This window comes from Brachyhypopomus gauderio, chromosome 9 (genome assembly GCF_052324685.1).
Source record: "Brachyhypopomus gauderio isolate BG-103 chromosome 9, BGAUD_0.2, whole genome shotgun sequence".
Classification (NCBI taxonomy): domain Eukaryota; kingdom Metazoa; phylum Chordata; class Actinopteri; order Gymnotiformes; family Hypopomidae; genus Brachyhypopomus; species Brachyhypopomus gauderio.
The window spans coordinates 19,826,263-20,086,657 of NC_135219.1; the positions used below are offsets into that span (position 1 = coordinate 19,826,263).

The 260,395-nt window shown below is 44.3% G+C and overlaps 15 protein-coding genes and 2 long non-coding RNA genes across 25 annotated transcripts in view; 12 read left to right on the forward strand and 5 right to left on the reverse strand.

The window, feature by feature from the left end:
• afdna (afadin, adherens junction formation factor a) overlaps positions 1–5,353 on the reverse strand; it is a 69,914-nt gene extending 64,561 nt beyond the window's left edge. Inside the window, 1 exon segment of the mRNA XM_077016107.1 lies at positions 5,003–5,353. Within this exon segment, the coding sequence (XP_076872222.1) occupies positions 5,003–5,104 (102 nt within the window). The 5' untranslated portion in view covers positions 5,105–5,353.
• Positions 5,354–24,543: 19,190 nt separating this feature from the next.
• Positions 24,544–33,121, forward strand: unc93a (unc-93 homolog A). Its single transcript, XM_077016245.1, has 8 exons — positions 24,544–24,727; positions 25,022–25,203; positions 25,613–25,842; positions 25,938–26,063; positions 26,298–26,515; positions 27,028–27,163; positions 32,053–32,184; positions 32,273–33,121. The coding sequence occupies exons 1-8, from the start codon at positions 24,638–24,640 to the stop codon at positions 32,557–32,559; spliced, it is 1,401 nt and encodes a 466-aa protein (XP_076872360.1). The 5' UTR covers positions 24,544–24,637; the 3' UTR covers positions 32,560–33,121.
• Positions 33,122–33,239: 118 nt separating this feature from the next.
• Positions 33,240–36,060, forward strand: ttll2 (tubulin tyrosine ligase-like family, member 2). The gene is made up of 2 exons (XM_077017793.1): positions 33,240–33,572; positions 34,042–36,060. Exons 1-2 carry the CDS (start codon positions 33,515–33,517, stop codon positions 35,580–35,582), a joined length of 1,599 nt encoding a protein of 532 aa, XP_076873908.1. The 5' UTR covers positions 33,240–33,514; the 3' UTR covers positions 35,583–36,060.
• Positions 35,954–71,296, reverse strand: LOC143523382 (uncharacterized). Of its 4 annotated transcripts, XM_077017788.1 has the most exons (17): positions 71,077–71,290; positions 70,554–70,906; positions 70,126–70,207; positions 68,555–68,743; positions 47,578–47,719; positions 47,356–47,455; positions 46,135–47,236; positions 45,924–46,041; positions 45,349–45,454; positions 44,969–45,169; positions 41,876–41,936; positions 41,627–41,715; positions 41,155–41,247; positions 40,919–41,059; positions 36,631–36,715; positions 36,416–36,536; positions 35,954–36,279 (listed from the first exon to the last, which is right to left on the reverse strand). In XM_077017788.1, the coding sequence occupies exons 2-17, from the start codon at positions 70,830–70,832 to the stop codon at positions 36,162–36,164; spliced, it is 3,027 nt and encodes a 1,008-aa protein (XP_076873903.1). In that variant the 5' UTR covers positions 70,833–70,906; positions 71,077–71,290; the 3' UTR covers positions 35,954–36,161. The 4 variants fall into 4 exon arrangements, 2 of the variants coding, with proteins under 2 accessions (XP_076873903.1, XP_076873904.1); XM_077017789.1 differs by lacking the exons at positions 36,416–36,536; positions 36,631–36,715 and having other exon boundaries at positions 36,107–36,279; positions 71,077–71,294; XR_013133324.1 differs by lacking the exons at positions 36,416–36,536; positions 36,631–36,715 and having other exon boundaries at positions 36,211–36,279; positions 41,160–41,247; positions 71,077–71,296.
• LOC143523381 (12-(S)-hydroxy-5,8,10,14-eicosatetraenoic acid receptor-like) lies at positions 60,148–61,824 on the forward strand. Its single transcript, XM_077017787.1, has one exon. The coding sequence runs from the start codon at positions 60,514–60,516 to the stop codon at positions 61,498–61,500; it is 987 nt and encodes a 328-aa protein (XP_076873902.1). The 5' UTR covers positions 60,148–60,513; the 3' UTR covers positions 61,501–61,824.
• Positions 66,515–68,845, forward strand: gpr31 (G protein-coupled receptor 31). The gene is made up of 2 exons (XM_077017794.1): positions 66,515–67,942; positions 68,327–68,845. Exon 1 carries the CDS (start codon positions 66,900–66,902, stop codon positions 67,845–67,847), a length of 948 nt encoding a protein of 315 aa, XP_076873909.1. The 5' UTR covers positions 66,515–66,899; the 3' UTR covers positions 67,848–67,942; positions 68,327–68,845.
• A 40-nt stretch (positions 71,297–71,336) lies between the features above and the next one.
• Positions 71,337–79,460, forward strand: plg (plasminogen). Its single transcript, XM_077017790.1, has 20 exons — positions 71,337–72,092; positions 72,258–72,290; positions 72,604–72,730; positions 72,802–72,908; positions 73,569–73,683; positions 73,828–73,967; positions 74,061–74,181; positions 74,286–74,404; positions 74,946–75,108; positions 75,274–75,398; positions 75,726–75,882; positions 76,150–76,364; positions 76,478–76,626; positions 76,722–76,815; positions 76,926–77,040; positions 77,426–77,500; positions 77,601–77,741; positions 77,942–78,048; positions 78,398–78,543; positions 78,850–79,460. The coding sequence occupies exons 1-20, from the start codon at positions 72,044–72,046 to the stop codon at positions 79,012–79,014; spliced, it is 2,463 nt and encodes an 820-aa protein (XP_076873905.1). The 5' UTR covers positions 71,337–72,043; the 3' UTR covers positions 79,015–79,460.
• A 2,319-nt stretch (positions 79,461–81,779) lies between these two features.
• Positions 81,780–91,005, forward strand: LOC143522374 (plasminogen-like). The gene is made up of 15 exons (XM_077016108.1): positions 81,780–81,828; positions 83,162–83,282; positions 83,438–83,556; positions 83,855–84,017; positions 87,524–87,648; positions 87,791–87,947; positions 88,142–88,356; positions 88,470–88,618; positions 88,700–88,793; positions 88,880–88,994; positions 89,449–89,523; positions 89,620–89,754; positions 90,155–90,261; positions 90,414–90,544; positions 90,791–91,005. The coding sequence occupies exons 1-15, from the start codon at positions 81,780–81,782 to the stop codon at positions 90,953–90,955; spliced, it is 1,920 nt and encodes a 639-aa protein (XP_076872223.1). The 3' UTR covers positions 90,956–91,005.
• Positions 91,006–98,585: 7,580 nt separating this feature from the next.
• On the reverse strand, positions 98,586–99,389 carry LOC143523387 (uncharacterized). Its single transcript, XR_013133325.1, has 3 exons — positions 99,266–99,389; positions 99,062–99,179; positions 98,586–98,602 (listed from the first exon to the last, which is right to left on the reverse strand). It is a non-coding gene; the product is annotated as an uncharacterized LOC143523387 (long non-coding RNA).
• A 1,644-nt stretch (positions 99,390–101,033) lies between these two features.
• LOC143522375 (apolipoprotein(a)-like) lies at positions 101,034–114,129 on the forward strand. Its single transcript, XM_077016109.1, has 38 exons — positions 101,034–101,144; positions 101,291–101,409; positions 101,772–101,928; positions 102,140–102,246; positions 102,535–102,697; positions 102,891–103,015; positions 103,158–103,314; positions 103,526–103,632; positions 103,921–104,083; positions 104,277–104,401; positions 104,544–104,700; positions 104,912–105,018; positions 105,307–105,469; positions 105,663–105,787; positions 105,930–106,086; positions 106,298–106,404; positions 106,693–106,855; positions 107,049–107,173; positions 107,316–107,472; positions 107,684–107,790; positions 108,079–108,241; positions 108,435–108,559; positions 108,702–108,858; positions 109,070–109,176; positions 109,465–109,627; positions 109,821–109,945; positions 110,088–110,244; positions 110,456–110,562; positions 110,851–111,013; positions 111,207–111,331; positions 111,474–111,630; positions 111,842–111,948; positions 112,237–112,399; positions 112,593–112,717; positions 112,860–113,016; positions 113,228–113,421; positions 113,623–113,785; positions 113,979–114,129. Coding segments are annotated over exons 1-38 (5,202 nt in total). The 5' UTR covers positions 101,034–101,142.
• A 149-nt stretch (positions 114,130–114,278) lies between these two features.
• LOC143522376 (plasminogen-like) lies at positions 114,279–117,512 on the forward strand (the record flags this gene model as incomplete). The annotated part of the gene is made up of 10 exons (XM_077016111.1): positions 114,279–114,312; positions 114,679–114,807; positions 115,009–115,171; positions 115,365–115,476; positions 115,658–115,788; positions 116,000–116,106; positions 116,395–116,557; positions 116,751–116,875; positions 117,021–117,174; positions 117,386–117,512. Coding segments are annotated over exons 1-10 (1,245 nt in total), but the record flags the coding sequence as incomplete, so codon positions are not given.
• Positions 117,513–117,514: 2 nt separating this feature from the next.
• On the forward strand, positions 117,515–118,183 carry LOC143523388 (uncharacterized). Its single transcript, XR_013133326.1, has 3 exons — positions 117,515–117,579; positions 117,781–117,943; positions 118,137–118,183. It is a non-coding gene; the product is annotated as an uncharacterized LOC143523388 (long non-coding RNA).
• A 3,176-nt stretch (positions 118,184–121,359) lies between these two features.
• Positions 121,360–129,149, reverse strand: slc22a2 (solute carrier family 22 member 2). The gene is made up of 11 exons (XM_077017792.1): positions 128,332–129,149; positions 127,973–128,076; positions 127,471–127,625; positions 126,905–127,073; positions 126,684–126,798; positions 126,263–126,360; positions 125,973–126,187; positions 125,057–125,165; positions 124,827–124,939; positions 121,985–122,084; positions 121,360–121,889 (listed from the first exon to the last, which is right to left on the reverse strand). Exons 1-11 carry the CDS (start codon positions 128,734–128,736, stop codon positions 121,802–121,804), a joined length of 1,671 nt encoding a protein of 556 aa, XP_076873907.1. The 5' UTR covers positions 128,737–129,149; the 3' UTR covers positions 121,360–121,801.
• A 5,825-nt stretch (positions 129,150–134,974) lies between these two features.
• igf2r (insulin-like growth factor 2 receptor) lies at positions 134,975–160,165 on the reverse strand. Of its 2 annotated transcripts, none has more exons than XM_077017795.1 (48): positions 159,816–160,165; positions 159,516–159,655; positions 157,870–157,985; positions 157,067–157,165; positions 156,781–156,913; positions 156,346–156,457; positions 156,109–156,208; positions 155,675–155,834; positions 155,284–155,470; positions 154,974–155,077; positions 154,695–154,850; positions 153,668–153,814; positions 153,294–153,581; positions 153,006–153,156; positions 152,727–152,910; positions 152,300–152,415; positions 151,893–152,052; positions 151,367–151,543; positions 149,423–149,527; positions 148,883–148,984; positions 148,411–148,585; positions 148,114–148,296; positions 147,656–147,799; positions 147,372–147,550; positions 147,162–147,249; positions 146,650–146,853; positions 146,416–146,546; positions 144,228–144,331; positions 144,023–144,147; positions 143,572–143,768; positions 143,345–143,471; positions 143,135–143,257; positions 142,747–143,009; positions 141,765–141,977; positions 141,461–141,511; positions 141,156–141,254; positions 140,902–141,060; positions 140,564–140,762; positions 140,216–140,368; positions 139,189–139,429; positions 138,892–139,028; positions 138,679–138,796; positions 138,292–138,438; positions 137,944–138,128; positions 137,617–137,803; positions 137,386–137,532; positions 137,190–137,259; positions 134,975–137,095 (listed from the first exon to the last, which is right to left on the reverse strand). In XM_077017795.1, exons 1-48 carry the CDS (start codon positions 159,938–159,940, stop codon positions 136,724–136,726), a joined length of 7,383 nt encoding a protein of 2,460 aa, XP_076873910.1. In that variant the 5' UTR covers positions 159,941–160,165; the 3' UTR covers positions 134,975–136,723. The 2 variants fall into 2 exon arrangements, with proteins under 2 accessions (XP_076873910.1, XP_076873911.1); XM_077017796.1 differs by having other exon boundaries at positions 149,423–149,524; positions 159,816–160,164.
• Positions 160,166–164,636: 4,471 nt separating this feature from the next.
• On the forward strand, positions 164,637–189,409 carry LOC143522377 (connector enhancer of kinase suppressor of ras 3-like). The gene is made up of 24 exons (XM_077016112.1): positions 164,637–164,694; positions 170,323–170,486; positions 173,081–173,280; positions 173,493–173,580; positions 173,989–174,030; positions 174,763–174,882; positions 174,970–175,029; positions 175,298–175,366; positions 175,894–176,040; positions 179,270–179,388; positions 179,611–179,804; positions 180,060–180,146; positions 181,317–181,612; positions 182,791–182,991; positions 183,261–183,314; positions 184,680–184,716; positions 184,925–185,094; positions 185,463–185,536; positions 186,068–186,139; positions 186,508–186,569; positions 186,757–186,857; positions 187,322–187,523; positions 187,644–187,825; positions 188,016–189,409. Exons 1-24 carry the CDS (start codon positions 164,643–164,645, stop codon positions 188,238–188,240), a joined length of 3,018 nt encoding a protein of 1,005 aa, XP_076872227.1. The 5' UTR covers positions 164,637–164,642; the 3' UTR covers positions 188,241–189,409.
• Positions 189,410–198,009: 8,600 nt separating this feature from the next.
• tiam2b (TIAM Rac1 associated GEF 2b) lies at positions 198,010–231,866 on the forward strand. Of its 4 annotated transcripts, none has more exons than XM_077017797.1 (26): positions 198,010–198,184; positions 214,143–214,365; positions 214,540–215,637; positions 216,256–216,715; positions 216,861–217,033; positions 217,767–217,991; positions 218,715–218,900; positions 219,124–219,270; positions 220,877–220,936; positions 221,561–221,731; positions 222,017–222,121; positions 222,272–222,350; positions 222,539–222,628; positions 222,869–223,093; positions 224,118–224,203; positions 225,776–225,955; positions 226,250–226,318; positions 226,416–226,541; positions 226,687–226,795; positions 226,941–227,120; positions 227,342–227,460; positions 227,600–227,708; positions 229,900–229,958; positions 230,081–230,171; positions 230,332–230,419; positions 230,535–231,866. In XM_077017797.1, the coding sequence occupies exons 3-26, from the start codon at positions 214,540–214,542 to the stop codon at positions 231,076–231,078; spliced, it is 4,779 nt and encodes a 1,592-aa protein (XP_076873912.1). In that variant the 5' UTR covers positions 198,010–198,184; positions 214,143–214,365; the 3' UTR covers positions 231,079–231,866. The 4 variants fall into 4 exon arrangements, with proteins under 4 accessions (XP_076873912.1, XP_076873916.1, XP_076873917.1 ...); XM_077017800.1 differs by having other exon boundaries at positions 198,011–198,184; positions 221,564–221,731; XM_077017801.1 differs by lacking the exon at positions 220,877–220,936.
• Positions 231,867–236,754: 4,888 nt separating this feature from the next.
• Positions 236,755–248,283, forward strand: cldn20 (claudin 20). Of its 2 annotated transcripts, none has more exons than XR_013133044.1 (2): positions 236,755–237,841; positions 248,256–248,283. XR_013133044.1 is itself a non-coding variant. In XM_077016247.1 (2 exons), the coding sequence occupies exons 1-2, from the start codon at positions 236,757–236,759 to the stop codon at positions 237,708–237,710; spliced, it is 864 nt and encodes a 287-aa protein (XP_076872362.1). In that variant the 5' UTR covers positions 236,755–236,756; the 3' UTR covers positions 237,711–239,502. The 2 variants fall into 2 exon arrangements, 1 of the variants encoding a protein (XP_076872362.1); XM_077016247.1 differs by lacking the exon at positions 248,256–248,283 and having other exon boundaries at positions 236,755–237,226; positions 237,317–239,502.
• Positions 248,284–260,395: the final 12,112 nt, after the last annotated feature.

Genomic DNA, 260,395 nt, shown 5'->3' on the forward strand with positions numbered 1-260,395 from the left:
CCTGACCTTTTAAGCTTCGCCGACCTCTGGAGCAACAAGTCATAATAAGTATGAGGGAGCCCTCACAGTGTGAATGCCAAACCTACCAACGCAGGCTATAGACCTCAATATGAACTCACCCCTTGTTCCGTAAAGCAAGGACAACTTTAGGGCAGACACTCCGAGACAAACACACAGACACAGGAAATGAAAGAGCCAAGCAGAGGCGTGCACTGGAGAGCAGTCAGAACGCAGGTGCGTGTGGAGACGAGACGTTCACGAGCAACAAGGGAGGAGCGGGACATTTTTGGACCAAGTTCCAAAATTCCGCTTGCAGCTCTCAGCCAGAAGCTTCGGGAAAGGCCTGCAAGTGAAAGCAAAGGCGATATTTTTCTATTGTTACAATACAAAGACTGCATTACTATGCAGAAATCTTTAAAGGGGTCAAAGGTATACCAGCACCAATGAAGGGCAATAAACTCTCTCTGCTATGGTGGGAAGTAAGTGATGGTATCAATAGTGGTACTACGGGGAAGTAAAGTGTAGTACTAAAAAATTATACGACAATCGGAACATTTCCAGCTCCCCTCAAATTCGAACACTGGATTACACCCAGTTTATACTGGATTACACCCAGTTTACACTGATTACCCACGATTTGATGTTGAGGATACAGCCTCAACCATGTTGTGTCCCGTACAATTACAGTGCCTAGTGTCCAGGAACGCTCCGGCACAGAGGAAGTGCGTTTGCACATGGAGTGGATTTAGAAGCAGGAAAACCACAGCCGTGGAGACGATCAGCACCACGGCTGTGGCTCAGACGCTCCTGGTGGAGAGCGGCGCGCTACCTCCTTCGGGCTGCGCTCCCACGCTCGCGGCGGAGGAGACGTGAACGAGCAACGAGGCGAGAAACTCCCCCCAGGAGTTTCGGAGGTCCCGGATCACGCGGTGGAAGTTTAACGGAGCGCTCCGACGAGCCGCCGGCAGAGAGAGCGCCGCACAGCTGACACCGGGAGAACAGACGACGTTCCCTGGCAGCCGCAACAGCGTCTCTGCACAAACATCTAGTGTGGAGGGCTGAACCAGCTAGAAGCTTTATCCTGTTGTAACATTTGCAAGTAAACTACATCTTAACAGCAGAGATGAGGGGGGAAAAAAGTCCAATCCATTGGCTCAATCCCCAGCTTAATGATTAATAAACACTGTGCATTAAAAATGTAGGCTATACCTAATTTAATTAAGAGAGAGACTGTAGTAATTCAATAATACCAAAGACTTCCATTCCAAATAACTAGTTTAACATTTAAATACAATTTCCTTTTTCAGGTGAATTTTTGTTCAAGATTACCACAAAATGTTCATACGCACTGAATGTAATTTTCTAAAGTAATGTTTACTGTCAAAATGTGTGAAGTTGTGCCACTTCAAATGACATATTTCTCATGCACGCACTGCTGAGTGTGTGAGCAATGCTGCAGTGTCCTACATCTTTTACTGTCTGATGGGTTTTGATTAGGCAACCAATGTTCATATCAAAACCCATTAACCAAACAGTTAAATAAATATCTCTCAAATACATTAGGCTAAAGCAGTAAATTTAACACGGCAGTGCTCACCAGATGATTGCCATTAAAAGTTGGTAATAACATTAAAATATTCCTATTAATAAAATGTTATTTTAAATCTTACGTCATACAGTGTGCATGTCAAACTAACCCTTTTCCTTTTCACACACAGCTTTATACCGCAAACTTAAGCATAAACATAAAAACAAAACAAACAAACAAAAAAAAAAACAATTCCATTGCTACAATGGGCAGCCTCTGCCAAACACCACACAGCCCAGTGTTTCCAGGGCGACCATTTCCACAATCTCATTTCCTTCAGCCGTGGAGTAGACGTCCACAAGCAGCCAAAGCGGATGCAGCCAGACCTACAGCTCAGCAAGCAGAACAATCCCTCTGCAGAGCTTTAGCAGGGTGGGGAGAGGCCTCTAGCCGCCGTGGGGACTCACCCTAAACTTCATCCCTCTGCAGAGCTTTAGCAGGGTGGGGAGAGGCCTCTAGCCGCCGTGGGGACTCACCCTAAACTTCATCCCTCTGCAGAGCTTTAGCAGGGTGGGGACAGGCCTCTAGCCGCCGTGGGGACTCACCCTAAACTTCTAACTTCTTGGAGAAGGAAAAGAGTTGGTAACATGTTTAAGTTTCTGGGTGTTGAAAGCAGTGGTTTGGTACATGGCGATCGGCGCAGGAGTGGAGCGCAAAGCGCTTGTCATGGGTTTCTAATCACACATGCCCTGGCAGTTTTACAAAATAGACAAAAACTAAAACAGGTCAGCAGATTTGACAAACCGTCATGACAAACAGTTTTTGACCAAATTAACATCAAGAAAGGCACATTTATTAGCTTAATAGAAGTTGCATAAACACCACAGCTCATATCCAGAGGTGTCAATTCCAGGTTCAGAAAGTAAAAGTCCTCACCAGGATTTTGCTCAAGCTTGCAAGATTTTCTAATTAGTGCAATCCAGGTAAAAATTTGTGGAATCAACACAATCCAGGACGCCTGAGCAAAATCCTGGTGAGGACCTTTACTTTCTGAACCTGGAATTGACACCTCTGCTCATATCAGAATAAAACAGCTGTTAAAGTAGGTTGACAAACATTGGTGGTTAACACCTGAGCAAGGCAAGCGGGTAAATGCCATTTGAAACACTGTTTATTTAGCAAGGTGGAAGAGTGAATCGCTTTTATTTAGAGGAGCACTGCATAGAAATAGCTCAGCACTGGTCAATCTCTGCACATCATATTCAACAAATGCTCATGTATTTGAATGGAGCCTTTAGCAGTTTTAGTCTAACACTTCAGCAATGCCGGTAAATTATGGAACACCACTTATTTTATAATTAAAAAAAAAAGAAAAAGCAAAAACAAAAGTAATAGACACTTGACACCACAGATGCAACACAGTATAAAGCGTGTCACATAAGTGGGTGTGCATTGCCCTCAGTATTTCTTAGACAACAAGAGTTATTAAAAAATTAGCAGGCACCTCCTTTAAGAAGTTCCTTACAATTACGTGCCCTGGAAGGGCACGCAGTAGCCTTCTCTCCCCATACAAAATCATTTTCCACAGTTACTTCCAAACTCTGATAGGGTTTCAGGCTCAAGACTTTTTCCTTATTGCACAGCATTTTGCAACCAAAAAAGAAAAAACAAAAGCTTATGACCTTATATGGCCTAGCCCAATCAAACGTGAGCTCAGAGTGTATATAGGTGTGGGTGTGTGCGCTTATCACAGCAGAGACCATCAAAAGCTTGCAAATGAGCTGAAGAACAAGAAGCACAGAGGACAGTGTGTGTGTGTGTGTGTGTGTGTGTGTTTGAATGCAAACCCAGGCATGTCAAACGCTTTCGTGCTTTCTGAAGGGCACTACATGCACCATGGCACTGCTGGATCAAAAGATTAAAATCCACTGATCACAAAAAGATTCACTGGTCACATTACAAATTCCAAGTAAAAAATAAAATAAAATCACACTGCCATCTCTAATCCTTGTATTAAATACCAGTATATAAATACACCTGCTGTTAAACTCACCTCGGCTCGTTTTCTTTGAGCTTTTACTGTGTACCAAAATGTTTTTTGGAACTCCGAGATCTTGCGTTAAGAGAGAATCCCTAAATAAATGTCTTGTTGCAGCAAGACAGTGGCAGTGTCTCAACAGCAGGCCGAATGACATACGATTATGTCAGGCACAGCTGGGGAATGAGACACAAGGGTGACATCACATTTGAGAAAAACATTTGCACTTTCGCTGACCTTTGGAATTTGTGGAAATGAAGAAAGAATTCAGACTGCATTGGGCACTTGTTTACTGTTACTATACAAGTTCAGCTCAACCAAATCAGGTGTTGAATATGAAAATCCTGCAAGTTAATTAAATACAGTAACCTTACATCTTGTCGCTGTCTTTCCTATACCAGAGGCCTACACTAGTCATGAGCTTCGATCAGACTACCAATAACGAGACGAACCTCCCGTTGCCACACACACACACCTAAAACAACTGGCCAGTTAACGTGCCACCATTGTACTCCTCGTCAACTGCAGGTGTCAGGCACCCCGGACACACATTTACCAGCCTGCCAGTGAAACTGAAATGCTTGTACACCAGGCCTACATGTGAAATTAAGCAAGGTCGACATGACTAACCTCGAAAGGTCAAATAAACACTCCTAACATTCATTTGTGCTCCACATACACGTCCCTGCCCAGCAAAGTTGTTTTAGCCAACTAGCCAACACTGGCACCGTGCACCGACTGCATTGTGATTGTTGAGCCACTAAGCAGTTTTCTTCTTAGTGATTTCACTTTATTATCCGACATATTCATTCACCAGACCCAAACACAGATAGAAAACCACCCCGTTTATATCAGTCCACCGAGTCTCTGGGTCGGGCGGCTCTGGCTGTGCGAGTATCGGTACGTGAGTGATGGCTGCCCGCGGGTGTGTGGCTAGCTAAGCAGCTAGCGTCTCTGACTAGCAACCAAACACAATAATACCAAACGTGTACCGACCCACACACACGCTCGACCCGGTAATGTAGAAATATTCGGATAAATTGTGTCAAAAGCTGAGTGCACACCACGACCTGCTCTCACCGACACGACTGGGGTGAAGGCTAACAATAGGACCAGGGCTAGCCTGCTACACCGGCTACCGACACTGAGGTACCGGTGCTCGGCTCGCAGAGCTAACGTGCCCCCCCCCTCCCTCCCTCCGTTAATCACCTCAGCGCTAACCGTGGCTACTCAACCACCCGCCCTAACGAGTGCGTCGGTCCAAACACCACACACACCCACCCCGGTCTCGTGTGGACCGCGTTTAACGGACACTTTATAACCCCAGGAGGACGTTTTTTTATTCAGCCGCACGGCGTCTCCCCCTGTGGGGTTTGTTCCCGGGACTCGCGTAAGCCGGCTGCGGCCTGCGCCGGGGAGGAGGTCCGCGGACTCACCTCCGTCGGCTGGCTGATCTCGAACAGGTCGAGCCGGTTGGCGTTCCAGTGGTTAATGATGTCGGCCAGTTTCCGCCGCTCCTCCTCTCGGTTCCCCGACATGTTCTCGAGTCCCGAACAATTATTAATTCGTTCGAGAGAAAAGACACAAAAAATCCCCCGTTTGCTTCGTCAAAAAAATAATGTTTCCCTCAATAACAACTTGAAATAAAGACAAAAAAAAGTTCCGCCGTGTCTGAGGAGGGTTTTTAAATCGGTGGCTCGCGCAGCACCTCTCTCTCTCTCTCTCTCTCTCTCCTCTGCCGCTTCTCCTGTTTCCGTGTCGCCCTCCGCGCGCCTCTCTCTCTCTCGCTCTCTCTCCCCGGTGAGCGTTGACTGAACGAATGCGCGTGCCCGCGCCACAATACGATGCCGCGGTCACCCGCGCGATGATGTATTCCGTTTTTTTTTCTCGGACCGCGCGCGAATCAAACGAAACAGCTCCCGCGTGAGTAACGAGGATGGCTTTAGTTTATTTGGGTGCGTTTGTGTATGTTTAAAAAAAATCAATTTGTTAATTCAAATAAATTCAATAAAGCAATTTCATCTTATAATCTAATCGAAACTTTAAATATTTAGCAAATGGAATTGGAATTAGCTGTTACAAGGATTAATAAAAATAAGGTTAGATTTTATTCCATTGATTCTTCCAATATTAGATTGTATTCAGTTCACATCTATTATTAGAGTTTATTCTGATACCTTTAGGAGAAGTACTGTAGTAAATGTAGTAAATATGCTAACACTTCCAAACATGAAAAGCTAAAAACAAACAAAAAACAGCCGTTGTTAGACCTTTGTATATTGCCATATTGCATTTTCGTCTGGGGAGATGCTGATGAACAAATAGGCAGAAATGTATATTAATATATAGAGGAGAAACATCATACGGCAGAAAATGTTTTAGTGTTGATGCTATGACCCAAGTTATTGTCCAGTTGGACAAATTCAAGGTTAGAGCCCAAAGGTGATACATTAATCAACCTGGTGATATGATATGTAGCTATTTGGTATCTGAATCCATTGAGGACTCTCTTACCAATACGCATTCATTCTGTTATGAGTCACACCAAGTGAAACATTTGTAATGACTCATCAAAACTGGTGACAATAAAAAAAAAAACACATGAAAATGTAGAATATCTTAAATCTTAAGTGTGAATGGGAAAACTCTGAAAAGTGCAACATATATTCACTACAGGTTAAAAGCACATGAAAAAGTTTCAGGTAAAGTTAAATATATAGAGCACTATTTGGATAGGACAGTATTTGAATACGACAGTATTTGACAAGTTTTAAGAGAAATGTACAGGAAAGATAAAGAAAAAATCTGAAGGTTTGGTTCTCATAAATCAAGACTCCTGAATTCCTCATGCAACCGTGAATTCCAATAAACGAAAGCTTAGCTTGCTTTTGAGAAACTTCCTCGGTCTCCAGCTTTTGTTTCCGATTCTGTGGTGAGGGATATGAGGTGAGGTCAAGTGAAGCAATGAGTCACTCACAGCATCTCAGTCTGCAGTATCTGTCTCAGGAACAGGAAGTGGCTCAGTGCTGGGGCAATATGGTTTCCTGTTGTGGTTTGAGCTTCTGCACTTTAAAAGTAGTTTCATGCTATCTCCCTTTTCCACACACATTCACTTCAAATCTGTGGTTTCACTGTGAATCTTGAAGTGAAAGAAAAATATATTTCTGAACACATACATTTTTTAAAAATAATAATAATAACATTAAATTATTATTATTGTTATTATTATTATTATTATTATTAGAAATAATAATAATAATTATTATTATTATATAGCACCTCTGTGCTTTACAATATAAATAAACTAGTGAAATAAATGAAAATAATGCAGCATACATCAAACTGAGAAAATAAGTCTGAAATGTTAAAAGGGTGGTGATATATAACCTATAATTTTTAAACAATTTTTTAAGTCATTTTAATTTCTACTTTTGGTTGTTGTTGATTTTCAGTCTTGTAGTATGATTGGTGGTACAAGAACAAAATGCAGTCATTAACACCTGCATTAAAGCCTGCCTCTGTGTAGACGCAAAATACAAGCAAAACTGAAAAGAAATTGTTTTCTAGCTCTGTACTGTTTGTACATGATCATATCAAGTGGTTCTGCCCACTCTTATCAGAAAGGTTTGTGGACCAGTACCCTACAAACTTGCTACAAGCTGCTTTGACACTATTTAAGTTTAAAGGCAGGCTCATTCATATTTAAATATTGCAGCGACATCAAAAGTAAGATAAACAACCCAAAATGTCTAGGTTCAAAGTTGAGGGGACAGGACTGTACAATTGAGGAGGCAACACCCCCTTTGCCCCCTTGTGGTGGTGAGAGTGTGCCTGTATCAAAAAGCTGAAACATGTATAAGTAGGTGGGATTAAATAGCAGTAGGCTGCATAGGCAGAGATATGTAAATTTGTTCTTCTGACATCATAGAAACATGTCTCAAAGCAAGCTGGTTTTGCAGTTTATATTCCTTATTTGAACAGTATGAACAGAGATAATGAATGGTGCATTTTGAAACTTTAACAATATTTACATATTACTTCACAATTCTTAAAAAAAAAACTTAAAAAAATACTTTAAAAATTACAGTGCTCTTTTTCCATGATCGGTGTCCTTTAATATCAGAATGAGCAGGGAACAGTGACCTTTACTGTAACTTGTTATTTTAGACAAAGGCCTTATTGAGGCAAACAACAAACCATGTGACATTAGATCATGTTCAATAAATGTTGCAGTCTGTGAATGACTTGCATCACACTTTCACACTTTTTTTACTGACCCAGGTGCAATAGGTAATATATTCAGTTCTAATATGTAATACACACTCTTTGTTTCCATGTCGCACATCTTTGTGAACAAAGTGTCTGAGTCCTTAAAAAAAAGTTGCTGCCAGTCAGGGGAGACGTAGGGCGTAAGTGTTGACTCTAGCAGCGAACCACAGCATTGCAACTGATGCTGAAGCACTTTTTGTGAGTACATGCAGAGGCATGTTAATCAGTAATACAGCAAGGTCATGCAGAATTTACAGTGAGAAGGAGACAACTGCTAGTGTGGGGATTTCCCATAGAAATCTCTTGGGTATTGTAAATAATGTAGCCACAGCATTGGCACTAAGTAGAAACTAAAATAAGAAGCACAGCGGAGCATCTGTATTATGTCTTTAGGAAACCACATGGCCATCTGTAAACCGCTGTACACACGTCTAGAGACATTAATTTCCCATAAGGAATGCTCACCTGATTCTTTCAACCCACCCTTATTCTATACAAAGCGATTTTAATTACTTTTGTGTATGAAACGTGATCTATAAAATAAATGTGTTTTCTTGCCTGATACTCATTTTACGTTCTGTTTGAGGGGAAAAAGAGGCTGGACCCTCCAAATGGCACAGGAAGGGCCACACCATGGGGTACAGGAATTAGGGAGGGAACCGTCATCTGGAAGAAAACTCACTATTCAGGGTAATTGGCAGTGAAGTGAAGACCCAGCTGGCACTGACTGTGTACTGGAGTGCACTGGTGTCTTGAACCACACTCAGCACTGGATTCTGTTGAAGACACTCCGAATTCCACACATTCAGAATCGTCTGTGGTTATCTGCAGAGCTAACAGATTCTCTCATCCATACTAATATTTATGATATCCATGCTGCAGGGACATTTTCGTGTTGTGGGAAGGGGAGACTTAACAGAATCAGGCTTTAAATGTATCAAGTCTGTGTCTATCAAGTCTGTTTGTTCCCTTATGAAAATTGTGTACAGTCCTGCACCATTCTAGGTGTGGCCCTATGGGCCCTCACAGTGTCTGCTGGATCCGATCTGTTTTATGAAGTTTGGCAAAATATTTTAATGATGATGGGTATTTCCAGTGTGGACATTTTCCATGATCAACAGTTGACAGAGCAGAATACAACAGAGTCATATTTTAGCTTTAGTTTAGTTTCTGAAACGTTATCTTTACTGTTTGACCATTTCATTGGTGTTACTGCTGCACAATAATACACTGAAATACATTTGGAATATGTGAGTGAGATTGATTTATGTTGGCTTGTCCTTTTCCTTAATTGAAAATTCCTTAACTGATCATGGAGCAAAGGGGTTCTGGAATAGATATTTCAGAGGTTACCGGAACAACAAAAAGGCTCAAAATGTAAAATTTCAGCTGTTGTTGAAATCACAATAATTTTGTACATTTAATTCATAGTTTTGTATCACCCCGCACAAAGCATTATATCATTCAACTTTTGAGCACTCTATCAAAATATTTTCACTTACAATATTATAAGATGTATGAGGCAGTGCCTCCTGTTTTCCTGTTAACATCGCATAAAGAAGGCAGAGCTGGCTTCCCTGCTGCCTACTGGGAAAAGTTTATTGGCCACATAAAATGCAGAAAGTAAGCTGTTTCTTGTCTACTGCTTAACAGACTGATGAAGCTGACACTGACTTGATTCAAAATGGTGCATTTGTGATGAATGCAGTGTCATTCTGTGATTAAATGCAAAGCCAGCCAACAGACAGCCACCACGCTGGAAATGCTTTTCCGTTAAAGAACTGCCTGCTCTTGGCCGTGACCAGGTGCCAACACAGCTGTGTTAGATAGCTGTGTTTTTTTTTCCAGGGAGCCAGTGCATGTGGTTTTCACTGCTTTGCCAGGGGACGTCTGACCCCCCCCCCACACACACACACACACACTCACACACACACCACCATCAGAACAGATCAGAAGATGTGCTTTGGCTCGAAAGGCAGTTTCCTTGGGAATGGGTTTGGCACAGAGGGCGAGCCTTGTCTCATTTCGTGTCTTAGAGAGTCTTGCCTGCATGTCATTACCCATCTGCAGAAACAGAGGGGGATCTCATGTGCTTTTATGGGGAGCTGCATCTCACTAATGCTATTTGGGATATATGAGATGCACGATAACACTGGCGCTTATATTCATATGGGGAGGGATGTGTCAGTAGATTTTGTCTAAAAACAGATCAGCGAAGAGGGGGGACACACACGCAACATACTAATACGAACACAGGAGCTTCAAGCACGCACCTGTTAATTGCATTTGCCATGGCAACCATTTCTAGTTGGTGTAACTTCTGTAACAGTAACAGGGCCCAAGGAGAGTGGACGCCCACGCACACGGGGCAGTGAGCTGAGAGGAAAGAAATACGCACACGACTGTAATTTTCTCTGCACCCTCATTTCAAAGCTCCAGAATGTGATTAGCTGACTTGCTCAGCAACAAATGCTAAGATTTCTCAAAGGTTCTGCATAGGCTCGTGTAATTTGAGTCAGTTTTCCTCCTTTGCTAGAGATTTAATAGAGCTGAAGTATCAAACATGTTATTGAGGATTTTGTCAGATTTTTCAGTCATGATTGCCACAACTGTAAATGTTTTAAATATCTGTAGAAGGGCCTTTTGGTGCATGCCCAGGACAAAAAGTATAGTAAAAAAATGTGGGATGTTTTTGCATAGTCATGGTTGTGACAGCCATCAGGACCAACCAGTGACCATACTGTGATTTCCAAAGGGAAATCCTCAGCAGTAGTGATGAATGAGACATGCGACCTTACGGTTTAGATGTCCACCAAAAGCCTAAACTTCTTCTAGCTGTTGTTCTCAAACACTCAAACATCATTCTATATACACAATGTTTGATGACGTTTTAGAACGAAACCTCATGGATACATATATATATATATATATATATATATATATATATATATATATATATATATATATATATATATATATATATAGAGAGAGAGAGAGAGAGAGAGAGAGAGAGAGAGAGAGAGAGAGCAAGAGCGAGAAGAATATTTTCAGATATATTACAGATTTCCCTAACCACTCAGCAATATAGTTTCTAAGTTTCTAAGATCTGGGAATGTGTCCAGTGATCCCAGACCTCTCAGACAAGTAAACTAAATTTTTGCAGCCTTTTCGTCAGCAAAAACAAAATGTTTATATTCAAATGTTTTAATGTTCACTAGTTTCTAGTTTCTGCTGTTTTTTTCCAAGTGCTCTTCTGATTAGTGATAAGGTGGTGAACAATTTACACCTAAATGGTTCGAGAATACCAAAAGCATGTCAGGATGTATTGTTTGGGATATAAAACCAGTGTCTTGAGAAATATTCAGGATAACCAGGCTGCTGTTTAAAAATTCTAAGATGTTGCTCCAAGCCTTTTCCTAAATAATAGTGTTCCATCTCGGGCACTTCACCTTACAGTCACAAGACAAATGAAAGCCTGGGGAGCACACATTTCCCACAGTTCCCTTCCTCAGAAGTGGCGAACGTAGCCTGCAATTTGCCAGCCTAATTAAAAGGCCATTTTAGGAAGTGTGAAGGAGAGGAAAGTGATGCTCCCTCCTTCCCAGACACGGCTGGAATAAACCCGTCAGAGGGCCGCTTCCACCGCACGCTGAAGAGGAGCGTGAGACAAAGAGGGGTCTGAATAATTCATGCTGGTTTTTGCATAGGGAAACACTCTCCCTCTTCTTCTGACTGACCTTGACATCTCTAATCCCACTCTGCGCTAACCAGGCGATCCTGTCATTAATACGCCGGCGACGGTTGCCATTGCCTTGCCCAAACTCCCCCTGTAAAGGCTCTCTCTGTCTTGCCTGCAACTCAGACTCCAGAGGGACAGATATCTACAGTATCCCTCGTGAAGGCTGTTACTGTAGCCTCATGGCTCAGGGTAAAGGTCAAGTCTAGGGCTGCTGCTTCTGGTAGGAAAGGTTTCCGACTACAAATATGCAGGTTTGCACACAGCATGTAGGTTTACTCTGCTCTCTGATGGTAAGCGAAGAGCTTTTCTTTCAGCCAGCCCCCGTTGGGGTTTGTTCTGATGGGATTTGAGCCTAAAGCAACTTGCTGGATAGTTATCCTATTGTCATAAGTCAGCTGTCAAATCCAAAAATCACCTTGACAAATGTTAGCACCACCAAAACTTCTATTCCAGCGTAGGGCCACACAGTTACAACGACACCAGGAAATGGCATGGATTCATAATAACGTACTTAACAACAGCCAGTCGCTGAAAAGGTCTGACTAGATGGATAATTTGGAGTTGCTTGGACTGTGTGTAAAAACAGTTCAGGACATATTCAAATCCTGAACACTGGTGACAAGAGGAGTTAGTTTTGTACTTGACATGTCGTCACTGTCAGTGCTGTTACACTTTCACTGCTTTTATAGGGAGGTGTCTTAGCACTGACGCCTGTAGTGCTGGAGTTGCTAGGATGAAGGTGCAGGTGTCATCACGGCCCTGCTCGAATCCATCCTGCGAGAGCGTCAGGCTGCGGGGAGCAACAAGAAGAGGCTTACCTCCATCTTTATAGGACCAATTAGCAAACCTCTATGTCAATAAGCCATTAAGCCCTAATGGTTTTGCAGCTCTGAGCACAGCTCGCTAAGCTAACCTTGCTGGAAACACCATGCTGAGCACCTTGGGTAAGTGTTGCATGCTGAACAGTGTTTCATGTAGAAATGTGGCCTGGGGCATTTCGGTCTCTATGAGAAGACGTCACACTGAGCCGCTGTCAGTCACAGGCCCTTCGAATGGTCCCGGATGTATTGACATGGGAGTGATTACGTTGCAAGTGTCAATAAACCAAAGCAAAAGATGACAACAACATGAACTCTCTCTGTGGATGACCACATGCATGGTTGAAGCAGACTGTGCAGATTGAGCTAAATAAAGGCGTTTTATGTATTTATGTAGGGTGTGGGCATCCCTGGTGGTTCTGTGCCATGTGCTGGCAGCAGCAGTAGTAGGAGATGCCCAGCGGATCCCCCAGGTGCATCAGCAAACAGTGAACACTGGGCGAGCAGGTGAGTGACTAATGCCCGTCACTTAGAGCCTTCAGCTGGAAAAACCTGCTTCACCTGCTCCTCCGCCAGCTCACATACACACAGCATGGAACGCCTGTTCACACAAACACACACACACACACACACACACACACACACACACACACACACACACACACACACACACACACACACACATAGAAGCGGAAGATATGAGATCACGTGTCCAGTAAAACCTGTAGCATGCTTTTGATGTTTAATTTTCCATGAAATCATGACGCTGTATTATTACGTTACATAAGAAAGGGTGACTCAGTAAACCCTTATTGAGTAATATACAAGAAAATTGTAAAAACTCTGATATTTCCTACATATAAAGCCTAAGTATTTTATTAACAAGACGAATGGCAGAGTGTCCAAAAAGAACATTTTCCATTTACACAAGGCCAAAATAATTAAGGCTACATACAGCCCTTCTCAAAAGCAGAGGAAAGCACTGTGTCATTCAACACAGGCCTTCAATATCACAGTTTTAACACACCCAACACGTCTTTTACAATGGACGTTTGTTATTTTGGTGCCGAACAGCAGCCAGCCTAGGACAGTAGGGGTTAGATGCCTTGCCCAAGGACAGCAGACAGGCCATAGCTAGGATCCATGTCATTCTCTGGTTTCCTGCCCAGTCATTGGGGGAGGCTGGGAGTCCAACCACTGTCATGCTTCTATTGCAACTAGTCTTCATGTTATTTATAAAAAGTCACTTATAAAACTGATCTGTATTAGTATAAGTATTAAGAAGGCGTAATGGCTAGTTTCCAACATGCCATAATGACACTTAAGTTCTTTTAATAGCATTTACTGTCATCTTAGACTGTGTGTCATTAGCGTAAGCACAGAGAAATGTACAGTAACACCACTTAAGTGAAGTAATGGGTGTCATCTGCTGAGCTGACTCACTTGTATTAGGCAAGTTTTTGAAGTTTAACTCCTGGAGTTGGCTTTCTTTCTGGAAGTTTGTTTTTTGCATTACAGAGGATTGGACTGCTTTTTGAGTACCAACGTGTCTGGCATTCCAAAGGGGATTTGGACAGAAGCAAGAGGTTTACTAGAGGAGAGGGAACAGGCCTGCTGGTGGCTTCATGAATTTCATGAGTATATAAGCAGTGTCATTCATGGAAAGATCAGCTTCATGTTACATTCACTTATGTGCGAAGATATATATAGTAGTGTCGGGAGCTCTGCAAATGCACAAGTCGGCCGAACTTCAAATTAACAAACATCATTGAGTCATTGTGTTCTCAAAAAAACTCAAAAGCATTCATAGTAGTCGCATTTCATTTTGTATCGTTCATTAGCCAGCATCAGCACCGTGGCTTCTATAGTGCATCTGTCTGCATCAGTACAGCATCCTGGACCCCCAACACACAGGAGGAGACAACACACAATGAAAGAGACCTAAAGTTCTCAATAAGGCCTTTGGGACCGAGTTTACTTAAAGTAGGGTCCAAAGTTCTCTTTCTGCCAAAAGGTTATCGATCCTGCCTCCCTCCATGAACACACAGACGCTTGACTTCTCATGCCACGTTTGTGCTCTCTCAGGTGAGTCTTCAAAATTGCATTTTGTAGTATGCAGTGAAAATAGCACTTATACTTGTTCTTTAAATTGTATGTCTATCTGTTTATGGTTAATTGTGCTTCTAGGTATAAGTTTTAATTCCCGTTTAAGTTTGAGCCTATGTTTATTTGCAATGCCAGTTAATGGCATTGATTCATGTAGTTTAGTAGTATTCTGTCTCAAGGGTATCTTGAATATCAACGCTACTATCTAGGATACATTCTGTGAACAGACGCAAAACACTTTGTAAGTCGCTCTGTATAAGAGTGTCTGCTAAATGCCCTAAAGGTAAATGTATGTAATGAAGAGATTGACAGAAATGCTTTTGGTGTTGGTAAATGTAAATGTTCGGATGGTGTTGGTAAACAGGACATTTCCTGGGATCTGTTTCTCTTTGTCACAGATTTGTTCTTTTGTCTGTTTGGTTTTGTCTTGGCATTTTCCGGCCATTGTTTACAGTAATTGGGCTGTGCAAAACCTCCTATCGTGTCTTTGGCGTCTTTGTCAAAGTCTTAGCAGCCTGTCCTCCCAAGCCTGCTGGGGAGGGGACCATGTCTAGAACCCCATGTAAAGACTGGGCAATGTGTAGATCCCTGTTTAAAGAGCAGGCCATGTGTAGAACCCTGTTTAACTCTCTATGGGACTATCAGTTATAAATAACAAAGAGAAAACACTTAAAAAAAACACTTTAAAAATGTTTTTAAACCTTCAACCCAATCAAGTTTTGTCTTAAATATATCAAATGGCATCCACTCCAATAAAATTGAAGAATTTCATCTTGTGACCAAACTTTTTGGTCTCTAGGAAATAAGTGAGACAGTTCCATGCTTTTGGCCACACAGTAAATAGGTGCCATGGTAAGATAATTTTGCAGCAGAAAATGTAATTAGATTCCTTCTCAAAACATGCTTGTAGGTTAATATGATTATTAACACCTTTAGTAACAGTAGTTTATAAAAAATATTTTTTTTATTGAAAGAGCATGCGTCATGTAGAATATTTTATTGAAGGAAGAGAAAAAGCACTCTACCTATTACTGAGGGTAGTGAAGACAGTGAGGGCAGCAGCTCACACGATGAGATCAGAGTAAATATGTAAATGGCACAGGATGAAATGTATAGTGAATATGTGAATATTACACGAGTGTCTGAAGAGAGTGAGGCTGAAGATGAGGGTCGGGATGAAGGTCAGTCAGGAGCAGCAAGTTGTAGGTTGCTATGGAGGACTCAGGCTGGTGTTCACTATCCTGCCCCAATCTGGTTAGGTCATCTTCCATCTGTGTCAGATGGTCACAGTTGGTCTTCACTCCAACTGAGTATTTCAGGCAGATGTTCACTCCTGAGTGTCTTCAGCTCATTGTTGAGCAGTCGAACCTTTACTCTACGCAAAAGGACATCAACTCACCTCTGAATTTCTCTAAGATTGCTCTAGGATTTCTCTAGGATTGCTTGTCACATGTCTGTCTATGGGATCCTAGCAACACAGATGTGCAGACAGGATGACACATGCATTGACAATATTCATGAACAATATTCCAATAGATTAACATCTCAGTGTAGATGAGCAAATTCTTCCTTACAAAGTGTACATGCTCGGTGACTCCAAGGGCAATTCATATAACTTTGAGTTATATGAGTGAGTGTGAAGCCTCTCAGGCAGCAACACAGTCCTGAGAGTGACATGCATTATGACAAGAGAGCAAAAGAAGTAATTCCAGACCAACAAGTCTATAAATGTTGAAAATATTGCTTAATTTTATGTTTTTAAGGTGTTATGTTGTCATCTTACATGTCATAAAATGATATTTAAATGACATTACAAACTGGAAAAACTTTATCCCTAATGGGTCATGAATTTATAAATGACATCTGACCAAAATAAAGGTCAAAGGTCAAAGTTTGGAAAACAGAAGTGATTATTGTTTTTAGGTTCAAAGACATTTAAAATACATTTAAAACTGTTGTTTCATAATTATTCCCATGTGTAGAACCCCGTTAAGGAGCAGGTCATGTGTTGAACCCTGTTTAATGAGCAGGTTAGAAGCTCTCTGCATGCAGAAACTCTTTGCAATAACTGAGGTGCAGGTGAAACTAAGAAGGTCATAAATAATAATGATTGATAATGATTATTCAAAATGTCTAATGTTCAAATATGTTCATATTTGAACCAAACCCATAAATAGGTTGACATGGTCAAGGGCTGTAGTGGACCACACAGTTTATAATTTTTACTAATAAAATTTGTTTTTAATAAAAATTGTAAATAAAAATTGTAAATACACACTCACACACACTCACGTGCGCACACACACACGCACACACAAACAAAAAACAAACACGTGGTTAAGTTTCAACCTTTGTACAAAAGCCATAAAGCATTGCCCACTTTTATTAACACTTGTTACACAAACAGATGCTAACGTCACTGTAAAACACCAGTGTCCTCTGGTGGTGAAGTTTTGCCGGGGCAAGTCCTGAAACACACACAAATCTGTGACATTGCTTTCAAACATGCATCTGGTAAATCTCACGGGACGTCTGAGAACACTTAAAGCCACTTTAAAGAAGTGTTCAGAGTGTTTGCAGGTCTCCATTACCCAAGAGACCTTTGGGCCTTAGGTCGCCAAGTAAACAGTGTACATAATCAGGCCACGGAGGGGGAGGGGCAGCCCTAGAAGTGCTGAGAGAGGCTGGAAGCTGATGACCCCGGCCTGACTCACTGTGTTTTTCCTGGCAGTGCGTTCCTTGTGGACAGACAGACTTAGTCCCCAGACACACTGGACATTGTGACCTTGCTGTTTCAGTCATCCAAGATGGGCCAGTAGCTAAGGACTACATTATTGTAAGTAGGCCAGTCAGTGTCAATGGCCTCTTAATGAGAACTCTGACCCTGATAAGACTCTAATGGTGGTGCTTGCCAGAAAATGTATAATGATATATAGGAAAACAGTTGCATACTCAGTACACTTTGTTGTATTCGAACAGTAATTTTTTGATAAGATGAAAGCTTCTTGTAAGGAAATTTAGTTTATTAAAAAAATTTAAATGATTGGATGCTATGTGAACATCTTTACTAAAATCTTCAGAAATTGGTGTGTTCCTTGGGCTGGTCTTCCTTGTCTAATCAGACAATTTAGAGATGAACACAGACTTCAACTTTGTGTCATATTGTTATTGTTCCCAGTGTTATTGTTGCATGGAAACACTGAAGTTTAACTTCAAGGCTGTCTACACAATCTCCAGCTGTTTGCCTGATAAATCAAGTGGCTACCACATTGATAGCAACACGTCTTGCACTATATCTTGATATCTTTTTGACCTATGAACATGCAGTTTGGAACATGCAGATGTACGTCCTGCACGTCCACCAATCACACGCCACAATCACTTCCGAGATGCACACACCTGTTCATTACACACACACACACACCCACATGGCCCCATACCAGACATTTTGCATTAGCCTGCCTGCAATCCACTTCCGTGCCACAGAATGTCCAGACATTCCCAGTGCTTGACAAGATCACTTTTGTTTGACTTTAACGCCTTTTCCCTCTCCTTGTTTACCCTTGCTTGTCTTTGTTATTATTATTAAACCAAGCTGTCCCTGCCGTGAGCTTCACATTTTCTTACTCAGCCACGATGTCATAATATCTTTCTTTTATTCCATAATTTCTTATGCTCTCATTACACGCTGTAGCACTGTGCATTTCTGTGCAGAATATCACAACACCCTTTTGGCGAGTCCTTCATAACATTTTGTTGTGTATAATGTATTCAGTTATTTTTTCTTTCCAAGTGCCATGGTATGAATTCACCATAGTTTTACATTCACTTTTGCCCCAATGTGAAGACCGCAGTAAAACACTCTAGGCTTTCTAGAGTTGCTTCCACAAATTGCCAATGTGTTGGTATTTGGCCTGTGTGAGTTCCTAGATTAATCTACCAGCCCTAACTAACCCTACTAATCCTAACCCTAACCCTAATCTTTTTTGTTGACTACACCGTCAGCCACATAGGTAAACCAGACCATATTTTGTGATAACTATGAATCCCCCAAGAAGAGCCCGCAAAGTCAGCAAAGCCATGCAGCAATTTGTTGATAATCAATAACTAGATGTTACAAACAAACTATGCACTGGGACTGCACAGCAGCTATGGAATGAAATACATACTGATACGACATACATATACATGCTTTGTCATGGCCAAATCTTACAAGACTTTGCACTATCACACCACAGTTATGCAGACAACACTCAGCCCTTACATGGCCATGTACTTGGTCTCTAGCGCCATCTTTGGTCAACTCCCTGTACCTCAAGGTCAGCATTAGCTGGATGGGACAAAACCAGAGCTTAATTTGAGCCGGATCCTACCGGAACAGAACTCTTTCATTTTGAAGGGTGCGTTCCGGGAACTGTCTGCCTCGATCCGGTAACTTTCAAGCCTACTAATAAGTTATGAAGAAATCTTTCTGCGTTGAACCAATTAGTTGAACAAATAATTCTATAAAATATATTTTTTAAACACAAGATCCACATTCAGGCTTCCTAAATCACCAAAAAAGCATCTGATTGTACTACTAAACAACCGAGACTTGAAGCAAATGAAGGCAGGGGCAGTGGAGATGTTACTGGGGCAGGTGCGAGTGTGGTTGAGTCCCAAGCTATATACTAAACAACTAATAAGGTAAGAAACGATTCTGCACTTAAAACACTTATAAAACACACGTAAATCATTTAAAAGTAATTTATGTAAACAAATTGTCTTGTTATTTTGACAAGTGTTGCATTTTGTGTGCGATCCGATGACATTCTTCGCCTCAGTGACCCCTTGTCTCATGTCCCCTTGATGCTGTTTGCATCGTTTGATTTACAAATTAAGCACTGGCCAAAACCTGAAATTGACCAAAGACATAACAAAGATTATTATATTTGACAATGACAATGAGAGGCAAGGACAATGAGAACAGGCTAGCTGTTTATTTCGACTCAAAAGCCCTAAAATTCAGTAATATCCAATGATAATTGTTGGCATACCAGTAGCGAAGCTGGGCCCGCAACCACCCCCCCCCCCCCCCCCCCCCCGAAAAAAATTTAGTTTCCTCTCCTAATTAACTGCAATTTAAAAAATTTATAAAAAATTGAGAGGACAGTACAGCTTTAGAAACGCAATAAACAATAACATCTGAACTAGATAACTTCTTAAGCAAAACATGGTTACAACAAAATAAGGTTCACAGCTCCGTGTTCCTCGGAGCGGAATATGTAAACAACGCGCACGAGGGCATCAAAGGACTGAATGGAAACTAGCTAGCGGTGGTACGCTAACGACAGCTAGCGTCGCCACAGCGGGCGGAAATTATCATACAGTTAAGCCCGCCCACGAAAGCGATAAAATCGCTCTCTGTCGCCGAGTCGCCAGCATCGCGTCGCGTGGGGGCGTGTCCAACATCACGTCTGCATGCAGCACGTGACAGATATGCAAATCACGTTTTTAAAGCAGGACGCAGTATTTATTTTAATCTATTGATTACAGGACACACGATTATAAAGGAGTGCGTGTATAAAACATAGTGTGTGTATAAAACACATATAGTATATAAGCCTAAAATGTTTATGTATTTTTTTTTACTTTTTACCCCTGACCCGAAGATCAAACAGGAATTTAAAAAATCATAACCAATAATAGGGTATACGCTAATTTATTGCAGATGTTTTTTAACAAATGAACAGTATTCCCTCTAAAAATAAACATCGTAAAGTGCGGGACATCCAGAGACAGAGACAGACTCTCCTCCATTTTGCAATCGGAACAAATAATCAGTAGGAACCAAAGTCAGAGGTGCGGTTTCGGAGGAGGGTGCAAACATACTTTCTGATTGGTAGTCGCCGCCGCGCGTCACTGCTCATTTGCATAAAGTTGAGCCAAGCTCAACTTGTTCGCGTCGCTCGAATCGCTCACTTCGCGTCGCGCCGCGCCGCGCCGCGTCGCGTCGCTGGGTGTCGCTCACTCTCATTGAAAATGAATGACTTCCGGTCGCCGTGTCGCTTTCGTCGCTTTCGGTGTGAACGCACAGTAATTTTGCTGTCATTTGAAACTGGTATTGCGCTGAATTATAACTGCCAGGCCCTCTGTAAACGAACAGCGGGCATCACAGTCCTGATAGGGGGAGACACAGGCTCACAGGCTTCTACTTAACCCCTCACCTTCCAACACAGATTTAATAGACACGGTTGAATAATTTATTTGCTTATATTTTTGTAATTGTTTAGATGTCGATTGTCAAACTGTAATTTAAAATGTAAAAAAATTGGATAAATTATAAATTGTATTATATATATTTATGTTTCAAGAATATTTTAGGCTCTCTGAGAGTGCGTAGAGGGCCCTGACGGTTCCCCACTGTGGCAAACTAATAGACTGAGACTAATCACGGTTTTAGCAGTCATATTAAATCAATTACTAAATCAGCATTTTATCAAATCAAGAACATCAACAAGATTGCAGATTTCCTGACCAATCCAGACCCAGTGAAACTCATCTATGCTTTTATAGCTAGCAGGGTTGATTAGCATAATGGCCTCCTAATGGGACTCCCCAAAACACAAAACAGCTTTAGTTGATTCAAAATGCAGCTGCCAGAGATCTGACTAGGAGCAAAGCACACATCGCTCTCATTCTTATAATGATTACACTGGATACCAGTACATTTGTGACCGAGTCCACCACTCACGAGGGTGAAATAGGTGCACTGGCTGCTGTGCTCTTCTAGGCTCTATGGCCTTGCAGAATATTCACGTTTGTTCCTGTGATACCTGAGTGTGAGGTGGCGCTGAAAGGCCATTGGTTGAATCTTCCATGTTATAAGGACCCCCCCCCCCCCCCCCCCCCCCCACACACACACACACACACAAACTCACTATGAAGAGATGGCATAAAGTGTATTCTATGTACATGTATTTTGAGGGTTTGGGTGCTCTTTGATTGCCACTGAATGCTGGGGTGATGGTAAAATAAAATTTCTATTATGTTCCAAAATGTGTTACCCTTTTGGAGACTAAATGTTAAGTAGCTCACTTCTAAAGCTAATGACCACACCAAACACACATTTTGGTACAGCCAGATAAATACCTTCAGCAGAAATAAAGGATGAGCAATAATATTTTGAATAGAAGTATTCATCAGCCAGTTTTTAGGCTGTAGTATGGGAAAGCCATATTGTTTCTTTATTATTATGTTACTGAGCAGAGAGGATCTGTCTCAGGTTTTGAACTTACCGCACCACATATTAATGTACTGAGCAACTCAGCCATGCAGATCCAACGGGCTGAACATGGTTCAGAAGGGGCATAAAGTTAAATCCTGGCTGAGGAGTGTTGTGCACCATAGTGGACCTCTCTTCCCAGAGTTGAACCTCTGCTGTAGTGGACCTCTCTACCCAGAGTTCAATCCTGGCTGAAGTGGACCTCATATCCCAGAGTTCAATCCTGGCTGAAGTGGACTTCATATCCTAGAGTTCAAACCTGGCTGAAGTGAACCTCATCACCCAGAGTTCAATCCTGGCTGAACTCTCATGAATCTTGCTTGTGGTGCACCACTCCTCCAAGAGCCATAGTGGACCTCCCAGAGTTGAACCCCTGCTATAGTGGAACACTCCTCCCAGAGTTGTACCTGCTGTATTGGACCTATTCTCCCAGTGTTAAAGCCCTGCTGAATTGGACCTATTCTCCCAGTGTTAAAGCCCTGCTGTAGTGGACCTTTTGTACCAGAGTTGAACCCCTGCCATAGTGGACCTCCGTTCCCAGGTGACTAAGAAAGCTTCAACTGATGACTAACCTGAAGATGATTTTATGGTTTCGTGTAGAATGTGGTTACTGGGTAGCCCACATTATTATCAGCTGTGTCCCATTATTTACACGTTTCGAGCAGTAAAAAATTGTATAAACAAACTGCTGGGCGTCTGAATGATTACAAATCAGTGTATTATCGCAGGGTGATTCAGTGGTATTGGTGTGTCTCTTGGGCTGACAACAAGAGTTGTGGTTTATATGTATTTTGTATACTTCTCATAGTAAATTTGATCTTTTCATTTTGATTGATAGTTACAAAATGTAATAATCTCAAGACAAGGTTATGAATCTTTTTGGAAGATGGCCATTCTCTCTTTATAGATGGGTGGAGAGACTTCAACATTTATTTGGTTACTGAGCACCCTAAGAACAAGGAAAAGCAATAAAACACGTTTACAGTCAGCGTCCATATATCGTTTATCTTATCATGAGGTTCTGAATGACTGGACCTTGCTACTATGGTATACTTAAAATTATATGAGAAGCTTTACAGAAAAGGGTGCATCCCGAAAGATTTTACAAACTTGATAAAACTGTAAATGTATCTTCATTTTCAGCCACTACAGTTCCTCAGTTTCTCTGCACAGATATGTTCATATGCTTATGCAGTTAAGCACAAACCCACATTATTAGTTTCACCCCTAAGTCACCAAAGGAAGTCTAATTTTGGTGGTACTTTTTTTTAACCAGATAGCAATGTGACCAGGTGGTAAGTGGTGTATAAGTGGTGTATATAATGATGCAGATCCCACACGTTTGTCTTTACTGGAGTGTTTATATGTTTATGTTTATGCTATGTTTATAACCCTGAATTAGTTATACCTACACTGATATGTTTATACAAACCCTGATATAGTTATACGTACACTGATATGTTTATGACTACCCTGATACAGTTTGTAATTTCCCCTTGGGGATGAATAAAGTACTCTCTCTCTCTCTCTCTCTCTCTCTATCTATCTATCTATCTATCTATCTATCTATCTATCTATCTATCTATCTATCTATCTATCTATCTATCTATCTATCTATCTATCTATCTATCTATCTATCTATCTATCTATCTATCATACCTACCCTAATCTTGTTATACCTACCCTGATATAGTTACACTTACCCTGATAAAGTTATATATATCCTAATATGGTAATATCTACCCTGATACAGTAACATTCACCTTAATATGGTTACATCTACCCTGATATGGTTGTACCTACCCTAATATGGTTATATCTACCCTAATATGGTTACAGCTACCCTGATATGGTTGTACCTACCTTAATATGGTTACAGCTACTCTGATATGGTTGTACCTACCCAATTATGGCTATATCTACCCTAAGATGGTTACATCTATCCTGACTCCAGTGCCTCAGTTTTATAACTACACCTATGCTCTTTAACATTAATCTACAGGATGCTATTAAATTAATGCCCTGATATTTCTCACAGTTTTAAAAAAAGTAAAGAATGTCTGAAGGAATATATGAATGTTCAGAAAAAAACAGAGACATAGAGTATAAACACAGAGACTCATCTCACATGCCTACATATACATCATTTTCTTCATTATATTTTGCAAAGCCATTTCAACTGTGCTGTTCTGTTTGTTTTATATTGGTGTCGATTCCCATTTGTGTACCAGTTACATTTGTGCTTCATGTAACCACCAATCATATATGCAGCTAAGCTGTTTTGAGGGCAAAGAGGAGGCAAATGTTAATGTATGTTACTGAACCTTTACCCCATGTGTCACTTCTGGGATATGCAGAGCAATTATGGGAAAAGTTTGCAGAATCACTGAAACCTGAGGTGAATAAACTTTCATGTTTTATATCTGATTTCAGCTGAGTGGAGAAATGCCAACAGTGGTCGGACTGTAGTGGGTGATTACACCGAACAGTCTTGTCGTAAACACGTCTTGAATAGGAGGTCACATCACTCAAGTTATGGCGTTTCTTATGTTCAAATCACAATCTCAGCGTCATCTTTTTGATTACAAAATTAGGTTTTTTTTATTATAAAAGAAGATCATTATCATCTCTCAGGCTGAAGCAAGCCACTGTTAAGGGATGAGGCTGATAAGGGCCTGACTTCTCCGATGGTGCCTGTATTGCTTTTATGTGTCGAACTTTGTCCTGCCATTCGACTAACTCCTTTATATGAAGCACGACAGCTTCATATGAATCTGACAGAGCGCAGGAAATAACCTTCAGCACTTGAGCTGGGCTCAGAATAAACGTGGCATTCCTCTCTTCTTGACACTCACAGGATTTAAAAACTGCTAAAATGATCAGCCGGAATACCAAAAATGTCCTTGTGGTGTCTTTTGGATTTTTATCCTTATTTACTGCATATGGAGGACTTCAGAGCCTACAGGTAATAACGGTTAAGCACTAGATACACCTTTAGACTGTGAATGATAATGCTATGATTTCTATAAATATGAATAGTCAGACAGAACATGTCGTTACATATTTCAAAGACTTACTAATTACTTTCTTAGACTTATTACTAAGAAACTAAGAAGTGACAGATGAAGGACAGAATCTTCATCTGTATATAGAACAGATGCTGATGGTAAATGTTTCTCTTAAGTGGAGATGTGCGATTTTGAAGTTGCATGATATATACTTTATATTAATGGAAGTCATTGTGTGTGATGTGCCACAGAGCAGTCTAAACGCTGAGGAGGGAATGGGAGTCATATCACTGAGTGTCATCTACGCGTCCATTATTCTCTCCTCAATGTTCCTGCCTCCCATTATGATAAAAAATCTGGGCTGCAAGTGGACCATTTTTATCTCAATGGCTTGTTACATATCTTATTCCTTTGGAAATCTCTTCCCTGGGTGGTGAGTCGAAAAAGATCTGATCAAGAACAATATGCAGGAGAGGTGGTGTTTACAACTCCCACATTTCAGTGATACTGATAGCCTACCGCATATTATCAGTGAGGACAGTCAGTGTTGCTTTAATAATCATTGGTTGGAATATCATTGTTATTACATTTTGATCTCATAAACAATATATATTAAACTGTAACCCTGCTATCATTAATTTAGCACAGACCAGTGAGAATCCATGTTCTGCACATCCTGTCTGAGTTCCTGGATTAATAAGTATCTGATGTGCTGGATTAGGGGTTTTACTTACCATTTTATTTTCCTTTACATTTCTTACTACACTTCCATTAGTAGAACTCAATTACAGTAGCACTGCAAAGGAAACGGGACGCCCTAATGGGATATGTTGTATCCGCAGGCCAGCCTTGATCGCTACCTCTGTTCTTCTGGGTCTGGGAGGATCACCGCTTTGGTCTGCCAAATGCACTTTCCTCACCATCAGTGGAAACGCAGAGGCAGAGAAGGGCAACAAGAAAGGCCAGGACGTCATCAACCAGTACTTTGGCATCTTCTTCCTCATCTTCCAGTCCTCCGCCGTGTGGGGAAACCTCATGTCTTCCCTCATATTCCAACAGGACTCTAACATAGGTATATGTACGAAACAGAACTACCATGTAGCCGTGTCTCCGTCTGTCAGTCCGGTTGCGATTCTGAGACTCGCGTGTGTTTGTTTCCACTCCAAGGTGAAATTTCCGAGGAGAGACTACAGTTCTGTGGAGCGGCTCTCTGCAACGAGAACTTCACAACCACGGCAAACATCACCCGGCCTGAGCAGCACCTGGTCAATATACTGCTGGGCTGCTACATTGGTACGCAATAATGACTCCTGTCATTCTGGTTTTGTCTGTGAAACCTTCAAGACCTTTGAATTACTATTCAGTGCCCCAGTCACATTATTTCATCATTGCACATGCTAGCACATGCACGGCTAAGCCATAGGCTTTTCTTAAACTTGTGTTGTAATATATTTACTTAGCATGCTAAACAAGGTCTCTAAAAATGGTAGAAGGAAGGAAAAGCTAATCTAAGAGCTTCCTCTGTAGGTGTGGGCGTCCTGGCTATGCTGCTCATTGCAGTATTTCTGGATAACATTGATGGAAAGGTGGCCCGGGACTTTCGAAGGAACAGAGGAAATCAGTCTATCTGCAGTACCTTACTGTCCACCCTCAGTCTCTTGAGAGATAAGAGGTTGATAATGCTCATTCCGTTGACCATGTACAGTGGATTTGAGCAAAGCTTCCTTTCTGGCGAATACACTAAGGTAAAAAGATCTGAGAACATGTTTAATCACTGTACAGGGAACAGCCTAGCGAGACCGGGGTCCCATTAACCGTATGCAGATATGTACAGTTATCAGTGAGCAGGCTAAGCAAAGACACCTAAATGGACTAAAATAAATTACTATTTACATATAAATCGTCTATAAATTACAAACAACCAGAAGCCATTAAATGTCAGTGGACCACTAGAGGAAAATTCTTTCTTATTAAAATTCCTTGAAGAACTACCTTAGATTTAAACACTTCCTTCCTAACACACAATATCTGTTTTTAAATTGAAAGACAACAATGGTTTGTAATGGTTTGTTGAAGGTGATGTAATGTGGAAATAGAGTCCTGTAAAAGCACTATATAAGTCATTACATCTTCTCAAGTATTCTGAACAGGGCTGGTTCAATAGTACCACTATTCAAAGAACAAACAGCCATACTTTCATCAGTGCATTTGTGTGAACCTGTTTATGTGAACTGTTTATAATCAATTTCCCCTGCAGAATTATGTGACCTGCGCATTGGGAATCCATTACGTTGGTTTCGCAATGATTTGCTTTGGCGCTGTAAACGCACTGAGCTCCTACGTCTTTGGGAGACTGGCACAGTACACTGGACGGATCGCCCTCTTTTGCTTTGGTAAGAAGGTCTATGTGTGTGACGATGGGTGCGGCGAGAAGGACGAGACACAGAATCCTCCAGTTTCAGCAAACGTCACTTTACTGATATATATAGTGTTGCGCAATCAGCGCACGAGAAACATGTACATAGTACACAAAACGTGTAGACTCAGACAACGACGAGCACAGGACACTGCGCGAGCGCACATTAAATAGACAGACCACATTAGCCCCACGTGATTACGAGACGATTCACAGGTGAGACACATTATTCACACGACATAGCCCTCACCACGAAGTCCCACTGACGCAGACAAAGCACGTGGACAACGTTTTACACACGCCCAAAAGGGAGGGGCCGGGGTCCTCAACGTGACAGACGCCCCCTCCAAGGGCACTACCCGTCCCGGGGTGCCAACAGGACCGAGTGCCCCGAACCCACGGCGATGGGCGGATCCGACGCGCTCAGTCCTGCGTCTGGGAGGTGACCGCCCTCGGGGAAGCGTCCGCTACGGACCGCCTAGAACACCCTCCCTGGGAATACAGGGGAAAAGACGTTAGACAAACACAATGGAACAGACACGAATACACACACAGGTACATTCACGCACAGAGGAACAAGAGGGAAGAAGGGGTTTGGTACACATATGGGCAAACTCACGAACACTGGGACAGACACACATGACAGTGGCGCCAGGCTGCGCGCCAGGAGGAGGGCGGTTAGGGGAGCGAGACCGGGAGCCACAGGTGCTGCAGGCGCTGCGGTGGGCGGTGCTCCTCCTGCCCTTGCTGCGAATCCTCCACCGGGCGCAGCGCGGTTGGCCGACGCGCCAGGTGCAGGGTGGCTGGCGGACTTGCCAGGAGCAGCGCGGCGGGCTGACATGCCAGGAGCAGCGCGGCGGGCTGTCGCGCCTGGCACGCCGTGGCGGGCTGTCGCGCCTGGCACGCCGTGGCGGGCTGTCGCGCCTGGCACGCCGTGGCGGGCTGTCGCGCCTGGTGCATCGCGACGGGCGGACTGGCCGAACGGGCCGTGTGGGTGGTCCCCTTCGGTCTCCATTTCCTCTTCATCCCCTTTTCCCCGGCTCCACTCCATGGACTGCTCCGGGCTGCCACCCCGGGAGCAGTCCATATCACTGTCGCTGGAGCGAGTGGAAGAGGGTGTCCGCTTCCCTCTCACGGTCTCCGCAGACCTCTCTGAGGGGGGAGGGCTCTCTTCTTCCTCCGTGGTATAGGAGCCCTCGTCTTCCTCACCCTTCTCAGCGGTGCGAGAGGGGCACACGGGCGGAGGGAGGTAATCCTCATCCTCCGATTCCTCCTCCGACTCCGCCTCCGCCTCCTCCCTACCGTAGTCCCGGGTGGAGGCGGAGTCCTCCGACGGAGGGTACGCCTCTTCCTCCTCCCCTCCACCGTAGTCCACGGTGGAGGCGGAGTCCTCCGACGGAGGGTACGCCTCTTCCTCCTCCCCTCCACCGTAGTCCACGGTGGAGGCGGAGTCCTCCGACTGGGGGTACGCCTCTTCCTCCTCCCCTCCACCGTAGTCCACGGTGGAGGCGGAGTCCTCCGACTGGGGGTACGCCTCTTCCTCCTCTCCCTCGCTTGGCGTATCCTCCTCCCCAAACTCGCTCTCTGGAGTGCTCTCCGTAGAGCAAAGCACGAACGCCCCCATCCTCAGAGGCGAGGGTTCGCGGGAAGGAGAGGGGTGTCGCTCTCGCCATATCCGCCGTGCCTGCTCAAGGAAGTTGTCCGCTATCTCAGGGACGGAGGATTCCCGAGCCATGCGCAGCATATAGGCGCATAGCGGGTCCTGCTCCATGAGCTCAGGGTTGGCGTTGGCTTGGCAGCGCTGGCCAGGAGAAGGGGCGCGATGGCGCCGCTTGCTGGCTCGATTGCCCCTCTTCGGTCGGGTGGCGTAGCCCGGCATTCTTGGGGGTGTCTCAGGTGGCTCGTCGTTCTGTGACGATGGGTGCGGCGAGAAGGACGAGACACAGAATCCTCCAGTTTCAGCAAACGTCACTTTACTGATATATATAGTGTTGCGCAATCAGCGCACGAGAAACATGTACATAGTACACAAAACGTGTAGACTCAGACAACGACGAGCACAGGACACTGCGCGAGCGCACATTAAATAGACAGACCACATTAGCCCCACGTGATTACGAGACGATTCACAGGTGAGACACATTATTCACACGACATAGCCCTCACCACGAAGTCCCACTGACGCAGACAAAGCACGTGGACAACGTTTTACACACGCCCAAAAGGGAGGGGCCGGGGTCCTCAACGTGACAATGTGATTAATTAATTAGCCACCAACTCTTATGCAGACTTCAGTCCCAACCTCTACGTAAATGACGAGGCTGAAGTTGGTTCCTTATTCGCCAGTGTCTTATTCGCACTTTCCGTTCCACCTTAAAAAGTGGTAGTTTCATTATGTCGCCGCGATAGAACGTATTGTACGTTTCTATGGCTGTATCTCCTGATTCTTACATCGTCTCAGAAATCTGACGAGTAGGTTTGATTGACCATATAAGTGACTGTATAAATCCAGAAGAAGAAGAGTTTTTACTGTAGAATATTTTTATAATCTTCCTGTGAATTTGGCATGTCAGGCGAAAATGTACTATGCATACAGTGCATTGGTCTTATTTTGTATGGCTGTATCTCCTGATTCTTACATCGTCTCAGAGATCTGACGAGCAGGTTTGATTGACCATATAAGTGACTGTATAAATCCAGAAGAAGAAGGTTTTTTACTGTAGAATATTTTTATAATCGTCCTGTGAAGTTGGCATGTCTGGCGATAATGTACTGTGCATACAGTGCATTGGTCTTAGTTTGTATGGCAGTATCTCCTGATTCTTACATCGTCTCAGAGATCTGACAAGCAGATATACTTGACCACATAAGTGACTGTATAAATCCAGAAGAAGAAGGTTTTTTACTGTAGAATATTTTTTTATTGACCTGTGAACTTGGCATGTCAGGCGATAGAATGTAATGTGCATATAGTGCAATGGTCTTAGTTTGTATAGCTATATCTCCTGATTCTTACATCATCTCAGAGATCTGACAAGCAGGTTTAGTTGACCATATAAGTGACTGTATAAATCCAGAAGAAGAAGGTTTTTTACTGTAGACATTTTTTTTATTGACCTGTGAACTTGGCATGTCAGGCGATTGAATGTAATGTGCATATAGTGCAATGGTCTTAGTTTGTATGGCTATATCTCCTGATTCTTACATCGTCTCAGAGATCTGACAAGCAGGTTTAGTTGACCATATAAGTGACTGTATAAATCCAGAAGAAGAAGGTTTTTTACTGTAGAATATTTTTTTATTGACCTGTGAACTTGGCATGTCAGGCGATAGAATGTAATGTGCATATAGTGCAATGGTCTTAGTTTGTATGGCAGTATCTCCTGATTCTTACATCGTCTCAGAGATCTTACAAGCAGGTTTAGTTGACCATATAAGTGACTATATAAATCCAGAAGAAGAAGGTTTTTTACTGTAGAATATTTTTTTTATTGACCTGTGAACTTGGCATGTCAGGCGATAGAATGTAATGTGCATATAGTGCAATGGTCTTAGTTTGTATGGCAGTATCTCCTGACTCTTACATCGTCTCAGAGATCTAACAATCAGGTTTGATTGACGACATAAGTGACTGTATAAATCCAGAAGAAGAAGGTTTTTTACTGTAGAATATTTTTTTTATTGACCTGTGAACTTGGCATGTCAGGCGATAGAAAAAAATATTCTAAAAAAATATTCTACAGTAAAAAACCTTCTTCTGGATTTATACAGTCACTTATGTGGTCAATCAAACCTGATTGTCAGATCTCTGAGACGATGTAAGAATCAGGAGATACTGCCATACAAACGAAGACCATTGCACTATATGCACATTACATTCTATCGCCTGACATGCCAAGTTCACAGGTCAATAAAAAAAATATTCTACAGTAAAAAACCTTCTTCTTCTGGATTTATACAGTCACTTATGTGGTCAATCAAACCTGATTGTCAGATCTCTGAGACAATGTAAGAATCAGGAGATACTGCCATACAAACTAAGACCATTGCACTATATGCACATTACATTCTATCCCCTGACATGCCAAGTTCACAGGTCAATAAAAAAAATATTCTACAGTAAAAAACCTTCTTCTTCTGGATTTATACAGTCACGTGGTCAAGTATATCTGCTTGTCAGATCTCTGAGACGATGTAAGAATCAGGAGATACTGCCATACAAACTAAGACCAATGCACTGTATGCACAGTACATTATCGCCAGACATGCCAAATTCACAGGACGATTATAAAAATATTCTACAGTAAAAAACCTTCTTCTTCTGGATTTATACAGTCACTTATATGGTCAATCAAACCTGCTCGTCAGATCTCTGAGACGATGTAAGAATCAGGAGATACAGCCATACAAACTAAGACCAATGCACTGTATGCATAGTACATTTTCGCCTATATGCATAGTACATTTTCGCCTGACATGCCAACTTCACAGGACGATTATAAAAATATTCTACAGTAAAAACTCTTCTTCTTCTGGATTTATACAGTCACTTATATGGTCAATCAAACCTGCTCGTCAGATTTCTGAGACGATGTAAGAATCAGGAGATACAGCCATAGAAACGTACAATACATTCTATCGCGGCGACATAATGAAACTACCGCTTTATTTTTTTTAAGATGGAACGGAAAGAGCGAATAAGACACTGGCGAAAGGAACCAACTTCAGCCTCGTACCTAAATGTGTCACGTTAGGAGTGAAGCTGGACTGTGGGGTAGAGCAGACCTCCCTCCAGGAGAGTAGCTGCTTCACACAGCTCTAATCTGCGTTTACCTGAGAGGCAATTCCTTCTTTTACTTTTCATAGCTGCCTTGATAAATCTGAGCTGTGCTATCGCGTTGCTGTTCTGGAGACCCCATCCCGACCAGCTGCCTGTCTTCTTCGTGTTTCCTGCTCTTTGGGGCATGGCGGACGCTGTGTGGCAAACACAAACCAACGGTGAGTGTCTGAACGATTAAACTCTATTTGATGCATTTTTAAATATATACTTTGGCACTAACACATTACTTCTGTTTATCCCATTCAGCACTGTATGGCACTCTCTTTCCCAACCACAAGGAGGCAGCATTCGCTAACTATCGCATGTGGGAATCTTTGGGCTACGTGATAGCGTTTGCATATAGTACATTCATCTGTCTGTCCACAAAAATATACATCCTAATATCAGTTCTAGCACTGACCATGTTGACATACATTTGGGTCGAGTACAATGAGTACAGGCACCCTACGGCACCAGTAAACAGCAAATGTAAAGTCTTTACAGTCAAAGCCATAACTGCAAATGAGAAGATTATTTGCCAAACATTTATGTAAATGTGGACATATTAAGGACAGTTGTATAATCTGTGTAAAATAGCAATGCCAATAGCCTATGTCAACCTGTTCCTCAGTTATCGAGGTGTAGCAACAAGTTTTTTAAAAGGAGCTCTGCCAGTTCCTGGAGATATCGAGTTAAATTTCATCGTAAACCCTGCAGGCTGGTAAATCTGGAGGAACTGGTCAGACATTTAAAAGTAGCCTATATATATATTTCACTGTAGCCTATATTATACAAATTCTTACGAATATTTGTGTTATTTTACAATAACTTGTATATTTTTTATAGAAAATCATGTAAAGACAAAAAGTTATTAAGGCATTTAATTATGTAATTGAATACATGTGAGTTGTATGAATGTAACTCATGTAATTGAATACATGTGAGTTGTATGAATGTAACTCGTGTAATTGAATACATGTGAGTGCTTGTACAGAGAGAGCTCTGTTCGAAACGCTGTGATTCTCTGGAAACCTTGTGAATATTTTACTACCTCATTCTCTACAAATTATTGTTTAGCAAGCAATTACCATTTGTGCTTTTATTGAAAAAAGTAGAATGAATTAAACTCTTTGTAGTCTGGCGTGTTGTCTGTTTACTGCGAAAACTTTATGCAACGTAAACAATCTTATTTGAATATTGCGGTGGAGAGTGGATTGGCAGGGGAGGACATGAGATGTCTCGTGTGTGTCAGTGCTGCTGTGCAACACCTGCTGTCCAGCAGCACGTCCGTTCTTTATTAACTGACATCAGAAACTAAAGCGATGTTGTCTTTAAAAAGTTAATCCGACCGATTTAGCAACCGAGTTACTATAGCGACATAAATACGGCCAGCGTGTTCGGATGGTGCGCGTGTCGCAGAATGCAGTAGGTATCCTGGCAACGAAAGATGACCGGAATAGAAGAAAGAAAAGAAACTTAAACCCGTCAGACCAGGATTAAGGTACAGTTATGAGTATACTCCACAATACTAGCCATCAGCAGCGCTGCTTCACAAGGAAATACACAGGTACATGTAAAAATACATTTGGAGAAATAATAATTCAGCACGTAGCCTCTGTATAACAAATGTATAATATATTTTCTTATGCTGACCAGATTATGACTGCAGATAGTGGAGAGATAGTCCGTTTGAATTGTATAGGCTAAACTACCGCTTTGAATCTTGAGCTATTTCTTTCCTTCCCTCACAAAGGATAGACAGCACAGATTAAACATACCATTTAAGTATTTATATAGTAGCTAAATTTATAATACATAAAAGGGTAGGCAATGCGACTGTTTTGAATCTTGGGCTATCCTTCAGGGCTAATCTCCATCTCAATTGTAAATTTATAATAGCTTTCAAATTTATAACAAAATAATCAGTACAAGACTTTCATATTACAGTGTGCTTTAAAAAAGTGTGCTTAAAAAAAGCGAATAATAATTGGGGATGTTAACATCCTTGTCCTCTTGAATTCATTCCTTATTTCCAGCTGAATGCCATGGGTTTTTTTCCCCCATGGCTACAGGTCCATGCGGTACGGAGACCCTGGTGTTCCGACTCCACGAGAGCACTCCTGAGGTGGTGCGGGAGGTGCTGCTGGAGCGTGGCTGGGAGGAGCACGACCCACTGGAGCGGGACCAAGGGGACTGGAACCTGTACTGGCGCACCTCTGGCTTCCGTAAGTCAGACTATCAGAACGTCTTACCATGGCAGAGGCTGAACCATCACCCCAATACTATGTGCATCGCACGCAAGGACTGCCTGGTGCGCAATCTGAGAAGGATGAGGTGCACATATGGCGCCACGCTGTATGGTTTCAGTCCCACAGCCTTTATCCTTCCGAACGACTATACCAGGTTTCTGGAGGAGTATGCAAAGTCTCGGCTGGGGCCTGGTGGAAAGCGAGGCTATTGGATCTGTAAACCGGTGGATCTGTCTCGAGGGAGAGGCATCTTCATCTTTGATGACATCAAGCATTTGACTTATGACTCACCTGTAATCGTACAAAAGTACATCAGCAACCCTCTTCTGATCTCAGGTTACAAACTTGACTTGAGGATCTATGTCTGCGTGAAGAGCTTCTCTCCGCTTACAATATACACGTACCAGGAGGGTTTAGTGCGCTTTGCGACAGAGAAATACGACCTAGCGTCTCTGGACAACCTGTTCTCTCACCTGACAAACACGAGCATCAACAAATTTGGTCCGTTCTACACTACGGACAAAGAGCGGGTGGGTCAAGGGTGCAAGTGGACCATGGGCAAATTCCGCACCTTTCTACACAGTCAGGGCATCAATGAACTTCTTCTCTGGCAAAAAATCAACAACATAGTGACGCTGACCCTGCTCACCATCGCACCTTCCGTTCCTTCCACCTCTAACTGCTTGGAATTGTTTGGCTTTGACATCCTCATCGACTCCAACTTCAAGCCATGGCTCTTAGAGGTCAATTATAGCCCTGCACTTTCTTTGGAGTGCCCCGCTGATGTAATGGTCAAAAAGAGTCTGGTCAATGACTTGATCGACTTGATGAATTACACAGTGATTGACAGCCTGAGAAAGGGTGGAAATCTCCATCAAGAACAAAAACACCCATATAGCTCATCTAGACGGTCTTTAATGCCCCAAACCCCTCTGGTACATCTGATACCAAAGTCTGTATATGAAAGAAAATTGCTAAATCAGTCAAGCAACTGTTACCGGCAGTTTGCTTCCAATGAATGCAAGTTACCTGCAATTCACACCCACAGAGTTGAGTCATCATGTCAGAGGACTCAAGAAAGGAATATACCATCCCTCCGTGTGGGGGACTTTATTCTGACATTTCCGTTCAACGACGTTACTCGAAAAGCCTCGCAAGGCACACTGGATGTAAAGACAATAGTGCGTGAGGTACGTAAGCTCAAAAGTCAGCTTAGGTCCTCTCAAGCCCGTAAAGAGAATAGAAAGAAGGAGAGAAATGGGGGCACTGCTGCCATTAAAAAAAATCTGCATCTCTGCTTTGGGGTCCTAGATACTCACATCTTCTAAGTGAATAATGTTTCTCAAACTGTGCAGGCCTGGCCTTCCAAATAAAACAAAACAAAAGATGGAAATGTTTAGAAAATCTAAAAAAAATCAGGATTGTAAGGTTGTATATATCACATGTCCATGCCCATGAGTTATTTTGTTGTAGAGGGGTATCACTCCTCATGAATAATAAACTATTTTGTGCAATGCAAGATTCTCACTGATGCCAACTGTAATGAGTAACAGCCTTAGATCTGACTTATATGTGCAATTTATTTTATCCCTCAGTTCAATATAGAGGCTAAGGTACTATGTTTCAGGTTCACAACAGATCATAAGATAAAGATGTCATCAGAGGACATTGTCAGAGGCCTGTTTTTTTCAATGAAACCCCTTCCCTAAAGTTTGTATAAGCACACAAAAGCGCCTCTTAATTTGATTGCACATACATACAAAACAAATATAAAAAGTAAAATGTATTCTCATGAAAGGCCGATTTCACAATATTTCAGATGTATCTTCCAATTCGTAAACTTCACTTTTTGTCCATTAAAGTAATGTGTTTATTATTTTTTATGTGAACCCTCCCAGATGAGTCTTTTATCTTCTATTGAAATAGACTGTTTTAACAGTTCCATCAGGGTATATCCTTTGCTTGTACTCGACGGTATGTATCTCTCGTTGGCCATTAGTAAATTCCACTGTTTTCTCTCCATTTCTGTAAACATAACACAATAACTTGAAGCACCCCAAAAATCTAATTTCACACATCACACATTACAAAGTACAGATACATCAAATAAGGCACTAACAAAGCAGTGGGCCTCGTTTTACACCAGAGACAGAGATCTTACTTGAATAACTTGACTACGGTTCCATCTGGATAAGATGTTATCTGTTGGCCATCAGCGTATAGACTTTTAATGGTGCCATCAGTTAAAACAATTTCCTTTGTACCATCAGGATAACGCTTCTCTGGGGAAAGACCATGCTTTTTAATACATGACCATCTTTATGTTTGGGAACTAATTAATTTAATTGAACAAAATGGTGAGGAATCCAGATCAACCTCTTTGGTTGTTTGGAAACTGCAAAACCTCCAGACCAGATGGATAAGTTGATTGAGTTATCTGAGAGTCACAGTAATAGTATACCTACAAGAACAGATATAGTGAATCACTGTCATAACCTTGGACCAGTGCACTTTGCTGATTCTTTAGTCAAAATTGTAACAAGAGCTGAAGAGGATTTATCTGGAGTGGTATGTTAAGATGTGGTAGAATGTGTTTGATTACTTAAGTGTGATTACTTAAGGTCTTTAAATAGTGAAAAAATAGGACTTTATGTTGATCTGCTTAGTCAAACGTGTCAACTGTATTGTACAGGAAAAATTTGAAGAAAGTTCTGTAATATTTTGACATGTATTCCAATAAAAACTATATTAACTGTGTCATCATCATTTAAGCATTTTGCAATTCAACTGCCTCTTGAACATTCTTCTCCAAGTATTTCACAATTCATTGTCTGGAAATGAGTAGGCGAAGTAGGTTTTGATTGTGACTTAATAAGTGTGATCACTGGGTTCACCATTCAGCATGGAGTATGAGTATTGGCACACCAAGAAAGGCATTCCTTGTACACCAAGATAGGTATTCCTTCTCATGCCAGAGAACAGACATACAGTTGTGATCAAATTTATTCAACCCCCAATGCTGCGAAGGGTTTTATGGAATTCAGTGCACATTTGTAATTGTGTTCATAATGAAATCTTACAAGGACTTGTTAAAGAACTAAATGCAACTAAGATAGCATCAATTTTTTTTGTCATAAAGTATTAAATGGCCTTTTTGTGATTTCTTCATTGACACAATTATTCAACCCCTTTACGACTACCACTCCTAAGAACAGAGGTTCATTCCAGTGTTTTCCATCAGGTATTGAAAACATCTGTGGATGTCAACGAGCAGCAATCAAGCATGATAAGCACCAATTAGGCAGATTTAAAAGGACTGTGATACTCAGCTCCTTCTAGACATCTACTGGTGTGTTTCCAAGCATGGTGAAGGCAAGAGAATGGTCCCAGAAGACAAGAGAAGAGGTTATTGCTCTTCACAAGAATGGCAATGGATATAAAAAGATTGCGAAGTTGTTAAATATTCCAAGAGACACTATCGGAAGTATCATTCGCAAGTTCAAGTTAAAGGGCACAGTGGAAACGTTACCTGGTCGTGGCAGAAAGAAGATCCTGACCGCGACTGCTGTGCGCTACCTGAAGCGTAATGTGGAGAAAAATCCCCGCGTGACTGCTAAGGAACTGAAAAAAGACCTGTCAGATGTGGGCACTGAAGTTTCAGCTCAGACAATAAGGCGCGCACTGCATAACGAAGACCTCCATGCCAGAACGCCCAGACGCACCCCCTTGCTGACTCCAAAGAACAAGAAAAGTCGACTGCAGTATGCCAAAAGTCATGTGGACAAGCCACAAAGGTTTTGGGACAGTGTACTGTGGTCAGATGAAACTAAATTAGAACTGTTTGGGACAATGGACCAGCGCTATGTTTGGAGAAGGAAGAACCAGGCTTATGAACAAAAGAACACCTTGCCTACTGTGAAGCATGGTGGGGGGTCAATTATGCTTTGGGGCTGTTTTGCTTCTAATGGTACAGGAAAGCTTCAACGTGTGCAGGGTACCATGAATTCCCTTCAGTACCAGGAGATCTTGGAGGAAAATGTGATGGAGTCAGTCACAAACCTGCGGCTTGGGAGACGTTGGACCTTCCAACAGGACAATGATCCGAAGCACACATCCAAGTCCACTAGAGCATGGTTGAACATGAAAGGCTGGAACATTCTAGAGTGGCCATCGCAATCACCAGACTTAAATCCAATTGAGAACCTCTGGTGGGACCTAAAGAAGGCAGTTGCAGTGCGCAAGCCTAAGAATGTGACTGAACTGGAGGCTTTTGCCCATGAAGAATGGGCTAAGATACCCATAGGTCGCTGCAAGACACTTGTGTCAAGCTATGCTTCACGCTTGAAAGTAGGGCTGCACGATTAATCGTATTTTTATCGTTATCGCGATGTGAAGTTTCACGATAAACACATCGAAAGAGCCACGATAACTCCTTGAATAACAGCAAACTCAAAATGCGTTATCCTCGTCCAGCAATAGAGGGAGCTATTCGCGCTGCAGACTATGATCACGTGACGTAAGTAGGCAAGAGGCAGAGTGAGGCAGAGTTGCCAGGTTCTCGGTTTTCACGCCAAATTGGGCTTGTTTGAAAATCCAGCCGCGGGTAAAAATTCTGGGGCCGCGGGGTGCGGTTTTTTGGGCTACTTTTGAGTTGGGCTACTGCGGAAGTTACAAGTCAACACTAAGAATCAATCGCGATATAATACTTAATTTGTCTCCAGTTCACACTCGCAACACCCCCCCCCCCGCCGACAACTTACACTCGCAGATTTTGTGCGGAAAGCTTTTGTAGGACCTGGCAACCCTGGAGTGGGGTGAACACGCTCATCAGACACGCGATTTGGTTTAAGCCTGGTTTACACTTGATGCGGCGCGAGGGTCCGGGAGGCGAAAATAACGTAATCGCGGTGGCTTCGCCCGTGTGCAATTGCCTCGCGCGCTGTCGATTCACGAGGTCGTGCACCTCTCGAATTTTGTAAGTTCGCGCGCGCCGCGTCTCGGCGCAATGAGAACAGTCATGTTTGCAGGGTTCATACACCTATACAAGGTGGAATTCAAGCACTTGTACGTCACTTTCAAGGTCCATTTCAATAATTCCCAGCACGTTATTGAATTAAATATTTATACATATACTCTAAATGATTCGAAATAATTCGCTTTTTTATCACATTATTTAATGTTATTATTTATTTAAAGTTCGCGCGCGCCGCGTCTCGGCGCAATGAGAACAGTCATGTTTGCAGGGTTCATACACCTATACAAGGTGGAATTCAAGCACTTGTATGTCACTTTCAAGGTCCATTTCAATAATTCCCAGCACGTTATTGAATTAAATATTTATACATATACTCTAAATGATTCGAAATAATTCGCTTTTTTATCACATTATTTAATGTTATTATTTATTTAAAGTTCGCGCGCGCCGCTTCTCGGCGCAATGAGAACAGTCATGTTTGCAGGGTTCATACACCTATACAAGGTGGAATTCAAGCACTTGTACGTCACTTTCAAGGTCCATTTCAATAATTCCCAGCACGTTATTGAATTAAATATTTATACATATACTCTAAATGATTCGAAATAATTCGCTTTTTTATCACATTATTTAATGGATATTTATTTTCAAAACGCCCAATCTTAACGTCTTCACGTTCTCTCATGTTTCGTCCTGGAATTACAAGAGGCTCGTATTTGTTAACGTAATACAAGAGAATTGTTCAGTCAGACAGATATTTGTTGTGAAACGAAGTAGTTACAATTTCAAGCCTTTTCAAATACTTTAGCCTAAATTCCAGCACTTTTCAAACCTGAAACACAAAGCAACATTAAAATTGGTCAGGTAAAAGTTCATTCCCCTGTATTTGAGGGGTGTTTTTTTTATACTACTAGGCCTACATATCGTTTCGGACAACACTGCAAAGAATGTGACACGGCAAGATTAAACGCTTCCGCCGTTCGCGGAGGTTAACGAGGTGTGCGGAGTCGCTCATTCGTGAAAGTATAAACCTAGATTGAATCTATTGTTGAATAAACCTGCAAAATATTTGGAATTATTCTGGATTCATTACACAGTAAAAAACAAAACAAATTAACGTGCTGCTGTTCAGAGAGACACTACATTTCTGTATTTTAATCTTAATTTATCGTGGTTCACATCGATATCGGGATATCCAACAACGTTATCGCACATCGCAATTCTAGTCCATATCGTGCACCCCTACTTGAAAGCTGTCATAACTGGAAAAGGATGTTGTACTAAGTACTAAAAAATAATGTCACTAGGGGGTTGAATAAAACTGATAATGATGTGAGCACAGTAAAGACATTTGTGGTTATTCCATCATAAATATTATGTTATGTTTGTCTAATTTATAAGTGCCTCTTTGATATAATTGTAAATAAGATGACTGAAATGATCAAAATCAATGTCAAACTGGCCAAAACACTTTATTTCAGTGGGGGTTGAATAAATTTGATCACAACTGTATCTAAAACACTTTTCTAAAAAAACGAAACATGCAGATTTTCTTCTTATACAGGTGACAGACAGATACAAGACGAGCAACGCTTCTTTGACCTGACCTTTTGAAGGATGTACTTGTGTCAAGAAAAAATCCATGTCTCTCCACCCTTCCCACATTCCCTTAAGCCAACCAGTACATACCATGGTTCCATCAGGCAGTATGCGTTTAACATCTCCATTGAAGAATGACACTTTGACTGATTTCTGATCTGCACCAATCTCCTTTTTAGTTCCATTCCGGAACACCACAACGCGAGACCCATTTGATAGAAACTGCTCTATCTACAGGAGCCAAAGCATTGGGGGAAAAAAATTATTTGAGAATTAAAAAGATGTGATGAGAATATCACAATAAAACTGAACACTGATTGCCTTACCTTACCATCTGGATGGCGAATTTCCTCTCTAACTACAGCTTTACTGGCTTGGAGTGCTACTTGTGTGCCACCATTCTTGGTGTCAGGGATTAGCTAAAACCAAAAGGATTGTGATTACTCATCGGTTATTCCTTGTAATAAACAACCTACTGAGTTCACTGACTACATTACTCATGTCTGTAATGTCATTGTCTGACTCAGAGGATGTGTTATTTACTGTTAATATACGTTGCAATCCTGTTTCCATGGATTTCCTGTTCTATTGAACTTTGATGTAAATTTCACTGTCAATCTCTGCATGTCTGCACAAGCCCTGGTCATAGTAGCAAAGAGCTGCACTATGGTTTAGAGACTTTTCAGAGCTTTGCATTGGGTTAAATGAAAAAATCACATAACATGGTTTTTACCTTTTAAAAGCGACATTTTTTTCATTTAACCTGATGTAACGTCAGTTAAATGTGGAGAGGCATACCTTGGCTTCATGACAGCTGTATAGAATTTCATCATTGTCTTCTGGGCTATGAGAGGCTGTGGAGGTTCTGGAATCTGAGGTGTCCCTTCCTTTGGAAAAAAATAAGTTATGCATACCCAACAGATATTTGATCAGGCATGTCCAATGACACCCTTTGTCCACTTTAGAATAGCCATGCAGAAAATACACATTATACAATATTGCTTTAAATGCAAAAACATGGAGCCTCAATAAACAAAATACACTTACTCATAGACTGAGTTCTCTGTTCTTTCTTATCCTGCACATTGTTAATGGCACCTCTGCTGATCTGAGATGGCAGAAAGTATTATATTATTATTATATTATTATATGATGACAGAACCCTTTAAACCATGCGTGTCAGTTATTATGATTTTTGTAAATGTGCAATTAGAGCCATATTTAATAGAATCTGACAAGAAAATAAATAACAAGTTTCTTTGAGTTCAGTATATAATGTACTGGAATTACGTGACAGCACTCAATGCACGTGACAAAGTTTCCCGTGCTGGTGAAGCTACGGACCCTGCTGCATGATTCATTGAAGAGCTCATTGGATTCACGACAAGCAAACAACTGTCAAGTCACATTATAACTCCAACTTTGTGAGAAATAAGGCGCAGGCATATTCATTACACAGGTAGGAATTATGCATGAAGCACTGTGCATAGCCGTGTGACCTGAAATGAATAATTTCTGAAGCACTTAACAGGTACTTCAGACCACATTACACACTTGGCTGGATCAATTAGAATTAAATGCAGCTTAACTAATTACTTAGGACCAGTTAAAACCTCTTGCTGGAAACATTCAAAACACTAATCGCAGATCAGCAGTCGAAAAATAGAAACGGTTTGGAAATGTCTCAAAATTCCAGTGATTATTACTTTGTTTGTGTTTACAGTGATATTAAGGTGGCTGTAAATGTCTCCTTTGTTTTCTTAAGTAGCATTTCCAAGGAAGGAGATGCTAGAATACTGATCATGTTCCCCCTGGCTGCTGGCTTGGTCATGAGGACTGTGCTCACAACAAAAGTTGGGGCCCTTTGGTAGGGAGCATGAGTAGTCCTGTCAGCTATCTCACACTGTGCCAAAACATAGCATCAAAGGGTTAGCCACACAACATAGCATACCAGGGTTAGCCACACCACATAACATACCAGGGCTAGCCACACAACTGCACAAGATCACACTCCTGAGCCACAGGTTCAGTGTTGCCCCTGTTTTACACAGAGTAGGGTGAGTAGAAGATGGCATAAACATTTTCACTATAAAAACAAACAACACCAGTAATGACTTGAGATTATCATCAAATGCTAATTCAGGACAGTATGTAGAACAGGCCAATCAGAACCCCCTCTCTCTCCTTCCCACTCGCGATTAGAGAAAAAAAGAGTCTGTCGCCCGTGTGCGCGTTTGTGTGGGTCACTCGTCGTTCTGAATTCCGGGAGATTATATGTGACTCGCGGGTCTCACCAGGCTTCAGGGAGCCACTACCGAAATGCGGGAGACTCCCGCAGCTTCCGGGAGACTTGGGATGTCTGCATGAGGAAAGAGCTCCCTTAGGAGGCAAAGCCATTTGGCAAATGCCTACGATACCTAACCTGAGATCTCTTTCATAACAAAAGCACACGGGTCCTTGAATGGATGCTTTGCGGAGATGATGACGGCATGTGGGTAGCATTTCAGCTGCGCTTTTGTTACCACTCTTAAATTTCAGCAGTGATGGTTCTTTTCCCGTAAGTTGTCTTTCTGACTAATTATTGATGAAGATGTGTAAAATATTGGATTAATGGATTAATGAATTAATATGTTTCTTTATGCTGCCATTCACTTAACACACTTAACAGTCCCAAGACCTGCTGGAGGGGCCAGACTCTCATCCTTTACACATGTAAATACACAGTATTTGAAGCATGTAGCTTCACTGTAATTACTCATTAATTCACAGTAATTACCACATAATGTGCTGTCAGATTAGTAACCGAATATGATGCGACTAAAGTGAGCAAGGGCATGAACTGCTGCCTCCTAAGCCCTAAAACTTCCTTAAATGTGACACATATGGCTCTTGCAGTTGGCAGACCAAACAGATACCTTTCCATTTCTGCAGAAAGGACACACTTCTGATATAGAGCTTCTTATATCAATTTCTGCTCTACACACACACACACACACACACACACACACACACACACACACACACACACACACACACACACGTATATGTATACATATACATGTGTGTGTGTGTGTGTGTGTGTATACACATTAATTTTCCTCATAGTAATTGCTTCCTTTTGATTTAAGAAGGAGAATAATATTTTCTCTTCTCACTAGATATACATAATACAGAGGTTCTGTTCTCTTAGGATTCAGTGCCAGGCAGCTAGCAGTTATCTGCCACAGGTTAACGCTGTTCAGCTTAACAGAATGCAACAGATCTGGTAATACAAATATACAGATATTGTTTCTTAAGTTACTGATATAATTCTACACACAAATCTCCTAACACATTTAGAAATATGTCTTCGTTGCACCCCAGGGTGTTACAATCACTAGGTGCATTTTAATTACACTACAATGCTGTATTTTAGGGGTTAAAACCAGCTGAAAGTAGCTTGGGATGCTACTCAACACATGTAAAGAACACTAACCAGTGCTAGTTGCTTTTCTTGCACCAGTGTAGATATCATTTATCAAGTCTCACCTTATCACACGGCCTGTTTCAGATTGATCCACAAATCTGCCCAGTCATGCTGGTGGTTTCTGGAGGTTTGGCGTTATACTAATTTTTCAGATAAAAGGCTCACAATTCTAAGATGCGAATAAATAAAAGGTAAACATAATCTTGCAGATTAATAATAGAACATAAAAACTGCACTGTTAATGTCACATCCCTGCTCACCCAGCACTGACCATAGTCCAGTCTGGCTCATCCTGTATGAACCATGGTCACTAACCCAAGTCCCCTTCATTATAAGTCCTGTTTGTTCACACATTTCTTGTGAGGTTTTGTAAGTGGTTTCCCTCACACTTCTAAGCTTTCAGTTTGTATTGATAGTCTCTGGAGTTGTTGCTTGTTTTTGCTTCAAGTGTTTTCCCTTTTGACAAATCCTATCCCTTTGGGTTGTCTGCCGATCTGCCCAATCTCTGTTTTTTTTACCATTTCCACTTTATACTTCAGCCAAGTGTATAAAAAAAATCAGTTTACACCTGCAAATAGCTTTCTTTAAACACACACTGAGAATTAAGACACAGTCATCCTTAGACTTTGATCCAGGAAACGTGCTAGTGAATGCTAAATTGTGAGGAAGCTCACCGTGCTCTGTGCAGTGGGGTGTGTGGTGGCCCTGCCGGCAGTGTGGCGAGATCTCTCAGACCAAGCCCTCTGACTCAGGAGCACCTGCTTCTCTCTGGTGAGAGCATCCACACGACCCTGCAGCTCACTGTGGACCTGCCACCACTCACGCTCCCTTTTGGCAAGACACTTTTTGAGGTACTGGATCTGCTGCTTGAGATCCTTCATGCAAACACACACACACACACACACACACACACACACACACACACACACACACACACACACACACACACACACACACACACACACACACACACACACATGCTTACCCAAGTGGGCAGATTAGATCATGAATTTAAAAATAGTGTATAAGGACCTAATGTAATCTCTGGTTTTACCTGTGTCTCAGAAAGGTCTAGAGGACTCTCTGGATGTATGTGGGGTAATAATCTGGAGGTTCCTGTGCTGTCTTTGTCATTATTACTAAAGTAGTCCATTTCAGTTCTATTCAAATTAAATAACATGACAAGTAATCAAAACTAAAATCTTGTTCTTTTACAATAAACATTTAGGTAATAAATCTATTTAATTCTATATGAAGCTATTTGTGTATCTGCCTGTCAATATTCCGTAGCATTCTAGATTTTCCTTTTTTTTCAAATACATATATTACCTGTATTTTGGGCAAACCCCGGGAAATGGGAAATACAGAACAGAAAGATCTGATAAATGAGACTTGAGAGGAATCCTGATTAAAACCACACCCACAACCCTTTACCATGCAGCAGGGTAACCTCCCAAGCACACCGAAAACCACACCTCCTCCTCCGAAAGCACAAAAAGGCAACATGTTTTTTTTTTATAGGTGGATAGATCATATGTTGTCTAGGTTTAACTGACCACTAACCATCATTTTGAAGTTCAGTGCACCTTAAATACAAAGTATTTCCCAAAGGGAAGAACTCTACAGAACCTGATGAAGCTCGGTGCTTTGTCCTGCTCTGTTTTCATCTTGTCCTTCATTAAGTCGCTGCTGGCTCCAGTTCTGACACCCAGGCCATTTCTTCCCTGTATATTCTGCAGTGGCCTTCCTGCAGAAGACAGCTCAAGTTTCATGTTTACATCAGTCTAAACTAGCATCGTCAGTCACGAATGCTCACATCTAAAGACTGCAGTGTCCTCACCACTGTGAGACACCTCACGGATGAAGGTTCTCTCCGAGCATCCACCCTCAGCTCGGGCTTCTCCAGGACACGAGAACCGTGGGAAAACCCGTCCGAGGAGGTCCGAGGTGCAAGGTGTCGCCTCACCTTCCTTCTCTAACGCCCTTCTGTCCTGTGACAGAGGAGCTTCTTTGACTGTATCGGTTTGAGACCAATGCAAGCACTGGATTTCAGCATCACTGCCATCACTGCTGGACCCAGCTGTGTCGTATATCTTAGCCAGGAGGCAGCGAGGCGTTCTGCCCCGGCCTGGTGCGCCGTCCCCGGCGTCGCTCAAAGGGTCACTGGCGTAGTCCTCATCTGACCAGTCCACATTCTTATCTCCATCATCTACTCTTGAAGGATTAGATGGAGGTTTGGGAAGTCTGTGACCCTGAGATACAGGATAATCCTCAGCGCTGGTGCTGTCACTAGAATCGCTATGGAGAAACAGCTGCTTGATTTCAGTACTGAGGATCAACCCATGTGTACTGCTGGGAGAGTCACTCCTTTCAGTCACTCTGACAATGCGGTCGTTTACCTTTTTGAAGCTGACTCTTTCTTTAAGTGGGCCTGCCGTAAGGTCACTCTTATTACTGGACAGGCCATTACAACTTTGATTGTGTCTGTTATGCTGTATATGACTTTCTCTCCTTTGATCACACTTTTGATCGCTTTTTATTGGATCTCTGTTTTGTGAGTCACTGTTGTCAACACTACTAGAATTACAAGCCAGATACGGGCGCTGGTTTTTATTATTTGACAGTAAGCATACATCACATGCTAGTGCTTTTCCATCACGTGAATCCATGCTATTCCTTACGCCTCCATCTTTATCTCTGATCTCTGATCTCTGTTCAGAGGGATTACTGTGAGCTTCTGTGTGTAAAGGATCCAGCAGTGCTGGGATGCTTCTCTGTTGAGTAACAGGGCTACTACGCATTCTTCTGCTTTTGTCACTGTGCTGTAGAACACACACTGAAGGCTGCTGCTCCATGGACTTCACTCTCTTCTTAATCCTAGCTCCTCCATCCCCTTTATGAAGGAAGTTCCCTTTCACTGTGCTTGTGGCCCCTGTTCTGATCTATGGCAGAGAGGGAACAGCGAAATCACATGTGGCAAACGAACACGTCTCAGGTGTGAAAGCTGGTATCGTCGCTGTGTCATGAGAGACACGGGACATTGCTTTCACACGGTTTCTACCTGTATCTCCTTTCTTAGAGGTTCTTTATCCAGTTTCAGCTGCTCTTCAACAAAATCTTCAAAGGTTTTCTCTTTATCTTTTACTCCTGGATGAATAGGCCTTCATTTGAACAAAAAAAATGCACAGCTTGCTCATAAAGATATTAAATTATTTGACGGTGAATTTGATTCACCCTCTATTTTGCTTATGCTGTGTGTCTTGTGTGTAGTGGAGTCCAGTACCTTTCTTCTGGGTTGGCTGGAAGATTTCTCCTGAGCCCAAAAGGGCTGAGAGTGCAGTGCTCCTCTACGTGTTCCAACAGCTCCTCTTTAACAGGAGATAAGCTTCTCTGCTCTGTGCTGGCGGTTTTTGAAAGCAAGGTGTCTATCACACAAATACAACCAAAGCTTCTTTAACACGCATCAATTCAACTCCATGAACAGATCTGCTAGTATAAATGCTATAGGCATACTTTTCAGTAGAACTTCACAAACATAATGAAATTGTAATGGCGGCTGGGCAGGTATTGGATGTGAGGGGTTAGCTAGATGGCTTTTTTTTGTCCATCTTAGATAAGCACAAACAAACAAACACACACACACACACACACACACACACACACACACACACACACACACACACACACACACACACACACTTTCTCGCATAGCTGAAGGTGCAGCAAAGACAACAGGTACCTGTGGGCTTTAAATAGTGAGCATGCCTAATGGGGAACAGGTGCAAGAAGTGATCAGTAATGTGATGATTGAGACCGAGGGAGTGTCTGTGTGTGTGGGTGTGTCCCTGTGTGTCTGCGTGTGTGGGTGTGCCTCTGTGTGGCTGCGTGTAAGCTGTAAGAACAAAGGCAAAAAGAAAGGTCCTACACAACTAACACTGGCAGAAACGTTTCCGAAGCGTGACAAACAGCCACTTTTTAAAAATACAATTTACAATATTATTTGCACGTATGGCTTTTTAAGCCTTGGTTTACTGATGCCATTTCTGTCTATTTTGAGTTTATTAACTTCTAAATAAACAGGTCAGTTTCTCCTTACCAACCATTGTGTATTATTCAAACACACCTAATTCAGCTAAATCAGTTATCAAGAGTAAAACACTTTCAACATGATTTTGACAACAAAGTAAGTTGGCTTAATAACTTTAAACTTTAATACATACTCGGATAGGTCGGTATCAGTATCAGCCGATATCTGTATCGGATCGGAAGTGCAAATAAATGTCGGTATCGGATCGGAAGTTCAAAAAGCTGGATCGGGACATCCCTAGTCTGTAGTATCCCGGTTCATTAAGAATAGGCTGCACCATCGCTAGCTTAAAACAGTCTGGGACACAGCCTGATCTAAGAGACAAATTGATAATTGAATGCAGTGGGGAACCGTCAGGGCCCTCTCCGCCCTCTCAGGGGACCGAAAATATTCTTAAAACATATATACTGTATATGTAATAATTTATATATAAATTATCCCATTTTATTTTATCTACAGTTTGACAATTGACGTCTAAACAATTACAAAAATATAAGCAAATAAATTATTCAACTGACATCAGTTTCCATTCCTACGCAGATGACACTCAGCTATATTTATCGGCAAAACCCGATGATTTAGGCGCAAACAGTAAGATTGAGAAATGTGTAGAAGAGATAAAACATTGGATGGCGTGTAACTTTCTAGCACTAAATCCAGATAAAACAGAATTAATAATAGTTGGGTCTAGGGCTGCGAGAGACAAGATACATAATGTAGCATTGAATCTACATTCTTTTACTATAACCCCCAGCGCAGAGGTAAAGAACTTGGGCGTCACAATAGACCCAGATCTCTCGTTCGATACACATATTAATAATATAACTAGGGTAGCGTTCTTTCACTTGCGCAACATTGCCAAAATTAGAAACATATTAAATATTAATGATGCAGAAAAACTAATCCATGCATTCATATCCTCTCGTTTAGATTATTGCAACAGTCTCCTAGCTGGATGTTCTGGTAAATCGATAAACAAACTCCAGCTGGTTCAGAACGCAGCAGCACGAGTTTTAACAAAAACTAAAAAGTTTGATCACATTAGTCCCGTACTATCGTCATTACACTGGCTGCCAATTAGATTCCGTATTGACTATAAAATACTTTTATTAACATATAAAATGCTGCATGGCTTAGCTCCAGACTATCTTAGTGAACTTATTGAACAATATAACCCAGCGCGTTCACTTCGCTCGCAGGACGCAGGGTTATTAACTGTTCCTAGGATCAAAAAGATCACAGCAGGTGGAAGAGCCTTTTCTTTTAAAGCTCCACAATTGTGGAATAATCTTCCTGCCTCTATTCGGGACTCAGACACAGTCTCAATGTTTAAAACTCGATTAAAGACTCATCTGTTTAGTTTGGCCTTTGATTAATCTGTTACATATTTACTACATCTCGTATCTTTTCTCCGAGGTTCACCTGGAGAGTAATATTGCAGTCGGAACCTACAATACCAGCATCGCTGTTCCGACACGGAATGAAAGACTGGCGTTCATCAACAGACATTTACAGTGACAATATCATAACCCAGAACTTTCATTTTTACCTTTACTTAGTCTGATTGTGTGATTTGTGTGTGACTTGTGTATTTGTCTGTATTTTGTGTACTTTGTGTGTTAACGGGCCGCCCAATGGAGGATGGGTTCCCTTTTGAGTCTTGGTTCTCCCGAGGTTTCTTCCTATTCCCCACCATCATAGGGAGTTTTTCCTCGCCACTGTCGCCTTTGGCTTGCTCATTAGGGTTCTGGACCCATAGTATTGTTAACCTTTTAAATCCTGTAAAGCGCTTTGTGACAACATGTGTTGTGAAAAGCGCTATACAAATAAACTTTGATTGATTGATTGATTGTCTATTCAATCTGTGTTGGAAGGTGAGGGGTTAAGTTAACTGGAAGCCAGTGAGCCTGTGTCTCCCCTATCAGGACTGTGATGCCTCCGCAGAATGTTGGTAATTGGTGGTCCCGCTGTTCATTTTCATAGGGCCAGGCAGTTATAATTCAACCCAATACCAGTTTCAAACGACAGTAAAATTGACAAATCATATCTTCCCTCTTAGTGGGCAGGCTTAACTATATGATCATTTCCACCCGCTGTGCCGATGCTAGCTAGTGTTAGCGTACCACCACTAGCTAGTTTGTTTGTTGTGTGGTTTGAGGTCTCGATTCATTCCTTTGATACCCTCAAGTGCGTCGTTTACATATTCCGCTTCCGAGGAACACAGAGCTGTGGAACCTTATTTTGTTTGGAACTTTATTTTGCTTAAGAAGTTATCTAGTACAGATGTTATTGTTTACTGCATTTCTAAAGCTGTACTGTCATCTCAGTTTTTTCTTTATTGCAGTTCATCAGGAACAATCATCAGAAACAAATATTTTTCGGGGGGGAATGGAAGCGGGCCCAAGTTTAATGGTCACGGTTCGCTACTCACTGAATGTGAATGCCCACCGAGTCAAAGACCTTTTTTAAATAATTTTGAAGGGAGAATATCACCAGTAAATGGGTGCAGGCCAAGCATAACCTTTTTTAGTTCCTCAAGAGAAATAGGAGAAAACTGCTCTAAAACTACAGGTACAGCCACCTGAGGAACCACTGAAATATGTATAGAAAGAAGCAGAATATTACCTCTAATATCCCTGACTTTATCTACAAAAAACATTTCCACATCAATCCTAGAGCTCAGCACACTCTGGCCAACCCCATTTACGAAAAAATCTATAGTAGAAAACAAAATCCATTCATGCTCAACTCTCCTACGTGTTCTTTTTAAATGCTGAATATCCTCATTTATCCATGTGTAGTGTGTGGCAGAAACCAGGAAGTAATTTCGACTACACCACCCCCAGGGTATAAGCTCCCGAGGGAAAGTGAGTTCGTGGTCACAAACACCTCAAATTGATCACAACTACCAAGGTTCACAATGTACCCACTCAACAATCAGGTTCGTGCAATCAAGACAGAGACAAGGTTCTATCATAGGAATGTTTATTTACTATCAAATGTATCCAATTATACTTTTCAATATTCTATTAAAATGGTTGCGCCCACACACACTGACTCACACCTACTCACTCGCTCACTCACGCACTACTGTGGGTATGGTCGGGGTAGACCCACAGAATAATGACATAACCAACCTTACACAAACACAAATACTAAGAAATAAATCAAAACAGACAAGGGAGGGCTTACCAGAGGGAGGACCTTAGCCACGGAGTGGGTCACACGTGATATACACTGCACTGCACTGCACACCCAGGTGACACTACATTAACATAAGGGTGAACTCACGGACACTACCCACCACCACTGGCTTGGCCCCCCTACAGTTCGTCCCTGATCCTGCCCAAAGAAAAAAAATAAAAATATAATTAGCCCTGTACAATTCCCCCAAAGAATGGCTGAGCACATCAGGCCAGCAGTAAGGCAATTCCCAAAATACAGTGATAACACACACGCACAAAAAGTTGTACACTCAAATCAAATATCACATCCCAGAGAGCACAACAGGTATCACATCCCCCAAAAGGGCACAACAAATGCCCCAACCACCCCTCAGGAGGTATCCAGGGACCAAAGAAAATGAACCAAAAAGAAACCCCAACGGAAAAATAACTAACTCAAAACACAAACAAGGAAATAAACAAACCAAATCACCAAACAATAAATTCAATAGCAAGAAATTAATACCAACTTACACTCACACACGCCACCATACAACCTCACACGGACACACACACACACCAACACACGCTGATTATAGTTAGCCCCCACATGCTGCCGTATACTATTACAGCACGCGGCCTTGCTCAATGGAGTACCACCGTTTGGTGGGGCAAGCACAACGTGAGATTACACTATAATAAAACACAATAAAAGCAGAACAGCAGCCAGAGCAAAGCCTGGCACCGCAAAGCTAATTTTAGGCCTGGTAGTGGGAGGATGGGAGTCCAGTATTATTATACACCAAGCCCGAATACCCAACTGATCTCGGAGGCAACAGTCGCAAATGTGGATCCCAACCGCGGGGAGACAGTGAACTAGGTAAAACAGTAAAACACTCACTGATGCGGCACCCATATATCTGGCCAACCTCCTCCACCATTATGTCCCAACACATAGACTGCGTTATTCTGACACCGGTCTCCTTGTTGTCCCTAGATATAAGTTAAGCAGTATGGGGGTTAGTTCAGTGTGGCTGCCCCAACTCTTTGGAACTCTCTCCCGCCATCACTCCGTCTCTCTTCATCTCTTAATTCATTCAAAACACAACTAAAACTCACCTGTTTTCTCAATATTTTCACCTAAACTCTTCATCCTAGACTGGCTTCAATTTATTTTGTCTGTTTGTATTGGTGTTGACTGTTTTTGTATTGTTGTTTGTTAGTTTGCGTATTTTTTGTTTTCTACATACGGAAAGCGTCCTTGGGCAACTTGAAAGGCGCTATACAAATGGAACTTATTATTATTATTAGGTAAACCACTGCAAGGATTACAAGCGCGTAAACGCAGAGCGCAAATGGAACCCCGAGGAGCCGCTGCAGAACGACACAACCACTGAGTGAAACTCCCTCCAAGGAGAAACGTAGGCAAAACAAGAATCCCAAATGCGGCCTCGACAGAAATCGCCCACAAAGGAGCAACAGCAGCACAGAACCAATGCTGATGGCCAGACAGAACGGCGTAGGACAGCCAGAACGTGCGTCTGGCAGTGTCGGCTCCCGCTAATGTGGGATGACAAAACAACGTGATCAAGTAACCAATGATGCAGCGTGACTGCAGCACGCATAGATGTACCGAAGCACCACTACAATCTACCCCCTGCATCCTTTATCATTGGCCTGACGATACGACATGTATGCCACCACAACCAAAATGAGGTTACATCAAACGTTCGCCACATGAGGCAACCGATGAGGGTTGGAATGTTGTCCTGCAGTGGCCCGGGTGGTACGACATGACGGTAGCTCACCCCGACATGGGCTGCGACCTAGCGGCTGAATAGCTGACGGGCCCACAGCCGAGCTACTGGAAGGGGCATCCTGACTGTTACGACCCAGCTCCATGTCTCCCCCTGGGGCATAACCTTGGGGTGTGTGAGGCCCAGCTGGAATGTATGGGCCGATATTACCTACCTGCTCCCCAAGGAGGACGTCTTCCTCACTAGACAATTCACTAATCCCACTAGAGCGTAGCAGTAACAATTTTATGAAATTCTTTAATGATAAGATTGATAAAATTAGGGAAAAATTTGTAGTGCTATCTCAGAGCAAATGCACCTTGACAGCTGTCTGGTCAGCTCTGTTAGAATCCTTTTCCTCAATTGGTCGTGAGGAGCTTATTTCATTGGTGGAATCTGCTAAGCCCTCCACATGCATACTAGATGCCGTACCAACCCATCTACTTAAAGAATTACTGCACAGCAATGTAGAACCTTTGCTTACTATAATTAACTATTCTCTGAGCCTGGGCTACATTCCCAGTTCTTTTAAACTAGCAGTCATCAAGCCGCTAATTAAAAAACCTGGTCTTAACCCCCAGGAACTGTCCAACTATAGGCCCATTTCTAATCTGTCATTCATATCCAAAATTTTTGAGAAAGTAGTTTCTTCACAACTCTCCTCCTTCTTAAAGACAGAATATGTCTTAGAGTTATTTCAATCAGGATTTAGACTCCATCACAGCACTGCCCAAGTGCCCAAACGGCACTTACTAAAGTGCTGAATGATCTCTTAATATCCTCTGATAAAGGACACATTTCTTTTCTCATACTGCTAGACCTCAGTGCTACTGTTGACACCATTGATCATAATATTCTACTTAATAGGCTGGAGACACTCATTGGCATAAGAGATCAAGCACTCTCCTGGTTCAGGTCCTACCTGACAGATCATTACCAATTTGTACTAGTAAATAACAATTGCTTAGAGCATTCTAAGGTAAAATATGGTATCCCACAAGGACACCCCATATTATTCTCATTATATATTTTACCACTGGGCACCATAATTCGTAGGCATGGTATTAGCTTCTATTGCTACGCAGATGATACTCAGTTGTATATATCTTCCAATCTGGATGATCTCACTACTACTCTCAAGATTGAGAACTGCGTCCAGGACATTAAAAACTGGATGGCGTCTAATTTTCTTCAACTAAACTCCAATAAGACTAAGGTGCTGATTCTTGGGCCTAAAGCTGCTAGAAGCAATTGGGCTGATATTCCCCTTACCCTAGATGTTTTTTCATTAACACCTAAATCTACCGCAAAAAGCATGGGTGTTACTATTGATACGGATCTTCCATTTGACACACATATATGCAATGTCACTAAGGCTGCCTTTTTCCATTTATGTAATATCGCCAAGCTCAGACACTTGCTTTCATTAGCTGATACAGAGAAGCTGGCCCATGCTTTTGTCTCGTCAAGATTGGATTACTGGACCACTGTAATAGTCTTCTAATTGGATGCTCTAAACAGTCCATAAAGAAGCTACAACTTGTTCAAAATGCTGCAGCTAGAGTCCTAACTAAGGCTAGAAAATTCGATCATATTAGTCCCACTCTCGCAGCATTACACTGGCTTCCGATTAAATATCGAATTGAATTTAAAATTCTTCTGTTAACCTATAAGGCGTTAAATGTTCTTGCCCCACAATATCTGAGTGAACTCATTGCTTACTACAACCCATCTTGCCCTTTGCGCTCCCAAAATGCTGGATTTCTCCTAATTCCAAAAATTTGTAAGACTACAGCTGGAGGCAGAGCTTTCTCCTTTAAAGCCCCTCAATTATGGAATAGCCTTCCAGCTCCAATCCCAGATTCTGACACAGTTCCAATCTTTAAATCTAGACTTAAGACTCACCTATTTAATCAAGCCTTCAGCTAATATTCTCCTTATAAGGTGTGGGGCTCAGGGGCCCCCAAACGTTGAGATTTCTGGTAATCTGGGATGTTGATGCTGTCATCCAGCTGTGTCATGGCATCACTCAGTTGTGACAATGACTTGACTGGAAAGCAATTTCTCAGTGAGCCCTCATGAGTGTGGTCACCTCCAAACCAGGAGGCATCAAACATCAGTCAGTTCCGGCAGATTAACCTGCTAAATGTGAAAGGGAAAGTCTTCAATGTACCTGAAGAAAAACAACATGATAGACACATCTGTGCAAAAAGCCGGAATACCTGGGTTTTCAGGATGCTTAGAACACACAAGCATGATATGGCACCAGATCCAATCAGCCAGAAGGGAAGAAAGAGATCTGCACGTCCTCTTCCTAGACCTTGCCAACGCCTTTGGATCCATCCCCCATTCTCTCATCTGGACAGCCTTTGAAGTTTTCCACATCCCAAATTCCATGACAAATCTGGTGAGGAACTACTTCCAAGATCTTCAATTTTGTATTCATACTAAAGAATACACATGGTGGCAATCCTTGGAAGTGGGAATAATGGCTGGCTGTACCATCTCCACTCTAGCCTTCATTATGGCAATGGAGGTGATCATTAGAGCCTCCAAGTGGGTTGTGGGAGGAGAACGTCTGCAATCTGAACGTCATCTACCCCCCATTCCTGCATACATGGATGATTTGACCACCCTGACCTCAACTGTGGCATGTACAAAACAACTGCTGGGAAAACTTCAGGTCAACATTGACTGGGCTCGGATGAAGTTTAAACCCAGTAAATCCAGAAGCATATCTATCATCAACGGAAAACTTGTGGACCAGAGGTTTCACATTAAAGAGACACCCATTCCACTGGTATCAGAACTGCCTGTGAGGAGCCTGGGACGCCGGTACAGTGCTAGCCTCAAGGACTCTGACCAGGCTGACCAGCTGAGGAAAGAAACCATCAAAGCGTTGCCAGCATAGATAAACCCTTGCTTCCTGTGAAACTAAAATTGTGGTGCCTACAGTTTGGTCTGCTGCCACGCCTGATGTGGCCCCTGACGGTATATGAGATCCCCACGACCAAATTTGAGAAGCTGGAGAGGACAGTCAGTTCATACATTAAGAAGTGGCTTGGCCTCCCACGGTGCCTCAGCAAAATCAACTTATTTGGACATGATGCCCTGAATTTGCCCATCTCTAGCCTCACAGAGGAGTTCAAATGCACCAAGTGAGGCTAAACATGACCCTGACCGACTCCCAAGATGACCGGATTCAATTGGCCGCTCCCAGGGAGGAAATGGATCACATCTGAGGCCATAGAGCAAGCAAAATCTGTTCTTAGGCATGGAGACATCTTAGGCCAGGTGCAGCATGGAAGAGGTGGGATTGGGCTTGGGACAAGCCGACCCATGTGGCACAAAGCAACACCAACCCAGAAGAGAAAGCTGGTCGTGGCCGAGATGTGGCACCAAGAGCAGGCAGACAGATGCACAAAGGCAGTTTCGCAGTCCAAACAGGGCCAGTGGACTAGCTGGGAGTGCCTGGAACAAAGAAAGCTCAGCTGGAGGGATCTCTGGGAAATGGAAGGGAGCCAAATCAGCTTCATCGTCAGAGCCACCTATGACATTCTTCCAACACCCACAAACCTCAGCCAATGGTTTGGTGAAGATCCCTCTTGTGTGCTCTGTCAAACCCCTGCAACTCTGAGGCACATCCTCACAGGCTGTAAAACCAGCTTAGCCCAGGGCCGCTATACTTGGAGACACAACCAGGTACTACGACAACTGGCCATCACTTTGGAAAGAAGGAGAACTAGCACCAACACCATCCCTCCGTCAGTGCCTAGACACATATCCACCACAACATTTGTAAGAGCAGGACAACTTCCAGCAAAACCTGCAGCGAATAGGGAACCATCAACCCTGTTAGACTGTGCCCAGGATTGGAGAATGCAGGTTGACTTGGACAAGAGACTTCTATTCCCACCTGAGATTGTTACAACTAATCTCAGGCCAGATCTGGTCCTATGGTCAACCTCGCAGAAGTCTGTTTTCATTGTGGAGTTAACTGTACCCTGGGAAGGTGCAGTTGGTGAAGCATATGAGCAGAAAACACTCTGCTTAAGAAAATGAAAGTGAGAGGACAAGCCTTCCAACAAGCTGTCAAGTCACTATCAGGAGTGGCTGAACGGAGCAGCAACTGGATCTGGTTGAAAAGAAAGGACTGCAACTGGGCTGCAAGATGACCACCTAGGTGTAAAAGCAGAGGGGGGCAAATCTGGGACGCCAGATGTTGCCGTTGAGCCCTCTGGAGGTGTTGTGGGCCTTTCAACGAAACACCAAAGAAGAAGGGTGCCCACCTGAAGACCCCAGTAAAGCGATTACCCCTCAAGCCCTAACCCCTCATGTCATCAGGCGAGGGGGTACATCGGTCGCCCGCAGGTCCCTTGTGTTCAAATACCACACTTTGGTCGTTTGTGTCGTTTGAGAGATTAGACAAGCTCGAAAGATGTATTTCGCATTTGGGCGTCTGCTACCTGTTTGTTGTTGCCATAAAGGCAATCCCCGGCATCGTCTTGAGATCGCGGTGCGCGATTTCAAAATAAGAGCGGATAGCGTGATTGAAAAAAAAGATTCCTAAAAAAAAACCACTTTTCAAAACAGCTCGCGGGCCAGAAATAGATAGCCCGCGGGCCGCATGTGGCTATTTGAGTATGGGGGCTATATACCCATAACCCCACCCTCTGCCTAATTGGACCAAACCAATTACCGACTGGGGTGCGTTCATAGGGGTATGCAATAAAATGGCTTTAACATAAACACATGACAAATAATAACACATACAAAACACAGGTACCTTCAAACAATATTTACATGGACATCCATTTTGTATTATTTACCTTCGTGTACTCTTTTCCAAGGATGCTTCAGCTACCCCCCCCCCCCCCCCCCCCCCCCCTATGCTATACAGCCATGGGCTCTTCTCGCCTGCATAAAAGAATCCCTGAGGGGCACCCGCACTCCCTTGCATTTCCAACACAGGTAAGTATACATTTCTCCAGTGCACAACATGATTCATAAAACATATGACATTAATTAATCTAATCATAGAGTCTTTGCAATAATGGGGATGAGAGAGGTTCTTCTGACCTCATCACACCTCACCAAGTGCTGATTATTTAAGGGATTGTACTACCTAGTCCTATGAGCTAAACTAAATTGATATCCACACGCTCAGTCTTTATTGTCTATCTTTTTGCATGCTTCCACCCAAGACGATTGCATGCAAGCACCTACAAGCACCTGGGAGATGGTCTGGGTTGCCGGTGGATGTACTGATTCCTAGGTTGGATGTACAATTTCCGCAAGAGGACGTGCTGATGCTAGCTCCTGCCTGAGGCTCACCATCTACTCTGAAGGGACTGTGACTAATTGGTCGGGGAACAAGGACCTTAATTTTATCTGTAGAACCATCCTGCGCACCACAGAATTGTGCTAACGGGCTGCCCAATGGAAGATGGGATCCTTTTTGAGTCTTGGTCCTCCCGAGGTTTCTTCTTAATCCCCACCATTATATGGAGTTTTTCTTTGCCTCTGTTGCCTTTGGCTTGCTCATTAGGGATCTGGACCCATACGATTGTAAAGCTGCTTTGTGACATGTGTTGTGAAAAGCGCTATATAAATAAATTTGACTTTGACTTTAGACAGCTCTCCTAGGTCCGTGGGAGTTAGTTCTCCTGGTTGGATTAACCCCGGAGGGTTGTCCGGGGCATAGAGCCCCACCAGTTCTTTCAGCATGCTACGATACACATGCCTCACTTTCGTCGGGTCACCAACAGGGGCGATGGTATACACGGCCCCAGCCTCCAAAGGAGCCCCCACGTCCATATGTACCAGGACCCTCCACTGGTCTTGGATATTATTTCGACCCCTTACGCTGCAGTCGCGTACGTACACCAGCTGTCCTACTTTTAAAGCAGGGCTCCGCACCTGTGTGTCATGCTTATCTACACGGTATTCCACTGCCGCGGCCAGACGTTCCCTAGCACAATCAAACGCCACTTGGAAGTTGGGTCTGGTGTTCTTGTATCCAACCACACACTCTCCCCTGAACCGGCAGCCGGACTCGCCCGAGCAAGAAGTTCACTGGCAACTGCGGGTCCTGCCCGAACATCAGGAAGTGTGGCGATTCTCATGTGGACGGGTGCGGGGTGATGTTTTCCGATGGCTGGTTCAAGTGGGGAGGCTGACACTCAAGGGGCCTAGCCCAAAGTCCAGTATTATTATACACCGACATGACCACCGAGCGAAACTCTCTCCAAGGAGAAATGTAGGCAAAACAAGAATCCCAAACGCGGCCTCGAAAAAAATCGCCCGTAGATGAGCAACAGCCGAAAATACGGTAATTCTTTTAAAATACCCAACAGGCAAAGACTTGTCAAAACCTGTTTCTAACGTAATTAAGCCTGACTAAAGTGAAACATAAAATGAAAGTATGATGGTGACAAAACAATTCTGCCCGCAATGTCATTTCTTCTTCTAACACGATATCAATAAGACTCTTTTGATCAAGTCTACTGCTGCTGCAAATCTGCTTCATAGAATTGTACATTAGATGTTTCATTAAAGTCTGTGACATTTTTAATTAATTTCCCTCAGTGATTTCAAGCCCAGACACATTCTTGTCTGTTTTATTTATATTCTTAATGTACTTTACAACTGTGGCATTTAATACTATATATTTCCACTTGATTTTTATTGCTCAACAATAACACACCCCCAGAAGTGGCCCCATAAAAGAATTCTCCAAGAGCCAGAATAAAGTGGACTGAATGAGAAATAAAACGTTTCTCATAGATGACACATATGAGACAGCTATTAGCAGTTGATGTAGACAATGTCATTTTTTTATTGTGTTTTCCTGGACATTCTGTCATAGGATCAGCAAAATTCTCCCTAAGCGTGTTGTGACATGCCTCCGCAGGCATGGGAAGTCTTCTGAGCAACTTAGAAAAGACACACAGTGAAGCGCTGGAATGCACTAGAAGGCTGGACCTCGGGGTCTGCACACAGCTCTCCAGAGACGGGCCACTATGCTTATTGCATTTGAAATCATACCTGTGTTTTCTCTTTATAAGAGATCTATTTGTATTTGTGGTGGTTTGAGTCGTTAGTTATAAGTCAAGTGGCATTTCGTCTCCGTACTTCCAGCTCTGTGAAAGCAAGTCAGAAGCCCAGACAGGATGACGGAATTCAGTCACCCCAGCGACAACTGCACGGTCGGCAGCACGGAGCTGTACAGGTTTTATTTATCTGTGATGATAGTGGAGTTTATCGTGGCTCTTCCGCTGAACCTCTCGGTCATATACATTTTCATCTTTAAACTGAAGTTCTGGAAGTCTAAGAGCAACAACATATTCTTGTTCAATCTGGTGCTGGCTGACATCCTGCTGCTCATCTGCTTGCTGATAAGGACGGACACCTTCTGGAGAGGCGAGAGACGCAGCGGAAACAGCGTGATGTGCAGTGTTGTCCTCTTCTTGCTCTTCCTGAACCGAGGAGTCAGCATCACCTTCCTCACGGTCATCTCCATTGACCGCTACCTCAGCGTTGTGCATTCAGGTCTGAAGAACACCCTCAAGATTCGCCAGCGCTCCGTCATCATTTCCATCCTCATCTGGGCGCTGCTGCTCGTGCTGACCACACCGGCCATGCTGAAGACCTTCGACTGCTGCGACAGCAACGAGGACGGCAGCGACATCGAGGACAGCACTGTCACAGTGGTCTTCAGAGAACTTGTGTTTTTCATCCAGGTCCTGATCCCTTTGCCCATTCTCATCTACTGCACCACAAGGATCACATTGAAACTCAGGGAAAAGACAGTGGGTGACAGGACCAAGCTCCAAAGGGCGGTGTTTCTGGTCATCTCGGTTGTGTTGGTCTTTTCTATATGTTTTTTGCCATCTGCCATTTCAAGGACAGTGTTGCTGGTTATGAGAGCCAAGGAGTTTCCCACAGGAGAGGAAATTACAGTTCAAGTCTACGATGGCCTGATGTGCCTCTCTTATTTAAACTGTTTGCTAGACCCTATTGTGTACTGCCTGAGCAGCACAAAGTTTAAAAAGTTATATATATCTACTTATCTTTGTCATGGTAGGTCGGCCGGGAGGCCACCAGAGGGCACGTGTACCCACTCATGCACGGACACGACACACGTCTCCTTGCACTAATTCAGATTCAGATTCAGAAAACTATTCATCCCCGGGGGGCAATTGAGGTCAAGCCACTAAGCCACTACCCCAGTCACAATCACCAGACTACTAACATCTGTGCATGGTTAGTGTGCACCCGTTATTTTCTCACAGGTTGTGCAGTCCAGTGCTACACATTCCTGAGGACAACGCGCCTCCTACGCGAGTTACACAAGAGAGTTAGTCTTGATTAAACTTTTGTAGTTTGTTCTCTGCTCTTCGTGAGTTTTTCTGCTCTTTACGTTGCTTCTGCTTTTGTTCTTGCTTGTGTACTATCATGGATAATAAAGAGCATGATGTACAGCCATTGCCTCCGGCCGCCTCTATACCCCCGTCACAATCTTTCCTTTCTATTAAAAAAGAACACCATGCGAACCATGAAATATAGGAAGAAACACCATATATGCTGAACCCTATATTATCAAAATAAAACAAAGCATATTTTCAAAAATGTAGCAAGAACAATAGGTAAGCTCAAACAAGCCTACCTTTAAATTTTGTTTGATTCAACATTGAATATTCAGTCATTGTGATGTATCTTTGTTGTATATGCCATTAGAAACTGAAGCCAAAAATGATCTCAGAACAGTTGTTTGTTGGTTTAATTGTCTTTTTTAAATCTACGATAGTTATTTACTAAAATCACATGTTGTCTAGGTTTAACTGACCACTAACCATCCTTTTGAAGTTCAGTGCACCTTAAATACAAAAGTCTTTCCCAAAGGGAAGAACTCTACAGAACCTGATGAACAGTGATGACTTAGTTACCTTGAAAAAGTAATCTGATTACTGATTTCTCCTTTTAAAAGTAACTTAGTTACGTTACATATTACTTTATTTTAAAAGTAACTACGTTAGATTACAAGTTACTTTAGTAGTTACATTCAGCAGCAAAATAAGTTTTTCCAATATTCACTTTATTGGAAGTGCATTTTTAACAGTAATAATGTATTTCCTGATATTTAAATAATTTATCTTCTGACATTACGTTTGTGTTGCTGCGCTGTATTATTTGTAACTGTATTTGTAAATGTAACACAAGCGAACTATTCAGTCAGACAGCTATTTGTTGTGAAATGAAATACAATTACAATTTCAATTTTTTAAGTATGTTAGCCAAAATTCCAGCACTTTTCAAACCTGGAACACAATGCAACATTAAAATTCGTCAGGTAAATGTTCCTTCCCCTGTTTTTGAGGGGTATTTATTTACCACATATTGTTATGGAGAACATTGCACAGAATTACGTGAACACGCTCGCGCTCTCACAGGTTTGCGTGCAGCGTGCGAAGTCGAGCACTACGGTCAGATGCAAAAGTATAACTGAGCCAAGAGGAAAGCAAATATATATATTTTTACTAAGGAAAATAAAAATAGTAACGCACAGTTACTTGGATAAGTAACTTTAATCTGATTACTGGACTGGAAATAGTAACTCAAGATATTACTCGTTACTGAAAAAGTGGTAAGATTAGAGTAACGCGTTACTAAGTAACACGTTACTGACATCACTGCTGATGAAGCTCAGCGCTTTGTCCTGCTCTGTTTTCATCTTGTCCCTCATAAAGTCGCTGCTGGCTCCAGTTCTGACACCCAAGCCATTTCTTCCCTGTATATTCTGCAGTGGCCTTCCTGCAGAAGACAGCTCAAGTTTCATGTTTACATCAGTCTAAACTAGCATCGTCAATCACGAATGCTCACATCTAAAGACTGCAGTGTCCTCACCACTGTGAGACACCTCACGGATGAAGGTTCTCTCCGAGCGTCCACCGTCAGCTCGGTCTTCTCCAGGACACGAGAACCGTGGGAAAACCCGTCCGAGGTGCAAGTTGTCGCCTCAGCTTCCTTCTTTAACGCACTTCTGCTCTGTGACAGAGGAGCTTCTTTGACTGTATCGGTTTGAGACCAATGCAAGCACTGGATTTCAGCATCACTGCCATCACTGCTGGACCCAGCTGTGTCGTATATCTTAGCCAGGAGGCAGCGAGGCGTTCTGCCCCGGCCTGGTGCGCCGTCCCCGGCGTCGCTCAAAGGGTCACTGGCGTAGTCCTCATCTGACCAGTCCACATTCTTATCTCCATCATCTACTCTTGAAGGATTAGATGGAGGTTTGGGAAGTCTGTGACCCTGAGATACAGGATAATCCTCAGCACCGGTACTGTAACTAGAATAGCTACGGAGAAACAGCTGCTTGATTTCAGTACTGAGGATCAACCCATGTGTACTGCTTGGTGAGTCACTTCCTTTCAGTCACTCTGACAATGCGGTCGTTTACCTTTTTGAAGCTGACTCTTTCTTTAAGTGGGCCTGCCGTAAGGTCACTCTTATTACTGGACAGGCCAGTACAACTTTGATTGTGTCTGTTATGCTGTATATGACTTTCTCTCCTTTGATCACACTTTGATCGCTTTCTATTGGATCTCTTTTTTGTGAGTCACGTGAATCCATGCTATTCCTTACGCCTCCCTCTTTATCTCTGATCTCTGATCTCTGTTCAGAGGGATTACTGTGAGCTTCTGTGTGTAAAGGATCCAGCAGTGCTGGGATGCTTCTCTGTTGAGTAACAGGGCTACTACGCATTCTTCTGCTTTTGTCACTGTGCTGTAGAACACACACTGAAGGCTGCTGCTTCATGGACTTCACTCTCTTCTTAATCCTAGCTCCTCCATCCCCTTTACGAAGGAAGTTCCCTTTCACTGTGCTTGTGGCCCCTGTTCTGATCTATGGCAGAGAGGGAACAGCGAAATCACATGTGGCAAACGAACACGTCTCAGGTGTGAAAGCTGGTATCGTCGCTGTGTCATGAGAGACACGGGACATTGCTTTCACACGGTTTCTACCTGTATCTCCTTTCTTAGAGGTTCTTTATCCAGTTTCAGCTGCTCTTCAACAAAATCTTCAAAGGTTTTCTCTTTATCTTTTACTCCTGGATAAATAGGCCTTCATTTGAACAAAAAAGAAATGCACAGCTTGCTCATAAAGATATTAAATTATTTGACGGTGAATTTGATTCACCCTCTATTTTGCTTAAGCTGTGTCTCTTGCGTGTAGTGGAGTCCAGTACCTTTCTTCTGGGTTGGCTGGGAGATTTCTCCTGAGCCCAAAGGGGTTGAGAGTGCACTGCTCCTCTACGTGTTCCAACAGCTCCTCTTTAACAGGAGATAAGCTTCTCTGCTCTGTGCTGGCGGTTTTTGAAATCACGGTGTCTATCACAAAAATACAACCAAAGCTTCTTTAACACTCATCAATTCAACTGCATATATCCATGAACAGATCTGCTAGTATAAATGCTATAGGCATACTTTTCAGTAGAACTTCACAAACATTCGTAATGGAATTGTAACGGCGGCTGGGCAGGTACAGGATGTGAGGGGTTAGCTAGATGGCTTTTTGTGTCCATCTTAGATAAGCACAAACAAACTGACAAGGCAGCAAATCTCTAAATTACGGCAAGGCAAGTGCAGGCTTGAGCTACTTGAACCTTGATGAGCAGGCACAGAGACTCTCTCCCCCTCTCTCTCCCGCCCTCTTCCTCTCCCTCTCTCTTTCTCTCCCTCTCTCATTCTCTCTCTCTCTCTCTGTCACACTTTCTCGCATGGCTGAAGGTGCAGCAAAGACAACAGGTACCTGTGGGCTTTAAATAGTGAGCGTGCCTAATGGGGAACAGGTGCAAGAAGTGATCAGTAATGTGATGATTGAGACCGAGGGAGTGTCTGTGTGTGTGAGCGTGTCCCTGTGTGTGTGAGCGTGTCCCTGTGTGTATGTGGGCGTGTCCCTGTGTGTCTGCATGTGGCCGTACCCCTGTGTGTCTGCGTGTGTGGGCGTGTCCCTGTGTGTGGGCGTGCCTCTGTGTGTCTGTGTGTGTGGGCGTGTCCCTGTGTGTCTGCGTGTGTGGCCATGCCCCTGTGTGTCTGCGTGTGTGGCCATGCCCCTGTGTGTCTGCGTGTGTGGGCGTGTCCCTGTGTGTCTGTGTGTGTGGGCGTGTCCCTGTGTGTCTGCGTGTGTGGGCGTGTCCCTGTGTGTCTGCGTGTGTGTGGGCGTGCCTCTGTGTGGCCAAGCCCCAGTGTGTCTGCATGTGTGGGCGTGTCCCTGTGTGTCTGCGTGTGTGGGCGTGTCCCTGTGTGTCTGCGTGTGTGTGGGCGTGCCTCTGTGTGGCTGCGTGTGTGGCCGTGCCTCTGTGTGTCTGCGTGTGTGGGCGTGTCCCTGTGTGTGTGGGCGTGTCCCTGTGTGTCTGCGTGTGTGTGGGCGTGCCTCTGTGTGGCTGCGTGTGTGGGTGTGCCTCTGTGTCTGCGTGTGGGTGTGCCCCTGTGTGGCTGTGTGGGCATGCGTCTGTGTGTGTGGGCGTGTCCCTGTTTGGCTGGGATTGATGCACTGTGACAGAAATAATTTGTGAATAGTACCAACCTTTTCATCTCTTTTGCAAATGGCAGAATCCATCTATAAGTACATTCATTTCCAATTTTACAATTTTACTAAAACCTTAGAGAGGGGCAGTAAAGAGTCTGGATGAATCCGTGTCCTCTTGCCTGTGTGTGAATAATTCTTTTTAAATACCCAACAGGCAAAGACTTGTCAAAACCCGTTTCTAACGTAATTAAGCCTGACTAAAGGGAAACATAAAATGAAAGTGTGATGGTGACAAAAACAATTCTGCCCACAATGTCATTTCTTCTTCTAACGCGATATCAATAACACTCTTTTGATCAAGTCTACTGCTGCAAATCTGCTTCATAGAATTGTCCATTAGACGTTTCATTAAAGTCTGTGACATTTTTAATTAATTTCCCTCAGTGATTTCAAGCCCAGACACATTCCTGTCTGTTTAATTTATATTCTTAATGTACTTTACAACTAAGGCATTCATTACTATATCTTTCCACTTGATTTTTATTGCTCAACAATAACACACCCCCAGAAGTTGCCCCATAAAGGAATTTCCCGAGAGCCAGAATAAAGTGGACTGAATGAGAAATAAAACGTTTCTCATAGATGACACATATGAGACAGCTATTAGCAGTTGATGTAGACGATGTCATTTTTTAAATTGTGTTTTCCTGGACATTCTGTCATAGGAGCAGCAGAATTCTCCTTAAGCGTGTTGTGACATGCCTCCGCAGGCATGGGAAGTCCTCTGAGCAACTTAGAAAAGACACACGTTGAAGTGCTAGAATGCACTAGAAGGCTGGAGCTCGGGGTCTGCACACAGCTCTCCAGAGATGGGCCACTATGCTTATTGCGTTTGAAATCATACCTGTGTTTTCTCTTTATAAGAGATCTATTTGTATTTGCGGTGGTTTGAGTCGTTAAGTTATAAGTCAAGTGGCATTTCGTCTACGTAATTCCAGCTCTGTGAAAGCAAGTCAGAAGCCCAGACAGGATGACGGAATTCAGTCACCCCAGCGACAACTGCACGGTCGGCAGCACGGAGCTGTACAGGTTTTATTTATCTGTGATGATAGTGGAGTTTATCGTGGCTCTTCCGCTGAACCTCTCGGTCATATACATCTTCATCTTTAAACTGAAGTTCTGGAAGTCTAAGAGCAACAACATATTCTTGTTCAATCTGGTGCTGGCTGACATCCTGCTGCTCATCTGCTTGCTGATAAGGACGGACACCTTCTGGAGAGGCGAGAGACGCAGCGGAAACAGCGTGATGTGCAGTGTTGTCCTCTTCTTGCTCTTCCTGAACCGAGGGGCCAGCATCACCTTCCTCACGGTCGTCTCCATTGACCGCTACCTCAGCGTTGTGCATTCAGGTCTGAAGAACACCCTCAAGATTCGCCAGCGCTCCGTCATCATTTCCGTCCTCATCTGGGCGCTGCTGCTCGTGCTGACCACACCGGCCATGCTGAAGACCTTCGACTGCTGCGACAGCAACGAGGACGGCAGCGACATTGAGGACAGCACCGTCACAGTGGTCTTCAGAGAACTTGTGTTTTTCATCCAGGTTCTGATCCCTTTGCCCATTCTCATCTACTGCACCACAAGGATCACATTGAAACTCAGGGAAAAGACAGTGGGTGACAGGACCAAGCTCCAAAGGGCGGTGTTTCTGGTCATCTGCGTTGTGTTGGTCTTTTCTATATGTTTTGTGCCATCTGCCATTTCAAGGACAGTGTTGCTGGTTATGAGAGCCAAGGAGTTTCCCACAGGAGAGGAAATTACAGTTCAAGTCTACGATGGCATGATGTGCCTCTCTTATTTAAACTGTTTGCTAGACCCTATTGTGTACTGCCTGAGCAGCACAAAGTTTAAAAAGTTATATATAGCTACTTATCTTTCCTTTCTGTTAAAAAAAGAACACCATGCGAATCATGAAATATAGGAAGAAACACCCTATATGCTGAACCCTATATTATCAAAATAAAACAAAGCATATCAAAACAAAGCATATTTTCAAAAATGCAGCAAGCACAATAGGTAAGCTCAAACAAGCCTACCTTAAAATTGAGTTTTATTCAACACTGAATATTCAGTCATTGCGATGTATCTTTTTGTATATGCAATTAGAAACTAAAGCCAAAAAATGCTCTCAGAACAATTGTCTGTTGATTTAATTGTCGTTCTGATCTTGCTTAACCAAGGTTACTTTTTTATTGACATATCAGGTTTATTATGAGAGCTGAATGTAAGAACTAACAAAATGCTGCATGTAATAAGTCTCTTTTTTATGTTTATTTTTATTGGTGTTTATCAGACCCATATATTGTGTAATTTGTAAATGTTAATGGTAATTTTTTTTATGTTGGTTTATTATTTATACAGTCTAAGAATTGTATTATTAACTTTACTATGTTTTTGTAGAAATCTTACTATCTGGAGGTGTCTTCTGTCATTTTCTCTGCGCAATTTACTCCAACCTCACTAAAGGATTTCAGGAACGATGCCTCAAGCAAGATCAAGTGTTGACGTACAGCAGAGGAGCCCCAATAACACCGAGCCAACGACAAACGTGAAGGAATACAAACAGTTTTTGAAAAAGCACAGTAAATTCACAGTAAATTCACCTATTTCGGGAGACTTCGAACCTACCACAGTGGTGTGTTGGCTGTGGACTGCTATGGTCTTCAGTCTTTGGTTCGGTTCCAGTCACTGCAGAACTGGTGGAGCATTTCCTGAAATCTAGCAGACCATCAATCCGAGTGGCTGGATCCATTTCGGGATACTTTACTAGAGAATTGCCATGGTACTGAGGTACAGACGTGGGGGGTAACAACAGCCCTTAGAGGAAGAGGAGACAAACCCACTTTAGATCGAACCTACTTGGCTATTGTCTGTATATATAATTGCAAACAGTCTCTGAAAATAAATGGGCAACCATTATTTCATTGAAAGTGACAAATGTTTTTTGTTTTGTTTTTGAAAGTTAGATTTATTATTTTGGTGAAAAGGTGTTTTTTGTCCTATCTATGACAAGCTGTCATTCCTTCCTGAGATTTCAATAACTGGATTCATAAATGAGTCACTTACTACATGTCTCATCATGAATGACTATAATTAAAGTTAGGCTAAGTTCACATGTGAAAAAAACCCTTCAGAACTGAGCATGTTTCCAGGTAGTGATGCATGTCTTTCAGTTTGAACAACGACATTCTTTCCCAACTACATGGTCTCATTACAAAAGCGGCATTAACCCATTCGTTGTTGCCTCATGAAGAACCTTGTCAAATGCTATGATTTAAAATTGTGATTTGGTCAAAGGAATCCTGTCTACATGTTTAAGGTGTGCTCACTACATGGTAATATAGCACAATATACTAATAAGCTATTCTTTGATAGAAGTTAAATATATACTGTTTGACATATTCATCATCATTCGATTATAATCAGTGTCTAGGCATTCAACAGAATCATTGATTAGTGCCTGAAATATTAAAACGGCGACATGGGACACAAATGTTAGGCTGGAGTTTGATAGTATCACTAATGCAAACATACAGCAGCTCTCTTGCAGCGTAGCACCTTTTCGGTCAGCTTACACAGAGGACGAGTCATCGGTGCTCTTTACATTTAATTTAAGCTCTTGAGATGGTTCTACTTTACCCTGTAGAAACTCAAATGTACTCTGCTATTTACATATAATCATTACATCGGACCATCTGTGAAGCAGTGCAGAGTGTGACTCTGGGAAAGACTCAAGAGTTATTCTAACTGTGAGAATGAGGTTTCAAAAGGACCATTATTTATAAAAAATGATGACTTGGAGTGTTGTAATGCATTTCTATGATGGTGTAACGTGTTATTTTTACATATATGCCTTGCTTTGGATTAGTGTCTTGCTCAAGACATAACCACATAATACGCATTTTTCCTTCCTGAGGAAATTGTAATATTGCAAAGGGAGGGTATGTGTGGATTCTTAAAAACCTCATCTTCAATATCTTGACCAGCTATCTGTCTCTATTTCATAGCAACACGGCGGTGTCTCTTATTCTGTGCATTTGCTGACCCCAGTATACAGTCTGGGATCAAACAGAGCAACTTTAAAGGAATAAACAAGGAATTTAATTCACTGCCTTACACGGCATCGAGTCTTATATAGTGAAAACCTCGTTCTATGCTCCACAGGTGCGTGACTGTCGTGGCGTGCTCGACAGACCCACCTGGGCAGAGTAAGGACAGCACCGTGTTCTGCTCCTGGACGAGCCTTTGAAGGTGCAGCAACTGCTTCTGTTGAAGGTCACACTAGACGAGACATCACAGTTCATGTTCCCAAAGGCGACCGTTTAAGAGCAAGTTCATTCGCACCGAATCACCGACTCGTAAGCCATCCTAGTTGTTTACACTCATGATAAATTATGATTGATATAATTAATAAATGGAGAATCATCAGCCTGTAGGATAGGATAGTTTGGTTTTAGTTATGCATGCATGTCTTGGTCTTTTACAATAACACTATTTAAGATTTAAAGCTGTTCTCGTTTTGCAAAAATGAGAAATTGTTAATTATATCAGCTATTGCTTACTAGTTACCAGTTTACTCTATTTATCCAGTATCCACAAACAAACAAACAAACAAAAAACGACTGACCTCATGAGAAATGTTCTGGGTCTTAAGATGTTGGCAGTTACATAGATGAGAAGCCAGCGCCACCTGAGGGTTACCATGGCTCACTGGTTCAGATGGGAAACCGGCATTTAATTGAACCGCCTGAGGGCGCTGTTCAGCTTGTTCTTGTTTACCTCCGTCACTACACGCGGTGGCAACGGAACAGGAAAACACCGTAATCGTATTTGATTTCTGATCCAAAGCTCTGTCCTGTTCACATGATATTACGAAAGCCCCATTTCGGGGTAGTTTTGCCGACATTGCTTGTCCACTTCAGTGTAGAATTTGATGAATGCTGTAGAATTTTACATCAAAACCCTCGAAACTTCGTGGGTCTGTAAGTAATAAAATCGACAAGTTTCTGAAAGCTGCTCCCAAGCTGCGAACTCCTCAACACAAAATGGAAATACACAGTTGAGCTGAATATTGGGCAATTAATCGAGTAAACAACCTACAAACAAACGTATGGCCTACACAAAGCTTCATTTATCTACAAACTTCATACCTGACCCACACTGACGTTTCCTTGAGGACGACTGCGCTCCGAGTTCATAGATTCATCCTACAACCATGATCTGTCAGTAGTTATAGTAACTGTAAACACAAGACGTTGATGTTTCCATGATGTTCAGAGATGTTTCTATGCTTTAGTTAAAAATGTCGACATTGGATGCTAGACCCGAAAACAAGATAGCGAATCTGAGGGATAGTCAAGTAATTTCTTTCAAGCAGTGCGCCAAACCCACGGATAAAGGCGCAAACTGGCGCATGGAGCCACCACTTGCCACCAGCATGTCCACAATGTCGCTTTTGAAAAGTGACATGAAACGTGAGGTGAAAAATCTCCGTTTCATATTCACCGTTACTGAAGGGACTGGTGGCTGTGTACTGTGTGTTGCTACATTTAACAAGCATGTGGTGAAACTTATAATCGTGGTGTCGAATTAGTTTGAACCTTTCTTTGTAACATTACTCCATTATTAGACTATCATTATATGCTTTTACATACGTGTACCCTTGCAAAGTGTGGACGTTTTGTAAATTGCGTTTAGATACGGTTAATTATTAACTTAGCCTATTGATTTGAAACACTGATGGAGCAGATTTCTTAAAAAAAGAGGGGGGGGAGGGGTAAGAAATCAGTGTGCTTCTTTCTCAAATGAACAGTAATAACAGTGAATGTAGAACAGATAGGGGAATGTTCCCCATTGCCAAACACAAAAGAATGCCCAGAAAAATGACAAAGCCAAGCTTGATAACAACATAGAAAACAGTTACGACGCATAAAATGTAAAATCACAAACAGTAATTTGGAATCAAATCCCCTGGTAAACACATGATGACCTCTGGCCTCTGTCCTTGTGAGGACAATGATTGACTGATGAGTGATAGTTGTCTTATTGACAACTTGGCCTAAGAGACAGAACACCTCCAATAATATCTTTACCTGCACTGCTCGTCGGTGCAACAACATGGAGTTGTACAAAGTTTTGATTTTGCTCTGCTTTTTGCTTTACACAGGTGAGCTTCTGGATTAGCACAGTTAAGATAGATACTTCCAATAAGCATCAGTGTTTCATCAGTGTTTAGTATAATTTTGGTCAATGTTACAATATATGTTTATTTCGTTTTTGAGCTCTGCACAGAGAATATTAGTAATATAGCCTAAACATCTTTTCTCAACAGGTTTGGTGAGAGGACAAATGAAAGAGAGCACAGGTAAAAACAAAGCAATTTATTTTTATTTGGGACCCAAGATCTAAAAGATACGATTGACCTGTATTGTTTGCTTGTGCTGTGTTTGTGATTTGTGCGATAAAAAGTGTTTTTGCCACACTAATTTTTAAGATTTTATAACACTGTATGCAAATCAGTTGCCGGTAGAGAAATCACAGTGAATTGGCCATGTAATAACTAACATTATTAAATGTAATAGTTGGCCACGTTTATAGGCCGTCACAGTGTGTCCTGCTAAGACTTGTGTTGCTCAATCCACTGTGTTGCCATTTCTTTAACTATTTTTCTTCCACAGATGTCCTGGATAATTTTTTAAAAACGGATGGTGCTTGGATAATCACTATAAACAAAATGCAATACATTGTAAACTCAGCTGAAAACTGTGCGGTCAAGTGCAATACAGAAACAGTATTCACGTGCAGGTAATGCACTGTACATACGAGGCCTAGAACTGTGTATAGCTGTACAATCAACTATAATGCATCTTTTGCAGGTCTTTTATATACATTGAAAAAGATCAGTACTGCATGATAATACCAAGCAATTCAAAGACAGAGTCAGTGTCTCGTAGAATTGGTGCAGCTCTGTTTGAAAAGAAAGGTAAGACTAGTTTAACATAGCGCTGGCTCTCTGCACCAGATCAGTAGTGTGAAAACATTTGTTTCCTTGTTGTGTTACAACCAATTTGTGAACTGATCAGTTGATTTATATTAAAACAGAGAAAACAACAAAGAATTCCTAGTTCTTTTCCCTGGATCAAAAATAATTCTATGTGGGTTTTCCTAGACAATAAAAACAAAACGTTATTATTGATTTTAACAACCAAACCTGAGCAATTAAGTGTTTCTTCTTTTTGTCCTGTTAAAACATTGCCCTAAGAGAAGACCCCTGTGCTATCGTTTGCCCCTTTGTATCTCTTAGTTAATATGTAATCTCCCCCGAACCTGCAGAAAGCAGTTTAACTGTGTCGCAAAACAAACTAAATGTGGGGGAAAATATAAAAGCATCTCTCATTCAGTAGGAAACTGTACAGTTTTTCATACAGGTAGCAAATATGTTAAAGATTCAGCTCCAGTCTAGCTTCTGTGTATCTATGTACACTAGTAGGATCTCATAGTAAGAGGCTGTTGAAATGGCAGAACAAATTAGATATATGACAAATAGGTTTCTGTGCATTATTAAGCCTTTATTGAGGGTCTTTGTGGATTCAACATGGACTTGTTGCGTCACTCTTCATAAATGTGTTTATCTTCCATTCAGAATATTTACAGGAATGTATGACGGGCATTGGCACCGAATACAGAGGGTCAAAATCCAAGACAAAATCAGGGAGAGACTGTCAGAAATGGGAGAGTTCTTTCCCTCACAAGCCAAAGTATGTTGCCTAATATGCTTCTGTTCAGCATTTATGCTCCACAGATCATTTAATGTAGTAGCAGGTTTAGCACTGACGGCTTGACCTGTGCTAAGTGAAAAGAAAGCTCGATTATAGTCTGACATTTACTGAATCATCTGGCAGCATTACTCCAAAGACTCATCCAAAGGAGAATTTGGAGTCCAATTTCTGTCGAAACCCAGATGGAGACAGTGGAGGCCCCTGGTGCTACACCATGGACCCAGAAAAGAGATGGGAGAACTGTGAAATCCAAGACTGCAATGGTGTGTGAACTGTGCCAAATTACACCAGGGTAGTGTGGATTTCCCTTTGTGTTGACTACTAAAATGTCTCCTAAAACTCTTGTACATCTGTAGAGGAATGCATACACTGCAGTGGGGAAAACTACAGGGGCAAGATCTCTACCACCGAGGGTGGACACGCCTGCCAGCGATGGGACTCACAGAAACCCCATAACCATGGATACATTCCCTCAGTGTGAGTGCTCACAGCTTTGCAATCTTCTCTTTGGGTCATCTTGTTAATTTTTGTTTTAGACTATCTAATGCGGTGAAGGTTTGTGTGCTTGTGTATGTGTGTAGGCTTCCTGATAAGTACCTGGAGGAGAACTACTGCAGGAACCCTGATGGAGAACCAAGACCTTGGTGTTTCACCACCAGTCCATCCAAACGCTGGGACTTCTGCTCCATCCCTCGCTGCAGTGAGCTCAATTTATTTCTTACTGACTCATTAAATCACTCAGTATTTGCATTGCATTTATCCTGCAGATATCCAGTTCAATGTGCCAAACTGATTGATATACAAGCATAAAAACAGAAGTAGGAAGTTTAAAATTAACTACTTTAAAATTAACACAGCAGTGGGTAAATATTAGTCCGTGATTACAACATGGCAACTAACAGGCAGCCAACACAAGTATTTTAAAATATTTTACCTTAGCTAACGGAATTCTGAATGAACAGGCTCATCACACTCTGTGGGTACAGACAGAGAAAGTGCTCTCAGGGTTATTTGCTCATCCTGTTAAGTTGTTAAAGTAAAATGTCTAGTTTATAAACACATTAAACACTGTAAGCAATTGTCAGAATGGTGAGTATTACAATACTGGTGCTCTAGATATGTTTATTTTTAATGCCACTTACCCCAGCCATGTGATGAAATTCTTGAAATGAATTTATTTGAATTCAATTCAATGATTTATTTGAATTGTGTACTGCAAATGTACCTATTTTGTCTTGTAGCTTCCGAACCACCAACCATTGTGCCAGAGCTGACCTGTGCTACAGGAGATGGTAGCTCCTACAGAGGAACCGTTGCTGTGACAGTGTCTGGGAAAACCTGCCAGACCTGGGCATCTCAATACCCTCAAAAACACTCTAGAACACCAGAGAACTACCCCTGCAAGTAAGCAACGATGTGTGGTCCGCAGTATGTGTAGATGATCAAACCATTTGCAGTGAAATATTTGTTTTCTGTTGCATTTGATGCAGTGATGCAGATCATAAAAAAAAATAATAATTCCAGTGCATGGTCAGCATGTACATCGAGAGATTAATTTGTCTGTTCCAGAGGTCTTGACAAGAACTACTGCAGAAACCCTGACAAAGAGAGAACCCCCTGGTGTTACACGTCAGACCCAGAGACCCGCTGGGAGTACTGCACCGTGCCGAGCTGTGATGGCGAGCCCCGCCCTGGTCAGCTTTCTCTTATGCCCATTCATCATTTCTCTCTTCCTAATCATTCTACCCATCATGCACTTGCTTGTCTTGTGTGACACTGTTATATTTCAGAGCTGCTACAGCGCACAAACTCTCTGCTGCCAAACAAACACTTGCAGCCTTCATTAGCGTCTAAACCAGTGTTAAATGGAGGCAGTGGATGTTAATTCAGCAATGGGACATTTGCTGTGCAGATAGATTTCATATGGAAGACAAAGGCCATAAGCCAGATACTGTGCCTACATTTTAATTATGCAGATAAAATATGCTAAGTCATGCAAATACAATATGCAAATGTTTCAGAGGAGCCAGTTATCGCTCCAGCTGAGGACTGCTATGAAGGAGATGGGACCTCGTATCGTGGAGTCATGTCAGAGACCATCAGTGGGAAGAAATGCCAGGTCTGGTCCTCCATGGAGCCTCATATGCATCAGAAGACACCTCAGAGCTACCCCAATGCGTAAGAGCAGAAAGAGCTTCTGTATGGCATAAACCTTGCAGTATTCCTTTGCAGCCATTGACTGAAATGCAAATCGTGCAGCTGATTAGTGCACATGCATTCTTCTGACACTTAATGACAATGCCAGTGCTAGTTAAAAGTTCAAAATCAATGGATTGCATTGTAATTACCGTACTCTGACTGCCTAAAGAGCTGATGCTTTACTTTAAGGTGACTTCAAGTTTAGATTTAAATTGGGTGTGTATACATTAATCCTCTAATATGCAGAGACCTGAGGCGAAACCTATGCAGGAACCCTGATGGAGATCGTGCTCCCTGGTGCTACACCACAGATCCCTCCGTGCGCTGGGAGTACTGTAAGATCGAGCGCTGCAGCGGCCAGGTCTCCCCAGTTGCCCCAATGCCCACCCAGTCTGGGCATAAACCCCTGGCCCCCTTGCCAACTCCCTCTCGCCCCATCACCACTCCCTCTCCAGTCAAAGGTTTGCCATCATCACATGCTGCTCACTACGATATTGACCAGGAGACGTTTTGCTGCCAGCTGTCGTCTCTACGGGGCCTTGATTTATCATTCTGCTCATGTTCTGATTTGAAGATTGTAAAGTGGGTAGTGGAGCCGACTACAGAGGTCGGACGTCAAGGACTGTAACAGGTGTGACCTGTCAAGCCTGGAGTTCCATGATCCCTCACCAGCATTCTAGTTTCACTCCTGAAACCCATCCAGACAAGGGTCTGGAGTCCAATGTAGGTCCCATAGCACGGACATAAAGAATACGTCATTTATATTGAATTGTGATTGGACTCTCTGGCACTTTTCTAATGTCAATTCTAATGGCTAGAACTGCAGAAATCCTGACAGTGATGTGAATGGACCTTGGTGTTACACTACAGATCCTAACAAGAAGTGGGATTACTGTCAGATTCCAGACTGTGGTACGAACCTTCACTGTTGCCTAAATCACAATGATGTTGTAATGATGTCGTCAAGTCTGCATCACTGCGATGGCTGGTTTTTAAATGTAAGAGACTTTCCTCGTAAACAGATGGCATGAAGTGCGGACAGCCCGTGACAAAACCAAGACGCTGCTTTGGCCGGATTGTTGGAGGATGTATCTCTAAACCTTACTCTTGGCCTTGGCAAATCAGTTTTAGAACCAGGTACTAAAGCACACCTGTGCTTCTAAACATGTGATTATTCATTCAGTTTTAGAACCAGGTATTAAAGCACACCTGTGCTTCTAAACATGTGATTATTCATTCAGTTTTAGAACCAGGTACTAAAGCACACCTGTGCTTCTAAACATGTGATTATTCATTCAGTTTTAGAACCAGGTATTAAAGCACACCTGTGCTTCTAAACATGTGATTATTCATTCAGTTTTAGAACCAGGTATTAAAGCACACCTGTGCTTCTAAACATGTGATTATTCATTCAGTTTTAGAACCAGGTATTAAAGCACACCTGTGCTTCTAAACATGTGATTATTCATTCCACCCATGTCTGCACAGTAACAACATCTTAGTGCCTTATGTTGTGTCGTAGCACTGGCATTCATTTCTGTGGAGGAACTTTAATCGCTGAACAGTGGGTCCTGACAGCTGCACACTGCCTTGAGAGGTAAGAGACCAGTTAGGGCAAAACGTTTATTACCGGGACTTCAACTTGCACCGAACCTCTTGTTCTCAGCATTACAAAAGCTCTTGACATTTTTCTCCAGATCTAAGAGACCATCTGCATACAAGGTGTATCTGGGCATCCACACTGAGCTTGCAAAAGAATCATCCAAACAGGTCCGTGACTTGGAGAAGATTATATTGGAACCAACAGGAAAGGATATCGCACTTCTCAAGCTGGACAGGTATTAGTTTCCTCTGTTAGCTCTTGGGGAAACAGTATAATTATAATCTTAATTCAAAATGGCCTTTTTTGAATACTTGAATAAAACCTGAAAGATTGCAGCAACTACATTTTGTGTAGTCAGCTACTTCTGCAAAGGTTGTTATAATGTTATATGAAATGCAGCAAGCAAATGCATCACTGAGACTTCTCCCCTTTCAGGCCAGTTGTTTTTAATGATAAGGTGTTGCCTGCGTGCCTACCGGAGAAAGACTACATTGTGCCCAGCGGGACAGAATGCTATGTTACAGGATGGGGAGAAACACAAGGTAAGGAAGTGGCGTAAAAACGTCATAATGGACACATTCTGCTAAGGCCTAATTCTTACAACAATGTCACAACCATTTTCAGTCTTACTCCTGCAGATTCCATGAACAACACATTTTAACATTGAGTAATCATCACATTATACCAGAACTATAGATCACAGCCTCCCTCCAACTCTGGGGTTGAGAACTCCTGCTGGTGGCTTTCATTACGCATGGTCAGAACAAGGCATAATGCCTGGTCCCAGTCTAGAATTTCAATACATGGTCCCTGAATTAATTCGTTTGATGTACCAAAATAGAATCAGGTTGTTGAGACTCTTACTTTCAGTCTTTTTCTCTGGTGAACTAGGAACGGGTGGAGAAGGTATTTTGAAAGAGACCGGCTTCCCCGTCATCGAAAACAAAATATGTAACAGCAGAGCCTACTTGAACAACAGGGTGAAGGACCATGAGATGTGTGCAGGAAACATAGAGGGAGGAAGTGACAGCTGTCAGGTACCAAGTCACAACATGCCTTCATATAACTTAATATTACATCTTAATATTAATATTAACAAGATGTCGCAAAGTACTTTATACTGACAACAAGATGGATTACTCAGTTAAAGACTACGTTAACTGTTGTAAGACAGACAAAACAGAAGAAATGCCTTTGGTATAGTAGCTAGTATATGCACTACTGTGTTTCTTTGATTTACACTAGCTGCTGCCAAGATGTTTTTAATTCCATGCTACTGTACATTTAATACTTTCTTCTCTTCCTCCCTCCCTCCCTCCACACACACACACCCACACTCTCAGGGTGACAGCGGGGGCCCTCTCGTGTGCTACTCACAGAATACCTTCGTTCTTCAGGGAGTGACCTCATGGGGACTGGGCTGTGCTAATGCCATGAAGCCTGGCGTCTATGCCCGTGTCTCCAAATTTGTTGACTGGATTGAACAAGAGATTAAATCTAATTCTTGAACACAGACATTCAGCCACGAGGTTTTCCAAGCCAGGGGGTCGAAGTGTAACTGGAAGGCCTGACATTTAATTTCTGTCCATTAGTGAACTTTTTTAAGTCTCATAGTTTTTCATTAACATTACTAGTGCATTTCTAATGCATTATCCACATTAAACAAGACAAATTTAGCATCTGAAATGTTTATGTATGAATGCATCAAAAAGATCAACATTTATACATTTATTATAAATACAATACTCAGTCAATTAGGGTTAAAACCATGTTGACTGCGGGACCATTAATTACATCTGCAGACAAACTTTATCACAAAACTAAAAAAAACCAACATGAATATACAGTCCATTCTATGACATTAATATATAGGGGGTCATTAAATGAGGAAACGTGATTGTAAAACTTTTGAAACGATAAAGTCAAATAAAATAAGGAGAAGCCTTTTGTTCTATGTGTAAACCTTATCTGAGGGACCCAGGGAGTCTCTAGGGGTCTAAAGCTATTGTGTCTCATTGGTCAATTGCTAGCTGGGGGAACAGGTCCTAACTAAACAGGTCCTATGCAGTGCCAGCAATGACATTGTGTGTTTCCTGTACCATTTGTGTGTGTGTGTGTGTGTGTGTGTGTGTGTGTGTGTGTTGGGGGGAGGGGAGTGTTACTATGCTATGACTGAGAGGCTACCGATGAGCACTAACTCACTACATAATAGGTTTCTCAGTCCTCTGTTTCAAGCTCAGGTGTGACACACAGAGGTGGCAGCCTGTGGTGTAGTTGGTGAAAAGCAGTTTATAGAAGTATCTATATGTAAAGATGGCTGGTTGCAGGTAATACCATAAATCAACAGCATTTGAGCTCCATGACATCTATCAAATCCAGAGGATACAACAACTGAACTCCTGGCAACCATACAGGCCTATGTAAAATACTGCTGGTGGACAGTGCCCCTCATGGCACCAGTGTGAATTGCCAGTCTGTCAACTCAAGTGAGAAATTAGAATCGGCTACATAAAGTTTATAAAACTACTGTAGTTACCACCCTGTCAAAGCATGGGTTTTAATGAGTGTACAGCTATTTTGTGAATGTTTGTTTCAGTTCTGAAGTGCTTTAGCAGATTCTGATGTGAGCCATTTTAGAGAATCTACTGACAACAAATTTTCCTGCAAACTACGCTGTAGGTATTATTAAATACAATCAGATTGATTCTCCACTCTTCACAGGGGATGTTTAAAAATGTTTATGGTATCTTTTTTCATGTAGATTGTACAAATATTACAGGAGGTTAGTTGGTTCATGGATTTACATGAAACACACATTTATACCCACAGCAGTTATAGTGACATGTTGGTCTTATAATCCATACCTCTACATTTCTCTTGGTGTACAGTAGGTGCCCTATGTTGCATGAAATGAAATCACATGAGTGCAATGGTGTTCAAAAGTTTCTTCTTAATTTTTTTTTATTAATCCTTATAGGCCTACCTTTACTGGATTTTCTCTAAAGATAAATGTAGTATGCATAAAATACTGTAAAACTGAACATATTTTAGTCACAATCACTATGTCAAATACGAATGAGGTCTTAAAAGAATATCAAACTTCAGCACCAAGACATGGAACAGATGGAGGGCATCGTGATGGTCTTCTCTAGCCCGTGCCATACAGACATAAGGTGATGACAAGCAGTATGAAATTGCCAAAACATAAAAATAACTGATGCCCTCCAAGGACTTCCTGCACTTCATTTGTGTCCTTGCTCCAACACTCTAGAACACTCTAGAATGTGGTGGTTGTAATCAGCTGCAGATACATAAGAAGCTGCACTCTTCAAGCTCCAGCTCACGCTCCTGAAGTTGATGTTGTGGACTGATCGCGATGTTGTGGACTGATAGCCACCCTGAAGTGTGATGTGCTGGTCAGGTTCATAATGTCTGTGCACGTCAAGGAGATTCATTAGCAGGATATGAGTCATTGTATGGAACAGTGGTGGCCAAAGTGTGAAAGATCTTGTCCAGAGGCAAAGGGTTTTAAGCTTTATGGGACATTTGTAGGATACTAAAGCATTTGATAGGATATCTATTGATTTGAATTGATTTGAGTGCCTGTTTAAATGGAAAAAAGTCCTTATCATGATCAATGTATTTTCAAATATTTCTAAATATTCATAGGAAGCCACAGTCTACCGACAGAGCACCAGAACAGTCCATAAATTTCTGTCTTCAGCCCACAATGCTCCACCTCCCAGTAGCAATTTTACACCAATCAAATATCAGCTGGTTGAAAAGTTAATAGCAGCACAGTGGCACAGTGTGTGCGTGTGTGTGTGTGTGTGTGTGTGTGTGTGTGTGTGTGAGTGTGTGTGTGTGTTGTGCACATTGCAATAGTTCAGTGTGTTAAATAATGTTTCTCCTTCTCGTTTCCCCTACAAATAAAGCCACTGTACATACCACTATATTTCTTTTATATTTTCAACTCGCACATCCAACAAATATAGCCACTAAAACAGAATGAAAAAGTTAGAAAGAGTAAAAAAAGTCATGATTAAGAGAACATATAATCACAGACAGTAACAAGGTCTTCACATCCAGTGATCTTGTTTGATCTAGTTTGGTAAACACAGCACGACCCCTGCTCTGTGGTAAACACCTCATGACCTCTGCTCTATGTCCATGTTAGGACAATGACTGGCTGATGACTAAGATCTATTGCTTTTGTTGACATGGCCTAAAAGACATGAAACCTGCAGTAAAAGCAGCGTGTCAGTGCAGGAACATGGACATGCACAACACTCTCCTTTGGTTCTGCTTCATTCTTTATGCAGGTGAGCTGCTTCATTAGCATAATTAAATTAGCATAATATATTTAAATGAGCAATAGAACTGCACAACATAAGGACCGGAGAACAATAATGAGATGATCTAACAGTGACTGTTTTGATAAACAGGTGTTTTTGGAAGACAGGCAGAGAGCACAGGTAAAGTACTTCTGACAATAACAACAACTTGTTAATGTCAATTGTCAATGATAACAAGAACTCTAGCAGTAATAAAAATAAACAATGCTAACCTTTTGTATATTACAATAAATAAATAAAACATAACTTACCATGTTATTGATGCTTTATACATAAGATATTTACCAAATATTTTCTCCCAGGCAAATAAACTGTCCATCTAATTTAATAAGCATTGCTTTAAATATTGATTTTGATATGGTGTTGGAAGCTAGCATGCTTTAGGGTACAGGGTTAGTCACCGAGTTAGTTTACATTGTCTTCCCTGCATAGTCAACAGAATTTACAGGATTTGATAAAAGGGCAAATTGACACAGGGCGCGGCTCCTCTCCTGAGGAGGCAGTGTACTCTGACATGGTGGAGCCATGCTAAGGTGCTTGAGTATGTCTGAGTATTTCAGTTTGATTTGCTCAAAGAAGCTCAAATTTGAAAGACATTGAATATTTTCGCATCTTGTTGTTTAGTACTTAAAACTAAATATGACAATGATTGACTACTTTTTGAGTCAATATGACACTGGCCTCCCATGTCTTTCCTGTAAATGTTCTTTCAAAAAAAGAAAGGAACAGCTACATTTCTACTTGAAGAGAATCCATAAAATGGGTTTCAGTAAATGTATTTGTGACGGGCAGGGTGAGCAACTAAAAAGGAAGCGATCACGCCAAGTCTCAGGGAAAGAGGATGGTTTAATAGAAAGTGTGCAAATCAAAAACCCGTGACATTGTTCCAGATGAAGGAAATAATAACCAGCAGTCAATTGGTACAAAGACAAGACATATATAGACGAACAAACGACCCTCAGGTGAGACGGATCACGGGTCCCGCCCACCTGAAGGACGAACATCACGTGACCAAAACAGGACATCTGCCGCTATAAATGGGGACGGCCGGCAGGGGGGCCCCCCACAACGTGACAGTATTATTTTAGGAAACACACATAACTTTCAGCTACAAGTAACATAGCAATAAAATTCTATATTGGTTTGTTCATAATCAAAAATAATATTTTTGGTTTATCTGAGCTACCAAGCTGCTTATTAATCCCATAGGCAGTAGATATGTATGTTGACAGAATATGGAACTCAGATTATCTGCTGAAATGGATGCCATCTCATGAAATAATTTCTTGCACATCTGTAGAGGAATGCATACACTGCAGTGGGGAGAACTACAGGGGCAAGATCTCTACCACCGAGGGTGGACACGCCTGCCAGCGATGGGACTCACAGAAACCCCATAACCATGGATACATTCCCTCCATGTAGGTGCTCAAAGCTTTGTACTATTCCCTGTGTATCATCTCATGTGTCCACTTTACTAAATACTAACACAAACACTTTACAACAAATACTTTCAAGTTTGTGCTCACGCTGCATAAATGTGTATACACGTTTGCATGTCTGTATCTGTGAGCAGGATTCCTGATAAGTACCTGGAGGAGAACTACTGCAGGAACCCTGATGGAGAATCGAGACCTTGGTGTTTCACCACCAGTCCATCCAAACGCTGGGACTTCTGCTCCATCCCTCGCTGCAGTGAGCTCTATTCTTCTCCTACTCACTCATCACAGTGTGTGAGTGTACAGGGCTGCAAAGACATAAAAACATAAATGGGTTGTTGAGGACTTGTAAATAATTGACCAGGTTTCACTGGAAACTGTTTTGATATAAGGTAAGCTGCACAATCTTTAAATCTGTAAGGGTTCACTCGTCCTCACGGTAGTTCTGAAGTCAGCACAGAGGCTGTGTGTGTCAGCTTTATATTCAGCAGAACACAAACACTCAGCATGATTTGGATACTGTAAATGTGCCTATTGTGTATTTTGTTTTGTAGCATCTGTGCCACCAAGCATTGTGCCAGAGCTGACCTGTGCTACAGGAGAGGGTAGTTCCTACAGAGGAACTGTTGCTGTGACAGAGTCTGGGAAAACCTGCCAGACCTGGGCATCTCAATACCCTCATGAGCATTCTAGAACACCAGAGAAGTTCCCATGCAGGTGAGCAATGATGCAGGATATGCAGCATAAGATGAAGAAATATGCAGTGAGGTCTTTGCTTTTATTTTTTTACATATTGTAGTTTTGTGCATCCATCCATCCATCCATTATCTACCGCTTATCCGGAGCCGGGTCGCGGAGGTAGCAGTCTGAGCAGGGAAACCCAAACCTTCCTCTCCCCAGACACCTCAGCCAGCTCCTCGGTTGGAACACCGAGACGTTCCCAGGCCAGTCGAGAGACATAGTCTCGCCAACGTGTCCTGGGTCTTCCTCGGGGCCTCCTCCCCGGGGGACATGCCTGGAACACCTCCCTAGGAAGGCGCCCAGGGGGCATCCGAAACAGGTGCCCAAGCCACCTCAACTGACTCCTCTCGATGTGGAGGAGCAGCGGTTCTACTCCGAGCTCCTCCCGAGTGACCGCGCTTCTCACCCTATCTCTAAGGGTGCGCCAGCCACTCTGCGGAGGAAACTCTTTTCGGCCGCTTGTATCCGCGTTCTCGTTCTTTCGGTCATTACCCAAAGCTCATGACCATAGGTGAGAGTAGGAACGTAAATCGACCAGTAAATCGAGAGCTTCGCCTTTTGGCTCAGCTCCTTCTTCACCACAACGGACCGGTACAGCGACCGCATTACTGCGGAAGCAAGTAATCCGTCTGTCGATCCAGTAATCCAATCCGTCTGTCGATCTCACGCTCCATTCTTCCCTCACTCGTGAACAAGATCCCGAGATACTTAAACTCCTCCACTTGAGGCAGGACTTCTCCACCCACCTGAAGGGAACAAGCTACCCTTTTCCGGTCGAGAACCATGGCCACGGACTTAGAGGTGCTGATTCTCATCCCAGCTGCTTCACACTCGGCTGCAAACCGCCCCAATGCATGCTGAAGGTCCTGGCCCGAAGCTGCCAACAGAACAACATCATCTGCAAATAGCAGAGATGAGATCCTGTGGCCTCCAAACAGGACTCCCTCCGGCCCTTGGCTGCGCCTTGAGATCCTGTCCATAAAAATTATGAACAGGACCGGTGACAAGGGGCAGCCCTGACGGAGTCCAACATGCACCGGAAACAGGTCTGACTTACTGCCAGCCATGCGAACCAAACTCCTGCTCCGATCATACAGAGACCGGACAGCCCTTAGTAGAGGACCCCCGATTCCATACTCCTGGAGCACTCCCCACAGAATACCATGAGGAACACGATCGAATGCCTTCTCCAGATCCACAAAACACATGTGGACTGGTTGGGCATACTCCCATGAACCCTCGAGCACCCTATGAAGGGTATAAAGCTGGTCCAGTGTTCCACGGCCAGGACAAAAACCGCATTGTTCCTCTTGGATCCGAGGTTCGACTATCAGCCGAACTCTCCTTTCCAGTACCCTAGAGTAGACCTTACCAGGAAGGCTAAGAAGTGTGATACCCCGATAATTGGGGCACACTCTCCGGTCCCCTTTTTAAAAAAGCGGAACCACCACCCCAGTCTGCCACTCCAGGGGAACTGTCCCAGATTGCCATGCGATGTTGCAGAGGCGTGTCAGCCAAGACAACCCCACCACATCCAGAGACTTAAGATACTCAGGACGAATCTCATCCACTCCCGCTGCCTTGCCACTGGGGAGTTTGCGAACCACCTCAGTGACTTCGGCTTGGGTAATGGACGGGTCCACCACTGAGTCGTCAGTCTCCGCTTCCTCCATGGAAGACATGACAGAGGGATTTAGGAGATCCTCAAAGTATTCCTTCCACCGTGCGACAATATCCTCAGTCGAGGTCAACAGCTCCCCACCCGCACTGTAAACAGTGTTGACAGAGTACTGGTTATCCCTTCTGAGGTGCCGGACGGTTTGCCAGAATTTCTTTGAGGCCGACCGATAGTCCTCCTCCATGGCCTCACCAAACTCTTCCCAGCTCCGAGTTTTTGCTTCTACCACTGCCTGAGCCGCCGCATGCCTGGCCTGCCGATACCTATCAGCTGCCTCGGGAGTCCCAGTGGCCAACATGGCCCGATAGGACTCCTTCTTCAGCTTGACGGCATCCCGTACTTCCGGTGTCCACCATCTGGTACGAGGATTGCCGCTGCGACAGGCACCAGTGATCTTTCGGCCACAACTCAGTACAGCAGCTTCAACAATAGAGTCGGAGAACATGGTCTACTCAGACTCCATGTCCCCCGACTCCCTCGAAAGCTGGGAAAAGCTTTCCCGGAGGTGGCAGTTGTAGACCTCCCTGACAGAGTGCTCAGCCAGACGTTCCCAGCAGACCCTCACCATGCGTTTGGGTCTTCCAGGTCTGTCCAGCCTCCTCCTCCGCCAGCAGATCCAACTTACCACCAGGTAGTGATCAGTTGACAGCTCAGCCCCTCTCTTTACCCGAGTGTCCAAAACATAGGGCCGGAGATCAGATGAAGTTGATCATCGACCTCCGACCTAAGGTGTCCTGGTGCCAGGTGCACTTGTGGACATCCCTATGTTCGAACATGGTGTTCGTTATGGACAAACCATGACTAGCACAGAAGTCCAATAACAAAACACCACTCTGGTTCAGATCGGGGAGGCCGTTCCTCCCAATCACGCCCCTCCAGGTGTCACTGTCATTGCCCACGTGGGCGTTGAAGTCCCCCAGTAGAACAATGGAGTCCCCCATTGGAGCACTTTTCAGTACCCCTCCCAGGGACTCCAAGAAGGCTGAATACTCTGTGCTGCTATTTGGTCCATAGGCACAAACAACAGCCAGAGCCCTGCTCCCAACCCGAAGGCGAAGACAGGCAACCCTCCCGTTCACCGGGGTGAACTCCAACACATAACGACTAAGCTGGGGAGCTATGAGAACGCCCACCCCAGCCCGCCGCCGTTCACCATGAGCAACTTCAGAGAAATGAAGAGTCCAGCCCCTCTCAAGGAGCTGGGTTTCAGAGCCCATGCTGTGCGTAGCGGTGAGCCCAACTATCTCTAGCTGGTATCGCTCAGCCACCCGCACAAGCTCGGGCTCTTTTCCCCCTAGTGTGGTGACATTCCATGTCCCAACAGCTAGCTGCCCTGTCCAAGGATCAGGCCGCCGATGTCCCCGCCTTCGGCTGCCACCTAATCCACACTGCACCGGCCCCCTACGATAGCCTCTGTGGGTGGTGAACCCACAGGAGGTTGAGCCCACGTCACCAGTTCGGGCTGAGCCCGGCCGGACCTCGTGGGCAAAGGCCCGGCCACCAGGCGCTCGCTTACGAGCCCCAACCCTGGGCCTGGCTCCAGGGTGGGGCCCCGGCTGCGCCATACCGGGCGACGTCACTGGTCTTTTATTGATGTCGTTCATAGTGGGTCTTTGTGAACTGCTCTTAGTCTGGCTTGTCACCTAGGACCTGTTTGCCATGGGAGACCCTACCAGGGGACGCAATGCCCCAGGCAACATAGCCCCCAGGATCATTCAAGCACGCAAACCCCTCCACCACTGTAAGGTGGCAGTTCAAGGAGGGGTAGTTTTGTGCACGTAAGCTAAATTTGTGTCTATTTCAGAGGCCTTGAGAAAAATTACTGCCGAAACCCTGACAATGAGAGGAGACTATGGTGTTACACGACTGACCCAGAGACCCGCTGGGAGTACTGTGCCATACCCAGCTGTGACACTGCCCCACACACTGGTCAGCTTCTCCTTAAATCAGACTAAACTGTCTTGGCCAATCCTTTCTCTTCATGTATATACTTGTCTCTTCACTTTCAGATTTGTCATGTATGTCACAGGAGTGCTATAGAGCTGATATAATATAACCACTGTGATTTTAGAAGAGCAAGTGATGGCTCCAACTGAGGACTGCTATGAAGGAGATGGGAGCTCGTATCGTGGAGGCATGTCAGAGACCATCAGTGGGAAGAAATGTCAAAATTGGGCCTCCATGGAACCTCATTCACATTACAACACACCTCAGAATGTTCCCAAGGCGTAAGCACATGGCAAATCTTCACAGACATTATGGCTAGAATAGAAAGACTGTTGTTCATTACAGTTAGAAATAAGTTCCATTAATTAATCTTGGGGGAAATTACTGCATTAAGGAGATCTGAAGTGAAAAGGCTTAACATTCTGGTGATTCCTGATTTAAATCCACATGTGTGTATATATACATATTCTTTCAGAGATTTACAAGAAAACCTATGCAGGAACCCTGATGGAGATCGTGCTCCCTGGTGCTATACCACAGATCCCTCCGTGCGCTGGGAGTACTGTAAGATCGAGCGCTGCAGCGGCCAGGTCTCCCCAGTTGCCCCAATGCCCACCCAGTCTGGGCATAAACCCCTGGCCCCCTTGCCAACTCCCTCTCGCTCCATCACCACTCCCTCTCCAGTCAAAGGTTTGCCATCATCACATGCTGCTCACTACGATATTGACCAGGAGACGTTTTGCTGCCAGCTGTCGTCTCTACGGGGCCTTGATTTATCATTCTGCTCATGTTCTGATTTGAAGATTGTAAAGTGGGAAATGGAGCCGACTACAGAGGTCGGACGTCAATGACTGTAACGGGCATAACGTGTCAAGCCTGGAGTTCCATGATCCCTCACCAGCATTCTAGTTTCACTCCTGACACACATCCAGACAAGGGTCTGGAGTCCAATGTAGGTCAACTCATACAAATATTGTATATCAGACTAGGGTAGTTATCAGACTCTAAAGCATTTCTTTTTTGTAATGGCTAGAACTGCAGAAATCCTGACAGTGATGAAAATGGACCTTGGTGTTTCACTACAGATCCTAACAAGAAGTGGGATTACTGTCAGATTCCAGACTGTGGTATAAATGTCTGCTCATCTAAATACTTTACTAAAATGAATTTGGCTTGTTGTAAATATTGTGCTTACACATTTCTTTGTGAACAGATGCCCCAAAGTGTGGACAACCAGTGACAAAACCAAAACAGTGCCTTGCCCGTATTGTTGGAGGATGTGTTTCTAAACATCATTCCTGGCCGTGGCAAGTCAGTTTAAGAACCAGGTACTGCAACCCTCCTTATCAGGGCTCTCAAGTTTTGGATTCATGTCAGAGTGTGAGAGTTGTTGAGAGTTGTTGACGGGGGGGGTGGCGAACGTTAATTGTTGAGCGGGGGGGGGGAGGGGGTGGTGGCGAACGTAAGTTGTTGAGCGGGGGGGGGGGGCGAACGTAAGTTGTTGAGCGGGGTGGGGTTGTTTGTATTTCGCGATCGATCGCCAGTGGAGGGCGACATAGATATGGATCGGAGGTAAATAAACTAGATTTTTTTTTCTCGCCGTGTGAAATCGGAAGTGTGGCGTGTGAGCGTGTGAAGACGGTCAAATGCGTGTGTCACACGCTCAATGCGTGAGACTTGAGAGCCCTGCTCCTTATGTCTCGGTATTGTTATATGTAAGATTACAAATTAACTACATTCCTGTCTGCACAATATTTCAGTGCCTTGCTGTGTTTCATATAGTTCTGATATTCATTTCTGTGGAGGAACGTTAATCGATGCACAGTGGGTCCTGACAGCAGCACACTGCCTTGAGAGGTGCGTGACAGATTCTTAATAAACGTCTATAAACGTTAAACGTACTATAAACTTAACCTCATCTTCAAAGTGACATCCATAGAAAACTTTCTACAGATCTAAGAGTCCGTCCGCCTACAAAGTGTACCTAGGAGTTCACTCGGAGGGTGCAGATGAGGTGTCCAAGCAGGTCCGTGACCTGGAGAAAATTATCATGGGCCCAACACATATTGCACTTCTCAAGCTCGACAGGTGAGGAAGCGTTGGTCCATAGATTTTTGTTTCAACACCGTGTTAAACAGCAGATATCACCTCTTTTTGCATAAATTGTTTACAAGGCTGAGTTGCACTGGATTATTCACTGGATTTTTTTTAACAAAACTTTGGTGACTGCAACTTTACAGTTATGTTCTGGCTCTCTTAGCCTCACTTCTTACAGGTAGGTTAGCTGCAGCCTTGCTCAGGGTATATATATATATATATAATAATATATATATATTTATATATAATATATATATAAAACTTAAGTAACCTATTATTGTAATTTTAGTCAACCACATCTGTCTAGACTTCAGAATAATGCATTGTATCTTCATGAAAAATTAGAAAACATAGTTTAATACACCTCAAAATAAGACTTCTCCCCTTTCAGGCCAGTTGTTATAAATGATAAGGTGTTGCCTGCATGCTTACCGGAGAAAAACTACATTGTTCCAGGTGGCACAGAATGCTACGTTACAGGATGGGGCAATACAGACGGTATGGAACTAGCATGACAAATAATGTTATTGGAACTTATTATTTGCTGTGAGCTGTTTTTTTGACACCTCTCCCATTGAATCTGGTTTCATGTATAAAAGCAAAACTAACTCTCTCCATGCTGACCTGTTTTCTATGAACTGGTGAAAAAGGTATTTTGAAGGAGACTGGCTTTCCTGTCATTGAGAACAAAATATGCAACAGCAGAACATACTTGAACAACCAGGTGAAAGAAAATGAGATGTGTGCAGGTGACACCGATGGGGGAACTTATAGTTGTCAGGTACCAACAATCACACAACACCTCTAACATCTGTTATCATAACATGCTTTCTAATTGATATCAAGATCAATTACATGATCAATTAAAGAATGCATCAGCTTATAAAGACTTAATGAGATTAACTGAAAAAATATTTTCTCAATTACATATGGTGATTGTGTTATGTGATATTTTTAATTACATGCCCCTGTATTCGTTATTACGTTATTACGAGATCTTACATGCCCCATTCTTTCTCATTCTCAGATTGAGAGCGGTGGTCCCTTAGTGTGTGCCTCAGACAATAAGTTCATCCTTCAGGGAATAACCTCACTGAAGCTTGATTGTACCAACGCCAGGAAGCCCGGCATATATACCCGTGTGTCCAAGTTTGTGGACTGGATTGACAGAGAGATGAAAGCAAATGCTTGAACACAATTGCGTCACAGACATGATAATGAATTTGGTGTGTATGGTAATGGTAAACGATAGCTCTTGTCATTAAACATTGTTATTAAACATTTTTGTCTCTGTTTGTTTCATAACCCAAGTAGAATTCATTTTACCTATATATTGTATAACAATACAATAGCAATGTTAGAATTTTAGGGGAATTTTACCACCACAGACATGGGTTCAACTCCCAAGTAGCACATATACTGTCATACTGGTAAATTTGTAAGTCTTTCTGGATTTGAGCGTATGTAAAATGCTGAACATGTAAATGCTCAATGTGGCTTTGGGTTTCTCATTAGGGCTCTATTTTGTCATTAGGCCTAGTTCCTGTAAAGCTGCATTGAGACTGTTTCTGTTAGCATAAGTTCTACATGAATAAAATTGAACTGAACTAGAACATTAGTACTCTAATACCTGTTGTATAAAACCTGAGCCTTCTCATGTAGTATATTGTATTTAAAAATCATTTGTATAGCTTCATCAAAGTGTATAAATATAATGCTTCTAGAGCTACAAAGTTTTAATTGAAGGACTTTTATATGAATTATAGTTTATATTGCAATACTATTTTAAAACTATATCTAAGTCTGTTCCAAATTGAGGCAACACTTCAGGTTGACATTTTTTAATTTTTATCTATGCTTTGTTAATGATAATGTAATGTTGTTAAGGTGTAGCACTTGATACCTACAGAGAGCCACGGTCACACTCAGTGGCTCTACTTTCTAAATCCATAGTGAAACAGGTTTAATAGTTGCTAAGGCTAATAATGGCCTTCTAGGTCAAGTGTCTCCAAGTGTCTCCAGACTGCTGAGATACACAGAATTTTACACTAAAGTGTAATTACATTGTAATAGCAATGTAACAACAAATTTACTTACATAGCAATCACATAATACACCGTAGTCACATAATTACATGGTAATCAAAAAATTACATAGTAATAAAAATTCAAATGCAGTCCCGCCCCCCGAGGATGTCGGCTTGGCGGTCCCGCCCCCCGAGGACGTCGGCTTGGCGGCTCCGCCCCCTGAGGACGTCAGTATGGCGGTCCCGCCCCCCGAGGACGTCGGCTTGGCGATTCTGCCCTTCGAGGACATTGGCCCTCCGAGGACGTTGGCTTGGCGGTCCCGCCCCCCGAGGATGTCGGCTTGGCGGTCCCGCCCCCCAAACGCATCTCCTCGCCTCAGCGGCCTGCTCCCGCAACCCGGAGGAGGTCATCCACGCCTCCTGTTCCCGTGACCCGGAAGGGGTCAACCACGCCTCCTGTTCCTGCAACCCTGAAGGGGTCAACCACGCCTCCTGTTCCCACGACCCGGAAAGGGTCAACCACGCCTCCTGTCCCCGCGACCCGGATGGGGTCGCCGCCTGTTCATGTCCCCGCTGCCCGTCTGCCAGCTGCGCCTGTTCCTGTCCCCTCTGCCCGTCTGCCAGCCGCACCTGTTCCTGTCCCCGCTGCCCATCTGCCGGCCGCACGTGTTCCTGTTCCTGCTGCCCGTCTGCCGGGCCCGCCTGCTCCCGCTGCCCGTCTGCCGGCCCCGCCTGTTTCCCCTGTGACTGTGCTGCCCACATGTGGGCATGGACTAAATGTACTGTCTGCTCCGCCCTGTGGTCCTGCCCCTGTGCCCATGTTCCCCTTGCTCCCCAGTCCTGTCCCTGGTTTTGTTTTGGTTCCGGCCCCCGTGATTGTGTCTGCCCTTGTCTGTTTACCTGTTCCTGTGTCAGTGTCTAGTGGTGTCGTCTCTGTCCCGGTCCCAATGTCGGTCCCCCAAGTTATCACCCACTTTGTGCCTGTGCCTGTCTCTGTTGTCCTTGGTGTCTTTGCCTCCGTGTTTGCCTCTGCCCTGTCCCCTGGCCCCACTCCCGTGTCTGTTCCCGGTCCTGTCCTGTCCAGCCCTGCTCCTGTGCCTCGCCCTAGTCCTCTCCGGTCTCCCCTTGTCCCTGGTCCTGTTTGTACTGCTATGCCCCAGCCCACTGCTTGGCCAGTCTCCCTGTCTCCGGTCCCTGCCATGCCCCAGGTCCTACGTCCTGTTTTGCCTGGTCCTGTCCCTCTGGTCTGTCCTGTGTCCGCTGTCCCTGTCCCTCGCCGTGTACCGTGGTTCCCTGTCTTGTCCTAGTCTGGTTCCCTGTCCTGTCTGCCCTTGTGTGCCCCGGAGTGGCACACTTTGAGGGGGGGGGGTTCTGTCACGTAGAGCTACGCCCCCTCTCCTAGCTGTCACTCCGGGTTCCCTCATGTCTGTGTTCCTTGCCCGTTGATCCTGCCCTGCTCGTCTGTCTCCATGGTTTTCCATTGTCTTCCACGCCCATGTCATCAATGTTGTCACCTGGTTTCATGTATATTAATGTATATTAATGTATATTATATATGTATATTATACTCCCATGTCTGTATCAGTCATTTTGTGCATTCACTCGTGCTTTCATGTTCATTGTATTCCTGCTTCAAGCCTCGTTGTTTTCCCCGTGACTACTGTGTGTTCCTGCCTTGTCCGTGAGTCCTCCTGGTTTTGTTTCGTCATGTCTGTTCGTATTTCATGTCTGGATTGCCTGCCCTTTACGACCCCTGCCTGCTATTACGACTCTGCCTTTGCAATTTCCTTGAATAAAACTCGCTCTCCTCAGCGTTTGTGTCCGCCTCCCTGTTCTGCCCCACGCAGAACGTTACATTATGCCTTCCAAAGTCATACTCTTTCCCACGCTGTTCCCATACTGAGGTCACCTGAAGAAGAGCTGCTCAATGTACAACATTTTTGGCATTTGTTTGTCCATTTACCGCATAAAAAAATACTGAAAGATCCTGTGGTAATTTATGACTTAATTTTTATTGAAACTAGGTTTACATGATGATAATATTGTCTTTTAATTCAATAAATTAGGTGTGTTGCCAACATTGTGCAACAATGGAACAATATAGTCAGTGGAGCTAGACAGACACATAGATAGATAAATGGTGCAGGACTAGACAGATATGTTTACAGATATGCTTATATGCTTACAGATATTTATGTTTTGAAAGCACATGTTTATTCTTTTGTGTAGAAAATGAACCCATCAATGTTCTATGGCAAGGCAAAGAATAGGACTGAGAATAGGGCAGAGGTGGCTATTCCTCCTGATGAAAGTGAGGATGAGTTATGGTTCAGTGATGCGGAGTATGAGGGAGGGTCAGATTTAACTGATACAGAGGAAGATGTGACAGGTATGTACCATTTCACTCACATTACATTCAGGTGTCTTTCTCGCATTTTTAAGTAAAAGGGGTGGTACAAAACGTTTGCAAAATTTTTATATTTAGATGAGGAGGAAGTAGAGAAAACTCCAATTGTAGAGAAGACAAAAAAGCTGAAATGGCAAAGGAGGAAAACAATCTTACCAGTTCCCAAATGGAAAGGCACCTTACCTAGTGCAACAGTGGTCCTTGAGCCAATCACATACTTCCAGGGTCTTCTTGGTAGATAAGTATTTAACAGTATCACAAAGCAGACCAACCTCTACTCAGTTCAACATGATCCCAGCAAGCCACTGAATGCTACACTTGAAGAAATCGAACAGTTCTTTGGCATAGCACTGTATATGTCTGTGTATGGCTTACCAAACACTCGCATGTATTGGGGCACCAACACCAGAATTGGCTGTGTGGCAAGTGTCATGTCCCTGGACCGTTGGGAGACAATCAAACGATTCTTCCACTTTGCTGATAATAATGACCAAGTTGCCATGGGCCAACTTGGATATGATAAACTCTTCAAGGTGAGGCCTCTGTTGTCCTGGCTCCTGAAGAGCATTAAAACTGTCCCCATTGATGAGATGCTCTGTGTGGATAAACAAATAATCCCTTTCAAGGGAAAAAGTGCACTGAAACATGTACAACCCCAAGAAGCCCAAGAAATGGGGTTACAAGCTAATTGTGCTGGCAGACCAACATGGATTTGTAATTTTGAGTTTTAAACAGGTTGTATTCCTGCAGAACATGGCGTTCTAGACAATGGTGCAAGTGGGAACACTGTGCTGAAGCTGACCTTTGTCATTCCTCCTCAGATGTCATACAAGCTTTTTTATGACAACTGGTTTTGTGGAATTGACCTCCAAGTGATTTTGGACAAATCTAAAATCCACAGTGTGGGAACTGTGCGGCAGAACCGACTTGCTGGATGTACTTTCATGGAAGACAAGGAAATGAGGGACAAAGGACGGGGTACATATGATAAGATGGAGGCCACAAACAAGGGTGTCATACTCAAAGCTGTGAAGTGGTACGATAATTGAGCAGGCACCCTACTCAGCACCTTTGCAGCAGTGAACCCCACTACCACAGTTGAGAGATGGAATAAGAAAAGTAAACAGGTCACATCTGTTGTGTGTCCCACCATTGTGGTGCTCTACAATAAGAGCATGGGTGGTGTGGACCTGTTAGACTCACTGATTGCTCTGTAACGTACCAAAATAAGATCCAAAAAATGGTACCACAGAATTGCTTTTCACATGTTTGACCTCACAGTTGTACAGGGATGGCTACATTACCAATGAAACACATTTACACCCACAGTAGTTATAGTGACATGTTGGTCTTATAATCCATGGAGACACAGGGGAACAGACAAACATATAGGGACAGACAGCCATGGGACCGCTCCTCCCGCTAGCAAGCTTGCAGCCAGCGGCTCAAATCCCCCTGGGGCAGCGGGATAGACCGGAGGCGTGATCCCTCCGGTCGGGACAGTTCCCCCAGCGCACGCAGCGCTGGGTGTTGCTCCGTGCGCACTTGCGCCCTCCTGCGGTGATCGCGACATTTCTGCCGCTCCTCCAGGCACCACCGGAGGAGCCCTCTTTTGCCGCACGCTGGCGGTCCTACGAGGCGGCAGTCTTGCAGCTTTTCTGGGCACCACCGGAGGTCTTCCCCGTCGCCCTGTGTTGGCTGCTGTACGAGGCGGCGTTTTAGCCGCTCCACTGGGCATCACTGGAGGTCGTGTCTTTTGCCGCGAACCGGTGGCGGTTCGAGGAGTCCCTGTCGGAGCCCTCGACCTCCACTCCTGGCCGCTGGCAAAGCCAGTCTCCCCTCGTACCTCTCGGGGTAGCGGCTTCTCGTCCCCTGCTGTCTCCATCTCCTCTTCTTCGGAGAGCTCCTGGTCCACAGCCATCGGCTCCTCGGAGTCAGGATAGCGCAACCAGCTCATCTCGCTCCCCTCCAAGGGAGCACAAGGGACCTTCTCTCTGTCTGGGCACCCCTTCTCCGACCTAACGGTCTCTTCGGAGCAGACAGAGAGGCTGTCTTCCTCCTCACCGTAGGGGGCGGTGGGCACCGACCACTCTGACGGCGTTGGGCTGACGCCTTCTTTCCCACCGTAGCAGACGGTGGGAATGGAGTACTCAGACGGCGGAGGGCTGATGTCATCCTCTCTCCCGTCGTAGCAGACGGTGGGAACGGAGTACTCAGACGGCGGAGGGCTGACGTCATCCTCTCTCCCGTCGTAGCAGACGGTGGGAGCAGAATACACAGACGATGGAGGGCTGACGTCTTCCTCTCTCCCGCCGTAGCAGACAGTAGGAGTGGAGTACATGGACGGCGTGTAGCAGGCTCTGTCGCCTGTCTCCTCTTCTCCCGACTCTTCACTCTCTGTGTCGAGCTCGGGAGGAGTCGCCGCTACCATACCCGCGTACACCACCAGAGGGCCCTCTTCGCCCTCATCACCGCTTGCCGGGGGTGAGGACTCCCTTCTCAATGCGCGGAGACCCTCGCGCCATGCAGCTTCAAAGAAGGGGTCCTCTCTCAAATCCTCCTCAGGGTACGCCTGGGGTGGAGAGCAGTGATTCCCCTCCCACACCCTCTGTGCGGCCAGCCGGAAAACTTCGGCCCCTTCCTCACTTTCGGCCGCCAGAGCCTGACGCAGCAGGTACGCACAAACAGGCTCCTGCTGCTTCACCCCTACTGGGATGGGGGTGTTGTGGTGGCGTGCAGGGGAAGAAGAGTGGTGGTGTTTCGCCTTCTTCTTCCCTTTCTTACGTGCAGATGTGTAACCCGGCATCCTTACGGCTCGTCTTTCTGTGACGCTGGCGTGCCGGAGGAAGGAGGAGACACGACAAGCGTCTTGGAGTGATACACAGAACATTTATTAACAAAAACACGCAAAGCCCAGCACAGATGGTGCAAGCACGCTGACGCGGATGCTTGCACGGGCATGAACTTTAGACAAAGACGAGCACAAGACACTGCGTATTAACGTATAAACATGTAACAGGCGCCAAGCTAAGCGCCAGGAGTAGGGCGATGAGAGGAGAGAGCACGGGAGCTGCAGGCGCTGCAGCGAACGGGACCCCTCCCACATTCGCCGTGAAGCCTCCGCCCGGTGCCGCGCGGCTGGCGGACGCGCCTGGTGCAGCACGGCTGGCGGACGTGCCTGGTGTAGCGTGGCTGGCGGACTTTCCCCCCAGCTGACCGTATGACCAGCCCACCTCGCCTCGCGACTGCCCTCTGGAGTCGACAGTGGGCACGTCCACCTCCATCTCGGTCGCCGCCTCGCTGCCCTGGCTCCAGCTCATGGGCCGCTCCGGGCTGCCACCCCGGGAGCAGTCCATCCGCTCTCCTCCGGAGCGATCGGAGGACGGGGTCCTTCTCCCTTTCTCCCTCCCAACCGACAGTTCCGAGGGGGTAGGGCTCTCCTCTTCTTCTCCGCTACAAGAGCCCTCGGACGAACGATAATCCCCGTTCACCCCCTCCTCCTCGCCGTTGTCAGCGAGGCCGGTGGAGTACTCCGACGAAGGGTAGTCCTCTCCACCGTAGTCCACGGTGGAGGCGTCATCCAGCGACGGAGGGTAGTCCCCTCCACCGTAGTCCACGGTGGAGGCGTCATCCAGCGACGGAGGGTAGTCCCCTCCACCGTAGTCCACGGTGGAGGCGTCATCCTGCTCCGTCTCCTCACCTTGGAGGCGTCATCCTGCTCCGTCTCCTCACTCTCCTCCAGCTCGCTCTCGGGGTCTCTCACCATCCCGCAGAGCTCGACGGTGCCTACCCGCAGGGGTGACAGGTCCCTGGAGGACGTGGGGTGATACACCCGCCACAACCGTACTGCTTCCCGGTGGAGCTCCTCTGCCGACTCGGGGTTAGGGTGCCCCCGATCTTGACGCAGCAGGGACGCACATACCGGGTCCTCCATGAGCTGCGCCTGTGTCGGCGGAGTTGTGCGGCGCGGGGGGGAGGACGATGCGCGGCGAAGCCGATTGCAGGGCTTCTTGCCCTTCCTCGGTTTGGGCCGGTAGCCTGGCATTGTGGCTCGTTGTCGGCTTGTCGTTCTGTAACGCTGGGCTCCGCACGAAGGACGAGACACGAATCCTTGGCTTTGAATACAACGTCACTGCTTTATTCATGTGTTGCGCAATGCAACGCAACACGGAAATACATCAACACTAACACACACACGTAACGTGCAGACTAAAGACAACGACAAGCACAAGACACTGCGCGAACGCACATTAAATAGACAGACCACATGAGCCCCGAGTGATTACGAGACGAGCCACAGGTGGGACGGATGAACACACACAAACAACCACACCCACGAGGATCCACCGACGCAGACAGCAAGACGCAGACGACGTAGACACACGCCCACAGGGAAGGGTCTGGAGCTGTACCGTAACAACAACGAAACACTTTTAGGCTAGGCCTCAGTGCAATTACATACTATAAAATATCACAGCAGCAATTACATACAACATAGTGCAGGAAAACATAGTGCAAGACGGTCATGGTGCAAGCCAAGCAATAGACATTATATAAGCAAGGTAAAAAAATGTAAAATAGATAACAGTATAAGGTATGAAATATAAAAATATAAGTACAGTATGTACAGTGTGTGTGAGTGGGTGTGAGGTAGGTAAATGGGACAGGGATAAAGTGCATGGTACATGGTGCCAAAGGGCTGGTGGACTGGTCTCTGGACTGGTGGCAAATCTGAGATATAGTCAGGGGGAAGTAAGTCTATATATGTCCAGTTTGAGGGAAAGTGGCTGGTGACAATAGCTACGTTATTTTTGTTACCATTAAAGATAAGTACATTATTCATTAAGTATTATAAAGGTTAGTACCTGTACATTAATGCTATGGATGGATTTTCTGTTTATGTAATCGCCTTCATGTTCTAATGGTGCTGGAATAGGTAGCATATGTAGGTTCCATCAATGCAGCCAACCACTCTAGGAAATCCTTAAAATGTAAATGGAATGAAGTTCGTTATATATTGCCTCTCCTTTGCTTAATTTCTTTATTGTCCGTGTGAATTAAAGACAAACCAAAGATGCTGTGGAATTCCTCTTTGATGTCCATAACTGGCTTATGCCCAGGAAAACCACAAAACTGGGCCCTAGTCAATTTAATGCCAGACATAGTTTTCGGACAGACCGACATACAGTAGCTTTGCTGACAGATCCTGCATCTCCTGCACTATAAAAAAAAACTTCCAATAGCAAAAAACGAAGAGCGATGTATAACAATCTGGAGAGAATTTAGGGCTGATCCGCGATGTGTAATATTTTAAATGTGACGCTTAATACTTTTATTGATGTAAGTAATGGATTGTGCTGAAAAACGATAACGTTCATTAAAAAATAATCCTATGTCTATTCCGGGTTTTATAAGGCGTTCCCGACGAAGAGCTCGGCGAATAAACTGAGCTTCAATATCCACATGATCCTCGAGGAAAGGACACGTCATGGTGACGTGTTTGTAACTCTGGTTCAGGTCCAAGTTAACCTGCCAGCGAGCAGGTTAGCTTCAGAGCACAAGTTGCTATAGTAACTGACTCAGGTTCTCTTTAAGCTTGGTTTCTGGAACGGAAAACCTCGAGTTTCCGTGAGTTCTGAGTTAACTTGCCCGGTTTTCTCGCTTAACCCGCTTCTTGGAATACCCCCCTGCTCTGTGGTAAACACCTCATGACCTCTGCTCTATGTCCATGTTAGGACAATGACTGGCTGATGACTAAGATCTATTGCTTTTGTTGACATGGCCTAAAAGACATGAAACCTGCAGTAAAAGCAGCGTGTCAGTGCAGGAACATGGACATGCACAACACTCTCCTTTGGTTCTGCTTCATTCTTTATGCAGGTGAGCTGCTTCATTAGCATAATTAAATTAGCATAATATATTTAAATGAGCAATAGAACTGCACAACATAAGGACCGGAGAACAATAATGAGATGATCTAACAGTGACTGTTTTGATAAACAGGTGTTTTTGGAAGGCAGGCAGAGAGCACAGGTAAAGTACTTCTGACAATAACAACAACTTGTTAATATCAATTGTCAATGATAATAACAAGAACTCTAGCAGTAATAAAAATAAACAATGCTAACCTTTTGTATATTACAATAAATAAATAAACATAACTTACCATGTTATTGATGCTTTATACATAAGATATTTACCAAATATTTTCTCCCAGGCAAATAAACTGTCCATCTAATTTAATAAGCTTTGCTTTAAATATTGATTTTGATATGGTGTTGGAAGCTAGCATGCTTTAGGGCACAGGGTTAGTCACCGAGTTAGTTTACATTGTCTTCCCTGCATAGTCAACAGAATTTACAGGATTTGATAAAAGGGCAAATTGACACAGGGCGCGGCTCCTCTCCTGAGGAGGCAGTGTACTCTGACATGGTGGAGCCATGCTAAGGTGCTTGAGTATGTCTGAGTATTTCAGTTTGATTTGCTCAAAGAAGCTCAAATTTGAAAGACATTGAATATTTTCGCATCTTGTTGTTTAGTACTTAAAACTAAATATGAAAATGATAGCCTACTTTTTGAGTCAATATGATGGGTTTCAGTAAATGTATTATTTTAGGAAACACACATAACTTTCAGCTACAAGTAACATAGCAATAAAATTCTATATTGGTTTGTTTATAATCAAAACAATATTTTTGGTTTATCTGAGCTACCAAGCTGCTTATTAAACCCATAGGCTGTAGATATGTATGTTGACAGAATATGGAACTCAGATTATCTGCTGAAATGGATGCCATCTCATGTAATAATCTCTTGCACATCTGTAGAGGAATGCATACACTGCAGTGGGGAGAACTACAGGGGCAAGATCTCTACCACCGAGGGTGGACACGCCTGCCAGCGATGGGACTCACAGAAACCCCATAACCATGGATACATTCCCTCCATGTAGGTGCTCAAAGCTTTGTACTATTCCCTGTGTATCATCTCATGTGTCCACTTTACTAAATACTAACACAAACATTTTACAAATACTTTCGTGTTTATGCTCACGCTGCATGAATGTGCATACACATTTGCATGGCTGTGAGCAGGATTCCTGATAAGTACCTGGAGGAGAACTACTGCAGGAATCCTGATGGAGAATCGAGACCTTGGTGTTTCACCACCAGTCCATCCAAACGCTGGGACTTCTGCTCCATCCCTCGCTGCAGTGAGCTCTATTCTTCTCCTACTCACTCATCACAGTGTGTGAGTGTACAGGGCTGCAAAGACATAAAAGCATAAATGGGTTGTTGAGGACTTGAGAAAATTTGAAAAAAATTACTGCCAAAACCCTGACAATGAGAGGAGACTATGGTGTTACACGACTGACCCAGAGACCCGCTGGGAGTACTATGCCATACCCAGCTGTGACACTGCCCCACGCACTGGTCAGCTTCTCCTTAAATCAGACTAAACTGTCTTGGCCAATCCTTTCTCTTCATGTATATACTTGTCTCTTCACTTTCAGATTTGTCATGTATGTCACAGGAGTGCTATAGAGCTGATATAATATAACCACTGTGATTTTAGAAGAGCAAGTGATCGCTCCAACTGAGGATTGCTATGAAGGAGATGGGAGCTCGTATCGTGGAGGCATGTCAGAGACCATCAGTGGGAAGAAATGTCAAAATTGGGCCTCCATGGAACCTCATTCACATTCCAACACACCTCAGAAGGTTCCCAAGGCGTAAGCACATGGCAAATCCTCACAGACATTATGGCTAGAATAGAAAGACCGTTGTTCATTACAGTTAGAAATAAGTTCCATTAATTCATCTTGGGGGAAATTACTGCATTAAGGAGATCTGAAGTGAAAAGGCTTTACATTCTGGTGATTTCTGATTTAAATCCACATAAATATGGCTTTAATGTGTGTGTATATATACATATTCTTTCAGAGATCTACAAGAAAACCTATGCAGGAACCCTGATGGAGAACGTGCTCCCTGGTGCTACACCACAGATCCCTCCGTGCGCTGGGAGTTCTGTAAGATCGAGCGCTGCAGCAGCCAGGTCTCCCCAGTTGCCCCAATGCCCACCCAGTCTGGGCATAAACCCCTGGCCCCCTCGCCAGCTCCCTCTCCAATCAAAGGTTTGCCATCATCACATGCTGCTCACTACGATATTCACCAGGAGATGTCAATCTTTAAATCTGTAAGGGTTCACTCGTCCTCACCTTAGTTGTGAAGTCAGCACAGAGACGGTGTGTGTCAGCTTTATATTCAGCAGAACACAAAACACTCAGCATGATTTGGATACTGTAAATGTGCCTATTGTGTATTTTGTTTTGTAGCATCTGTGCCATCAAGCATTGTGCCAGAGCTGACCTGTGCTACAGGAGATGGTAGCTCCTACAGAGGAACCGTTGCTGTGACAGAGTCTGGGAAAACCTGCCAGACCTGGGCATCTCAATACCCTCATGAGCATTCTAGAACACCAGAGAAGTTCCCATGCAGGTGAGCAATGATGCAGGATATGCAGCATAAGATGAAGGAATATGCAGTGAGGTCTTTGCTTTTATTTTTTGCCCATGCATGTCTTCAATTAACCTTTTTAAAACACAGATTTAATTTTACAGATAATTTTAGTTTAGAATACAAATTCATATTGTAGTTTTGTGCACGTAAGCTAAATTTGTGTCTATTTCAGAGGCCTTGAGAAAAATTACTGCCGAAACCCTGACAATGAGAGGAGACTATGGTGTTACACGACTGACCCAGAGACCCGCTGGGAGTACTGTGCCATACCCAGCTGTGACACTGCCCCACGCACTGGTCAGCTTCTCCTTAAATCAGACTAAACTGGCTTGGCCAATCCTTTCTCTTCATGTATATACTTGTCTCTTCACTTTCAGATTTGTCATGTATGTCACAGGAGTGCTATAGAGCTGATATAATATAACCCCTGTGATTTTAGAAGAGCAAGTGATGGCTCCAACTGAGGATTGCTATGAAGGAGATGGGAGCTCGTATCGTGGAGGCATGTCAGAGACCATCAGTGGGAAGAAATGTCAAAATTGGGCCTCCATGGAACCTCATTCACATTCCAACACACCTCAGAAGGTTCCCAAGGCGTAAGCACATGGCAATTCCTCACAGACATTATGGCTAGAATAGAAAGACCGTTGTTCATTACAGTTAGAAATAAGTTCCATTAATTCATCTTGGGGGAAATTACTGCATTAAGGAGATCTGAAGTGAAAAGGCTTTACATTCTGGTGATTTCTGATTTAAATCCACATAAATATGGCTTTAATGTGTGTGTATATATACATATTCTTTCAGAGATCTACAAGAAAACCTATGCAGGAACCCTGATGGAGAACGTGCTCCCTGGTGCTACACCACAGATCCCTCCGTGCGCTGGGAGTTCTGTAAGATCGAGCGCTGCAGCAGCCAGGTCTCCCCAGTTGCCCCAATGCCCACCCAGTCTGGGCATAAACCCCTGGCCCCCTCGCCAGCTCCCTCTCCAATCAAAGGTTTGCCATCATCACATGCTGCTCACTACGATATTCACCAGGAGATGTCAATCTTTAAATCTGTAAGGGTTCACTCGTCCTCACCTTAGTTGTGAAGTCAGCACAGAGACGGTGTGTGTCAGCTTTATATTCAGCAGAACACAAAACACTCAGCATGATTTGGATACTGTAAATGTGCCTATTGTGTATTTTGTTTTGTAGCATCTGTGCCATCAAGCATTGTGCCAGAGCTGACCTGTGCTACAGGAGATGGTAGCTCCTACAGAGGAACCGTTGCTGTGACAGAGTCTGGGAAAACCTGCCAGACCTGGGCATCTCAATACCCTCATGAGCATTCTAGAACACCAGAGAAGTTCCCATGCAGGTGAGCAATGATGCAGGATATGCAGCATAAGATGAAGGAATATGCAGTGAGGTCTTTGCTTTTATTTTTTGCCCATGCATGTCTTCAATTAACCTTTTTAAAACACAGATTTAATTTTACAGATAATTTTAGTTTAGAATACAAATTCATATTGTAGTTTTGTGCACGTAAGCTAAATTTGTGTCTATTTCAGAGGCCTTGAGAAAAATTACTGCCGAAACCCTGACAATGAGAGGAGACTATGGTGTTACACGACTGACCCAGAGACCCGCTGGGAGTACTGTGCCATACCCAGCTGTGACACTGCCCCACGCACTGGTCAGCTTCTCCTTAAATCAGACTAAACTGGCTTGGCCAATCCTTTCTCTTCATGTATATACTTGTCTCTTCACTTTCAGATTTGTCATGTATGTCACAGGAGTGCTATAGAGCTGATATAATATAACCCCTGTGATTTTAGAAGAGCAAGTGATGGCTCCAACTGAGGATTGCTATGAAGGAGATGGGAGCTCGTATCGTGGAGGCATGTCAGAGACCATCAGTGGGAAGAAATGTCAAAATTGGGCCTCCATGGAACCTCATTCACATTCCAACACACCTCAGAAGGTTCCCAAGGCGTAAGCACATGGCAATTCCTCACAGACATTATGGCTAGAATAGAAAGACCGTTGTTCATTACAGTTAGAAATAAGTTCCATTAATTCATCTTGGGGGAAATTACTGCATTAAGGAGATCTGAAGTGAAAAGGCTTTACATTCTGGTGATTTCTGATTTAAATCCACATAAATATGGCTTTAATGTGTGTGTATATATACATATTCTTTCAGAGATCTACAAGAAAACCTATGCAGGAACCCTGATGGAGAACGTGCTCCCTGGTGCTACACCACAGATCCCTCCGTGCGCTGGGAGTTCTGTAAGATCGAGCGCTGCAGCAGCCAGGTCTCCCCAGTTGCCCCAATGCCCACCCAGTCTGGGCATAAACCCCTGGCCCCCTCGCCAGCTCCCTCTCCAATCAAAGGTTTGCCATCATCACATGCTGCTCACTACGATATTCACCAGGAGATGTCAATCTTTAAATCTGTAAGGGTTCACTCGTCCTCACTTTAGTTCTGAAGTCAGCACAGAGACGGTGTGTGTCAGCTTTATATTCAGCAGAACACAAAACACTCAGCATGATTTGGATACTGTAAATGTGCCTATTGTGTATTTTGTTTTGTAGCATCTGTGCCACCAAGCATTGTGCCAGAGCTGACCTGTGCTACAGGAGATGGTAGCTCCTACAGAGGAACCGTTGCTGTGACAGAGTCTGGGAAAACCTGCCAGACCTGGGCATCTCAATACCCTCATGAGCATTCTAGAACACCAGAGAAGTTCCCATGCAGGTGAGCAATGATGCAGGATATGCAGCATAAGATGAAGGAATATGCAGTGAGGTCTTTGCTTTTATTTTTTGCCCATGCATGTCTTCAATTAACCTTTTTAAAACACAGATTTAATTTTACAGATAATTTTAGTTTAGAATACAAATTCATATTGTAGTTTTGTGCACGTAAGCTAAATTTGTGTCTATTTCAGAGGCCTTGAGAAAAATTACTGCCGAAACCCTGACAATGAGAGGAGACTATGGTGTTACACGACTGACCCAGAGACCCGCTGGGAGTACTGTGCCATACCCAGCTGTGACACTGCCCCACGCACTGGTCAGCTTCTCCTTAAATCAGACTAAACTGGCTTGGCCAATCCTTTCTCTTCATGTATATACTTGTCTCTTCACTTTCAGATTTGTCATGTATGTCACAGGAGTGCTATAGAGCTGATATAATATAACCCCTGTGATTTTAGAAGAGCAAGTGATGGCTCCAACTGAGGATTGCTATGAAGGAGATGGGAGCTCGTATCGTGGAGGCATGTCAGAGACCATCAGTGGGAAGAAATGTCAAAATTGGGCCTCCATGGAACCTCATTCACATTCCAACACACCTCAGAAGGTTCCCAAGGCGTAAGCACATGGCAATTCCTCACAGACATTATGGCTAGAATAGAAAGACCATTGTTCATTACAGTTAGAAATAAGTTCCATTAATTCATCTTGGGGGAAATTACTGCATTAAGGAGATCTGAAGTGAAAAGGCTTTACATTCTGGTGATTTCTGATTTAAATCCACATAAATATGGCTTTAATGTGTGTGTATATATACATATTCTTTCAGAGATCTACAAGAAAACCTATGCAGGAACCCTGATGGAGAACGTGCTCCCTGGTGCTACACCACAGATCCCTCCGTGCGCTGGGAGTTCTGTAAGATCGAGCGCTGCAGCAGCCAGGTCTCCCCAGTTGCCCCAATGCCCACCCAGTCTGGGCATAAACCCCTGGCCCCCTCGCCAGCTCCCTCTCCAATCAAAGGTTTGCCATCATCACATGCTGCTCACTACGATATTCACCAGGAGATGTCAATCTTTAAATCTGTAAGGGTTCACTCGTCCTCACTTTAGTTCTGAAGTCAGCACAGAGACGGTGTGTGTCAGCTTTATATTCAGCAGAACACAAAACACTCAGCATGATTTGGATACTGTAAATGTGCCTATTGTGTATTTTGTTTTGTAGCATCTGTGCCACCAAGCATTGTGCCAGAGCTGACCTGTGCTACAGGAGATGGTAGCTCCTACAGAGGAACCGTTGCTGTGACAGAGTCTGGGAAAACCTGCCAGACCTGGGCATCTCAATACCCTCATGAGCATTCTAGAACACCAGAGAAGTTCCCATGCAGGTGAGCAATGATGCAGGATATGCAGCATAAGATGAAGGAATATGCAGTGAGGTCTTTGCTTTTATTTTTTGCCCATGCATGTCTTCAATTAACCTTTTTAAAACACAGATTTAATTTTACAGATAATTTTAGTTTAGAATACAAATTCATATTGTAGTTTTGTGCACGTAAGCTAAATTTGTGTCTATTTCAGAGGCCTTGAGAAAAATTACTGCCGAAACCCTGACAATGAGAGGAGACTATGGTGTTACACGACTGACCCAGAGACCCGCTGGGAGTACTGTGCCATACCCAGCTGTGACACTGCCCCACGCACTGGTCAGCTTCTCCTTAAATCAGACTAAACTGGCTTGGCCAATCCTTTCTCTTCATGTATATACTTGTCTCTTCACTTTCAGATTTGTCATGTATGTCACAGGAGTGCTATAGAGCTGATATAATATAACCCCTGTGATTTTAGAAGAGCAAGTGATGGCTCCAACTGAGGATTGCTATGAAGGAGATGGGAGCTCGTATCGTGGAGGCATGTCAGAGACCATCAGTGGGAAGAAATGTCAAAATTGGGCCTCCATGGAACCTCATTCACATTCCAACACACCTCAGAAGGTTCCCAAGGCGTAAGCACATGGCAATTCCTCACAGACATTATGGCTAGAATAGAAAGACCGTTGTTCATTACAGTTAGAAATAAGTTCCATTAATTCATCTTGGGGGAAATTACTGCATTAAGGAGATCTGAAGTGAAAAGGCTTTACATTCTGGTGATTTCTGATTTAAATCCACATAAATATGGCTTTAATGTGTGTGTATATATACATATTCTTTCAGAGATCTACAAGAAAACCTATGCAGGAACCCTGATGGAGAACGTGCTCCCTGGTGCTACACCACAGATCCCTCCGTGCGCTGGGAGTTCTGTAAGATCGAGCGCTGCAGCAGCCAGGTCTCCCCAGTTGCCCCAATGCCCACCCAGTCTGGGCATAAACCCCTGGCCCCCTCGCCAGCTCCCTCTCCAATCAAAGGTTTGCCATCATCACATGCTGCTCACTACGATATTCACCAGGAGATGTCAATCTTTAAATCTGTAAGGGTTCACTCGTCCTCACCTTAGTTCTGAAGTCAGCACAGAGACGGTGTGTGTCAGCTTTATATTCAGCAGAACACAAAACACTCAGCATGATTTGGATACTGTAAATGTGCCTATTGTGTATTTTGTTTTGTAGCATCTGTGCCACCAAGCATTGTGCCAGAGCTGACCTGTGCTACAGGAGATGGTAGCTCCTACAGAGGAACCGTTGCTGTGACAGAGTCTGGGAAAACCTGCCAGACCTGGGCATCTCAATACCCTCATGAGCATTCTAGAACACCAGAGAAGTTCCCATGCAGGTGAGCAATGATGCAGGATATGCAGCATAAGATGAAGGAATATGCAGTGAGGTCTTTGCTTTTATTTTTTGCCCATGCATGTCTTCAATTAACCTTTTTAAAACACAGATTTAATTTTACAGATAATTTTAGTTTAGAATACAAATTCATATTGTAGTTTTGTGCACGTAAGCTAAATTTGTGTCTATTTCAGAGGCCTTGAGAAAAATTACTGCCGAAACCCTGACAATGAGAGGAGACTATGGTGTTACACGACTGACCCAGAGACCCGCTGGGAGTACTGTGCCATACCCAGCTGTGACACTGCCCCACGCACTGGTCAGCTTCTCCTTAAATCAGACTAAACTGGCTTGGCCAATCCTTTCTCTTCATGTATATACTTGTCTCTTCACTTTCAGATTTGTCATGTATGTCACAGGAGTGCTATAGAGCTGATATAATATAACCACTGTGATTTTAGAAGAGCAAGTGATCGCTCCAACTGAGGATTGCTATGAAGGAGATGGGAGCTCGTATCGTGGAGGCATGTCAGAGACCATCAGTGGGAAGAAATGTCAAAATTGGGCCTCCATGGAACCTCATTCACATTCCAACACACCTCAGAAGGTTCCCAAGGCGTAAGCACATGGCAATTCCTCACAGACATTATGGCTAGAATAGAAAGACCGTTGTTCATTACAGTTAGAAATAAGTTCTATTAATTCATCTTGGGGGAAATTACTGCATTAAGGAGATCTGAAGTGAAAAGGCTTTACATTCTGGTGATTTCTGATTTAAATCCACATAAATATGGCTTTAATGTGTGTGTATATATACATATTCTTTCAGAGATCTACAAGAAAACCTATGCAGGAACCCTGATGGAGAACGTGCTCCCTGGTGCTACACCACAGATCCCTCCGTGCGCTGGGAGTTCTGTAAGATCGAGCGCTGCAGCAGCCAGGTCTCCCCAGTTGCCCCAATGCCCACCCAGTCTGGGCATAAACCCCTGGCCCCCTCGCCAGCTCCCTCTCCAATCAAAGGTTTGCCATCATCACATGCTGCTCACTACGATATTCACCAGGAGATGTCAATCTTTAAATCTGTAAGGGTTCACTCGTCCTCACCTTAGTTCTGAAGTCAGCACAGAGACGGTGTGTGTCAGCTTTATATTCAGCAGAACACAAAACACTCAGCATGATTTGGATACTGTAAATGTGCCTATTGTGTATTTTGTTTTGTAGCATCTGTGCCACCAAGCATTGTGCCAGAGCTGACCTGTGCTACAGGAGATGGTAGCTCCTACAGAGGAACCGTTGCTGTGACAGAGTCTGGGAAAACCTGCCAGACCTGGGCATCTCAATACCCTCATGAGCATTCTAGAACACCAGAGAAGTTCCCATGCAGGTGAGCAATGATGCAGGATATGCAGCATAAGATGAAGGAATATGCAGTGAGGTCTTTGCTTTTATTTTTTGCCCATGCATGTCTTCAATTAACCTTTTTAAAACACAGATTTAATTTTACAGATAATTTTAGTTTAGAATACAAATTCATATTGTAGTTTTGTGCACGTAAGCTAAATTTGTGTCTATTTCAGAGGCCTTGAGAAAAATTACTGCCGAAACCCTGACAATGAGAGGAGACTATGGTGTTACACGACTGACCCAGAGACCCGCTGGGAGTACTGTGCCATACCCAGCTGTGACACTGCCCCACGCACTGGTCAGCTTCTCCTTAAATCAGACTAAACTGGCTTGGCCAATCCTTTCTCTTCATGTATATACTTGTCTCTTCACTTTCAGATTTGTCATGTATGTCACAGGAGTGCTATAGAGCTGATATAATATAACCCCTGTGATTTTAGAAGAGCAAGTGATGGCTCCAACTGAGGATTGCTATGAAGGAGATGGGAGCTCGTATCGTGGAGGCATGTCAGAGACCATCAGTGGGAAGAAATGTCAAAATTGGGCCTCCATGGAACCTCATTCACATTCCAACACACCTCAGAAGGTTCCCAAGGCGTAAGCACATGGCAATTCCTCACAGACATTATGGCTAGAATAGAAAGACCGTTGTTCATTACAGTTAGAAATAAGTTCCATTAATTCATCTTGGGGGAAATTACTGCATTAAGGAGATCTGAAGTGAAAAGGCTTTACATTCTGGTGATTTCTGATTTAAATCCACATAAATATGGCTTTAATGTGTGTGTATATATACATATTCTTTCAGAGATCTACAAGAAAACCTATGCAGGAACCCTGATGGAGAACGTGCTCCCTGGTGCTACACCACAGATCCCTCCGTGCGCTGGGAGTTCTGTAAGATCGAGCGCTGCAGCAGCCAGGTCTCCCCAGTTGCCCCAATGCCCACCCAGTCTGGGCATAAACCCCTGGCCCCCTCGCCAGCTCCCTCTCCAATCAAAGGTTTGCCATCATCACATGCTGCTCACTACGATATTCACCAGGAGATGTCAATCTTTAAATCTGTAAGGGTTCACTCGTCCTCACTTTAGTTCTGAAGTCAGCACAGAGACGGTGTGTGTCAGCTTTATATTCAGCAGAACACAAAACACTCAGCATGATTTGGATACTGTAAATGTGCCTATTGTGTATTTTGTTTTGTAGCATCTGTGCCACCAAGCATTGTGCCAGAGCTGACCTGTGCTACAGGAGATGGTAGCTCCTACAGAGGAACCGTTGCTGTGACAGAGTCTGGGAAAACCTGCCAGACCTGGGCATCTCAATACCCTCATGAGCATTCTAGAACACCAGAGAAGTTCCCATGCAGGTGAGCAATGATGCAGGATATGCAGCATAAGATGAAGGAATATGCAGTGAGGTCTTTGCTTTTATTTTTTGCCCATGCATGTCTTCAATTAACCTTTTTAAAACACAGATTTAATTTTACAGATAATTTTAGTTTAGAATACAAATTCATATTGTAGTTTTGTGCACGTAAGCTAAATTTGTGTCTATTTCAGAGGCCTTGAGAAAAATTACTGCCGAAACCCTGACAATGAGAGGAGACTATGGTGTTACACGACTGACCCAGAGACCCGCTGGGAGTACTGTGCCATACCCAGCTGTGACACTGCCCCACGCACTGGTCAGCTTCTCCTTAAATCAGACTAAACTGGCTTGGCCAATCCTTTCTCTTCATGTATATACTTGTCTCTTCACTTTCAGATTTGTCATGTATGTCACAGGAGTGCTATAGAGCTGATATAATATAACCCCTGTGATTTTAGAAGAGCAAGTGATGGCTCCAACTGAGGATTGCTATGAAGGAGATGGGAGCTCGTATCGTGGAGGCATGTCAGAGACCATCAGTGGGAAGAAATGTCAAAATTGGGCCTCTATGGAACCTCATTCACATTCCAACACACCTCAGAAGGTTCCCAAGGCGTAAGCACATGGCAATTCCTCACAGACATTATGGCTAGAATAGAAAGACCGTTGTTCATTACAGTTAGAAATAAGTTCCATTAATTCATCTTGGGGGAAATTACTGCATTAAGGAGATCTGAAGTGAAAAGGCTTTACATTCTGGTGATTTCTGATTTAAATCCACATAAATATGGCTTTAATGTGTGTGTATATATACATATTCTTTCAGAGATCTACAAGAAAACCTATGCAGGAACCCTGATGGAGAACGTGCTCCCTGGTGCTACACCACAGATCCCTCCGTGCGCTGGGAGTTCTGTAAGATCGAGCGCTGCAGCAGCCAGGTCTCCCCAGTTGCCCCAATGCCCACCCAGTCTGGGCATAAACCCCTGGCCCCCTCGCCAGCTCCCTCTCCAATCAAAGGTTTGCCATCATCACATGCTGCTCACTACGATATTCACCAGGAGATGTCAATCTTTAAATCTGTAAGGGTTCACTCGTCCTCACCTTAGTTCTGAAGTCAGCACAGAGACGGTGTGTGTCAGCTTTATATTCAGCAGAACACAAAACACTCAGCATGATTTGGATACTGTAAATGTGCCTATTGTGTATTTTGTTTTGTAGCATCTGTGCCACCAAGCATTGTGCCAGAGCTGACCTGTGCTACAGGAGATGGTAGCTCCTACAGAGGAACCGTTGCTGTGACAGAGTCTGGGAAAACCTGCCAGACCTGGGCATCTCAATACCCTCATGAGCATTCTAGAACACCAGAGAAGTTCCCATGCAGGTGAGCAATGATGCAGGATATGCAGCATAAGATGAAGGAATATGCAGTGAGGTCTTTGCTTTTATTTTTTGCCCATGCATGTCTTCAATTAACCTTTTTAAAACACAGATTTAATTTTACAGATAATTTTAGTTTAGAATACAAATTCATATTGTAGTTTTGTGCACGTAAGCTAAATTTGTGTCTATTTCAGAGGCCTTGAGAAAAATTACTGCCGAAACCCTGACAATGAGAGGAGACTATGGTGTTACACGACTGACCCAGAGACCCGCTGGGAGTACTGTGCCATACCCAGCTGTGACACTGCCCCACGCACTGGTCAGCTTCTCCTTAAATCAGACTAAACTGGCTTGGCCAATCCTTTCTCTTCATGTATATACTTGTCTCTTCACTTTCAGATTTGTCATGTATGTCACAGGAGTGCTATAGAGCTGATATAATATAACCACTGTGATTTTAGAAGAGCAAGTGATCGCTCCAACTGAGGATTGCTATGAAGGAGATGGGAGCTCGTATCGTGGAGGCATGTCAGAGACCATCAGTGGGAAGAAATGTCAAAATTGGGCCTCCATGGAACCTCATTCACATTCCAACACACCTCAGAAGGTTCCCAAGGCGTAAGCACATGGCAATTCCTCACAGACATTATGGCTAGAATAGAAAGACCGTTGTTCATTACAGTTAGAAATAAGTTCTATTAATTCATCTTGGGGGAAATTACTGCATTAAGGAGATCTGAAGTGAAAAGGCTTTACATTCTGGTGATTTCTGATTTAAATCCACATAAATATGGCTTTAATGTGTGTGTATATATACATATTCTTTCAGAGATCTACAAGAAAACCTATGCAGGAACCCTGATGGAGAACGTGCTCCCTGGTGCTACACCACAGATCCCTCCGTGCGCTGGGAGTTCTGTAAGATCGAGCGCTGCAGCAGCCAGGTCTCCCCAGTTGCCCCAATGCCCACCCAGTCTGGGCATAAACCCCTGGCCCCCTCGCCAGCTCCCTCTCCAATCAAAGGTTTGCCATCATCACATGCTGCTCACTACGATATTCACCAGGAGATGTCAATCTTTAAATCTGTAAGGGTTCACTCGTCCTCACCTTAGTTCTGAAGTCAGCACAGAGACGGTGTGTGTCAGCTTTATATTCAGCAGAACACAAAACACTCAGCATGATTTGGATACTGTAAATGTGCCTATTGTGTATTTTGTTTTGTAGCATCTGTGCCACCAAGCATTGTGCCAGAGCTGACCTGTGCTACAGGAGATGGTAGCTCCTACAGAGGAACCGTTGCTGTGACAGAGTCTGGGAAAACCTGCCAGACCTGGGCATCTCAATACCCTCATGAGCATTCTAGAACACCAGAGAAGTTCCCATGCAGGTGAGCAATGATGCAGGATATGCAGCATAAGATGAAGGAATATGCAGTGAGGTCTTTGCTTTTATTTTTTGCCCATGCATGTCTTCAATTAACCTTTTTAAAACACAGATTTAATTTTACAGATAATTTTAGTTTAGAATACAAATTCATATTGTAGTTTTGTGCACGTAAGCTAAATTTGTGTCTATTTCAGAGGCCTTGAGAAAAATTACTGCCGAAACCCTGACAATGAGAGGAGACTATGGTGTTACACGACTGACCCAGAGACCCGCTGGGAGTACTGTGCCATACCCAGCTGTGACACTGCCCCACGCACTGGTCAGCTTCTCCTTAAATCAGACTAAACTGGCTTGGCCAATCCTTTCTCTTCATGTATATACTTGTCTCTTCACTTTCAGATTTGTCATGTATGTCACAGGAGTGCTATAGAGCTGATATAATATAACCCCTGTGATTTTAGAAGAGCAAGTGATCGCTCCAACTGAGGATTGCTATGAAGGAGATGGGAGCTCGTATCGTGGAGGCATGTCAGAGACCATCAGTGGGAAGAAATGTCAAAATTGGGCCTCCATGGAACCTCATTCACATTCCAACACACCTCAGAAGGTTCCCAAGGCGTAAGCACATGGCAATTCCTCACAGACATTATGGCTAGAATAGAAAGACCGTTGTTCATTACAGTTAGAAATAAGTTCCATTAATTCATCTTGGGGGAAATTACTGCATTAAGGAGATCTGAAGTGAAAAGGCTTTACATTCTGGTGATTTCTGATTTAAATCCACATAAATATGGCTTTAATGTGTGTGTATATATACATATTCTTTCAGAGATCTACAAGAAAACCTATGCAGGAACCCTGATGGAGAACGTGCTCCCTGGTGCTACACCACAGATCCCTCCGTGCGCTGGGAGTTCTGTAAGATCGAGCGCTGCAGCAGCCAGGTCTCCCCAGTTGCCCCAATGCCCACCCAGTCTGGGCATAAACCCCTGGCCCCCTCGCCAGCTCCCTCTCCAATCAAAGGTTTGCCATCATCACATGCTGCTCACTACGATATTCACCAGGAGATGTCAATCTTTAAATCTGTAAGGGTTCACTCGTCCTCACCTTAGTTCTGAAGTCAGCACAGAGACGGTGTGTGTCAGCTTTATATTCAGCAGAACACAAAACACTCAGCATGATTTGGATACTGTAAATGTGCCTATTGTGTATTTTGTTTTGTAGCATCTGTGCCACCAAGCATTGTGCCAGAGCTGACCTGTGCTACAGGAGATGGTAGCTCCTACAGAGGAACCGTTGCTGTGACAGAGTCTGGGAAAACCTGCCAGACCTGGGCATCTCAATACCCTCATGAGCATTCTAGAACACCAGAGAAGTTCCCATGCAGGTGAGCAATGATGCAGGATATGCAGCATAAGATGAAGGAATATGCAGTGAGGTCTTTGCTTTTATTTTTTGCCCATGCATGTCTTCAATTAACCTTTTTAAAACACAGATTTAATTTTACAGATAATTTTAGTTTAGAATACAAATTCATATTGTAGTTTTGTGCACGTAAGCTAAATTTGTGTCTATTTCAGAGGCCTTGAGAAAAATTACTGCCGAAACCCTGACAATGAGAGGAGACTATGGTGTTACACGACTGACCCAGAGACCCGCTGGGAGTACTGTGCCATACCCAGCTGTGACACTGCCCCACGCACTGGTCAGCTTCTCCTTAAATCAGACTAAACTGGCTTGGCCAATCCTTTCTCTTCATGTATATACTTGTCTCTTCACTTTCAGATTTGTCATGTATGTCACAGGAGTGCTATAGAGCTGATATAATATAACCACTGTGATTTTAGAAGAGCAAGTGATCGCTCCAACTGAGGATTGCTATGAAGGAGATGGGAGCTCGTATCGTGGAGGCATGTCAGAGACCATCAGTGGGAAGAAATGTCAAAATTGGGCCTCCATGGAACCTCATTCACATTCCAACACACCTCAGAAGGTTCCCAAGGCGTAAGCACATGGCAATTCCTCACAGACATTATGGCTAGAATAGAAAGACCGTTGTTCATTACAGTTAGAAATAAGTTCTATTAATTCATCTTGGGGGAAATTACTGCATTAAGGAGATCTGAAGTGAAAAGGCTTTACATTCTGGTGATTTCTGATTTAAATCCACATAAATATGGCTTTAATGTGTGTGTATATATACATATTCTTTCAGAGATCTACAAGAAAACCTATGCAGGAACCCTGATGGAGAACGTGCTCCCTGGTGCTACACCACAGATCCCTCCGTGCGCTGGGAGTTCTGTAAGATCGAGCGCTGCAGCAGCCAGGTCTCCCCAGTTGCCCCAATGCCCACCCAGTCTGGGCATAAACCCCTGGCCCCCTCGCCAGCTCCCTCTCCAATCAAAGGTTTGCCATCATCACATGCTGCTCACTACGATATTCACCAGGAGATGTCAATCTTTAAATCTGTAAGGGTTCACTCGTCCTCACCTTAGTTCTGAAGTCAGCACAGAGACGGTGTGTGTCAGCTTTATATTCAGCAGAACACAAAACACTCAGCATGATTTGGATACTGTAAATGTGCCTATTGTGTATTTTGTTTTGTAGCATCTGTGCCACCAAGCATTGTGCCAGAGCTGACCTGTGCTACAGGAGATGGTAGCTCCTACAGAGGAACCGTTGCTGTGACAGAGTCTGGGAAAACCTGCCAGACCTGGGCATCTCAATACCCTCATGAGCATTCTCGAACACCAGAGAAGTTCCCATGCAGGTGAGCAATGATGCAGGATATGCAGCATAAGATAAAGGAATATGCAGTGAGGTCTTTGCTTTTATTTTTTGCCCATGCATGTCTTCAATTAACCTTTTTAAAACACAGATTTAATTTTACAGATAATTTTAGTTTAGAATACAAATTCATATTGTAGTTTTGTGCACGTAAGCTAAATTTGTGTCTATTTCAGAGGCCTTGAGAAAAATTACTGCCGAAACCCTGACAATGAGAGGAGACTATGGTGTTACACGACTGACCCAGAGACCCGCTGGGAGTACTGTGCCATACCCAGCTGTGACACTGCCCCACACACTGGTCAGCTTCTCCTTAAATCAGACTAAACTGTCTTGGCCAATCCTTTCTCTTCATGTATATACTTGTCTCTTCACTTTCAGATTTGTCATGTATGTCACAGGAGTGCTATAGAGCTGATATAATATAACCACTGTGATTTTAGAAGAGCAAGTGATCGCTCCAACTGAGGATTGCTATGAAGGAGATGGGAGCTCGTATCGTGGAGGCATGTCAGAGACCATCAGTGGGAAGAAATGTCAAAATTGGGCCTCCATGGAACCTCATTCACATTCCAACACACCTCAGAAGGTTCCCAAGGCGTAAGCACATGGCAATTCCTCACAGACATTATGGCTAGAATAGAAAGACTGTTGTTCATTACAGTTAGAAATAAGTTCTATTAATTCATCTTGGGGGAAATTACTGCATTAAGGAGATCTGAAGTGAAAAGGCTTTACATTCTGGTGATTTCTGATTTAAATCCACATAAATATGGCTTTAATGTGTGTGTATGTATACGTATTCTTTCAGAGATCTACAAGAAAACCTATGCAGGAACCCTGATGGAGAACGTGCTCCCTGGTGTTACACCACAGATCCCTCCGTGCGCTGGGAGTTCTGTAAGATCGAGCGCTGCAGCAGCCAGGTCTCCCCAGTTGCCCCAATGCCCACCCAGTCTGGGCATAAACCCCTGGCCCCCTCGCCAGCTCTCTCTCCAATCAAAGGTTTGCCATCATCACATGCTGCTCACTACGATATTCACCAGGAGATGTTAATCTTTAAATCTGTAAGGGTTCACTCGTCCTCACTTTAGTTCTGAAGTCAGCACAGAGACGGTGTGTGTCAGCTTTATATTCAGCAGAACACAAAACACTCAGCATGATTTGGATACTGTAAATGTGCCTATTGTGTATTTTGTTTTGTAGCATCTGTGCCACCAAGCATTGTGCCAGAGCTGACCTGTGCTACAGGAGATGGTAGCTCCTACAGAGGAACCGTTGCTGTGACAGAGTCTGGGAAAACCTGCCAGACCTGGGCATCTCAATACCCTCATGAGCATTCTAGAACACCAGAGAAGTTCCCATGCAGGTGAGCAATGATGCAGGATATGCAGCATAAGATAAAGGAATATGCAGTGAGGTCTTTGCTTTTATTTTTTGCCCATGCATATCTTCAATTAACCTTTTTAAAACACAGATTTAATTTTACAGATAATTTTAGTTTAGAATACAAATTCATATTGTAGTTTTGTGCACGTAAGCTAAATTTGTGTCTATTTCAGAGGCCTTGAGAAAAATTACTGCCGAAACCCTGACAATGAGAGGAGACTATGGTGTTACACAACTGACCCAGAGACCCGCTGGGAGTACTGTGCCATACCCAGCTGTGACACTGCCCCACACACTGGTCAGCTTCTCCTTAAATCAGACTAAACTGTCTTGGCCAATCCTTTCTCTTCATGTATATACTTGTCTCTTCACTTTCAGATTTGTCATGTATGTCACAGGAGTGCTATAGAGCTGATATAATATAACCCAGTGGTTCCCAAACTTTTTCTGCCGTTCCCCCCTTTAGTAGATAAGAATATTTTTGCGACCCCCCTACACACACACCCCCATATTGACACATGTGCACATGTTTTAAGCCTGGTTTATACTTGACACGTCGCAAGTGTCCGCGCGGCGAAAATGACGTAATCGCGGTGGCTCAGCACGTGCGCTAGGCCTCGCGAGCTGTCGATTCGCGAGGTCGTGCACCTCTCGAATTTTGTAACTTCACGCGCGCCGCGCCTCAGCGCAATGAACAAAGTCATGTTTGCAGTGTTCATACACCTTTATAAGGTGGAATTCAAGCACTTGTACGTCACTTTCAAGGTCCATTTCAATATTTCCCAGCATGTTAAATTTAAGTAAGTTAAATATTTATACATATACTCGAAATGATTCGAAATAATTCGCTTTTTAATCACATTATTTAATGGTTATTTATTTTCAAAATGCCCATTGTTAATGTCTTCACGTACTCTGGAATTACAAGAGACTCGTATTTGTTAACGTAATACAAGAGAACTATTCAGTCAGACAGATATTTGTTGTGAAACGAAGTAGTTACAATTTCAAGCCTTTTCAAGTACTTTAGCCTAAATTCCAGCACTTTTCAAACCTGAAACACAAAGCAACATTAAAATTGGTCAGGTAAATGTTCCTTCCATTGTTTTTGAGGGGTGTTTCTTTATACTACCACATATCATTTCGGACAAAACTACAAAGAATGTGATGCGGCTAGTATAAACGCCTCCACCATTCGTGCAGATTCATATATGTATATTTCTATCTATATATATATATATATACATAGACATACAGAGAGGAGCGTCCAGTCTTGGCTTGTAGCCTGCGCTGTAGCCTGCGCAGTCTGTGCTCCGCTGTGCGCAGCCTTTGGGCTGCTGACCCACTGTGTCGAAGTTTCAGGAAGCAGTGGTGTTGGGGTCTCCATGATGCGTGATGTCGTTGGTCTAACTTCCACCAGACACGGCGGTGTCGAAGTCTTGGGAACTGCATGTGGTGGGGGTGGGAGGAGCCTGGGTCGCTGCCGTCGCTGCAGTCTGGGTGTGTCGTTGACGCGTCGGGGCCGTCTGGGACGTCCGTCCAGGTCGGGACCTGTAAGACACTGGACCTGTAAGACACTGGAGAGTTTGAAGTTCCTGCTGAACTTCATTTTTAGTTTTCAATTGCCACCAAAAAAAAAAAAAGTTTTCAATTGCCACTTATATTCCCATCTTTTTTGCCTCCCCCTCCCACATGTCAAATGCTTCCCAGTTTACTTTAAACCCGTTATCTTGTTCCCTTATCAAATTTCGTTTTAATGCTGCCATGCAGTTCATGTTAAAACTCCCTTCCCCTGGAAAATCACACTTTGAGACCCATACTTGAAATTGGCTCAAACTCTCAGGCCCATAACGTTCTCCCATGTATTTTACCATAGGTTGGCTGCGCTGTGCATTTACCGGCCTCTTGCTCTTCACTTTTACTTTGTCACCTGCCCATTATACTGCTTCTGAGGAGAGAAACAGTTACTCACCTACACTCTCTCATGCAACACTCACGCAGAGCGCAACTCTCACTCTCGCTGGTTTTCTGCGAACTATGTGTTCGTCAGCCCACAGTTATGCGCGGCCACCTGGTGCTCGACTCCCAGCCGAGGGTGAAACTACCAATCACTCAGTTACCCTGCCTGGTAACCCCCAATGGTGCCACCTGTATACTCCCCCGTGGAGTTCGACCGCCAAACCTCTCGATTCTCATCGAGTTAGATCCCCTGATCTTGACAGTGGATGAAGTAAGTCCTTCAGGAGCTAACCGCTTAGATCTCCCCCTCAGGTGTGCCATCTTCAGTCGCGGAGTCCCATCTGGGGTGCCAAACTGTGGTTGAAATTCTGTAAACCTCAAATGGTGAGCATAATAAGTCAGAAGCAGTTGGTTAAGGTAATGAAGTAAAATGAATTTACTTTATGAATAAGCAAGTATGGATTAATCCAGAGTTCTCAGTTAACAGACACACAAGGCACCTGCAAAAGAGAGCTAATTCCCCTCTGAACTCTCTTCTTATATACTAATAATTCATAAGCACACAAGGTGTTTACGAGGTGAACATGAGGTGATTAAATGAATATGATTGGATAAACATGGCATAATTCACACATAATTTGACAAATGTATATTGGCCCCTCCCCTCTCATGCTCCATCCACGCTTGTCGAGCCCATGATGGTCTGGGAGCTGACGTGGTCACTTTCACGTTAGAGACTAAGAGACCAGCTGGTGTCTCCAGTATGGATAAGAGCGAGGTCAGTCTAGGAACCCGGGGAACCCGGGGAAAGACAATACAATTCTAAGGCCTACTGAGCCATACGAGAAACTGAATGGCCTCAGTGCCCTACTTACATGATTACTATATATAGGTAAGGAACACTAGTGTATACATTCATCATATGACTATTGTGATTAACATATACAAATAAAGCATAGCAAAAAGGAAAATGTTAGATTTTCCACCACACAGCTGAACTGATAGCCCTTACCAGAGCGTGTCAGATAGTTGAAGAGCAAACTGCCAACATCTGGACCGATTCCAGATATGCATGGAGAGTAGTACATGATTTTGGAGCAATTTGGAAGCACAGGCAGTTCCTCACCAGCTCAGGGTCAAAGATAAAAAAAAACACCAAATAGTCTCACAACTTTTGGAGGCCATGCTACTGCCGTCACAAATTGCAATCATCAAATGTGCCGCACACACCAGAACAGGCGACACAGTAGCAAAAGGCAATGCCTTCACAGACGCCACAGCCCAACACACAGCCTTGCAGACTCCACACACACAAATGATGCTAACGCATCACAGCAACAGAGAATACACACCCCTAACACCCCCAAGGTGTAAATACGCAGTTGTATATCCAAACTTTCAAAGTTCAACTTTAAATGTGAATGAAAAAAATGGGTCTGAATACACACAAACACAAAAATTTTATTTCAAAATACAGTATTCCAAAAAGAAAATAATACAAAATGTATAAATATCCCATGTGCTAAAAAAGTGTATAATCAAATATGAAGGTTAAAATAAAAGAAATTCTGTGACAGCGTATGCTAATAAGAACAGTGCTTGCGCAGTTTCTTCTCAGAATGTCAACATGAGTTACAGAAAGTTTAAGAAAGCAGTCATTGTGTTGCTTGCTGTGACATTTATGTTTATTAATAATATTACATCAACTTCATGAGCTTCTGAAATAGTAACTTTCAACATGTTCGAGTGGGTACATTGTTACAGTACAATGAAAAATGGCCATTTCTGATTGGAGCTGCTTTACAAGATTTAACAGCACCGTACCCTCCTAAAAAATAAGAAAACTGTTACTTCCCTCTGTAAACTAATTCTACTACACTCAGACAATCACATGCTCTTTGTTTATTGTCACATCTGAGTGCAGTAGCGTCTCTGTCTGGTGGCTCTTCACTGTGTCATCTTTGTTTCTGGAGCAAGAAAGGGCAACAATTGCAACATTTTATTCTAAGTGTTACACAAAAAGAGCAGCAGTCTTTTAACCTACAAGTGGTTGAAGATTTACCTGTTTGGGTGTTCGATGTCATCGATGGTTTCGGGAAGAGGTACACCTCTGGTTTCAGGCAGCAGCAGTACCAGTGCCCCAGCCACAAATGCCAGAGCTCCTGTTAGAGTCACCAATAACACCACCACTTAGTGTTCCATCACACTGTACTACATTGTTCCATAACACCACCAGTGCTCCATCACACTGTAACACGGCGAGTACGAGAACGTACACACCGCATGAAAACAGAGAGAGAGGTGGACCCAAGTGCCGGCTCGTGCTGACGAAACCTATGAGAGGGTTTACCAGTCAGCGAGAGAGACCCTGACCCTGAAGTTCTCTTAGTACTTCATTAATGAAACGCTGGAATACCCCCAGAGCATTCATGAGGCCAAACAGCATAACCACGTACTCGTAGTGACCCGAAGGTTTGATGAAGGTGGTTTTCCACTCTTCACTCTCACGGACTCTGACCAGGTTGTAGGCACTCCGGAGGTCTAGCTTGGTGAAAATAGTGGCTTGTTGGAGTGCCTCAAATACAGTGCTCATGAGGGGTAGTGGATGACGGTCCTTTATGGTTCTTATTGAGCCTCCGGTAATTTACACATGGCCTTAACCCCCCGTCCTTCTTCCCAACAACAAAGAAACCTGCTCCGGCAGGGAACGTGGAGGGCCGGATAAAACCAGCGGCCAGAGCCTCACGGATATACTCCTCCATAGCCCTACATTTCGGAGCGGCCAAAGAAAGAGACGGCCCCTAAGGGGGCTGGAACCGGGAAGCAGGTCAATGGCTATGTCATAAGATCTGTGAGGTGGAAGGAAGCTAGCATTTTCTTTACTAAATCCCTCGCTAGGTTTGCCTAGCCACTTTTCCTGAAGTTAAAGCGTGTCCATGCACAGCGGCCACAGTGAGGTTTATCTAGACTGACCAGCTGTATATCTAACTCTTTAACCAGCGAGGCATCAATAAAACTGGCAGGGGCGCTTGAATCAATAAAAGCCAGCAGACGTTTTTCTTCAGAACCCCGCCAGATTACCGACACGTGGACGTAAAGTCCATTGTTAGGAGGACTTGAAACAGGGCCCGCCAGAGCCTCCTTATTTAAAAGGGTCCTTTTCCCTGTAACTCAGGGCACCAAGTGCACTGATGCTCTTCACCACCACAGTAAAGGCATCTGCCCTCTTGGAGACGTGACTGTCTTTCCTGTCGAGACAGGCGAGTGTGAGCTAGCTGCATTGGCTGCGGATCGTTATCAGTTTCTCGCGGTTCGGTAGTACGCTTAGTTTCTACCGCAAGTGTAACATCACGCTGGAGCAGCCTTCTAGCATGTTTGCGCTCACAACGGCGATTGTCTAGGCGTACTGTGAGCGCAATTAAGGTGTCTAGGTGTTGCGGAGCGCTAATTTGTCCTTCAGTTCTTCCGAGAGCCCCTCTTGGTATATAGCCATGAGCGCACCTGAAGCTAGTGTTCTGAATTCCAGGGAATATTCTGCCACAGACATTTTACCCTGGTGTAGGTGTACAACAGGTGAGGACCCACTACCCCCCTTGATGACGGGTGGTAAAATGCATGTCTCATAGCAGCAGAGAAACGCTCGTATGTAGAGCATACGTCTACCTGTGACTCTTATAGAGGAGTAGCCCAAGCTAACGCTCTGTCAGTCAGCAATGCCATCACATAGGCTATTTTGGTATGTTCAGTGGGGAAACATGAGGGTTACTGTTCAAACTAGTTCAAACTAGTAAACACTGTAATAGAAAACCCCTACACCCTTGAGGGTTTCCTGAGTAATGAGCTGGAAACGGGAGAGCGGGTTCAAGACGAGCCGCAGCAGCTGGTGTTTCAACAGGTCTTGCGGCAGGTGGTGAATTGGCTATAGCTTGTATAGCTGCAGCAACCTTAGTCAGTTGCTCCATGATCTGGCAGAGGACCTGCTCGTAGCTGTCCAGCACTTGTCTCTGTTTGGCTAACGTAGCCCTCAGCTCTGCTGCCTCGCGAGACACGGCTGGGTCCATGTGCTGGGCTGAATCGTTCTGTAACGCGGGGAGTACGAGAACGTACACACCGTGTGAAAACAGAGAGAAAGGTGGACCCAAGTGCCAGCTCGAGCTGACGAAACCTATGACAGGGTTTACTAGCCAGCAAGAGAGAGAGGCAAGCAGAAACCATAGGTAAAGAAACCAAACACAAAATGACGTGGGAAAACTCAATACATAAAACAAAACTCGACCGTAAAAACACGGGAGAAAAGAGAACACAAAACAACGCAGAAAACTCAACACGTGCAAAGCAAAACTTGACCGCAAGAGAGACGGGAGAAAAATAATAAAGGCAACTCAAGACACGGAAAAGCTCTACACGTGAAAACTAAACCAAAGACTCCAGGGGAAGTAATTGGCAGCAGGCAAACGCTGTAACAAACATAAAACCTTCCCAAAACAAAAGTATAATATATAGAAAATGTAACAGGTGGAGGAAAACTTGAGATGGGCCAGGGAGCAGGAGATAGAGACTCTAATAAGTAACAGAATAACAAGAGAGAGATAGAGAGAGAAAGGTGGCGAGACACCTTGCAATGTAGCGCAACGACAAAGAAAGCAGAAAAGGGCTCAAAGCGTACCGACATGACCAAAACGATTCAGCAGTGATCCGTCACAACAAACTTCCTTAAGTAACCAGGACAACAGGTGTGACGGATCACCGCTGATTACGTCCGCTCCGCCTGGTGCTGACTCTTTAGCCCCCTCCGGTGGTAGCCGGAGGAGCCGCATCCGAGCCAGCCCTGACACACACTGTAATACACTGTTGGAGTCACCCGTAACACCACCACCTAGTGCTCCATCATTATTCAAACTGACCAAAAATGATGAGCGGCAGCTCCAACCAGACGACAGCCAGCCTGTAAAGCATGAACGGAGCTACGATCCCTCCAACGTCACACAGTGAGGAGCACACTGACACTCCCAAATTCCTGTAGGAGCACAGCAGACAGCAGTATTACTTTATTTATATATTACATATTTATATATGTAACATGAGATGGGCCATTTTAGAATGGCAAATCTCATGGATTTTAGGGTGCAGTTACCTAATGAAGGTAGGATACAACTCAGTGTTTACAAACACCACCATTTCAAAGGCCAAGGTGATACCGAGTCTACCAATACAGGCCACTGCTGTTTTGAACCAGAACATATCTGCATGGAAAATGTGAACATTAAAATTGGGGAATGAAAACATACACAGAACGGTACACAGATATATTTTCCGTATTATATTTTCTTGGAACCTTTAGTAATTTGTCAGGAGAGAAACACAGCTTTAGAAACACCCAGAAAAAAAAACATCATGGTCTGTCACAAAACACTTCCAATTGATTTGCACTGACCTTTGCAACGTATTTTAACCATAGCTCTACAACGCAAAAAAAATCAGTTTCAAGTTCAAGGTTAAAGGATCAATAATCTGTGTTGTGTCAAGGCAGTCCAGTTAAAGCAACATATCATTCTTACAGTTTAACCCTCTGTGTTTAACAGGTTCACTCTTGTTGAACTCTCTCTCTTGTGTCAAGGCAGTCCAGTTAAAGCAACATATCTGTCACGGTGACAGCTCCGGACCCTTCTCTGTGGGCGTGCCGTTACGTTGTCTGCGTGTTGTTATGTCCATGTATGTACTTCCGTGGGTGTGGGTTGTTTGTGAGCGTGTTCGTTTGTTACACCTGTGCCTTGTCTCGAGGTCACGTGGGTCTGTGTAACTCACCTATTTATTGTGCGTTCGCGCAGTGTCTAGTGCTCGTCTTTGTCAAAAGCTGCGTGTCTGTATGAGTGTATGCTTGCAACTCCTGCTACGCACGGAGCTTACTCGTGTCGTTTCAATAAATGTTCTGTGTTACACCGTAATCGTCTGGGTGCCTGCCTCCTCAGTCCGGACGTTACAATATCATTCTTACAGTTTAACCCTCTGTGTTTAACAGGTTCACTCTTGTTGAACTTCTTCCAACTTACTCTCAGGAATGAAAGCTACCACGAGACACGCAACTCCAGACACTAAATTGGCTGCTGCAAATGGAAGCCGCCGGCCGATGCGTTCGATGGTGAAGAGGATGAGGAAGGCAGCAGGGAACTCCACTATTCCGGAGATCAGGAAGTCGATGTAGATGTTTCCTCCCAGGATCCCCAGACGCATAACCAGACCCTGGTATACCACAGAACTAGTGAACCTGCAGGAAAAGAAACATCTGATGAAGAGGTCTATGCATTGGCCATCACACGTGTACTGTAGGGATGAGACTTGCCAGTTGAAACTGAGGATGAGTGTATGTTTTCTCATTTTGGGAGTCCTAATTAAGTCCATGAAAGAGGCGGCGACGTAGTCTGTATCATCTTTCAGTGTCTGTGAGATAGAGTTTCAATGTCAGTAAAGGTTTCAGGCACAATACAGTTTGAATATAAGTGCTTATACTAAAAGGTCAGTATAGCTCAGAACATAGACTTTTTCAAACTATCTCTGCTGGAGAGGTAGATTTTGTCTACCTAAAAAATCTCAATATTTTCTGACAATATTTTTCACTGGTAATATAATTTCATATTTTATTTTACTTTTACTTTCTAGGAACCATTCAGCTTTTGGAAAGAATGCTCCGTTGTGCAGATTAATTTAAAAAAGTTAATAAATAAAAATCTAAATATTAATGCACAGCTGCAATATGAATGCACCTCTATATTTTTGGAGAGTGTCTTCTTATTCTCTTTGGCCATTGTCTTAGTGATCTCTGTAGCTCTGATGGAATTTCTCTGGGACAAAAGCCACCTTGGCGACTCAGGGATAAACCTGAGATGCATAAAAAAAATGTAAAAACAAAAAAACCTTTAAAAAGTTGTACAATTAGTGACAATTAATGAAACGCTGTAAGACTGCACCGAGCATCGGGCCTCACCAGAGGTATGACAGGAAGAAGAAGTAGGGCAGTGTGATGGCCACCTGCAGCCAGCGCCAGTCGGAGATGAGGTAGGCGATGAGAGGCAGGATGAGAATGCCTGAGCTGAACGCCATCTGATAGATCACACCCACAATCCTCCTGTACTCCACTCCGACCAGCTCTGTGACTGGGTGGGGGGGCAGGCGGCGTCAGGTCAAGAAACCATGAAACATGTGAAAATGTGTTTTGTATACAGTACTATTTGTAACAAATGCCAGCTGCTACGTATTATATACACATAGAAATTCAAACCAAATACAAACTATACACATACAAAAACATCTGCAATGCATTTAATAATTTAATAATTCTCAAATGTAAGTAAATAAAATACATTTTAGCTTTAAATAGGGAGACTCAAGAGCCAAGAATAAAAAAAATTATAAGATTTATCATGAATTATCATAAGAAAATCTGAATTCTCATAAGCATAAAACACCAGGGTTAATGAATCTAGCAAAAAGCGACTTCAGTGATGTTTCTTGTATGAGTGGTGTTAAAGGAAGGGTACCATGGTTGCTTACTCAGTACATACGCTACCATCCAACCTCCCTTGGTCCCAAAGCCATAAAGGGCTCTGAACACCAGCAGTGCAATGTAGTTAGGGGATATCGCCACTAGAATCCCTGCAATTCCATTTAGAAGACAGGACATCAGGAAACTCATTTTTCTACCAAACCTAGATGAACAGAACAGTGAAACAGCATGCATTACACATGCAAGTTTTTAAATAAGAAAGTATGCTTTATATGTTGTATTTTATTCTGTAAACCCATCTATTTGTTTCTTGATAGATTTATTCTAGTTATAACACATTTTGCTAAACGTAATAACATACAATCTACTTTATGTCAAAGACTGAATTAAGGCAGCAGTTAAAAATAGCAAGAGCATTCATGTAATGGGTAGTGGAATTCATTTTCTTTATGGGTTTTTTTTATTTTAATGTTCATGTACTGCAAACTGCCATACAATTCAGCAAAATAGTCAGCAGGATTCAGTGACAGTGTTAGAGGTCAGTCATACTTATCAGCCAGGTATCCGATTGTAATGCTGCCGATCAAGAAGCCAACACCAAGTGTGGCTTGGAACATGTCTGCCAACCAGGCATCTGTGCACACCAGGTCAAACTGAAACACATCGTTGGCCCCACATTACAGAGCAAGGATTAGCTTTTCTCCCTGTCACCTCTGCATTTACTTACTGCTATGCTAGAATGGAATAGTTCTTCCCTTGATGAAAGCAAATGATTTCAGATGTTTTTAAGCCTCTGGGTTCTACATTTTACAGGAGCAGGATCAGGTGTGTTGGGGAAAGCGAAACAGGGCAACGGGTCCCCACAAGTAGAGCTGGAAAGTTCACATGCATGAAGGCTCCTTCCTTACCTCCGTTACAAAAGACTCCCTTCCTTCATAATCGTACTCCCAGCCATCCTTGCAGACGGTCTTGGGCAGTGCACGATGCTGCTCGTCGCCCAGGTGGTCACAGGTGAGGTCAGTGGTGTTCCAGTCTACTTCATACCTCTCACACTGGCTGTGTACGACGCCAGCTGAGGTGTTGAGCACGGGCGCGGTGACCCAGCGCAGCTCACGCGGGCCCCAGCCACAGCGCTCCTGAAGCCGCTTTGCGCCTGGGTCATGGCACCAGTGCTCCGGGGTGAAGCCCTGGAACACAATGCCTACGTAGATGCAAGGGAAAGGGATAGACACCAGACACAGCAGACAGAAGATCCGCTTCTGGAACCTGCCGAATTCGCCGGCTTCTTCTAGGATTTCGTCAAACGTGGTCATGATGGCAGTCGTGCGTGCGGTGGTGCCGGGTCTGGTTGTCCTTCAGCAGGAGGGTATTTACACACATGTGAGTGCAGAGTCCAGAACAGAGGTTAACCCTCAAACTAGCTGAACAGAGACTGACTAATGATACAGTGAAACAACGCAGAAGGCATTGTGTTATTCTTTAATAGATTGTTCCTCCTCGAGTCTTCCAGTAGTTGCTGAAGAGATAACATTTTAAATCAAATGAAATGTAGCTGTTATGTCCAAAATTCTTACAGGTCATAAAACCATCGTTCAGTCTCACAGCTGAGTTAGGTTTTTAGGTTTTCTTCTTTTAGGTTTTTAAGTTTTAAAAGCATGTCTCCAAGAAAATCTTGTAAAAACATTGTAGATTCAACTGTAAAAAAGAACAAGGTTTCCACTTGAGGAAACAGCCCTTATATTTGAACTTACAGGCATATTCTGTAGCAATGCTGTGATGATGAAGAAGTCGTCTCCATCGACACCGCCTTAGTTGTAAATAATAAGTTAATTAAAAACAGGCTTTTACAAAAATAAAACCAGACCCCTGGCTTAATGATACCACCCGGGTCTACAGTCCACGCTGCAGGAAGGTAAAACGCAGATAGAAAAAGGACAGGCTTTGTGTGTCCCAGAGTATGTTAAGAGACTGTCTTAGTGAATATCAAGATGCAGTTAAACATGCCAATTCTCAGTATCTTCCAGTATTTAATTTCTTCCAGTAGTGACCGGCCGAGAATTTTATTCAGTATCATTCATGTCTGTCCACTCATTACTAGGATTATCAATGCTTCTCTTACCTCAGGCTTGGTTCCCTCTCACCATAAGTTGGCTGCTATTATGCCGGTCCTAAAGAAGTGTGGCCTACCCATTGACCTGAATAATTATCGTCCCATATCGAAACACCCCTTTCTGAGCAAAATTCTGGAGCGCTGTGTGTCCTTACAATTACAGGAACACCTTCTGAGGAACGACCTATTTGAACATTTTCAATCTGGTTTTAGATCTAATCACAGCACTGAGACACCCCTGGTTAGGTTACTGCTGGCAGCAGATTCAGGTCAGGTGAGCATTCTTGTTCTCCTTGACCTTACCGCTGCTTTTGATACAGTCTGTCATGACGTACTACTTGATCGGCTGGAATCGTGGATTGGTCTTACTGGCTTGGCCTTACAGTGGTTCAGGTCTTACTTAGCAGGTAGGCGGCAGTTCGTTTCTCTGGGTAGTTTCGGATCCAACACTGTCTCTTTAGTTTGCGGTGTCCCACAGGGTTCGGTTTTGGGCCCTATTCTTTTTAACATTTACATGCTCCCTCTTGGCAATATTATCCGTCAACATGACCTTCAGTTTCATTGTTATGCTGATGATACTTAAATCTACATTAGCACTCAGCCTTCAACTGTATTGGCGCCTAACGCTCTGCTAGACTGTAATTTTTTTAATTTGAACAATAATAAGTCAGAAGCCATGCTCGTTGCTACATCATCTACCCTCAATAAGATTGGTCAGACCAGTTTTTCCATACCTGGTTTTATTTACTCTGCTGTGGCACAGGTTCGCAATCTTGGTGTCATACTTGATTCCACCCTCTCTCTTGAGGCACACGTTAACAACATTACCAAAATAGCGTTCTTCCACCTCAAAAACATAGCTCGCCTACGCCCTTCCCTGTCTGACTCTGTTGCTGAGACCCTTTTTCATGCCTTTATTACATCTCGGCTTGACTACTGCAATTCTTTGCTTATTGGGCTCCCTGCCAGTAGCCTTAAGAAGCTGCAATATGTCCAAAACTCTGCAGCAAGAGTTCTCACCCGCTTCAGGAAGTGGGATCACAGCACCCCAATCTTAAAAGATCTGCACTGGCTTCCTGTTCTTGACCGGATTAAATTTAAGATTGTATTGTTGGTTTTTAAATCCATTCATGGGTTGGCACCGTCTTATCTTTCTGACATTGTGTCCCCCTATGCTCCGTCACGTGCACTGGAGTGCTGATGCCAACCGGTTGGTTGTGCCGCACACAAAACTCTGTAAATACGGGGATCCAGCCTTTAGTGCTGTGGGCCCTAAGTTATGGAAATCTCTCCCTTTATCTCTCCTCTCCTGTACATCATTGTCTGTTTTTAAAAAGCTCTTAAAAACACACCTTTTTGAATGTGCTTTTTAGAAGGTTTACATTGTTTCTTTTATTTTACTGATGTTAACTGTTTTATCTATTGTTGTTATTTTTATTTATTTTTTTATTGTTTTTAAATTGATCTTCCGTTTGTCTCTTATTTTTATTCTGTAAGCGCCTTGGGTGACTTGAAAGGCATCTTAAATAAAATTCTATTATTATTATTATTATTATTCAGTCTGTAATTAATCCTTTCATTGACGTTCTGAAAACTGCTACACAGTCTACCTGTGATGATTTTCTTAAACGTTTTGTTAACAAAATAGACTCCATTAAGCAGAACATTGTTAATACATATAATGCTGTTCAAGTGCATCAAAATGCTTTTCCAATAACATCTGCTGTTTTTAACCAGTTTGAGTTGATACCGTTACCCCATCTCGTTGAAGTGGTTCAACAGATGAAATCCAAACTGTCCTCTGGACATCACTCCTTCTAAGATGTGCAAGCAGTCCTTTGACACTATCTGTCCCTGTCTTTTGACATTCATTAATAGCTGTCTAAGTTCAGGTTTTGTCCTGTCCGTCTTTAAGCACGTTGTGGTCAGGTCACTCCTTAAAAAAACATGTCTAGATCCTACAGTTCTTTTTAACTTCAGGCCAATCTCTCATCTGTCATTCCTATCTAAAGTTGTGGAAAGGGTTGTTATTCAATTGCAGTCTTTTGTAGAATCTCATAACTTGTTTGAAAAAATCCAGTCTGGTTTTATATCGCGTCATAGTGTAGAATCTGCTGTAGCCAACTTAAAGTACAAAATTATGTTCTTTTTGATGTCAAAAATCCAGTTCTGCTGGTCATGCTAAACCTTTCAATTACACCTGTTCTTTCATCTTTACACTGGCTCCCGGTTCAGTTTAGAATACAGTTTAAACTGCTACTCTTTATTTTTAAAGCTTTGAATGACCTTGCACCACCATACATCACAGAACTTGTACAAATCCATCAGCCCAGCAGAGTGTTACAGTCAGCTGGTCTTACCTACATAAAGTGCCAAAATCTAGACACAAGCACTGGGGGGATCGTTCTGTTTCTGTTGCTAGTCCAATGGCCTAGAATTGTCTTCCCTTAGAGTTACGTTCCATCTCTGACCTGGTTCTGTTTAAGGCCAAACTTAAGACTTACTTATTCAAAAAGACATTTGACGTATAATTCCCGACACTTTAAATTACGTCTACTTTCATTTTAAATGGTTTTATTTGTTTTGTTTGATTAAACACTTAATTTCTGACATTGTAAACTTCTACTTTTATTTAAAATGGGTTTGTGATATTGTTTTACTTGTTTTGTTTGATTAAGCACTTAATTTCTGACATTCTAAATTTCTACTTTTACTTTAAATGGTTTTATGATAGTTTTATTTGTTTGTTAATACACTTTGGTCAATGCAAGGCATGTTGGAAGGTGCTATATAAATAAAGTTTGATTTGATTTTGAATGACAAAAAAGATCACCCTCAGAACAAGCACCATGGATTTCTGGGCGAATATGAATCTCCTCTCTCATATAGTTGAATCGGTCTCACTTAGATATGCTACTATGTTGGGGCTCCACATTCCAGCATAATATCTTTTTCCAAATGGAACAGAGATATACACACATGTGAAGTCTCCCGTTTTGGCCGCGAAAGCACCGTATTTGACCCCTCTTTCTCGTCGTCCTCCCGTATTAATATTTTCCCGTAAAATTCCCGTATATAATACTTTTATAAAAGCATTCAAGTGCCTCTCCAAAATGAATTATGTCGCTAGTCTCGCGAGAATGGCAACCTGCAGTAGCCCGAGTGTCAGTTCTCGCGAGATTAGCGCTGACAGCGGGAACAACAAATCCGAAAAACTAATCAGAGATGGATGAATGTAACGAGAGAGAAGGTGTTCCTACCAAAAATGAAGACTTCGTGTAAAATATAAGGGGTCCTGGACCTTGATTGGGCTGGTGGGAATGGCGCAGCAACCAGCGGAAAATATCCCTTATTTTAAATAAAAAAACTTGACAGGTATGGATATATGAAATGGAGAGAGGTATTGCACCTTACTGAAACTAAGGGAGACAGGAGAGGTTGGGGAAATGGGGTTTTCACAATACTGAGACTAAGAGAGAAGGGAAAAGGGGAGAGGCTACAAACTTGGACCTTTGCCTTTTAAAATAAAGCCCCCTTCCTTGATGATTACCATATGGAGCCCCAACATTCCTATCTACATACATAAGGCACTGCCTCAACTGTAGACATTACATCTCACAGTAGTAGTGGAGCCACTATATGTTTACACTCTTGGTAAATTTTTGTGGTTTGGTTTGTTGCTTACCTTATATTCTATGCTTTTTTTTTTTACTCAAGTCAAACTGACAATAGGATTTTTTATATTAAATACTGAGGAGCTGAACAGCCAGCTTTGAATTAAGCTACAAAATATGAACCGTCATTTGCTAGGAAGAACTTTGAAACACATTACATAATATTACAGAAATTTCATGACCTGTAGGGATCTTGTCCATGTCTTTAATTATGTAAGGACAGAGGTCCTTCATCAGCTGTGTAAGCAAAGTGCACTTTAGCACTTTGCTTACACAGCTGATGAAGGACCGCTGTCCAAAACATCCTCTGGAAATTTTGTGTACATTACTACAGTTTTTTACTTTCCTATGTACACACACACACACACATACATATATATATATATAATTCCTTTGCCTCTAAAACAGCACCAGTTCTTCTAGGTATACTTTATACCTAGATTATAGTCAGGCATATGATTAACCAATTATACGAAACAGGTGATAATGGTCATGGTTTTCTTATGCAAACTGAAACACACATTAACAGAAACCGCTGTGCAAGGGTTTCAAGATGTGCCATACAAGCTCTTTAGAAGAGGCACAAAGAAACAGAAAACGTTATGGACTGTACACGCAGTGGTTGGCCAAGGAAACTTTGTGCAGCTGCAACAGAAGGCAGTTTGTTTGCAGAAGGGCTGGAGTGCGGTAGAAAACAAGTGTTTCCAGGCAACAGTGAATCGTGGTGAAGGATTAATGGTGTTCTCAATGCTGAGAAATACAGGCAGTGGCGGAGCCAAAGGGGGGGCAGGGGGGGCAATTGCCACCCCCAACAGAGCCCTTGCCACCCCTAGTGCCACCCCACTGGAAATTTTAAGAGAAAATATGTGTTTCCTTTCGTTCATCATTTGTATATGGACCTCTCTGATAAAGCCTTGGTCACACCTTGGCCAGCCCTTGAAAAAAAAGTCTAGCTCTGCCACTGAATACAGGCAGATATGCAATAGCACCAGGGAGGCATCGGATTGGCTTAAAATTTCTGCAGGAGGACAACGACCACAAAAATACAGAAAACATCATTAAGAATCGTCTTATCATAAAGAAGAGCAAGGAGTCCTGGAAGTGATGATGTAGCCCCACAGAGTCCTGGTCTCAACACCACAGTCTCTCTGGGATTACATGAAGAGACAAAGATCTGAACAAGCCTACATCCACTGATCTGTGGTTAGTTCTCAAAGGTGCCTGGAAAAGCCTCCCTGCTGAGATCCTTCAAGAATTGTGCAAGTACACCTAAAATAACTGATGCCGTTTTGAAGTCAAATGGTTCGTATCGCGCAGCCATGGTTACAAGAGCTGTCTGGAATCACAAACAGCTCCCAATGTGAGGGGCCCAAGATCTGCCAGAAGAGGAACGCCACCTACTGCAGGAGGGGGATGGTTTGAACCCCTGTGTGAACCCCTGGATGAAGGGCGGATGCATGAAGACATGGAACGGGTGAAGCGCAGGGTTGAGCTCCATGAAGGAGCATGGCGAGAACCACCACTACCCAAAGGAGAGGGAAGTGAGACGGAGATAGTCATTCAGGAAGGTTCAAAGTGTGTTCTGGGAGCTGTGCCAGTGAACTTGTGGTCAGGTTTCATGTGGGTCACCTGAAGACCCACATTTGAGGCCAGGTTTGGCAGTCGCGTTCACTCCAGGTGCGTGTACATCAAACAAGTCCTTCTCTTGTTGCCAATACTTCAAAAAGCATTCTCTGAAGACACAAAATGCTTTCTCTGAAGACAAAATGCTTTAACAGCCATTTTATTGAAATAATGCAATAAAGTGTCAGCATTAACATTTTAAATACAAAAACAACACGAAAAGCAATAAAGCATCCAACAAAACAATCCGGACCCAAAATTCGTCGCAGAACTCGAGCCTCAGTTACATCAGTACCCCAGGAAGAGCATCAGGATCTTCCACTCAGGTGATTAAAAAGAAAACGACAGACAGATGTACCTAGCTTACATGCATACAGAGTGGCAGCTATATTCTTAAGAGCACAGAAAGGAGTCAGTGATGCCAACAACCAATGCCTTCTACCATTGCCCAGAGAACAATGAGCACAATCAACTCCCTCTACATACAGGAAGTACCATCATTAGAGCATCTTCTAGTGTAGACACCAAAAGAGATGTCATGAACACATCCTCACACAGTATGATACCGTATCTGTGAGGACTGCATGGATACATGTCAAAATCAGCTATGGAAGTAAAGAATGAATCAACAGAACTCAATACTGGAGGGTCACTGTGGAAATACTAATGTCTTTGATTTTCATGAATCTACCAAGTCTTACTTGAAGCATTACAGATCAAAACGATTTTGCATGACTTCTTTTTATGAGAGCAGAATATCGACAAGTCAGAATGTACTATTGTGCCTAAAACCAAAGACAAGTAACAGCTGGAAAAAAAACATGCATCACAGTCTGAAGTCTTTAAATTAGAGGTAAGGCATGTGATATTCTCTCAGGTGAGGTCCGTTCCATTAGAGTTCCAAAAAACAAAAATCGAACATTTGGAACAGAGCCATCACCGTTTAAATATCAGCCATCCAGTGGAAAAAAAGATCAAAGTGCATCATAACCAACTGTGTGCCGTAAGCTTGCGTGTATGCATCTACAACTACCACGTCTGTGTGCAAGAAGAAGAAAAAAAAAAAGTATCCTACAATTAAAAATAAATCCCTGAAATAAATCATCACACTGTGATTGTAATATATTCAAATAAAGAGTCGCTGTTATTTGCGGGGACATCAACCCAAGACAGGCAAGCAGTACCATGCCTCTAATGGCACAAAAATGAATACACACTGCACATGTTCTTTCTAAGGGACACATGGGATACATTTGGCAAATGGGAAGGTAAAGTAATAAAGGGAGCGTCTTGGTACTCAGCAAATAAGTTTCTGTATGCTTTACATTCCACGTTACCCGTAGCAACTGCAAAATCGGCTTGGCGTGAGGCGAGTATCGTAGAAGCATGTGAACATGTGAATATTTCCAACTGAATGAAAAGAAATCTGAAATGTTAAGTACAAGTTTCCTTCATGGCCCTCTGTGACTACAAGACATGTAAAATACTATTTCAGGACACTGTTTCAAGCCTGTTTGTTACTGGTTACTCGATCCTTCAGCCAATAGAGATCTAGAGTTGGTAAAACAGAAATAACAATATACCCAAATCATTAAATAACAAAACAGAAATAATCCCAGATGACTTTGAGAACTTGACATAGCAACTTTACACAGAATACCAACTCTGGAATTTAAATCAACCGAACCCACAGAAAGCAGACAGAAACAATAAACAATTCAATGATGCAAAAACATTTTCGTCGCAAAAGGTGGTGTTGACCGTCGACGTATAAATCTGCTCTTCAACACTGTACAGTAAACAGCAGACAGATAAATAGATTTCCCTTTAGAAACAAAACGTCTGGGTCTGCGTGGGAGAGACGTTCAGGAGTCCGACATTAGTGGCGCGCTCTTAGACCTTGAGGAGGTCCTCGTCACTATCGTCAGGATCCGACTGCGTTTTCCTCTGACGTTTGCTGCCAAACCCGGACGTGTTCCTGCTCGTCGGGTCGTCGAGCAGTCCCACGAGATCCTCGTCGCTCTCGCCGTGGCGATGGGCGGCCCGGGGCCGGGAGGAGGACGGCCCAGAGCGGACGTGCACACCCGGCACGGTGAGCACCTCGTCCTCGCTGTCCTGCTCGTCCAGGGAGAAGGAGCGCAGGGCGTCGGCGCGCACCGGCTTGGTGGTGACGTGTCCGTTCTCCCGTGGCATCTGAGCCGGAGTCTCGATCTCCTCCATCAGCCACTCCATCTCGTCCTCACAGCCGTCCTCGTCCGTGTTGACCTGACACACAGGTCACATGGCCTGAGCCTCAACTGGTCCTATACAAATACTGGTATGCTCTTATTGTGTCCGTAATATGAAGTTGAGATGTTACCTTAGAGTACTTATATGACACGGAGTTTCCTCTCTTGCAGCAGCCTGTGACTTTCTGCATAAGAAGCCCCCTAAAATACAATCAAGAACAAATTACCACATAACTCAGTGGCTAAAATAAAACATTTCTGTGGTGGTAAAAGGTCAAAGAATTGGTTCTATAATGTCAAATAAATGAAAACGCTTTTATTTTGTACCTTCTCTCCCGCTTGTATAGAAGCAGAATAAGCAGACAGGCAGTAAGGACAACTAGCAGCAGACTCAACACTGCCCCTAGTGCCTGACTCCGGCCCGACAACCCCGCACTGTCCTTATTCTGCTCGTCAGGCCCCTGAATCACAGAACTACGACAAACAAGAGGGAAGCGCATGAACTCACGAGTCAATAAAAGCACAGGAGAAGGAATCTGAGGCGGTGCTGTGACGTACTTCAGCTTGCAGACTGTGGAGGTGTGCCATACGAACAGGTACTGGCAGCCGTCCGACTCCAGCAGGAATTCCGGGATGCCTTCCCCGGCCGCGGGGCTGCAGTGGAACAGGATGACGGAGGAGACCTTCTTCGACTGGTCGCGGCCGCACTTGGACTCGGACGGCACCAGCACGTCCAGGCTGTCCCCTAAAAACACCACATCGCTTGAACAAAAAGCAATCGACAAGGCAAGTCGCCCCTGTGAACACGGACGCGAGAGGAGTGCCCGGCTGTGCCTTTTGGATCAGCTGGCTCTGCCCGGATCCCTTACAGGGCCCGGATCTTACCTTTAATGTAGTACTTGGCCTTGCTGGACAAGCCAATCCTTCTGCAGTAGGTGGCGTTCCTCTTCTCCTGGCAGATGTTGGCCCCCTCGCATTGGGCCAAGGAGCTGTTTGTGATTCCAGACAGCTGGATGTGGTAGATGTAGCGGTCCCCGTTGGCCCGAATGTCTCCAGTGGCTTTATGGAGGCTGGAAGTTTAAAGAATCCTCAGTGAACTCTAAAGAACTGCAGAATGTGTGTTGGAAAGGTATTCAAGCTCCATTTATTTACATTTTTTATTTGAACCGGCCAGACATAAAAACAGCACGGCCCTGTACGTGTGCCTTAAGACTATATAAGAAGTTACAAGACCTGTAGTACAGGGCCCCCAGACTGAAGGTGGCCCCCGTCTCTGGAACTTTAATGGTGCCGTTAACCATCTCCACCTCCTCCCTCTTCATAGCACACGCCGTCCTTGTCTCCCACTCCACCCAGAACTCACATGCCGACATGTCCTCCCTACACACAAGTTCAACTCGTTTTCTTAAACAAACATTAACATTGCCAACATGCGAGTGTGTAAGCATCATTAAGTAAATGAACTGTAAAATGGTACTTGCAGGGTTATTTATTTCCAAGGTTAATCCCATACAAGAATGAATGAAATAATGACTAAGGGCTTTCTCCATTAAAAATGCTTGGGAGTCCCGGGGCAGGTTTGCTGCACCACCCTGCCCCCGACCGCGCGACTTCACTCACCGCAAAAGCTTGGGGTGTCCCACCGTACTCCCACACGTCAGCTGTACGACGGTTTTAGCTCGGCGAGAGTTCCCACACACCGCCTCTCCCATGCTGTAATTCACCTGAATTTTTCCATCTGGGAGAGGAAACAGTGAGATGTTGTTTTCAGTATTTGTCCCTGCGAGTGCGCTACGGCGCAGGTGCGTAGAGCGGGGTGACAGGACGGCTAACCGGCTAGGCGCATGGTCTGTGTGTGCACCAGTCCCAACATCTCCGTCTTCCCGCCCGAGCGCTTGCGGCACACGGCGGCTCCTTCCGGACAGTCGGTCAGGCCGCCGTGGATCCCCTGGCACAGGTTGATGTAATACCTGCGAGAGGATGGACACGAAAGCAGGTATTTGCTTTACGAAGGATGGCGTGATACTGGCTAAACACACACACATATATATCACAGCTGAAAGTTGTGGCCAAACCCACTGATGTAAGAAATTGAACGTGATTTAGAAGCGCATCAAAGCAGGCACGCACGCATCACTCTTGTCCGAGCTGGTGAATTTCCAGGGCTCGGTGAGGGAGGAGAGGGTGCGCAGGTCGTAGGTCTGGTGCTGGCTGGTCAGCTTACACTCCATCTTCTTAGGGGGACAGACCACGCTGGTGTGCCACTGGAAGGTGCTGGAGCACCCCTGGGTCTCGCTCAGCAGCTGGGGCTGGCCCTGGCCCGCCGAGCGCTCACACGTAAACAAGATGGATGACTGCCTCTTGGCGGTCACTGAAAAATGCAAATCATTTATTTACACGCATGGCATGCTGCAGTACGACTGGTCTTCAATCTACCCAAGTTCTCACATGTGACTCCTCTGCTACGCTCTCTTCACTGGCTTCCAGTAGCAGCACGCATCAGATATAAAACCTTGATGCTTGCTTACAAAGCCAAAAATGGACTGGCCCCTCCCTATATGATGTCCATGGTAAAAAGCCGACCTGTACAGCGAACACTTAGAACCTCAAGCTTGGCTCGACTTGAAATTCCATGGTTAAAGTCTCATGGAAGACAAAGCTCCAGACTATTCTCCGTCCTGGCTCCAAGATGGTGGAACAATCTTCCATTAGCTGCTAGGACTGCAGAGTCTATTGCTATCTTCAAGCGTAGACTGAAGACCCACCTGTTTGTTGAGTTCTTACCAGAGCACTAATTCAGCTGATACCACTTGCCATTGTTCTTAAATTGTATGTCTGTTTATGGTTATTTGTGCTTCTTGGCAAACGTCTAACTTGCAAAACACTAGGTAATGATACTGACTCCTGTAGTTTAGTAGTAGTCTGACTCAATGGTGTCTTGAATTCTGGCCTATCTGTACTATTTCCTAGGATGTATTCTGTGATCAGAAGCAAAGCACTTTGTAAGTCGCTCTGGATAAGAGCGTCTGCTAAATGCCCTAAATGTAAATGGCATGAAGTGGCTCAAAACATCTCAAAAACATAGAAAGTGAAGCTTTGCAGATGTCGAAGGTGCCAAGTTGACTACGGGAAGACGGCAGACGAGAAGGTGTCTCACCATTGGAGCAGGCACCCCACTTCTTGTCCTTGTCATAGTTGGCCGTCGTGGCACACCACTTCTTGCCGTCCTGCTTCCCCTCAGTCGTGCACTCGGAGTAGGACTGGCCCATGTAGGAGAAGGGAAACACGCACACGTCTCCTTCCTCCGTCACTGCAAAGAGGAAGTGAGGAACTTTTATCGACCCAAATCTACCCAAGAACACGTGCGATAAGACAACAGAAAACCAAAAAGACTTTACAGCCCGATCGAAATGCCTGCGTCACTCCTCTATGAGATTGACTCCGTTAATGAGACGGACGTCTGGGCGTGTGAGGACACGCGTGCACACCCGGCTCTGGGACCGACCTGAAGGACAAGAGTCTCCGCCTCCGAACTGCATGATGATGGCCTGCTCCTCCCTCTTGTAACTCAGACTCATGGCCTTAGTGATGCCAAAGGAGGAGTTGGAGGAGGCGGAGACCAGACACACTGGACTGCCCTTACACGTCTCGTCCGTCACAGGTCCACACACGCTGATCTTATACTGGCCGGTGGGAGCAAGGACCTGGAGAACACGACAGGGTGATCTTAAAGACCGCGGCACGGATTGTGAGGTTAAGATTTTAATGGCTTAAAAATGACAGTTAAAGGCACATTCCTTAAATGAGTCAAGACGGGATTCGGGCGTGGTGGTGGGAAGCTACCTGATTGACCCCAGAGAGAGATGAGAGGTCAAAGGTGTATTGCAGCTGGGAGACGCTCAGCTTGCAGCCCTGCGTGCTGACCGTCTCCGCGCACACCAAGGGAGTGGCCCACTCGAACATGTACGTGCAGCCCTGCTGACGAATCATCACTGGAGCACCCTGCATGCACAACAGAACGCCTCGTGTTAATCGGCTCCACGATGTAGAAGGGTTTGCATAGATCAGACTCCTGCTGGAGTCGGAAAAGCTCTCACCAGTTCTGTGCCTCTCTGGCAAGTGAAGAAGATTTTGGAGGTGTAGTTGAAGCTGGGATCAGCAACACAAGGCGTTTTGCTGGCAAAAGAGATCTCCACCTAGCATTAAAACAGATTATTCAGTGGTTACGGAACTCGCCTGGTAATCAGAAGGTTGCCGGTTCAAGCCCCACCACAATCACACTGCCACAACTGGGCCTCTAAACAAAGGCCTCAGCCAGTTATTCAGAAATTTAAATCCCTTTGGATAAATGCCATAAATGTAAATACAATCATATAAATCTTTGAGTAAAAAAAGTGTCTACCTCATCCTTAGCATCAATATACAGGGGAGCGCTAGTGACACGTCCAATGTCCTGTACAGAGAATATAAGTATCGTTACCCAGAGAGAAAGAGGAGATTCTTTACAATCACACTGCAGTTATGCTGGAGCAATCAAGCCCTCAGCATCAAAGATCTGACACCAAACCTGTGAAGCTCACCTCGTCAACTGGACAAACCCATTACACACAGGGGAAAAGACATCAACCATCCCACTAAAACCGCCCAGCAAAAGTAAAGACCCTCTGCATATCCTGACTATGCTGTCCCGATCCAAAAGAACTCACTATTGGGTCACCGTCGACGGGGTCCATACACACGGCAGCTCCGGGAGGACACGTGACCCCTGGGATGGGGTTGAGGGGCTGGCAGATGTTGATGTAGAAGTCAGGGGAGGTGTCTCTGTCCACGTCCTCGTTCACTGCAGTGTAGTACCCGCTCAGGTGGATCAGGGGACTCAGATCCAGCAAGCTGGTTCCGTTCCAGACCGAGCACTTCACCTAAAAACATAGGGCGCGTGTCCGTGTGAGACAGCACAGAACCAGTACCAAAGCAGAACCAAAACCATCGCTTAGTGAATGTGGTTGGACTGGTCATTAGTGGAGTAAACTGATTCTGAAACCATTAAACCATCGCTGATTTAAAATTATAATAATAAGCAAACTTACCCTTTGGGTGACTAAACTGGGTGACTAAACGAATGTATAGTTTAAAAAGTTATAAATAAATCAGTAGTGATCTAAGAATGTTACAGGTACATCAAGATATGCTTATATATGTATAAACTACTCTTTTTTTGCAAGTAAAAAATTCAGATGTCATCAATCTCATTTATTTCATTTGGTAGTTTGTAAGGAGTCAAACTTCTACATTAACCAAATGCCCCAAAGCATAAGGTCTCACACAACTAAACCGTATTACATTTCCCTCTGTGTGGGCGTGGGCGTGTGTGTGTGTGTGTGTGTCTAAGCCTCTGTACTGCGCAATGTGACGACAGCAGTTTGGGACTCATCAGTTATCATATGTAATCAGTAACAGATCCACCAAGTTCCTGAAGCAGCACAGGATACTGGAGTGAACTGGGAGAAAACCAATATCCCCCTCAAACCTAGTCGACACCATCGCTCTGAATATTTATTTATCTTGACCACTGTAACATACCTGCATCAACTCATTAGCTAATTTGGAGTTCCTTGCTAGGCAAGTCAGTTGCTTTAGAGAACTGGGGAAATGTGAAAATGGACTACATTTCCCATGTGCCCTTGATACCTGCTCTTCGCAGACCAGAGGGGTGTGCCAGGAGAAGAAGTGGGTGCAGGTGTCCTTGTCCGAGGCGACCAGCACAGGTTCTCCGGTAACTCCACCCTCAGACTTGCATATGAAGCTGATGATGCTCTTGTGCTTCAGGGCGGGGTTGGCTGCACACGTGTCTCCGCCTTCGTAGGTGAGCTCCACGACCTGGTCCTTGTAGACCAACTTCCTGCTGGCCATTCCACCATTCAGAGCGGTCTTGTGATCCTTCACACACACACCTGGAGCGCAAACAACAATAACAACAACGTCAGCATTGCCTTGTCATGTCGTGACGCAGTGTTCATTTTTTATGGCGGTAATAAACTAAAACTTAAATAAATAGATAATAAAACCAAGCAGTCACCTGTTCCGGGAGCACAGCCTGTGTTGTTAATTGACCCGCACGGGTTGAGCCGATACATCTTGGTGCTGTCGTACACAGTGTATCCACCATCACGATGAAGGCTATTCAGGTCAAAGAGATGCCCTATGGAATAAAGTAACACAGGCAATGGACACATGACCTTTCATTGGCCGGGCGGGTGAGAAGCAGGTGTGCAGGCAGCGGCCTGACCTGTGGCCGGGTTGGTAACGCGACAGTCTCCATGCTGCGTCCTGTTGAGAGGGCAGGCGGCGGCTGTGAACCACACGAAGGTGTAGACGCAGTCTTCCAGTGCGCTGATGAGAGTGGGCGTGGAGTCCTGCGGAGACACCAGAGGGCGCCGCTGAGCAAAAACGTTCAGCTTTACGTGTTTTTGCGCTTTCATGGAAAAGCAGCAGAGCGCAGGTTAGGGGCCTCACCACTTTGTCGCGGTGGCATTTGAAGCGGACAATGGTGGTCCTGTTGCGGTCGCCCCCGGGACAGGTGTCCCCGTGCGTGTATTTCAACACCAGGACGTCCCCTTCCCCCTGCAGCCCTGCCTGCGTCTCACCCAGACTCACGTACTGCTCGCCGTCCTTCAGACAGGCAGCGGCACTGCTGGGACAGCCCCATAAACCTGATTCATGTGGACACACACACACACACACACACGTACTCGCATGCTAGCAGACTACCAGTCAAAAGGACAGGACTATATTGTAAACATAAGGTCTAACTTTCCAAATATTAACCCCAGTTTTGAAGCAACACACACTATTCATTTATAATTGAATCAGAACTCAACATTATAAGTAAGCAGTTCAGAGAAGCAGTCTAGACTAGGCTTAAACCACACTGTGAACTGGCAATCAGTTCTAGTTCGGTACACACCATTCATTGGCACCAAGGACTTGCACACGTTGATATAGTAGCGCCGATCTTTCTGTGTCCCAACCACCCAGTTACTGGTGTGCTGAGTTAGGGAGGAGAGGTCATACGAGTGACCGGCGCCGTCACTGCAAGAATAAGAGTCAGTCATAACCTGCGGTCATGCACCATTCAGACGAGTCAAGATGGACGACGTGGGCGTCCTCACTTGTAGGAGCAGCTGATGGTCTTGAAAGGAGGGCAGGCCAAGGTGGTGTGCCATTCGAACAGGTAGGTGCAGTCTGCCGTCTCACGAATAAACGCAGGTTTCCCCTGTGGTTAGTACACAGACAGAAAAATCACGCTTTCATCATAGCATCTACTATACCAGGGGCCTCATATACAAAGATTTGCGTGGATTTCTTACTAAAAATTGGCGTACGTACAAATCCAGAAAATGTACATCAAATCGTGCGTACGCCGGAATCCACGTACATCCCAATCAACGTGGAATTGAGCGCACAAGGTGACACGCCCCCTTATAAATATGCAAATTCATTTAAATTTGCCCTGTACCGGAGAAGTTTCCTCTCTGATCTATCACAAACCATGTCTAAACGGGAAAAGAAGAGGAACTTCACTGAATGTGAAAGTGGAGACGCTCCTGAATGAGGTAGAGGTGCGGAAAAAATGTTTGTTTGGCACGTTGTGGCATTACGGCAAAGCGCAAAAGGTCTGAGTGGGACAGCGTGTGTGAAGCTTTAAATGTTGTGGGGTCAAAACAATGCACACTGGCAGAATAATATAATGCACCTAAAAAATATCAGCGATGCCCTCACTAACATCAGCGACTCAATAAAAGAATTGGTTAAAATTTGAATGCTGTCTCTTACCTTTTTATATTTTAGCTATGATTTGTCGCCTTGCTTGTATAGAACCTGGGTTAGACTACACATAAATTTGTCCTGGCTCTGGGTCCACTGGTTGCTCCACCACTAACAATGGCACGGCATACCTGTGCGCAACATTGTGCAGGACCCCACACGCCCTCACAATACGACACACATTCTCTGGCCAATACATGAGCATCCCCCGGTCCTGTCCAGCCAGCACCACCGGCTTTTCAGCTGCCCAATCGCCCTCTCCACGACTGACCAGGTGCGAGAATGGAGAGAATTGTATCTACGCTCCCGGTCAGTCTGTGGATTACAAAGGGTCATCAGCCAAGTCTTGAGCGTGTAGCCACTGTTTCCTAAGTAATTTAACAATTACCCATGTTTTAAATGAATTATTCTATGCTGGAAATGTCAAATGCTTTTATTAAAATGCTTAAAATTTGTTGCTTACCAAGAAGCCACCCATCACGCACTCTGCTAGCTTGTAATCTTATCCCAACCATGCTGTTTGTAAGGATGTACGAATCATGGGTTGATCCAGGCCAACGTGCCACTACATTAGTAAGGCACATTTTTGCATCACAGATTATTTGCATGTTTATGGAATTAAAGTGAATTAAAGTGCTTTCTATTCACATAAGCAAATTCCTCCTCAGATGGTGCCTTTATAGAAATGTGTGTGCAGCTCAGATTATCTTAGGGAAACCGGCAATCGCTGCAAATTGCGCTTTAATGTTTGCCTGGTCAACCGCTTCATATGGGAACTTTATATACCTAGCTGACATGCAGATGATCCCAGAACAGCTGGCATGGCTCAAAGATGACTGGGATATCCCCGACCGGTCTGCCAGTTCTCTTTGAAACGAGTAAGTCGCCAGGAAGCCGAGACCCAACTCAGCACAAGAGGACAGTTCTTGGAAGTCTGAAACGGCTTATAAGCCAGTCATCCTCATGGGCCAAAATATCATAATGGTTACGGAAAACGTGCTCTCGGCAAATTCGGCCTTTAGCAATATCTTCTAGTAATGCCAACGCTGCCATCTCCCAAGAACTCAAATTTTAATGCATGTTTATATAATCTAGGCTAAGTCGAAACACGTAGAATGATTATTTCATTAAGGCAGTGAAATTGTCTGATTAATTTACTGTTTAATTTTCTGATTACTTTACTTTATTTTACACAATACGGGCTTTATTACAATGTGGGCGTAAATGGTATCTTAATGGTTGTAATTTCAATGCATCACCTCCAAGTGTCGCTAATTGACAAAAACACATTAGAAACATGAGTACACCTGAAGTGAAAGTGTCGTGGGTGTACGCACTCTCACGTTCAAATCACATTTCGTACATCTGACCGTTTGCGTGAAACATAGCGTACGCAATGTTTTTGTGTGTACCCACCTTTTGTACATGAGGCCCCAGGAAGTTGTTGACCCATGAGCCCACATAGTTTGAGGATTAAAAATTACCAAACAACCAACCAAATAACAAAAAAAAAAAAAAAACAACAAAATATACCGGATTCTTGCTGTGGTCACAGGAGAAGAGAATGGCTGTTGAACGCTCATAAATCTTGTGGCAGGCCTCTCCGTTAGTATAGTTGATCATGATGACTCCATCATCAAACGTCAGGTTCCGAGTAACCATCCCTGTCACGAGATAACGAAGCATGAAGCCGGGCCTCTAACAAAACGACACCTGCTTTGCAAAACATGCAGGACAATCTTAGGTTCCACAACAAAACCTACTGACCGGCTATCCTGTGGGTGGTGCCCTCTACTTGACAGGAGGACACGGCCTCTCCGGGTCCGTGTGGACAGACTGAGGTCTTAATGGGGCTGCACACCGCAAAGTGATATACATACTGGTCGATTTTCACCTCGTGGTCCCTTCCAGACAGCGGCGTCAAGTCGTACTCAAAGCCGCTCCTTGGGTCTTTTACCATACAGTTCTGTCCTGGAGGGAGCAAACATGGGCGTGTTCAGACACGCGCTCGCTAATTTTAAACACACATTTCAGTAACAGATTAAGAAACGTTTAAAACTGAAAAGTAAACGAGACACCTGCATCACAAATTTTCCATTTAAAAATCATAATAGCAAAAGTTATATTATAGTTAATAAAAGTCATACACTTCACATATTTACTGATAGGACAAGCTTATTTTTCTTCAGCCAAGCAAAGTGCATCTGTATGAAATTAACATGATTTAAGAACATATGTACGTAGTCGTGTGTAGCACAACACACTGCCCTCCCTCTTACCTTGTACTCTCTTAACAGGACAAGCCTCCGAGGTCCTCCAGATGAACACATACTCACAGCCATCTTGGCGATCGAATATGGGCGAGCCCTTGAAACGGAGGGACAACGCATTTCAATTTTTAAATTCTGTTTAATAGGATAAAACCTTGGCGAGAAACGAATGTCTATTTCAAACACATATGGCGGAGATGAGGGGTGCTGCAGACTTACAGGGCTGTCGTCACACTGGAAGATCACCCGTGTGGAGTATCGAGCTCCAGAGCCACACTTATCTCCATTCAGATACACAATGCTGATGGACCCATCGGAGGCGGCCTGCAGGTTGGACTGCACGTAGCCCAGATTCACACCTCTGCCATTAATCTGGCCACACGATCCTATGACTCCGACTGGCAAAGATGAAATCGGTTACCGCTCCCATCTCTCCTACGGTTTTAACTCAGTCCTTTTAGTATACAAAAAATAAAATTTAAAAATCTAAAAAGTCAACTTACTGGGGCAGCCGCTGATATATGGCAGGGGTTTGCACACGTTGATGAAGAACCTCTGGGAGCTGGCTTGGTCTGAGGTGTCCAGGGGAATATAGGGTTCATTGTCTAGACTCAGGTCACTGAGGTCGTATTCGTTCCCTTGAGAGTCTGCAAGTACAAATCACAAAGAGGTCAGTAAAGAACACCATATCTGCATCTTCAAAAAACGAACTAATAACTAACTAACCTAAACAAGAACCTTATGACCTTAAATATTTCTCATTAGCATTGAACATTAGTCATTAAAACTGAGTATTATTAAAAAATACAATAAAAATCAATAGATGCAGAGTACAGAAGATACAATAAGGATGGAAATTCAATCTAGTGGAGATGCATTGGGATGTTAGGTTAGTAAATATTTACTAACAAAATTTACATTGGAATAAACGTAAGGAAAATATATATATATATTCGCTTACCAGTGACCCGACAATCCACAGGTGCAGGCTTGCAAGCCAGAGCTGTGGAGAACTCGAAGAGCACGTCGTGTTGAACGTGCGTGGTGGTGGTGTTGGTGCCTAGCTCCTCGTGAATGAACTTGAGGGAGCCCGTAGTGGCGTTCTGGTCACACACAAAATTAATGGTGAAGGTGGCTTTGGTGCCTGCAGCATAAGAGGGACAGTTCATTGGGGAATATTAGTGAGAATGAACAGGGATCAGACGACACACTCCGCATTACACGACTCCGCAGGGCATTATGTGAAGCTTGAACCCACCCAGGGATCCGTCCATCTCTCCTTTGTATGTGAGGGTGAGGAGGCCATCTGTGGACAGCTTCAGAGACTGTTCCACTCCTACAGGGTTCTGCGGCTTGCCCTGCTCCAGCAGGCAGCCTGATATGTTCTTCTGGGCAGTCGATCCACACTCAGGTGCCCCAGCACAGATGTTCACCTGGTCCATGTTACAAGTAACCTCAATAAACAACGTCTTCGAATACATCGAAATTATTTTGAGACGTGAAGTACCTCATGACCCTTGTAATTCAGAGATACCCTGAGGAGGCCAATAATTTGTTTGAAGCTATTAGTGCCCAAGTTGGAATGCTAAGTAACAGTGGTGTTTCGCTTCAGAGATACCGTGTGTTCTTGTTCATACTGTAAACGCTCAGAAATATAATACAACTGTGACCAGTGTTTTTGTTTTCTTCAAAAGCAGCCTCAAATAAAAAAGAAAAATAAATTCTCTTACAATGAATTTATTTCCATTAGCAGTGGTGTGGTATCCTGTTTTGGAGGCCAAAGGATGTAGGTTAAACTCAAAGCCTGTGTTGGGATCCTTCACTGAACAGGCCTACACACACACACACACACACACACACACACACACACACACACACACACACACACACACACACACACACACACACACACACACACACACACACACACACACACACACACACACACACACACACACACACACACCGGTTACAATATTACATGCCTGTTCTATATAAAGTACACTTCCTGTGACAGCAAGATCTCTGTTTATACATTGTTCACAGTTCTAAGCACCACACATCAGTCCCTGTTGTGTCTATCTGTAATTACACACACCCATTTGTTTTATTGCTCCTATTTACTTTAGATCACTTCCTGCCTAGTCTGATGTGATCACAAAAAAATGATCACAATGGATTTTTATATGCTGCAAACTTTTACTGCACTATAAACTATTGTGCAAGTATAATGACAATAAAGCATGATGAAGTCCACAGGGTCCTCTTACCTGACTGGTGTCTACAGTAGTTGAGATGGCACAAGCTGCCTCTGTGTTCCATATGAAGTTAGCCGTGCAGTTCTGATTTGTGAACAACCGTGGACCAGACGTCTGCTTGACATACGGACCAGAGAGAAGAACACACAAACTGACACTTTGATCGAAAACTCAGATTTGTTCCCAAATGCATGAATTCACTGCAATGCATAGTTTACAGCCATTCACTCTGTGACCCGGCGTACAAGTCAGTATGTCTTAAGATAAAATGTGCATTTATGACACTCCAGCAAGCTTACCTCAGAAACATATTCATATGGGGGTGAGGAGCTCAAGCCCAAGAATGAAACATTTTTGAAAACAATTACAGTGAGTCCCCGCTTAACGATGGGTCTAGTTAACAACGGACTGGAGTAATGACCGACCTTTTTTGAATTTCGCGCAGTGCACGTAGGAGCTGTGGCAGCACAGTAGGGTGTTGCGGGGTATTGTGTACGATAAGCTGAGGCAGCACAGTAGGGTGTTGCGGGGTGTTGTGTACGATAAGCTGAGGCAGCACAGTAGGGTGTTGCGGGGTGTTGCGTACGATAAGCTGAGGCAGCACAGTAGGGTGTTGCGGGGTGTTGCGTACGATAAGCTGAGGCAGCACAGTAGGGTGTTGTGGGGTGTTGCGTACGATAAGCTGAGGCAGCACAGTAGGGTGTTGCGGGGTGTTGTGTACGATTAGCTGAGGCAGCACAGTAGGGTGTTGCGGGGTGTTGCGTACGATAAGCTGAGGCAGCACAGTAGGGTGTTGCGGGGTGTTGCGTACGATAAGCTGAGGCAGCACAGTAGGGTGTTGCGGGGTATTGTGTACGATAAGCTGAGGCAGCACAGTAGGGTGTTGCGGGGTGTTGCGTACGATAAGCTGAGGCAGCGCAGCCTCCACCACAGACCATCTTGGCAACTCGATCGCTCTTTCTCATGCTCTATGCACGAGAACATTGTTCGTTTTTTTCTATACTGTATTTACGATCAAAGCGTATCTAAATCTAGGGTCACGCTTAACGACGAAAACTGCTTTACGACGGACTTTTCAGTCTCTAACCCCGTCGTTAAGCGGGGACTCACTGTATAGCATCCTCAAGCTGATTCAGATATACCCATCACACATTATATTAAAACCACCTGCCCAATATTGTGTACATAGCCTTCCTGTCCCTAAAACAGCTCTGAGCCATGAAGACACGCACTTCATAAGAGCACTGAAGGTCTGATACCGATTCGCTAGCAGCAGATCCATCAAGTCCAGCAAATTGCAAGGTGAAGCCACAATGAATCAGACTTGATTGTCCCAACCCATTCCAGAGATGCCTGATCGGACAGAGATCTGGGGAGTTTGGAGGTCAAGTCAACACCTTGTAGACGCCGTTGGAGAACACTTGTGGGATATGACCAAACGGATAAGCCCTCGTACCCAACGTGCATTAGTCAGACTCTGGCCCCCGTGGCACTGATGCTGGTTCACGGTAATCTCCTTGCTTGGACCACATTTTGTAGGTGTGTGCCACCCTACTGGGACTCAAACCCAGGTCCGAAAGGAGGCAAACAGGAACTCTGAACTCCGGTACAAAGCGCCAGTTCCCAGGCATAGCAGCCAGAGCATTTAACCATACTATGTGACTGTCTCCATCACAAGGTGCCAACTACTGCATACCAGGAATGCCCCACAAATTCCTATCAATTTGGACAGGTCATCTTGTTCTTTTATTTCCAATCCTAGTTGCTCATTTTTCCGACTCAGAACATCATCTTCGAGATTTGACTGTTCACTAGCTGCCTACTATATCCCACCCTATGACAAGTGCCTCTGCAATTAGGCAAGATGGTGTTATTCAATTCGGTGGTTTTAAACGTTGTGTATGATTGATGCACTTTTGCAGAATCACTTCTCTAGGAGAGCGACCAGGCCCTTACCACAGGTCCATTTGAGCAGACGAGATGAATGCGGGTTGTGTAGGTGGTCATCAACCCTTCTGCCTCGCACACCGACCCATCGCTGTACTCCAGCATCAACTGGTTCTCCACCAGGATCACCGGGCCTTTCTTGGCTACTCCCATGTTGCTGACTGACACCTTTTCCTTAAGAATGCCCTGGAAAAAAATTGACATGCATAACGTGTAATGAATTATGGGCATTTGAGTTTTGGAACACATGGGTTATACGTATGGCATAAAGTGGTCAAAGTAGACCAAATCAGGAGAAGGTATTTCGGTCTGCTGAAATACTGCAATTTATATAATTCATTTTATATCAATCCCATCTTAAAATTATCCACTAACTGGAAAGGATTGCACCAACTTCTTCCTTGGTAGGCAACAAACAAAGGTGCTCCAATCAAGAAGAACCTCCTGCTTTCAGCATTTACATTAGGGGCAGATTCATGCCTCCCTAGACAACACCGCACACACAGTCGCCCACGCACGGACCGACTTGGCCGACCTGCTCGGTCTCGTATCGCATCTGGCAGACGGAGGCCATCCGGTCACAGTCCGGCACAGGTCTGAGCGGCCGGCACACGTTGATGTAGTACTTCCTCAGGTTGCCGCGGTCAGACAGATCCATGGTCTGCCAGTTGCTGGGCCCAGTCGACCGTGACAAACTGCGGAATTAACAGGAAACGAGCAAGTTGTTCACTACACATCCACGAATGCAGCTCAATACAAAAATGTCTGAACAAAAAAATACAAAAAAGATACTTGGAAATGAACAAAACAGTGACAGGTGAGAGGAAATGCAAAAACATCGTGCTTTTGTTAAGAATGATGACTGATTTTATGCTTTGAACGTGCACAAAATAAAGATTATTTTGATAACCGTGTGTTTACTGCTTTGAAAACAAATTTCACCTTGACAAGTCATACTGTTGGAGGGTAACAGGATCGGTCACCGTACACTCCTGTGGTCTGTCAGGACAGGCGTAAGAGGTGTACCACCTAAAGTTGTAGGTATAGTCATCCTCAGCCTGGGTGTGACAAGATCATAGCCAAGACGTTCAGTCGGTTTTCAAAAAAAAAAGATTTTGAGCCTTTTACTAAGCCCAGACCATTTTTATAATAACGGTAGTGTTAAAAGACCTGGTACAGTAATTATGCAAAAACACAGTATGTGTCCACAGAGCAGCTCTGCAAAACTGACAACAAAACTGCTTATCTATGATCTTGCTGGGAAAAGTACAGCATTAATTCAGCTGGACTGTGAACCTTAGTCAGCAGTAACAGGACACGCAGGCACCACCCTTTCTCTTTCTCCATCTCCTTTTTATAGGTACAGTACCTGAAATTCAGGTTTGCCTGGCCCCGCCTGTCTGTCACACAGGAATGAGATGTGTGTGGAGCGTGGCGTGTGGTCGTGGTTGTTGTACTGAGAGCCGTTCAGGTAATCCAGCTGGATCATACCATCATAGTACGACAGCCTGGTGTTAAATTCACCGAGGTTCCACGAATTACTTACTGTCTTACTGTGGAGTGAGAGCAAAGAGCATTAGAAGAACAGCTCTACATGGTCTATGAAAAACATCTTTAGGGTTAATGGACCTTAAAAAGGTGGCCTTGCCTCTGGTCAACCTGACAGGCTCCTGCAGTCTCTGGACAATTTTCAGCCTTAACACTTCCACAGACGTTTATCAAGTAATCATAACTGCCATCGAACACGTTATAGTACTGCCCGTCTGCCTTTCTTAGTGGGGTCAAGTCAAAAGAGAACCCTGGAATAACAGAACACTCCTTCACATGCTGCCTGAAGGGACACGCAATAAACAACAACAACAACAAAAAAACACCCCTTCAAGAAGTTGGAGATTTAAGTCTTCATGCTGGTTGGCAGTTGGGGAGAAGGTTCTACCTGCAGTGGAGTCCTCCACTTTACAGTTATCTCCGGTTGCTCTGGAGAGTACACAGGCGGCGGCAGTCTGCCACTCGAACTCGTAGACGCAGCCGTCGTTGGACACGCTCCTCAGGGCGGGCGGGCTCTCCATGTCCCCTGGTTTGCACTTCATGATGATGATGGACTTGATCTTCGTGTTTTGCCTGCACACATTTCCCTCCGTGTATATGAGCCTAATGTCGGTCCCCTGAGGATCTTTCTGGGGCGACAAGAGGAATTTGCCAAGACTGATCGAATTCCCCTTCCCTGAGGAGTGAGAGCCAAGACAAAACTTTAACAAGACCACTGGGACTACAACCAACATCATATATTTTGTAGAAGGCGGTGCTTACCAACTGCACATATAGCTGCATCTTCAGGACATGAGATGTTTGCCCCCGGCTGGACAATCTTGCGGCAGACGTTGATGTAAACATGCTTTCTGTCATAATCTGGAATGTTGGCGTCCATGGCTTCCCAGTTCTGCGGTGTATCAGACTCTGAAAGGTAACACCACCATGACTATTGACTACATGAATATTTAATACGAGCTAAGGGCTCAAAAAGTGCTACACCGTCAGACTTTCACCCATGTTTCGTAATATGAAATTAGGCCGACTGTAGCAAGTATTACATCACATCAGTGAAGAGGTAGTCTGAGGCCAGGAGTTCTCTTAGTATGCTGTGTATTATGCCCAATCGAAATCTCCAGTCTCAAGGACTCCGACATTACCTGAAAAGGTCCAGCATTGCACTGGATTTGCAAGGCTACAGGGCTGTGCCTCTATACAAGGTTTAGCATCAAAATTGTCAAAATTATATACTAAAAGTAAAATGTGCACAGCTATTCCTGTAGCTACTGTTTACGTTATCGTGCGTTTAAAAACTGAGGCTGGCGTTCAGAGGCACAGCGGTTTATAAATGATCCAATCATCCATGTTCCTGCCCAGCCAGGCACCAATATGGCAGCCATCAGTCCAAGTTACAGAATAGGCTACATTGTTAGAGCCAGTGGACCCACTGTTACATCAGAAGTTATATCAACCTACCATGCCACATGAAAGAAATGCTAATAACATTTTATTAAAACACCTTTTATTGCAAGCATTCCTTTTTCATTTTAATGTACCGAAGCCTTGAGGCTGTCTCTACAAGTCCAGAGAAGATGAGAGATTTAGACAGGGCATTAGATAACTTATATGTTCTGATCTCGGCCCAGTGGGATGCAACAAGTGTGATAATTTCTTGTAATAAGCTACACGTCTTCATGAATACAGACATTATGTTTAACTGTCATTTACGTATATAATATTTTGAATAAAAAAACTAAACTAATGGCATGTAATGAACTGTAACACATTAACGAGCTCAAACCCTCACCTGGGTAGCGCGTGAGAGGGGAGAGGTCGTACAGCTTTTTCCCATCCGTGACCCTGCACACCAGATCTTGGTTTTCCTTCACACACGCATAGGCTGTCTGCCAGTTGAAGTAATAGGTGCAGTCCGTCTCGCCTGTGAACACCGGGTTGCCGTTCCCTGACGGGGAGACAGAGCCAAAAGGCACTCTGGGTAACGTTACATTCGAAGAGCCCCCCCCCCCCCCCCACCTCCTTAACCTGAATAACATAGGAGGGGGAAGACCGTGGTTGTCACACCCACCTGCGGTCGCATCGCACTCAAAGTTGATGATGGTCATGCGCTGGAAGCCTGAACTACACCTGCTTCCTCCTGGATAGATGAGAGTCAGATCTCCATCGGAGTACCTGGGTCATGGGAAAGGTGGTCTTAAACATTGCTCCTTCCACACAGATTAGAACAAACATACCCTGCTGTCGGACATTTCCGTAATATTTAGACTTTTTTTTCGTTGTCTCCGTTCATGCTTTTTTATTTTGCTTTGTTAATTGTTTTTGTCATTTGTTGACTTTACAGTTTCCAAATGCTTTTTGTGGACAGTGAGCTGGCCAACCTGAGTGTTTGATTCTGGTATCTCCCAGCGATCTTGTTCACGTTTCCCTGGACATTCATCTGGCAGGAGGAGACGTAACCCTGGTCATCGCTACACCCCTCAGTTCTGATGTCTCCACATATGTTCAGGAAGAACTGATAGTGGTCACTCCCACTGCTGGCTTCCGCCATATAGGGGACGTCGCCAGCTGCACGAGACAATGACAGAAAGGAGGAATTAACCTAAAAACGTATGAACCACATTCATATCCGAGAAGTGTCCCACTCAACCGGGACGTTTCTTTGTTGTTTCTAGCGACTCCACGGAAATTCTGAGAACAGCCACCAGTGGACCGTATTACTCACTCTGACACGCCCACACTTCAAGTCGCTGCTCTGTAACGAGTACTTACAGCTGTGCGTGAGGTGCGTGAGGTCGATGGAAATGTCATGTTGCTCGCTTGTCAGTTTGCAGTCGTGACTCTCCAGATAGTCTCTGTGGCAGGCGTACTCGGTCACCCACTCAATCTCATAGCGGCAGTTTGTCTTGGCAGTCAGCTTGGGGTCACTTCCCTGAGAAGAAATTTTTGTTTGTTTTATGACAAGATAAGAATAAAACGATGTCGCGCCGTAAATACTCGCTTGTGTTATTTCATAAATACTGGCTTCAGATCGTCAACTCATCTGGCGATTACACCGTACAATCGTTTGACTTTGTTACACAAGTGCTGTGTTTATTTAGGCAGCTTCGGAGTGCAGGCAGGGCCCCCATTTGATCCTCTATGGGAGGGGTGGAATATGGGTGGAGCCTTTATTGAGAGTGACTATCACGGGGCGGAGTTCCTACCTGCTGTCTGCGGGAGGGGCAGAGGAAGGTGATGGTGACAGCAGGATGGTGTCCGTTGCAGAGCTCAGACTGGGATTGGCTCTCATACCTCAGCTGCAACCTACACACACACACACACACACACACACACACACACACACACACACACACACACACACACACACACACAGAGAGAATGACCACGCTGGAAGAGGATCAAGGTTGCTGATTGCTGGTGGGGCCACTAGGGGCTCGTACCTGTCGTTTGAGATAAGCGTCAGTGGCGTGACTGGTATCCCCATGCTGAAGGAGCCATTGCGGTTGGTCACACACGCAGCAGAGTCTTTAGGACACTGGCCCTCCGCTCGGTCTAGTTACAGACAACAGAGATCAGTGACTCCAGCTTCTAACCAAAGAAACAGCTGACATAGCTCAGACACCACTCCAATGAGGCAACAAACTGCAATTAGACTCAGGACTATAATAAGATATTTTCCCTTTATGAAACCACCATCAAACCTAATAACCCGGATCAAAGTAGAAGCAGACGGAAAGTGTATAACTTCCTCTGTGAAACCCCCTCAAATGTTTCAAAATGTCTGACCATGAGGCCAAACAAACTGAAAGTTTGGAGGAGTGCCGATTTGGACGAAGACAAATTACTATAGGTGACGCATTGCTATACAAACTCACCCAAACTCCTGCAAACATTAATATAAAAGTCTACATCATCATCAGAGTCATCAACCAGGTAGCCGTCCGTGATTTTGATGAGAGGGTTGAGGTCATGTTTTTTCCCATCTGAATCAAACACGTAGCAGGGCACCTTAAAAGACAAAGGCACACACACTAAAAAAAGAGAATCACAAGCTTACATTGAACAGCCGAAGTGTTTAAGTATTTATAGAGATCATATAAGTATTGAAATAACCTCAGACAGACACGTTATGATCTTGTTCATCATCCCACCCCCATTTACCTCCACATGTGGCTTGAACTTCCCTTTTCTGCAGGCAGCGTATGTTCGCCATTCAAAGTAATGCACACACTGGGACTTGGTGACAAACTCCGGGGTGCCCTTCAGTACAAAGACATGTTCTCTGTGAGTGAACTGCAGCGATGCGCGCTTCACAGCCAGAAGTGCACACAAGATACTTAGATACTAGCGCAAAAGGAAGTTGTGACATTTCAAATAACATTTTCCTTCACCTGCTGTAAACTTCCTGCATTTCACTGTCGCTAAAAGCCAGTGAACACAGCTGTTGTTGAATTCAACCGTAGGCTGAAATAAGCTTATAAAGGTTAACTATCAGCGTATGATAACGGACTTGCTGCTTTGATAAGCAAATGTGCTGTGTATTTGAACTTAAAATTGTTTTTGCCGCACATTAGACACACGAGATACGATATGCAGCTCGACAGCGTTTTTAAACAAAAGCCATCGACCTTCCCTGGCTGTTCTACTGCTGTGAACAGACCCTCTCCCTGCTACGGGCGTTAAATAAGTCAGCAAAAAGCCTTTTATCTCTGTAACAAAGGCCGAACTCTCAGCAACTGCTCTGAGCTACAACAAGGGCACTCGGTTTATGATCAAACTCATGTTTTGAGGGCAGGAAATCATAACTGCTGCATCATGTATCACTTTCTGAATATGACGATCTGCATTAATCCATCCGTGTCGGTTCTTACTCGGTGTTACCGGAGATGAAGCAGAAAATAAATAAATAAGGAAACCCCTGCATTGGCAGGTTGAGGTGTAGCCGCCGATGCTCTGGGCCTTACCAGAGTTTTGCCGCACAGGAAGGTGATGCTGCTTTGCACTTTGTTGTTGTCTTGGCAGGTCTGAGTGCCATTGAAGGTCAGCACAGAATCGGAGGAGGTCGTCAGAGTGAGTTCACCTAGACCAACAAGACACGTCTTGATAAGTTCATTACACAGTTTCTGTAGATATTGTTTACACATCGGCATTTCTCTAATTGGTTTACCCCTTAGCTACAACACACACATATTAAATTAAAAATCATGGTGGGCCTCTTCAAACTGGCTCACGTTTCCCAGCGAATGTCCAAGAATACCCATTAATGTCTCCCCAGTGACCAAAAAACATCAGAAAACACAGCGGTAGTGATGCTACATACATCTAAAACATCCCCTCTGCCCGATAGTCTGACATTGCAACACCCAGTGGAATAAGCAGCCTGAGAACGTGACCCACTAAAGGGCCTTTCACCGTGTACACCAAACATGCCATCTAGAGTGATCTGGCAGGGGACCGACACGGAGCTTTTTCACTTCTTGACACAGAGCGACTCTGACGGCTCACCACTTCACCAGCAAACATGCAAAATGGCACAGCGTGTCTTCATCTACAGTCCCTGTATCACAGGCAAGTACACTTTCCCTAATATACAGCTGCTGAATTTGCATTTTGAATCGTATAGCATTCCAGGACACTTCAGCCATACGATAACTATGGCCTACTTAGAGTACAACACACATCAAAACAACCAAAAAAAACCAAAGACCACAACAAAACACAATTATATCAATACAAGCACAAACTACAGGTATTATTCAGGGAAACAAAGTGATGTGAAGTGTCACTGTACTCAACTTAAACCTGTACAAATGATGTATATGGTCTATTGCTAATATAATTGCGACTGCAAAGTCAGGATCACTTCTTAAGTTAAAGTCTGAAGCAAAAACATGTACTCCTGCTAAAAGTTCAAAGGTTTATTCAGACATTGTTAAAAGGCCAGAGTGATCTAGTTCACACCAAGATAATCACATGACTGAAGATGTGTAGTGTCCAAGTGTTTAGTTTTCACTATAGACACATTCTAGACCATGTCAACAACCGTCACTCACTGCACAACACTATGGGTAGATTTTGGAAAATCCCTTTTAAAATGAACTCTGGCGATGATTAGTTACTTTTTGATACATTACACAAATCTAATATAAAAACACAACAAAGTCCAAAGTGAATATCCTACCTGCTATTAGTAGGCATAAATGTATCAACGGTTTAAAATCACATTCATTTACATTTCCTCTAGTGTAAAGGGGTTATTGGTCATTTTGGAAGCCTTGGACACTACTGTATCGAGGCCTTTATGGATCACATCTGCATGTTTACATTATCTCCACATCAGAACCGAGTCTAAAAGCCAAGCTGGAGATGAAGACCCTCCTTTTACATGCCAAGGAATTTGTCACCATTCAAACTGTAAAAATAACTCCATAACTTCCGCACTGGATATATTTGTAGATATATTAAAACATATATCCAGTATCACGTCACTATGTATACAACACAAGATGAAAGAAACCATTATTTAAATTCAAATGTGCTCGTGTGTGGATCTTCCCACAGGACAGACGGGTTCTTCGCCTAATGGTGTAGCCTCACGTTTTCTTCTTACCTGCTGACCGACTCGTGGTGCTGGTGAGATCTTGTGCACATACCGCTGTGCTATTTCCACAGTCTGTGCTCGGAGACGAAGGACATAGCTTCAGAGTGTATTTCACTTTGGTGTCTTGGTCGATAGCCTCCCATTTATACCTGGGGAGGGGGGGGGAGGGAAATAATTATGAATGCACTTAATCATTTTCCAGGCACCTAGATCATCACGTATCTTTCACTTTAGGGAATTTAAATATATATATGTATGAATGAAGACGTTTGGATGCACAAGGCCGCTTGTATGCACTACCAACCTCACCTGCACAGATCCTCATACCACGGGCTGCCGCTGGACTCCTTCGCCCGGACCACAGACCACTGCAGTGCGAAAACGAAAACAGCAAATGCCACTTGGGCCGCTCTGGCCCGGTTAGACGCGCGCATTCCGCCCGTATTTTGGTTCCGAGGGGAAAAAAAGAAACTAACGTGCGTCGTCCGACATGATACAGCAAGTCTCGACCGCCGCGGCTGGAATCACATGATGAAGAGACACATGATAGTGGTCACGTGGTACCGCTAGCTTGAGTCATCATCATCATCGTCATTTCGGTTTAGTGTCTTTGTCGGTGGTTTCAGCAACCTTTCAGGCCCGTTTAGAAACTTTTTTTTTTATCTAGCGACTTATATAACGATCTGGGTTGCTTCCCGTAGAAGAGAGGAGCCGGCGCGGTCCCGCGAGAGAGAGGCGCGCGGTCCCGCGAGCGAGAGGCGCGCGCCCGCCGCTTCTACTCTGCCCTGCGAGCGCGCGGAAGGACGGGATTTTAGCAGGGAATAGAAGCTTAGACCGCAGGTTAATTTATAGTGTTTATGGGTTATTCTCGCTATTTCATACTAGTCCTGTTGTCTGACAACAGAGAAATATGTAAATGAGAACAGATTTAATGGGAATTCGGCTGCATTCATGCACACAGTATACTTGAGATCAAACTGTAGAGAGGCAATTAGATGTAAAGGGTGACACCGTCTGGCAATACGCATACAGCATGCAAATACGAGACAATGGCCATAATATTTAATATAAAATGTAGCTAATAACCCTGCTAGTACACAGAGACTCGACGTCAACTCGAGTTCGGGGTTAATTCTTAAGTCATTCATTAATAGTTTTAGTCTTCATTTGGAAGAAAGGTGATTTAAGTGATTTTGAACCTGGTGTGGTTGTTGGTGCTAGAGCTCAGAGGAGAATGGCCAGACATGTTCAAGTTGATAGAACGGCAACAGTAACCAGGGTTGCCATGTCCTACAAAATATCCCGCACAAGGTCAGTGTAAAACCCGCCTTTCCGAAGCCTAAACTAGCCCAAAGGCCAAAGTTGTTTGGGGGGGAGGGGAGGGGATTGTGTAAGTTGACGACGAGGGGCTACACAGCACCCCGCGACCCCAGAAGTTTTACCCGCGGCTGGATTTTCAAACAAGCCCAATTTGGCGTGAAAACCGCGAACCTTTCAACTCTGGCTACAATTCGCACAGGCTCACCAAAATAGGAAAATAGAAGATTAGAAAAATGTTGCATGGTCAACAAATAATTGGTTGTAACGTCACTTTTACCCAGAAGGGATAGCCTACGAATTATGTGATAAATTTAATGTAAGAAAGTAACTTTTTGGCACAAGTTTACATTTTTATTAGCACCTTGTAGTGGGGTGGTTTGTGTTACAGTTTACCGCTGTGTTGAATTGTGTGACCTAACCACTGTATGACAATATTTATAGATGTAACATGAAGGTTTAGTGTTTTCTCATCAATCATGTAAAATTTCAAGACATTTGAAAGTGCAAGGTCGCAGGTCTTTGTGTGTCCGTCACTGCGGTCCCTACCTGCGTGCGCGCTACGAGCTTTACCTTGCATCACTTATAGTGTGTGCGCTAAGAGCTTTACTAGTGTGCGCTACGGGCTTTACCTTGCATCACTTATAGTGTGTGCGCTAAGAGCTTTACTGGTTTGGTTGCCATGGACAATAAACATCCTTCTGTTCAACCCCCGTCTCCGGCTGCCTCTGTCCCGATGCCTCCGGCGTCACACTGAGGTCTCCTTCAGGCAGTTTGATGTTTACTAGAAGGGCATTGGGAACAAATAGATTTCAGAAATTAAATGTGATTACTGTTTAAATAATTAGGCAAAACAAATGCCTATTATTTCTACAAACTACAAAAAGTATTAACATGTAGACAGTATAATATGTAGACAAAGAAATAAGCCTTGTTGAATCTTGCCAGTAGTTTCTGCTGCTTGTTTTTAAAAGTAATTCCCCTTGTGTTGAGATGCACTTTTCATTGTCAGCCTTTCCATACTCTATTGGCTTCATCAACTCTTTAAGGATGCCACCTTGTAACAAGATGTTTAACAACCAAGTTAATTTTTCAACTGTTAGGGACATAACACGTCATTGTAGGAAGCATGTTTTGTACTGCCATGGTGTGTTCATAACGTTTGTTGGGGTGTGCAATACCAACATGTCCTTTAGCAGTCCCGAAATGTTGTATAGTGTCCTGTAGTGTTTAAGATTTGAGTTATCAACAAATGCTTTATCCACGCTTTCTTCCAGGTCAGGTCAAAAGGTCAAGTTCCCATGCCAGCAGTCAAATCATAATTTGTAAATAACAAATAAGTAACATTTAAGTCACAATTTTGGGGAATTTTCTTGAGTGAGTCATGCCGAATTTGCTCGTCCCTCTAGGAGGAAGGGCACAGGAACAGTGCCCCCTAAGTGGCAGGGTTTAGGAACAGTCCCCTGTAGGAGTTAGTGCACAGGAAAAGTCCCCTGTAGGAGGTAGGGCACAGGAACACTGTCCTCTAGGAGGTAGGGCACAGGAAAAGTCCCCTGTAGGAGGTAGGGCACAGGAACACTGTCCTCTAGGAGGTAGGGCACAGGAACAGTGCCCTGTAGGAGGTAGGGCACAGGAACACTGTCCTCTAGGAGGTAGGGCACAGGAACACTGTCCTCTAGGAGGTATGGCGTGGTGATGGGGACACTGTCCTTTTCATTGGACATTGCCAATTTTGTAGCAACAAGATATGCTACATTGAATATTCCCAATGTGGAAAATATGGAAGCAAAAAGTGGATATAAATGTTTAAACTAGTGCTGTCAACATTGTAGCGATTAATTTGAAATATTTAACGCGTAAATAAATATATATCGCGATTAACGCAGCTGGCGTTTACTTCCTGCGTGGAAGGTTGTTTTCACTTTCAGGCCACATCATTCAAAAGAAGAGGGCTGCTTTGTCCCCTGATAATGTGAATAAGCTGGTCTGTCTCAGTAACTGACTGAATTGTTACTGTATAGTGAAAAACATTCAAGAATCTTTTCTTGTTCTTTAGATTTTGCACAGTTGACTTTGTCTGAAATTCAACTAGCACATAGTTCACAAGAGATAATCTTTGTTCTTGATGTCATGAAAGCAGTGCAGTGTTTCTGCAAACCACTAGGTGTCAGTATGTTGCTGCTGTCACTGGCTTCAACCGTTTTAATCTTATACCAGATAGTGATGTAGAAAGTCTGGTTATTCTCTATAGTGCATGTGCCAGTGGTGGAGGTTTTAGTCTAGCGGCTATGTTAGAGGGGCTGTGTATTTGAAAAACTCCTCTATTCGGGGGGGGGGGGGCAGTAGATATATATATATAACTTTTGTATAATAACTTTGTTCGTTTTGACATTTTTTAAAATAAAGCAACGCATATATATTTTTATACTAACCTTTTTCATTGAGTGATGGCCAATTCTTATGTATGTCATGTGAATACTGATAGTGTGTTTCTTGAATCTTCTACCTTATTTGTTACAAAATATTTGTGCTTCCTATAATCAGCTAATGTTTAAATGTACTAATTGCTTTCTTTCAAAGATTTCTCTTGAATGTAATAATTCGATCTATTATTGTTGTTTATTGTTATAAAAATTGTTATTGGTGCTGTGTCTGTGTTTTTGGAGAGGTTTGCGCCATATATTGATGTATTTCTTGTTTGGCTTGTGTTGGGACTTTTCATAGGGGTTTGTTATTTTGTTCTTTATGGTTTGTTGTCATACTAACATGGCAATGTAGTCTACCATATAGTCTACCAAGTGTCTTTGATGACTGGCCAAAATGTTGGCATTTGGTTCAACAGTGGTTTCCTGCTGTTTATTTGCACTAAACATAAACCAGCTTAACAATAATAGCAACAATCATCATCAATACATGATTTGACTAAATGCATTAAATTCCACCAACAAATTACAGTGAGCTTTGTCTGTTTACCAGCACAAGCTCATTTACAAATGTGTCCAGAAAACAATACAATGAGAACAAGGAGTCCTCTGCCCTTTAATTCTATTTTTAACTTCCTTTTACAGTATATGAAAGGGTAACGCTCTCTGTATACAGGTCCGTCTGTTCACACACGTTTCACAGTGATGCATTTATGGATCCGGTTTCCATAATGTTACCTCTTATCAATTATCAATGAATCTACCCCTCGATATGCTGCTTGCACATGCACATGTAAGTCACTCACAGGTCAAGTAGACTGTACAGAAGATTCCTTAATGCTGTCGTTGAACATTTTAGTTCCTGATTACAGTGCCCAGGATAATGACCAAGAACTTTTATTTCTTTCTCAGAGCAACTTTAGTCATAGTGAATTCATGATGAGACTAGTTTATGTGCTTAAAACAATTCGCTTACAGCAGCTTTAAACTTCGGAGACAAGTCTACATGTGGTGATAAAGTGTTATACTTGTGACATGAATTCTATTCTGTTGTGTGTATTTAATTAAAACGACTTTGTGAGGTGTTTTTTGTCTCCCATAAGGTGCGTCAGGTACAGTCCACTCTTAAATGTAAAGCGCCGCCCCAATAGCGGTTTTCGCTGCAATTAGCTCCAAAGTAACAAGATCCGCCCATCCAACTTCTGCAGAGTCTCAGTGCTCGTCGAACCGAACCCGGCCGTTAGTGAGCGACTCCGGACAGACGTGTACAGAACTACTGGAGCCTGTTAGTAGCCTGGATGTGTGCTATTTATTAATGTTTCTTTGCAATGACAATAGAAAACGCGCGTGAGGAAATAGATCCTTAAGTGATCAACTTTTTTGCCTCAGGCGAAAAATGGAACCAATATCAAAATGGTCACCGACCCAGGTTATCGTCTGGATGAGAGGTATGATACTTAAATACTTCTTTTTACCTCAGTAATTACACTGTTTACAACGGCTGCGAAACTTTTCAGCGCAAACGTCAATAAAAGATTATTGTTATTCTTGAAATACGGAGATATATTCAAAAACATGTCTTTACTAGTTACTTTAATAGTGGTTACTATCTGAATAACATTATTTGTTTCATATAATCACACAAGTTATACAATTAGCCTATAATCTTTTCCACAACAGTTTCCTCCCAAACGCTGAAGTATTTAGCTGACTCTTCTTCCGTTTACGTCCATATATTTTAACGAGCGCTCGCGACCATGCAGTCTTTTGCAGTGTGTTTTCTCAGATCAGTAAATATATGAAATTTATTATACGGATTAATCAGTGTGTTCTGTGCCAAGCTTTGGTAAATGTCACATGGTGAGCCGCAGTAATGTAAATACTGGAGTATTTGCTGGAGTAATACCAGTTGGGATTTTCATATTAGTGTAAATTATATATAAAAAAAACAATAATAAATGATTTGTATAATGTTTTTTGCAGTCGCAGTCAGGTTTCTGAAACCTTTTTCTTTTCTTTTTTACCTGTATCAGTGTCCAATTCCTTTTCTGGCCATTAGAGGGATAGTAAAAGCACACAATATACACAAGTTTTTGTTTTTTTTATGTTAGGTGCCTCAGTAGCTTATTCTACCTCTGCTAGTACAGTAAAGCATTATATTATGAATGTCATAGAGCGGGTCCTGAAGAGCACCCGCTCTATGTTGAAGATGTTGAAGACCTGTTGAAGATGTGTTCAACACATGTTGCAGTTCTGTTGTTTTGATTGCAGGTAATGTAGAGTTATTTGTAATATAGGCTGTTTGGACTTAAAAAAAACCACAAAGAAGAAATACACAGTGTAAAGATAAAGGACATGTAGATTGTTCAGATTGCATTCTTTCTTATTCCGCCTGTAAATGTTTTAGCATTTATTGCGCCTTATCCAGTGACCACAGTAAGACAGAGACATTTGAGAGACATAAAATGGCCAAAGGAACCTGTAGGTATGCAGTGAATTGTGAAGCATGCAATATGACAAGTGAATGCAGTTTCACTGAACTTTGGTCCATGGCAGTAATGAATGTGACTGGGAGTAGTAGGGTAGTAATCAATATTTGACAAACAATATTTGACTATCCACCTGAAACCAACCACAGTTATCAGTTACAAGCCCTTTACTGATTCATGTGTGAGTTGTCGAAGGCAGTTTGGGTCTCAGACTGCAGAACCGTAGTTTCTTTTGCACATGCGAACATGCCAAACAAACACAACCCCCTCTTAATGGGTCCCAAATTGAACTGAATTCAGTTTATTTGATCCACAATATGTAGATGGTAGTCTGCTTCATTTGTACCGTGTGAACAAAGTAGCCACAGGTTGTTTTGCATACACAATGACAATCTTCACGGTAAAAAAACAACTTGAGAACAATGTATATGCGTGGAAATGTGTGGTTCAGTAGCGACCCATGTCTCCTCCATACTTGTCTCCTCTTTAGTTTGTCTAAGCAGTTTTGGTATTGTATGTCAGTTCTGTTTGAGTTGCCTTTTCACTGAATGTTGTAAGTAGGTTGGTGTTCCACACACGCTTGAAGCTTATCTTGGGAATCGTTGTTAAAGCTATCCCAGACATAATTTCTATGAATAGTCCTATAAGAAGGCAATAGGAACTCTTTTCATACGCTTCATGAAAATGTAGCAAAACCAAATAACAGCGGCATAAAACATTTCCATTTTGAATGCACTATGCATAATTCAGTGTTTCACAGATAGGGTCTGTGTCCTGAAGAATCTCGTCCACTCCGAAGAGGACCAGAAAGAGAACCAAGAACATTGTCAAAGAACAGTTGTCAGTTACAGCTATTTACATTATTGGTTCCAGAGTTTGGTTCATTTAAAAAACAATGACGTGTGAAAAACCCTCTATATAGTGGTTTCATAACAAAGATAAGTTAAGAATATGGTGAGGACACACTGCGGTAAGTTAGAGTGTAATGCAGGTACCGGTGAGCGCTGCACCATGTGCTGGCATGTCAGCATGTTTCTGCTGGCAGGTGCAATTATGGCGCATAAACAAAGGATCTCCAATCACACCAGTCAAGTGCTGAGTAGCACCGTCCAGCCAATCATGCCACAGAGAAACTGCAGGAGATGCAGCCCCAGTCGCTGTTTTAATGGAAAGCAGTGTAGACAGTGATTGTCCTTGGACACGCAGACCACAATCCATTACGGTATGGTTTCATCTTCTCGTTTATCATCTACTGTTTTATTAAGCAGGACTCTTTGTGGTTTATATGAGAAACAGTACTACGATCCCATCGCCATTGGTATAAAAGTTGCCAGTTTATCATCAGCTCCAGATCATAAACAAAACAAATGTACACAGCAGCAGCACGTTAGTGTAACATTGGGTGAAAAGTTTCTGTGGAAAATAAAAAGTCCTGGACTCAAAACAATAGAGTCACAATTCTGGTAGGTGCCATTGGAGGTCTGTAGATCCCTTTAGTGACAGCTTAAACCAGGATTTGACATAAAATGGTGAGCTGCCTAATGTTCTGTATCTTTCTGAAAAGGATTTTCTATATAGAATCATTAGGAACCCTAAAATTGTATAACACAAGGCTAATCCATAAATGCTTTAAGTGGGCCTAGATCTTAGCCCTATGAAACGCCCTTTACAAAGCGAATAAGAAGTCTGTCATAACCCTAAAATGCAAATTTAAAATTGTTCCCCATGGTGGGCCCAAACTGGGTCTGTGTCTCTGACTTCAATGTGATGCTAGGATCAGACTACACACTATTTTTGCCTAGTTAGAATGTCAGATTAGGCGATTATAGTGCCATAAATTCTTGTCGTGACACCATACAACTGATGCTGAACAATCATGTTCTTGAGCAAGGTCATGGGTCATTGGGGAAGAGGGCCAAGAAATAGTCAGTAATGGCTACAGAAGTGCTATGTGTGATGCTGACAGTTTGTGTTCTCAAAATAAATTCAATAAATGATTGCGGTCCTGTTACTGGATGTCAGGGAAAGGTCAGCGTGGGTTGGGGTTGTTGCCATGGCTCGGTGACCCTTTCGGTGTTCCACCTGACTCCGCCAACAGCAGCATCCCTCTTTCGTTTTAGCGCCAGACAGACACTCTGCAATCCCATTGGTCAGTGTCCAGGAACACATTGTAGGAGTTGCCAAACTAGGCAGGAAAATCGCATGTGCTAGACCTTTCGTGGGGGTTTCACGGGGCGTCCCAGACACCACGTCTCTGTTCTTTGATTATGTCACACTATAAGGCCTTTTCACTCTATTTTATCACCCTCTTTGAAAAACTGTGAACAAGACTGATGCGATAGCCACTGAGAAAGAGTCCCTTTAAATGCTTTTTATCATCTCCCTTTCTCTCCTGCACACTGCTGTTGTTTCTTCACGTTGGTGGGGTGATGGGGTAAACATTCCCCCTGGTGCCGCCCCCCTCCGGGCACTGGAATGCTGACAACAGCCAAAATCCACTCATTCACAGCCCAGACAACAGGACACGTGCTCCTGGTAATGGGCCATGTTAGATCAGACTGCAGCTAAATATGGCCCCACTACACAGCTAACTCTGCCTCTAGCCAAACAAACAGAAGCTAAATGTTTTCACACAGTAACACAATCCCATCTGAGTCATGCTTTGTGAGGATACCGTGGGCTGCAGACTAACATATTATTTAAGTTTAACTAATTTGCCAGTGTTTGCTAAATCAGAATATACTTAAATTATTTTAGACAATTTGTTTTAGTTTTAACATTAAAACTAACAAATGCATTGTTTCAGTCACATATTATTATAATAGAAGACTATAAATGTGATATGCTACATAATATTGACTTAATGAGTTGTGTTTTTGAAGTACTGTGTTCCCATTAACATGATTAATGAAGTTTTCATGGCTGGTTATTCACACCATAGCTCCAAGAACTGCAAAAACTCAAATCAGCTTTCAGGAAGATTTCATGTGGATGGCTGCAGTTGTGATCCTTTACCGTGTGACTATGGTAACAGACACTAATCTAGCGTATGCTAATGGCTAATGTGATCATTCCATGATTGTCATAGTGACAATCTGGCTCTTTGAACACTGTGCCACCACAGTTAATGGAATGTCCTCAAGCACACGGCACTGATGCTCAGCCTACCACATTTCCTCACGGATGCCTGTTGCTTTGAAGTGTGTTCCCAAGCCAAGAGCCAATCCAAGCTAGATGCTAGGAATGCTATTATGGAAAGATACACTTGAGTTTCCTTTCCTTCTCATCTCTTGGGAAGGTTATACAGTGTAGCCTAAGAGTGTACACACAAGTCTGGTCATCTCCGTAAATGCTGGATTCTTTGAAAGCTTGTGCTTTGTTTCAATGATACTTTCACTAAATTAGCATGTAAATCTCAGCTGGCTGTGAGCATTTAGCATGCTGTTTGCCATTTGTGACACTTCAATACATTAACCTAGAAGGCCTAAAACACCAAATGTCTTAATCAGACTACCCGAATATCTTGGATCACGTAGTTTTTGCTCGTGTTTCCACTAAATGAGCATATGCATTTGCAACAAAGCAACGGCAGTGGCCAGTTCTAATGGTACTAGTCAGACAGCCCACGCTTCTCTTTCAGACGATGGAGAATGCAGCTGTTGTCCCTTGCTGTTGAAAAGAGGGGGTGCTTGACAGTCTTGCCCTTTGCCCTAAACCCCCACATCAGCACCCCCCCCCCCCCCCCACACACACACACACACACCTCCTTCTGCCTCTTTGATTTGGAGAAACAGATACCACCCCCCACAAAGAAGCTCTGTCAGTGCAGCAGACAGAAGGTGCCCTCCCCCATGCCACAAACACCCAGGAATAACACTTTGAGCTGGAATACATAGCAGAAGAGTTGATCCGTCCCAATGCTACCAACTCATCACTTGTCCCAATGGAAAACTCTCCCTGTACCAGCTGTAAAAAAAGTTATAATGGCACTTTTCTATAACAATTTTTAAAAAGTGGCAATCAAGATTTTTTTTTATTTTACCCATCAAATAAGAGCAGCCAACTAATGGTTATTAGTTTTATAAAGTGATGAGTGATGGATAACACAGAATAATTTAGACACAAGGCACTTCTGCCCAGGGAGCATAGGAGTCAGCTGTTCTCTTTCACAGGAAACAAACAAAACGTGTTTCAGTGCATGGTATGAAAGAACAGTTACAGTTTCTACATGTGTGTATGCGCGTGTGTCTGCATGTGTGTGTGTGTGTGTGTGTGTTTGCCTGACCTCATAAGTGTGAACTGCAGTGATACAGTGCCTGTGTAGGTTTTTTTTTTTTTTTTTTGGCTTGCACTTAGTTTAAGAGCCCAAGAACTCTCTCAGGGAGGAGCTCTCTGGGTTAGAGTAAATATGGGCTATTGGCTTAGCATTCCAGTATTTGCTGTAACTCTCAAATGGTGTCAAAGTAGGCAGATCTGTCAACACTCTCACTGAAAGAGCCTCTTTGTATGCCCCCCCTCCTCTTTCTCTCTCTCCTCTCCCCCCCCCCCCTTTCTCTCTCTCTCACTATCTCTCTCTCTCTCTCTCAGGGCTGGATGATAGTCTCCAACAGTATGTCCCAAACTTCGAGAGACACAAAGTTGACGGTGAGCACTTGCTGAAGATCTCCAACCAAGACCTGGAGGAGCTGGCCGTGAGACGCGTCGGCCACCAGGAGCTCATCCTGGAAGCCGTGGACCTGCTCTGTGCGCTGGTCAGTACCGCACGTCACCAGTGAGGCGGACCCATCTCCACTTCCTCGCAGTATAAAGAACAGCAGCGCGGTTCACTGGCAAAAATGCTGTCTTGTGATTTTTAAAATGCGCACTGTGCCCTCTGTAGGATGTGATTCATAGATGGAGGCCAGCAGTGGGCAGGAAAGTAGGGATTTCCCTCGTCATATCCAGTCGGCTGCCTCCTCCTCTCTGTTGCTTTCTCTCTACATCTCCCTTTCTCTGCCCCTTCTGTTCCTCGTGCCGTTTTGCGTGCTTGTGTCCTCGGCCGCCTCCAGTCGTTGTGAGTTCAGTCTGGGGCCTGCCAACATGGGCTCAGTCTCTGCCTCCCTCTCCAGGATTTATGGACCTCACACTTGAACATGTACAAGAGGCCAGAGGGACACTTTTACTCATGCACATGCATTGTGTGGCCTGGACCTCACTGGGACCTCTGTATGTGTGTGTGTGTGTGTGTGTGTGTCTGTGTGTGTGTGTGTGTGTGTGTGTGTGTGTGTATAGAGGGCTTGTGCTGATTTCTATCGCTAGTGTACGCGGTTGTTTTGTGCCTGTATTGAATGCGGTGTGAATAGGCCCTGATTGGGCGTTCTATGCTTGGAGAGGTCTGCAGTAATCGGTGCTGACTCCTTATTATGAAGCTACACTGAACAGGCCTCAGTAGAGGGGTTATAGAGGGGGGGACAGACAGAGGGGGGGGGGGGGGGGGGGGGGGGGGGCTGCACAAGGAGAGATGCAGACACCAGGCATGAGTGGCATTATGAAACGCTGTTGTCCCAGTGAGTGTGAATGTACAGTCGTTTCAGCAGTGAAGTGTAATCTCCCCCCCCCCCCCCCCCCCCCCCACAATACAGTAAAGTACTTAAATAGTGATGTTTTATTAATTTACTGTATATAAACTTATGATCTAAGTTTATATTGTTAGCCCTTGATAACAATGTTTATATTGATTGTTTTTACATACATTTCATACAATTTTTGTATATTGTTAGCCCCTAGAAGAGACTGACTACACACCGCTAGGTTTCGGTCTGTTCCGTGACTCTACAATTGATATACAGTAGATTTTGGAGCTAGTTATGATGTGGATGTGATGGAAATCATACCTTGGAATGTTTTGTCATAATGCTCACAAGCTCACGTTCTCTCTGGGGAGAAGCCAGGAAAAGGTTTGGAAAATATAAAGAAGGGATTAGCAGTGTGGAGCTGGATGAGAAATGACAGGCTCATGGTGGAACTCATGAAGGGAGCGAGATTGTGTGTCCGAATGAGACGCTCCAGGGAGGAACGTTCTGGAAGATATCTACTGGCCGGCAGGAAACAGACCCGACCCACCCACCTGTCAGCCACCCCCCACCCTGGTCACAAGCAAATGTGTGTGACACACACACACACGCACACACACACACGCACACACACACACACACACACACACACACACACACACACACACACACACACACACACATACAGGCACACCTACACAAAAGTACACACATTGTGTAAAGGCAGGAAAACATGTCATGCCATTGTTTCTGCTGTTTCCGTCCGTTGGTGTTAGCCGGTGTGGCTTGCCGGCCCGTCGGTGCTGTTTGTGTGAGAAAGGGGAAGGCGCACGGCGTCTCCTTCTCTCCATCCCATAATTCGAGTCATTGAAGTTAAAGTGGTTTTTTGTCCACTTTTACTCCAAAATAAGAACTTGCTTTGAAAGCAAACAGCATACAGTTACATTGCAACACGCAGTAATCTGAAAGTACTATTGGCCTAAATAACAAGTTATACCATATTCACACCTTCCTGCCTTTCATCCGGCTTTCCTCTCTGCAGCAGAAAGGTACATATTTCAATGAAGCGGAACATCTGTACAGCTTACAGAATGAATGTGTGTGTGTGTGTGTGTGTGTGTGTGTGTGTGTGTGTGTGGGTGGGGTGGTCTGTGGTCCTGAAGGGTCCGTCCAGTTGCGTGACTGCATTGCTGCAGACACAGTCTCACCCAGGACAGTGCTGCGTTCGCCTCACAGCAGACGGTCTTAGTCGGACCTGGGCTGATAGGCATCGGGTTCCCTCCCGCTGCTCGTCTGGAAGGTCTGAGCGGCGGGGCGGAGGAGTTCGTTTGAAGTCAGCTGATGACCGTGTGGCCGCCCTGCCGCTGACCGCTCTAGTGGAATGGAATGCAGCAACGTTCTTAAGTCCAGGGGTCATGAGAATGACCTGTGGCTCTGCCTGCTGTCACGTGGCGTTACTAACCTCAGGCTGTTTGCTTTAGGCCACTAATGCACACATAAATGTAAGATTATGCTAAGCAGTTCCTGCCAGAAAAGGATTTAGACTTCGATAAGTCAGCTATGCGTGTGAAATGAAATGTGAAATGAAATGTGCCATATTTTGTCAATTGTGGTTTTTACACCCCAATCGAAATTTGTCCTCCGCATTTAACCCATCTGTGCAGTGAGAACACACACACACACACTAGTGATTACTAGGGGGCCGGCAGCGATGCGATTTGGTTGATTTTAGCCGTTAATGAGTTGGGAGTTTATCATAAAGATTGACACAGTTCTTTTTTTTTGACTTGCAGAACTACGGGGCGGAGACTGATATCCTGAGGACTCTAACTGGCCAGATGAAGGCGGCTACCAATAACATGCAGAATCGTGCTTTGGAGAGGAGGAAGAGTCCTTGCCATGAGGCCAGCAGTTCTCACAAACCACCCGAGATCCTCACAGCTGTGGTGGAGCTGATAGGAGCAGCCAAAAGCATGTTGGCCTGGCTGGACAGGTGAAGGAACATCACGCCGTTGTCTCAGACAACAGTCAAATTCGCTGTATGAATTTGCAGTGGTGAATTATTGTCGATGTTCCGCCCGACATTCTGACTCGTCCGTCATCGCTCTGGTGTACTTGCACGGGCTTGACGCGAAACATTCCTCGGGGGCGCTAATGTTTTTCGGTGGCCCTTCGCCTGTGCCACTTCTTCTCTCCACCAATCAGGACTCCTCTGAGAGGCATCAGTGACTTCACCTCCACCAGGAACAAGATCATCCACCTGTGTTTGGAACTCACCACCACCGTGCAGAAGGTGTGGGCCTGCACTCTCCCTTTGCACCCTGCATCTGATGGATTGCTCTGTGTTCTATGCTATACACTTTAGCAAGAAACATTGTTGGACAGGGTCAGACACTGTCTACCGTGTATCCTGGTGCTTAAACATTGTCTACCATGTAACCTGGCTGTTCTTGAGTTCATGTGGGCGTCAGAACCTCTGGAACTGTGCATGGATGCCTTCATTCAACTCTTCATGCTTTTGCTTCTGCAGTTGCTTTGTTGCATTGTTGCATGCGCTACAAATGTATATGAAATTCTTCATCTTAATTGCGATGTTTTCATTTCCCAAAGTTTGGCCTTGCTATGTTTTTTTTTTTTTTTGCATACACCAAAACACTTATGGGTCAGAGCATCTAAGTACTATCCTTCCCTTTAATTACAGGACTGCACTCTGTATGAAATGGAGCAGAAGATATTGGACGTGGTGAGTACGACACCCCACCACTCTCATGGAAAGTCTTCTAGTGCGTGAGCTACATTCCGAACAGCCCTGCACAACTGCAGCACGCATCCAAACAAGCCTGCGTCTCTGACTGCGCTGAAGGCAGAGATTTAGCCTCCTGTTCTTCTCAAGGAAAAGCCGAGCTGGAATGTATGTCCTGCTCTGTTGTCTGATCAGCACTGAAATAGGAAGTTTTTGCCCTGTGGGCTGTGCCTAAACATCCTGTGTTAGACAAGTCCGCCTGTGGAGTTCATCACGTACTCGATGCACAGCGAGTTTAGTTTAGCAACACGCTTTTCCTCTGTGGCCAACCTTGTTAACCCTAGTTCAAATTCCAGGGATTCCATGACCGTATGAATTTGCAGCGTCTTTTATAGGTCTGACCAGTGCTGTGTTTAGACGATTGCAGATTCAAGCGATTTTCGGGTTGCAGGTTTTCGGACCAATGTCATGACACTTTTTCACGTCCTGAAAAGAAATGTTTCATTCTTTATGTCATTTAATAAATTTTATAGTTTAATTATGCATGATCACATGTGTGCTTTTATACTGAATCTCAACACGGTCTTCTACCTATGACGAGTTTCAGCCGTGCTGATATTGAGCTTGTCCTTCAGTGTGATATTGCTTTCATACAACAGGGCATTTATTAATTAACTAATAGTAATAAGCTACATGAAAATGTTACAAAGTGATCGTTTCTGTCACCGTCAGGCCCGAGTTTTAACTGGGATCTGTGACGCTACTATGAGGATGACCTCTGACCCCTCGAAGAGCCGCACAGCCTGTCTGGAAGAGGTCCATATCGACAACATCAACCCAGAACAAGGCCTCGTGAGTGGTTCCGTCCACCGCGCGTGTCCAACATCACCACTGCACACAAGTGACTCAAATGATGGTTCTCTTCTGTTTATTCCATAGGGAATATATATTAAGTCCACGTATGATGGGCTGCATGTTATCACTGGAACCACAGAAAACGTAAGTAAAACTGCTCCATCTCAAACCCACTCCATCTCACTCTCAAATGTTAAAGGCTTCAGTACTTTACTCCCAGTAATTCAGTACTTTACTCCCAGTAATTCAGTACTTTACTTCCAGTACTTCAGTACTTTACTTCCAGTACTTCAGTAATTGACTTTACACACTCTTACGCCAGTCTGCTCTTACGTGTGGAGCCTTTGATTCTCGCACCTCTGCTCATGAGCTCTCTCTTTCTCACTTTCTGCTTGGCTTTATTTCCTCACAGTCTCCAGCAGACAGGACTCAGCGGATCCATGCAGGGGACGAGGTGGTGCAGGTCAACCGACAGACAGTGGTGAGTCCTGGTGGCCAATCTGAGCCTCTGATTGCCTGAAAGCGAAGGAGACAGGGCAGATAGGGCCATGTGCAGACAAGGCCATGTGCAGACAGGGTCATATGCAGACAGGGCCATGTGCAGACAAGGCCATGTGCAGACAGGGTCATATGCAGACAGGGCCATGTGCAGACAAGGCCATGTGCAGACAGGGTCATATGCAGACAGGGCCATGTGCAGACAGGGCCATGTGCAGACAGGGTCATGTGCAGCAGGTGAGAGTGTTCTGTAGAGCTTTATATGTGGCACAAGGGAGATTAACCTATCAAATTTAACATGACCTCTTTTGTAGATTTCAGAGAATGTCTCCATTAAAGCTTTGGCTATTATGACATTATGGTTAAAGGGTTAGGACTGGATGGCTATTAGCCTGTTAAGCTGTAGGTTAATATCATATCCACTCTTAGCAACTGAGCGTTTGTTGATGGTCTTGGTGTCCTGATGCAGTAATAGTACTACATCATGGGAGGTGTGTTGGGCTGTGGCAGGTAGGCTGGCAGTTGAAGAACCTGGTGGCAAAGCTGAGGGAGAATCCTGGCAGCGTGGTTCTGATGCTGAAGAAGAGGCCTTCAGGAACCTGCAGTTTCACCCCCGCCCCACTGAAGAACATGCGTTGGAAGCCACACGCTGTGCAGGTGCATATCTAACATCAGGAGCAGGGGGAATAGGCCCTTTTCCCTCATGCTAACAGACCTTACATGCACTTTGTTGTTGCAGAGTTGTTCTTGTTTGTAGAGTGATATACGGTGCCTCGTGCTGTGGCATTTTGCACAGTTTTCAAGCCCTGTGCACCATGACATTGTACTGCTCAGTCAAGAAAAGACAGGCACCTTCACCCAGGCTGTGTGCCGATGGGCTGCTGTCTACGTGTGCAGCACAAAGAGCAACGAGTCTACACACACATCGAATATCATCAGTCCACCTATATCTCCTCCTTTCCCCCTCTTCCTCTCTCTCTCTCTCTCTCTCTCTCTCTCTCACACACACACACACACACACACATACACACACACACACAGTCCAATCTCTTCCACAATCACAAACACGTAGACACGCCTGCACAGACGCATCCCTCAAACAAAGCCGACCTTGACGTCACATATCTACACGCAACGCATGAAGTCCAGAAACAATGGATGAACGTGACTGAGGTTCCTCCATCTGGGTGCTATCAGGACGTGTGCTTGAAGCTGATTATCCAGGCTTCTGCTGCAAATGTCAGGACTCCCACTTTTATGAGGCTTATTCAATGCCCACACACCCTTTTTTAAATAGCTTAACCTCTCAATTTAGCTTAAGGAAACAAATGTTCCCTTAAGTCAATAATGTAAATGTGCATTGTGGGGAAATACACATCAGTTTTCAATAATCTAGTTACTTAAAGCATCAGTTTAATCAGTCAGTAGAATTATATAGAATTATAGTATTATAGTAGTAGTTATGCTGATTGGTTAGAAAAGGAACTTTTCTTAAAAGTTTAGGTTGCCAGTTGAGATTTTCACCCCAATCACAATTAGTCCTCCACGCTGACCCATCTGTGTAGTGAAAACACACATACGATCACTAGGGGGCTGTGATACACACATGATCACTAGGGGGCTGTGATACACACATACGATCACTAAGGGGCTGTGATACACACACGATCACTAGGGGGCTGTGATACACAAAAGATCACTAGGGGGCTGTGATACACACGTAATCACTAGGGGGCTGTGATAAACACACGATCACTAGGGGGTTGTGATACACACACACGATTGCTAGGGGGCTGTGATACACACAAATCACTAGGGGGCTGTGATACACACGATCATTAGGGGGCTGTGATACACACACGATCATTAGGGGGCTGTGATACACACACGATCATTAGGGGGCTGTGATACACACAGGATCACTAGGGGGCTGTGATACACACACGATCACTAGGGGGCTGTGATACACACGATCACTAGGGGGCTGTGATACACACACGATCATTAGGGGGCTGTGATACACACATGATCACTAGGGGGCTGTGATACACACACGATCACTAGGGGGCTGTGATACACATGATCACTAGGGGGCTGTGATACACACACGATCACTAGGGGGCTGTGATACACACATGATCACTAGGGGGCTGTGATACACACACGATCATTAGGGGGCTGTGATACACACAGGATCACTAGGGGGCTGTGATACACACATGATCACTAGGGGGCTGTGATACACACACGATCACTAGGGGGCTGTGATACACACACGATCACTAGGGGGCTGTGATACACACACGATCATTAGGGGGCTGTGATACACACATGATCACTAGGGGGCTGTGATACACACACGATCACTAGGGGGCTGTGATACAAACGATCACTAGGGGGCTGTGATACACACACGATCATTAGGGGGCTGTGATACACACATGATCACTAGGGGGCTGTGATACACACACGATCATTAGGGGGCTGTGATACACACACAATCATTAGGGGGCTGTGATACACACATGATCACTAGGGGGCTGTGATACACACACGATCACTAGGGGGCTGTGATACACACGATCACTAGGGGGCTGTGATACACACACGATCATTAGGGGGCTGTGATACACACATGAACACTAGGGGGCTGTGATACACACACGATCACTAGGGGGCTGTGATACACACATGATCACTAGGGGAGGGTGGTACACACATGTCCAGAGTGCTGGGCAGCCCTAGCCAGTGGAGCAGTTGGAGTTAAGTGCTCGAGGCACTTCAGTCATGATCTAGGGCCTGGGAATCAAGTCCATGACCCTCTGGTCACAAGACCAGTTCCCAAACCACCAGACCCTGACCACCCCTAAAAAGAATGATGACAGAAGAACAGAAATAGATGTTTTGGTCATCTATTTATTTCCAGTCATTTTATTACATTATTGAATTATGTTTGTTTTCTTCTATTTATTCTGTAAAGTACTTTAAGTTGCATGTACTTGTTACGTCCAGCTCCGCCCTCCTCCCTGGTCCCGCCTAGTTCCCCAGTTCTGTGCTGTCTGCTCCGCCCCGTCGTTAGTGGCCACACCTGAACCTCGTTTCACTCCCCTGTTCAGTGTATATCTTCCCTTCTGTTTCAGTCCTCCGTGTCGGTCATTGTTAGTAAGTGCATCCCTCTGTCTTCCTTGCCCTCGCTCTGGTTTACCTCCCCGTATGTGTTTTCTGTGTCCATTATCTGTCTCAGTTTTACTCTGTGTCTGTTTACAGCTTCCCGTTTGGTCTCGTTGTATTTATTAGTTTCCTCTCTGTGTTGTTGCTCAGTTTGGCCGTCTCGTTGTATATGTTTCTGTTAAGCTAATGTTAGTGTACCCAATAGTTTTGTCTGTCTAGTCTGTTTCTTGTTTCTTTATTAAACTAGTCCTATCTTGCACTTGCGTCACGCCTGTCCCCCTGAATCGTTTCAGTACTGTATGTATGAAAGGTGTTCCTCAAATAAAGAGTATTATTATTATTATTATTATTATTATTAATAATAATAATAATAATAATAATAATAATAATAATAAATGGTGGTGTGAGATAAGCAAGCACCAAATAAAAACTTTAAAAATGGACTTAAAAACCACAGAAAGAAATAGTTTTTGATTCTGTTTCTAGAAATAGGATTTGGTTTATTGTGGCTCTTCAGATCCAAGTCTGTGAATGACACACCAACACCAGCTTTATATCTTTTAGCAACTTACTAATGCCTCTGTAACTTTGCTAACAGAGTGAATGCCAAACTGACAAACTGAATTGTAACTAACTTTACCTATGAAGCTATATGTGTTTATGTTTCTCTGTTTAAATCAGTGTCCTGAATTCGTTTTGATTTTGTTTCTTTTAGAGCAGTCCTCTTGGACAGTCATCCCAAACCCCCGTGGAGAGCTCCTGTGTTAAGAAAGAGAAGCCGGCCATTTTGGACTTGTATATTCCCCCTCCCCCAGTCATGCCATATGCCCCACGGTAAGTGGCTCCTTCTCCAGATGCTACTGCTGCTGGATTTCAACAAGTGGAGACTAACCTTTCTGGAGAACAGAACAGGTGTTTCCCATGTGTAGCACCTTGCCTTTTAAAACGAGACAATTTCTGGGTTATTATACCTAGTGTAATATTAGAAAGCATTCTTTGACCTTGCCATAACATTAATACTTTCATTCTTCTTGGTCTCTCTATTCATGTCTCCAGAGGAGAGAAGTCAAAAACATCTACTGTTGTCAAAATGAGAGTTAAGAATTCTGAGTCACCCAACTCATCTCTGGACCGGGCAGCCAGAAGACGCTCTAATCTCACAGACTATGCCAGCAGGCCTGGTATCAGTGTCTGCCCACCAGAGGTCCCTGTTCCACAGGCTAGACTTCGACAGCGCACGCCCTCTAGAGGTCAGTGCCAGAATAGCCATTTTAATCTTTTACAAACATTGGGAATATGCACTACATATTTTTCAATTTTCCTTGCTTTAAAACATCCGATTCAGCTTGTTAGCTTATCGTTTGCTTATGTTTACGACCACAAATTATTGGTGCATAAAAATCACAGGCATTATCTCAGCATAGTTGGTGATAGATGTTAGAGCAGCTCTCGGTATTCCTGACTCTGTCCTTGTGATTGACTGTGTCTTTGTGGGTGTGCGACAGGGAGGCCTCGGCCCGTGTCCATGCCGGCGGACACCTGCCTGGGCTTGTCCGATCCCTCTGGCCGGCCGTGGGCTCTGGGAAGGAAAGGTAGGTGTAATTCCTGCTTGTGTTTCAACCTGTGCCAAAGTAAGCTTAGTTCGCACGCCCAATGATCATCTGGCAGCAGGTCTAACGCTGCTTACACGTGCCACATTCCTGCATCATGTATGTATGGGAGTAATCACGGCAGGGACCAATCACACCATAAATATGATTTTATGTGTTATGGATTTATTAAAGTGTTCCAGACGTAAGAGAGAGAGAGAGGATAAAGGTTTGCATCCACCTGGACTAAAAACATTTTAACTCACATTTTTTCACAAATCCATAATTTCATACATTTGTTTTGCCAAGTCAAACAGGGCATCTGCTATGTCCACATGAAAGTCATACTAAAACAATTGATAAGAGATGGACGTATTTCTCAGCATCACTATATTTACTTTGTTAGATTTCCAGTGGATCAAAAGCTTACATGCATCAAGTTGAATGTCTCTTTAATTCATTTGGAACATTCCAGAAAGTGATGCACTGACTTTTGGAGGCTTCGGATTGGCCAACTTGGTCATTGCCTGTGTACCTATAGTAGTTCTTAAGGGCATATCCATTGTGCCAGTGCCTTTTTGCCCTTGTTACGACATGACAGTCACAAAAAAAAACCTCCTAACTCTGTTTTAGGAGCAAACACCTTATGATACAAAGAACTATGCATATATATATATATATATATATATATATATATATATATATATATAGCAGTGATAGAGTCCTACAATGGGAGAGTCCTACAGTCAGTGTGTCTCCCAGATTGCAGGTGGTCACCAGGACCAAGAACAAGGAGTGATCATTTATCAGATGAAACAAACTGAGCTGTTAACTATGATTTTGAAATGACTTCTTATGGAAATAATTTACATAAATGACTTACACAGTCTAGCGTATGTGTGTGCGTGTGTGTGTGTGTGTGTGTGTGTGTGTTCTTTAGTCATAAAAAATGTATATTATATACATCTTTAAATTAATCTACAGTAGCTACTGTCACATCCCACCTAAGAAATGATAAACATTTAATCTGGGTTGTAAACACATGTTTGTGTAAGTAAATATATAGATTTTTTTTTTTTTATTATATATGTGCAAATACCATGCATATTGTGTTTTCTTTTATAATTTTTTTGTTTTTTGCCTGAAGGATCTAACACCATTTCTGTCTTTCAGGTCAGGACGTGTTTCACAGGTATCTTAGTAATGAGCGCATCACCGCCATTTCGGAGGAGGGCCCTAGTTTCCCTGTACCGTACCGGCGCCCCCCGGTGGGCGAGAGGCAGCTGGTCCGGGGTGTCGATCACATCCGCGGCAGCCAGTGCTTCATCAACGCTGAGCTGCACAACAGCGCCACCATGCCCTATCAGGAGACGGTGGTCAGCAAGGCCCCCGCGGCCCGCGGGTCCAAACGTCCCCCGTCAGAGTCGCTGCTCAGTCATTGGCTCGCCAGACTCAAGCTTTTCACGCACTGATGCGGTGTCTCTCAGCGCGTGCCTGTGTGTGTACGCAACTGCTGCTGTTCGTAATGCCTTCGGTCAACCATCTCACTGTGTCAGCCGACTACACTCAGTATTATAGATTTGGTTCAGGTTGTTTTTTTAAAAGGTTTGGCACAAAACGCTCTTCTTAGGAGTCAGATCTGAGGAGTGGATGAGGACAGTGCGTAATTTGGATTTCGTGTATTATCACAGTTCTCAAGAAGCGCTCAGTACAGACTGTGGCATTAACAATAGAGTGGAACAGATCACAGATTTAAAAGCATTCCCTTTGCTTCCGTAAATCGGTTTCATTATTTATAATTTGTGTTGAAAGCTTACTGTGCATATTTTCTGTGTTGGTCCAGGGTTTTTTGTTGTGTTCTTGTGTTCTTCTTTTTGTTGTTATTGTTGTTTTGCATATTGATGGGATCTGGCTTCTCAAAATGTGCATCTTTTATCATTTTTGTGCTTCTTTTACTACGTTTGGATTTATGTACCTTGTTTCTGAGGTGATACCAGGGTCATGGGAGTTTAAAAGAAAGCTTGAAAACATGCACAATAAACTGTTCCACAAGAACTTAGGTGTGTGCACAGCATGACAGAAAATGTGTATATGGGAGTGTGTTTAAACTGTGTATTTGTAAAATGTAAATGACTAATTGTGGATTTTTTTATATGACTACTGTGTTTTCATCAAGTGGCTTTGCTGAAAGAGTTATATGGCCCAACAAAATAACGATACAGTGGGTTTACAACAAATTTAAATGTTAAATATGCAATAACCTAAAGGCTTTCAATTTAAATTGAATTTAATTACTCTTAATATAAAAATATTATACCCCATAACACTACATTCATACTTTAACAGTGGCCTTTTCCACACACACTTATTATTGAAAGCTGAAGGGCAAATAAATACGCAGGTTTGGAAAGTGCATTTGTTACCATTACCATGTAGATGACAGAGTTTAAATGAATAAAGAACTAATTTAATTCTAAATCCCTGCTGGTGTTGAGGTTTATTTGTCAAACTTTCTCACATTACGTCGTAGTTTAGCAGCGACATCTTGTGTTGGTACAGACTACATTGAACAGGCCTGTGTGGTTCAACCAGCTGAGTTATGAAGTGAAAGAGGGTCCAGCACACTCATCACACCGCCGGATAATGACATTGTGGAGATTTGCTCAGTGGTCACCAGTACACTGCGATACTTACAAGCGCTAACTGGTTAAATCATGCTAATCATAACGTCATGTGCATTTTCATTTTGACCCAATTCGACGCAAATGTTTTTATAGTCCTTATAATGTCCACGAAAGGAGCCATCACGTACTCATGGCAGTTACACGTACTCCAGTGTTGGTTACGGGTAAGCTAAATCATTAACGCCATGTTTGCCAACGCAGCCTTAGTTATCGATATTTTAAAAGTTCTGTTGTTATTGGTTTTCTTCCCTTTTGGTTTGTTTGTTTTCCCAAGTAGCTCGGCAGCAAACGTTACCTTCAAACTCTGGTAGTTTTATTTATACCTTTTCTAGCAGGCTGTAATAATCTAGCTTACAGTTTAATCAGTGACATCCTATTTGCAGTAACTCTGGTGAAGCCCCTGTCCCTAAGGGTGTTCATGTCTTTTTTGCAGAACTTGCGTTCCTCCCGTTTAAGGACTGCAGGGGTGACCAGCATGGAAGACTCTGTAAGTAATCAAGTGATCAGGCCCTCCACCCAGGCCATGGTGGAGAAACCAGACACCTCATTTCAGCATTTGGAAATATGGTGAACCATTCTGAATAGATGTTTCGTGCTGCTTAAGCGTCTAGCGCAGGGGTACTCAACTGGCGGACCGCGGTCCGGATCCGGACCCGAACGCAGTCCTGTCCGGACCCAATCTCATTCCTGATTAACTGGATACGGACCAAAACAAAACCGTAGCATTTATTTCAGGGCTATAAAGAAAAAACACTCCGTCACGAGTGTTCCGTTTGCCACCCCCGCGCAACAACTTACGTTCGCCACCCCGCTCAACAACAAGCCTGCCTGGTTGACGCTTCGCGAAAATGACGTAATCGCTGTGGCTCCGCGTGTGCGCGAGTGTCTCGCGCGCTGTCGGTTCGAGAGGTCGTGCATCTCTCGAATTTTGTAACTTTGCGCCGCGCTTCAGCGCAATGAACAAAGTCACGTTTTCAGGGTTCATACACCTTTATAAGGTGGAATTAAAGCACTTGTACGTCACTTTCAAGGTCCATTTCAATATTTCCCAGCATGTTAAACATAATTAAGTTAAATATTTATACATATACTCGAAATAATTCGCTTTTTATCACATTATTTAATGGTTGTTTATTTAAAAAACGCCCAATCTTCACGTCTTCACGTTCTCTCATGTTTCGTCCTGGAATTACAAGAGGCTCGTATTTGTTAACCTAATACAAGAGAACTATTCAGTCAGACAGCTATTTGTTGTGAAACCAAGTAGTTACAATTTCAAGCATTTTAAAGTACTTTAACCTAAATTCCAGCACTTTTCAAACCTGAAACATATAGCAACATTAAAATTGGTCAGGTAAATGTTCATTCCCCTGTTTTGAGGGGTGTTTCTACCACATATCGTTTCGGACAAAACGCCTATCGTTTCGGAGAACACTGCAGTGACGCTCGTGAAAGTATAAACGCCTCCACCGTTCGCGCACCGTACCCCCCCCCCCCCCCGCTCAACAACTTACGTTCGCCACCCCCGCCGCACCGGACCTCAGGGCACAGGTATCTGCCAAAATTGGACCGCGGACAAATTTAGTTGAGTACGCCTGGTCTAGCGGAATCAACGCTGTGTGCGTGTGTGTGGGAGGGGAAGTGTGTGTGTGTGTGTGTGTGTGTGTGTGTGTGTGTTTCTCTCTGTCTGTCGGTCTGTGTGTTTGTGTGTGTGTGTGCGTGCGTGGTCTCTTAAGCTGTAGTCTGTCTCATTACACTTGTCTCTGTGAGTCGTGTGGTCTAATGGCGGTGTTGCTCTGGGGCTCTACTAAAACAACCCAGCCCCTCTGTTTGTCTTTCTCATCTCCTCAAGCTCCCTCTGCAAGACTTTCCCACAGCAAAAGGTCCAGGTAAGCAGAGCCACATCAGTGGTGTTGCATTATCGACATTGTCTTAATACAGCCTACGCGTTTCAACTAAAAACCTATGCAGAGGTAATTGTATTCCAGCCCTGTGCATAATAATGGTCTTGCACCCCTCGTGACAACTTATCACGGTATCACTGTACCATGCTGTGTGTGTGTGTGTGTGTGTTTGCATTTGTTCTACGGTTGATAGGCAATGTTGCAATGAGTCGGAGGAGGGTGTCTGTAAAAGATCTTGGCCATGTGGACTGTCAGGGTTGGATGTACAAGAAGAAGGAGAGCAGGGCTTTCCTGGGGACTAAATGGAAAAAGTACTGGTTTGTGCTGAAAAGCAGCTCCCTGTACTGGTACACTAACGTATCGGTGAGTCAGTCTCTCTCTCTCTCTCTCACCCTCCTGCCAATACCAGTGTCCTTGGTTTAGATTGGTTTATTTGAGAGTCTTTGAGTGTATGTAGCTTTAATTCCAATGTGACGACTCTGGAGAGAGCAGTAAATAATTACCACAATAATGCAATCACTTCAACTTATCAGGGGACTCTTGTTCAAGCATGATCGATCAGGTTTGGCTATGGATTGGATCAGACTGAAAAGAGCCGTTTCATTGTTCTGAGCTGTTTCTAGTTCAAAAGATGAAATCCCTCCAGCGTATTGCTGGTGAAGCACTAGATGTTAACTTCACAGTTGCAGATTGTGGCTATTTTGTGCTTGCATCTTCACGTTTGCCTCCAGGCTGAGGAAGCGGAGGGCTACATCAGCCTGAAAGGGTTCACACTGGACCAGGCTCACGAGTGTAAGAGGAAGCAGTAAGTACTTTATCATAATATGAGTCATTTCTACATGTGAACCTACTGTTTTGGGTTCCTCTAATTAATTTAACATTCATATCTCTAATGTGGCATTATGGTGACACTGTTGTAGTAACATTCTGCTCTTTGGTCTTATGCTGATAACATGTTTTTTTTTTTTTATTCTTCAAAGCAGCATAAGCAGTCCTCATGACTCTGTTGTATTGCAATGATCTCAGAGTGGTTTAACATCTGCTCTAATAACCTGCTTTCACCACCGCCCCCAGCCACAGGAAATAGCCTGGTGAAGACATAGTTTAACAACACTCCTCTTATTTCCTTTCTAGACAGAGCTACCATATATTGTTGTAATATAAACGAATCAATGGAAACGTGCGCGAAAATGTGTTTTCCGCCGTAGTTTCTCCCACCTCCAGTTAATGCACCAAAGCGGTTCTGTCTGGATGATTACCGAGGTCACACGTTGCCTCTGAAGAGCGTTGTCGGATGTTGACCTTCTACACGTTTCTCTCCTCCGCTTTGTCACAGTGCGATGAAGGCCAGCCGCCTGCAAGTTGTGACACTCTTCTTTGCAGCCGAGAACACAAGAGACATGCACAAGTGAGTGTGAAGTAGCAGGATGGGGAAGAGAGTGTGTTTTCTTACTGTGGTCAGGGGCTGTTTGCGGCAGACGCGAGGATGACGATATTAGCGAGTGAGTGAGCGAGCGAGCGCTCCAGTCATGGGAGGTAGCGACCTCATTTATTCTCTTTGTGATGCCTGTAAATGCACCTCGCAGCTGACCCCCCCCCCCCCCCCCCCCCAAACTGGGTGCTACAACACAGCGAGTTGATAGAGGTGTAAAGGAAAAATGTGACGCTATCCAAGCGTTTGAAGCTAGGAATATCAAATCGAAGGGAGGAGCTCGGAATGTGACCAGTGGGGTTGGGTGGCACGGAGGCTGATCTGGGATCTGTCTTTGGTGACAGGTGGTTGAGCAAGCTCACTGCAGCTTCTAGCAAACAGGAGCCTACAGATGCAGTCACTGGAGGTAGAGATACCAATGTTCTGTATGCATATGCAATTAGTGTAGCATTGTGTTTAGTGTTTCTGTTCCTAGTAGCCTGATTTGTTTATATATAGCTCAAATGCATCATTGCGCACCAGATTACCACAAACCAGTCACTGATCACACCTTTGCATCACGGTGTGTGTGTGTGTGTTGCACGCTTACTTAGAGTGCTATAGTGAAGCCAGTGATGATGAGGACGATGAGGAAGATACACCAGCAGAAGCCGGTGCCCAGTACACTGAAGAGCTAAGTGCCAACTCCATTAATGTGAGTAGTATGATCTACACATTTGAGTTGTTCCACGGAAATAAGTTGTTATTCTTTTGTGCATTTAGCTTAATATGTTCTTTGGTTCTCATGGTTTGGTTTAACTGCACACAAACAGATTAAATCCGTCTATAATTACAGCTTTTTACTATAACAACCCCATAAAACGGAAAGAAAGTGTTGAACGCATTTCAAGATTTGTCACACTTCACTTTTGTAGTTCTTCTAGAGTCATTTGAAAACTTGACTGAGAGGACTTTAAACGTAACTGATACTGGAAGTGATACATACTTACTGGGAGCTTGGACACCTTCAAAACTATGATCATGCCTTTTGTAAAAAGGTCTAAATACAAACTGATTGATTTGATGCTGTTGTGAGTTAATATAGTTTGTGGGGAAATCTGGCTCGTCCAGATGTACTTGCATGAAATATGATAAATAAGCCAAGCGTTTATTCTGCAGGGTTGCCTCTCTCCTCCGCGGTCCAGTTCATCCCCGTGCCAGATAATGCTCCCCCTGGTGTCTCCGGTGTGTAATGACGCGGAGTGTCCGAGTTCAGACAGCGAGTCGTGGCTGGAGCTCAACTCCGACACGCTCCACCCACAGGTCTCCCTCAGCGGGCACACCAACCCAGGCCACCTTCAGGACTACCACGATGAGGAGCGTGAGTCTGCGACCAGGACGCTACAGTCTGCACACGCATCGCACGCAAATTCACATCGGCCGCAGAGCCGCGAGAAGGAATCCGTTTTTCATGGCGTGACCGTGTGCCTCCTTCCTGAAGGGCCTCCGTCAGACGAGCTGGAGATGCTGTACCTCCATCTTAAGAGAGCCAGCCTGTCCCCAAGCGGAGCTCTGCAGCCCTCCACCAAAAGGGACTACAGGTCCTCCTTCATCCGTCGCTGCAAGGACGACGCCATCAATGAGAAGCTGCACCTGGTTCGGACCCTCAACAGCACGTTAAAGGTGCGGCCGCGGGGAAGGGTTCCTCCTCGGAATGAGAAGTTGAACTTCAAGACGGTGTCTGAGGTCGACAGCAGATGGCAGTATTAAGATGCTGAGATGTAACTCACAAATGCTAGAAAGGTGTGTGTGTGTGTGTGTGTGTGTGTGTGTGTGTGTGTGTGTGTGTGTGTGTGTGTGTGTTGCATTTCAGGCCAAAGAGGCGGATCTGTTGGCCATAGAACAGGCGCTAGCTGATTCGGCTGCGGACGCCGGTAAGTACCGAGAGTGGCGGAAAGCTAACGTGGTCCTGCTGGAGGAGATCAGCCAGAAGACACAAGCGCCGGCAGAGGGAACCTCGGATCTGACGTCCAGCCAGTCCGGCCGGGCGCAGCCGCAGAACCTCCCCCCAACGGTGTATGCAGAGACAAGCCTGTGAGCGCCCATGACTGTCCCCGTTGTACCAGTGGAAACAGAAGGCTCGCTGAGCATGGATGACACACCTGGGCTTCATTTTATTGTACGATCCAAGTTATTCTACACCCTGCTTATGGATTTTTTAATTGTTTTTTTATGTTATTGGTTTTATGTTATATAGTTTTAAGTCGAACTGGTTGTGATGTGATCATTGACCATTTAAACCATTGATATGCATATCGGTTTTTACACTGTTTGGTAAAGTAATCGATGGCTTTGTCTATAGATGCCCCGAAATTGTTAAGTCTCATAAGTGACATACTGGCATTTAGTGTTAAATGCTGGTTCTAGAAAAGGAAACACTGTCCTCCTCATGACCTCATGTGATTGTCACATTTTTTCTCTGTGGCTATTCAATTAGATTTTTCTGGATTGTGTGACGACACTCCTTTAAGGAGTTTCTAGCAGTAAAGTTTGTTGGGTTTTTTTTTTAAAGCATGTATTTAATGCTGTATATAATTATCTAATGTATTGCTTATGTTGCATGGGGAGTTTGGGTTTTCTGATTTCATTCAAACTTTACTTTGTTTTTAAAAACCAGTTAACCAGTAAAGTAAATCTAATGCTGGTAAAATTATTAAATGATCATTCCACAAAATGCACATTTAACAAATCTCTGACTATCAAGTCAGCGATCTGAACTAACCTCTAAAGGAAACCCTTAAACAGATAAGCAGACACTGATTCTCTTCCAGGCCATCCCACAAAGCAGATTAGTGCCACGGGGTGCCATCTGCGAGTGTGAGCAGTGATTGATGAAAAGGCAGCCCATGAATACCCCAGAAGTCCCCAAACATTTGATCAATAGAACGCACGAGAGCATGGCACCAACTTGCAGACCATGCTCGGCCATCTGTTGCCGCCTTTTGTGTCATAGCAGCAAAAAGAGTTCAGCTGCCTGTCGATCCGCTGATTTGAATGAGAATAGAAGAGCGTATGTCCACCAGAGGGCGCTGTGCTGTATGCTAAACAATGACCCTGTGCCTACACGAGCGATTCAGACTCATTTAAACGAGCAGTGCTGTCCCTGCCTCAACCCATCAAGGCCCTGACGTTTAGCCCACATGTTGAGCTTAATCAGGTGTGTTAGAACAGGGAAGCCATAAACATTGAGGTGCATGAGACTCATATGACTGGGGTCACTGGAGTGTGACGCTTGTGCCAGTGGGGATTCTCTGATCAAATAGACATGGTTTCCAATCTCCCCATATAGCTCTTACCTGGAGCAGAATATCTTCTTCAATAGTTCAGGATATCTATCAGTGGGAAGTTGCACGTGTGTAATAGTGTCCTGGAGGAACAAAGTAACTGTTTTACTGAACTCATCTATTGTAACTGGCTAATCTTGCTGCAGGCTAGTGTGCTGCTGTCTGACACAGCATATAGATGTAGTCTATAGAGTTATACATGTAAACATAAACGTGTGTGTTTGTGTGCGCCTACACGTGATTGCTCCTTTCCGAATTGCAATTGCTCCTTTCCGAGTCATTGGTCAAAAGACAAAATCCAGTTAAGGATGATTTTAGCCCTCTGGCTTTTTCCAGCAGCTCTAAAGTGGAAATTCACATATGTGCGCTGCAACCATGCCAGACTAGCACAGCCATAGTGCCATTTAGCACACGTCTGTACGTGAATTATATGACTTTTACATAGTAACTTTCCATAGCATCATAGCTGGTCTAAAGTAGTCTCACCCATAATGCCCATAATTCTGTCAGGGCTTTGTGCGCTGCTTAGGAATGAGTAGAGAAACATGAGCTTAGCACTGAAGAGGTTTATACTCCTCATAGCCCCTCCCTTGACACACTCATGCCCTGCAAGTGTATACACACACACACATCGCAGAAGATGAATGGGCACATGAACCTTCACATGTGTACTTGTATCTTCTGGGAGTTTTTAATACTTGGCATTTAGATTATTTTGGAATCTGTATTGCCTATTTTTAGAAAGTCATATTTGTATGGGGTGGGGTGGATATCTGCTGTTCATCCGGCCTTTTTCATGCCCTTTAGATGTTTTGCCTCACGCAAGTTTAAATCTTAATTGTAACCACCCTGACGGTCTATTCCTTCACTAATTCGACCCTTCTAGTTCTGAGGTGAGTGAGTCAGAACGGGACCTTTCAGCCGGCTTGCAGAAATGTACAGTTGGACCTGTGCCAAAGATCGGAAGCTGCGTTTTCCTCACAGTGAGTGTGTAGTCGTGAGCCATGCTGGAACAGCCTGCAAGGCCCACGAGGTGAAAACCTCCAACCTTCCCTCCACTTCACAGCAAGAGCCAAACCTGTGGGTCCCTCATCTCCTAAGACCTACCGTTGTTACCTTGGGGTTTTTGCTGTGAGATTTTACAGAGATTCATATGGTGGAGACTAGCATTGTGTAACAGACTATCCCACCATGTACATCTGTGTAGTGGTTACTGAGGGACACAAAAATAAGAAATCAGAAATTCCTACATCTCTCCGCAGTTTATCTGGAGATTTCTTCAATGAAAAGAAGCCCAAAAATATTGCAGCGCCGGCATCCCTGAACAAAGGAAATGCCCTGTGCCTCATCCTGTATCCTTGACCTCTTCCCCATGACCCAGTGCACAGACTCCAATCTGGCTTTATCTTCACTGTCAATATTCCTCTTTAATGGGTTTTCTCTGCCTCAGTAGACCAGTGTGAATAATAATATATTGCCACTTTTGGGAGGTCCGTTCTCCCCAGAGCACTTCTTCACTGCTTTCTCAAAGGATGACATGATGGTATTTCCCCCCGGTGTGTAGCTCTCAAATCCCAGTGCCTTGCAGCTATGATTAGGTGGTGAGAGTCGTTTCTCTTGTCATTAACAAGAGGTTGTGAGACAAATGGTAACGGTGAATGGAGTTAAATGCACAGAAGAGCACCGGTAGTAATATATTTGTGTGTTTGTGTGTTGTTTTTCCTGTTGTCAGCCAGCAAAGTCTGCAGCTAAATCTAAAAGCTTTATTTTGAGGCATGCTTGCATTTGTGCTTATAAGGGCCTCACAGAACCACAGGGTCCAGGCTACTGCTGGCAATTGCAGAACAAAAGTGAATGGTTATTAGGGACAGTGGGCACATTCCCAGCAAACAAACAAAATGATCAAGAACTAAGGAAATCAAGCCAAACGTTCAACTGGCTGCCTAGCTGTGAGCTTGTGTCAGATTTAGGTCAGGAGTTCCAGTCGAAATATGCTAGTGTGTGTGTGTCAGTGGTGGACGAAGTACAGCAATTATGTACTTGAGTAAAAGTACAGTTACCTTGCATTGAATATTACTCAAGTAAAAGTAAAAGTATTCACCTCAATTTTTTACTTGAGTAGAAGTACAAAAGTATCTGCCTTCAAAAATACTTAAGTATTAAAAGTAAAAGTAAAAACTTTTTTTTTCTTAGCGTCATATCAAAACCCCTAGGCCTACTCGATCAACAAGTGAACAACGAAACAGTGCCTTACATTTGCCTAGCAAACACAAAATACTCAAAACTATATTATATTTAAGTAAGACCAAGTGCTTTTGAAGCAACAACACAAAAAGCATTCATTCAAGTTTCATTATTTTATTTTTCATTCATTTCGCTTGTCATAAAACTAATAACAAATAACACCATCACAACTGATGAAAATCAATAAAAACACAACTGATAAATCATTCACTATAAACATTACATTTGATGAAGCATTACCTAAGTTTTGAAGAGGCGATACAGTATATGAAGAGGTTATACGTTGTCCACCACATGGCGGGATAGGGAAGCTTAGCACATAGAACTAGAACTGTGTGCAGCCCAACCAACTGAACTCATAATATTAAACTTGGCCAAATAATTAATTATTATTATTATTATACCACAGTTAGTTCCGACCCTACAATGTGATTGGCTGAGAGGCGATCTAGGAGTGCCAATATTACACGTTATAGCACTGTAACCGAAGCTCTCCATGTATTACTCCGCCACATACAGGTAACCTAGCAACGCAGCAGCGTTTACAGGCCAAACAGCGCAACTACAAACAAGCAGCAACATTATCAAAATGAATTACAGGGAGTTCGTTAAATCTATTGGCTTCGAAAGCATTTGTTTCGATCTGAAACTGGAGAATGAAGCTATAAATGACCAGCCTCATTCCTCCAATGAGCCAAGATTTGTCACGCTTACAAACAATGATTTGGATGGGCTGGAAATGCAGAGAAACGAAGTTAATACCGTAAAACAAACGTCCTGGGCTCTTAATGTATTTAAATCCTGGTTAAAGAGCAACGACATTGCAGTCGATTTTAGTATTATCAACAAAAATGAAATGAATCAGCTTTTACGACGTTTTTATGGATCGGTCAGAAACGTGAAGGGAGACTTATATAGCATCAGCAGCTTCGTTGGTTTAAGAGCTGGACTGAACAGATACCTGAACGAACCTCCAATCAGCAGTGGATGGACAATAATTGTTGTACTTTATTTTTAATAAATACAACTTAATCAACAGTTGTTTTTGTGTATATTTACCTCTATAATATTTATTGGGTAAGGCTGTTCCAGTGTTGTATAAGTTTAGCAGCGAGCCATTGAATGGAACTATTTTAACTGGCGGAGTGTTTTTAACCAAACAGGTCGTATTTTCTCGTCCTCTTTAACTCAAAATCTTTCAATAAACAGCGATACTTGAACTGTGGTATAATCACAATAATACACTCGAGGTTCGTGCTATAACGGGTAATATTGGCACTGTGCTGATCTACGGCACTCGGCCTACGACCGCAGCGCCAATATTACACGTTATAGCACGAACCTCGAGTGTATTATTGCGTAAATAATTAATATAATAATAATAATTTTAATAATTTTGCTTCGCTTCGCTCATATTTGCTTGCCTTCGCCTCCCTCATAGGAATGAATTGCGAAGTTCGCTTCGCTTGGCCAAATTCGCGTGTATGTGTCCCCGGCTTTAACGTTTGATGTGGGAGTCTCCTGTGTTAAACTGGTGCTTAGCATCTCCACAGATTGCAATTTGGGTACTAGCACATTGCTTTGAATAAAAGCATCTGTTAAAAGTTGTGTATTTCAATGTGATATAATTAACCAGGGTATATAAACCATAAACCACCCTGTTGGTAGTACTCATCTAATGGCGAACTTACCTCGATGTGTTTTTTCAAGTTTGACGGCGAGTTCATAAATGATGACCGTGATGTGTTCTTCGGAATGCAGAGGAGACACTTGAAGGAATACGAATCATTTTTCTTTTCGAGGAATTAAAACAATTCGGCTAAATAAGTCCAGGGGTGTTTGAGAAAGCCATCTGTTGCAGCCGTGTCAGATCCTCAGCCAATTAGCGTACAAATCTTAATCTCTTACTGAGCGCTGATTGGTTATAGTCTTTTATTAAGCGTTGATTTAAAAATAGAAAAGGAACGAGATGTTTCTGTAAATGTAACGAAGTGAAAAGTAAAAAGTTTCGCTTTGAAATGTAGTGAAGTAAAAGTATAAAGTCTTACCAAATAAAAGTACTTGAGTAAAGTACAGATACATGGAAATGTTACTTAAGTACAGTAACGAATTACATTTACTTCGTTACTGTCCACCACTGGTGTGTGTGTGTGTGTGTGTGTGTGTGTGTGTGTGTGTGTGTGTGTGTGTGTGTGTGTGTGTGTGTGTGCTGGGAAGGAGCTCCCTCACTGTGCTAAAGGAGGTCATGATAATGACATTGACTCTGGTATCACTGTGCATATTGCTCATGTGCCCCCAGACACCAAGCTTGCCCCCAGACACCAAGCTGAGAAAAAGACAGATGAACTAAACACACACACACAAGTGCGCATGTGTATACATGCACCTCATAAACAGTTGGCTTTCACTTGCCTTTTTATACTGGAGTGAGTCATGCAGACTCCCTGGCATTGGCCATTCTTCATCAGTAACGACCCTTTCAACAAGCTTTAAAAACTCCTCTATTAAATTCCAACATGACATAATAAGTTTCACCTGTTTAAATTTTTATTAGAAACATTCAGTAAGTACTGTGCTGTTAAAAAGTAATTTAAAGAACCAAAACATGCAGTCTTGGGGCATATTGTGAGCAGGTTTCTGTGGTTCTGGACAAGAACGTGCTGAACGATGCTCAAGGAGGAAACGCAGGAGGGATCTGTTCTTAATGCACTTGGTTTCAAATTGATCTATATTCCATTATGTGAGTTCTGGACTTGTAGTATCGCCAAAGATTGAACTGAGGAACAATAACACCCCATAGCCCCAATACCACCCCACAGCTCCAATACCACCCCACAGCACCAATACAACCCCACAGTCCCAATACCACCCCACAGCTCCAATACCACCCCACAGCACCAATACAACCCCACAGTCCCAATACCACCCCACAGTCCCAATACTACCCCACAGCCCCAATACCACCCCACAGCCCCAATACCACCCCACAGCTCCAATACCACCCCACAGCTCCAATACCACCCCACAGTCCCAATACCACCCCACAGTCCCAATACTACCCCACAGCCCCAATACCACCCCACAGCCCCAATACCACCCCACAGTCCCAATACCACCCCACAGCCCCAATAACACCCCACAGTCCCAATACCACCCCACAGCTCCAATACCACCCCACAGCACCAATACCACCCCACAGTCCCAATACCACCCCACAGCCCCAATACCACCCCACAGCCCCAATAACACCCCACAGCCCCAATACCACCCCACAGTCCCAATACCACCCCACAGCTCCAATACCACCCCACAGCTCCAATACCACCCCACAGCCCCAATACCACCCCACAGCTCCAATACCACCCCACAGTCCCAATACTACCCCACAGCCCCAATACCACCCCACAGCCCCAATACCACCCCACAGTCCCAATACCACCCCACAGTCCCAATACCACCCCACAGTCCCAATACCACCCCACAGCCCCAATACCACCCCACAGCACCAATATCACCCCACAGTCCCAATACCACCCCACAGCTCCAATAACACCCCACAACTCCAATACCACCCCACAACTCCAATACCACCCCACAGCTCCAATACCACCCCACAGCTCCAATACCACCCCACAGCACCAATACTACCCCACAGCACCAATATCACCCCACAGCTCCAATAACACCCCACAGTCCCAATACTACCCCACAGCACCAATATCACCCCACAGCCCCAATACCACCTCACAGCCCCAATAACACCCCACAGTCCCAATACCACCCCACAGCACCAATACCACCCCACAGCACCAATATCACCCCACAGTCCCAATACCACCCCACAGTCCCAATTCTACCCCACAGCACCAATATCACCCCACAGCCCCAATACCACCTCACAGCCCCAATAACACCCCACAGCTCCAATACCACCCCACAGCTCCAATACCACCCCACAGCACCAATACCACCCCACAGCACCAATATCACCCCACAGTCCCAATACCACCCCACAGTCCCAATTCTACCCCACAGCACCAATATCACCCCACAGCCCCAATACCACCTCACAGCCCCAATAACACCCCACAGCTCCAATACCACCCCACAGCTCCAATACCACCCCACAGCACCAATACCACCCCACAGTCCCAATACCACCCCACAGCCCCAATACCACCCCACAGCTCCAATACCACCCCACAGCACCAATATCACCCCACAGTCCCAATACCACCCCACAGTCCCAATACCACCCCACAGCTCCAATACCACCCCACAGTCCCAATACCACCCCACAGCAGCAATACCACCCCACAGCTCCAATACCACCCCACAGCACCAATACAACCCCACAGTCCCAATACCACCCCACAGCAGCAATACCACCCCACAGCACCAATACCACCCCACAGTCCCAATACCACCCTACAGCTCCAATACCACCCCACAGCAGCAATACCACCCCACAGCTCCAATACCACCTCACAGCCCCAATAACACCCCACAGTCCCAATACCACCCCACAGCACCAATACCACCCCACAGCACCAATATCACCCCACAGTCCCAATACCACCCTACAGCTCCAATACCACCCCACAGTCCCAATACCACCCCACAGCAGCAATACCACCCCACAGCTCCAATACCACCCCACAGCACCAATACAACCCCACAGTCCCAATACCACCCCACAGCAGCAATACCACCCCACAGCACTAATACCACCCCACAGCTCCAATACCACCCCACAGCAGCAATACCACCCCACAGCTCCAATACCACCCCACAGCACCAATACAACCCCACAGTCCCAATATCACCCCACAGCCCCAATACCACCTCACAGCCCCAATATCACCCCACAGTCCCAATACCACCCTACAGCTCCAATACCACCCCACAGCTCCAATACCACCCCACAGCTCCAATACCACCCCACAGCACCAATACCACCCCACAGCCCCAATACCACCCCACAGCACCAATACCACCCCACAGCACCAATACCACCCCACAGCTCCAATACCACCCCACAGCACCAATATCACCCCACAGCCCCAATAACACCCCACAGTCCCAATACCACCCCACAGTCCCAATACCACCCCACAGCACCAACATCACCCCACAGTCCCAATACCACCCCACAGCACCAATATCACCCCACAGCCCCAATACCGCCCCACAGCCCCAATAACACCCCACAGTCCCAATACCACCCCACAGTCCCAATACCACCCCACAGCCCCAATAACACCCCACAGTCCCAATACCACCCCACAGCCCCAATACCACCCCACAGCCCCAATACCACCCCACAGCCTCAATACCACCCCACAGCTCCAATACCACCCCACAGCCCCAATAACACCCCACAGTCCCAATACCACCTCACAGCCCCAATACCACCCCACAGCTCCAATAACACCCCACAGCTCCAATACCACCCCACAGCCCCAATACCACCCCACAGCTCCAATACCACCCCACAGTCCCAATACCACCCCATGCCCCCACATGCAACACCTACACAACCCTCACCCACTAAACACACAGACCATGCCAACTGGCATCTCTGAATCAGCTAAGCACAATAATAAGTGTGTGTGTGTGTGTGTGTGTGTGTGTGTGTGTGTGTGAGTGTGTGAGTGTGTGTGTGTGTGTGTGTGTGTGTGTGTGTGCCCCTGGATGAATTGGCACCCAGTGTGTACCTGCAGTACCACCCTGATTAGGATATAAAATATACAATTAAGTAAGCAGCAGTTGTTGTGCACTGTTGGCCAGTTTAATACAATTTAACTCCATTCAACGATCAGAAAGCCATCTAATCTTAGCAAACCTACTGAATCACAAATTAATTTGGAAAAAAAACTGCTGTGCACCATCAACATAACAGCTCTGTAAACTGTAAGCCAGCGATAACATCTAACAGGAGATAACATGCGCTAAGGGCCCTCAACACACCCAAACAGCTGGATACACTGCAGGTGGATTATACCTTTGCCATTGTTTGGCCACGTGACCATTTGACAAACGACATTTGACAAGGATCACCTACATTTGTGAGCTATTGTCAAGCATTTAAAACGGTCCTGGTAGCTTCCAAACAATCTCCAGGTCCTTGAGGCACAGTCATTCGCATAGAATCCACTGTAATCAACACGTTTCACGCATTTCTCGTTTGTTCAAAAAGAAAGAAAGAAGCAAAAAAGAAAGAAAAGCCTGGTGTCTGAGAGGTGAACGGGTGCTGAGGGAGGTGTGGTTTCCTCCAGAACACCGACCCAGTGCCCAGCACAGCTGGCCGCTTGTCACTTGGCGTTCACGGAGACCAGAGAAGGACGCAGACGGGCGTAGTCGCACCAGCAGTCTCACCCCAGAGCACCAACACACTGTTAAAACCATGGACTCGTTTAATGGGTGATTCTCCTTTTCTTTGTTTCAGCCTCTGGTGAGTAGCAAGCGCACTTTTTAAAATTTCCTTTTACACTTTTACGATATCTGGAACACCTTGCGACTTGTCCTCTGCTGTTCCGTTAAGAACATCGTAGCGGTTGAGCATGTAGTTGTGGCGCAGTTTTTGACCCTATATTTCTGAAATAGTTTAGAGTAAATCTAACTGTTTGCCTGGATTATTGAGGCGCCCCTCTTCGTCCAGCGTTACGCAAGTGGTGTGAATCATCCGAACGGATGCGCAACTATTTCCATCAGCATAAATTATAGTCTAGAGGGTAGGACGTCTTTAGCTACCAGATTATATGTAATCTTATCATTTTTATAAGTTGAAGGAGTCGTGCATAGTCTGTCAGACTGGGTTGCATGTTCATATACTAATATATTCTTTACATACAGTTCAACTTGAGTATGGTGGGGTTTGATGCACTTACTGAGATAGAAATGGTTCACTGCTCTGTGGAGCATAGATAGATGTCTGTGGACTGTGAAGCAGTGACAAAGCAATGGCGACCCCAGGGGATCTGAGCCCCCCCTCATTCCTCTGTCTCAAGAAACACCTGCTACTCTGTGCATAATCATTTTGCCAAGACAGACACCCTACCCCCATTTTATTCTCATTCTTTCTCTCTCTCTAATCTCTCTATCTTACTATGTATGCACCTAACTCACCTTTAGGTTTGCCTGTGTCTTGAGTAACTGTAGCCCAGCATGCTACAGCGTACTCTGCCATCTTTTTGCATCATAAGTTTAGTGCTTTGCAAAATATGCCGTTTGCATGTTGCCAGTATAGGGTCCCTGTTCCTCTCTGTTCGTGTCTGAAAGTGACAACAGATCCCTCCCCCCTAGTTGAGTGGGTGTTTCTCCATCATTGTGCAGAGGAGTGTGCAGCCCTACAGGTCACTAAAGAGAACACGAAAGGTTGGCTGTCGTCCTGGAGTTTGGCTCTGGAGAACGGAGCTCAAAGCAGGAACCGTCCAGTATTGGCTGAAGTGGAGGTTTGTACATGGAGAGCTGTGCTTAGATCGCTTCCAAAGCACAGCTTCAATCCAGGCTACTGCGTATGGCACAAAGACAGCTCTGTTGTGGAAACACTACCCTATAATGAGCAGTTTTTCACTCTATGTCCACCCGTGCCTGCCTCTGCATATGCCTGGCCCTTTTGATCAGGATGGCCACATTATGTAGGAATGCAGGCTCGGTTGTATTTTTGAGCTCTCCCTGGAGTTTTGCCTACAACATCATACATTCGAATAGCTATATTTGACAAATCCAACCCATCAATCTACCTAGCAAAAACAGAACGCGCTTCTTGTGTGTCCTTAGGAAGTAAAAGACTGAACTTTACTTCACTTACATCTTGAACTTACCCAAAGAACACCAGTAGTACAGGAATGTCCCAAGTGTGCTAGTCTCTAATAGTGTAGACCCTTTCTGTGCAAGTGGTCTATTATACTTCCAGAAATCCATCTGGCACAGAAGCGAGAAGTGCCAGTTGAGGCACATTTACTTCAGGCACTCGACATAATGTACAATCTGCTGATTGTGACAAATCAACTCCGTTGTTTTGGTTCGGCGGAGCGCGACTGTGGGACATTTATATGCGCTTATCTGGCCAAGAGGTTTGGCCTGCTGGGTCCAGCCGCTGACGTTGGTCCCCTGATGGAGAGCTGGTTAGATTGCAAGCACATGGAGTTAAAGCGTGGCTGTGGAATGCTGCATTCAAGCCAGCGTGTCTCGGTCCAGGTCCTCTCTAGCACCATTATAGTCTGGGTTTTCTTTTTGCTGACGAACTCTCCCAGATGTCTCAGCTTTAGGACGGGATCCAGTCCCGTCTTTGTGGGAGCAGCGAATGTCTGCGCAATGCAGGGGCCGTCTGTGTTATTCAGTAGTAGAGCATCACGCCAGCCAACCCATGTGGTAATTATAATCGAGCAAAAATATGAGCCTGCTTATTGTTTGTATTACATCTGTCTTTTCAACCTGTCAGTGGTTATGGAGACTTGTTTCAAAGGGTGAAATGGGATCGTTGCATATGTATTTCCTCAGCAAGGGTTAGACCTGTTCTGGTTTAGACCCATTCTGGTCCATGTTAGATACTTCACACACCCAATAACAATTATAATAATAATAATTTTTAAAAATTATTAATTATATTAACATTTCTGCCATTAATTCTCTATGTCATACTTTTGAAGATACTGAATTTAGAATCATATTAGAAAGTTAACAATGACATACTCTTGGGTTCTAAATATTTCTGACAAAAGTAATGTCTAACTTATACATTTACTTCCACAGCTGTATCTTTGAAATAGATGGCATATGATTGACATGCTTTAAATTCTACATTGGGTACTTTTAGACTAATGTGTATATTATGCACAAGTCACTTAATCTAAATAAAACTCCAAATCAGTTTATTGTGTTTATCACAGCTGCTTAGGACATCAAATGACATTCTCACTGTCCCTTGCTGACCTCTTGAGACTGCCCCTCCTCTGGGGAAAAAATGATGAAATGTCGACCCTAGCTTTCAGGCCATAGAGCCAATGGGCATCCCAGCTATTGTAGGTCTGATTATAGTTCATACAGGTCTGATTATAGTTCAAACCTAGTTAGGATTTGTTAGGAACAGGCTTTGTCTAAGGGTAGACATGGGCTGTGGTATACAACTATCAACATGGTCCACTTGAGAGTATGGGAGGAAATCAAAGAATTCTTAATTAACCTGCCACAAAGATGCTTAGCATTCATGATTGTCATTTGTTGTTGTGATTTAAAGGCTTTGCTGCTCCAGACATTAGTTCTGTGCATGTTGCTAGGAAGGGTGGCTAATATGTGACCCCAGTGTGAAGCCCTTGATGAACCTTGTTGCCAGGTGATGGAGGGCTTCACTGGAGCATGCTGACGAGTGCCTCCCATGTTTACACAGTGCTTCGTGTCTTCACATTTCCATGGTTTTCAACCTCTGTCTGTTCGGTTTCCAAACCTCTGTGTGAATAAACGGATCGATCAAAAACTAAAAAATTCCAGGATTGCAGTCATCGGACGACTTTACCCTGTGTAAAGATCGTTACGATGAAAGTCCATGTCTCCTCACCTCCAAAACTGAAAATGTGAGGTCACAGAGTGATGGATATGATTAACTTCATAAGTGTTTGAATGAGTTTTTATGTAGTGTAGTTGGATTGATTGCTTCCTTTCAGAATAGACCATATTGATCCAGGGGTTAAAGCTGAAATCTCAAGGGGCTTATGGGTAACTAAGGATTATGCGGTGGAGCGCTGATTAGAATGGGTTGCCAAGTACTCGTAAAATAAAATAAGCATAATGCTGGCTTTTCTTTTCTGAAATGATTGCAGTTAACAATTAACAGCCTCCTCTTGCTCTTGAAGTTGGAAATGTTTTAATTTGAAATTAGGTATCGATTGTTATTCTGATGTTATAAAATTGTAAAATGGTGTATAATTGTTGTGTACTTTTTCATAATGCATTACAATAATTGAAAGGCATAGGCTGGCACTAAATGTGGAATAAGATGAAATCAGTATATCAGTATATAATGCATATAACAAGAAATTTGCCCAAGGTCTTTTTATCAACCTTTTTACGGGGCAGCGTTCATTCAATATGTAGCTTTTTGACCTTAGAAATAGAACTGAACTGATATTACATAAAAGTAACATTCCCACACCTACCTTACCTTGTGTGAACCTACCTTGTGTGCATGCATGTGTGTGTGTGTGTGTGTGTGTGTGTGTGTGTGTGTGTGTGTGTGTGTGTGTGTGTGTCTGCCTGTCTGTCCGTCTGTCTGTCATCAGTATCTTCTAATGGCAGGTTTTTTTTTTTTTTTTATAAACTTAATTTTTATTTTTCAATTCCTCAAAATATAGTTTCATACAAATTCACTTTTTCAAGTATGTACAACACAGATCAAAAGATAATAAAGTGAAAATAAAAGTAAAAACAGGGGAAAAAAGAAATGTGAGGAATAAGAGAGATAAAATAATATAATTTTCACTCCAACAATGTATAGCCACTTTAAATCAACCCAGGTTAACCTAATGGCAGGTTTTATGGCAAAATTTTATGGTCGTGCTTAATACCACATAAAACACAGAGAGAGACAAACAAACATCAATAGAGAGAGAGATACACAGAGATAAAGACAGATGGAGTGAGTGAGTAAGACCCATAGTGAGTAAGAAGTCAGAGAAGACGGCATCATTGCTCTTCTGCTTTGATTTTGACTTTGCTGGTCACTGCTGGACCATATCCTGGCAAAATCTCCTATCCAACTTCAAAAGTGCCTTCATGTCTGTTGTGGACAAACGTACATGAAGGGCCCTCTGTTCCCAGCTGTCTGAACTGCCGTGCGGAATTTGCGGTGGATTTTCTACCAAATTAACCTCAATTTCTCGTGCAAATGGCTGTTTTTTTCTGATGGTGGAAGGTGATATGGCTTTAGTGCTCCTCATGTTCGGTTATTTTCTTTACTCCTGTCTCCTGTACAACGTTCGCCTGCTTGGCGGGGCCCAGTGGAACGATGTAATTCCACTAGGACAGCGTGGACTCCGCAGCAGCCGGGATGAGGGGGCCCTGTGATAACATCTTCACAGTTTATTTTAGACAAACTCAGCTCAATTAGTCTCACCACATGCCTGTGGAATACAACACCAAAGTCTCACTAGAATGGACAGTCAAATTGATTGTTTGTATTCGTATCTGTGCTTAGATATACATGTGGCTAATGAAATGTAGTTTTTGATCTGTTTCACCAAGCTGGTTAAATTGTTGACTACGGGTTTTGATCTACGAAACGTACCCAAAGAGTTTAAGCATTAATAAAGCTGCCATATGCCATATTTGATATTTTTCATCAGTCATATTTTACTGGCTGTGTGCTGATAATTTGGCCAGTCATGATTAAAAAATGGAAATTCATTGTGCACTTATTCACTGCTCTCACTGCTGCAGTATACACAGATCCCATGTTGGGATTGACTAACATCTCTTTGACTTAACATTAATGTGATCGATTTATTATTTTTTTACCTAATGCTGGTTTAAGATGAATATTCCAGTTCCAGTTCTGAATGGGAAGAGCAACACTGCTGAATGAGCCTTCCACATCCTCCCAACTGCACTGCCTCCTACATTTATACCTGAGTGAGGCAGTGAAACACAGTCAAGGCACGTGTGAAGAAGTGAAACACAGCCCGGTCCAGGCACGTGTGCCGTGAGGGAGTGAAACACAGCTCTGTCTAGGCACGTGTGACGTGAGGGAGTGAAACGTGAGACGTGAAGGAGTGAAACACAGCCCGGTCCAGGCACGTGTGCCGTGAGGGAGTGAAACACAGCACTGTCTAGGCACCTGTGCCATGAGGGAGTGAAACGTGAGACGTGAAGGAGTGAAACACAGCCTTGTCCAGGCACGTGTGATGTGAGGGAATGAAACACAACCCTGTGCAGGCACGTGTGACGTGAGGGAGTGAAACACAGCCTTGTCCAGGCACGTGTGATGTGAGGGAGTGAAACACAGCCTTGTCCAGGCACGTGTGATGTGAGGGAGTGAAACACAGCCTTGTCCAGGCACGTGTGACGTGAGGGAGTGAAACACAGCCTTGTCTAGGCACATGTGACGTGAGGGAGTGAAACACAGCCCTGTGCAGGCACGTGTGACGTGAGGGAGTGAAACACAGCCTTGTCCAGGCACGTGTGATGTGAGGGAGTGAAACACAGCCTTGTCCAGGCACGTGTGACGTGAGGGAGTGAAACACAGCCCTGTCCATATAGGTGTGACTTGAGGGAGTGAAACACAGCCCTGTCCAGGCACGTGTGTCGTGAGTGAGTGAAACACAATCCTGTCCAGGCTAGTGTTGCACGGTATACCGATACTAGAGTAGTATCGCGATACTTCGTCATTAAAAACGGTACTATACCCAGTTTGCTTAGTATCGGTGCTATAGGACTAAGTGCGTTTTTTTTTTAAAGAGCAGTATTTCCAAAGAGTGCCACACGGGGGCAGTGTGCGCGTACAGCAGTGCAGCGCTTGCCTCCTCTCTGCAGAATAAGAAGAAACGGTGTACGATGGCTGATAATACAAGCAATATTGCGGACCGTCCTCAGCTTGTTGAAAAACTACACGCACTAAGCGAAATATGGAATTATTTGCATACATTTCAGACAGTCATGGCAACCCCGTGGACACATCAAAACCGGTCTGCAAACGGTGCTTTAAAGCTGTACCAACCAAAGGAGCCAATCGATTCTTTTTACATAAAATGCGCTTTCGTTTGACCCACCCAAGGTGCCGTAATGCACAGAACAGTTGGTAATGCTGAAATGGCAGCTAAAGCAAACACAGTGTGTTCGCAGCTCGCAGCAGAAGTGCTGTGTGGAAATACTTTGGATCCGAAGCAGATACAGATGGAAAACCGAAGGACATGAACAAGCCAGTTTGCAGGCGGTGCTTTCGGAACATTTCAACGAAGGGCGCTAAAGTCTGGTTTATACTTGACGCGCCGCGAGCAGCGCGAGGGTCCGCGCGGTGAAAATGATGTAATCGCGGTAGCCTCGCGCACTGTCAATTCGCGAGGTCGTGCACCTCTAGAATTTTGTAACTTAGCGCGCGCCGCAGCGCAATGAACAGTCAGGAATTAAAGCACTTGTACGTCACTTTCAAGGTCCATTTCAATATTTCCCAGCACGTTAAACTTTAGTTAAATATTTATACATATACTCGAAATTATTCGCTTTTTTATCACATTATTTAATGGTTGTTTATTTTCGAAACGCTCAATTTTAACGTCTTTACGTTCTCTCATGTTTCGTCCTGGAATTACAAGAGGCTCGTATTTGTTAACGTAATACAAGAGAATGGTTCAGTCAGACAGCTATTTGTTTCAAGCATTTTCAAGCACGCGGACAAGGTGTGCGGACTCGCGCGCTACGGTCACTCGCGAAAGTTTAAACCTAGCTTAACACAACAAATCTGGCCAAACACCTGAAGGCACGCATATTTGTACAAAACATTCCAAGAGGTTGGTGATTATTCCCATTTCTAGTATTATAGCATACAAAATTATGTGTCCGATTATGGTATCCTAGCAAATGTCATATTCTTGGTTTAAGAGCCGTAAGTGCGACAGCATACAGGGAGAAAAAAAAGAGTGATCGTACTACAATGGATCAATCATCTATGAATACTGAAGTTTTAGTTACTTAAAGAGTTAAAGTTGTTTAAAGTATACTTAAAATACACTTTTTGCACTAGCCTTTTTTAACTTCTAAATGTGAATTCCAGAGTGCACTACTATTATTTATGTTAATTTATATTAATGTGCAATTATTTATTTTTCTGTTTTAATGTGGTAGGGACTACACCTTTTATTTATTTGACATTTGTGAAACAAAATACAATATTCATTTGTTTGTTTATAAAAAATAAATAAAAAGCCTTTAAAACGGAAATGAGCACAGTATCTGACTTTGGTATCGAAAATCGTATCGAATTTCAATACTTTTTAAAGTATCGTATCGAAGTTGTAATTCTTAGTATCGTGACAATACTAGTCCAGGCACGTGTGACGTGAGGCAGTGAAACACAGTCCTGTCCAGGCACCTGTGATGTGAGGGAGTGAAGCACAGCCCTGTCCAGGCACGCGTGACATGAGGGAGTGAAACACAGCCCTGTCCATGTGGGTGTGACATGAGGGAGTGAAACACAGCCCTGTCCAGCAATGTGTGATGTGAGGGAGTGAAGCACAGCCCTGTCCAGGAACGTGTGACATGAGGGAGTGAAACGTGAGACGTGAGGGAGTGAAGCACAGCCCTGTCCAGGCACGTGTGACGTGAGGGAATGAAACACAGCCCTGTCCAGGCACGTGTAACGTGAGGGAGTGAAGCACAACCCTGTCCAGGAACGTGTGACATGAGGGAGTGAAACGTGAGACGTGAGGGAGTGAAGCACAGCCCTGTCCAGGCACGTGTGACGTGAGGGAATGAAACACAGCCCTGTCCAGGAACGTGTGACATGAGGGAGTGAAACGTGAAAAGTAAGGGGGGTGAAGCACAGTCCTGTCCAGGCACGTGTGACGTGAGGGAGTGAAGCACAACCCTGTCCAGGAACGTGTGACATGAGGGAGTGAAACGTGAGACGTGAGGGAGTGAAGCACAGCCCTGTCCAGGCACGTGTGACGTGAGGGAATGAAACACAGCCCTGTCCAGGCACGTGTGACGTGAGGGAATGAAACACAGCCCTGTCCAGGCACGTGTGACGTGAGGGAATGAAACACAGCCCTGTCCAGGCACGTGTGACGTGAGGGAATGAAACACAGCCCTGTCCAGGAACGTGTGACATGAGGGAGTGAAACGTGAGACGTGAGGGAGTGAAGCACAGCCCTGTCCAGGCACGTGTGACGTGAGGGAGTGAAGCACAGCCCTGTCCAGGCACGTGTGACGTGAGGGAATGAAACACAGCCCTGTCCAGGCACGTGTGACGTGAGGGAATGAAACACAGCCCTGTCCAGGCACGTGCTCCCACAGATTTAGAAAGCAAGGAGCCTCTGAGCATCGGTGTGCGCCTGCTGAAAGCCCAGCTGCAGGGGAAGGGAAGGGTTCTGTCTGGGAGCAGACCTTTCCCCAAAATAAATACACCAAGCGTTGTCTTTGGCAAACCTTGAACACCCCCCACCCCTTCTCCTCCCCTTGCCTTTTTTTAGAATGTGTGGAAAAGCACATTTGGATTCAGCAGGTCTGGATTTGGCTGTGGCTGGTTATGCTTTAATTCAAAAGGTGCTCCTGGTAAGAGACTATAGGTTTATAAATAGTGTTGCTCTTTTAAAATAATTTATCTTCCTCTCCACTTCTGCCACAGTATCCCTAAACACTTAGTGTAAGTCTTTATTTCAGTCGTTAATAAAATAGAGCATCAGCACGAATTTTCCTTCAGCCATTTTGCTACAGGCAGCCAATTCACGGTTGGCCTTCGTATAATCCACTGTCTCGTTAGAGGTTAACTGTCTCGCGCATGGACATAGGTTCTAGGAAAGAGAAACCCTTAAATACGTAGTACATGAGAATAGGGATTACAGAGTTACCACAGATGTAATTTGGTTAGTGTGCGCATGACTTCTTTGCGTGGCTGTGCCGCGGCTGAGTGACAGGGCAGTGAACGGTTTGGGTGCTGGGGCTGTTCGTTCCGCACTGTGTGGAAAGAGCTCATGTCGCGGTGCTGCCGCACTGGAAACTGGGGCTCATCTAAAAACCCAATAAAATGGTTCTCAGCAGCATACCGCGCAGGTCTGTAACGGGCCACCGAGCTGCTGCGTGTCCTCACAGTCCTGTTAGTCCTGAAAGACTGTTGGTCTTCCTTCACCAGAAGCGCTGTGTTTTAGCAGCGATGTTATAACTGTCCTCTTCTAACTGATATTCTGTGAGATTTCCAGTTGTCATCTTCAGGTTATCATATTCAGCTTTGGATATGTTTATACTGAAGACATTTTTTTCCTAGGCTTACACATAATTTTATCCATTTAGTCCAATTACAAGCTGACTATTTTAGTGCTCTTGTTCCAACTACTTAATTCTGGTGTGGTATTTACGCATACACATTTTTATTTAGAGCGTTTTCATTCTCTTTACACCTTATTTTCTGCTCTACACAAAGGGAATGGTTGTTTTTATGAGAGCTAAAGGTATATGACTATTGGTCCTTTGCCAGTACGAAATGCAGAAAATATTGCTGGCTCTTTTTTCTCACAGTGCAGAGCAATAAGTTGGAAAGTTGACGCCATTTTAATTGCTGGCTTTGTTCAGCGGGTCTGGAGAGGTCTGCCACAGAGTGAAGCCTTTGGTGCCAATCCCTGCAGTTTGGTTTAGTTGGTTAGGCGCAGTTGGGAACATCTTCCTGCTGCTTTCACAGTGACGATTACAGTAAAATTAACCATTCTTAACACAAGCTTTTTTTCACAATAACCTCTTAATAACATCATCCTTGTTTTCCACCCCAGGCATTCCCCTTGGATAATGACAGGCCTTGTGCCACAGCTGCATTTAATTGCAGATAGTTCTCCGTTTTGCCAATTTAATACTCCGTTGTTCCCAGAAGAGAGAGACATGTGTTCCTCTCTTTCATCAACAGACAGTAAGAAGTGTATTAAAAGCATACATATATTAAACGTCATAGGTTTGGTGCACACACACACACACACACACGCACGCACGCACACAAACATCCTGTGTTGAATTTTCTCAGTGTTTTCCCCTGAGGGATTACTTCATCTCTTAGATGACCTCTTGTAAGAGCCAATTTAAACAGTGTGTGTGTGTGTGTGTGTGTGTGTGTGTGTGTGTGTGTGTGTGTGTGTGTGTGTGCGTGCGCGCAGGCATTTCTGTGTATTTGTGCACTAATATGGTAGCACTAGACAGTGCTGAGTCTGGGTCTGTAGGAGAGCAGGTTTTATGTAGTGAAGGGTAAGCTGCTATCCTTGAAATCCCTCATGATTAACTCTACTTTACCTGTACAAGGACACCGCCCAACTCAGACATACAGTTTTTACTTTCAGGGCTCTGAAAACAAGATGGTGCAATAAAGATCGCAGGTTCTTTATGAACTGAGCAGCATAATAAAGCACTGGGCAGCGCTGCCTCTGGCTGCTTTCTCCATGACTGTTTCTCCATGTGGTCCTGTGCATGTGTTCCTCTCCAAGTGTTGCGTAAGAAACATGGCCCTTCAGTTCCTCCTGGTAAGATCAGTTTTTGTGGGACTCAAGTTTTTTTTCCAGTAGTGGTTACGTAAGAGTGGCGAGGCTGTGTCCGGGTCTGTGTCTGTCCTGCTAACATGGCCCTCTGAACACGCTCTAGGGAAAGAAGAGCGTGCAACTTCAGGTTGAAACTGCATGGGCGCACAGTGGTGAGCCTGGGCGTGCCTACGGACTCCACAACCTTACGTCTTCCTGTTGCACACCAAGTCAATGTGCCAAACAGAAAGAGAGAGAGAGAGAGAGAGAGAGAGAGAGAGAGAGAGAGAGAGAGAGAGAGAGGGATGGGTAGTCCTCTTTCTGGCATGTATTGATAATGTCAAAGTTTTGGAGATTGCCCAGTTTGTGCTGTCAAAAGACCACATTCATTATCCTCTGCCATATCTTGGCAGAGGATTGACAGAACTTTGTCTTATAAAATGGTGACCCAATGCCATTTTTCTGAAGAGTTTGACAGTCAAGAGGAGACAGGTTCAATTCTTTGGATCCTGTGTCAGAATTGTTAGCAACATGTCCTCATCTGATTGGTTAATAACAAATGGAAGGGCAAAATTAAGACCAACGAATGACCAAGTTCGTGTTTACTTCTGTGTTTCAGAGAGAGAGAGAGAGAGAGAGAGAGAGAGAGAGAGATGGAGAGTGAGAGAAAGGGAGGCAGGGAGGGATACTGAGATTTATCTGGTTCTTGCCTAAACAGTATGTCGGCAGAACTCCCTATCTGGGTTTGTACACACTGGGTTCTCTTTCAGCCAGACGGTTTGCTTTTGTCTTCTCAGTGTCAGGGGTGTTATTCATAGCTGATCAAGCACAAAAAACACAGACGTGCCTCTCTCTTCTCTCACACTGAGATCATTTCCAGGTCCATGGTCTCCATGCTGGAGTGCTTCTGTTTATGCTCTAGGCTGGGTTCTCCACTGCACTATCAACATGCCTCGCACAATTGGTGGATGTGGTCTGGCTGTTTTTGGCGGGGTGCATTTATATTTTTATAAAGTCGATTGCACAGTTCACATTTAAGATCATTCATTCCTTCTGTACTATGTATAACCAGCTGACCTTTGGGATTGGCATTAACTGTGCTTCCTACATTAATACCCACAGTAAATGTAAGCATGGTCTTTTAGAAAGGCAAATGCAATCTCACAAAATAATTATTTTTTAACGTTAACTTAGTGCTTGGCATAGTGAACTATTGTGTCTGGTTTTGTGTGTGTGTAAGTATATATGTGAAATTTGTAAGTGGTTTTGGTTTGTTAGCACAGGCTTAGCAATGACCACAGTATTCTGGCCCTTAGGGGCCAGCAGATGTGTGTGGGTGTACCTGCAGACCACGGCTACCAATTATACAGATTTTGGGTGGAAATATTTCACTGCTATAGTTTCTTAGTCTTTTAATAGCTTTTTTTCTAACACAGATAGAGTCAAAGTCTTCGTGTCTCCTCTTTACTCTGCGTTTGCATTCACGTGCCCAGCACGAGGCCCCACCAGAGGGACGCACGACAACCCTCTGCAGGCTGAGAGCACCGCACACCGTGGTGCTGCCCTGTGACCCTGACGAAAGAGCCCCTCGCCTGGGCTTTTATCTGGGTTGACAGAGACGGGTGAGTGCTGAGGGCCGGTGTGGTATCTGCGGACGACACAACCCAGGCCGTGCCAGACACTCTCACTGGCACTGTGCCTTCCGCTCACTCTCTCCTGAGGGAGAAAGGAAACAGGAAATTAGATTGTCTTTTTTGCTGAGGAGGGAGAAATGTTTCAAGGGCTATAATAGCAAATGGCTAACAAGGTGCTGAATCACAAATACCCTTGTGATCAAAACCCTTAAGTTCAGGGTCTCTGGTATTTCCAGTACTGTATTAAGTTTGATTGGTTTCTGTTAAAAACAGAATTTCTCAAATGCTTGTAGTAATTCAATACACTAACTCAATAATCTCCATCTTTTAAGGTTTGACCCCAAACCAGATAAAAAACATACAGTTAGAGGTGGGAATAATGATAGACTTTATTGAGTTTAATCACGGAAGGCATATTGTGCTGCCTTCCATGACCTCTACCCAAGTGACCCATTGGTCATTACAGCAGGTTTGTTTATGTTTGATGATGAATAAATGGAGCTGAGTGAAGATTTAATCAAGATCTGACATAACAGTGCTCGAGTAGCCAGTGTCCGGGCACCTTGGAGAGGGTGCACACCTTATTCTTAGACAGGCGTACTGCCATCAATTGTAGAGCAAGTTTTTTTGTATACTGGTTACAAAGAGGAACAGAAAGTCCTTTCAAGGTGCTCGTGTGGTCATGTTTACAGAGGACGGGATGGAAAAGTTCATGGTGCTGCGGGGAAGCAGCTGTGTGGACACACCCAGGACTGCTCTGCCCCCCCCCCCACCTGGAGAAAGCCAGACTCCACCCGTCTGCCTAAAGCGGGCCATAAGGCCTCCTCTCAGGCATCGGGAGGAAACGGGGTCCGGCTCAGCTTCCTGTGCCCTGCCGCTGTTCCACTGACTCCAGACCTGCCTTATCACAACCTCTCTCCCCATTCCCATGGGAAGCAGCGGTTCTGAGCACAGAGGCTCCTCCCCCAGGCTGGAAAACCAGAACTCCCAGTGTGCTCTTCACTCCCCCCCCCCCCCCCCCGGTTCTTCCTGTGAGCCAGAGCTGGCCACTCCAGCTGAGAAGCTCCTTCCTTCCTCTCCGGATTGTCCTGTGACGCACATGACGGCTTTCCTGTCGCGATACGCTGCAGGACTGAACAGTGTTGGTAGTCGGTAGTCCTCCTGACCTGCGTTTGGGTCTTCATCTCTTTTTCTTTTTCGCCATCGATATTTGAGCTCACTGTGTCATGTGGGCCTCACTGTACAACCCTTTTAATCTTTTCCTTATATTAAATGACGTTTCTTTCAAAACCAACGGCAACTACAACAAATCTGCTCTAATGTCAACCACGTCGACTCCGAAGAAGTTCGGCCTCACAGGACACCGTGTAACTCATCTGAGACGCGTAGCCCGTGCGCTCTGTCGTTGGCGCCATTTAACATGATTCCATCCCACCACCAACCCGCGGTAGGAGAAAATGTTTATTGGAAACTGGATGTGCCCTGCTGACTCCAGCGCTGTTGAGGTTAGCTGAGCCGTTGGGCTGGCTAGTGTCAACCGTATATGGCAGCTTCCCCCTCCTCCTTCAGTTCCATCACATCACAACTTACAGCTTTCAGCTAGACAGACCGGTAGCCAATAGCAAACGGCACCGCCACAGGCACGGGCGGCGTTTGCTTGGCGGACTATACTAAAATTTTGCCTCCAACCTCTAAACCTCCACTTCAGTCATGTGATCACACCTCGACACTGGGTCCCAGCAACAACCTCTCTCCATTGTTCCTGCCCCCCCCTCCCCCACCCCCACCCCCTCTCCCTCCGCCCTACTCCAGACGCGGGCGGTGGAGCGGCAGTTAGCCTCAGGAGCTGGAAGTTGTGGTATGCTGCTCCAAACAAGGGGCCTAGTCATGACGTTTCCCAGGCGATGTGCTGCCATAACCACAGCTGCCGCCCCCACCACCACCAAAAATGCCTTACTCAGAGCTCTGACCACCGCTGCCCAGGACAAACATACACTCACTATTGGCTCACTTTTCACGCCTGCCCAAGCTCATTATCATGCACTGTCTGCACGTGTGTGCTTGTGTGAGTACACACACCCTATGAGTGGAGATAATTTTTGGGGTGTGTGTGTGTGTGTGTGTGTGTGTGTGTGTGTGTGTGTGTGTTTTCCTGTCTTTATATCTTCTACCTTTTCCACTCTGCAGCCTTGAGCAGATGCACTACTATTTTAATCTCTCCCCGAGTGCCAGTAAAATTACAGCAATTTGTTTCTGCTGCTACTAACTGATATTTTATCTTTTCCTTCTGGATCTTTCCATACATACTATAAAAAGGAATATTTAAGAGCTTATGGAAAATCTCGTTCCAAGATAAAACTCTGTCAACTATTTAATTGGTGGATTTATCAATTTTCTCAAATACAGTATGTCAAGAAAAACACAGTTAAGTCTGTGGGCCTCTCTTGGACTTGATATGTTATAACATGCATATGCTACTGATGGTCTTGGTATTAAAGTCAATAAATGTCAAGGACAGATGGAATTCCTATGCACACAAATAAGAAGGAAGTTCAACAAGTGCATTTGACCCGTCAGATGGGATCCGTTCTCATTTCACTGCTTCTGAATTCCAGTGCAATATGGTGTTCAGGAAGCTCTGAGATTGGGGGGGTCAGAGGTGACAGAACTCCTCTGTGGGCCAGCAGATGGCCAGTGGAGGCCGCACGCACAAAAAGACCCACAGGGTGAAACGCTGCCATTCACGGCATTCATACGGTCTCGCCGGAGAGTGAAGGACCAGCCGTCCCATAATGCTCTCCGCCCGCCTTCTGCGACCCCACGTCTGAAACCCGGCCCGCCTCATTGGCCGCTTCCGTGCAGCCGTCTTCTGAAAAGGTGCTTGTATTCATCGCGGCGCACTCCCGGCTTTCGGCTCCGCCCCCCCCTGCTCCATTCAGCTCGCCTGGAGCCAATGGGCTTCCACCGAGCCCTCCGGCGTCTCCGCAGTGTGTTCGTGGCGGCTGCATTCAGCTCTGGACGTGTCCTTTCAAGAGGGCTCACCCCCGATGTCAAAGGTCACGAATGGGTGGTGTGGTTTGAACGTAAGGCAGGATGGGTGATGATGTGCTTAGCCGCAGCTGATCCGACACCTCCCCCACCAAAAATTATTTTTTTTACATAATCAGACTGGCCTGATTAGGATAGAAGGACTCTTATGATAAACGAAGGATAAAAGTCCTCTTTCCAGTCACAAATAACAGCCCCTTAGGAAAAGGAGAAAAAAAAACAATATCAAATGTTTTCATGAGAGTTTCATGTGGCTACCTTGAAGCTATTCCAGTTATAGACACCTGGACATGAGGGACAGAATAAAGTCTGGACATGAGGGACAGAAAAAAGCCTGAAGACGAGGGACAGAATAAAGTCTGTCCTTGTGCAGCACTGCGTCTGTCGGGGATCGAGCAACAGCCACTGGAAATCGGTGGGGCTGTTTCAGTTTGGAATGGGGGGTTCTCGCCGCACAGCACACACACACACACACACACACACACACAAGAGCTGTTTCTGATGCTCCCCCCTCCCTTTTTTCCCACAGATGAGCAAACGAGAGCACAGAGCAGCTGGGAAAGAGAGAGAGAGAGTGTGTGTACAAGAGAGAAAGAAGATCCATCATAACTCCACAGAGGCACACAGGAGCAGCGAGGTGTAGGTCTACAGGGAACCGCAAGGAGTGGAGGATCATTCTAAAGAGGACGAATATATCAGTACAGAATATGAAGAACGAGTCTGGATTGTCCTGAGGACTGATAATATAGCTGGTAAAAGAGGCTTGTGTTACATTTTTTGTGTGTTATGTACTTTGAAAACATCAAAGTGTGTGTGTGTGTGTGTGTGTGTGCGCGTGTGCGTGTGTGTGTGTGTGTGTGTGAATCCCATCTGGATCAGTTTCCGCTCTGTAGCGCTGATGAATGTTGTCGTTCTGCTGGTCCTAGATGAGAATGGGAAACGCGGAGAGCCAGCACAACAGCTTCCCTCTCGCAGGCAAGCGGCGGGCGTGTTCGCTGAAGCTGCACGCCTCCGGAGAATCCGTCCTCTCGCCCCACACCTGGTGGAGGAGCGCCGGTGGTGCGCCGGCCTACAAGAACCGCTGCCTGTCACGAAATGGCCTGTCCCAGCAGAGAAGCAGCCAGCCCTACGTCTCCTGCCACTGCGAGTACGTTGGCAACAAGCAGCGTCCTGACGGCCTTCAGGACGGCGAGAGGTGCCGCGAGGCACGAGGCGCCCAGGCGAGCGGCTGCTTTGCCGGGTACGGCCGGCGGGACGAGGGCGGTGGACCTTCTCCTGTTGTGCAGAGCTCCCCCTCTGAGGCCCCTCAGAACAGGAGCAGTCCCAAGGTGCTCTTCAGCGGAGACGGCAGCCTGAGGGTGGAGTTCACGACCGGCAGGCGAGACCTGGAGGCCGGCTGTGCCGCGGGACCTTCGGACTCCACGCTGCGGGACAGCAAGGGCAGCTCGCTCAGCTCTGAGGCCTCCTGGTACGATTCCCCGTGGGGCCCCAGCATGGAGCTCTCGGACAGCGTCTTCACCCCCCTCCGGCCTTCGGACGACAGCAGCGGCTACACCACGCTCTCCTCCACCCGCACCGAGGACATGAGCGGATCTCCGCCTCCTCTGGAGGGCCGGCTCTTCTGCCGGGCGGGGCCGAGCTCCACCCGGTGCACCGGAAACGATCGCAGCACCAACAGCTACAACACGGCCGGGACGGCCGACGAAGACAGCGGCATCGGTGACTCTGTGCTGTTCCCAGCCGAGCACAAGGACTTTGACCCGAGCTCCTTTACCCGGCCCAAGCCTTTCCCAACCCACGACATCTTCCCTGCAGCTCAGAGCCAGGATGCTCACCCAAACTTCCACACCCCGAGCGCTGGCTCCCAGGAGGACGTCCCGGACGTGCCGGCTTTCTCCTCCTTCACCCTGCCCTGCAGAAAGTCCGCCCCCGACGGCGACACCAGGAAAGGATCGCTCAAGAGCCGCATCCGTCGCCTCAGCGACTGGACGGGCAGTCTGAGCAGGAAAAAGCGGAGGTTGCAGGTGAGAGGGGGGAGGGGCCTCATGGGGCAGGTGAGAGGGGGGAGGGGCCTAGTGGGGCAGGTAGGGGAAGGAGCCTAGCGGGGCAGGTAAGGGAAAACTGAAAGCACAGCCTGCACTTTTGGATCGTGGCGCGTAACACAGTTGCTGCCTGCACGCCCGTGTGAACATTATCAGATCGACGTACCGAATGAGTCACGTCTGTGTGTGATTTTGGCACGTACTGACTCTTTTGGGTGGGTGTGTATTGCTTTTCTGAAGCCACAAGATTAATTTCAAGCAAATTTCCCCAGGGCAGTTACACTTCCCGGAGTTTTATTAGAGTTACGTAATTTGCTTTTTGTGGAGGTCCAGGAGGTCTTGAATTATATAATACAGACAATATTGACATTTACAGTCATGAGTTTTTTTTCTGGCTTTTGTTTTTACATTTATAAGTCACTATGCACCAATGTTTTATGTTTGCACCTTTTGTCATATTGAACCAGTAGCAGAACGTGTAAGCCTGTTAGTGTAGTGCTGGCCTTGTACTGCATGTGAGTGTTAAACGTTTACTCGTCTCTTTAACACTCCGGTGTTTGTTTCACGACGTGTCTCTGCGTGCGTGTCCCTGTCTCTCAGGACCCCGGCACTCTGGAAGCCTCCGAGGCCTTCACCAGTGGGGTGGACGTCCTGGCGGGGGACCCCGGCAGCCCGTGGTGTCCTCTCGCCCCCAGCCAGGCACAATTGTCCTGCTCCTTGACCGACCAGCACGTCCTACAAGGCCCGAGTGCCAACGTCGGGCAGAACATCTACGAGAACTTCATGCAGGAGCTGGAGGCGGGCGGCGCCGGAGGAGGCGGGGCCAGAGGAGGCGCGGCCGACGCCCTCCAGGCCTGGGAGGGCGACGTGGAGCTCGGCGAGAGCAGTAGCGGCTCCCTGGGCTCCCTGGAGCAGATGGACTTGTTGTTTGAGAAGGAGCAAGGGGTGGTGCGCAGGGCGGGGTGGCTGGCCTTCAAGCCCCTCATCAGCCTCCATAAGAACCGCAAGCTGGAGGTGGTGGCACGACGCAGGTGGAGGCAGTACTGGGTCACGCTCAAAGGTAATAGAGCTCCACCTAGAGCTCCACCTCTCTGCAGAGCTCCACCCATCTCAGCTGTTCACACATCATTCTTTCCGAGTTCGTATTAAAGTTGGAGGCGGTGCCGTGACATCTGGGCGGTCACTTTTGTGCCACTGTCCAATAGGATGCATGTTGCTGTTGAGCGAGGCCAATGGGAAGGCTTGCCTGGAGCAGGAGCCCGCCCCACGCTACGCCCTGCTGGCGGAGGACAGCATCGTGCAGGCTGTCCCTGAACACCCAAAGAAGGAAAATGTCTTCTGTTTGAGCAACGCTTTTGGAGACGTCTACCTGTTTCAGGTCTGGATCCAATAAACATCAGATTTTTAACACTACAGTGATAAACACTTGACTTCTGTCTCAAGCAAGATATAAACCCAGTGTTCAAACCATGGTGCTTGTTATGACATGAGTTTTTTTTTCAGTCACAAAACAGTATGAATTATTTCAATGCTGCGCATTATTCTGATGGTATAATTCAATGGTATATTCAGAAACCGCTTCATTGTGCTTCAGAATATTTTTATAGTTTGTTTTTTTTTTCAGAACTTTATTTGTTTTCGCTCTAGCTCATAATGACTACGTTGGTCAACATCACCCTCCCCCATCGACCGTGTCATAATTACATCTTGGTAAACTGAGCACGCTAATGAGAATTTGGCTGTGCACATCTCAGCGGGATGGGTTACACACGCAGGATGAGTTAGTTTATTGTCTACTGTAAGGCCCCGGTTTTTCAGTGTGAACAGGAGTAAGCCTCCGTGTAAGCGTGTGAAGTGATATCTCTACGCTTCTTGCTAAACCTGCCACTTTCAGCTCTGACAGGCAGCTGATTCTCTTATATTAGATTCACCATAAATAAATCGCATGATTGCTGCCTCCATATATAGCCATAAAAACCAGATTTGTTATAACCCAGGGTGTTTCCATGGAGCCCCACGGAGGACAACCGTAACTCAGCGGGTCATCCATAACTCAACTCGCTAAACCCCCCCACCCCACCCCCCCACCCCACCCACGCCTCCACCCGCAGGCCGCGAACCAGACGGACGTGGAGAACTGGGTGACGGCCATCCACTCGGCCTGCGCGTCCCACATAGCCAAGCGTCAGGGCCGGGAGGACACGGTACGCCTGCTGAGGAACCAGAGCAGAGCCCTGCTGCAGAAGATCGACATGGACGGCAAGATGAAGAAGATGGCCGAGCTGCAGCTGTCTGTCATCAGCGACCAGAAGAACAGGAAGGCGGTCGAGAGCCAGGTGGGCGGTCACCACTTTTACTTCAGCTGGGGACAATGGACTAGTGTATTTGGGGTTGGAGGGGTATACAGAGCATGTTTTGGCAGACTAAACTTTGATGTTATCAGGGTGGTGAATATGTTTTGACGTGTATTGATATATGAATGTGTGAGCAATTTTTGAACAGTACAGCCCATTTATGAACTCCAAGCAGTAGTGTTGAACATGTGGAGGTACAAGAGGTGTTATGTCATGCAGTGAGAAAGACCTGGCTGTATAACTTCTCCTGTTTCTCCCACCGATGGAGTTTATTAAGGAAGCTGAATCCAGTGACATAACCTATGGGAACATGGCCAGGCTGTTTTTACATGGCTAAACTAAGGTGAACTGAAGTGGGATGAGGGTATCAAAGTGGCCAAGGGAGCCACTAAATCCTGCTAACTAACAGCTCAATTAGCACCAAAAATTAAGCTATTTATAACAAATCGCCCTTAAAATTGCCCTTCGGAGACCCAGGCAGCTGGAAAGCAATGTTAAGTTTTTAAGCTTCTTAATCGTCCGGATGAAGCACAGTGGGATATGGAACAGACCATCAATGTGGATGAATGACCCTGATTTATGGCGCACACGCACAGAGCGGGCGGGTGTGTTCATCACGAGCGTGTGTCCCGGCAGCGTGGCCGTGGTGAGACAGCGGGGGGGGGACTCTTTAATGAGGTGATTGTTCTCGCCCACCTTGTGCAGATCCAGCAGTGGGAGCAGAACCTGGAGAAGTTCAACGTGGAGCTGTTCCGCACACGCTGCTACCTGGCCAGTCTGCAAGGCAGCGAGACGCCCAACCCCAAAGGCCTACTGGCTGTCGCCGGACGCCGGTCCAAGATGGCGCTTAGCCGTCTGGGAATTTTTTCTGTCTCGTCTTTCCACGCCCTGGTGAGGGGAAAAGCTCACACACTGCTCACTGGCTTAAACGTGCAAGCTTATTGAATCCACAATCTACACAGCATAATACTCCCTCGAGACAGTCGAGAGGCGTATGTTCTAAGTGTTCGAAAAGTGTGATTTTAAAGTGGTGTGTGTGTGTGTGTGTGTGTGTGTGTGTGTGTGTGTGTGTGTGTGTGTGTGTGTGTGTGTGTGTGTGTGTGTACGTACACAGATGTGCACTCGGGCGGAGGTCTCCCTGAAGAGACGCTGGTGTACCCAGCCTCGAGGGACGAGAGCCAGGCAGGGAATCTTCTCCTCACAGAAGGGTCTGGACAGTTTGAGCAAACACGACGGTGAAAAGAGACCGTCTCTGTCCCAGGTATGACAGGAAAGTCTACACAAACATGGACGCTGACACCTCAGATTCCTCAGATGTTTTCGTTTGTTTTTTAGTGTACTCACGCTTTCCATGTTTCTTTACCGCATCGCTGCTGAGTGTATTTTTTGGCTTTGGGCAGTACTGACTAAATTCAATGACATTTTATTTAAAATGAACATTAATATCATATTGAGAAGCACAATAAAGTTATATTGGAAGTATGAGAACATTTATAACGTCAGCATCGCTGCCTCTTTACAGCAGAACAGCTCTGGGCATTGTTTGGCCTTCACGTCTTCTCACCTGTATAAACAGCGCTCTCTGTGAGGCTGCATAACCCCTCACCCAGAGACACGTTTCTAAAGCCCCTCTGTTTGAAACAGAGTGCCCTACCTTTTAAATGTGCTGAAAAACGCCACTTCCTGGAATGCTCATAATTTCTCCCCATAATCTTTTCATCTGGCTAATTGCTAAGCCGTCGGCCATGTGTGTATGGGGGCGCAGGGACTGGGCAGCACTGGGTAGTTACTTGCAGCTGTGTGGCGTTCCTGTCCGGGGGAGGGGGTTCCCCTCAAACCGCTAAGGGCGGAGAGCATCTTATAGATTGAATATCTTTAATTTCTTCATTATTAGTTACAAACCATGTGTTTTTTGTTAATGTGTTTTTTTTTTGCTTCTTAAGAGAATGATTAAGGCCATGCATTTTTGTCAGAAAGACCCTGTCTATAAACAAGAGTGTAAATCCCCAGGGTGCTACAGGCCCCCCGGTGTCCCAGGACTGCCGTACAGTGGGCCTCAGCACAACCCCTCACACACACGATTTCGCTCCCTGACTGGAATGCGATCAGAGTCGACCGCCTTGATCCGTCAGGCTGGTAATGCCCCCCGGAGGAGCCTAATCTCAACCAAACGAGCCCTAATGGCGGACCCCTCCGACGGGGCCATACCATAATCCACATGCAACTAATTACTGCAAGATGGAGAGTAAGAGAAACGGAGAGAGAAAGATTTGTGGAAATCTCTCCGTCCACCTCTAGATGAAGGAGACTGGAAAAGAGCTTTTGTTCTGTAGGAGGCCTGGGCCATGAGATAAGCAAAAGTTAGCGAAGATTGTGGAGGTTGTGATGCCTTGAAGTGAGCTGGTGTCAGTGATGCCCTGCAGACAGTGAATTTGTCCTTATTGGTTTAATGGTGTATTAGAGCTGTGTGTTAGAGCAACAGTGGGTCTCTCCTCACGGCGCTGTGAACGTCTGCTCCAGACAGGCGTCTGGGGGGAGGGACAGACAGGCGTCTGGGGGAGCCAGTGGCATTCGCCCAGTGTGCTGATGAAGGCTACCGCATTAGCCTGCCCGCATTGAGCTGTAATTACAGTGTCACTCAGACCTTTGATCGTGTTCTACCAAACCTCAGAGGCCATCTCTGTTCCAGTCCGGGATCGGAATAGTATCTAAGTGGCTGACTCGGGTATGTGGTTTCTAATTAGACGCAAATATAGAAATCGTGCCGCTTTTTTGAGCACGGACGTTACCGTGAACGCATTCTTGTGCGTGTCTGCGTGTGTGTTTTGTGCGCGCGCTTGTGTTTACATCTGTGTTTCCTGCCACAGATATTCGAGGGACACCCCCCCGGAATTCTCGGCCATCCGTCTACTCAGAGTTGCTCTGAGGTACACGTTACTCTACACGATACTCCACACGTTACTCTACACGATACTCCACACGTTACTCCACAGCGACATCTCCGCTGTCTCCTGCTTCACCATGCAGCTGCACCAGCTTCCTGCATGGGAAACTTTCTCTGGCAGATGGAGGCCAGTTTCCTCCGTGTGTTCTTTGTGCCGGACCCAGGTGCCGGCCCCATTGTTGGACAGGCGCTCCTGACCCTCACTAATCCTCTGTAGGGGTGAAGAGGGGTGGGTTTCTAAGGCTGGGGGGGGGTGGCTTCTGTCCTCGAGAGCCTGGGCTTACACAGCTGTCCATACAGCCTGCTGCTCTGTTGACACTATACTTCACAAACAGGCAGACGGCCCGAGAGGACCTTGCATGGAGGTGGGGGAGGGGCTTCATGTCATCACTGTTCTATTGTCAGCGAATCCCCAACTCAGTGGAGAGTTCCCATGGGGATCCAGTTAGGATAATACGACTTGTTGCATTTGCATTGGCCACTTTTTTTTGTTGTTGTTTGTTTTGGGTTTTTTTGGCAATAACTTCTAGTAGCTTTTTTCACGGGACGTGTTTTGATTCAGTAAATGCGGTTACAGAAATCACTTTCATCTTTGTCTTGTTTCCAGCAGAGACTGGACAGTTTTGGCAAACCGCATCCTACAGCACCACCCGGAGGTCATTCCTGGGACTGCGGCACAGAGAGCCTGCTGACCGTGTACATGCCTGACGACGAGGCGGTGAGGATTCCTGTGAAGCAGGATTTCCTGGTGGCCGACATCCTCTCTTTGGCCTGCAAGGTAACCCATTACCCTTCCCCCACAAAACTTACCAGCGTTCGGGAAAACGTCTGGAAAACCCCCCCATTTATCCTCCACCCAGCTTAACTGAGGTTTGTGCCGACCTCGTCAAAGCAGCAGAAATGAAAGAGCCAGTTTAAAGCTGATGAATCCTCCCCCTCGTTAGCTGTTACTCTTTGATAACTATTAACAGAGCCTGGTTGACAACCGGGCTCTGAAAACACTGTGCGGTGAAGTGTGGTGTCTTGGCTGAACCGTGGCCTCTGTCCCCGTGTGGTGCTACAGGAGCGGCGGCTGGACCCGGCCCTCCACTGCCTGAACGTGAAGAGATGCTCAGCTGCGGAGGTGGAGACCAGTACTCCAGCGCCCACTCTCTTACTGCGAGAACTGGTGAGATTATAAATGTGCCCTACCGAGTGCTTTATGTACCCTACTGAGTGCTTTATGTACCCTACCGAGTGCTTTACTGGACCGTAGACCACAACTGCAAAGTGGTTTCTGAGTGTTGTTCCATGTTGTGTTTGCGTCTCCCACACACAGGTGTATGACGAGCTCCAGGTTTGCCCTCTGAACCTGTTCACCTTAAACATGTCCCGACCCGGCCCAGACGTCGATTTCGGTGAGATGCAGTATGTGTGTACTGCATGAATTTGCTGTAGGGTTAACAAAAATGAACAGTTCATCAATTCCAGTCCTGAAAGTCCAAACAATGTTACTGGATTCAGCTCTGGTCTGACCGGATCATAATTAGCAGTTGACTTAAATAAAATATGGCAGACTATGGAAAACTATGTGTGTGTTGTGTAGGGTTCTCCGTGACGGGCCACGTGGACGGCGTCAGGAGAAGTCACATTTATGTCAGTGAGGTGCATTCTGGGAGCCTGGCTTTCATCAAGGGTAATTCATCTCAGTAATCCAGTGTGCTCTGAGGATGCTTACATTTCTATCGACATTAAAGGAAAATGAAGACATTTACTTTGCTATGTAATGAAGATCATTCACAATTCATTATATGCCGATGCACGCCAGATCACCCTGGTCAGATAAAGTGGTTGTGAGGTTTGATTTATTAAGCATGTGGGTTTGGATTCTGGTCTCTTGATTGGTTGTATGAGCTGGCTGTGTTGCTGTGTGCAGGACTGCAGGAGGGAGATGAGATCCTGGCTGTGAATGGACTGAGCGTGGCCACTCTGGACCTGGGCCATATGCAGACATCCTTCAACCAGCAGAGACTCCAGCTGGTTGTTCAGCGCCAGGAACCCAACAAGCAGGGCAGCATCTGGCCAGAATGCAGTTCCAGCACCCCCTACTGTCCACCCCCGCCATCCGAACAAAGCCCATGCTCAGAATCGGGCCCTTCAGGTAGGACTTCAAAAGCTGTTTTAGACACACCAAAATCTACAGTATAAGATATTGAACCTTTCAACCATAGTATCCTTAGATGTCAAGCAGTAGTAAACAGCACACACTTTTCTTATCTAAAATGTAAAATAAAAATGTAAATGTGCCATATTTGTCAATTGTGATTTTCACCTCAATCAAAATTTGTCCTCCGCATTTACTCATCTGTACAGTTAACTCACACACACACACACACACACACACACACACACACACACACACACACACACACACACATACACACACACTAGTGATCACTAGGGGGCTGTGGTGCACACGTGCCCAGAGTGGTGGGCAGCCCTAGGCCGGTCGAACCCACGACCCTCCGGTCTCTTCTAGAGAGTCTTAAATTAATAAATGTAATAAAATCATCAATAAGTTGTAGATGTTGTTAATAAATTTTGATCGAAGGACTACATTTTCCTTTATGAACAGATCCATAATGCTGAGGTAAACACTTACGTCTTACTAGAACATGAGGATGACTGACATAACAATGATGCAATAGTGCAGATATCAGCACTTATTTACAGAAACCTGTACTGAGTTACATTTAATCATAATTGTGTTTCCGAGCCTGTTTATTAGTATGTATGTCCGTAAAATATTATTAAATAAATTATTAAATAGTTTGTTCTCACATTTTCTAATTAAGTGAAGAACCCTCCCACCTTTGGAAAGTGTTTATGTGCTACACTTAAAAACTACAGCCATGTTAAAGTGGTTTAGTCAGTCTTACTGGAGACATAGTTAATTTTCCTTTGCAGAGTCTTGAGGGAATTCACTGCCTCTACACACAAGATCATTATTGAGATTTAATCAATGCTGGTTTACCCCTGTCAAGTGCAGTTATGCTCCTGCCCCAGAGCGTGCTGTGATTCTGAATCTCCTCTCTGCTAACCGCTCATTGTACCATAGTTTCCACCCCATGCTTAACACCAACCAACCCTTCCAAACTTTCTCCACCACCTTGTCTCTCCCTCAGACGTGTCTCCGTTCCTGGAGGTTCCTGGAGATCCACAGGTGTCATTGCCTGGAGGGGAATGCGGGAATGTGGGCCACCGCAGAAAGGTACGCTCAAAGACTGGGAGACGCCTCTGTGGTGACTCACCTTGGGAGTGAGGGGGTCGTGTGGAAGGTGTGTGTGGTGGGGTCAGAAGGTCATGTGGATGGTGTGTGTGCTGGGGTCAGAAGGTCATGTGGAAGGTGAAGCTAGCGAAAGGGAAATTCCAGACTTGTTCATTTTATGTTTGATACCTTTAGATAATAAAATACTGACTTGACTTTTTATATTTGAAGACAAATGCTCATGTTTATGCATTACTGTTTAAATTTGGAGGGATTTTTCAAAAGCATTTTTAGGACCTGTTTAGTTTGAGATTGAAAAAAAGCTTCATGGAGACAACCTGCTAGGACTGCCTGGAGGAGTGGAGTGTGGAATGTTTGCAGGCATCTGATGACCTGGTTCTGCTTGGACCGTTTTCGGGGCTTGTATGGGCCAGCACTGTTATGTAGTCTTGCATGTATAGTTGCTGGTGTAAGTAGGTAGCTGGCTTCTTTTAATGTGAAGATGTGTGCCCATGTGTGGGTATTAGTGTGACTCTCTCTTCAAAAGACCATGCTGCAGAAATCAAACGTTCAGAAATCCAAACACATGCACTCCAGAGTTCCCTAGAATTTATTTTGATCCTCCCTAACAATGCTTTTTTCAAGTGGTAATGAGTTATTTAAAGGAGTTGTTTTAAAAACGTTAGGCTCATGTATATTCCGCATCTTTCTGCCTTTTCGAGCTTTTTATATTCATAGCGGTGAGATCAGCGGCGCATAATTACCTCTCTGGGGGATTTATCAATTTGTCAGCTTTTTATTCTTGTGTGGCAGAACTGATTACGATGACAAATGGCCAGAAATCTCCCCCCAGTCCGTCACCGTTTACACAGGGCAGAGTAGGTGAAGCGTGTGTTTCCGTGAGATAAGGCTGCAGTAGCTCATTCCCATTCTCTGGGTGCCGAGTGCCAAACCTCACTCGTAAACCGACTCGCTTCCTAATTCTGGTGCTGTGGCTGTTTATCCAAACGACTGCGCAGTACCAACCGCTCACAATGCATGGTGGGCTTCAGTCACGTCTCTGGACGGGGACGTATTTAGCAGCTACCCGCTAGCAGACGTGGACGTTTGTTTGAACGTAGAGGTTCTACTGCGTGGTGATTATAATAATAATAGTGCTGGGCTGAAATCTTTTTAACGTTTGTCTGTGTGTAGCATATGTTGCCTCTGGTAATTGTTTTGATCATGCTAGATACTGTGTACTGTGTTACTGTGTCCGTTTGGACTTCAGTTAGACACAGTAAGTCTTTATTCTGCACTGTTAGTGTTAATTCAGCACTATGGGGATAGTTCTACACTACTGCTTCAGTCCTGTAGGTGTTAATTCCACGCATAATTTCTTAACTCAGCACTTAAAAGTACTGATTCCACACCATAGGTCTAAATTCAGCACTTAGTGTGAATTGAATGCTGGGGATTTAAGCTGTGTAATGTTGGCACAATCTGGCACCATCGGTACTGATCAGTGGGGGTGTCCTAAACAGCACAGGTGCTTAATGAAGAAGGCCTTCTCCTCCTCCTCCTCCTCCTCTACAGAGCGTGGAGACACCAAGCACTCTGTACCCAGACGAACAAGGGCCCCCGACAGACGGCCAAAGGAACCCTTACTGCACTGACAGCGCCCCGGCCAGGCGCAGCCCTCGCCACATGTCCGTCTCGGAAAGACTATGGAAGGTCATTCAGGAGCTTGTGGACACTGAGAAGTCCTATGTGAAGGTATGATGACAGACCATGTTTTGGCTGCCTAAAAATACTGCATTTGGTGATCTGCTGTTTTCCACAGTTGTTAATGCTGTGCTGGGTTCTGTGTACCTCAGTTCTATAACAGCATCAGCTATGACTTCATCTTAATAAGCAGCAATTGACAAATGAAGCACACTAATATTCCTCTTATTAATATGGTAGTAATGTAGAAGTATTATAGATTTGTTCTTTTTAGTTTTATATACAGTGCTCTAAATTAACATATTGTACAACACTTAAACATCTGTGTCTTTTTATTTTTGACAGGACCTGGGCTGTCTGTTTGAGATTTACCTAAAACCATTAGAGAGAGAAACATTTCTTAGCCTTGGAGAGGTGAGTGACAGCTGTCCCACAGATCCCTGCCTCCTCACTGGCTCGTGTAAAGATAAAGACTAAAGAAATAACTGCAATGATCTCCTTTCCCCACTAGATGGAGTCTCTGTTTGGCAGCCTTCCAGAGATGCTGGACTTCCAGAGAGTTTTCCTGCAGACCCTGGAGGAGAGGACCACCTCACCTCTGGATTTCAGCATACTTGAGACTCAAGAACAACTGAAGGTAATTCAGTTTATGAACTTTAAATAGGCATACATTCACACTCACATTTTTATGTGATGTAACTCCTGCATCTATTTAAATTTGGTTAATTTTGTCTGTTTGCTGGTTTTTTACACATTACATCATTACTGTTTCTTTTTTCCAGAAAATGCTTTTCTCACTGGGTGGATCTTTTCTGTATTATGCTGATCATTTTAAACTCTACAGTGGCTTCTGTGCCAATCACATTAAAGTCCAGAAAGTTCTAGAACGAGGTAAACAAGCTCAGTCAAAGATCTCCTGCACTGACCTATTTCGAATGCAGACTCACATAAGTGGAATTACATAAGATAAGCAACATTCTGTTTTGCATAGCTGATCTTCATATTAATCTTTGTGCTGCGGTGATCACGATTGCAGCAAAGACGGACAGAGCTTTCAAAGAGTTCCTGGAAGCTAGGAACCCCACGAAGCAACACTCCTTCACACTGGAGTCCTACCTCATTAAACCTGTGCAGAGAGTGCTCAGATACCCTCTCCTGCTGAAGGAGCTGGTGTCCCTGACCGACCCTGAGAGCCAGGAACACAGCCATCTCACAGGTGCTTTGACCAACACCCTTGAGCCTCTCAGACACTGGAGGTTATCAAATGACAGAAGCTGGGGCTTTTTCTTTTGTATACACACATGAAATAAGACCATGTGACAGTTGGCCAGACAAAGGAAATGTAATTTGTTTGCACTGTGTGTGATGGTTGGTGGTGATTTATTATGCGCAGTAGCTGGCAGGATGTTGACTCTGCTTCTGGCCTTCCTGTTGCAGAAGCACTCCGGGCCATGGAGAAGGTGGCCAGCCACATCAACGAGATGCAGAAGATATATGAAGACTACGGCACGGTGTTTGACCAGCTGGTGGCGGAGCAGAGCAGCGCAGAGAAGGAGGTGAGTCTGGATGATCTGGAACAAAGAGACTTGCACGTATGTACCATAAGTAGTATAAGTTTGACTCCAGTTTATTTATTATTTGAACAGATGATGTATTAGCTGAAAGCTTTATGACTGTGATGTATATGTTTTTCAGGTTACAGAGATCTCCATGGGGGAGTTCCTCATCCATAGCTCCGCTCTCTGGCTGAACCCCATGACCTCTTTGGGCCGCATGAGGAAAGAGCCTGACCTCACACTCTTCAGTGAGTATAACTTAGTGACCTCACACTCTTCAGTGAGTATAACTTAGTGACCTCACACTCTTCAGTGAGTATAACTTTGTGACCTCACACTCTTCAGTAAATATGACTTAGTGACCTCACACTCTTCAGTGAGTATAACTTGGTGACCTCACACTCTTCAGTGAATATAACTAGGCGACCTCACACTCTTCAGTAAATATGACATAGTGACCTCACACTCTTCCGTGAGTATAACTTGGTGACCTCACAATCTTCAATTGATATGACATAGTGACCTCACACAGCAGTAAATATGATTGACCTCACACTCTTCGGTGAGTATAAGTTAGTGACCTCACACTCTTCAGTGAATATAACTAGGTGACCTCACACTCTTCAGTAAATACGACAGTGACATCACAGTCTTCAATTAAAACAACTTAGTGACCTTACACTCTTCAGTGAGTATAACTTAGTGACCTCACACTCTTCAGTGAGTATAACTTTGTGACCTCACACTCTTCAGTAAATATGACTTAGTGACCTCACACTCTTCAGTGAGTATAACTTAGTGACCTCACACTCTTCAGTGAGTATAACTTAGTGACCTCACACTCTTCAGTGAGTATAACTTGGTGACCTCACACTCTTCAGTGAATATAACTAGGCGACCTCACACTCTTCAGTAAATATGACATAGTGACCTCACACTCTTCCGTGAGTATAACTTGGTGACCTCACAATCTTCAATTGATATGACATAGTGACCTCACACAGCAGTAAATATGATTGACCTCACACTCTTCAGTGAGTATAAGTTAGTGACCTCACACTCTTCAGTGAATATAACTAGGTGACCTCACACTCTTCAGTAAATACGACAGTGACATCACAGTCTTCAATTAAAACAACTTAGTGACCTTACACTCTTCAGTGAGTATAACTTAGTGACCTTACAATCTTCAATTGATATGACGTAGTGACCTCACACACCAGAAAATATGATTGACCTCACATCCTTCAGTGAATATAACTAGGCGACCTCACACTCTTCAGTAAATATGACATAGTGACCTCACACTCTTCAGTGAGTATAACTTGGTGACCTCACAATATTCAATTGATATGACATAGTGACCTCACACACCAGTAAATATGATTGACCTCACACTCTTCAGTGAGTATAAGTTAGTGACCTCACACTCTTCAGTAAATATGACAGTGACAGCACAGTCTTCAATTAAAATAACTTAGTGACCTTACACTCTTCAGTGAGTATAACTTAGTGACCTCACAATCTTCAATTGATATGACGTAGTGACCTCACACACCAGTAAATATGGTTGACCTCACACTCTACAGTAAATATGACATAGTGACCTCACACTCTTCAGTGAGTATAACTTAGTGACCTCACAATTTTCAATTGATATGACATAGTGACCTCACACTCTTCAGTAAATATGACAGTGACCTCACACTCTTCAGTGAACATAACTTGGTGACCTCACAATCTTCAATTGATATGACATAGTGACCTCACACACCAGTAAATATGATTGACTTCACACTCTTCCGTAAATATGACATAGTAACCTCACACTCTTCAGTGAGCATAACTTGGTGATCTCACACTCTGCAGTAAATATGACATAGTGACCTCACACTCTTCAGTGAGCATAACTTGGTGACCTCACACTCTTCAGTAATATATGACACAGTGACCTCACACTGTTACTGTTCAAATATGACTGTGACCTCACACTCTTCAGTGAGTTTACATTAGTGACCTCACACTCTTCAGTGAGTTTAAATTAATGACCTCACACTCTTCTGTGAGTTTAAATTAGTGACCTCACACTCTTCAGGGTAACGTGGAGGCCAGCAGAGAATTTCTGATTGCTATATTGTGAAAATCGTCATTTGTATTTTGGGTAGTTATAGACTATAAGGAATAGTCGTATTATAGTAGTATTAGGATCAGGAGAGATATGACTACATATCTCTGGAGACTACAAAATATTTTAAAAAACAACCCAAACATAATTTTCAACATATGAATTTTCAATATTCATATCTGTGACACTGAGGAATAACACTTTAAAGCAATTTAAATGTTATCTTAAAGCAACTTAAATATAAACATATGAAGTATTATGATATTTGTAATAATATAATGTTTGTAATAACATCTTTTTTTTTTTTACCACAGTCTTCAAAAGAGCTATTATTTTGGTGTACCGTGATAGTAGCAAGCTGAAGAAAAGAATGGTGAGTGTGAGTGGTGGTCAGTAAACACTATTTATTCTGAGTTTTAAAACTGGAAAGTGGTTGTAGTATGTTGTGTATAAGGTCTAATCTGAATGTTTCTGCTGTGTTGTCCCCTGTTGCAGACTCCATCCCGTTCTGGTGACCTGGATCCTTTCAAATTCCGCTGGCTCATTCCTTCCTCATGTCTACAGGTCCGACCTGGGAACTCGGCAGGTATTGCGTTTATCCAGCTCTTTGCTGTAGTGGAACTTTTTGAACAGCGCATAAACATTTGTGTTGAGATTGCTCTGCTGTAGCACCCATGCCTGTCTCCACCTTCTAAGGCCTACTTGAACGTCTGCTCAGGTATTTCCTATGTCCCTCTTATTTACAGGATCTGAGAACCCTTGTCTGTGGGAAATAGTTCACACAAAGTCCGAGGTGGAAGGAAGACCAGAGACAGTTTTCCAGCTCTGCAGCAGGTAAAATAGTTTTTATCTATAACCTGCACCAGGCATCAACCGATGCCAAGATGGAGTAGAACATGTGGCCATGTGAGAACCTCATCCACTTCCTATTATTGTCTCTTATATGCAGTAGTCTGGAGAACAAGGCCAAGGCAGTGAAGGCCATCCGCTCACTCCTGAGGGAGAACGCCAGAAGGAACCCTCCACCCGAGAAGGCGTTCAGAGACAACCTCACCTTCCCCAGGAGGAGCCATGCTTCAGCGATCCGGACCGGCTCCTGGATCGAGAGGCTGCACCCGCAGGCCGACGCACTTCCAAGCAGACCTCTAAATGAGGGCGGGCTCCTCGCTGGAGACACGCGTTCTGAGCCCACGCTCCCCAGCCACCCGCATGGCGCTCCTGGAAACAAGATCTCCAACCTGAGCAAGAGGGCCAGGCTGGGCTCCCTCACCAGCTCCCTGGAGGCCCAGCTCCAGAGGCTCAGCTTCGCCGAGGAGGCGTCCAGTGACCTGCAGGCCGGTCGGATCACCCTGCTCAAGGACTCCACCAGGGTGGACCTCAACTCCCTGCTGGTCAGGGACTACAGCGTACAAAGCCTGACCTCGGTGATGACCGAGGACAGCTTCTACGACACGGTCATGGGCTTCCAGAAAGCCACTGTCCCCACTCTATAGACACACCAAAATGGATCGGCGCCGACGTAACACCTACAGTGTTGAATGAACTGTTACAGCATTCGCTTTTGTCCAGCGGAACATATATATAAACAACATTGTGTTAATTAATGAATCCCTGGAGCTTTTGCTGTGGAGGGACCGGTGGCTTTGCTTTCTGAGAACACCCCCGGCTGACCTTAACCTACCTTAAGTCTCGGCCTTTGACATTAGCACAGATGGAACCCAAAGACATAACATACACATCCACTGTAGTGTGCAGGCTGGTTGGAGTCACTGCCTTGCACTCCTGAGCACTGCAGGTGCAGGCTGCCTTCTCTAAGCTAATGCACGTAGCGTGAGCAAGCCAAGCTTATCGTGGATTCTGTGGCTATATGCATCTACTGCTCTCTGACCAAGGCTTCTTAGTCCTGGAACAGCTTAATTTAATGAATGTGTGGATAACAAATGTTTGAATTTTTTTTTTTTACTTGAATAAGAAAATTCTAAGATTGAAATATTTTCTAAATTATAAATGTATTTTTTATGTGATGTGTGTAGTTTTTCAGTGTTACAGTATGTTTGGTGATTGATGAAGAAAACACACATACCTTGGGTAAAAAATATCAAAATGCATTCCTTTGTGCTTTACTGCAATTTACTGTATTTAAAGTACCTCCTAAAATATTGTCTTTTGTAGTGTTATGTAATTTATTTGTAAGATGTATATTCCCTACTTGAGAGCTCTTGACCTTTTGTAAAAAATAAGCTTCTATTGTAATATTTAATAAAATCTCTCTTCTACTGTTCTGCTTTGTAAATTGGGTGTAATTTTGCAATGATGCAGTAATATATCCTGTAGAATGAGTCCTGTCAGAATAATTCATACTTTTTTACTGTATCTCCAGGCTCAGAAACTTACTGGTTCTCACATCAGCAAAGGTTGCTTTTTGCACAGAGTACATTGTATATGGAGAGAGAGGGAGGGAGAGAGAGGGAGAGAAAGAGATAGAGACCACATGAGTCATAGTGACCTCTCTTTTCTGGGGCTCTCGCTTTGTTCAGGAGTGTAGTGGGCGATGGTAATCGTGATGGTGTAGGTTGTGGGCTTTGGTAGCAGCTCTCCGTATAATATGTCCCATCACCTTTTCAATCAGAGGAAAGGAGGAATATATGACATCCACTGGGGTGCTGGCGGGGAGGGAATGTTTTCTATACAAAACCTCAGTCTCTTGAGGAAGAATCGAAGACGAGTGATGTCCCAGTATTTTACCAGTACGACCTGTGGATGGAGATGTCACTAGAACAAGCAAAAGAAAAAAAAACACAGTCTAGAGTGATGACAAGCTAGCGGTTCTCCTGTTGCCACAGTAACGTGCGTGGAGGTGTGCAAAGCCAGCCCACATCACTCACATGAATGGTGAATGTGTCTCCAGCCCTGCGCCCCTGTCCACCCAGGCAGTCAGAGGAGGGGAATGAACCCGGCGGGAAGAGGCTCTCTCCGAGCGCATCAGCGAGGAGACACGCTCGCACGCTCTCCGAGCTTTTACCCTGCTCCACTCTCCCCCCGCCCTCAGCCTAACCCCCAGAGCGCGCACCGAGCCGTGGATCCGGACACGTCCAACATATCCGAGCAGGAACCTGGGAGGAGACGATCCGGCTTCGGGTTTTGATGATAGGATACCGGGGCACAACCAGGACTACGCACGGCGGTGTCTCGTGGACATGCTTTGGGTGCACGCTGGTGCGTTTCACGCACACAGTGGGGATGAGTTCTGAGTTTTACTACGGAAGCTGGAGTAGTCCATTCAGGTCTGTACAGCTGTTCTGGTGTCCTTTTCCAATTCTGGCTTTTCTCACAAGTTAGAAAGCAGATTGTTCAATAAAACAACTGTAGTCGAAGAAATTCTATGCGTAAAGCCAACAACCTGATTTCAAACTTCAAATACCTGTTTTCAAGTACTCCAAAATAAGTCAAAACATAAAATTCATTCAATAGTTATATTTAAGTTCTTTTGCTGAACTTGAGTTGTGTTTTGCATGTGTTACTATATATCACTGTCTCTCATTTGACAAAACCATGGTGCTGGCAATTTTCTTCAAAACAAGACCAGAGCAGGTCCATCATCTCTCAGAGGAAAATATTAACTTTTACCGCTGCAGAGAAACATCTTCATGGTGGTCAAAGTGGGAGCTCTCACTCACTCACCCACCGGTAGGATTCAGGGCTGAGTCCGACTGTGCAAATGAATAAGCCGTTTACAAGCAGGTTTGTGTGCTGTGATGGCGCAGGGCCACGTAAGTGCCTCAGTGGGTGCCTCTCCGCCTCCGTGCACACCCCTCCTCGTACTATGGCAGGTGTACAGTACCGCGCTAGGGCCCTTCGAGACGCCGCTGTCTGCACAGGAGTCTCGGGTCTCTGAGTCGACTCCCCAGCCATCACCCCGTCATTCTCGCGACGGTGACGATGGTGGTGCTTCAGATTTCAATTGCCAAGATGATGTGGAGAAGAAGGACAAGGCAAGAGCTGTTTCAAACGCTGCTTGTCCAGGAAGATGTAAAGTTGGAAGGTAAACTTTGTATCGAACACATAAAAAGAGAAACACAGAATGTGTTTTTTATATTGCATATAAAATACACTTTTCATACAGTTGCTGTATTGCTGTATAAACCAAATCGGCTTATACCCAGCAAATATGCATCCATTTCTCATAGGAATCACAGCAATACCTTCATATGAACCATTAAAGCACTTAAAGTTAAACTTTGGTAAACATCCATGCGCTTCTGTGGGAACAATGATCAGTAAACTTTAAATTCCCCATGACTTTAATATGAGATATCTAATGATACTGAGCAGATGAATCACACTGTGATACGGACTCCAGTGATAAATTACTCCTCATAAATAATTGTTCTGAGTAATAAAAACACTGGAAAGATGTGTATGGCACCTACAGAAGTGACTGTGGAGCATGACGTAATGAGAGATCTATTAGAGAAACACAGAGACATAAAGAGAAGGGAATCAGTCCTGTGAGAGATGCCATGATTACTGTCTCCCATTCCAGTGCTCTCCATGCAGCCATTCACCAGCTTGGTGCCATGAGTCCAGACACCTCTGAAACAAACATTAACCAGCCTGGTTCCCGTGAGTCCAGACACCTCCGTCTCCTCAGGGAAAGGTGTTCTGGGGAGCTGACAAAAAACACAGTGGACAAGAGGACATAAAAAAACAGGAAGGTGACAACACGTAGATCTTTGACATTTAGAGACATATGCAGTATGATGTTGTGCTGACTGCCTCAAAGTCAAATTTCACTTCACGATATGATGAGACTGACAGGATTTTTTTACTGCCCCAGTAATTTTCACAAGGTCGAAATGTAGGCCAACCCATGGCCGGAGTGGGCCACTTTTTCAGCCTGGGAGTTTCATGCGCAAATCCGGCCCAAAATTATTTTTCCATCCCAATCGGCCCAAACTAGAGATTGACATGAGCCAGCCCATCGGGAATCCTCCCGAATCTCCCGATTAGCCACTCCGGCTCTGGGCCAACCTGTGACATTATTGCTGTGTCTGTAAAAAAAATATATATGTACCTGATTATATGTTGGGATTGCTTGAAATATAGATTTTTGTTAGACTGACTTGTTAGGTTTTTTGCACTGACAGCACCAAAGTCTCACCAAAGGAATAAGTGGAATAATTGGAGTTTAGACCTACATAGACCTCCCTGAATATAAGTCAACTATATCCATAACCTCCTGAGTTCCAACAGTGAGACTGAAGAACAACAACACACTGGAATATGTCCCAGTGCAGGACAGTGTCAAAGCATCCGGTCTGGAGGAGGTCTGGGGCAGGTCTGGAGCAGGTCTACGCCTACTGCATCCGACTACTTCTCATTCAGCAGCAGCTCCTGTGATGTAGACCCGGGGGCGGGGATTGCTCCGCCTACGCACGAGCTGATTCGTTAAAGCTGGGATGTGTCGACTAAAGGGACATGAGCGCCCCCAAACCCCCCCGCAAGCACAGGCTGGTCATGGATCTTACAGGAAAGCACTGAGATGACTGATGGGTCAAGCCACACTGCTGTAATAGCTTTGCGATAAATTTAATGATCCTGTGGGCTGTGGGGGGTGCGGGCTGCAGGGTGGGCATGTGGCAGGTTGGAGTTTTAGGACAGTGGCATGGGGGTGGCACACAGAGACAGCAAGCTTGTGTGTTTAACCGACCATGGTGTGGTCTATGCAGGCGCCCCCATCTGAGGCTCTCGTCTGAGGATATGTTTACTGCAGAGTACTATAACCGTGGGATTACACTGGTCTATACTATGACAACTTTCTCACTGAATTCAGAAAAAGAGCGTTCATTTTACTGTTTCATGGTTCCATCTGCAATATCCTGTGAATTAAAAAATGGTAATGCTTTTCTAAAATGTATTTTTGAACTCATGCTGAGCAGTATTTTTGAGATAATGTGACAGCCTGCAGTATAATTAGTTTCCATAGCTAATAGAAGTTAATTTCCGACGGCTGTTTGTGGCTGGGTAACTGCTGTGCTAAAAGAAAAAAATGTATTTTTTGTTATTATCTTGTTCATACTCTGGGCGCATTTACACTGCGCGGCCATCTACACAGGGGCGACCTTCAGGTAAGACGCCCCGCACTCATTGTGCTCCCCTCAGGGTCGCAGTGCTGTAGCCTTCATCCAGCAGTGAACCCTGCCTCAGTTACAACCAGGACGCACAGGGCTGTTTTATTTCGTTTATTTATTTCTTTAATAAGACATGGAAATGCTTGAAAACATACTTTTTTGTAACCAAGGAGATGTTATTGTGGTGGAGGCTGACCATTTCATTCTTTTTTGGTCCTGTAGTTGGTCCGTTGCCATTTTCCACCGCGCTAAATCTCTGCGAACCGCTCGCCACCCCATAGCATACACCGAACACCATCAAGAAGGCAAGTATAAAGATCTCTGTTTGTTTTGTAAAGAGTAATTCATCGTTCACCCTAACAGTGTGCATGTCCGTATCTACGAACGAAAGACATCACAATTGGAAGAACGACAAAGGAAAGGGTGGATTTTGTTATTTCTCTCCCCCCCCTGCTGTCAAATGGCTGGGAGAGATAAGAAAAAATCAATTAACTCTCCCAGAACATGCATGCCTGTCTACACAGTACAGTCAGTTTTGTATGGTAGCGTTTTACCTGGCTTCTTTTTTTATTTTTTTGACAAGAAGGTTGGTGTAGCACCATCGCCAATCGCCAGAGGGCTGATCCGCAGCTGGAAGACCATAAAGAACAATTAGACATCCAAAAACACTACAAAGTCACTTCCACTACAGCTAACTGCGGACCCGAAATGCAGTCTGGCTCTGAGTGTTAATGTCCTAAAAAAAAAAAAAAAAATGGAGAGGGGGAGGGAGGGAACGAATCAGAAAAATACAGTCTCCCTTCCAAGGCACACCAGCCCCCCGCGCCTCATCTGTCAGAACGTCACGCTTGCCTGCCCGGTTCAATTCTCATTTCGCTCTTTATCGCAGTCCACTGGAGCCTGTGCTGAGGAATTATCTGCCGGCGGGACCTGCGTGGAGCTGATAGGGTGACGCAGAGCGAGGACGAGGGGCCGCCGCAAAGCCAGCGTCAGAGGGGAGGGTGGGGGGAGGGAGGGAGGGAGGCCGGGGGTCGCCCGCCATGCCGTCCTCCACCATGCAGGTGCTCGCCTTCGTGCTGGCGCTCCTCGGCGTGCTGGGGGCCACCGTAGCCACTCTGCTCCCCAACTGGAAGGTGAGCGCCGACGTGGGCTCCAACATCATGACGGCCATCTCGCAGATGCAGGGGCTGTGGATGGACTGCACCTGGTACAGCACGGGGGTGTTCAGCTGCACCTTCAAGTACTCCGTGCTGGCTCTGCCCGCCTACCTGCAGACCGCCCGCACCACCATGGTGCTCGCCTGCATGACCGCCACGCTGGGGCTCTGCCTGGCCGCCCTGGGGCTGAAATGCACCCACTGGGGGGGGAGTCACCGGTCCAAGGGACACACTGCGATTGCGGCAGGGGCTTGCTTCGTCGTCGCAGGGGTCCTGTGTCTGGTGCCTGCATCCTGGTTCACCAACGAGGTCATCACCACCTTCCTGGACGCCAGAGTGCCTCAGAGCAGCAAGTACGAGCCGGGGGGTGCCGTGTACGTGGCGTTCATTTCAGCGGGGTTCTTCCTGGCCGGCGGTGTGATCTTCTGCCTGTCGTGTCCCAGAAGAAGCCGCGGTCCGCTGGACTCCGGCACGTCCCACCCCGACAAGCCTCCGAGGCGGCTGGAGCAGCCGCAGAAGGAGCAGGCGGCGGCCGGCCAGAACGAGAAAGAGCGCCGCGAGCAACACAGCCAGACGGAGGCACCAGAGCAGGAGCAGCGGCACAAAGAGAAGCCGGACGACGAGGCGCTCCGGGCGGACGCGCAGCAGCTGGAACCGCCCACACCTGAGAAGACCCGTCTAGAGCCGGGGGGGCAGCACCGTTCACCACAGCGTTCACCATATCGTTCGCCACACCGTTCACCATACCGCTCACCATATCGCTCTCCGTACCGCTCGCCATCCCGGAACCAACCTCAGGACGTGAAGGCTGTCTACAGCCTGCAGGACTACGTGTGAAACCCAGGACCGGCTCAGGGAACCAGGCTTCGGGGGACATGGCACTGCGGAGGGCACGCCGCCTCCCTTTGTGAGGGGGACAAAGAGGAGGAGGAGGGGGAAAAAAAAGCACACGGACAGAGAAGCAGGAGGTACGATAACTTCAACGCCGTTATCTGATTCTCTCATCAGCTCTTCCGTGAGTTGCAAGCGAAAGCAATAGAGGTTTTTACAAAGCTTCGGATGAGGCAAGCCAAGAATTGCGTATCCTCAGGCAAACTGACTGCTGCAACAAGCCTTTAAAGGGGACAGGGGGACGGCGCCGTACCCTTGAAATTTAAGAATGCAGCATTTTGGAAAAGTTCGCAGGAACATTCAATTTTGTTAAGGAAGGGGCTGGTACTCGCCAAAGGTTTGAACCAAAGTTTGAATGTATTAGCTGGTAGAAATCGTTTGCTTGTTCAACATTCAGCAAGCAAAATTTAACATGCAAGTTAGCAAGTTTTTGGAAATTGAAGCCAAACCTCTAGTTCAGTCTAACATCATTTAGTATGTGTTTAAAGTGTGTAGCTTCTTAATAACACAAGAGAGTGATTGGTTAAAAAAATATACAAGAAACAGTTCATATCTATGGGTGTTTTACACCATTTGTACATGTGTAGGACAAAATGAAATTGGAAAAAAATACAAATGTCCATGTAGACAACACAGGACGTCCAGTTCGCATTTTCCAAAGTGTCGAGAACAGGGAGACACAAAGATCATCTGAGGTAATGATGCTCTCTGCTTTCCCATTAGGCTTGCTTCGCATGGGTGCACACTGCTCGTTTATTGCAAGCAAACACAGATGCGTGTGTAAGTGAGAGCACCACACACACACACACACACACACACACACAGGCTTTCCATCTTTCTTTTACACTCTTGCTGCAAGGGGTAATAGGGTCCTGCACCCAATCATCTTTGCCATGTGTGACCGCCTGTCACTGGTGCAGCAAACACAGCGCAGGCTGTTTTGAAGCCAGCGGGACATTGTTTTAGCGGGACACTGCTGTAGCGGGACATCGCTGTAGCCCGTTCTCTCCCACTCGTACAGAGCAGGACAGATAAGACCTGGGTCCACAGAGATTCAGTGCTGGCAACTGGGCTACTGGCGGATACCGACAGAGTCATCAAAACCATTTTGTGGCATTTGCCGATGACCACGGGACAAGACTGAGAGAGAATGTACGTTTGGGCATCACCAGAGAGGGACGCCGATTTGTTCCTCAAGCCTTCACCACTCTTTGTTTATTGCACGGTTCTTTCTTCTTCGGTGGTAGTGCCATTGCGGCGAACTGCGTGCCGTTCGCTGTTGCGTCATACGGAAGGACAATCCCCTCCCTTCTTTCCGACATGCGGCTGCAGGACATCCTAAGAGAGTTAAGGACAAGACGTTGGCTAAAGAAGGGCTTTCACTGTGAAACACTGCGAATTGTCGCCTTGCACCATTCTGCATGTTTGCTAAAAAATACAATTACACCTAATGGCAGTCCTCTCTGAATTTATCAGTTGAGCCGTACGCAGAATACATTTTAACAGGAAATTATTTGGTCAACTTTTGTTTCAGTTATCTTGAATGATTACTCCTTCACAAAACGAGAATGTACTGTATGTTTGACCAAAAAAATACATGTATGTTTTTTATGCACATTTATTCTTTAGTTCAGTTCTGGGTTTTGACATGCAGGGGTGCATAAGGGCTTTGTTCAGCGATGATGTTATTCAGGCTATTGATAAATGTGTTGTCAGTAATCATTATTAAAGCACAAGCCAGTACAGTAGAACATACCGTCTTATTTCTTTTCAGTCTTCTGAAAAGGGAAGAATTTGACTGATGAATAAATGCCATTGAGGACACGATGACATCAAAATTATAAGCTCTTTAGAGAACATACTTCAAAAGATCTGCCATTCAAAGTCCAATGTTAGACTTTACTGCTGTCACAAACACCACACATTTGGGTGGAGGGGGGTTGAAGGTCACAACCACCACACATTTGGGTGGAGGGGCGTTGGGAGTCACAAACACCGCACATTTGGATGGAGGGGGGTTGAAGGTCACAAACACCACACATTTGGTTGGAGGGGGGTTGAAGGTCACAAACACCACACATTGGACCAGGACTTTGTGTTTCACAATCGCACTTTCTGTGCTGTAGATTCGTGCTCTGCCTTCCAAACCAGCGTGTGGCACGAGGTGCCCCGGCCGGCGGCCATGAGCCAGGAGCCGGGCTGCTTCATACCGGGATCTGCCTCCTCCCCCCTGTGAGGGTAACCATGCGGCAAATAGACTCCGCTTACACAGCTGACTGGCCATCCCTCTGCGGGTTGCCATGTTCACTGAGCAGCCGACATTCACGCATCCACACTTCACACCCCGCGGTTGGTCGGATTATCATTTCCCCAGCTTCCAAATTCACAGTTACGTTTGCTTAGTTTGCAGAGAAGAAAAAAATGGTTTAATTATCATAAACTACGGCTTGAATTTGAAAAATGAGCAAGCTGTCTTTACAACAATAAAAAGGGGAAAATGTGCTAATTCACATTCCCTTTTCCCTTTCAATCATCACGGCACACATGAATATTCAGTGTATTCTAGCATATGTCTGTAGCACTATAACAAACTGTAAAAAGGACAAAATAAGCATAAGATATTATCTCCATCAAAGAAGGATTATTAAGAATGTACATGGAGACTGTTCTCATAAAATGGTCCCATGAATAGTTATTTTAAAAGGTTGCAGTCACCAGGTAAGAAGGCTTATGTCTCGAGGTACCCAAACAATGCCAAAGCACCCCAGGCTAACCACAAGGGTTGATGGGATACATATGAACACACTGTGAAGCTGACGCACAGGGCCCTCCATTTGCATCTAGTAATGACGTAAATTATCTAAAACACTTGAAAGGGGTCACTTTGCATGTACTGCAATTTGAGGCTGCATATGTATTTTTAGCAGTGAACCTGACATAATGATAAGTGACGCTGCAGTGTGCCTACGGGCACACAGGAAGTAAATAAGTCCATTACTTTTCAAGATTTCAGAAACAGCATTTGTGATTATTGCAAATCAAGGTGCAATCACTATATTTCCCTTTTTATGTAAAATGCATTGCAGCTTGTTGTGTAGTGTATGGATAAATTACAATCCCTGTAGTTATCATACTGTAGGAATTTTAAGGATTATGACAATAATCTCTCTGTCTCACACACACCCACACCCACACACACACACACACACACAGGCCCTATCCATATGACAAAAATACATGGCGGGGTGTTCAGAGATGAACTTATTTCTCTTAAGAGCAATTTCAGATTACAAAGATGCAAAATATAAAATCAATGATTACTAACATACACTGATGCAGACTATGTGAAACTCCCTTGCACAGGGTTTAGATTACAATTTTAAATAAGCCTTAATAATTGTTGGAATAAAATATTTGAAGAAAAATCTTTAAAATGATCATTTATGCCACATGACCTTTGGCTTTATATGTCTGAGAGAAATTCCCTCTGTTAAAATGTGACTGTCACTTACAAGTCTCCTACTTAATGGTATGATATAGAGTGTAACTTATGCAGTACCTGTCTCAATGTCCAAGGATGCATTAGAATCAATACAATACAAAATGCTTTTCACATCCAGTCATCCTGGATGTTAATGCTATACTACACTACATTTAAACTGCATGAACTTTAGAAGGAGCACAATGATTGCCCAGTGTTTTAGATATTGTCTGATTGTGAGAATTACACAGCTCAAATGTTTTCTGTGAAACTTCAGTGAAAATGCTAAATCAAAAATCAGGTGAATTCCCTAGCCTACATTTAGCAGAGGCTATTATTAAATATGTGTGGTATGTTTAATAAAAATATTATGTATATCTTTTCTTCTAAAATGCCTTTAGGGTCTACCAGCCTACTGTGAGTATGTGCATGCCTGCATGCCAGGTGGACTCTTTTAAAGTTCGCAAAACGTGTGCATCGCACTTTTGATAAACCTTATGGCCTAAATGAAAAGCAAAATTAAATAGCCTGTGGAACAGTCTTGGGAACATGCATATTAAATCCATGGGTCTGCCAGTGTGGAGAAGAATAAAGATTTGAATGGGCATTTATGGTCAAAGGTATGTGGGAACCCTTCCAAAATATTCAGTCTGGGTGTTTTTGCCACACTATTGCTAACAGGTGAATAAAATCAAACACATGCAGTATGTCTAGAAAACTTTGGTAATGGAATGGGTTGTACAGAAGACCTCTGAGTTTATATGTGGTGCGGTCATAATGTCAGAGCTTCACCACGAATCAGTTTATGAAATTTCTACCCAGATCAACTCCAGGGCCATTAGCATTAAATGGAAGTAACTAGCAACAACAACAGCTCAACCATGAAGCTGTACACCATGCAATCTCACACGATGGGCCCACGGTGAAGCACACAGCTAGTAAAAACGGCCTATCATACTTCCAAACTGTCTCTGGGAGCAGGATCAGAACAAGAACTCGGCACTGGAAGTTTCAAAAAATTGGTTTCTAAGACCCAAGTAGCTGCACACAAGCCTAAGATCACTATAAAGCATGCCACAGGAATCTAGAGCAGTGCAAGCATGTTCTCTGGAGCTCAAAACGCACCTTCACTGCTGCATCTTACTGTCTGGTGCACTGACACTTCTCACAAGCTCCCCATGGTCCTTCATGCCTACTCATCTTCTGCTCTGCGCTCTGCTCATATCAGGTTCTGAGCGACTCACAGTGACTCTACATAAACTGCATTACCCAAGGGGCTCCACGTGAAGCTCACCTACACCTGCCCCCTGTTCACTCTAGGCGTCTAGTGCAGGATAAGTATCCTCAAGGCAACGTCTGAGTAGTGTTAAAAGCCAGCAGCGAGAAACATGATGTACCGTCAGCAAAAACACCTGAAGCTATATAGTATTATAGATATTACATTTAATTATTATTCTATATGAATATTATATGTAATCAAATTTAAATTGGCAAATGGTTGTCACTTGAGTAAATAAGTTTATGTTGTGAATATTTGTGATATCTACTAGTATCTTTAACTCTTTAACAGGTCAGAAAGTAGTATACTGACCTGTGTATCCTGAGACTTAGGACCTAAGTTTTAGTCTCAGTGCTAGAGGTGTAGACATTTAATAGATATTATAATTACGCCACACCATCTGTCTCTGTTTTTGTCAAGTAAGCTTCTTTTTCGCTTTAAGCTGTCAGCTGTCGTCAGTTGGTTTGTTCGAGCTGCATCGAACGTAATATAATAACCCAGATATCGGTCTTCATCTGATACACTGATACGAGACCTTTACCTTCTGTTCATAGCTTGCACGGACGAACCCCACCGGTTATGACCGGTTATAGGCCTATATCACACTGGGTTTGGTTAGAACCAATTAGGTTCCCCGAGCTTTAGAACAGTTTCCTCGTGCTTTTGCGCGTGAATATTCTCACCTCGAGCGTCTTTTTTCCAATTACAGTAGGCGTGGCTACATTTTAGAGCGTTTCGCGGTTCAAATATGACCCTTATGACCCCGTAAAATGTATGTGCCATAAGTCAGAAATAAATGCAAGACTGCAGAAGCCGAAGGGAGATTCTAGAAGCAAAAATACATAACCAAAATCCGCATATAGAAAATAATAAAATCAAGATGTGTGAATGAGTTATATATTTTTTTGGTGTTATGTAATTTTGAAATATTTAGGCATACATTTGCAAAATAGCAAGTTAGCACATTTACCAAGTCTGAAATCGTAATTTAACACGACTCAGTGCAGGTACAAATCTTTTGCAGCAACAGCAAGGAGAACTGGTAGACACCGACAGCGTTTTATTATAAACCGCGGCAAGAGTTCAAAACAATGAAGACAGACGTGTCAAATATAACAATGTCATTTCTATGCTTTCATTTTTTTGCTTAAGCTGTTTGTTCTTTATCAAAGTGTGAAATTATTTGTTTATCGTTTTACTATGTAGCTCTACATAATTGTTAGTCTGTTCAGCTAACGCATATAATAATTCTGATACCTCAGTGTTCATCTCTTTGATCTTTGAGGCGCGAGCTCACCATGGCTACTGAACATTTAGCACACACAAAAGCCTCATTTCATTACTGTCTTTGCGCGTGGTGGTATTTAGAACCGTTTCTCAGTAAATTGCCCGCAAAACGCCCATTAACTACGCGTGCAATTTATTGGGACTGCATGAACATTTTATTTGAGATCATTGTAAATCAGGGCCCAAAAATGTATAATTGAAATTGGTAGAAAAATAGAAATGCTTATCATGAAATAACATCTGCTTGTACTGTCCATTGAATAACTCACACATACACAAACTTTCAAAAACATATTATTGTAATTTCAGTACTCCAAAAACAGATTCAAAGTCTTAAAAATTAAATACATTTTTCACACATGTACCAGTCGTGTGCTACATATAGTACAGAAACAGTGAGTAGATTTAACTCCAAAGTCCAAAACATGGCAGTGAGCTCACACACTGAGTCTAGTCCTGCCCTTGGTTTACTTAAGGCACAGCTAGGCAGCAAGTTATTGTTCACAAAAGTTATGAACTGAGTATCTAAACAAAACACTGTTTTGAGTGTCAAAAAACAAAACAATTAAAAAAATATATATAGCATCACACATCTTCAGAGTATGTTTCTCTTTACAGCCTCAATATTTCTGCAGTATTTCACTGAGCTTTGCTGTCTTTGAAAAGACCACGTTCATGCCACTCAGTGAAGCAAATTCTGTCTGCTACGATGCAAAGGGCAACATCACAAGACGTGCACTTATATATGGTCTTGTTGTATTTTTTCTTTTGCATGCAGAGTACACAGCATCTCCTTCCAGCTGAGGCTTTATCTCTTGTAGCAGAGGCTGACGTGTCCACAATTGTAGTTGGGTAGCATTCCTTCTTCACTTCTGTCTTTGGTAGAGGTAGGACAGGTACCACCACCTCTGGGTTAGTGGGTTTCTGCAGTGTTGTAGGTGCCTCTTTCCCCAAGTCTGCAAGCTGTAGGCACAGGACTTCCCTGAATTTCTTCTGGGTCAGAGGTTTCTGATGCTTAGCCAGCACCTGCTCTTTGTAAATGATGTAACTGTTCACCACAGCAATGTCGACAAAATGAAGGAACAATTTCTTGTACCACTTTATGGTCTTTTGTGTCACGCTGAAGAATTTAATGAGTGCATCAGAAAGGTCCACTCCCCCCATGTACTTGTTATAAGCCTTCACTGGTTCAGGAACAGGGATGCATTTCAAAGACCAAGTTCCATCCGGGTTTCGGACACGACGCTGCACTGTTTCTCCCTTGTACGCCCCATGGATGGTAGAGCACATATTGACCTCACGTGTGTCCATCCATTTCACATACAGCAGTGAGCCATCTCTGATCCACCTGATGTCACCTCTGTCGGCTCTTTTAGGAAACGCATTTGTCTGGGTCCGGGGGAAGTCCGTTTGATTCACCCTGATGGTGCCACAAGCCTCATACCGTTTCTTATGCAGGTCCCGGAAGAGAGTTGCACTTGTGTAGAAGTTGTCCACATATATATGGTACCCAGTACCAAGACAGCAAGCAGACAGAAGGTTCATAACAGCATCATATGCCAGGCCCTTTCCAGAATAGGTCTGAACTTTGCCCTGATAAATGTCAAAGGCACATGTGTAGCCATTCTTGGAATCAGCGAGGACAAACAGTTTGTAACCCCATTTAGTTGGTTTGTTCTTCATGTACTGTTTGATGCTGATTCGAGCTTTTGTGGCCACCATTCGCTCATCTATTGAAATGTTCTTATATGGATGGTAATATGCTTTACAGGCAATTAGAATCTGATCCATAAGGGGCTTCAAACGGAAGAGCCTGTCATAGCCTGGAGTGCCTTTTAGTTTGTCATTCTTTATAGTCTCCTCAATATCACTCATATGTAGGCTTGAGGAAATTGCTTGAAACCTAAATCCTGCTATGACAGAGGAAGGAAACGGAAGATTTAGGAGCCTGTCCTTTCTCCACAGGTCCCGTATTGTAGATGGCTTCAGGAGGCCACAGTAAATGACCAGACTCAAGTATTTGTATATGTCCCGTTCACACAATGGATACCACACAATCTTCATCCCGTTTTTCAGCCTGTGCTGTGCATAACTGTTGGTGTTTTTGCAAAGCACCTTGACCACAGATTTATCGAAATATAATTGAAACAGTTGGAGTGGGGTGTATTCATGGTGGCAGTCAAGTTGTACACCAGGAGTGCGGGCAGGAGAAAAGGGATGAGGAACTGGGGACACATCGTCCTCGTCAATATTCTTCCACCTGTTGTGCTCAGACGTGGCTGACACTGGAGCACTTGCTCTCCGGTTAGTGGGAGAGGGTGTCGCATGATTGCTGCCTCTTCTCTGCCTTCTCACAGGGGTTGCTGGGGGAGGGGCTGCTGGGGTGGTAGGTAGTGAAATTTGTTTGGGTGGTGCCGGAGGCAAAATGGGGGAGGGGAGCTCTGTAGAATTGGGTGAGTCTGGGACAGACAATGGAGCATTTTTCTCCCTAAAAGTGGAAATAGAAGTGTAAGTGATAAGATTATTTATTTGTTGGTTTGTTTGTTTATTTATTTACTGAACAACACATTTACCTAAGAGCTGTTACTGTTTGCATACATTAACAGAAATCCTGCAAGTTTTGCTCCATTACTACTACAATATGATACACATGCAAGCAACAAAGTTCTTATAGCAGCCCTGTTTTAAGCCACACGTACAAATGAATGAATTCCACCGAGATACCGATAAAATATTATGAACTTTCCCCGTATTTGCTAAGAACCGAAAGAAAAACAATTTACATATTTACATATTGTACAATGTAATATGTATAATGTACATATTTTTGTATTTTATAACACCAAATTTCCAGTGTGAGCCAAGCGTGCGATTTGTATACATCACTCTAATCGGTAGATAAAATAACTTTAGCATAAAAGTATAACTTACTTATCTACCAAAAATATCTAATTTAACATTTCACATGAAAATTCAACATTTATTTTTGTTACATACATCATACATCGGCCATTATGGTGTCCGCGAAGACAATAAGAGTAATAAAACATTGAACTGTGAGTTTCCTGCAGTGCTTACGTTTCAAGGACTGGGTCCGGTCCCGGTTCGACTGCCCGCTCCGCCGCTGCGTGTCTTCCGTTCTCCTTCAACTCACTGCTCATATTTTCCTCGCTTGAGTCTCTCTGAAAGTTCAGAGTCTTTTTTGCTCTTGTCATTACGCCGACATAAGCTCAGCCTAAAACAAAAACTACATACAGGAGCAACCAAAACCCAGAGGAGAATTCAGATGTCATGTCTCATTTGGGGAGATGCGAGGGAATGCCCACCCCCGAGTGTAAAAGACACAATAACCCCCCTGTGAAAGAGCCTCCCCTCTTTGTATGACCTCCTGTTCAATTTTGAATAGCAGGTTAAATGCCAGTTGTCGATATTTTAATTATATCTGTTATCCACACTAAATCGTGATCCGGACAACATTTACAATAGATATTCGTCCATACGGTTAAAGGAAATTAGACAGGCACATACATTCATGGACGTAGTTTTGATTTCACAAGTGGGGGGGACACAACCTGGGGTGGCGAACTGTTAAGCGGGGGGGGGGGGGGGGGGGGGGGGGGGGTGCTGCATGATCCTAGTGCTAGATTTGTCGCTATTTGGATATTGGTTTTTTTACCGTTAAAAAGTGGGGGGGACATGACTTTGTCACTACTTAAATATTTGGTTTTAACTGTAAAAACTGGGGGGGACCAAAACCGGCTTTTGAAAAAGTCCCCCCCCAAAACTACGTCCGTGCATACATTTATAAATATATAGGCTATATCTAACAACTTCTCCACCCCCTCAGGTCAAAGCGTCCCTCGTATTTTCTTATACAATTCCCTCAGTGTCCATCTTGTCCGTAACTGCATTTCAAACACCTGTGAAAAAGCAATTGACTTAATTTCTAAATATTTTTAGTAGAAACAGGAGAAGGGCCCACCAGACCTTTGACCCTTGGACTAGGGCCCCTTTTCATCTAAACCAAAAAACATAAATAAATAAAAAAAAACTAAAACTTTGTCCAGCTCAACTCACCATAAGAAGAAGAGAAATGAATTTTAGACACTTACAGTTTAAACTTAATCACCACACAAAGTATTACAAATACTTAGACACTACAAAATAGAACAACAATCAATCAATTTTGCTCAATTGTCCTATTTGAGAATTCTCTGTGAATGGCCCTAATATTCCTGTTGGTACCGGCACGCCTCACAGCATTCCCGGAGGCAGAAGCTCCTTTTCTCACTCTCTTTCTCACTCTTTCTCATCTTCTCCTAACCCAGGCTGCAAGAAACAGTGGGCAAATCCCACCAAAACCTGTTCCCCAAACCCACACATCCCATCCCTCCCATCCCTCCTCTTTCTTTTGTCCCACGCACCTTCTGGTCTCTCTCCGCAGGTGTGCTCGGATGTGCCAGGGACTATCAGGGTTGGCCATTTCCAGAACATGAGCGTGGAAACCAGGACCCCGGTGCAGGTACCTGCAGAGCCATAACCCCCCTCCAGTTGAGCAGAACCATAACAGACACCTATGACTGTTCACGGAGGTGTGTGTTTAAACCATGATGTAATCAAACCATGATCCTGATTCAAAACCTGAATTTTGGAAGCCACACGCCAGGTGAAGCTAAGGTTCATGACCGCCAACTGGTGCCCGTCATAGTATCATAGAATTCAGCAGACAAAAACAGCCTAGAGGCAGTGAGAAGTCCTCACCTCACCCACCTGATTTTGGAAATAGATTGGTCACGGTCCGGGCAACTAGTGTGTGCAAATAGGAAGTGTGTGTGTGTGTGTTTGTGTGACTTGAGCACTTGAGCCAGGCACCACTCCAGATCCACGTTGGGATTTACCAGAAGAGGGGAAGACACACTAGACATGAGCAGCGGCCTCAGGGAAATGCTATTCCCTGTGGCCCATAGAGCTTTTGGGTCAGGATAAAACACTGAAACAACGAATGAGCTGATTTCATTGCCTTAGCATTCGAGGGGTTATATGCAGGTGGTGTGCAGAACCTGCAGTTTGCCAGTAGGTTTGTCTCCCTATGGTCCAGAGAATGCCATTACACCCATTCCCTTTAAATGAGGTTCCACTTGTATTTTACGCAAACTTATGTTATCTGTTGGATGTCAAAAATCCTCAACAGACTGTAAAACCCTTAAAACAAGATAAAAGACAAGACAAGATAATTTGTTTCGTTTGTGTGGCCTTGTAATGTAGTAAATGTAGTACATTCTTAGCCCGAGAGCAAAACTTTACAAGCTGGGGCACGTCATGCAAGAAAATTTGCTCTAGGCTTAAGAATACCAGGCCTGCACTCATAACCTAAGGCACCTAGGAGACAAGGTACACAAATTGCGGTGGATGTCAAACTCCAAATTACTTACCAATGGCAAGTAAGCTCACATAGCAGGTAAGGGAGGTTGACCATGAGATCATCTGAACAGATTGGATGATCTGATACATTACCTCAAACTCTTGAAACATTTAGGAATGTGGTGTTGGGAACATAGTGGCACCTGTGCGTCATTATGCAGCCCAGGGAAGCTCTGTTTTGCAGCAGGTTACCTGACCCATGTAGTGCCACACAAGTGAAGCACACTAGGGTTTGCCATCTTATAAAGTTTGAGCTTAAATAAAATATTTTGTTTGCCAACCAATCCTGTCACTGAGCGTTCTTCCTCTCTGGATCAGTATCACATATGGCATTGCTGCCAGTTGTTGGTGTTGAGTGTCTTGAAGCAATTTTACGCCTTCAAAAATAAATATCTGGATTCTGTAAATTCAGATAGCCAAGTTCAGTTCCCTGGACTGGTGAAATTGGCGTTTTTTGGATGTAAAGCTTCAGACGTTTTCTGTGCACATAATGATGAGCTGGTTTCTAGACCATGCAGTAGCATAGCTGAACCCAACAACAATAAAACAGGTAACTATACTGCTGAAGACAGCTTTATAGAATTTACAGGCAAGTTATGGAGACAATTTACCATTCTTTATTTGGTCTCTTAGTAAATCAAGACCCATTTGAGATGGGGAAGATAGTAATGCGTGCAGCATCCTAACATCTACTTGTAACTTGCACTAAAAGACAACAAAATCTTTATTTCAGTCATGGTTTATTGTAGAAAAGTGCCTTAATCCAACCTTGTACCAGACATATATCTTAAATTTCAGTAATCTGAGAGATTAAATGTCTTAGGAATTGCATAATTTTTTTCACAAATGCACCAGTCCATTGTAAACAAACAACAGTGAGTAGATATTTAGTTCCAAAACAGTCTAGTCATGCTGTTCACAAAAGTTATGAACTGAGTAAACAAAATATATAGCACCGCATATCTTCAGAGTATGTTTCTCTTTACGCTCTCAATATTTCTGCAGTATTTCACTGAGCTTTGCTGTCTTTGAAAAGACCACGTTCATGCCACTCAGTGAAACAAATTCTGTTTGCTACGATGCAAAGGGCAACATCACAAGACGTGCACTTATATATGGTCTTGTGGTGTTTTTTCCTTTGCATGCAGAGTACACAATATTTTCTTCCAGCTGTGGCTTTATCTCTTGTAGCAGAGGCTGACGTGTCCACAGTTGTAGTTGGGTAGCATTTCTTCTTCACTTCCACCTGTGTTGGTTGTTCCACCACCTCTGGGTTAGTGGGTTTCTGCAGTGTTGTAGGTGCCTCTTTCCCCAAGTCTGCAAGCTGTAGGCACAGGACTTCCCTGAATTTCTTCTGGGTCAGAGGTTTCTGATGCTTAGCCAGCACCTGCTCTTTGTAAATGATGTAACTGTTCACCACAGCAATGTCGACAAAATGAAGGAACAATTTTCTGTACCACTTTATGGTCTTTTGTGTCACGCTGAAGTATTTGATGAGAGCATCAGAAAGGTCCACTCCCCCCATGTACTTGTTATAAGCCTTCACTGGTTCAGGAACAGGGATGCATTTCAAAGACCAAGTTCCATCCGGGTTTCGGACACGACGCTGCACTGTTTCTCCCTTGTACGCCCCATGGATGGTAGAGCACATATTGACCTCACGAGTGTCCATCCATTTCACATACAGCAGTGAGCCATCTCTGATCCACCTGATGTCACCTCTGTCGGCTCTTTTAGGAAGAGCATTTGTCTGGGTCCGGGGGAAGTCCGTTTGATTCACCCTGATGGTGCCACATGCCTCATACCCTTTCTTATGCAGGTCCCGGAAGAGAGTTGCGCTGGTGTAGAAGTTGTCCACATATATATGGTACCCAGTACCAAGACAGCAAGCAGACAGAAGGTTCATAACAGCATCATATGCCAGGCCCTTTCCAGAATAGGTCTGAACTTTGCCCTGATAAATGTCAAAGGCACATGTGTAGCCATTCTTGGAATCAGCGAGGACAAACAGTTTGTAACCCCATTTAGTTGGTTTGTTCTTCATGTACTGTTTGATGCTGATTCGAGCTTTTGTGGCCACCATTCGCTCATCTATTGAAATGTTCTTATATGGATGGTAGTGCGATTTGCAGGCAATTAGAATCTGATTCATAAGTGGCTTCAAACGGAAGAGCCTGTCATAGCCTGGAGTGCCTTTTAGTTTGTCATTCTTTATAGTCTCTTCAATATCACTCATATGTAGACTCGAGGAAATAGCTTGAAACCTAAATCCTGCCATGACAGAGGAAGGAAACGGAAGATTTAGGAGCCTGTCCTTTCTCCACAGGTCCCGTATTGTAGATGGCTTCAGGAGGCCACAGTAAATGACCAGACTCAAGTATTTGTATATGTCCCGGTCACACACTGGATACCACGCAGTTTTCATCCCATTTTTCAGCCTGTGCTGTGCATAACTGTTGGTGTTTTCGCAAAGCACCTTGACCACAGATTTATCGAAATATAATTGAAACAGTTGGAGTGGGGTGTATTCATGGTGGCAGTCAAGTTGTACACCAGGAGTGCGGGCAGGAGAAAAGGGATGAGGAACTGGGGACACATCGTCCTCGTCAATATTCTTCCACCTGTTGTGCTCAGACGTGGCTGACACTGGAGCACTTGCTCTCCGGTTAGTGGGAGAGGGTGTCGCATGATTGCTGCCTCTTCTCTGCCTTCTCACAGGGGTTGATGCAAAATGAGCCTTTGGGGTGGTAGGTAGTGAACTACGCTCTGAAGGACACCGAGGAAATATGGGGGAGGGATCCTCTGTAGAACTGAATGAGCCTGGGACAGACAATGGAGCATTTCCCCTAAAGGAAGCAACAGAAGGAACGTACAAATTTACGTACAAAGTTACTAAAATGTCTATTTTTACTCAAAATAGTTTTATCAAAGTACTTGATGACACATTTTAGTGCCAAGGTGTCCATTAATGTTTCAGAACTGATTCTGTTTTTATGCATTGTTGATAATCATCCAAAGTTTGCTCCGCTTCTAGTGTCTTATAACATGTTAGTAACCCTCCTGTTAGTTATATGTTATATGTCCAAGAAATAAAGTCCCATAGAGCCATATAGAGTAGCATTTATGCTAGCGTACAAACCCCCGGTCTCGGACACTTTTCAGTTTGTCCATAAAAGGTAAAAGTATACTGTTAAGTTACTTTCCCCCTTATTTACTCAATTTTCTCTTATTTTTCCTTTTTTGTCGCTATAGCTGTTTTGGTTCAAGATTTTACACCACCACACAATGAAGTTAAATTTACTTTAAAGTTTTATTCACTTACCAAAAGTAACAAAATTTGGCAAGAAAACTAAATATTCATTTTTTTATCCATACTTTTCATTTGGATGTCCGTGAATATTGGATTTGCAAGCAAACGTGCAAGGAAAAACAAATTAATTAGTAAGTAGCCTATTACCAAACCTTTAACTGTGACGTCCTTACTTGTCAACGACTGGATCCAGTTGCAACGCTTGGACCTCCGCAGAATGTGAACCGTTCTTCTCCAACGTGTCACTCACATCTTCCTTGTCGGAATCACTCCGAAATCTCAGAGTCTTTTTTACACTCGCCATCACACCAGCATAAACAAACCCGCGATACAAAAAGTACCTTTAGGTTTCACCAAAGTGTTTTAGAGACGATGTCGGGCATACCCAAATGCCATGGGTGATGTTCGGCAATTCAAATAAGAGCACGTATGTAGAAGCCAATAGCGAGTGGCCTTTCTACAAAATAAAAGCACAGCACTGCGTGAATGTCAGTATGGATTTAAGGAAGTAAATAAAACCCCTGGATTACTTTTTTCAGTACTGGTATGTTGACATTACGATTTGTTTTCTTGAAATAACTTATTTTTATTGCGATCTAAACATAAAAGCCGTTTTCCAAATTTATTTTTTTTTATAATTCTACGAATGATAGACATTCACGTTATACATGTGCAGAGGCGGTCTTTGCATAGAGGCGTGGCTAGGCAACTGCCTTGGGCCCCTCCCACTGCAGCCTACTGTAGGGGCCCCCTGATTAGCTGACTTATTTCTCGCATATTAATGTTGATGGGCCCCCTAGCTAAATTCGCCTTGAGCCCCCAAATTTCTAAGTCCGCCACTGTACATGTGCATAAAATGAATTCAAAGTTGTGACGTTTACAGTAAGATTGACGTGACAGATCAGTAGTGCAGGTTGCGTGAGCTGTTTCAGTAGTGATACTTCTGTGTGTTTTTTTTTATCTTGACTGCGGGATTCTTTGGCGAAAGACAGTATTGCTACCTGTCTCTGGTTTTGAGCAGTGTAAATCAAGGGTTTCTGAAATGAGTGATGTCTGGACTGGTAGGGATCTCGAAACTAAAGCTGCAGCTAATGACTTCCTCGGTGCTCCTAAAATACGGCGTGGCTTGTATTTGGACAGTATCAGATCCAAACATAGCAAAAGAGGGCACTTTTAAAGATGACTTTGTAGAAATGCGTGCAACAGTTCTTCTTAAGATGTCTCGAAAATATATGCGCTTCAGTGATTTGTTGAGAACTATTGTGCATTCGTCTGTAGCCTACTGACTGACCTTTGGTAAATTTTACTCGGTAATAAACCAGGAATGATTGCCCAGGCTAAAATTAACAGGGTTTTGGCAACCATGCATCAAGACCCACATGATGCAGGATAAAGTGCAGGCCAACATTTCAGCATGTCTGTTCTTCCTGTATACAAACTTAAAGGGATCAAAGTATGAAGCAGTAACAGTTTTCAAGTACGGAAGAATATGGGGAGTACAGATGTCTGCAGGTCACTGATTGTTAAGATGGGTTGTTTAGTTTTTTTTTGGGGGGGGGGGGACTGGAACATTTAAAGCTGCCTGGCACTACACACGCAAATATTGCTTGAAGATGTCTGATGAGTGTTTTAGCAGGGCTGGGGATGTACAGTCAGATCCAGTTGCCTTTTACAGTCCTCTTTTTATCTTTTTGAGCCTTAGAGCATCTTGTTTCGTAATGTGAAGGGTGATGTCAAGGACTGTGGAAGGTGTCTATTCTGTCAGAATGGAGGGGAGGGGGTCAGTGTGGTCCTGGAGTAGATTGGAGGATTGTAGGTCTTCTCGAGGGTGTGAAATTGCAGGCTGATGGTGTTGATGCATGATGCTGTAGGCTAAGGTCTAAAGATAGATAGATAGATAGATAGATAGATAGATAGATAGATAGATAGATAGATAGATAGATAGATAGATACACGGACGTAATTTGGGGGGGGGGGACATGTCCCCCCCACTTTTTATTACAAAATTACATCCATAGATAGACGGTCGAAGAAAGCTCGGTATGTAGTTGAAACATGGGCATTACGTCACTATGCCTAAACGGTGGAAATAAGCTGAAATACACCAGCTTAATGGGATTACTTTTGCTCCTTTGACAAAATGTATGTCAATTTGTACCTTAAATATGGTTTTCTTATGACTTCCATTCACTGACCCAACTGTGTGTGATGTGGAGGCGTGTGATGCATTTTCTAGTACATTTGACAATTGGAATTGTCATATTGGAACAGTTGCTATTGGTACATTAATGACAAATATGAACAATGACTTACACTTACAAATGATGACATTTTTTACACATTTGTACACTTTTACATAATCTTATAATTGTGTTTTTATATATAATATTATTAAATATTATTATTTGCATGTTTTTTATTTATATTTTTTTTCCATATTTATTGACAGAATGGCACCATTGAATTGTCTTTGGCTTCCTGAAGAATCTTTGCAACATTCATTTGCAGCCAAGCTGCTTAAAGCCTGTCGCAGGATATATCACAGAGGAATAAAGGCAGCAGATGTTTAATACGCTCTCATGGGAAGTGAACTGAACTGATTATTGACTGTCAGAAGGAACTTAATCTGATTGGATATGTGATTATTTAGTATGTCTTCAACTAAACCACAACAAAATCACTATCTGTATGGTTTAAAGACATGTTAAAAATGAAGATGAGAGGTAAATAACGTCCTTACTTGAATGTCATCTATTAAAATAACCAGTTGGGTGTAGCTAGGCCAGTGACTGTGAATGGCACAGACAATGAGACAAAATATGAATCCATGCAAGAAATTGCATGATAAAGTGCTTTGGTGCATCAGTAACAACAGTAAAACCAGGTACTTGTTCTTCCATTAAATACACAGGCTTCACTGTCTGGGAAATGTCCCGCCCTCCAAGCTAAAATGGAACATTCTGATTGGTGTTGCCACCTTGTCTGTCTGTTAATGCCTTGTGCGTTTGTTCCATTTCATATTTGCAGTATGAATCTGTATCTTGAGTTGCCGTCTGTGAAAACTGGCTGACATCGTTTGTCACAGACCCAGAGGTCGAGCGTGGGTCTCAGAGATGGCTCCAGCTGGCTGGTATCTTGTGGGCAGACGACAGCCTGGACAAATGTCTTTAAAATGTAACACTGGTCGAGATTGTTTACATTTTAGAAGCATTTTGTTTCCACATGTTGATATGCATATTCACTCCCAGTGCCACCTGCTTTCGTATAGATGATATGTCACATATAACCTATATTTAGTGACTGTTATAGTTAGTAAGACAGATAAGTGCAATATAACACTTTGTTACAGAGCTAAACAGTAGCTGTACACACCATTCTGAGTTTACATGTTTTAAGTGTTTAAACCCATTATGAAACATATTTACATACAAACATGTACTGTACAAAATCCTAAAGATTGCTGTAACTGAATGACCCATGTTGAAACACACACACACACACACACACACACACACACTGCACTAAATTCTATGAAATAGTTTAACACTGTTCAAAATTAATTTTATGACTACACCCATGTTGAAACACACCATATTCTGAGAATGCACCATATTCTGAAAACACACCATATTCTCAGAACAATGTCACCCATGCTGATACACAAACTTTACTAAATTAGGTGTTACAGTGTAGTTGAAATACACACTGCCCTACATTCTTTGAAATAGATGAAAAATTGTAGCATTTTCTTTTCAAAATTCATTTTACAATTTTTTTTCAGTTTACACCTATGATGAAACACATACACACACTGCAATCAGTTCTGGAATGGATGTAACATAAAACACATTTTTAAGATAGATGTACCTTTTGTTTAAACTTTATTTTACCACTGAGTTTTCACAGAGTTTGATCATATCTACTCATTAGTTTCTGACAGCATAATTCTATGACACTGTTCGCTATGACTTTGCTACGCTATATTCTCTGGTTGATATTGATGAAGCAGACAAATTAACGAAGCTCTATTTCCAAATGCCCAGCAGAGGGCAGCACTAACTCAGTGTTTGAGCAACATGTCGTTTCTATCAGCCTACTTAGGAAAACACCATTAAAAAACCATTGAATAAAAAGGCTGTACAGTCCAAACATTTAATGCATCATGTAATACTGAACAAATGCCTGCCAACACAAAGCAAACATGTGTTTATTCTTGTCTTATATAAAGAAAAACTGCTTGTTTTGTAGAAAAATGCTTTTCCTGCAAAACATCTGAAGTTCAGCTTATTCTTCACTTCCAGCAAAAATAAGTCTGCATGCATGAAGACAGGTGCTGTTTATTTTTTTTAAGTTAAGCAGAGAAAAATCTGGTAAAAGGCTGCTGTCTAAAATTTCATGTCTAACAGTAAATAGTAAAAACTTGCAGCTGACTCCACTGACATGTCTGGCTAACATTTTACAATTTCACCTGCACAAGCTCAGCTACACAGGACGGCGTTCATGAAAGAATTCTATTAGACCAGGGTGCAGCTGAACTAACTGCTTCTTCTTTTGAGAAGTTTCCCTTTTCCTGACACTGACAGAAACTAATGAGGTTTTTGGTTACTGGTGTGTGAAACTGAAGGACCGTGTGTCATGACAGCTGACACTGGACAAAATGTGAACACAGACATAAAACTTCTGAATTTAAGGCTCATATTGTAATAGTCTCCGCCAACACAACACCTGTCTAATTAATAATCCAGTGATAGTTTGCATCATTTTTGTTGCTGGGTACCCAGAATGCATGCTGATGTGTGATTCCTTTATTTTTATAGCATAAAGCTCATGATATTTTCTTGAGGTAGCAAATTATATGAATGTATGAGTGTTAATCGCCATAAAATGCAAATCCCTATTCTTAAGTAGTATGTAATTTAATAAATTTAGCTAAGCAATGTAATTATACTGCAGAAGTGCTTCTTTCTGCTACCTTGGCTAGTCCACTGTGCTGTGTGGGTGGCAAGTCCACTGGCAGCTCTTTAGGGCCCGGTTCCTACAAAAAGAGTCCGAAGCTCAGAAAAGCAAGAGAGCTGATGAAGTCTGCGCTCAGTTCAGCTAGCCCATATTGTTTAGATTCATGTCTAGAAGTCAGCTTTCTGTCTGCCTCCTGCCTCTGTGGTTTCTTGCTTTGCGGATTTGGGGACGGGTCTTTTAGAATGACCTGAGTCTATCATTCACGTTGCCATATAGCAAGTAGCTTAAACTTGGTTACTTATCAGGCCTGGTCTCTATGGAAACATCTGTTTGTTTTAAAGACAGTGGTAAAGCACAAAGTAACCGAACTGTGGAGTGTTTTTTTTTTTATTTTGTTATTAACATCAGTACTTGACTAGGTTTTCTAAACACTCACTCCTAATTCTAGCAACAGAAACAACACTTATTTTTCTTTGATTGTATTTGATAGAATAAAACAGGCCAAATTTTACATAACAGAGGATATTGTTGAAAGACATGGCCGGCTTACCATGGCTTACCAATTTAACTGCAGGATTCGAACTGTGGCTCAGACGTAAGATCTGGAAATTCAACCAGCACGTCTAGATTTCTGCTCCAGCCTGGAGGAGACCAGTCCACCCAACCCACCTGACCTGGGGGAGCCTTGTCCCAACATATTACCTGCCAGAAGGTGACGTGGGGGTGGCGGAAGGACAAACATCTCCCCACCGCGTCCCACTAAACAATGAAATCATGCACATAAATCCTTGTCACGGCAGGAGAGAGTGCCGTGTGAAGCCTCAACAGAAACTGGCCTTATTAATCATTCACGAGTGCCAGGTGATGAGAAGGCCAATACAAGTGTGAGCCAGAACAGCTTAACCCAAGTCTTGACCCAGCACCCAGTTGGTTAAATGATTAATAGCTGTTCTTATTGTATTGAGAGATGCTGTCAGAGACGTGCTCACTGTGGTGGTGCGTTTGAGAATAATATATTGTGAAGGTGTGGGGGGGGAGCGCCAGGGAGCGTATTAAATGAACCCCCGTTCAGTACAAAGTGTTAACGCCAATAAGAGACTTTATGTTCCTAAGCTAATGCACCGGACATTTAAGAACAACAGCTAGTGCAAAAATGCAGGTAACCTTCTAATGCAAATGAGTATCCTCCCATTTGGAAGAATATCACTGTCAGTATTGTAGTGTGTTGGAGTGGTTCGTTTATGGCTAAAAGACTCTCTTCTTCTTCTTCTTCTGGTTTTTGAGTCGGAATGAACAGGAGCTCTCTTTGTGGTTCTTTTTTGGGCGTCTGTGTAAAAGAGCATTCTCCTGGTTAGCCTGGCTGTTAATTAGGATTTGAATAGATTCGTGCCTTGAAACAGTCACATGCTAAGTATGTCATCTGTAACACTGATTGCCCAGCAACCCTTCATTACCATGACTAAAGAAAGGCTCCTTATTACTATGTAATGAATCACTAATGAGGTAAGTAATTCAGTGATTGAGCTGTGATTATGTCCTTTGTAGCATACTGAATTCTAAGTGGAACAAATACCTCTGTGCAGAATATATTCCAACTGTGTATGTCTGTGTGCTTAAATCACATTGTTATTTCAATGCATTTGGTTTCTATAGGACTAAACATGTATGGCTATCTGACACTAAAGGCTGATTTAAAGAAATGGCAGTGATTCACGGTGGCATGGTAGCCTTGTCACTCACACACAGTCTTCCTTACTCAGCCCCCAGCCCAAACTCAAACGAGGTTTAATTAGAAAATGTGCAATTAGCATTGCTCTTCCCCTGACTGACAGGGGCCTGGATCAGCGCCAGACCTGGCCCAAGGCACGTCTGAGGCAGCTGGTCCATTAAAGGCCAGCCGCCATCTTCTACTGCCACGCTGCTGTTCAAGGCACGGAGCTGAAGAGGAGATCCCAGGGAGGAGATCTTGAATGCAGATGGACCAATGGGAGGAACATCAAAAGAGATTACTTGTTACAGAACAGAATAAGGATCATGCTTGAGAATTGTTTGTTGGTATTACTCAAAGCAGAGATTTCAGTCACACACACTCTCCTTTCTTCTGTGCTTCTGTGTAATGGTGGTCCAAGTGTCTGGGGTATTTCGGAGTATTTCTGTTCACACACATTCACATTTTCTCCATTTTGTACTGCCTAAGAAACATCCATGTCAACTGGCTTGATTGTAGTCCCACCAACACAGTAATCAATGTCTAAGACATGAGACAGATTCTGCACTGTCACTGCTGTAGACCGGCGCCGAGCAGAGCTGCTCTTTTGAGTTGTGCTGTCTGACCCACTTTTTGTACTTGACTGGGTGTCTATCCCCACTGGGTTTTAAAACATTAATAAACATATCGTAAAGTGGCAACAGATTTGTTCATTCCTCCAGCAAATATAATTTTTGCGTGCAGTTGTTCCGGATATTTTTCGCTAGGGGGCTGCCTTTATTCGATGATGTTATTGTTGTTATTGTTGCTGTTAATGATGTTGATGATAATGATGACGATGATTCTATACATCATTTAAGTTTAACCATGTTAAAATTCATGGGTGGTGCAAAACAGTCTATTGCGATGCCATTTTAAATAACCTTTAATTAAAGCGGTGCGATAAAAGCTCTGGGCTGTGTTAGCGCACCTTTTGACACGTCAGGAGTTTTTCATTTCAGTGACCTTATACAGCAGACGCGTGGACGCAGCGGGGACGCGCAGACCGGCGCGCACGTTTCTGCGGGGCATGTTCGGCTGCGGAGAAACGCGACCCCGACTCCACGGGTGTCTCCAAAACGCGTTATTGAGTACAGTTGTGTTGGATTGTGATGCTACACGAGACAGAGTGGTTAAAAAACATTATAAA

What these genes read in the sequence shown, in the direction of transcription:
- unc93a (XM_077016245.1), top strand. Translation starts at nt 24,638, where the DNA reads ATGATCAGCCGGAATACCAAAAATGTCCTTGTGGTGTCTTTTGGATTT. An exon ending in TTTCTGGCGAATACACTAAG is followed by an intron (nt 26,516 to 27,027) that starts GTAAAAAGATCT and finishes TTTCCCCTGCAG; the next exon opens with AATTATGTGACCTGCGCATT. An exon ending in GATCGCCCTCTTTTGCTTTG is followed by an intron (nt 27,164 to 32,052) that starts GTAAGAAGGTCT and finishes TACTTTTCATAG; the next exon opens with CTGCCTTGATAAATCTGAGC.
- ttll2 (XM_077017793.1), top strand. Translation starts at nt 33,515, where the DNA reads ATGAGTATACTCCACAATACTAGCCATCAGCAGCGCTGCTTCACAAGG. An exon ending in CTTCACAAGGAAATACACAG is followed by an intron (nt 33,573 to 34,041) that starts GTACATGTAAAA and finishes CCTTATTTCCAG; the next exon opens with CTGAATGCCATGGGTTTTTT.
- LOC143523381 (XM_077017787.1), top strand. Translation starts at nt 60,514, where the DNA reads ATGACGGAATTCAGTCACCCCAGCGACAACTGCACGGTCGGCAGCACG.
- gpr31 (XM_077017794.1), top strand. Translation starts at nt 66,900, where the DNA reads ATGACGGAATTCAGTCACCCCAGCGACAACTGCACGGTCGGCAGCACG.
- LOC143523382 (XM_077017788.1), bottom strand. Translation starts at nt 70,832, where the DNA reads ATGTCGGCAAAACTACCCCGAAATGGGGCTTTCGTAATATCATGTGAA. An exon ending in TAGACCTTTCTGAGACACAG is followed by an intron (nt 45,170 to 45,348) that starts GTAAAACCAGAG and finishes GTTTGCATGAAG; the next exon opens with GATCTCAAGCAGCAGATCCA. An exon ending in ACAGAGAACTCAGTCTATGA is followed by an intron (nt 41,716 to 41,875) that starts GTAAGTGTATTT and finishes TTTTTTCCAAAG; the next exon opens with GAAGGGACACCTCAGATTCC.
- plg (XM_077017790.1), top strand. Translation starts at nt 72,044, where the DNA reads ATGGAGTTGTACAAAGTTTTGATTTTGCTCTGCTTTTTGCTTTACACA. An exon ending in GAAACAGTATTCACGTGCAG is followed by an intron (nt 72,731 to 72,801) that starts GTAATGCACTGT and finishes CATCTTTTGCAG; the next exon opens with GTCTTTTATATACATTGAAA. An exon ending in AGGATGGGGAGAAACACAAG is followed by an intron (nt 78,049 to 78,397) that starts GTAAGGAAGTGG and finishes CTGGTGAACTAG; the next exon opens with GAACGGGTGGAGAAGGTATT.
- LOC143522374 (XM_077016108.1), top strand. Translation starts at nt 81,780, where the DNA reads ATGGACATGCACAACACTCTCCTTTGGTTCTGCTTCATTCTTTATGCA. An exon ending in GCAGCACACTGCCTTGAGAG is followed by an intron (nt 89,524 to 89,619) that starts GTGCGTGACAGA and finishes AACTTTCTACAG; the next exon opens with ATCTAAGAGTCCGTCCGCCT. An exon ending in AGGATGGGGCAATACAGACG is followed by an intron (nt 90,262 to 90,413) that starts GTATGGAACTAG and finishes CTGGTGAAAAAG; the next exon opens with GTATTTTGAAGGAGACTGGC.
- LOC143522375 (XM_077016109.1), top strand. An exon ending in CTGTAAGATCGAGCGCTGCA is followed by an intron (nt 107,791 to 108,078) that starts GCAGCCAGGTCT and finishes TTTGTTTTGTAG; the next exon opens with CATCTGTGCCACCAAGCATT. An exon ending in CCAGAGAAGTTCCCATGCAG is followed by an intron (nt 113,786 to 113,978) that starts GTGAGCAATGAT and finishes TGTCTATTTCAG; the next exon opens with AGGCCTTGAGAAAAATTACT.
- slc22a2 (XM_077017792.1), bottom strand. Translation starts at nt 128,736, where the DNA reads ATGACCACGTTTGACGAAATCCTAGAAGAAGCCGGCGAATTCGGCAGG. An exon ending in CACTCTCCAAAAATATAGAG is followed by an intron (nt 126,361 to 126,683) that starts GTGCATTCATAT and finishes TCTATCTCACAG; the next exon opens with ACACTGAAAGATGATACAGA. An exon ending in CTCATCCTCAGTTTCAACTG is followed by an intron (nt 126,188 to 126,262) that starts GCAAGTCTCATC and finishes CTTTTCCTGCAG; the next exon opens with GTTCACTAGTTCTGTGGTAT.
- igf2r (XM_077017795.1), bottom strand. Translation starts at nt 159,940, where the DNA reads ATGCGCGCGTCTAACCGGGCCAGAGCGGCCCAAGTGGCATTTGCTGTT. An exon ending in GTCCTTGGTGCCAATGAATG is followed by an intron (nt 143,769 to 144,022) that starts GTGTGTACCGAA and finishes CACATGAATCAG; the next exon opens with GTTTATGGGGCTGTCCCAGC. An exon ending in AATGCCACCGCGACAAAGTG is followed by an intron (nt 143,472 to 143,571) that starts GTGAGGCCCCTA and finishes GTGTCTCCGCAG; the next exon opens with GACTCCACGCCCACTCTCAT.
- LOC143522377 (XM_077016112.1), top strand. Translation starts at nt 164,643, where the DNA reads ATGGAACCAATATCAAAATGGTCACCGACCCAGGTTATCGTCTGGATG. An exon ending in TCACCACCACCGTGCAGAAG is followed by an intron (nt 173,581 to 173,988) that starts GTGTGGGCCTGC and finishes CTTTAATTACAG; the next exon opens with GACTGCACTCTGTATGAAAT. An exon ending in ACTGGTACACTAACGTATCG is followed by an intron (nt 185,095 to 185,462) that starts GTGAGTCAGTCT and finishes GTTTGCCTCCAG; the next exon opens with GCTGAGGAAGCGGAGGGCTA.
- tiam2b (XM_077017797.1), top strand. Translation starts at nt 214,540, where the DNA reads ATGAGAATGGGAAACGCGGAGAGCCAGCACAACAGCTTCCCTCTCGCA. An exon ending in GGAAAAAGCGGAGGTTGCAG is followed by an intron (nt 215,638 to 216,255) that starts GTGAGAGGGGGG and finishes CCTGTCTCTCAG; the next exon opens with GACCCCGGCACTCTGGAAGC. An exon ending in TCTCGTCTTTCCACGCCCTG is followed by an intron (nt 218,901 to 219,123) that starts GTGAGGGGAAAA and finishes GTACGTACACAG; the next exon opens with ATGTGCACTCGGGCGGAGGT.
- cldn20 (XM_077016247.1), top strand. Translation starts at nt 236,757, where the DNA reads ATGCCGTCCTCCACCATGCAGGTGCTCGCCTTCGTGCTGGCGCTCCTC. An exon ending in AGAGTGCCTCAGAGCAGCAA is followed by an intron (nt 237,227 to 237,316) that starts GTACGAGCCGGG and finishes GTCGTGTCCCAG; the next exon opens with AAGAAGCCGCGGTCCGCTGG.